The sequence below is a fragment of the Falco rusticolus genome, chromosome 4, assembly GCF_015220075.1.
Source record: "Falco rusticolus isolate bFalRus1 chromosome 4, bFalRus1.pri, whole genome shotgun sequence".
Lineage (NCBI taxonomy): Eukaryota > Metazoa > Chordata > Aves > Falconiformes > Falconidae > Falco > Falco rusticolus.
This window is the reverse complement of record NC_051190.1, coordinates 49,647,316-49,922,743: the sequence shown is the minus strand read 5'-3', so window position 1 is coordinate 49,922,743 and position 275,428 is coordinate 49,647,316. Positions and strand designations below refer to the sequence as shown.

At 45.1% G+C, this 275,428-nt stretch overlaps 20 protein-coding genes and 1 non-coding gene across 53 annotated transcripts; 10 read left to right on the top strand and 11 right to left on the bottom strand.

The window, feature by feature from the left end:
• Positions 1-1,857: 1,857 nt before the first annotated feature.
• Positions 1,858-18,757, bottom strand: LOC119145945 (acrosin-like). Its single transcript, XM_037382801.1, has 5 exons — positions 18,719-18,757; positions 3,753-3,953; positions 3,150-3,415; positions 2,718-2,863; positions 1,858-2,251 (listed from the first exon to the last, which is right to left on the bottom strand). Exons 1-5 carry the CDS (start codon positions 18,754-18,756, stop codon positions 1,910-1,912), a joined length of 993 nt encoding a protein of 330 aa, XP_037238698.1. The 5' UTR covers position 18,757; the 3' UTR covers positions 1,858-1,909.
• A 45-nt stretch (positions 18,758-18,802) lies between these two features.
• LOC119145895 (acrosin-like) lies at positions 18,803-24,097 on the top strand. Its single transcript, XM_037382684.1, has 5 exons — positions 18,803-18,946; positions 21,875-22,068; positions 22,407-22,672; positions 22,959-23,104; positions 23,570-24,097. The coding sequence occupies exons 1-5, from the start codon at positions 18,803-18,805 to the stop codon at positions 23,909-23,911; spliced, it is 1,092 nt and encodes a 363-aa protein (XP_037238581.1). The 3' UTR covers positions 23,912-24,097.
• Positions 24,098-24,805: 708 nt separating this feature from the next.
• On the bottom strand, positions 24,806-30,155 carry LOC119145952. Of its 4 annotated transcripts, XM_037382810.1 has the most exons (4): positions 29,594-30,155; positions 28,455-28,576; positions 27,330-27,871; positions 24,806-25,526 (listed from the first exon to the last, which is right to left on the bottom strand). In XM_037382810.1, exons 1-4 carry the CDS (start codon positions 29,617-29,619, stop codon positions 25,521-25,523), a joined length of 696 nt encoding a protein of 231 aa, XP_037238707.1. In that variant the 5' UTR covers positions 29,620-30,155; the 3' UTR covers positions 24,806-25,520. The 4 variants fall into 4 exon arrangements, 1 of the variants encoding a protein (XP_037238707.1); XR_005103581.1 differs by lacking the exon at positions 29,594-30,155 and having other exon boundaries at positions 27,342-27,871; positions 28,455-28,757; XR_005103580.1 differs by lacking the exons at positions 24,806-25,526; positions 29,594-30,155 and adding an exon at positions 29,296-29,341 and having other exon boundaries at positions 27,334-27,871.
• Positions 26,261-26,345, bottom strand: LOC119147914. Its single transcript, XR_005104227.1, has one exon. It is a non-coding gene; the product is annotated as a small nucleolar RNA SNORD45 (small nucleolar RNA).
• Positions 30,156-39,078: 8,923 nt separating the features above from the next.
• LOC119145950 (glutamine-rich protein 2-like) lies at positions 39,079-42,836 on the bottom strand. Of its 5 annotated transcripts, XM_037382809.1 has the most exons (4): positions 42,670-42,836; positions 40,115-40,268; positions 39,850-39,940; positions 39,079-39,727 (listed from the first exon to the last, which is right to left on the bottom strand). In XM_037382809.1, the coding sequence occupies exons 1-4, from the start codon at positions 42,720-42,722 to the stop codon at positions 39,708-39,710; spliced, it is 318 nt and encodes a 105-aa protein (XP_037238706.1). In that variant the 5' UTR covers positions 42,723-42,836; the 3' UTR covers positions 39,079-39,707. The 5 variants fall into 5 exon arrangements, 4 of the variants coding, with proteins under 4 accessions (XP_037238706.1, XP_037238705.1, XP_037238703.1 ...); XM_037382808.1 differs by having other exon boundaries at positions 39,079-39,940; XM_037382806.1 differs by lacking the exon at positions 42,670-42,836 and having other exon boundaries at positions 39,079-39,218; positions 39,566-39,940; positions 40,115-40,436.
• Positions 42,837-43,054: 218 nt separating this feature from the next.
• Positions 43,055-50,982, top strand: LOC119145894 (vigilin-like). The gene is given in 15 exon segments (XM_037382683.1): positions 43,055-43,345; positions 44,470-44,676; positions 45,150-45,365; positions 46,212-46,418; positions 46,633-46,740; positions 47,301-47,405; positions 47,857-47,935; positions 48,866-49,005; positions 49,307-49,411; positions 49,672-49,700; positions 49,702-49,779; positions 50,104-50,179; positions 50,345-50,476; positions 50,775-50,800; positions 50,802-50,982. Coding segments are annotated over 15 exon segments (1,980 nt in total).
• A 2,819-nt stretch (positions 50,983-53,801) lies between these two features.
• On the top strand, positions 53,802-59,313 carry LOC119145893. Its single transcript, XM_037382681.1, has 7 exons — positions 53,802-53,880; positions 54,013-54,129; positions 55,172-55,464; positions 56,267-56,314; positions 57,067-57,190; positions 57,617-57,736; positions 58,727-59,313. Exons 1-7 carry the CDS (start codon positions 53,802-53,804, stop codon positions 58,930-58,932), a joined length of 987 nt encoding a protein of 328 aa, XP_037238578.1. The 3' UTR covers positions 58,933-59,313.
• A 17,095-nt stretch (positions 59,314-76,408) lies between these two features.
• TMEM38A (transmembrane protein 38A) lies at positions 76,409-82,826 on the bottom strand. Of its 4 annotated transcripts, none has more exons than XM_037387128.1 (6): positions 82,594-82,826; positions 80,434-80,590; positions 79,679-79,863; positions 78,965-79,052; positions 78,732-78,849; positions 76,409-78,413 (listed from the first exon to the last, which is right to left on the bottom strand). In XM_037387128.1, the coding sequence occupies exons 1-6, from the start codon at positions 82,715-82,717 to the stop codon at positions 78,192-78,194; spliced, it is 894 nt and encodes a 297-aa protein (XP_037243025.1). In that variant the 5' UTR covers positions 82,718-82,826; the 3' UTR covers positions 76,409-78,191. The 4 variants fall into 4 exon arrangements, with proteins under 4 accessions (XP_037243025.1, XP_037243024.1, XP_037243021.1 ...); XM_037387127.1 differs by having other exon boundaries at positions 82,605-82,712; XM_037387124.1 differs by having other exon boundaries at positions 80,434-81,036; positions 82,594-82,695.
• Positions 82,803-85,090, top strand: SMIM7 (small integral membrane protein 7). Of its 2 annotated transcripts, XM_037387129.1 has the most exons (5): positions 82,803-82,860; positions 82,963-83,004; positions 83,078-83,130; positions 83,638-83,728; positions 84,312-85,090. In XM_037387129.1, the coding sequence occupies exons 1-5, from the start codon at positions 82,835-82,837 to the stop codon at positions 84,325-84,327; spliced, it is 228 nt and encodes a 75-aa protein (XP_037243026.1). In that variant the 5' UTR covers positions 82,803-82,834; the 3' UTR covers positions 84,328-85,090. The 2 variants fall into 2 exon arrangements, 1 of the variants encoding a protein (XP_037243026.1); XR_005104137.1 differs by having other exon boundaries at positions 83,078-83,728.
• A 1,686-nt stretch (positions 85,091-86,776) lies between these two features.
• Positions 86,777-111,341, top strand: MED26 (mediator complex subunit 26). 2 transcript variants are annotated; one of them, XM_037384912.1, is made up of 3 exons: positions 86,777-87,100; positions 105,552-105,626; positions 106,970-111,341. In XM_037384912.1, exons 1-3 carry the CDS (start codon positions 87,026-87,028, stop codon positions 108,662-108,664), a joined length of 1,845 nt encoding a protein of 614 aa, XP_037240809.1. In that variant the 5' UTR covers positions 86,777-87,025; the 3' UTR covers positions 108,665-111,341. The 2 variants fall into 2 exon arrangements, with proteins under 2 accessions (XP_037240809.1, XP_037240810.1); XM_037384913.1 differs by lacking the exon at positions 86,777-87,100 and adding an exon at positions 98,557-105,398.
• An 889-nt stretch (positions 111,342-112,230) lies between these two features.
• Positions 112,231-122,078, top strand: SLC35E1 (solute carrier family 35 member E1). Of its 3 annotated transcripts, none has more exons than XM_037383259.1 (7): positions 112,231-112,646; positions 113,526-113,596; positions 113,991-114,128; positions 114,814-114,939; positions 115,430-115,675; positions 116,129-116,377; positions 120,444-122,078. In XM_037383259.1, the coding sequence occupies exons 1-6, from the start codon at positions 112,262-112,264 to the stop codon at positions 116,360-116,362; spliced, it is 1,200 nt and encodes a 399-aa protein (XP_037239156.1). In that variant the 5' UTR covers positions 112,231-112,261; the 3' UTR covers positions 116,363-116,377; positions 120,444-122,078. The 3 variants fall into 3 exon arrangements, with proteins under 3 accessions (XP_037239156.1, XP_037239157.1, XP_037239155.1); XM_037383260.1 differs by lacking the exon at positions 120,444-122,078 and adding an exon at positions 118,782-120,100; XM_037383258.1 differs by lacking the exon at positions 120,444-122,078 and having other exon boundaries at positions 116,129-120,094.
• Positions 122,079-122,186: 108 nt separating this feature from the next.
• Positions 122,187-134,582, top strand: LOC119146116 (calcium homeostasis endoplasmic reticulum protein). 2 transcript variants are annotated; one of them, XM_037383256.1, is made up of 18 exons: positions 122,187-122,289; positions 122,388-122,561; positions 123,118-123,299; positions 124,054-124,191; positions 124,422-124,573; positions 124,942-125,053; positions 125,406-125,495; positions 126,128-126,365; positions 126,690-126,868; positions 127,274-127,670; positions 129,074-129,312; positions 130,145-130,278; positions 130,572-130,658; positions 130,962-131,111; positions 131,237-131,353; positions 131,837-131,931; positions 132,482-132,667; positions 133,884-134,582. In XM_037383256.1, the coding sequence occupies exons 1-18, from the start codon at positions 122,265-122,267 to the stop codon at positions 133,886-133,888; spliced, it is 2,700 nt and encodes an 899-aa protein (XP_037239153.1). In that variant the 5' UTR covers positions 122,187-122,264; the 3' UTR covers positions 133,889-134,582. The 2 variants fall into 2 exon arrangements, with proteins under 2 accessions (XP_037239153.1, XP_037239151.1); XM_037383254.1 differs by having other exon boundaries at positions 133,470-134,582.
• C4H19orf44 (chromosome 4 C19orf44 homolog) lies at positions 134,530-140,005 on the bottom strand. Its single transcript, XM_037383257.1, has 8 exons — positions 139,879-140,005; positions 139,020-139,646; positions 138,403-138,760; positions 137,755-137,831; positions 136,914-137,388; positions 135,956-136,051; positions 135,667-135,833; positions 134,530-135,236 (listed from the first exon to the last, which is right to left on the bottom strand). Exons 1-8 carry the CDS (start codon positions 139,924-139,926, stop codon positions 135,150-135,152), a joined length of 1,935 nt encoding a protein of 644 aa, XP_037239154.1. The 5' UTR covers positions 139,927-140,005; the 3' UTR covers positions 134,530-135,149.
• Positions 140,006-140,256: 251 nt separating this feature from the next.
• On the top strand, positions 140,257-144,497 carry LOC119145844 (calreticulin-like). Its single transcript, XM_037382578.1, is given in 5 exon segments — positions 140,257-140,494; positions 141,698-141,791; positions 142,618-142,827; positions 142,945-142,998; positions 143,000-144,497. Coding segments are annotated over 5 exon segments (636 nt in total). The 5' UTR covers positions 140,257-140,294; the 3' UTR covers positions 143,078-144,497.
• A 1,552-nt stretch (positions 144,498-146,049) lies between these two features.
• Positions 146,050-191,797, top strand: EPS15L1 (epidermal growth factor receptor pathway substrate 15 like 1). 11 transcript variants are annotated; one of them, XR_005103546.1, is made up of 27 exons: positions 146,052-146,161; positions 148,953-149,030; positions 151,146-151,187; positions 151,416-151,505; positions 151,864-151,911; positions 152,623-152,718; positions 153,339-153,401; positions 154,339-154,464; positions 156,029-156,088; positions 156,423-156,659; positions 157,276-157,433; positions 157,901-158,057; positions 158,799-158,861; positions 160,414-160,499; positions 160,892-160,964; positions 161,508-161,669; positions 162,417-162,614; positions 162,884-163,048; positions 165,097-165,223; positions 165,345-165,395; positions 165,779-165,915; positions 167,209-167,269; positions 167,660-167,742; positions 169,231-169,363; positions 181,579-181,784; positions 186,441-190,441; positions 190,547-191,797. XR_005103546.1 is itself a non-coding variant. In XM_037382567.1 (26 exons), exons 1-26 carry the CDS (start codon positions 146,132-146,134, stop codon positions 186,585-186,587), a joined length of 2,877 nt encoding a protein of 958 aa, XP_037238464.1. In that variant the 5' UTR covers positions 146,052-146,131; the 3' UTR covers positions 186,588-191,797. The 11 variants fall into 11 exon arrangements, 10 of the variants coding, with proteins under 10 accessions (XP_037238465.1, XP_037238469.1, XP_037238473.1 ...); XM_037382567.1 differs by having other exon boundaries at positions 186,441-191,797; XM_037382568.1 differs by lacking the exon at positions 165,345-165,395 and having other exon boundaries at positions 146,050-146,161; positions 186,441-191,797.
• A 6,163-nt stretch (positions 191,798-197,960) lies between these two features.
• On the bottom strand, positions 197,961-200,457 carry KLF2 (Kruppel like factor 2). The gene is made up of 3 exons (XM_037386706.1): positions 200,333-200,457; positions 199,303-200,194; positions 197,961-198,855 (listed from the first exon to the last, which is right to left on the bottom strand). The coding sequence occupies exons 1-3, from the start codon at positions 200,405-200,407 to the stop codon at positions 198,680-198,682; spliced, it is 1,143 nt and encodes a 380-aa protein (XP_037242603.1). The 5' UTR covers positions 200,408-200,457; the 3' UTR covers positions 197,961-198,679.
• Positions 200,458-227,653: 27,196 nt separating this feature from the next.
• AP1M1 (adaptor related protein complex 1 subunit mu 1) lies at positions 227,654-236,118 on the bottom strand. The gene is given in 15 exon segments (XM_037382680.1): positions 227,654-229,784; positions 230,366-230,441; positions 230,649-230,774; positions 230,984-231,018; positions 231,391-231,435; positions 231,438-231,523; positions 231,525-231,547; positions 231,844-231,915; positions 232,740-232,882; positions 233,235-233,361; positions 233,755-233,902; positions 234,036-234,166; positions 234,738-234,805; positions 235,175-235,331; positions 235,987-236,118. Coding segments are annotated over 15 exon segments (1,302 nt in total). The 5' UTR covers positions 236,029-236,118; the 3' UTR covers positions 227,654-229,761.
• A 772-nt stretch (positions 236,119-236,890) lies between these two features.
• On the bottom strand, positions 236,891-237,850 carry FAM32A (family with sequence similarity 32 member A). Its single transcript, XM_037383158.1, has 4 exons — positions 237,747-237,850; positions 237,382-237,520; positions 237,239-237,292; positions 236,891-237,077 (listed from the first exon to the last, which is right to left on the bottom strand). Exons 1-4 carry the CDS (start codon positions 237,821-237,823, stop codon positions 237,009-237,011), a joined length of 339 nt encoding a protein of 112 aa, XP_037239055.1. The 5' UTR covers positions 237,824-237,850; the 3' UTR covers positions 236,891-237,008.
• A 493-nt stretch (positions 237,851-238,343) lies between these two features.
• CIB3 (calcium and integrin binding family member 3) lies at positions 238,344-244,776 on the top strand. Of its 2 annotated transcripts, XM_037383157.1 has the most exons (6): positions 238,344-239,921; positions 240,219-240,253; positions 242,006-242,117; positions 242,484-242,631; positions 243,497-243,692; positions 244,191-244,776. In XM_037383157.1, the coding sequence occupies exons 1-6, from the start codon at positions 239,871-239,873 to the stop codon at positions 244,210-244,212; spliced, it is 564 nt and encodes a 187-aa protein (XP_037239054.1). In that variant the 5' UTR covers positions 238,344-239,870; the 3' UTR covers positions 244,213-244,776. The 2 variants fall into 2 exon arrangements, with proteins under 2 accessions (XP_037239054.1, XP_037239053.1); XM_037383156.1 differs by lacking the exon at positions 244,191-244,776 and having other exon boundaries at positions 242,484-243,549.
• A 518-nt stretch (positions 244,777-245,294) lies between these two features.
• On the bottom strand, positions 245,295-252,800 carry RAB8A (RAB8A, member RAS oncogene family). Of its 3 annotated transcripts, none has more exons than XM_037383154.1 (8): positions 252,636-252,798; positions 252,301-252,361; positions 252,012-252,072; positions 251,606-251,683; positions 251,053-251,142; positions 250,346-250,411; positions 249,796-249,846; positions 245,295-249,029 (listed from the first exon to the last, which is right to left on the bottom strand). In XM_037383154.1, the coding sequence occupies exons 1-8, from the start codon at positions 252,757-252,759 to the stop codon at positions 248,937-248,939; spliced, it is 624 nt and encodes a 207-aa protein (XP_037239051.1). In that variant the 5' UTR covers positions 252,760-252,798; the 3' UTR covers positions 245,295-248,936. The 3 variants fall into 3 exon arrangements, with proteins under 3 accessions (XP_037239051.1, XP_037239050.1, XP_037239052.1); XM_037383153.1 differs by lacking the exon at positions 245,295-249,029 and adding an exon at positions 249,095-249,486 and having other exon boundaries at positions 252,636-252,800; XM_037383155.1 differs by lacking the exons at positions 245,295-249,029; positions 252,301-252,361 and adding an exon at positions 249,095-249,486 and having other exon boundaries at positions 252,636-252,743.
• A 310-nt stretch (positions 252,801-253,110) lies between these two features.
• TPM4 (tropomyosin 4) lies at positions 253,111-263,864 on the bottom strand. Of its 5 annotated transcripts, none has more exons than XM_037386148.1 (10): positions 263,084-263,843; positions 262,200-262,347; positions 259,648-259,773; positions 256,480-256,613; positions 256,073-256,190; positions 255,666-255,736; positions 255,338-255,413; positions 254,656-254,718; positions 254,507-254,576; positions 253,111-253,322 (listed from the first exon to the last, which is right to left on the bottom strand). In XM_037386148.1, exons 1-10 carry the CDS (start codon positions 263,245-263,247, stop codon positions 253,240-253,242), a joined length of 1,053 nt encoding a protein of 350 aa, XP_037242045.1. In that variant the 5' UTR covers positions 263,248-263,843; the 3' UTR covers positions 253,111-253,239. The 5 variants fall into 5 exon arrangements, with proteins under 5 accessions (XP_037242045.1, XP_037242047.1, XP_037242048.1 ...); XM_037386149.1 differs by lacking the exon at positions 253,111-253,322 and adding an exon at positions 253,744-253,979 and having other exon boundaries at positions 263,084-263,864; XM_037386150.1 differs by lacking the exons at positions 262,200-262,347; positions 263,084-263,843 and adding an exon at positions 260,305-260,442.
• Between the last annotated feature and the right edge of the window lie 11,564 nt (positions 263,865-275,428).

Genomic DNA, 275,428 nt, shown 5'->3' with positions numbered 1-275,428 from the left:
GATGGAGGGGAAGTTAATTATTAATTGCCTTGGTGTTGTTCTGCTTGTAGTGTTGGGAAAAGGTGTTTGAAAGGGGAGAATGAAGAAGAGGATGTGCAATTTCTGGTTTCAGGGCAGTGTTGCTGGTAATAGGGAGAGATTTTGCTGAAGGTAAAAGAATGGTGTTGGGGAAAGCTCAGGAAGAGGATGCGAGGATAAATGGCTTTCGCTGCTTTGTTTGTGGGGCAGTCAGAGCTGCCTCCCTGCCCACCCGGTGATCTCTGCTGCAGAGTTGCTTTGGGTTTCCTTGCCCACTCCGTTACGGAGCAGCCAGAGGCAGCAGGCTTCTGAACACTGTGGGATTTCTCCTTTCAGGTCTGGTTGATCTGAATGAGGTGGGCACCTGGGGGGCTGCTCCTATGCCAGCCTAAATGGATCTTCCCACGTGCGTGCAGCTGCATTCCAAAGAGCCAGACACGCACATACACACAGAGAGAGTGCCACAATGAATGTGAAGGGCAAAACAGATTGACACAGACAAAGCAATACCTTGACAAGTATCCCTGCAGATGTAGCCACTGCTTACACCCATGTGAATGCAGTCCAGGCCTTTCCTGGGTTTCCACATGTCCTGGTTTCAGCTGGGATAGAGTTAATTTTCTTCTTAGTGGCTAGTACAGCGCTGTGTTTTGCCTGTGATGTGAGAACAATGTTGATAGCCACACTGATGTTCTTAGTTGTTGCTGGGTAATGTTTATACTAAAGTCAAGGACTTTTTGGATTCTTGGGCCTTGCCAGCCAGAGTGCTGGGGGAGCACAAGAGACTGGGAAGGGACACAGCCAGGTCAGCTGCCCTGAACCAGCCAAAGAGGTATTCCATACCATGGGACGTCATGCTTGGTATAGAAAGTAGGAGGGTTAGCTGGGGAGGGATCGTTGCTCGGAGACTGGCTGCGCATCAGTCAGCAGGTGGTGAGCAGTTGTACTGTGCATCACTTGGGGGTTTTCTCCCCTTTTCCCTTTTCCTTTGGATTTTACCCCTTTCCTCCACCTTTCCATTTTAATTATTACTATTATCATTGTTATTACTGATGTTCTTACCTCTTTATTCTGTTTAAATTATGAAATTGTTCTTATCTCAACCCTCAAGTTTTACATTCCTTTCTGATTCTCCTCCCCAGCCCTCCGGATGAGGAGGAGTGAGCAGGCGGCTGCGTGGTGCTTGGTTGCCGGCCGGCATTAAACCATGAGACCAGAGGATGAGGCTACTGAAACAGAAACACAGCCTCACTCCCTGGATTCATAAGCACAGCGTGTTCGTAGATGCCTCAGATAACAGTCTAGAAATTAAGTCCATGTCATATGTGGGGCTCAAGGCCAAGGCTCCCTCACCAGTGCCTGGTGCAAGCCTTGGGTCTTTCTAGATCTGTGTTTCCTGGGCCCTGAGAGTCCACGTTCAAGTTCGCTTGCGCCTCATACAGACGCACACAGGGATCCCACCAGGAGCGGGCCTAAGGCAGTCTGTGCTTCCAGCTGCCATCCCCAAGGCCCTGAGCCCCGCAATGACCTGCCTTCCCTTGTTCCACTGCACCCTCATCCTTCTTGCTGAGCAGGCAGAGCTTCAGCCCTTTGCTGTGACCCTTTGTGCCCGACTTGTCTGCCTGCAGCCTGCTTCCTCCGGCAGGTGCCGGGCGTGGAAGTCCTGGCCTTGCACACGAGACTGAAGAGGACTGGCGCCTGGTTAGCCACAGAACTGAAACACTTTATTGCAGGGACTCAGCCAGCTGAGCTCTTCCGTTGAGAGGAGCGCGGGCAGGACAGAGCAGGCCTTTGACACTGAGGCTGCCTTTGCATCAGCAGGCATTGCCCCAGCGGGAAATGGTGGTGGTGGTGCGCTGCAGCCAGCCCTGGATCCTCTCCGTCCTGCTGATCAAACCTTTTCTCCTATTAGGAACTGCACCAACTTCTGCAGCCAAGAAAGGAAATCCCACAGCTTCTGCACTGGAAGTGGGCAGGGTATAAACCTTCCTGCTTCTGTTGGTGTTGGCCTGTGAACGGGGGTGGAGGTGAAGGCTGGCTGCGGCCTTGCCGTAGTCGCTACTGCTGTGTGCAGGCCCATCTGTTCCAGGATCCAGTTGTAGAAGTGCTGGGTGGAGGTGTAGACTCCGGGCTTCTTTGCTCTCGCACAGCCCATCCCCCAGCTGGTCAGGCCAACAAGCCAGAAGTAGTCAGCGCTCTTGTCTTGGCACACAAGAGGCCCACCGCTGTCCCCCTGCAGCAGAGGAGAGAGGATGAAGGGGTTGTTGGGTGGCCACCGTCAGCCCAGTGGCTGGCTCCTTCCCTCTCATGGCACTTCCAGAGCTGTATTTAGTGGCCAGCCAAGCTCTGGAGAAGCTTTCCTGGGAGGGGGCGGTGGGCCTGTAAGGCAGGGCTCGCTCTTCCTGCGGCACGTTGGTGCTGCAGGTGTGTCAGGAGGCTGTGTCTGGCTTGGGATGGTGAAGCTCTGGGCTTCCAAGGGCACTGGGTAGGCATTGTGAACAAAGTGCCAGGCCTCTGGGACAAGGCAGGCAGGCCCTGGGAAAAGGCCCTACCCATGGGGAAATGGGTTTAGGCCCTCAGCAGTGGGGACACAGCAATGGGAGTGTGAGTGGCCAGGAAAAGCCCGTGACGGTGCAGGTTTGGGCGGTTGTGGCGGGGCTGCCCGTGCTGCCGGGGCTTGGCTTGTAGCACGCTCCTACCTGGCAGGTGTCGATGCCACCCTGCGGATAGCCAGCACAGATGTTGTGGGTGTGGATGGCCCCTCTGTACCAGCCGCTGCTGTTACAGACCCCGGCATCAATGAGGTGGACCTGGGCCTCCTGCAGCACATATGCCGATCCTCCAGCTGTGAAGAGCACAGAAAGGAATGAACTCCCAGCAGCTCATTGCCAGTTCTCCTTCCCTGCGTGACTGAAGCCCTATCCCGGGGCTTGGCTTTGCATGTGGGGAGGCGCTGGACCGCTCCTTCCTTTCTGCCTTGCTCTGGGTCAGTGGCTCACGCCCCCCTCTCTAAGAGGCATACGTCCCCACAGCCTGATTCTGGCTTTCGCCCCTGCTGTCAGGAAGAGCAACCTGCCTCCCCAAGCTGGCCAAGCTTGCACTCGCAACGTGACTACATTTTGGGAGCTCACCTCTTGCAGTCCTGGCACCCCAGCCACTGACGTAGCACTCTGTCAGCTCCGAGACTCTCAGCGAGGCATCCGGCACGCAGGCAAGCTGTACGTAGCTGTTGCACTGGACAGGCTGCTCCAGTTCCAGCAAGGCAATGTCGTTCCTCCGTGTGATATTACTGAAGTGCTGGTGAACCAGCAGCTGCTTGATGTTGCGCGCCTGGGCCTCAGGTCCCAGCTGGGTCAGCCGGGTGGCACCTACCACCACCTGCCACATGGTGATGTTCCTGGAAGGCAGATGGAGAGAGGGCTCAGAGGGAGCAGAGCCACATGCTGCAGCAGCACAGCAGTCGCCCTGCCTTCTGCTTGGCAAGGCAGAGAGGAAAGCAGTGCTTGGGAGGGTGCGACAGACCACGTGCTCCTTGGGCTCAAGCAGTGTCGAGCTGGAGGCTGCTGGGAAGCAGTGGCATGAGCCCAGCCTTCTCCTGAGCAGCCTCTCAGGTGGCTGCGGAGTGCCCAGGCACTGGGCGTACTGCAGGGCAACGGGACGGGAGCAGCACGTGCTTTTGCACTCAGGGCACCTGCTAGAGTGTGGGGCTAGCCCCGATCCCTGGTCCTCCTTACCTGGCCTCGATGAAGCAGTGGGCTGATGTGAGGACCCACTGTGGGCTGATGAGGGAACCCCCGCAGATGTGCGCCGTGCCTCCTTCCAAGGGAGCCTCGATGCTGACGATCCAGGGCCAGGCCCCTGGCTGGGCATCTGTGCCACCCACAACGCGCGACATGCCGTAGTGAAAAGCCGCAGGCCGAAGGCCGCAGGTGCCTCTGTAACCAGAAACTCCATTCTGGTTAGCTCCATGGAAGCTTGTGCCATTCCGGCTAAAGGCCAGCTGTCTTCCCTCCCCTCAAGGCATGGCCAGAAGGGCCGAGGAAACCCGTGGGGTGCGTGCCCGCTCCCCTTTCCCTGCTTTCTGCTTCAGCCCGTAGACGAGTTGTGCCGGCAGCCTGGGTGATGGCAAGGAGCTGAGCCTCCCAGATGGCCTTCAAGAGCCACTGGGGTGGCCATGGGGGACAAGCAGGACCCCTCCAGAGAAGCTCACAAGGGTTGCCCAATGTCCCTCCCAGAGCCTCGGCCACTTACCCACAGCTATCCCATGTGCCATGCACAGGACAGCACACGGCCAGCAGGACAACGAGGAGGAGGAGAACATCCATCACTACCAGCAACATGTGGCAGCTGCAAGAACGAAGACTTGTCGCCACCACTACGGCCACCGACAGAGTGCCCGCAGGATTCCTGTTGCCTGGGGTTCCCTTGGACACGGGGCTGATGTCACAGAGTGCCTGGTTCCAGGTGCTGGGCGTGGTGGCGGTGGGGGAGGGATGGGGGGCAACAGGAGGGGTTCCAAGCAGGACTGGAGGCGGAAGCTGGGATCGCACACCCCTGACAGAGCCCCACGCAATGCCCTGCTTGCACGATCAGGGTGGGCAGGCCCCGTGGCAGGCAGCAGCGCCTGGCTCCCAGCTCTGCCTGCTAACAGCTCACAGGGCAACACCCAGCGTGGCCTCGCAGCCTCTTTGGGGAGTTCCCTGCCGCCCTGCTCTCTGCAGCCCTGTGCCACCGGCTCCTTCCCAATAAACAGACACACAACAAAGAACACAATGACTACAGCAGCATGTGCGTGCTTGGGTGTTGAAGAGCCAATCTGTTGATGGCCATGGCAGCCAAGCAGTGCTGGGCAAGCCAAATAAGCCAAGCACAGCCCAGCAACGTCAACCTTCCTGCACAAAGCACAGTGAAATGCAGGTGCAGCACACTCCTCACTGGCTATGTCAGCCACAGCAACGCGCTCTGGCAGGTGTCATATCCTTGCTGTCTGTGGGTTGGATTGCTGTTCTGGGCACCCACTGACCATGGCACTTGTGGCAAGGGCAATCAACGTGAAGCTCTAGAGAGAGAAGGATGCTCCTGCTCGCAGCCCAACGTGCCATTGTTCACAGCTTTGCAAGAGCTTGCATCAGTCTCACCTTGTCAGTCTGTCTTCTGCCGCTTACTGAAGGAGCCTTGCTCACTCTCCTGCTGGAGTGCAGGAGAGAAGCAGGAGCCAGGCACGTGCATTGCATTTGCACAGCAGGGCTAGGTCCCTGGAGGGTCGAGGGCAATGGCTTGAAGGTTGGCAGCCTCCAAGCTTGTGAAAGGTGCGGCAGCTCCCTGCTGCCATCCTGGCTTCTGTGGCGAGGCATAAGGCGCACAGCGGAGGGAGCAATCGGGTCCCGAGGAGGAGGACCACGCAGGCTCTGTCTGAAAGTGGAAGAGCTGCTCTCAAGGCCCTTGAGGTGCAGCAGGGCTTCCTAGGCCCCAGAACTGGCCTCCAAGCAAGCGGGCTCAAGGCTGCTTTGTGTTTTGAAAAGGGACCGGCAGCCGGTTCCCACGTGTCTGCTGAGAGCAGGCAGAAGGCAGCCTTGGAGAAGACAACTTGTCTGCTGGGGAAACCCTGCTCTTTCAGCACCGGTTTTGGCAGGTGGCTAGTGGGGAATGCCATCAGAGGTGGCCACACTTCACAGACGCTTGAAGGAAGAGATTGGGGTCATTTGGCGGAGAGGACTCTGGCAGGGACAGCAGTTCCCAGGCAAGCCCGTCAGTAATGGCACACAAGTCCAAGGTGACCTAGCTAACAACACCCAAAGACCACGTGTGTTGACAGATGGGGCAAACCTGGGAGCAAAGCGGGGGGGTGGGAAATAACCGGGCTTGGCCCCGTGTCTGGGAGGAGAGCAGGGCTGAGAGAGGCAGGACTCAGGGAAGATGAGGGGCACGTATAAGCACGGCAAATGGAGAGAAGGGGGGATCAAGGAGCCGGTCACACAGAAGCAAAGTGCTGGCTGCCTTGCTTGCCTGAGCCCTGCGCCTAATCACCACAGTACCCACTGGCTTCTTTTGGAGAGCCACCCCAAAGCCCTTCCTGTGTGGTCCCATTCTGCACCTGCCACACGGTGGGTCCCCAGGCCTGGCTGCTAGCAAAGGCCGACGGCAAGACAGGCCACAGGCAGCCAGCACTTGGAAAGCCCCAGTGTCTCGGGCCAGCTGCTGCTGGGAGCCCTGTGCGCGTGCACAGCTCACTAGTGAACCTGAAGCTGGACGAGGTGACAAGCAAGAGGGGAGAGAGAGCCTCTCAGGCATGTGGATGGCCTGCGGTGTCAGCCGACGTGCCTGCTCAGCCCCAGCGTCCCCACCTTGCAAGAGGACCAGGCCTGCCAACCACTGGCCACCTCTCCACCTCCCAGAGGCAGGAAGGACTTGGAGGTGCTTGAGCATGCATGCCCTCAGCTGCTGCCCACCTAGGCATGCCCCCCCTGCGGGAGCTGCAGAAGGGCCTGCCTCTGAAGCTGCCAGGACCGTCCTCCTCTTGCTCTGTGCTTGGGCCCCGGCAAGCCATGGTGCTGCAGCTCCCAGCTCTGTTCCTACCCAGGACTGCAGGGCATGCCTCCAGCTGAACTGGGATCTCTGGAAACATGGGCATGCCCTTTGCTTCCTCTTGATCATGCAGTGAAAGGAGTTCTTATGGCTCTGCGGATGATGCTGGAGCATGCTCCCTCCCCAAACAAGTCCGGCTTTCTGTCCAGAGGCCTCAGGTGTTCCTCGTAGCACAGAGCGCAACTCCCCTGCACTCCTAGCAGGCTTGGTGCGGCAAATGAAGAGACGGGACGCAGCTTGATGCAAGCAAGTTGTCCGTTTATTAGTGATTTTCTTACACATATATACGTTTCTACCTTCTACATATTACACACTGATTGGTTAAATCTTAAGCGTAAAAAACACTGATTGGTTGATATTTAAGGCACACCGTTAAAACAATAGGAACTTATTGGTTTACCTTGACCTAGCAACAATTTCTATTCCAAAATTAGGGGGCTTCTTTCTACCCGGCTTTCTTGATTAACAAAGTTACTTATCGGCACTATGCGTTCCCTTATCTGGCTACTTGTTTCTCTGTCCGTCTGGTTGCCTCCTCAACTGTAACGGCTCAGGGGTCTGCAGTTAGCTTGTTCCTTTGTTCCCAGGGCTAGTGCCCTACAAGTTCTAACAAGTCTCTATTCATCAGGCTATCAGTACTTGGACTCTTGTCCTTGAGGCATTGTCCTACACCAGCCCTAACTTTAGCCTCCGTCTGCAATATCATGACCCTATCCACTACACTATAGTGGTTGGAACCACTGATTTTTTGCCCATTCTCACCTTGGGGAGCTCGGCGAGCATGATAGGTTCCCCAAAATCATCCAGTTTATATAACTCCGGCCCATACTTTAGTGGGGGAAACATCACGAACCTCTGTAGAAGTGTGGGCACTCCTTTCACCAAAGAGGGGTTATTTTGTCCTGAGATGGCCTCACTGTATGTTCGCTGCTACTACACCCACCTCCCTTCACCCTCTGGAGGTCACACTTTTAAACTGCTTTAGAGACTCGTCTCTTGTTCAATTCTGTCGCTTAGTCCTTCTTCACCTCTTTTCCTCACGGACAAACAGAACCGCGGACTCAGACTCTGCACTCACTTCGTACCAAGGTAGGTCTCAGGCACACACACAAGAGTCTCTCATAAAGAACCTGGCAATTTCTGTTTCACTGAGAATCCTGTCCGTGACACCAATTAAAATGTTACATGCCCGTCTGAGACCGGAGCGTGGTTCTGTTTGTATTCTCGGGAACAGAATGAAGACTCAAAATGGAGTCAAGAGCCAAGGAACTTTATTTGCCCAACAAGAAATACGTGAATGCAAAGGGGGAGTGAGAGTGACAGATTAAGAGAGGAAGGAAGGAAAGAAAGAAGTTAAGAAGGAAAGGCTTACAGCAACAGCTACCACCCCGGAGCTGCCGTGTCCCGACAGTCCGATACGTTTCCATGTCCGGTGGGGGAACGTTCCGTCCAATGTTGGTTCCTTTTTTTTATAGAGTTGTTACAAGCTGTTCTGCTTAACCACACCTTCCACCTGTCACCACTGTCACCGAAATTGGGAGTCAAACCTCTTAACACCATTGCAGCATTAGAGCAGCAGGCACTCCTTAATTGCAGCGCTGGGTGCTCGGTGGCATCTCCACAAATCAGGCACACCTGTGTAGGTTTTACTGTTACATTTATACAGAAAATTACAAGGTCATACACTCCCAATTACAATGATTGGTTAGTAATTTGCATATAATTGTTATATTTGCTGTGTCATCCTTTTCTGTTACTACGCTTGCACAGGGGAAGGGTCTTCAGCTGGGCAAGGGTCTACTTGACCTGTGGGCATGATTTTTTGGTATTATAATGAAGGTAGTTCACTTCAGGACACCTTAAAAGTTAGTTTTGTTGCCAAGTGGGACAGCTGGATATCGGCCTTGCCAAGCTGTCCAATAACTCATCCCATACACAACAGAACCTGGGCGCTCTGGTTGTGGTCTGAGAGTAAGGACTAAGCTTAGTATGGTCTATAGCACAGGGATTTCAAATAACAGTCTGCGATAACAAGCAGCACAGCGATTCATACCTCACTGGTCAATAAGTATTAATGTAATTCTATCATGAAGGTTAATTCCTTAGAATCAAAATCTTCTTGTAACTAGCTGTTACATAAACACAAAATATAGGAAGATTCAGTAAAATTTTGAGATAATCTGCACCACTAGGATAAAGTAATTGTGGTAGTGGGAGATCACGATCTCCTACTCAAATGCCCGCCCCCCCCCCCCCCGAAGAGGGGGAATCTCCCGCTCGGGGAGCATGCCCAGTCAATTTAAAATGAACTGCACCTTTAAATTGAAGCGAGAAAGCAACTAACCCACAATTAGTTAGTAGGTGTAGACTTTGGGCAGAACTAACCAACTTCACTGTATAAATATGTATTGTGAGTACAACTAAGTGTTAGTTAGGAGGAGCGATCCCCCTTGCACCCGGCGCCGCAATAAACATACCTGCGTTATAACTTATCGTGAGTTATAGAGTTTAATTCTGCACGTCACACTGGCCTAAAGCAGTGAGGGAGTCTGAGACGTGAGCAGCTCCTGGCTTCAGTTCAGCCCGCTGCCTTTAGCTTCCACTCAGGGTGGGGTTTGGAGCGGGGCCCCAAGATAACTCGGGCTGTGCTCCTGGGCATGACCCAGGGGGCACCCGCACCACCCTCTGCTCACCGGTGCCCTAGTTCCACGCTTTCTACCCAAATACAGCCCAGCAAATGCCAGCCTGAGTGGGGCAAGAGCATCCCACGAGTGCTGCCCTTGCTGCTGGCAGGGCTGATGAGCAGTTGGAAGGACAGAGAAGAGCAATACCACTCACACTCTGAGCATGGGCTTCCAGTGTGAAGAGCACCGTGCCATCCTGGCTCAGAACAAGGGGCCACGCAGACACCTGCCAGGGGCTTCACACCCTTCAGCCGATGCGTTCAGTAATCCTTGCAGCACTGTACTGTGTTACTCCACCGGGCTGGTTTTTTTAAACCGGTGTTTCACATTCACCTGGCAAACACCACCCCAGAAGCTCAGAGCTCTGTCCCCACCTCCAGCATTGCGTCTGACCTCAGCCCAGGGGGGTGGCTGGTGCGTGACTGCGGCTGTGGTGCTGTTTCCTTCAAAACACAGTTGCTTGAAGTTTTCTGGGGTTTTGCTTTTCATTCAAAAATAATGTAGGAAACAAAATCACTTGTTTAACACCAGCTGTCCTGGCCTTTTCTCTTTGCCGGGAGGACGATCCTGGCAGGGCACCAAGACTGGGAGCGAACCCCCCCATGCCACAGCAGCACCAGTGGGGACGGGAGGTGCCGGCAGCCCCAGGAAGCTGTGCCGAGTCTCAGCCCAGCCTGGAGAGGCCAGCGAGGGCTGGGGGGCTCCAGGCACAGCGGCGGCGCTGGCATGCCCCCCAGGGACGGCACAACCTCCAAGGAAAAAAGCGGAAAAGGCTCCAGCTGGGGCTACTCACCCGCTTCGGTGGTGCAGGCAGCACCCAAGGAGGGGTGGGAGGTGGGGGCTCGGTGTCTATAGGAGGTGGTGGGGGTGTTCATAGGGTGCAGCTGGGTCCCAGCATCAGCAAATGGGGCAGAGAGTGGGAGAGGGGCTGAGCTGGGGGCCATGAGCACCAAAGGCATCCTTTGCAGGATTTGTATCCTGCAAATGCCATTAGTCCTGGGGGTGCTTTGAAGCCCATTGATGCCTGAGCCCAGCCCTGGCGTGCAGGATGGTCCTTTGCTGGCTCTGCTCTGATGCCTACTGCTTTGCCCTGAGTGCTCCCAGTTATCCCAGTGCAGGTGGCACTGGGGGGACCCCAAATCCTGATGGATGTACCTGGGCACCCCCAAAGTGGTCCTTTAGCACCCATTTTTTCCCTGAAAACCCAAACCCACCGAGGGAAACATCTCCGCGGAGTGGATCCCTGGGGAATGCAGCGGGGTGGGCAAAGACGGGGTCTGTCACTGTGTGTGCAGGAGGTCTGGGGGCTTGCGTCATGCTCTCCCCCCCAGCATCCCCTGTGTACACAGCCACATGTCCCCAGCTGTGACACCCCCAGGTTCCCCCTGCCCCACTGCTTCCAGGGACGGCAGTTTCCCTGCCCGGTACCTCTCCACTCACAACACAACTTGAGACAGGTCTCAGCACACAGTGGGGCTTTCCCCCATCTGATAGGGAGTGGACTGGGGGCAAAAGGGGGCTGGGGAAAGCAACTCCAAGCCGTGGGGGTGGCATAAGGGAAAGGAGGGGACATGTCCCCCCAGGTTTGGGAGCAGGGAAGGGCTTGTGGTGTTTTGCTCTGGAGGTGGGGAGCACCAGCTGCCCTGGGCTGGGCAGCACGGCGGTCGGTACCTCCCTCTTCCCATCAATGGCAGCGCTGGAAGAGGGAGAGGGGGTTTCTCCAACAGGACAGAAGCAAACTGGTGCGGGGATGCTCATCCCTTGGCACAAGCGAGAACAAACCAGCGGGCTCCAAGTGGGATTCACTTCTGGCACTAAGCCGTGTGCGGCTGCTGCCCTTCTCCCTGAGGTCCCCATTCCCTACCATCTTCAGCAGCACCTGAGCATCATCATGACCCTGCTGCACCGCCCGGCTCCCCCAGACCCCCTTTGGGGCCATCGGCTCCCCTGGCAGGGGCCACGGGGGCCAAAAGTGGGGCTCGTGGTGGTCGGGGGGGTCAGGGGGAGCCTGGCAGCACGGGGCTGGCACAGGCCCTGGGAAGGGGTTGGACAGGGGCAATTTCCAGCAGCTCCTCTGGTGCCACGTGCCCGCAGAATAAGGGGTGCTGCCAGCCACCCCTTATGCATGAGGGGAAGATCCCAACCCAGAGCCACCCCACTCAGGCCACAGAGGCGCTGCACTGCCCGTCATCCTTTATTGCTACTGCCTTCAGCTGCTTGCTCTCCTGCTCGGTGGGGTGGGTTTGCTCGCGGACCCCCAGTCCCGCTCAGCTGCCGTGGTGCTGGAGTCACTCCGAAGGGGCTGGACGAGGAGCCCCGGTGGCGCCTGGCAGAGCTGCCCATGGAATGAGGCTGGCCTCTGCTCCAGCGAGGCCACGGTGCCTGGGGTCGAGAATCAGGGCTCAGCCCCCCTGCAGCCCTAGGGGCGGGCAATGGCTGTGTGCAGCTCTGCCAGCCCAGGACGGGGCAGGCAGCAGTGGCACCTGCCCGGCCAGAGACACCCTGAAACATGGTCCTGGCCCCCACCCTGAAGCAGACAGGCTGTAGTCCCACACTGGCCAGGGCTGCCCCACCATGGCCACCCACCTCACTCCAGCTCCAATGTGGGGACCAGTTGCCCCATGTGCCAGCCCTCCCCCTCCATCCCATTTCACCCGTCCCCATCCCACTCCAGACTCCATCCCACCCTGCCTGGCTGGGGGCATCGACCCCTGCTCGCCCCCACCCACTGGCTGACAGTAGGGTGCCCTCTCCCCCCCGGTACCCCAACAGACCATACCCAGCTGGCAGCTCAAGGACCCAACCCTCCGGGGCTGTGAGAGCAGGTGGCCGGTGTCCCGGGCATCCCTCTGCCTTGGGGACAGCTTGGCCTTGTCCCTCGGGAAGCCTGAAAGAAAGACCAGAGGGAGGCAGGCTGGGGGGCGCCAGGGTGAATATGGCTTCATGCCAACACTTCCGTCCCCTTGGCACCTGCTGGATCCCCTCCCCAAGCGTGCCTTAGCTGTACCCTCCTTGCCCACAATCACAGGCAGCTGCTTGTCCTGCCAGTCCCTGGGGATGCGGCTGTCTTGGCCCAACAGCTCCATCTTGTCGTGCTGAGGAGAGAGCAGCGTGGCTGACACATGGGGCTGAATTCAGCATCCCCAGGCAACCCTCCCACACCCAGCTCTCCCTGCGGAAACTGAGTCATGCATCCCTCCCAGTGCACAGCATCACCCTCCCAGCCTTGGTCGCCCCTCCAGATCCCTACCTTTGTCATCCCTACCTTGATGGGGCACAGGATAGGGGGCTGGAGTGGCCGTAGAGCACCCGGTGGGTGAGGCTGCTGCGGAGCTGAATTTTGGCGACTTATCTCACAGGAGGCACCTGATGCCCCAGCAAACCTGAGGTCAGGCTGAGACCAGGCACAGCTCATCACGTGGCTTCTGCACCACTGAGGCAGAAAAATGGGCTCGATGGGGCAGCGCCGGGCAAGGCTGTAGGACCCCACAGGCCTGGGGCAAGAACAGCTGACCCTCCCCAGCACATCTCTGCTCCCCTGCCCTGCCCAGGCACCCCCAGACCCTCTGCCCACACCCGGAGAAGAGCCCTCCCTTGCTGTGGTATGACATCCCCAGGGGCCGGGGATGGGTCCCCGTGTCCCCTACCTGTGGCCGTGATGCTGACGTTGCTACTGCTTGATGATGGCACCCGGGTGCCCAGTGAGGCAGGGGTCAGCGGCGGCAGCAATGGGATGGCCGTAATTCTCCTGGAGAAGGCAGGAGCCACGGGTGGGTGACAGGGGGCAAACAACCAACCCTGGCTCAAAGCAGCGCCCCAAAGCCCACAGGCTTGTAGCCAAAGGCATCCCCTGCCTGCTGCTGCCACGAAAGGGTCCCCACCCCCCCACAGGCACGTAGGGCTGCAGAGGGACCTTGGCAGGGTTGGTCCCCCCAGGCAGACACCCTCACACCTGTGGCTGCCCAGGGCGCGCAGGGGTGCGAGGGGAAGGGCGCAGGCTCCCATGCCTGCCATCCAAACCAGCCCTCACACCGCTTTCATCCCTTTGTCAGCGCTAATTACCCCCCTGCGCCTTGCCAGGAGAGCAGGTCACAACCCAGCTCCCCAGCACTGCATGTCACACCCCTGCTTGGGGAGATGAGCCGTCCCCCCCCAGCCTTGCTCCAGAAAGCCTCTGCACCCACTCCCACTTCTGGTTTGGGAGGGCTCTGTCCTGCACGTGCCCCCTCCTCCTGCCTCCTTTCATGTCAGGAACCTGCTACCGGTGGGAGGAAAAGGCACTGATTCCTGATCAGCATCCCCACACTTTGCTGGCTAAAGTGCTCTGATGCCAGGGTACCTCGCGAGCACCAGCTGGGATAGCTGGAAGGAACAGGGCGAGATGCCCAAAGCCATCCCCATCCCCACTGCACTCACCCAGCCGCATCATGGGCCTCTGTCGGCAGCACCTTCTCCTTGAGCTGCTCCAGCGTGTCCTTCCAGTGTGCCGTATTATCCTCTGTAATGTGTACCCTCGAGAACTTGGTGTGTGGGTTAGGAGGAAAAATCCACCGTGCATCCAGCATGGCAATAAACCACTGTCAGCTTCCTAAACTGTCCTTTGGCTCAGAGAGCTTTCTTGGTTATGATTTTCGGTAACAGAACATGGTGACCAAACGGGACCTGCTTTCCGGAATCTCGACAGACCAGAGAAATCGTGAGCACCGCAAGCACGCACCGGAGTAGTTTTGCCAGGGTGCTGGATTTTGCCTCTGTCCAGTTTTGTTTGCAGGGTCTGGTTTAGGTATTGAGCGTTTATGATTTTGAAACTTTGTACACATGGGATCTGGTCATTCTGCTAGAGGGAGTTGGTTCTTCAGAGTTCTTTTGGGTTGTTTATTAAGATGCTGGAGCAAGTTTTGGGGTGACCCCCCCACTCAGACAAAATGGGCCGAATATTGTCATCACTGGTGGCCCTTGTATACCTTAGGTGATCAAGAGAAATGGCCTAGGAAAGGGAAGCATAATCTCCAATACAGCATGGCAGTTCATGTTCTTTTGGTACATGCAAAGGACAATGGGAAGAAGTCCCATAAGTGGGTTTGGTTTTTTGGCCTTGAGAAACAATCATGGAACAAGAAGTAAATAGACACTCATGATACTTGATGGTAATGTATTGATAATGATGGAGGGGAAGTTAATTATTAATTGCCTTGGTGTTGTTCTGCTTGTAGTGTTGGGAAAAGGTGTTTGAAAGGGGAGAATGAAGAAGAGGATGTGCAATTTCTGGTTTCAGGGCAGTGTTGCTGGTAATAGGGAGAGATTTTGCTGAAGGTAAAAGAATGGTGTTGGGGAAAGCTCAGGAAGAGGATGCGAGGATAAATGGCTTTCGCTGCTTTGTTTGTGGGGCAGTCAGAGCTGCCTCCCTGCCCACCCGGTGATCTCTGCTGCAGAGTTGCTTTGGGTTTCCTTGCCCACTCCGTTACGGAGCAGCCAGAGCCAGCAGGCTTCTGAACACTGTGGGATTTCTCCTTTCAGGTCTGGTTGATCTGAATGAGGTGGGCACCTGGGGGGCTGCTCCTATGCCAGCCTAAATGGATCTTCCCACGTGCGTGCAGCTGCATTCCAAAGAGCCAGACACGCACATACACACAGAGAGAGTGCCACAATGAATGTGAAGGGCAAAACAGATTGACACAGACAAAGCAATACCTTGACAAGTATCCCTGCAGATGTAGCCACTGCTTACACCCATGTGAATGCAGTCCAGGCCTTTCCTGGGTTTCCACATGTCCTGGTTTCAGCTGGGATAGAGTTAATTTTCTTCTTAGTGGCTAGTACAGCGCTGTGTTTTGCCTGTGATGTGAGAACAATGTTGATAGCCACACTGATGTTCTTAGTTGTTGCTGGGTAATGTTTATACTAAAGTCAAGGACTTTTTGGATTCTTGGGCCTTGCCAGCCAGAGTGCTGGGGGAGCACAAGAGACTAGGAAGGGACACAGCCAGGTCAGCTGCCCTGAACCAGCCAAAGAGGTATTCCATACCATGGGACGTCATGCTTGGTATAGAAAGTAGGAGGGTTAGCTGGGGAGGGATCGTTGCTCGGAGACTGGCTGCGCATCAGTCAGCAGGTGGTGAGCAGTTGTACTGTGCATCACTTGGGGTTTTTTTCTCCTTTTCCCTTTTCCTTTGGATTTTACTCTTTTTCCCCACCATTCCACCCTAATTGTTACTATTATCATTGTTATTACTGAAGTTCCCAACTCTTTATTCTGTTTAAATTATGAAATTGTTCTTATCTCAACCCTCAAGTTTTACATTCTTTTCTGATTCTCCTCCCCAGCCCTCCGGATGAGGGGGAGTGAGCAAGCGACAGGGTGGTGCTTGGTTGCTGGCCGGCTTTAAACCATGAGACCAGAGGATGAGGCTACTGAAACAGAAACACAGCCTCACTCCCTGGATTCATAAGCACAGCATGTTCGTAGATGCCTCAGATAACAGTCTAGAAATTAAGTCCATGTCATATGTGGGGCTCAAAGCCAAGGCTCCCTCACCAGTGCCTGGTGCAAGCCTTAGGTCTTTCTAGATCTGTGTTTCCTGGGCCCTGAGAGTCCACGTTCAAGTTCGCTTGCGCCTCATACAGACGCACACAGGGATCCCACCAGGAGCGGGCCTAAGGCAGTCTGTGCTTCCAGCTGCCATCCCCAAGGCCCTGAGCCCCGCAATGACCTGCCTTCCCTTGTTCCACTGCACCCTCATCCTTCTTGCTGAGCAGGCAGAGCTTCAGCCCTTTGCTGTGACCCTTTGTGCCCGACTTGTCTGCCTGCAGCCTGCTTCCTCCGGCAGGTGCCGGGCGTGGAAGTCCTGGCCTTGCACACGAGACTGAAGAGGACTGGCGCCTGGTTAGCCACAGAACTGAAACACTTTATTGCAGGGACTCAGCCAGCTGAGCTCTTCCGTTGAGAGGAGCGCGGGCAGGACAGAGCAGGCCTTTGACACTGAGGCTGCCTTTGCATCAGCAGGCATTGCCCCAGCGGGAAATGGTGGTGGTGCGCTGCAGCCAGCCCTGGATCCTCTCCGTCCTGCTGATCAAACCTATTTCCTGCTTAGGTACTGCAGGAGTTCATGCAGCCAAGAAAGGAAATCCCACAGCTTCTGCACTGGAAGTGGGCAGGGTGTAAACCTTCCTGCTTCTGTTGGTGTTGGCCTGTGAACGGGGGTGGAGGTGAAGGCTGGCTGCGGCCTTGCAGTAGTCGCTACTGCTGTGTGCAGGCCCATCTGTTCCAGGATCCAGTTGTAGAAGTGCTGGGTGGAGGTGTAGACTCCAGACTTCTTTGCTCTCGCACAGCCCATCCCCCAGCTGGTCACACCAACAAGCCAGACATAGTCCGCGCTCTTCTCTTGGCACACAAGAGGCCCACCGCTGTCCCCCTGCAGCAGAGGAGAGAGGATGAAGGGGTTGTTGGGTGGCCACCGTCAGCCCAGTGGCTGGCTCCTTCCCTCTCATGGCACTTCCAGAGCTGTATTTAGTGGCCAGCCAAGCTCTGGAGAAGCTTTCCTGGGAGGGGGCGGTGGGCCTGTAAGGCAGGGCTCGCTCTCCCTGCGGCACGTTGGTGCTGCAGGTGTGTCAGGAGGCTGTGTCTGGCTTGGGATGGTGAAGCTCTGGGCTGCCAAGGGCACCGGCTGGGAATTGTGGACAAAGTTCCAGGCCTCTGGGACAAGGCAGGCAGGCCCTGGGCAAAGGCCCTACCCATGGGGAAATGGGTTTAGGCCCTCAGCAGTGGGGACACAGCAATGGGAGTGTGAGTGGCCAGGAAAAGCCCGTGACGGTGCAGGTTTGGGCGGTTGTGGCGGGGCTGCCCGTGCTGCCGGGGCTTGGCTTGTAGCACGCTCCTACCTGGCAGGTGTCGATGCCACCCTGCGGATAGCCAGCACAGATGTTGTGGGTGTGGATGGCCCCTCTGTACCAGCCGCTGCTGTTACAGACCCCGGCATCAATGAGGTGGACCTGGGCCTCCTGCAGCACATACGCCGATCCTCCAGCTGTGAAGAGCACAGAAAGGAATGAACTCCCAGCAGCTCATTGCCAGTTCTCCTTCCCTGCGTGACTGAAGCCCTATCCCGGGGCTTGGCTTTGCATGTGGGGAGGCGCTGGACCGCTCCTTCCTTTCTGCCTTGCTCTGGGTCAGTGGCTCACGCCCCCCTCTCTAAGAGGCATACGTCCCCACAGCCTGATTCTGGCTTTCGCCTCTGCCGTCAGGAAGAGCAACCTGCCTCCCCAAGCTGGCCAAGCTTGCACTCGCAACGTGACTACATTTTGGGAGCTCACCTCTTGCAGTCCTGGCACCCCAGCCACTGACGTAGCACTCTGTCAGCTCCGAGACTCTCAGCGAGGCATCCGGCACGCAGGCAAGCTGTACGTAGCTGTTGCACTGGACAGGCTGCTCCAGTTCCAGCAAGGCAATGTCATTCCTCTGTGTGATATTACTGAAGTGCTGGTGAACCAGCAGCTGCTTGATGTTGCGCACCTGGGCCTCAGGTCCCAGCTGGGTCAGCCGGGTGGCACCTACCACCACCTGCCACATGGTGATGTTCCTGGAAGGCAGATGGAGAGAGGGCTCAGAGGGAGCAGAGCGACATGCTGCAGCAGCACAGCAGTTGCCCTGCCTTCTGCTTGGCAAGGAAGAGAGAAGAGCAGCACTAGGGAGGGTGCGACAGAGCACGTGCTCCTTGGGCTCAAGGAATGTCGAACTGGAGACTGCTGGGAAGCAGTGGCATGAGCCCAGCCTTCTCCTGAGCAGCCTCTCAGGTGGCTGCGGAGTGCCCAGGCACTGGGCGTACTGCAGGGCAACAGGACATGCTGCAGCACGTGCTGCTGTGCTCAGGGCACCTGCTAGAGTGTGGGGCTAGCCCTGATCCCTGGTCCTCCTTACCTAGCCTCGATGAAGCAGTGGGCTGACGTGAGGACCCACTGTGGGCTGATGAGGGAACCTCCGCAGATGTGCGCCGTGCCTCCTTCCAAGGGAGCCTGGATGCTGACGATCCAGGGCCAGGCCCCTGGCTGGGCATTTCTGACACCCACGACGTGTGACATACTGTAGTTCAAAGCCGCAGGCCGAAGGCCGCAGGTGCCTCTGTAACCAGAAACCCCATTCTGGTTAGCTCCATGGAAGCCTGCGCCATTCCGGCTAAAGGCCAGCCATCTTCCCTCCCTTAAAGGCATGGCCAGAGGGCCCGAGGAAACCCGTGGGGTGTGTGCCCACTCCCCTTCCCCCGCTTTCTGCTTCAGCCCATAGACGAGCTGTGCCAGCAGCCTGGATGCTGGCAAGGAGCTGAGCCTCCCAGATGGCCTTCAAGAGCCACTGGGGAGGCCATGGGGGACAAGCAGGACCCCTCCAGAGAAGCTCACAAGGGTTGCCCAATCTCCCTCTCAGAGCCTCGGGCCACTTACCCACAGCTATCCCATGTGCCGTGCACAGGACAGCACATGGCCAGCAGTACAACGAGGAGGAGAACATCCATCACTACCAGCAACATGTGGCAGCTGAAAGAACAAGGGCTTGTCACCACCAGTACGGCCGACGATGTACTGCCCGCAATATTCCTGTTGCCTGGGGTTCCCTTGGACGCGGGGCTGATGTCACAGAGTGCCTGGTTCCAGGTGCTGGGCGTGGTGGCGGTGGGGGAGGGATGGGGGGCAACAGGAGGGGTTCCAAGCAGGACTGGAGGCGGAAGCTGGGATCGCACACCCCTGACAGAGCCCCACGCAATGCCCTGCTTGCACGATCAGGGTGGGCAGGCCCCGTGGCAGGCAGCAGCGCCTGGCTCCCAGCTCTGCCTGCTAACAGCTCACAGGGCAACACCCAGCGTGGCCTCGCAGCCTCTTTGGGGAGTTCCCTGCCGCCCTGCTCTCTGCAGCCCTGTGCCACCGGCTCCTTCCCAATAAACAGACACACAACAAAGAACACAATGACTACAGCAGCATGCGCGTGCTTGGGTGTTGAAGAGCCAATCTGTTGATGGCCGTGGCACCAAGCAGTGCTGGGCAAGCCAAATAAGCCAAGCACAGCCCAGCAACGTCAACCTTCCTGCACAAAGCACAGTGAAATGCAGGTGCAGCACACTCCTCACTGGCTATGTCAGCCACAGCAACGCGCTCTGGCAGGTGTCGTGTCCTTGCTGTCTGTGAGTTGGATTGCTGTTCTGGGCACCCACTGACCATGGCACTTGTGGCAAGGGCAATCAACGTGAAGCTCTAGAGAGAGAGAAGGATGATCCTGCTCTCAGACCTACATGCCATTGTTCGCAGCTTTGCAAGAGCTTGCATCAGTCTCACCTCATCAGTCTGCCTTCTACCGCTGACTGGAGGAGCCTTGCTCACTCACCTGCTGGAGTGCAGGAGAGAAGCAGGAGCCAGGCACGTGCATTGCATTTGCACAGCAGGGCTAGGTCCCTGGAGGGTCGAGAGCCGTGGCTTGAAGGATGGCAGCCTCCAAGCTTGTGAAAGGTGCGGCAGCTCCCTGCTGCCATCCTGGCTTCTGTGGCGAGGCATAAGGCGCACAGCGGAGGGAGCAATCGGGTCCCGAGGAGGAGGACCACGCAGGCTCTGTCTGAAAGTGGAAGAGCTGCTCTCAAGGCCCTTGAGGTGCAACAGGGCTTCCTAGGCCCCAGAACTGGCCTCCAAGCAAGCGGGCTCAAGGCTGCTTTGTGTTTTGAAAAGGGACCGGCAGCCGGTTCCCACGTGTCTGCTGAGAGCAGGCAGAAGGCAGCCTTGGAGAAGACAACTTGTCTGCTGGGGAAACCCTGCTCTTTCAGCACCGGTTTTGGCAGGTGGCTAGCAGAGAATGCCGTCAGAGGTGGCCACACTTCACAGACGCTTGAAGGAAGAGATTGGGGTCATTTGGCGGAGAGGACTCTGGCAGGGACAGCAGTTCCCAGGCAAGCTCGTCAGTAATGGCACACAAGTCCAAGGTGACCTAGCTAACAACACCCAAAGACCACGTGTGTTGACAGATGGGGCAAACCTGGGAGCAAAGGGGAGGGTGGGAAATAACCGGGCTTGGCCCCGTGTCTGGGAGGAGAGCAGGGCTGAGAGAGGCAGGACTCAGGGAAGATGAGGGGCACGTATAAGCACGGCAAATGGAGAGAAGGGGGGATCAAGGAGCCGGTCACACAGAAGCAAAGTGCTGGCTGCCTTGCTTGCCTGAGCCCTGCGCCTAATCACCACAGTACCCACTGGCTTCTTTCGGAGAGCCACCCCAAAGCCCTTCCTGTGTGGTCCCATTCTGCACCTGCCACACGGTGGGTCCCCAGGCCTGGCTGCTAGCAAAGGCCGACGGCAAGACAGGCCACAGGCAGCCAGCACTTGGAAAGCCCCAGTGTCTCGGGCCAGCTGCTGCTGGGAGCCCTGTGCGCGTGCACAGCTCACTAGTGAACCTGAAGCTGGACGAGGTGACAAGCAAGAGGGGAGAGAGAGCCTCTCAGGCATGTGGATGGCCTGCGGTGTCAGCCGACGTGCCTGCTCAGCCCCAGCGTCCCCACCTTGCAAGAGGACCAGGCCTGCCAACCACTGGCCACCTCTCCACCTCCCAGAGGCAGGAAGGACTTGGAGGTGCTTGAGCATGCATGCCCTCAGCTGCTGCCCACCTAGGCATGCCCCCCCTGCGGGAGCTGCAGAAGGGCCTGCCTCTGAAGCTGCCAGGACCGTCCTCCTCTTGCTCTGTGCTTGGGCCCCGGCAAGCCATGGTGCTGCAGCTCCCAGCTCTGTTCCTACCCAGGACTGCAGGGCATGCCTCCAGCTGAACTGGGATCTCTGGAAACATGGGCATGCCCTTTGCTTCCTCTTGATCATGCAGTGAAAGGAGTTCTTATGGCTCTGCGGATGATGCTGGAGCATGCTCCCTCCCCAAGCAAGTCCGGCTTTCTGTCCAGAGGCCTCAGGTGTTCCTCGTAGCACAGAGCGCAACTCCCCTGCACTCCTAGCAGGCTTGGTAATGTCCCCAACGCACAGTTTGCTACCCCAGCACTCCGATAGTCAGTGGTGTCACCGAGCCGAAGCCACCGCGGAGCCCTCAGGCTGAACATGGTCAGTTGTGGGCGGAAAGGGGTCTGGTGGCTCTGCGACAGGGATCCCATGTGGAGCAACCTGCGGTGACACAGTTGGAGGCAGACTGAAAAAACACTATGTCTGCGTGGCTGGGTTTGGACAAAATGGCCTTTATTGTTAATACAATTTTTTTATGTATCTTAGACAGTACATGTGTCAGTCCCTGACAGGTTTTTGTGTTCTTCTTCTTGCTTGCTATTTGCTGTTGCTGTAGGTGCCCGTAGGCTGTGGTTCTAAATTCAAGCTGCGTTCCGTCTCTTCATTCGCCACAAAAGTTTCCTAAAAGCCACGTGGGAGGCTCAGCTCCTTGCCATCACCCAGGCTGCCGGCACAACTTGTCTACGGGCTGAAGCAGAAAGCAGGGAAAGGGGAGCGGGCACACACCCCACGGGTTTCCTCGGCCCTTCTGGCCATGCCTTCAGGGGAGGGAAGACAGCTGGCCTTTAGCCAGAATGGCGCAAGCTTCCATGGAGCTAACCAGAATGGAGTTTCTGGTTACAGAGGCACCTGCGGCCTTCGGCTTTTCACTACGGCATGTCACGCGTTGTGGGTGGCACAGATGCCCAGCCAGGGGCCTGGCCCTGGATCGTCAGCATCCAGGCTCCCTTGGAAGGAGGCACGGCGCACATCTGCGGGGGCTCCCTCATCAGCCCACAGTGGGTCCTCACATCAGCCCACTGCTTCATCGAGGCCAGGTAAGGAGGACCAGGGATCGGGGCTAGCCCCACACTCTAGCAGGTGCCCTGAGCACAGCAGCACGTGCTGCAGCATGTCCTGTTGCCCTGCAGTACGCCCAGTGCCTGGGCACTCCGCAGCCACCTGAGAGGCTGCTCAGGAGAAGGCTGGGCTCATGCCACTGCTTCCCAGCAGCCTCCAGCTCGACACTGCTTGAGCCCAAGGAGCACGTGGTCTGTCGCACCCTCCCTAGTGCTGCTCTCCTCTCTCCCTCGCCAAGCAGAAGGCAGGGCAACTGCTGTGCTGCTGCAGCATGTGGCTCTGCTCCCTCTGAGCCCTCTCTCCATCTGCCTTCCAGGAACATCACCATGTGGCAGGTGGTGGTAGGTGCCACCCGGCTGACCCAGCTGGGACCTGAGGCCCAGGCGCGCAACATCAAGCAGCTGCTGGTTCACCAGCACTTCAGTAATATCACACGGAGGAACGACATTGCCTTGCTGGAACTGGAGCAGCCTGTCCAGTGCAACAGCTACGTACAGCTTGCCTGCGTGCCCGATGCCTCGCTGAGAGTCTCGGAGCTGACAGAGTGCTACGTCAGTGGCTGGGGTGCCAGGACTGCAAGAGGTGAGCTCCCAAAATGTAGTCACGTTGCGAGTGCAAGCTTGGCCAGCTTGGGGAGGCAGGTTGCTCTTCCTGACAGCAGGGGCGAAAGCCAGAATCAGGCTGTGGGGACGTATGCCTCTTAGAGAGGGGGGCGTGAGCCACTGACCCAGAGCAAGGCAGAAAGGAAGGAGCGGTCCAGCGCCTCCCCACATGCAAAGCCAAGCCCCGGGATAGGGCTTCAGTCACGCAGGGAAGGAGAACTGGCAATGAGCTGCTGGGTGTTCATTCCTTTCTGTGCTCTTCACAGCTGGAGGATCGGCATATGTGCTGCAGGAGGCCCAGGTCCACCTCATTGATGCCGGGGTCTGTAACAGCAGCGGCTGGTACAGAGGGGCCATCCACACCCACAACATCTGTGCTGGCTATCTGCAGGGTGGCATTGACACCTGCCAGGTAGGAGCGTGCTACAAGCCAAGCCCCGGCAGCACGGGCAGCCCCGCCACAACCGCCCAAACCTGCACCGTCACGGGCTTTTCCTGGCCACTCACACTCCCATTGCTGTGTCCCCACTGCTGAGGGCCTTACCCCCCTTCCCCTTTTGCACGCCTTTGCCCAGGGCCTGCCTGCCTTGTCCCAGAGGCCTGGCACTATGTCCACAAAGCCCACCCAGTGCCCTTGGCAGCCCAGAGCTTCACCATCCCAAACGTGCAACATCCTTCTGCAGCACCTGCAGGACAACTGTGCTGCAGGGAGAGCGAGCCCTGCCTTACAGGCCCACCGCCCCCTCCCAGGAAAGCTTCTCCAGAGCTTGGCTGGCCACTAAATACAGCTCTGGAAGTGCCATGAGAGGGAAGGAGCCAGCCACTGGGCTGACGGTGGCCACCCAACAACCCCTTCATCCTCTCTCCTCTGCTGCAGGGGGACAGCGGTGGGCCTCTTGTGTGCCAAGACAAGAGCGCTGACTACTTCTGGCTTGTTGGCCTGACCAGCTGGGGGATGGGCTGTGCGAGAGCAAAGAAGCCCGGAGTCTACACCTCCACCCAGCACTTCTACAACTGGATCCTGGAACAGATGGGCCTGCACACAGCAGTAGCGACTACGGCAAGGCCGCAGCCAGCCTTCACCTCCACCCCCGTTCACAGGCCAACACCAACAGAAGCAGGAAGGTTTATACCCTGCCCACTTCCAGTGCAGAAGCTGTGGGATTTCCTTTCTTGGCTGCAGAAGTTGGTGCAGTTCCTAATAGGAGAAAAGGTTTGATCAGCAGGACGGAGAGGATCCAGGGCTGGCTGCAGTGCACCACCACCATTTCCCGCTGGGGCAATGCCTGCTGATGCAAAGGCAGCCTCAGTGTCAAAGGCCTGCTCTGTCCTGCCCGCGCTCCTCTCAACGGAAGAGCTCAGCTGGCTGAGTCCCTGCAATAAAGTGTTTCAGTTCTGTGGCTAACCAGGCGCCAGTCCTCTTCAGTCTCGTGTGCAAGGCCAGGACTTCCACGCCCGGCACCTGCCGGAGGAAGCAGGCTGCAGGCAGACAAGTCGGGCACAAAGGGTCACAGCAAAGGGCTGAAGCTCTGCCTGCTCAGCAAGAAGGATGAGGGTGCAGTGGAACAAGGGAAGGCAGGTCATTGCGGGGCTCAGGGCCTTGGGGATGGCAGCTGGAAGCACAGACTGCCTTAGGCCCGCTCCTGGTGGGATCCCTGTGTGCGTCTGTATGAGGCGCAAGCGAACTTGAACGTGGACTCTCAGGGCCCAGGAAACACAGATCTAGAAAGACCCAAGGCTTGCACCAGGCACTGGTGAGGGAGCCTTGGCCTTGAGCCCCACATATGACATGGACTTAATTTCTAGACTGTTATCTGAGGCATCTACGAACACGCTGTGCTTATGAATCCAGGGAGTGAGGCTGTGTTTCTGTTTCAGTAGCCTCATCCTCTGGTCTCATGGTTTAATGCCGGCCGGCAACCAAGCACCACGCAGCCGCCTGCTCACTCCCCTTCATCTGGAGGGCTGGGGAGGAGAATCAGAAAAGAATGTAAAACTTGAGGGTTGAGATAAGAACAATTTAAAAATTTTATTACTAAATATAAATTACTAAATCTAAATTATATAAAATTAATATAAAAATAAGAATAAAGAGGTAAGAACATCAGTAATAACAATAATAATAGTAACAATTAGGATGGAAAGGTGGGGGAAAAGGGTAAAATCCAAAGGAAAAGGGAAAAGGGGAAAAAAACCCCAAGTGATGCACAGCGTCCCAACAGTCTTGATTCGTTTCCAAGTCCGGTGGGGGAACGTTCTGTCCAATGTTAGTTGGTTCCGGGTTTTTTTACAGTTTTTACAAGCTGTTCTGTTTAGTCACACCTTCCACTCGGCAATGGTGTACATGCCCAACATGGTCCTCGGGGGCCTCCAAGCACCTTGATCCCCCTGACCGCAGGTCTGGGTGCATGCACAGGGGTTTGGTTAAGTTTTGCAGGATCAGCTTCCCCCCCGCCCTCCTCCGCTCCTTTGCTCCATGGCATCAGTCGGTCTCCTCCTTTAACAATGTATAGATAAATCTCTGTGGTGGCAGTGGTGTTATCTTCCTGCCTTAACAACGTATAGATAGATCATTCACTGTGGTGATGGCATGAGTTTCCTGCCATAGCAATGTTGAGACAACACATCTGCTGTGGCGATGGTGGGTCTCACCGGCACAGTCTCTTACACCTCCTAGAGAACTGCAGAGCTGTGGACTCAGAAATACCGGGGCACAACGCTTGGCCTGCCTGAAAGGTTCAGGAGGCTCTCAGATATCCAGGCAGCAGTAGAAACCGGTCTCATTTTACAGCAAGGCTGACCACACTTGCCAGTTTTCTTTTGCGTGCTCACACCTGGAAGCCAAACCAGAACAGCTGCACACACAGCACAACAATTGCTCAGCACATCTACACCAACAGAGCTCTCCCCTAAAGCACACTTGGAGTCACTCGTACGCCAAGTCAACATCTACAGCGGAACCTGGCCACATGCTTTGACACAATGTCATTTGGGGTCAAACTGACACACACCAAAAAATTAGTAAAAGACATCTCCTTCTCTGCCACATCAGGTATCCTTCAGTTTGAGCTGAGTTAAAGCTCCTTCAGTTGAGCTGTAACTGTTACATTATTTCCCAAATGCAAAGCCAAACAGAGAAAATATAGCCACAACATGCTCCTTAAAAAGCAAATCTGCACACCACACACAGTTCATTGTGACCAAAGCAAGATGTGACCACGGGACCACGACCCTTCAAAATTTCAAGATGCCTAGGTGGGACCACACAAACAAGGAACATGCCTGCACATTAAGACAGGCTGGTCAAGTTTACCACCAAAACTCCACATCAGCATTTGCTAACCCTGTCCAGCTCTGGGTATCCAGAGCCACACTCAGCTCACTTGAAAGTGTCTCCTAGTAGCAGTATCAAGTATTAAGCTCAGAACGGTACCTCCCTGACGCCTACATGGAAGAAAACTCAAACTGTGCCCCCTTCTCCTTAAGGTTCCTTAGAGCTTGTGACAGGAATTTCATTCCACTGCTTGGAAAAGTGCCAAGGTTGCAGCTTAAGGGAACCGGAGTTCCCTGGGTCTCAGAGTAATTCTAGAGCTAAAGTGGTGAGAGACATCAACTCTAGATCAGACTACACGTGCCAGCACTCACCACTGACCCAGCATGGCAACCTCCTTCTGTCCTACCCAAAGGTTTCAAACCCAACACACTGTCTTCCTATGGCAGGAAGCTACCTTATTTATAATTTGTAACACCATTAACGTGTTCCGTGAGACGGGACTACAGATATATTATGCAGACAAGCAAGGCGCCATTTGGAAGCACCGGAGCCTTATGGCGAGACATTTTTTCTACAACAGAGAGCACAACGGTGAATAAACAAAGACTGAGTCCTTCTCCTCAAGGGAAAAGCATGCAGCAGATCAATGACTGTTGAACAGGCGGGCAGAATTCTCAGAAAAAGCAACCCGTAACTGTCAGCAAGAAAAAGAAGGTTGTTCCTCTGCAGGACAGAGACAGAGGATGAAGAAAAGGGGAAAAGGACCAGGACAGAAGTGGAGAGAGTAAAAGAGAAGGGAGCAACAGAATGACAGATAAAGGCAGAATGGAAGAGCAAGCAGGACAAACAAATAGGATGGAGAGCTACAGGGAATCAAAACACAATGGGTTTGTATGGCAAGGTTTGGGGAGGAGGAGGAAAAGGAGAAGAAAGAAACAATGTGTGATCAACTGACCGCAGCTGCCGTTCCCCATCCCCCTGCATGGAGGAGACAGGGAAATTGGGAGTAAAGTTAAGCCCAGTAGAAGAGAGGGCAGGACGGAAGGTGTTTTGAAGATTTGCTTTTACTGCTCATTCTCCTGTTCTGATTTGACGGCTAATCAGTCACACTCATTTCCCCAAGTTCAGCCTGTTATGCCCATGAAGGTAATGGCAGTCATCTCCCCATCCTTACGCAGGCTCATGAGCTTTTTATTGTATCTTGTCTTCCCTGTCCAGCGGACGAGGGGGAGCGGTAAAGAGCAGCTTCAGTCCAGCCTGGATCACCCCACCACACACACAAATCACAGCAGCGCAGAGGAGTGGCAGGGAGGGCCAGCGACACAACAGAGAGGAGACAGCGTTCCACGGACCCAGGACTCACCACAGCTCTCACTTTTGGTACCACTGTGAAAATGTGACATTTTAGATGCTTCTTTCTCCTTCTCTCCTCCCAGTCGCTCGTCTGTCCTCCATTTAAGGTCACCTGTGGGTGTCTCACCTCACAGCTCTTCCTCACAAGACAAGGACTCCTAGACACATAACCTCGCTCCCTTGTATGCCCGGAGGCCGCAATACACTTTGGGTTACGCACAGACCCTGCTGTGCACGCTGGCAGCCAGGCCTGCTGCGGGCTGCAGAGGTGGATCCTTCCCCATCCGCAGGGGCAGGCTCTTTGGTGCCTGCAGCAGGACGCAGCTGCTAGCCACATGGCCTTGGATGACTTCTCCTTTGCCTTTCCCTGGCCTGTCCAGCTCCTGCCGCAGCAGCTCCTGCCCACAGCCAGGCCGTGCCCCCCAGTCCCCTCTTGCACACGCACTGCGGGGGGAGCAAGGCCAGGCAGAAACAACCTCCACCAGCCTAAGGCAGGTGCAGCCAACAGCATCCCCAGGGGAGGAACAGCACGCAGCGTCCTCAGCCCAGCCCCTGGCAGAGGGAAAGAAGCACAAGTGACCATTATTGGCATCGCTCGGCCCTGGCTGGGGCCCCTCCTGCCGCAGGGCCTTCCTGAGCAGCAGTGGGGGGCTGGTGGCCGCTTTCATGGCAGCACTGAGGGGCTGCCTGGAGCTGGGGGCCCGGCTGCAGGAGAGGTGCTGCAGCAGGGCAGGCAGCAGCATGGGGCAAGTGGGGCCACAGTAGGCTCAGCAGGTCTGGTGAGCTAGGGAGGTGCCCGGGGCTGGCGACTGTGCCTGTGGGGTGGCCTCCCGCTTCCCCTCCTCCCTCCCCTCAGCCCCCAGCCCCTCCAGGACTGCCCAGACACAGATCATGGGCAGCTGAAGCTTCCCGTTCCCCCCACCACCATCGCCTCGAGGCAGCCAGCGGGCAGGAGACCACCTCAACCCGTCACAGGGGCTCACTTGCCTCACCCATGGCACTCCCCACACCATCAGCTCCCAGGCAGACGCCTGACACCCCCCTGTATCTCATGATGCCCCGTAACGCCCCGCTGTATCCCATAATGCCTCCCAACAGCCTCGCCACATTCCCTAAGGAATGTTCGTTACTTTACCCATTTTCTTCTCCAGGAAGTGACAAGCATTCCCGCTGCAGCAGAAAATCAGTACTGCTGGCTGAGCTGGAGGGACGGGAGCTGTTCTCTGCACATGAGGCCTGCCAGCTTTCCCCAGCCAGCTGCATGCAGTTGTGCAACACAGGAGAAAAACAGAGAGAATCAAACGATGAAAATGGCAAATGGATGAAAATTGGGGATCTTATCCAAAAAAATCTGAGTAGGGAAGGCATGCTACAAGGACAAAACTCCACGCTTTTGCTTCATTGAGAACTCACTGTTATTTCATCTCCCCTCCTCCTCAAGTTTTCTGCTCAGTGTTTTCAGCAGTATCAGGGGACTCATTCTGCACCTGCCCAAACTAGGACAAATCCTGCACCAAACCTGGGTTAATCACTGACTGTGAAGCTCCAGCACCGAAGGAACTCTCCGAACGAGCTCATCTGAGAAAGCGTGTAATAGCAAAAAAACCCTTTAATCAATGATTCTCTGCCTGGCAGCCATCCTGAAAGCAGAACCCGTACTTTCCCCGAAGAAAGCTTTCTGTGATACTCTTGCTTCTACCAGGCGCCACTTTTCTGTAACCCGCCGGTGCTCGGCCGAACCCCCCCCTGCCGCGGGGGCTCCGCAGGCGCCGCTCCCTGCCCGCACCGGGGCTACGGGCACCTGCGCCAAGGCAGCGCCCGGCGCTCCCGGCACAGCGCGGCCGCCCCCCGGCAGCGCAGCCCCACGCCCCCCAGCGCGGCTCCGGCACCCCCGGCCCCGCTCCCCGGCCCGGGCCCCGCCGCCCCCCCGGCGCTCTCCCCCGCGCCCGCCGCTCGCCGCCCCGGCCTCCGCTCACCGGCCCCGGCGCGGCCGCGGCCCGGCGGCGCTCAGCGGCCGCTCCGCTCTCCGCCCCGGCCCCGCCGCCGCCGCCGCCGGCCCCGCTGCCCGCCCCGGGGTCCCCCCGCCCCGGCCCTCAGCCGGAGCCCCGCGGGGAAAGGGGCCCTGGCCCGACGCCTCCCCCGGGCTCCCTCGCAGCCCCTCGCCCGGGGCCAAGGGGGCGCGGACGCAGCCGGGGGGGAGGCGGGGGGTTACTCGGGGCACGGGGAGCGAGCCCCGGGAGCGAGCCTGCTGCGGGGCTGGGGCCCTCCGCGCACCCCCTGCCCCGGGACGCCTCCGCCATAGTTCCCGCAGCCCAGCTAACAGGCGGCCCCCAGCAGAGGAGAGTGACAGCCCCGGCGGCCAATCAGAGCGAGCGTCCCCTCAGGGGAGGGCGGGCTCAAGGCCAGGACGGAGTGACAGCCCAGCGCGGCCAATCAGAGAGAGCATCCCCTCAGGGGAGGGCGGCACTACACCAGGGATTCCCTGTTGATGTTAGAGCCCTGTCCTGCTGCTGCCCTTCCCGCTGAGGTCCCCGTTTCCCACCACCACCTTCAGCAGCACCTGAGCATCCTTCTCCTGCTGCACCGCCTCGCTACCCCAGACACCCTTTGGGGCCGCCAGCTGCCCTGACAGGGGCCACTGGGGCCAAAGCGCGGCTTGTGGCAGCCAGGGGGTTCAGGAGCAGCCCGGCAGAATGGGGCCAGTGCAGGCCCTGGGAGTGTTATCAAAATTATACCCAGGAAAACTCTCCAAACCAAATGATAGTTCACAAAGCCGACCCTGGGTTATGGCAGCACGGGGTGCATGGGGGAGCTTTCCTCCTAACACGCACACCAACATACTTGGGGGTACACAGCATATACGGTAGAGTACTTGCATCATACAGTACTATTCATTGCATTCAGGCACTAAAGGGAGTAGCAAACCGCAAGGCTGAAACATAGCAACGCAAATAGCTGCATGGATAGAATGCTTATTTTTAGTCATGATAATTAGGAGTGTGAGAACAGCGCGTGCTTAGGGACTAATAACCAATTATATTTTTGCTTTGGGAATATGCATGTGTATCGAGTCTATATAAGTAGTGTTAGAAGCTAATAAAGTTGAGCAAGATGCATAACTCATATTGAGTAATTTCTTGACTCCGGCAAACCCTTCTCCCAACAATTGGCACCTGAACAATGGGAAAGCTGGAAAAACTCTGCCTTTGCATTGCGACAGTGGGCTTTGCGAATTGAGAGTCGCTAGAGAGGAGTTTGAGCAGGAAGACGTCCGTAAGGAGTAAAGGCGTCTGAATCCGGCATTGACGTCCTGCACGGACCTGCACCAGTAAGACCATTTTTCCCTCGATAATGGAGAGGGAGGCAGCACTCACACTATTATCTGATACTCTTGCTAAGCAAGAGGCTAGCGTGAGCAAGATGCTCCATGAGCTCTGTAGGTGGGCGAATGAAAAAGGACACTTAAAAGACCCCCAATTGATGTTTAGTGTGACTGAGTGGCGAGAGATCAGGGATTCCCTTTGGGATGCGATCCTTAGCGGCAGCAAGTCGGCAGCAAGTCAGCCAAGGACTTGGGATCAACCTGGCGGGAGGTCATGAACCATTTACGATCAATGGTTGCAGAGAAAAATATGGCTATGGCTGCCTCATACCTCCTCGGTCGGGAAACCGAGTCGTTGGAGTCTACCTGATTATTTGGTCAAGGCGCTCCGTCTGCGAAAGGCATAATTGTGCCTATTAAAAAATCTGCGACAGAGCTATTACACCCAACACCAACACCAGAGGGTGCCGCCGCAACGGGTGCTCCATGCCGACCTGAAAGCTACCAAGAGCCGCCCCCCCTGCTAGATGAGGAAGAGGGTACAAGAGTGGGTCTGAGCGCGCCTCTGAATGAGAGTGCAGAGTCCGATAAAGAAAATGAACCCACCCCAGCTGCTGCTGCCCCGATCCCCCGTCCCCAAACAAAACCCTCCAACTGGACCTTAAACCGCTTGCAGCAGCAATTGAACGAATGCCATCTGCATACTGCCGGTCGTGATGTTCAAGTCCTGACCCAGGAAGGCGTTATCCTCCAGCCTGCCGCTTCCCAGAGTTGTTGGTCTAGGGTTATATGAGACACTATATTGGAGGGAGAGGGGCAGGCTGCTTCTGCTGTTGCATGTGTGGTGCGGACCACCACTTTACCAGATGGTTCAGCAGCCGCAGCGTGGAAACCTTTTGATTGGAAGTTTATGCAGCAGCTACAACAAGCTGTTATACAATATGGTTTGCAATCAGAACTGGTCAAACACTTGCTGAATTATTTGTTTGACTCTGAAATCATGACACCCAGTGACTGTACTTCACTAGCCAGATTGCTTCTTACACCAGCACAGTATTTGCTTTTTGAAAAGGAATGGGAATGACAAGTGCATAAGGTTTTGATCCTGCCCAGGGCCCAGGGGCATCCCCTCTGTGATGGTAAAGAGGACATGCTGTTAGGTCGTGACATTTATGCGGACCCTAAGGTACAATTAACGTTTTCCATGGAAATGCATAATGCCTGCGCCCTGGCTGCAAAACAAGCCCTGACACTTGTCCCATCAGAACGAAAGGCCCCTTCCTTTATAACAGTCAAACAGGGAGCAACGGAACCATTTGACAGTTTTGTGAACCGGCTAGTGTAAGCCTTGGACCAAAACCACAGTATGATGGAGGATCTTAAAGTACAAAGGCTCCAGATGCTAGCTTTTGAAAATGCTAATCCAAGGGCCAAGATGATTCTGTCCACCTTTCCCCAAACAGCTCCGGTGGAGGAAATGCTGGAACGAATGGTAAACAGCGCAACTGCCCAGCAAGCCACCTTTGTCTCTGATGCTGTAAGTTCCACTGTTACAGCCATGCAAACCCATACCCAGGCACTGGCAGCTGTCCTCAAACCTGCAGTATGACCACGAGCCAAACAAAAAAGTTATCTCGGACCTTGTTTCCGCTGTGGTGGGAAAGGTCATCAACGCCGTAACTGCTCGGTGTCTGTATGGTGTGACAATTAATTCTCATGCTTCTAAAGTCTGTTGGCGATCGGGAAAACGCAAACAGAGCACGAACGGCGGCCGCGTGAAGACAAAAGTGGTCCCGTCAACCCAGGGCCCGGCCTCCCAGCAACCCAGGGTAGCTTGGGAATCAACTTGGCGACAGCAGTAGATGTCACTCTGTTTGACACAACACCATCCACAAGATTCCATCCACAGCCTTTGGCCTGATACGCTCCTCGTGTCGACAATGTGGAGCTTTATTAATAGGCCGATCTTCAGCTGGACTAAAGGGTATCTTTGTAATACCGGGGCTAATTGATGCTGATTATACAGGACAGATTGTTATCGTGGCTTACACATTATATACACCTCTCCACATACCACAGGGAAGCTAAATTGCTCAATTAGTTCCCCTGCAAAATTTCACAGATAGAGTATGTGCGCCACCTCGTGACTCTTTACCAAATCATGGGAATAAAAACGATCTACAGATGAACTTGTATGCTTCACTATGTCAATGAACAACCAGCCAGAAGCTAGAGTCACATTACTAAGAGGAAATGAATCTTGTACCTTTATTGCACTCTTTGACACAGGAGCTGATGTGACTATCATCACCCGACAGCTGTGGCCTAAACATTGGCCTACTAGACCGGCCACAGGAGGAGTCAGCGGCATCGGAGGCATCTCACTGCCACATACTAGCACAGAGCCAATCATTATTCAAGTGGAAGACAAAATAGCATCAGCACATGTAATGATCTTACCTTTACCAGATGGCATTTCTGCCCTCATTGGCCACGAAATAATGACTCAATTGGGAGTAGTGTTAACTACCCCAGGTACGGTTTTCTGGCAGCCTCTGCAGGGCAGCCTCCCATCCTAAAACTCACCTGGATTACAGATGAGCCTGTCTGGGTGGAGCAGTGGCCGCTACAAAAGGAGAAGCTGCAGATAGCGCATGAGCTGGTACAAGAACAACTAAATGCTCACCATATTAAGCCATCAACCAGCCTTTGGAACACCCCCATCTTTGTTATACCAAGAAAGTCTGGAAAGTTTCACTTACTTCATGATTTACGCAAGGTGAATGAACAAATGCAAGCTATGGGAGCGCTCCAGCCCGGATTACCAACTCCTACTATGATACCTAAAGATTGGGCCTTATTAATTGTAGACCTGAAGGACTGTTTCTTTACCATACCATTATTACATCCAGCAGATACACCGCGCTTCGCCTTCACCTTGCCACGAAGTCCTTCCACAGGGAATGCGCAATAGCCCCACCATGTGTCAACTTTTCGTTGCTGCAGCATTACGTCGACGGTGGCCGCATGCTCTCATTTATCGTTATATGGATGATATTTTAGTAGCTCAACCGCAACCCTTTACGGAACAGAACCTACAACAACTTATGCAAACACTTGGACAAGCAGGATTACAAGTAGCACCAGAAAAGGTTCAACAGCAATCTCCATTCAAATACCTGGGATGGAAGATTAATGACAGCATCATAACGCCACAGAAAACCACCATTACCACTGAGATCAAAACCTTTACTGATGCGCAGATGCTGCTGGGGGATTTGCAATGGATACGTCCCCTTCTGGGTATTACCAATGAAGATTTAGCTCCCCTACAGCTTCTTTTACAAGGCACAGATGCAGCTAAATCCATTCACCTCACTAATGAACAAGAGAAATGTATACAACATCTTGGACACCTAGTATCAGCGCGATGGGCAGCTCGATGAGACATTACCCTCCTCCTCTGACTACTGGTGATTTCTCGCCCTGTCTCTGTTTTTGCTGTTATCATGCAGTGGCAAAAGAAAAAAGGGGGAGATGACCTCTTCCATGTCTTGGAATGGATATTTTTATCCCTTCAACCTAAGAAAACAGTTCAGACTCGTATGGAAGCAATGGGCGAAGTCATTTGAAAAGGTCATGATAGGATGCTAGCTATTTCAGGGGAAGAACCATTTAGTATTCACCTGCCAATGAAGGGAGCAGACCTAGAATGGGCCTTGCGAAACTCTGCTGCTCTACAATTGGCACTCTTAGGATATACTGGACAGATATCACGAGAACAACTAAAGGGGAAAGATATCCACTTTTTGAGAACGTATTCATGGATGGAAATGCCTAAGCATTCATCTGTTCCACTTCAGGATGGTCTTACAGCATTCACAGATGCAGGCAAGGCTAGTCGAAGGGCTGCTGTGGTCTGGAAGGAAAAGGAATTATGGCAGCAACACATTATTGTTGCCCTCCCTAAAGATAATTTACAGACTTTGGAGCTGCTTGCAGTTTGTTGGGCTATGGCAAAATTGCGCACGGTGGCACTGAATATTGTCACCGATTCACTCTATGTGGCAGGAGTAGCTCAAAGGATAGAGGATTCACTTTTGAAAGAAGTAGCAAACCCACGACTAAATGAGTTATTCCAACAACTTCAAAGAGCTACAAAGCAGAGGACTGCGCCATATTGTATCATCCATATCAGAAGCCACAAATGGCAGGAAGGCTTAGGAGGAGGTAATCACAGAGCAGATCAATTGGTTAGCCTGACACGAACTGCACCCATCAATCAATTTGAAGCCGCACGAATCTCCCACACTCAGTTCCATCAAAATGCTAAGGGATTAAAAAGACAATTTCGACTAACACATGCTGAGGCACAGGGTATTGTTAGGAGTTGCCCGCAGGGCAGTCACCATGGCCCTGGCCTAGGGATGGGGGTCAATCCCCGAGGTCTGAGGGCATTAGAGGTCTGGCAGATGGATGTCACTCATGTTCCTGAGTTTGGCAGGTTGAAATATGTACATGTCACAGTAGACACCTATTCAAAATTTATTTGGGAAACTACAACCTGGAGAAAGAGCCTTGCATGTGTGTAAACATCTAACAGCCTGTTTTTCTGTCATGGGAGTCCCAGAACAGATTAAGACGGACAATGGTCCTGCCTATGTCAGTCAAGTCGTGCGGAAATTTCTTATCACGTGGGGAGTACAGCATAAGACTGGAATATCTCATTCTCCCACGGGACAAGCCATCGTCGAAAGAACAAACAGAACATTGAAGGATTATCTGCAGAAATTTGTGGCCATTACAGACCCAAAGGAGCACCTACACAGAACCTTGTTTGTTCTCAATCACTTGTGTGTGTTTGGAGACGACTCAGAGCCCCCAGCTATCATTCATGCTACTTGTGTAAATACTGGAGCCCCAAGAACTGAATTATCTGTCTATTATCGAAATCCGCGGTCAGGGGAATGGAAAGTCCTGCCCCTGTTTTGTTCAATGGTCGAGGTTATATGTGTGTTTCCACCCCTACAGGTCCAGTGTGGGTACCTGTGGATAACTGGCTAGCTGAAAAGGGTCACATAGACATAGTCCAGCTGGCTGGACAAAAATGCACGTCGCTCTCAGCTTATCTGAACTAAAGCAAAATACACTGTCTTTGGCTGTCCTTGTTACACAGTAACAGGAAGATTTCGGTGGGAAAAGAATGTTGCAGGTGGGAACAGAAAACTACAGAAGAGAAACTAGGGGCGGGCTTGGTATTTAGGCAACTAACCAATAATGAGCTTAACTTTTGTAATATGTATGAGCTAATTATAACAAGGCATAAAAGGTGACTGTAAGGTACAATAAACGAAGTCTGCTGATCACTCATATTGAGCGACTGTGTCTTCCCTCCGTCGCGACAGGTACCCAGTAAGTGGACACGTGCTGATACCAGTAGTCATAAAACTGGAACCAGAAGCTCGCCAGCAGGAGCTACATCGGTGGCAACTGGCCACACAGCCCCTGGCATTGGAGGCATCGCTACTGTTACAGAAGAGGATAGTTTGGGCCTCCCCAAGGGATGCATGTGACCAACTACGGGTGGAACTAGAGAACAAAGCTCTGTACTATTCCCTAAATGCCTGTGATTGTGGACGAAGGGAATGTGGCTGGGTTCTATTACTTTGTGGCTTATGTGAACTTGAATGGTGGGTCTCTGAATATACCTTGCAAATGGACTTAGGGTGTTTACAATGTAAATGGAAAGTTAGAGAGAGGAATCCTTTGTGGGAATTGCGAGAATGGATTAGAGGAAACCACCGGTTTGCCCGAGATCTGTTTGCCCTGTTTGAAGCTACTGAAAACGCGAATCGAGCACAGTGGCAGTGGCGGGTTTGCAGATATTTGGACAGCCTCAGGCTGCAACGCCAGACTAAAATTATAAGTAGGGAGTGTGGTGAAAAAATTTTTATACCTCGACAATATGCTGTCCCTGCCAATAAGTGGAGGAAGGCCCAGAATGAGTGGGCAAGGAGAGCTCACAGAAAGTAACATTTTTGTAGGATTAGACATGCTCAAATGGTGGACTTGGTTTATGGTCTTAATGAATATTTTACCTGTTGGCCAAGGTATTTTTAACATCTTGCCTAGGACAAACATATGGGTGACATGGGCAAATATTACAGGGGTAACAGACTGCTGTTTAAGTCTGCAACAAGCAGACAACCACTTTAGAACTTGTTTAATTGGTATTCCCTTGCAGGAGAATGAAAGAGATCTTGATAGTTTTTGGAATGTTGCAACTGTGAATCTGACTTCCAATGAAAGGGAAACATGTCTGAGTCCGAATGGGCAATTCGTTTGGCCTTCTATGCGTAATGCAGCGTGGCAGAAAACTGTTATTGAGAATTTAAATCAGCCACATCATTTACCGTTGCAGGAGTTAGACCTATTGGGTGGCATTGTGCCCGTTAAATATGTTAATGTAACTGCAGCGGGAATGTCAGAATGCGGCAACACGGTACCACCACTTCAACCTGTAGATGGCACTGGAGTAATTTGGTTTGGTGACCCGTGGCGGTTGTGGCTAGCACGCCAAGGTGAACGGGGGTTTTATACAGGATTTCAAAATCTAACTGGTTCACCTATTTGGGGTGAATTGAAAACTGGAAGCTTTCATGTAAATGTATCAGGGGGTTATCAGTTGCCACCAGGAGCCTTTTTGATATGTGGGGATAGAGCGTGGCCAGGGATTCCTTTGTATCCTGTCGGTGGACCATGTTATTTAGGGCGTTTGACTTTCTTTGCTCCACATATGAAAGACTTATTGAAAATGCCTCCACAATTTCATAGATCACAGAGGGCACTGCGCACCTTTGATGAAACATGTAATGACCGAGTCGATTTGCAGTCTGTAACAGCAAATGTCTTAGCCTCCACTATTTATGCCAGGAGCAATGACTGCATTAAATGCTAAGAATATACAAAGGTTAGCGTGTTGGGGAGAGAAAAAATTTAATCTTACATCACAGATTTTAAGTTCGTTATTGCTTGATATAGATAGTGTTAGGCATGCTACATTACAAAATAGAGCTGCAGTAGATTTTTTGTTATTAGCACATGGACAGGGTTGTGAGGATTTTGAAGGGATGTGTTGTATGAACCTTTCTGATCATTCCATATCTATCCACAATAAGTTGTCACAACTGCAGGGAAACATGAAGCATATTCTTGCTGATGATAAACCCTTCGATGAATGATTGAGAGGACTGGGGATAACAGGTTGGTTAAAGACATTATTGATGGAAGGAATACGCTTTATTATAATCATTATTGTAATGCTTTTAGTTTTTAGATGTGCTTTTTCTTGTTTAAAGAGAGTAGTTTTTAACATAACCAGTCAGGCCTGGCTTGTGCAAAAATAAAAAGGGGGAATTGTAGAAGAATAGCTGCAGAAGCGTGGCCATAGAATCCCTGAAGATCTGCACAATCCAGGCCTGGTATTAGAATAGGCCTGTAATTAGAATTGTGCTGAAGTTAACAAGAAAATAGCCTTGAGCTATTCTTGAATCCTGAGACCAAGTAACTTTGTTGTGCTAACAGGCCCTGGCTGTAACAAGCTACAGCTGTTGGGAAGGCAGGTGCAAGGCCAAGGGAGATAGGGAGTTAAATGGGAATAAAGGGAGTAGCAAACCGCAAGGCTGAAACATAGCAACACAAATAGCTGCATGGATAGAATGCTTATTTTTAGTCATGATAATTAGGGGTGTGAGAACAGCGCGTGCTTAGGGACTAATAACCAATTATATTTTTGCTTTGGGAATATGCATGTGTATCGAGTCTATATAAGTAGTGTTAGAAGCTAATAAAGTTGAGCAAGATGCATAACTCATATTGAGTAATTTCTTGACTCCGGCAAACCCTTCTCCCAACAAGGCACAAAACTGGTTACCAGTTTCATGCTTCTAGAGCAAATTAGTAACTGCAACATCTTATCGCCTCGTCTCCTCTTGCAGCCAGAACATTTTCACTTGGAGACTTCTTTCTGCGTCGTTTATGTAATGGTATTCTTATCGTTATTTGTTCCTTCCCCAGATTGACTCCCTTGGTGAGAAGTCCTTTCAGTCATCAGTTCTGATGACTTGAGATGGTGGGCACTTGAGAACTAACCACATGAGAGGGTGGCCCAGCCTGACCCAAACCGCCAGCATATCCCTGTTAATGAGATCAGTTTGGAAATTCAGGAGTTTAGGCAGCAGGAGGGGATTGCACAGGGGCCATTTCCAGCAGCTCCTCTGGTGACACATGGCTGCAGAACGAGGCGTGCTGCCAGCCGCCCTTATGCATGATGAGAAGTTCCCGACGCAGAGCCACCCCACTCAGGCCACACAGGCGCTTGGCTGCCCGTCATCCTTTATTGCTGACGGCTGGAGATGCCTAACTTCCTGCTCGGTGGCCGGCGTGGTGGGGGTTTGGCAAGGGACCCCCAGTCCCGCTCAGCTGCCGTGGTGCTGGAGTCACTCCGAAGGGGCTGGACGAGGAGTCCTGGTGGTGCCTGGCAGAGCTGCCCATGGCATGAGGCTGGCCTGGCAGTACCTGGGGCCGAGAATCAGGGCTTAGCCCCCCTGCAGCCTCCAGGGCGGGTGCTGGCTGCGGGCAGCTCTGCCAGCCCAGGACGGGGCAGGCAGCAGGGGCACCTGCCCGGCCAGAGACACCCCAAAACGGGGTCCTGGCCCCCACCCTGAAGCAGACAGGCTGCAGTCCCACACTGGCCAGGGCTGCCCTGCCATAGCTCCCCACCTTGCTACAGCTCCAACGTGGGGACCAGCTGCCCCATCTGCCAGCCCTCCCCCTCCATCCTGTTTCACCCCTCCCCATCCCACTCCAGACCCCCTCCCACCCTGCCCGGCTGGGGGCACCGACCCTTGCTCACCCCCACCCACCGGCTTACAGAAGGGTGCCCTCTCCTCCGCAGTGCCCTGACAGGGCCATACCCAGCTGGCTGCACGAGGTCCCGCCCTGCAGGGCTGCGAGAGCAGGCAGCCGGTGTCCAGCACGTCCCTCTGCTGATCTTGGCCTTATCCATCAGGGATCCTGGCAGGAAACTGCAGCGGGAGATAGGCTGGGGGGAGCCAGGGGGAACACTGGCACCCCAGAGGTGCCCTGCCCACAATGACGTCCCCTTGGCTGTTGCTGGATCCCATCCCCAAGTGTACCCTGGCCGTACCCTCCTTGCCCACGAGCAGAGGAAGCTGCCTGTCCCGTCGGCCCCTGTAGGTGCAGCCGTCCTGGCCCAACAGCTCCACCTCGTCATTGTGCTGGGAGGGAGAGAGCAGCCTGGCTGACACATGGGGCTGAATTCAGCATCCCCAGGCAACCCTCCCACACCCAGCTCTCCCTGCAGAAACTGAGACTCGCCTACCTCCCAATGCTCAGCATCTCCCTCCCCGCCTTGATCACCCCCACCATGTCCCTACCTTTGTCATCCCTACCTGGATGGGCAGCTGGGTGTGGGGCTGGTGCAGCCGCGGGGTGCTGGGTGGTTGAGGCTGGAGGCTGGGCCAGTGCTGCAGCAGGGTAGTGAGAGTGTGCCGTCCGCCGCACTGCAGCGGCATGCTGGGGTGCCGGTGTTCAGGCATCTGCTCCCTGTGGGATGGGGCACGGTGATGTTTGGCGCCTGGCACCGTGGCACCCCGTGCTTCACCCTATGACACCTATGAATCTCCGTGACAGCTCTCTGGGATAATAGCGACATTGGTCATAAACACTGAGGTCGCTTACAAAGAAGTCGTATCGCCTTGCGGGTCAGAGTCCCCCCAGGATATTTGAAGCGCACAATTGTCCAATCCATATGCTGTTACGCGGATGCCCAGAGCCCAGATTTTGCCTCACGCTCAGGTGAAACTTTGTTGGACTTTGTTTGCTGGATTTTGCCTCTGTCCAGTTTTGTTTGCAGGGTCTGGTTTAGGTATTGAGTGTTTATGATTTTGAAACTTTGTACACATGGGATCTGGTCATTCTGCTAGAGGGAGTTGGTTCTTCAGAGTTCTTTTGGGTTGTTTATTAAGATGCTGGAGCAAGTTTTGGGGTGACCCCCCACTCAGACAAAATGGGCCGAATATTGTCATCACTGGTGGCCCTTGTATACCTTAGGTGATCAAGAGAAATGGCCTAGGAAAGGGAAGCATAATCTCCAATACAGCATGGCAGTTCATGTTCTTTTGGTACATGCAAAGGACAATGGGAAGAAGTCCCATAAGTGGGTTTGGTTTTTTGGCCTTGAGAAACAATCATGGAACAAGAAGTAAATATACACTCATGATACTTGATGGTAATGTATTAATAATGATGGAGGGGAAGATAATTATTAATTGCCTTGGTGTTGTTCTGCTTGTAGTGTTGGGAAAAGGAGTTTGAAAGGGGAGAATGAAGAAGAGGATGTGCAATTTCTGGTTTCAGGGCAGTGTTGCTGGTAATAGGGAGAGATTTTTGCTGAAGGTAAAAGAATGGTGTTGGGGAAAGCTCAGGAAGAGGATGCGAGGATAAATGCCTTTCGCTGCTTTGTTTGTGGGGCAGTCAGCTCCAGATAGAAGAAGAAAGATGCAAAAAGGTCGCTGCTATGTGTGGAAATGTTTGTAACTCGATTGCTAGAAACTGCTTAAAAGGTTTATAATAACTGAGAGGAATTGGGGGGGGGGGGGGTGTTGGGGGGGGTTGTGTGGTAGAAAAAGAAAAAAAAAAAAGAGCAAATAAAAAGAAACAAAATGCCCCAGCTTTGGCACTTACCCAAATCCAAAGCTCATCTCAGGAAGGAGTTTCCCGAGAGGACGAGAACGTGGAAGAGGACAAAGAGGAGGAAATCTAAGGACTAGAGTCCCTCTGGAGAAAGATCAGTGTGTGATTTGAGAGGAAAAAGAACACGGGGAAAATAGATGACTAAGGAAACAATCAACTAATGAGATACCCCCACCTGCATCTGTTGCAGAGGCAGATCTGCCTGTGATTGGTACAGAAGATTCAGATTGATGGGAACAGGGGTCTGAAGGAATTATACTTACTGCCCAGCTGAAACCCTGGCTTCAGTTAAGCTGGGGAGTGAAACAGTGACTTTCTTAGTTGGTACAGGAGCAAGAGTCTGTGCTAAGAGCTGTAAAGGACCTACGAGGAAGTTGTCTATGTCAGTGATTGCTGCCATAGGAAATTGAGAACCCAGACCTTTCTTTACACATGAATGATCATCCATGGCAGAATGTCCCCTGCCTCTGATGGGAAGAGGCTTATGGAAGGAACTGGAGCACAGATAACTTTTGATCAGAATGAAGGTGGGGTACATATTCCACAACAGAATGCCTGGAAGGCACAGTTATATCTGGAATATTACTCGATAACGAAGAAAGCTGACTATAAGGCAGAGGAAATGGAAGCCCTCTCTGAAATCATGAATACAGCGATTCCTTTGGTCTGGGGAACTGAGCAGCCTGGAAGAGCTGAATCAGCAGAACCAGTAAGTGTGGAACTGAACGTGGGAGTTGAAACTCCCCAAAGATCTTTCTCAGCTGGGAAAAACCCCGACCAAAATAAGAAACACTACTTGGGATTGGGTTGGGGTTTGATGGCAATGTTGTGGTGTCAGTCACAGAATTCAAGTCTGGAAGGTTAGCCTCATGCTGATAAAGCTTCTGGCTGGCTTGTGATGGGCAGCTCTAGGCGGTGGTGGGAAGCCAAGTGGGAAGAGTGAATGTTGTGAGCCCTGCACCTGAAACAGCCAGCAAAGAGTAGGAAAAATTTCTCCTGATGCTGCTGAGGGCTTGCTTATCTTTTGTCTTCATTCTTCACCTTTCTGTCCTTTTTTCTTTAATCTTCTGGCCACCAGAAGCCTCTTGCTTCTGTCTTTTAGCGTTTCTTTCCACTTGTGCTGTCACCCCACCCTGCACAGCCAAGTTCTCCCTTCCTGGGCTTTTGGTTTTCACTTGCTGGCCAGAGCCTGCAAACTCAGAGTAATCTGGCACATGTTGGACAAGGGAGCATTTCTCATGCTGCCGCTGACCTGCTCATCCACTGAACAGCAGAGCAGATGCTCTGTGGTCGCTTCAGCAACATGCACTTCCTCTTCCTCCAGAGAGGGGATGGTGAAGCCTTTGACTCCTGTGAGAATCCTTAGGGGATGTCTGCCGGTTGGTTGGCCTCAAGAGGGGCCACAAGGCCAAACTTTACTTTGTGTTGAGCGTGCATAAATGCTTTCCTTTCTTTCTGGCCAATTTTTTAAAGAATGGGTAGAACACACACACACACAGGCAGGCAATTGAGTGGAAGCATGCAAGTGCCTTTGGGCCAAAGGATGGCAATCGCTTCAGCCCATCTCTGCGTGTCAGCACATCTCCACCTCACCAGCGCTGAGCGGCTGCAGCCATCACTGCTCCCAGCCCTCGGCCATGGGGCCAGCCGGCACCAGTGCCATTACCAACGCCACTGTCAACGCCAGAAGCACCTCTGCCCCTGTGCCACTGCACCATCAGCGCTGGCAGCTGGTCCGGGCGCTCCTGACCTGTCTCCTGCATGGGGGCAGTGCCCAGCAGACCCGCTGGCACATGGTGGTGGTGATGCGGGGCCAGTGCTGCTGTGGGATGGCCAACCTCCCGCTGCGGGCTGGGGCCGGCCAGTATCCAGGGAGTATGCCCACAGCCAGCGGGGCTTCGTGGTGCCATTGCGATGTCACTAGTGACGTGAGCCACTCTTTTCACCATCTCTTCTTTCTCTCCCGTCCTTCCCAAGGCTGAATCCCTTAATTAGGAATCTCTTCAGTCATCAATTTTGACAACTTTACAAGGGGTCAGCTTGACCTCACCTTTGTGCACACAAGTCTTACACATGCAGTTCAACACAAAATGAGAGTTTAGCACTCACTCAGAGGGCCCTAATTTGGGAGTTTATATGACAGAGACAGTGCTGCCTCCCTGCCCACCCGGTGATCTCTGCTGCAGAGTTGCTTTGGGTTTCCTTGCCCACTCTGTTACGGAGCAGCCAGAGCCAGCAGGCTTCTGAACACTGTGGGATTTCTCCTTTCAAGTCTGGTTGATCTGAATGAGGTGGGCACCTGGAGGGCTGCTCCTATGCTAACCTAAATAGAACTTCCCATGTGCGTGCAGCTGCATTCCAAAGAGCCAGACACGCACATACACACAGAGAGAGTGCCACAATGAATGTGAAGGGCAAAACAGATTGACACAGACAAAGCAATGCCTTGACAAGTATCCCTGCAGATGTAACCACTGCTTACATCCATGTGAATGCAGTCCATGTGGGGCCTTCTAGAAGCAGTCCCAGGAGCAGCATGTGCTACACTTGAAGACACCTTAGCACTTAAGTAGTGGTAGGCATCTGCTAGCTGCGTGCCTCCTGCAGTAGGTTTCTGGTGTTGAATTTCTCTTTCCTAGGAGTCATACTGTATGTCTTGTTCTCTGTAGCCTTGGCAGCAGATGTCAGAGTTCAGATAAACTCCACCTGTGAGCTGTCATCTCAGTTGTTATCTGGTGTACTGATGCAGTGTCTTACACTAGAGGATAGGCACCTCCTCATCTGTGTCTGAAGGCCTTTGCTAATTCAGAGTACTACTCCTGTGCAAACAGAAGGGTTTTGAGGGAAAGGTGGGGTTTATACTCCTGGCATAGAGGCACTGTAGATCCACTGTTACAGTGTCAGCCCTCAAACAGAATGTGCTGGGAAGGCGTTGTGCTTGCTCCTCAGTAGTACCACTGAGCAGCGTCTAACTTGCTTTCCCTGGCTCTGTTCCTGTGGATCTGCCAGTGCAGGCAAGGCTTTTCACAGATGCTTGGTTCTTCTGCTGCAGGCTTCAGCGACAGTTGCCATCCCCAAGGAACACCACCATTTTGTCATTGGAAAGAATGGTGAGAAGCTGCAGGACCTGAAGCTCAAAACTGCAAGCAAAATGCAGATCCCCCACCCAGATGACCCCAGCAACCAGATCAAGATTAGCGGCACTAAAGAAGGGATTGAGAAGGCCCGGCACGAGATCCTGCTTATCTCTGCTGAGCAGGTACCTCTGTACTGTGATCTCTCTCATGGCATTAGCTGGTCAGCTATTTTGCTTCCCCATGGTATAGTCGAAGTTTGTAGCCACCATGGCTACAGTCAATGGCTAATGTTAGCCTGAATGGAGACGTATACTGTGCCACTGGCTGTATGAGCACCACCGCCATGTCCTGCAACTTCTTGTGCTGTGTTTTGTCCATCTCTGAAGTCAAAACAAGCATTTGATAGTTGAAGTGAAGCGTCTTAGGTGCCAGCTGAGATAAGGCAGGAGATCACAGGGGTGAATATCGTAAATAAGGAGCAGTAGCAGCAACTGTATTTGTAGATTGAAAGAGGTGGAGATCTACAAGCCCGCAAACTGAGAAGGTTGCTTGGGCCAGAGTGTCAGGCAAGACAGCCCTGGGAACTTAGCTGTGCCTGGCAGAGACTGTAATATAGAGGGCAGTTCCCACCAAGGTCTGTTGTGGGCTCTTCCAGGATAAGCATGCTGTGGAGCAGCTGGACATGGAGAAAGTGTACCACCCTTTCATTGCTGGCCGTTACAACAAGCTGGTGAGTGAGCTCATGCAGGACACAGGGACATGCATCAACATTCCTCCACCCAGTGTCAACAAGACAGAGATAGTCTTCACCGGAGAAAAGGAGCAGCTAGCCCAGGCTGTGGCTCGAGTTAAGAAGATCTATGAGGAGAAGGTATGGATGGTCCATAAAGCTTCCCACCTTCCCCTGGCACCTGCTCCTAGGCACTCTTCCCTTCTTGTTCTACTTTTGCGCATCCCTCTGTTGCATCTGGCTCAGCAGCCCTTGTAGTACATGACCCCGAATCTTACTGTTTCCTCACTCGGCAGAGTGGGAGCTGGGGAGATAGTATCAGGGAGGTGACAGATTTCTCGCTTTTCTGTATCGTGGGAATTAGTAGGCCACCAAGTGCTCCCCTGGCTCTTGTTCACACCAGTGCTACTAAGGAAGGATAGAAGTGTGAAGTCTACAGTGGTGGCCAGCTGACAGTGTCAAAGTTGCTACATAAGTAGAAGTTGTTGAAGAGTGAATGTCACTCCAGTTTATTTCCCACAGCCAACGCTGCTGTGAATATCCTTGTTGTGGGCTGTTGGGCTGTTTTTCCTCGTGGTTAGGTCTGCATTTGTACCAGTCTGGATTTCAACAGGGATAATCAGCTTATAGCCTGCATAGTGTTGCATTACAGCACTGCCTGGGAGACGGCTGGGAGTTGAACCCTGTTGTGCAACAGGGGGGATGGGGACAATGACATGCCTGTGTGCGTTTGTGGTCTCTTCCATGTCGTGTCCCAGGGAGCTTGACACAGCATGCTAGTTTTGTACTTCCCCTGTGAATTTTTGAGCACAAGGCTTTCTGTAGGCAGAGGTCCAAGGGGTGCTAGGGTACTGCCAAGCCCCTGTGCTCAGCTTGGCTTTGCTCTTTGCTGGGTGCAGAGTTTGACTGCATCTTGTGCCTCTTCCTTTCACTCTTGTCCTTCCCCACTCCCTTGTGATTGATGCCTCAGTGTCTCTGCCCCTACAGAAGAAGAAGGCTACTACCATTGCAGTGGAGGTGAAGAAGTCCCAGCACAAGTATGTCATCGGCCCCAAGGGGAATTCCCTGCAGGAGATCTTGGAGAAGACTGGAGTCTCTGTCGAGATCCCACCCACTGACAGTAGCTTGGAGATGGTGATACTGCGAGGAGAGCCTGAAAAACTTGGGCAAGCATTGACTGAAGTCTATGCAAAGGTACTGACAAGATGGGCTAGGCCTTCTTTGAAGGTCCCATGAAGATACATTTGTGAGCACTGACAGGTGTAGTGGGGGTGGACTCTCTTGGGCCATTAGAGGTGCAGCTTAGAAGTCAATACCGGAGGTGCAGCATGGGAATTGAAACGGAATTGTTGTGAAGGCCTCTTCCAGTTTGTCCATCAAACAGCTTCTCTGTTTTTCTGTCTCTCAGGCCAACAGTTTTACCATCTCCTCGGTCTCTGCCCCCTCTTGGCTTCATCGTTTCATTATTGGAAAGAAAGGGCAGAACCTGGCCAAAATAACTCAGCAGATGCCAAAGGTATGGATGAGCTGGTTAGCTTAGCACCCCCAGTGTAGAAAATGGTTTAGTCCAGATCACTCGTCACGGAAGAGAGAGATGTATTCTAGCATGGGTAAAACCAGGGGGAAATGGCACAGATTTTTGCTATTAAAGGGAACCCTCTCTTTTACTGCTGCAAACACTGCTCATCCTATGTTATTGTCCTGGGTTGAGCCCTTCCAAGGAAGCTTTATGTGGTGCTGTTTTGAGAACTGATGTAGTAGGATACCTGGAAATGCCAACTGCAACAAGGCTTCTCCCTGGTGAGTTAGATGGTATCTAGATAAAGGCTAGATGAGTAACTTCTCCAAAGCCCTTGCAGACTCCGAGACAGCACCAGAGCCTTGGGCTCTAGGCACTGCCATATGGCCAAAATTGTTAAGTTACTGACTCATAAAATTGTGGGCATTTTGTTTGGGTTTTTTGGGAAGGAGCGCGTCTCTTAGTGGCAGGGATCAATGGTGTAGGCCTGACCAACAGCATTGGCCTGGCTTGGATCTTGGAAAATTCTTAAGAGATTCATCGTCTTTCATCTCAAGGTTCACATCAAATTCACTGGAGGAGAGGGTAACATCACTTTGGAAGGACCTACAGAAGATGTGCACGTGGCTCAGGAACAGATTGAAGTCATGGTCAAGGATCTGGTAAGCTGGAGTTACTAGTTCCAGTAAGAAACTGGGGGAAGAAGGGGCAACAGAGCAGAGGTGATGAGGGGTTTATCGCATCCATATGATGTCTTGACATGCTTAATCGAACTTGCAGAAGACAAATTGTGTGGCAGGTGGATGACACCCCTTGGTTATGAAACTCATCCATAGCATTCTTGAAAAGTCAGCATTAAATTTTTTTGGTGCAGAGAAGGAAGGATTCTCTTTGTTATAGCTGGAGAGGCATATAAGTAAGTCTTTTCAAGGTTTCATGAGCACAATGCTCTCTTCTCAAACCAGAGGAATGCTTGTGCTCTGCTTAAGAGCAGGAGAAGTGCTTGTAGCTGATTGCTGGTGTGTCAGTGCCAATACGGGCAGTAGGCAGTTACTTAGGGCACGAGACAGAAGCAGTGGCCTACCCTACCTGGCCCTATACAATTCTTTTTAGATCAACCGGATGGATTACGCAGAAATCAATGCTGACCACCAATTCCACTGACACCTCATTGGCAAGAATGGAGCTAACAGTAAGTGGAGTGCCTTTCTAGTCCTTCCCATGCTCACACTCTGTGTTTAGTAGATCGTATCAGGGGCTCTGTAGCTCACCCAGTGTGCTGTCTTCATCACATTTCCTCTGCTTTTCTGGAGCGGTGGTGGTACAAGGAGAGAAATGGGCCATGAGGCCTTGCGATGGCTTTAATGTGTGAAAGTATCTTGGGAGCTTGAACAGTAGCGGAATTGCTTTAACGTGTCCTGGAGGAAATTTGTTGATTATTTTTTTTTAAGCATTGCTCTGTGTGAATTACATTTTAGCAGCCAGCTGTGGGTGGTGGAAATCTGCTTGGTGAGCTTCTCTCTGTAGAGGAATGAAGGCAGTGGGTTGATTAGCATTGATAACATGCAGCTGTGGCCTTGCCTCAGAGGCAGTGGGTTGATTGACACGGATGATGTGCAGGTGTAGCTGGTTCCCACTAAGTGGTTAAATAGCCCTGTGGATTGGGGGGTGGGGAAGATGAAGCAGTGTGGTCTGATCTCTGGAGGAAGGTGATATAGCACTGACAGTAGAGTATGACCAATGATAAGGCCTTGCTTGCTGTCTACTGGTTTGATTGTGCTGCAACATCTTCCCCAGCAAAGAATCTGGGGTAGAAATGAATGGTTACCTTCTGCTCTAAATGTGATACTGTTTGGGGAAGAAACATGCCTCGCTCTGACAAGTGAGCAATTGGCTCTGTAGATGCCACAGTATTTACTTGTACAGGTTCTTGTATGGCACAGATCTGCTCTCACTGAACTCCAGGGTGAAGAGGCAATTTCCCCTGTCTCAACCCTACCCCACTGAGCCCTTCTCAGAGGTGGGTTTACTTCTTCAGCAGCCTCTGAGCAGTGATAATCAAGGTGCTTTGCTTGTAAGTCTTTGCCTAGCAGACCGCGTCACCACAGTCCTTGCCTTGAAGTTAACAGGATCAAGGACCTCTACAAGGTGTCTGTGTGCATTCCCCCAGGCAATGAGAAGAGCAACCTGATCAGAGTTGAAGGAGACCCACGGGGGGTCCCACAGGCCAAGAAAGAGCTGCTGGAACTCTCTTCCTGTAAGGTAAGTGGGTAGGATGTGATGTCTGGGAGACTGCAGGGTTTGGGCTCTCGTGTTCCCTTGTAACCTTCAGGTGCAAGTGTGTGCCCCTTGCCCACCGAGCACTTGGATCTCATGACAAGTGCAAGTTCCTCTTCACAAATGTCTTCCTCTGTTCCCTCGGGTAGCCCTTCTCTGTCAACCTAGAGTGAATTTTGTCTAGAGAAAAGAGGGACAGTGCTGGCAAACTGTCGGGCAGCAAACCGGTAAGTAAAAGTATATGGCTCTCCAGCTGAACACTCAGTGTGAGCTCTGTTCCCATCAGGAAAATGAACGCACAGCGGACCTAATCATTGAGCAGAAATTCCACCGGACCATCATTGGGCAGAAGGGTGAGCGGATCTGGGAAATCTGGGAGAAATTCCCAGAGGTAAGGCTTTTTAGGAGATGAGGAATCCAGAGGGGTTATTTCCTACATGGCTAGTAGGCCTATTGTCACTGAAGTTGTAACTTTAGTGGCTCTGTAGCGCAAGTGTCTGAGAAGATGGTTCTTTTAGCCAGAGGCCGCTAACACGGTTCCCCTTTTCTCAATGGGAAAAGGGGATGTGTAGGATCCCCCCAACCTTTGCATGTCTGACACAAGGGTTCTTGCATTTGCTTGAATTGACTGTAAATGACCACCTCCTGCAGGTTATCATCAGCTTCCCAGACCCTGCACACGAGTGACATCGTCCAACTTAGAGGTCCCAAAAATGAGGTGAAGTGCACAGAGTACATGCAAAAGATAGTGGCAGACCTGGTAAGGAGGTCTTCTGTCTGCTGTTCCCTCCTACATGCCTGGATAACCCTGGGGCAAAGCAGAGCTCTGCTGGCTTGGGTAGAGCTAAAACACCTCAAGAGGAGGGAGCTGTCAACGCTGTTTCGGCTGAATAGAGGTGGGGGGTAGTACCTGTTATGTGAAGGCTATAGGAGAACGTACTTGCCTTTGTTTATTCCTACAAGTCTCTCAGAACCTCCTGGGGTCTAAGCCTATTGTCAAAAGCTTGTTTATCAGAGTTCCTGAAGGTAAGCCTCACTTGCCACAACAGTGTAATCTTCAGTTCTCCCTTCCTTTCTCCCTTGGGTTGAAAACAGCTTTTCTATTTCTGTCCCCATCTGCAAACAGTTCCACAAGAAAAGAGGCGCCAACATCAAGAAGGTGAACTATCTTTCCTAACTCAAGTGCTTGTGATGATCACTGCCTGCAGCAAAATCCCACTGGATGCGCTCTCCTGCTCATTGGTGATGTCAAATATGGCCTGCAAGGGCTTTTTTTTTTTTCTGACATGGGACATTTCTGAGATCTTTTTTTCCTTTGTGGCAGATCCATAAAGAAAGCAACACCAAAATTGATCTCCCAGCAAAGAGCAGCAACTCAGAAACGACTGTTATCACAGGCAAGAGAGCAAACTGTGAGGCTGCTCACCACAGGATTCTTGTCATCCAGAAGGAGCTGGTGAGTGAAGCAACTGGCCTTTTGCGGTTGAGGGACTGGAGAATCTTGCTAGAAGACACAGATACAGATGTGGTTGTAATGGGTGAGGGCAGGGAGGAGACAAATGTGTCAGTCAGTTCTTGACTCGTAAACTGAAGTTTGTGACTGCTCCTGTCAGGAGTAGCCAGTCTCAAAGCCCTCTGCTCAGGCATTTCTTCCAGATCTATAAAGATCCTAGCAAGGTGGGAGAGGGTAAGCAAAGTGGGTGCAAACACATTTCTGCAGCTTGACTCAAGAGGCTGGTGCTGTCCTCTCTTAGGCCAACAGCACAGAGGTGGAGGTCTCTTCCTTCCAAACTGCACAATTCCCTCATTGTTGCCAAAGGCTGCTTCATCCGCTCCATCGTGGAGGAGTGTGGTGGAGTCCACATCCACTTCCCCACCAAGAGCTCTGGCAGTGACACTGTGACCATCAGGGCCCCAGCCCAGGGTGTGGAGAAAGCCAAGAAACAGCTGCTGCACCTTTGAAAGAGAACAAGGTCTTAATAAATAAATAAATAAATGGCAATGCTCTGTTTGTGTTGAAAGGAATGTACTCTGAATTAGAAAAGATAAGGTGGGCACCTGAAGGAGAGAAGACCAAGTCAGGAAATAGTTGAAGAAAGAAAATGGAAAGGTCTATTCCACCTAGATCCCCCCCCCTATTATGAATGGAATGATTGGGTGTCCAAATCAAATGACTATGTATGTAAAGATGTTGTGTAACCTCTCAGGAAAACTGTATAAAATACCTAACTTTTCACTGAAAACTTGGGAGCTAGTTTGTCGGGTGCGAATCGGCTAGCTCCCTGACGTTGCACGAAATAAATAACTTTGCTGCTTAAAGACAAAATTGGTCTGTGAGCAGTTACTCTGTGCCATTTTGGCATCAATTTGGCGAGCCAGGCAGGAGAACTCTCCGCCACTGCTGGAATCCAGGGGCCTGGGGACCCTCGGGGCCCTCAACTAGATCTTCTGTTGGTGAGTCCCCTACAACTGGACTTCTCACACAAGTGGACAAGGACTTCTACGCAGCATTAAAGGTATTTATATTTATTCTTTGTTTTGAATATTTGATTGTCTTAAGGTCTAGGAAGCTGAGAACTTCATTTAGGGTGTCTTAAGATTTGGGGAATTCCTAGAATGTAACAACTGACATGGCGCTCTGTGTCTTGTTTGTCTGTGTTGTCCTGTTACATGTTCAAAATTAGTTATGAATTGTGAGTAAAAAATATTCTAGTAATTCTAGGTGAATAGCTGAAAACTTAACATGCTGCTTAGGGCCAGAAAAAATGAGAACTTGGGTTTTGGCAGTTGTTCATTGAAACATGTACTTTGTGTGCTAACGCAAACTGTCAGTGTTCCTAGAGTTGTATGTAAGTGCACAGTACCTTGTAACATACTGCCTGCGTGGCTGAGGGCTGCCCGGCGAGTGTGATTGTAAAAGAAGAGACTCGAACTCTTACGGGTTACTCTAGGTTTGCATGTTTTAATCGGTCCAGCAGCGTTGGGTCACCTCCCCAGAGAGTGACAAGCTTACAAGATTTTCAGTCACATATTTATAGTATCTACCTAAACATTACATAATCTCTTGATTCCATAATAAATCTTCTATCAGTTCCTATCTTGACGGTTGGCTTAACAAGTTGTTCTGTATCTTGATCACTTTGCTATTTTGCTGCTGCTTTCAAGGATGATTGCTTCAGGTTCCGTACGTCCCAGTTCTGAGTAATCACAATAGACAATCTCCATCGTTTCAGCCTTCTAAAGGGCAGGGTCTCCTGTTCTATAAAGCTCCTTTGAACTGTCAGGCATAATCTTATTAATATTAAACTTTTGTCTAGCATCTATCAGCTGACTGCGCTTGCAGTCCTGGTTTGGGCTATACAGGGGACAAAGCTGAGGTGTACAGCCTACAGTAGCACTGATCTGGCATTTTCCTCCAACAGTGATGTGTGTGATAGACACAGTTTAACTGCAAAGCAAGTCCTGATCTGTGTTTCCATGTTGCCCGCAAGGGGGGCAGCCAGAGACAGATGGAGTGATTGAAAAGTCAATGTATGAAGTGGTGGAATGCAATATTAGATACTAGAATGGGGAACTATGGACCAAACACTAGAACAAATATCGTTTGGGAAAAGCACGGACGCAGGGGCCCAGGTCAGTAAAGGAGAGTCAGAGGTCTTGGGAATACAGCCTATTAAACCCTGTTCCACAGGCAGTAACATTCCATTTGAGAACTGAAGAGCAAGTCAGGAAGATCCTTTCTTGCTGTGGCAGGCTGCTTGTGTAAGGCTTTTATTGTCTGCTGCGGGTGCTGGAGTAAATGAAAAGAACCAGTCTTTTGGGCAGGAGTGCTGAGGCAAGGCACTCTGCAAAGCGTTCCCCAAAGCAAGGGCAACCAAGTCATGCCTTGTCCTGGCTTTGTGGCTTTAGCAGTGCTTTCTGGCTCTTACCGTTGCAGGTGCTGTTTTCCCACCTGAAGCCCTGGGGCTCCTGGGTAGCCACCACCTCCCCAGCCCGCAGCTGATGTCATCAATAAAATGATCTTTCCTCTCTTCTGACTACGTCTGCCATGCGATAATTGGGGACTAGGCAGATATTGTTTGGTGGTGCGTCCTAGGGGAGGACTTTGGGATCATCCCTTTGCCCAGACTCGTTGCCAGTGGGCATCACTGCTGAGCTCAGGTGCTTTAGGACTGACACCACAGCACAGTCCCACAGGGAGGTGGGGGCTGGATGGCACCTCTGGAGGTGTCACTGTCCTCTCGGCTCCTGCTCGGATTCCGGCTAAGACACAGCTTGTGCTCAGGCTCGATGGATGCTCCATTGGGGAGCAGCGCCATTAGCTCAGAGCCAGGGCAACACGCAGGCAGACACGGTGCCGCTGCTGACCCTCACCTGCAGCTTGCTGTCCCCTGCGGCCGTCATCCCTGCACACTGACTGCTGGGCAGTTTCTCCAGATGCCCACGCTCAGGGCAATGGTATAAAGCAAACTGCCATGCTGGCCACTAGAAATACGTCGGCTCACCCAAAAAGCTTTTCCATCAGCTCCAACAGCAGCTGGATCACTGAGGCTTTTGTGCATCCCAATGTGGTACGGGAGACGCCCGCACCCTGATGGAGAACAAAGGATGAGCACTCTCACCATTAACCAGCTCACTATAATGCTAATAGGCTGTTGTGGTTTAAGTGGGGCCGCGCTGCTTGCTTCCTCCCTCCCCAGGGGGATGGCAGGGAGAACTGGGAGGCTCAAAGGGAGAAAACTCGTAGGCTGAGACCAAGGCTTTGATGTGTGCAGGGGAACATGCTGGTGGAGTTTGTGATTGAAAACTGCAGCGACATCTTGGGGGAGGAGGTGCCAGCACCAATGGACAGGTGCACAGGTATGAGGAGGGGCTGAGGGTTTTCAAAATCTGGGGCTTCTGGTCCTATTCCTTATTGTGCTGCTGGTGGATTTTGGTTTAGGTGTTGTCCACTTCCACGAAGTCACTGCTGCATGTGTTTTTGTGTTCCAGAAGTGAGTTTGGAAGATCAAAGGAGCCATGCAGGTGAAGTAAATGCAGAGCCCCAGGCAAAAGACTTCTTGGACACAGCACCCTCTCTCTTCATCCTCTACAAAGAAGCAGGGGCAGGTATGGTAGTGACATCAGAAATAGTAGAGGGATGTCAGGGCAGCAAACACTGACACGTTTCTCAGGTAGCAGCCTAGGACCCTAACCCTAATACGCATGCGCAATAGTGATACTGGAAAATTAAGGACAGCGCATGCGCAGAATGGACTTGATGCCTAGGGGCGTGGTTTCCAGCGGGTCATGCGCATTACGAAATCGGCTTTTACGCATGTGCAGTGGGGTTTCTGGCAAACTAAGGGCAGCGCATGCGTAGAAGTGGCTCGACTGCAACGACCAGGGGTCGCGTCACGCCGTCGGTAGCATCTTTCCCGCGCGGAGGACACGCGTTCGAGCCCCGTGGTCTGGTACCAATTTTTGGTCGCCAGATGGCAGCAGCGCTCCACCAATCGGGCGGCTGCAGTACCTAAATGTTTTCGCTAGGTGGCAGCAGCGCTCCACCAGCTGGGCGGCTGCAGTACCCAATATTTTGTCGCTAGATGGCAGCGGCGCGGCGAACACGGGCCAAGATCTCAGCCCAGTTTACGCCACCGGAGCCCGGGAATGCTCTCTGCGGCTGCAGGGTTCACTTCGCTCTGCCCTTTGCCCACTCGCAGCCCGGGCATTAATACTTTTTGCCTCCGTATGCAAAAGCACCCACGTGCCTCAAGCTGTTAATTCCTTTCTGTATGACACATTCCATTTTGCTCTGGGAAATAGGGGTGCATTTGCTCTGTTTGCATCTGGAAGCACGTTAGTAACAGCAATTTTAAATATATTTTTTTAAAAAATAGAAGAGATTTTGCAGGAGTGCACTTTTGAGTAGGGAAAAACCGAGTGCTGTGAATATGTGGCTTAGGAAAAGCTCATACACGTTTTCCCCTGCACACGTAAGCCATTATGAGCTGCTGCACGGTTTAACCTCTTGAGCTCATCGCCGTTCCCTGTGACGGGAAAGTGAGATGTTACCGGAATGAAGGGGTGCAGAGTACGCGGCAGGGCTGGAAGGTGGGATAAGGGAGCGAGGTCTTTTCTCGGCCTGCCTCTCCCCGCCCCCCTCCCCCAGGCAGCCTCTGTGGGCACAGCCCGCACCCCGCGGGCGGGCGCCGCAGAGCCCCGGGGGCCGGTAGGCTGAGGGGAGCCTGCGGCGGCAACGAGCCCCTGCCCGCCCCGGCGCGGGACGGCAGCCCCAGCCCCTCCTCGGCCGGCTCCGGGCCGCGCTGCCCGGCGGGGCCGGCCCAGCCCCGGAAGGTGGGTTCATTTCCGGCCCGCGCGGCGCGCTGGAGCGGCGGTGGCGGTGCGGCGCCTTCGCCGGGAGCCTGGAAGACTTTCGGGCCGGGACGTGCGGCGGCGCGCTGGGTGAGCGGTCGGGCTGAGGGCAGACGGGGGCCGGTGGGCGAGCCCGGGCGTGGCCGTCGGGCAGCGGCCGGCTGGGGGGGACGTGGCTGGCCGGCGCTCGGCCGCGGCAGGGAGCGCCTGGTGCCGGCGGCGGGCGGGCTGAGGCGGGCGGCCCGGCCCGGGACCGGCGGGGCTGCCGGCGGTTCTCGTCTCCCCGGCAGTGACGGTGGTCAGCGGGCTGCTCACGGTGCTGCCTTTTATTTTTTCTCGGAGCTGCGCCGCTACCTCAGCGAGGAGCGGCGGCAGGGCGGCCCCGGTGCTCCCTTGTGGCGGCGGGGCCCGGGAGGGGGGTCGGCCCGCGGTGCCCCGCCGCCCCCCCGCCGCCTCCGGGCTGCCCGGGCAGTCGCTGCAGCCGCCGCAGCTCTGCGCGGGGCTTTGTCTTTCCCCCAGCCGCTGGCCGTGGCCGTGGCAGCGGGCGGGGGTCGCCGGCCCCCGCGGGCCGCAGAGGCTGCCTTAGGGCCTGCTGTAACGCTGTCGCAGGGGGGTGGCTCAGGAGTCTCTTCCCACCCCTGTGAGCGGGCAAGGGAAGGAAAAGAAAGCCGGCGGTGGAATCCCCACCCCTCGCCCCCGACTGCTGATTTCTCTAAAAAGTATTGTGAAGGGCAAGCGTTGAACTACCAGGGAGGGTTGGGAGGCAGTAGCTCAGGTGTCTCGCTGATCCTGTGTCGTGACTGTCAGCCCCTGGACCAGAGCAGCTGAGGGGAAGAGGCCTTTGCATTTGCTTCCCAGTGAAATGGGGCTCTTGTTTTTTCGTTGTACCTAGGTTCATCCGGAATTGTACGTTGACAGATCAAGGGAAGCTAAACTGAAGGTCGGTCCAGACGTTACTTTTCGGCATGTGCCTTGTGCTTGTGAGTCGGACTGCTGACTATGGAGGGATAACTTTTGTACTTGCGGAGGGCCCACGAGGCTCCATGTGCCTGCTGCTTCCGAGTGCTGTGCTGCTGCTTGGGCAACAGCCGGGGAGGAATTGGTGGTCCCTCGTGGTTACACAGCCAGGCCTGCTGGGTGCTTAAACTAGCGCATCTAGTCAGGCAGTATTATCTTTTTAGATTGTAAATGAGCCTGAGGTTTAAACCCACTTACATTTCTGTATGGTGGTGTACTTTGTCAGAGAGCTCAGTCGTACTGACAGAGCTGGCACAGAGTTCCCTTGAGACTCCAGACTTGACTGTCTTGTTGAAAGGCTCGAGAGCCTGCTTTGGAAGTCACTTGGCAAGGCACAGCTTTGCTGTGATTTTGGTACTTGAATTCTGACTGTAATGCCAATGCCATGTGTTAGCCTTTCTCCAGAAGCTATAAAAGCAGAATGAGTGTTAAGAATCTGATTACCTTTTAACTAAATTCAAAACAAAATTGCAGGATGAAGTGACTGGAAGTCCTGCAAGTCTGACTGGGTATTACTGCTGTGTATGTTATCTGCTTGTCTACCGATTGTTCCTGCCTCTTGTTCTGTTGTGGTAATTCCTTTGGGTAATGCGTTGGACTCTAGATGTAGAGCATCTTGACTTCCTCCTGACCCCCCGAGATGTTATTGGTCTTTGCCTTCCTCACGTTTCACAGGGCGTGGGAAGGCCAGAGAGACTGGAAGCCTCAGCTGTTGTGTGCGGAGAAGCTTTCAGCCTTCTAAGAGAGCACTCAGCCAGCAAGCACATCGTGGTGCTTTGGTACCGAGCTGATACCTCAGGTCACAATGTTTTTGTGAAAGGAAATGTGCTGATGTTGAAGGGGGAAGGGTGGCGGGGGAAGAGGTAGGAGGCAGCTTTCAGCCATTTATAGGCTTAACTCCTGTGTTCCTGAAAATGGTTCTGGGCTTTGAGGGGTTGGCTTTTGGCTTTTTGCCTTAAGCATGTCTACCTTTCAGGGTAATGCTTTCTTGGAAGTTGGAAATGGTCCTCCTGGGACACCAAACCAAACCTGGGAAGGCCATTTAGCGTGCTGCACCATGCGTTTTATTCCCTGTCAGTCACTTGACCCCAGCCGTACACGCTCTCCCTGTTGGGCATGTTCTTACCCTGCTGGCTGAACGATTCTGTCTTTTCATTTCCTTAGCTTGCTACAGGCCATAACAAATGTGTGTTGATAGACCGCTTTCCTTGATCACTGCTTTCAGATTTGAGCGTCGATGCCGCGGATGTAACAGGAGAGCAGCAGCAGGATGTAGAGCACAAGCTGTTTAAACAACGCTTGGATAAAGCTGCCAATCGTGTGACTCTAGAAGCCGAGAGACATGGTAAGATGCTCTTCTGCCATTCTTGCATGGATGCTCTCATCGTCTTTCCATCACTGTATGCCTGCTGTGAGATTCATGGGAACATTGGACGGCTGAATTCACAGCATTTTAAACACCACAAACTCTTGAAGAGTTTATAGGACACAAATCTTTTACACTGACAGATCAGACAAGCTCTTCTTTGTGTGTGTGTATATATATATTATACTCGGTACTTTTGCAAGGCAAGTCTTTTGCCTGGTCCCCCTGAAATTGGGATAAGGACTCGATGCATTTCAGGAGCAAAGCTGCTGAGTGAATAGGCTTTTCCTACTAGAAATCAAGCAGCTGCTCTGGCAAAACTTGACTTTGGGTGCATCTTTAAATCCTAGGAGGCTGACAAATGGGACGAGCTGGTTCGAGGAAAGAGCCTCTTTCCATTAAGGCTCCACTGACTTGACCCTTAAGCCTAAACTTGCGTCTTACTACATTTGCTTTGTGTGTGTTAGTGCATACCCGATTGATAGATTTCAGTTGATTTATCAGTTACAAGTTGGAGTAAGTGGTCCTTGGCTACATAACCCTCTCCTCTGCATTTTTTTACATGTTATGACTTACTGTTGTACTTCAGTACAAACCGGGAACGATTCTGGTAGTGTTGCAATCTAACAGTAATGCTGTCCCGACTTTGTCTTTCTAACACGTGAGGTCCTTATTATCTGTTCTGGGTGATAGTGTAGTTCTGTGTATTGGCATGAACTAAACTTGCTGATTTGTTGTAACTCAGATTTAACTTTTCTGTTCTTAAAAGCTGAAAGGCTAAATTAAGCCTAGAGCTGAACAGTGGGTAGGTACGAGAGCTTCTCCTGTTTTCACAGAAGTGTGGTGATAGCGTTCTTACTGTTGTGTCACTTAGCAGCCTTTCTGTATTCACAGGCTGTGGCATTACGAATGTAATGTCTGGGGTCAAACCCTGCTTTTCTGTATCTAATTCTCTGTTAACACATGTAGGCCTCCTGCCTTACTTGTGTTGCCAGCCTCCACTGGGATTACTCAGTTTGAACCGGTTGCTCTCGCTCCTTACATTATCAACGGAAAGGAAGGGAAACTCAGAGGGAGCAAACAGTCTCATCCAGGAGAGGCATTTTGAAAGCGATCAAATTGCATTGCATGCAACGAGCAATTTCTTCTGCTGTCTGGAAAAAGGACACGGCTAGTTTGATTTCCACCACAAATGTGGCAAGTTAGATTGGAAGTGTCCACCCATCTTCATGAAACTCTATGATTATCAGTTTCTATTAGTAACACTTGATGTTCAGTCAGTTATTTAAATGGCAACTATAGCAGTATTGACTGTTAAAGGAAAAATTTACACAGACGTGGGTACCGCTAGGCTTGATTTAGTCACAACGCAGAGCTGGGCCACCACCCCAGTCAGTGGCAGAGAACAAAGGGATACAGCACAGCTTACACTTATCAGATCATTAGTCATCATCCAAAGTTTTTAGAAGTTTCCTTTGGTCCTGTCAGTTCTGCGAATCCATCACCTGACTCTGTCCCAGTTGATTCATCTGTTTGGTTCCAGCCTCTGCCTCTGTTCCAAGCTCCTCCTTGGATCGCGATCTTCTTGTCTGCCTGCTTTAACTCACATACTCCTTCAAGCATGCTTAGTCATTGAACAAGCAATTCCTATTCACGTATGCCAATTTTTCTAAAAGCACCCTGTGTTTCTGCGAGCACCTGTGTGCACAAACTGATCATCTGTTGCTTCTCTGTTCTCCCACTGATTAACTGGCCTGGGTGTTAAACCAGCCTTGGATTAGGGCTGTGCTAGGGATGAGGCCTGGTACTGCCACTTAGCTGCTTCAGCACTTTAAATTTCTTAATTCAAAATGCATTTTCTTTTAACAATTTCCTCCTTTTTGTTATTGCATACCTGCAATAGTTGAATAGATAACATATTTCCAAGTTCTTTCTTGCAATTTTGCTACTAAGCCAGTCACACAAGTTACAGAACATTGCATTAATGCGATCACAGGCACAACTATAGAAATCACAACAGGTATTGTAACGATCAGTTTCTTTCACCACCTTGATAGGTTGGGGAACCGAGATGTTAATTCCTTGATACCAATATGCATCGTTTCTCAAATCTGAGAAAGAATTCTGCAAATACAATAAGTATTGGGTTGCCTGTTCACCTCCATCCGACAAACTTGTCTTTGCTGGGACATAAGTTCCTGGTACTGCTATAATCCTTCCAAAAAGAATTTCTGCCAGAGAAACTCCAGTTGGCTGCCTGGGAGTGTTTCTTATATCCCATAAACCCAAATTTAAAGCTTCACGTCATTGTAACCCAGTCTGTTTACAGACTGTGACTAATTTCTTTTTGAGAGTTCTATTCATCCTCTCTACCTGTCCTGAGGATTCTGGATGATAGGGAGTATGTAATTGTGATCGAATTCCTAATGAATGATAGATCTGTTTTAATACAGCTGCAGAAAAGTGAGGTTCCCTGTCAGATAGCTCTGGAACTCCCTATCTAGGAATAATTTCCTTTAAGAGAGCTTTAACAACTGCTTTTGAGTCATTTTTCCAAGTAGGGAAAGCTTCCGCCCACCCTGACAATTGATCAACAACAAGAAGTAGGTATGTGAACCCCATTACTTTAGGCATTTCGGCATAATCAGTCTGAAGGTTTTGAAAAGGATACTTCGTCGCTGGAGGCGGCTTTCCCAGCAGTATCTTCATTCTTAAAGAGGCAGATCCTTACACAGCCGACAGCTCTCACCAATTTTTTTGGCTGCTGCATAAATTCCAGGGGTTGCCCACAGTTGTTTTGAGAGCAATACTTTCTGGCCCTCTGTGAGCTCTGTCGTGCTGCCAGCAAGTGATAGGTCATAAATACCTCTTTTGAAGTAGCAGTTTACTTCCAAATAGCCACTGTCCCTCATGTTGTTGTGCTCCCAATTTCTCCCAGGTTTGTCTTTCTTCTTCAGGTAGATCTTCATAAAGAGGAGTTAGATCTGGGATTTCAGCCTTACCCTGTTCAGTCAGAATTGGAGTCATTGCTCAGACTGCTTGCCGTGCAGCAGCTTTTGCTGCTAGATCAGCCAAGGCATTTCCTCCAGATACGTTGTCTCAGCAGTTGGTATGAGCCTTTACGTAAATTCAGTCCATTTCATTCACCCTCTGTTGATTTCATCATTTTGCATAGCTTAAAGCTCCATCCTCACTTAGACACGACGGTGCAAATGCGTGAAAGCCATCCAAGCCCCTTCCCAGTCAGTGGAGAGGAAGAGGCGCTCCCAGAAGCCCTTACTCTCAGCGTGCACATCTGAAAAGGATTGGGGTTTTTCTGATTATTACCTGAAACTTTTTATTCTAGTATCAAGATGAAGGAAATTGGTGTACTGAGCAGAAATCTGATATAATGGTTCTCAGTTCAGACTAATTTCCTCAAAGTCTTTTTTTAATGGGAAGATGATTTATATAGCATTTCAGCCAGCACCTACAGCAGCACCCACACTGATCCAAACTGGTTACTTACTCTGCATTTACTATAGCTTTTCTGCATGTCATAGTCAGTACGGAAGCTCTTTCTTCTTTCCAGGTCCTCCCTTAATCACAGGCATGTAGTTGCAGGGGAATGGAGGGGGTTGCAGCTGTCCAATATTTTGGGATCATAACGAAGGACAGCCGATGTCTATACCTTAAAATGTATTAACATGTGCTTAGGGATTTAGGGTTTGTGTTACAGCAGCTTGCTGTACATTCTGCCTGTGTAGGAATGATAAAATCTTGGTGATTAGAAGCCCTTCTTTAGGTTTATAAGTTCAGTACTTGCCTCCTAGTGTTGCCATTGAGCTCCTTGGAGCACACTGCTGTAATGCTGCTCAATGCTAATGAGTAAAAGTATCAGTGGCAAACTCTATTCTGTAGCCAATAGGGGTTATTTACTTGTTAAATCTGTTAATCATTAGCTCTTAGTAATTATATAATGCATACTTACCTGCTATGATGAACATTATGATGATTATGAATTAGTTTGTATTAGTTAATTGTTACTTATCTGACATTTTGGTATCTGAGCTCATGCTGGTTGTTCAAATTGTTTTCCTCATTCTAGGTCCTTTACACACTTCCTCACAGGAGCTTGTGTCGTCATCAGAGGCATATTTACAGGTATCACACCTTTCAATCTTTTTTCTTTCTACATTTTAAACATTTGCCATCTTTTTCTAAAACGTGTATGGCTGATAATAAATCCCTTTTTGATGGGGAGAGATGATTTCAGACTTCAGGAGGGAATATAGCATGTTCTATAGAGCCATGGGAGTGGTATGAGAGTATAAGTAGTGCTGCAGACTTTCAAGATGCTGTGGATGATGTAAGACATACCTATCATAGTATTTTACTTTGATGCTCTAAAGGACACTTTGTTTTCAAATAATGCAGTCTTTCACATACCATATGAATGTATCTGTACTGTGTTCTTGGCCAGGTTGGGTCTGTAAGCAGACAGTTGCTTTCATGTGGAACTAAAGCCAGTAGAATCTGTGAACCCAGGTTGCCATGAGCATAGCCATCTCGAGAGGTCTTAGAAAGCATTCCCAGACACAGGAGCTCCAGTGAGTGCTCTGCGGGGACTAAAAGTAGCCCTCACAGCTACATGGGGGCCCGTAAGGAGAGGCTGTTCCTGCAGAGCTGTTTGAGTGTCTGGGCTTTGTTCTCAGTGTTGGCTTCTGAACAGCTGATCAGTGTCTGCTCAGCTCCATGTGTGTGACAGAGCCCAGCCTTGGTCCAGCCTTGCACTCCAGGTAATAACCCAGGGTGCTCTGAAACACAGTCATAGATGTTCACATGGCTGTGAAGGGCCAGCCTGGAGATTTATCTGGTCAGCATGTCTTACTGGACCTGAGAAGTCAGCTTCTGTATGTATTGCATAATACCTTTATCTGCAAGGTTCTCCCATCACCTGAGGTGTCACAGTACTCAATTAACTTGATACTATTAAACAGAATTTCTGTCTGTAATAAATTTGGTCATCTTTATTTCTATGGCTGACTCAAGGAGAGGCTTTCAAAACTTATTTTTGCGACAAATGAAAGTGCCCTCTAGCACTGATTACCTTTGGCAGCCAGTTCATGCTGCCATATGCCATGTTCTGAGTCTATATTCTAGAGGAAAGATGAAATAGTGGCCAAGAAGGCCAGTAGTGTCCTGGCTTGTATCAGAAATAGTGTAGCTAGCAGGACTAGGGAAGTGATTGTCCCCCAGTATTCCTGCAGTGGTGAGGCCACCCCTTGGATCCTGTGTACGGTTTTGGGCCCCTCACTGTAAGAAGGACATGGAGGTGCTGGAGCCTGTCTGAAGAAGAGCATTGAAGTTGGTGAAGGGTCTAAAGAACAAGTCTGGTGAGGAGCAGCCGAGGGAACTGGGGGGTGTTCAGCCTGAAGGAAAGGAGGCTCTGCGGAGACCTTCTTGCTCTCTACAGCTCCCTGAAAGGAGGTAGTAGCGAGGTGGGGGTCCGTCTCTTCTCCCAAGTAACGAGTGATGGGATGAAAGGAATGGCCTCAAGTTGCACCGGATGAGGTTTAGATTGGATATTTGGAAAAATTTCTTTGCTGAAAGGGTTGTCAAGCACTGGAACAAGCTGCCCAGGGAAGTGGTTGAGTCGCCATCCCTGGAGACATTTAAAAGTTGTGTGCATGTGGTACTTAGGGACATAGTTTAGTGGTGGACTTAGCAGTGTTAGGTTAATGACCGGACTTAAAGGTCTTTTCCAACCTAACTATTATATTCTAAAGAAATCAGCTGTGTAACAGTATTTGTGTTACAGAATCAAATTTATTCCACAGGTAGAGATAATTTCAGGGCAAGACAACCACAAAAGGCAGTCATCTGAAGTGTCACTCAAAGACCAGATAGTAAGGCCAGTAGTTCTGTATTCTACAGTAATAAACAAAAGACTGTTCCCGTTTTAGCGGCTACTCTTTATATAGCATTGAAATGTGTATCTTTGCATAGGGCCAAGTAATCACTTACTCCTTAGATTGAGGTGTTGACTAAAAGAAAAAAGAACATGAATCTTCATAAAGGCACTGAAAATACCTTTGCTCACTGGCACCCTGTGTTCCCTCCCATGTAGGAGTTCAGGGTTCCTGCCCTGCAAAAGCTGCCCTGATGGATGCAGGGTTGTCTTGGTTTCATGGTGCAGTAGACCCATTCTAAACTTTTCTGTGGTCCCAAACAAGCACTGAGTTAACAGGCTCCTTCAGTGCTGGAGAGCTTTGGGGAAAATACTGCAGAGAGAACTAAAGGCATCAGTTTGTTTTGCTTTGTGTCCTTGGTGGGTAAACATTGCAGTCTTTGATAAGGGATGTCCATCAAGGGCAGCATTGGGTAGGGTAGCTTATTTTTAAGAATGCTATGAAATGAGCAAGAAATGGGAAACATGCCCTTGGCAAGCTGGATCAGTGCAATAACATGGCAAAAAGTTCTCAACATCAGCCTCCTTTCCAAATTAATCTCACTCATCAGTAAGCACATGCGACTCAGCCTGTCTCTCTTTTAACGCTGTAAGAGAGATCTTTTTCTGGAGAGGTATAATCACCTCTGCCCTGCAAGCTGGATCTTATCTGCCCTGATGACCTGAGGTTGTTATTCTTCTGAGCAGCAGCTGTTTTCTGTTGGGGGGGGGGGGGGGAGGGAGCTGGAACTCCTTTCCACTAACAGAAGGGTTTGTGTTTTCTTTCCCTGAGAGTTTTCTCTCTTTGAGGCATGTCTGGCTTGATCTGTCTGGGGTTTTTTTTTCTCCTTTTAGTCGCAGGACTCATTGATTCCTTGATCTATCACTCAGCACGTGCCATCCAGAAGAAAATTGAACTAGGGAAGACAACATAAATAAGCAAGGAGCTCACTCCACAAAATAATCCCCAACCCTCTTTAAGGAGAACTAAACGGATTTTTAGAAACACAAGTGATCTTCTGACTACACAAGAGAAGAGGTTTGGAATTACCAGGTGGCCTTGACTGCTCTTATGTTACTGTCCCATTGTTCTTTCTTTGGCATTAATTTGAGAATGTAACTGCGTGAACCTTGCTGCTATAAAATTAGCTGTCTTGTCTGGCTTTGCAGACCCTACTCTAAAAACTCTTTTGTGCCAGACCACGTTCATCCAGTTCTGCCCCCTGCCGCACCCCCTGCCCCCCTCCCAAAAGAGATGCTGGAGATACTGCATTCTGTTTGCCTCCAGGAATAATGGAATAATGTACTGTATTGTCATGAGACCTGGAATGAATTGAATTTGCCATCAAATACATTTTCTAGCAAGACCATCTAGCTTTTTTAACTTCTCTTAAAGATGTCTCTGAGTGTGCTGATGCTGTATGCCAGACCTCTGTGAAAATGTGCTGAATCCCACACACTTTCCTTCCAGCTGTTCTGGGCAATGCGGTGAGATGTAGCACTTGGCATGTTCTTACTGTACCATGGAGCATTGCAGTTGCTCCAGATTGCTGCTCTTGTGAAAAATGCAAGTTGATGTTTCAGCAAAAAAAAGGGGTTGGAGTTTTAATTAAGTCAGATTGTGGTTTTCACTTCCCCTCTATTTGTATTTTGAAACGAAGTCCATCCACTGTGTGTTTTGGTAAAGCATTTAGAAGAGGAATTAAATTATTTAAACTAACCCTGGTACCGAATTGGAAATTATAATTAAAAAGCATACCTGCATAGTGGCAAAATACGTAGATACAATAGTCATGGTGGGGTTTGGTTTTTTTCTTTTTAATGATCTACACAAGTAAGTAAAGTGCTTGGTACGTGAAACTATATTAGGAGTCATTTGAAAATACTGAGGAAAAATAAATATTGTGGAGGCAATATTAAGGCAAAACGCATCACTTAAATCTCAGCTCTGGATGTGCTGTGGTCTTGACTCTAAACTTGGTCTAAGCAGTTGGTCCAACAATGCACAATGAGTATGACAAGCACAGGATCAGATAATGCAGAAAGAAAGTGGCATATATATATAATATATATAAATATATATTATATAATGTATTTGAACTTGATTAACAAACCAGGGAATATAAAAACCTGTGGCTTTTTCAACTGGGAAGAGAAGCAGTTTAAGGTGTCTGTAAGAAGTCTGATGAATCTCCAAGCTAGAATACTGGAGAAATTTCTTTTTTTAAAAAAACCAAACAAACAAAACACATTTGAAACAAGGATATTTAATAAATCCATCAGGTCAGATCATACAGTGCCGCTACAATGTGAGGAAAGTGATATGGTATCTATATGTTACATAAGGAACAAAAAGTGACTTGAACAGCTTCAGTCACTCGGTGAAGCACACAGCTTTGTAACTAAATTTGAAAGAATAATCAAGAGGGGGAAGATGAATGGAAATAATGCAGCGAGAGTTTAACCCACACTTGAACAATTACCAGCTAATCGCTTGTCTATGGTAAGAAAGCCAATTACTTCTAAATCTTAGAAAAGCATTGAGGAGTGTTTCACAGAGGCAGGTATGTCAGAGGCCCCACACCCGGCAGTGGCCCGACAGGAGGCAGGTACGTGTTGGAGGCCCCACGCCTGACGGTGGCCTGATGGGAGGCAGGTGTGTGGACTGGCTGCTTGGCTTAGCACCTGGGATTGCCAGGGAGGGCTGCTCAGAAAACATGCTGGAAACTACAGCGCCCGTGTGGCTTCTGTGTTGGATAAGGACAGCCCGGCAGAGCCCCAGCCTGCCCCAGGCTGGGGGGGAAGTGACTACAGCAGCAGCTCCTCAGGCCTTTACAGCGTGTCTGGGGGGGTCAGAGCATGATGGAGCTGAGGGAGTGGAAGCACAGAGCAGAAGTGGTTTGGGGAGTTTGGTTAATGGCACTGTAAGATTGGCTTTGGGGTGGAGGAGAACTAAGGGAACAAGACTGAGCCTGGGGACTTTTCGTTAGGACTGAAGGCTGGGCCAGAGAAGAACGAAATCCTGAAAAGCATCAGCATCCAGTATCCATGCAGTCTGGAAACAGGCAGAGTGAGCTCAGAGTGCAAGCCCACAGTGTAACCTTCAAGCAGTGCCCTTCTGGTGTGTGTATAGGAAAGCGAGAGTAGACAAACCTTTGTGGCTGGTTTTGCTGAGATTTTGAGGTACATACTGAGCATCAGGCTGAGGAAGACACTGCCTGAGTGCCTGCTAGTGCCATCTGTATATGGATACAGCACTGCTAACTGGTGTGACCTGCAAGGAGCTCAGCAATGGTGAGCTCTGGGGTGCAGTAACGCTCAGATGAGGCTCTGACGGTCTCTGGCCCATCCATTGCTGGCCTTTGGTGCAAGTGTCTTGAGGGAAATCAGGCACAACTTGCACAAATATTTGTTTGATTATTTATTTACTTGTGGCTTCAGTTATGCCTCCTGGGACTGCATGTTTATTCTCTTTGTTCAGCAAAACTAACTTTCTCCCTTTCTAAATCCAGAACAATCTGAGCAAGCAATCTGTGGGTGTCGCACTCAGCCTCCTCTCCCCTTCTGCAAAGCTTAAAGTTCTGGGTGTGGGTTTCTGTTCAGGACTGTCACCAAAGTGCTTCAAGGAAGCTGAGGTGGGCTGCTGGCTGTGGCAAGCTATCAGGGGTTAAGAGGAGTGACCGAAGGAATTTGAGTAGGTTAGAAGCATGGAACAGGTATCGGCTTGCAGAGTGACACCCTGTTCTGTCCCTGGTGGTTGCTATGGCATTTTCATTTCTGATTCTTTACGTAGGGAATTTGCATTTATTCCTTAGTTACTGAGAAAGCCGCCTTAATATTGAGGTATTGGGATGGAAGCAAGCTCTGAGCAAGAGCTTCTTGCCTTCTGTGTAACTCCATCTGCCTCTTACAACTGCTGGTTAATAGGCACAACCCCTGTTACCTTCTGCTCTGAGGAGACTGTGTTCAGGCCTGGATTATATGTGTGTGCCTGTCAGGGCTCCTTTTGTCTTGTAGGGACTACTGGCTGTTATTGACATCTCGGCCTCATCAGTGAGCTGCTTTCTGAAGCTGCTCAGGCAGGCTAATTGCTGTGGAAAACCACCTTCCTTGTCCAGTAGACCTTCTGAGTGTGTGTGGCCTGCTCTGTATGTCCCACTGCAGCCATAGGGGCTGAGCATGCACTGCAGTGAAGGTGGGACAGCTGACAGTTTCTGACAGGCTTCAGTTTCCTCCCGGGAGAGCTGTGTGTTTTGATGCTTGGGGTCTACAAGTTTGGAAATACCCCATCTCAAATCAATTACCTGCGCAAAAATACATTTTTTTTAAGATTCTTAGACTAGTCAGTGCTATTGTAAAAACAGTGACATGGGAAAATTAAGTCATTCTATCGTGTCTACTTTTTAAATCAGTCTGGACACTAGTGGTATGCAACTTTAATTACTGGAACACTGCAAGAGATGCTGAGATACTAAAAATCTCTTGGCAGGGATTTCTCCTGTGAGAGACTTAAGAGTTTGGAGGATGGGTGACCAAGTAAGCAATTCAGTCTTTCAGGACAAGGAACCTCAAGACTGTAGGTTTTTCTCCGCAACATTTCAAGCCTATCTTCTGTCATAAGGGCAGATAAGGTAAGACATAAGAAGATAAGGGCATTTCCATACCCTCTTTTGTGCTAGAAGTTCTGTGCAAATTATTATAATTAGGACTAGTTCAACCACTCCTGAAGTATATCCACTGGAATTTATACATGGAACTTTTTTCCGATTGACTATAGAAAGAAAAGGATGATGTAAACCCTCGTCTCCAGGCACTTGAAGATGATTAACCACCTAACTCTGCACTGAAATCCATACAACTCAAACATACGAATATACTTTATCCAAAAGTTCTAGGGAGTGGGTACAGCAGTGTTTGACTCTAGGTGGCTTATAAGGAGACAGCAAACCTATGAGCATTTGGGGTTTTTTTCTCCATCACACATCTTTTGGTGGCCTTTGCGACAGGATAGACAGGAAAGAAGTAATTTACCTCAAACATTAGGCCGTGCTTCTGACATAAGGCCAGCACTTCTGGGTGTACTTTCTCCAGAAGGATGTCTCTTTCTGCAGCCATGTCTGCATGAAAGGGTTTGCGCAGCACACCAGAAGTTAGGAATTTAGAGCTGGGTTGTCTGCTTGTCATGTTAGACCTTGCGCTGAAAATGCAGTTCATGTTGCTATCATCTAATCTGTGTTGAATTTCACACAGATGGCACTGAGGTTAAGTCTTGTAAAAGTGTGCTTTCCAGATGTCTGCAGGCCTGTGCCCTCATTACCACCAGGAGTATGTTTTAAAGGTTCTATTGCAGCTTGGGACACCATGTGTTAATTTGCTAATATGAAAACTCTGGATCTGGAAATTCTGGATTGCATAGTTATACAATACAGCAACATCGATCCAGAAAAATGTATTTCTTACATCTTGCTGCAGCAAATCCTCCATCCTCTTTTAAGACCACTCAGCCACACTGTTGACCCATCTCAGCAGTGATAAACAGCCACAATAAAAGGCAATTCTACCCACAGGGAATCTTTTCATACAGAGTCAAGTCTGTGAAATTTTTATGGCTGCTTCCCCTGCTGTGCTTTTTACAGGAGAATTACCACTTTCTAGAAGAGTCTTTGTGACACCTTTTAAGTGATATGTTCACTGAATTAATCAACAAACTAGGTAAACTTAAGATAAATTAAGATGGCAAAGCAAATAAGAGTAAACACATATATGCACACAAACAGAAACATGAGTGTTCACTCCCAGCACCCACATGCATACACCCTCTCCTTTTCACTGATACACAGGTCTGAAGTCATGGATACTTTTCACACCTGCAACATTAAGACATGGGGAATATAAAGGACTTTTCCCTCCTCACATATGTTTTCTCATGAAAGATTATAATTTCTTCAGAATTGGAATGTTCTCTCCCCAAAATTATGTAAACTTTCATGGCACTACATAATCATGCGATAAAGTAGTACAAGAGGGAATGCTAAAATTAGGACAAGGAATGGCTGTATCTGCAGCTTTCCTTGGGACTGTTCTAAGTGAAAAGTGATCCCTAATGAAGTCTGTGCCAGCTTCAGATGAGGAAAGGGCTCCCTTGGGTTAGGAGTTACAAGGTCTGCACTGCTGTCCAACAGGGAGCAACTACTCTCTGGAATAATTCATTAGCTTTCATTAAAGGTGCAGTGGTTATGGGAAATCCTTGTTTTGCTTTACACTCAGGTGTAAATTCATTTAAAACACATGAATTCCCCACCTTGCAGTGAGAGAGTGGGGTTTTCTAACCCTGTCTTTTGGTGAAAATCCAATCATGTCACGTCCTTCATCCCAAAACTGTTCCTGAAAATGCATGAGGTCTGCCACAACTTGGACAGGTATTGTAGGCAAAATCTTAACCCTAGCTGTGTCCTTATGTGCCCAGTCGTTTCAGATTGTCTGCAGTTCTCATAGACTCTTTCCAGAAACTGCAGCTCTGTTCCTGTAAATGCTGACCTACCTACTTAGGCTGGAAACACCTCACTGTCTGAACAACATATTCATGGCATTACTGGAGGTGATGCTGCAGTATTTTCTTTCTTTTGGAATGCGCTTTTTGTGGAATTGAGAGCCTGTCTAAGCCTGTGTTTTCATATTTAAAAATGGAGACAGAGTGAATGATTTTCAAAAGAAGCAGGAATGGAGTTTTGTAATTCCTGAAAATCTGAGTCATTGTTACCTGCTGCCAGTTACCAGTTTAGGAGCTCAGTCTGGCAACTGTGTTCCAGTAGGCAGAGGAAGTGGGAAATATTTGGATATTGTCCAAGAAGAGAAGGTCTTCACAAATATTTCTTGCTGTTAAGTGGTGGATGGGAATCAAACGTGTGTTGCCCAGGGTTTTGAGAAAGCCTGCAAACTTTGCAGCCTTGTGTGCAGACAGGCATCGCGCTGCACCGTGCTGTTACTGCGCAGGAGTGCCTAGGCTGAATTTCGCTTCACTGTGAATGCCGTTAGTTCCTGAACTAATACAGAATTCTGCCGTCTCTGGTACGTTCTAAGGGCAAATAAAGCTGTACATAAAATGCAGCAGATTATAGGCGTCTTCACTTTCAAATAAATGAAGCTGCAAGCTTACAGTTTCTCCACTAAGCACAGTAGTCTCACCTCATTTTAAGGCTTTTCAGACTCAAGCAGAGAGACTGTCTGATGCATTCAGCAGCTTCAGGGCTTTTCAGCTTATTTACCTGAAAAAACTGAGCTGATGAAGATTCGGACCAGGTTGGAGGGCTGGAAAGGAAGGGGAAGCATCTTCCCACAGAGAAGATCCCAGCATGTATCTGGACCGAAGCTCGTGCTGCTATCTGGACTCCCTGAGCTCTCCTCAGCAGAGGCTGCTCGTTAGAGGGGGGATGACTAATGGCAATGACCACCAGTCTGTGGTGTCTCTCTCCAGAAAGCTGGCTTGCTCCTGTTTTTTAAGGAAAGACTGAGATAATTTCAGCTACTTCGACAGGAACAGTAGGAAATGGTTGACTGTCTGCACTGAGATGCAGGAAACTTCACAGCATCCTGGAGCAATCCATCTGTATTTGAAGAGGACAGATATCTCTGTAGCAACCAGTGTTTGTCACTTGGGCAGAATCACCGGGGGCTCTTTCTAAGGCACTAAATGTGTTCCTTATCAGGTGCTGTACGCCTGAGGTCCCCTTGTTGACTACCTTTGACTATTTTAGAACTAATTGTCTCTTATTTTAGCATCAGGTGAGCCTGCCAGTACTAGTATGGTTTATGGTTCAGGCACTCTCAGCCATTTAAAGCAGATTTCTTGATACCGAGGGAGTATGCCTTCTGTCAAGCTGTGCAAGAGTGAATTTACTAAAGGCGTTTAAACTGTGCACAATAAATACTTACTGCTTTATAGCTCTGTTTGGACTGGGGTACCATCCCCAAAAGAGCAGCACATTGGAAAAGACAGAAAGAAAAATGTAATGATTTACAAAAAACCATCAAGTAGGTAGAAATCTGAAAGAAGAAAAAAGACTTCCTGAGGGATACTGCAGCTAACAGTAGGACTCCAGTGACAGAAGCTATCTGGCTCTTCCACCTTGTTTTGGGTTCTGTAGCGCAGGGCAACATCCGTGACCCACTGCTAATCCCCTCACCGAGGGGATCAGTGTGCAGGGCTCACCCCAAATGTCAATTGTTGAGCTCAAAGGCAGGAAACTGCAGCTGTCAACAGAGAACAAGTAGACAAATAACATCTTTGTGCAGATGCCCTTGGAATGCACAGGGAGATAAGGTAACTGGTACAAACATCTCAGACATCTCAGCAGAGGCCCCAACAGAATAGACGTCTCCCCTTCATGTGCACAGAGTGCTTTTCAATGTCACTCTTCCATGCTGCTCTGTTTTCCAATATTCACAGCACGTTGCTATTTCAGTTTGTTTCAATGTGTGTTTCTGTATTTGTTCAGTGTAGCTTTTCCTGTAAGAAATGCTGCTTTCTCCATGTCCTGTGGAAGCAGAGATGGTGCTGTACCACCCAAGCAGACTCACTCACTTGGAACCACTTTCTGCTTCCCCATTTTCTCGCTGGAGACCATAATCCATTGTTTCTGTGGCTTTTTGCCTTTTCCAGGAAACTGAACTAAGCGTGTCAGAGAAAAACAGTATCAACCAGAGCAGCTGCTGTGATTTTTCTGTTTCTCTTGTGAAATGAGATTTAAGAGGCTGGTGTCTATCCTTGTCTTTAACCCTCTGGCATACAGAGGAATAATTAAAGAAAAATTCATAATCAATATTTATGGTCTCCTTTTGCAGACAGTACTTGATTAATCTCCACAGTCATCTAGCCAAATAAGAAGAGATTAACTGACATCCTAATCTATCATAAATCAAACAGTCAGGGAGATGAAGCATCTTACCTTAAGAGACAAATGTTATAGAGAGCCTACATTAGGGTTTAGCCTACATTATTCGGAATCTAATTTAAGCCAACATTGGGACTCTTAAAGTCACAGATTTTTAGACTGTTCTTCAAGGCTCTGCAATCTGTGACATGCTATGTGCATCTGACACTGCGTATGCCTGGCATTATTACTGATTACACCGATTGTTGTCAGCTGACAAATGAAAGAAAATTAGCAATTGGTTGCAGTGGGACCAGAAGTCACCAACTAGCAGATCTTTTTTTGGAAAGTCAAGATCTGCCAGCTCAATTGAGAAGCATCGGGGGCCCGGATAATTGGAAAAGCAGCAGATTGCTTTCTGCAGAGTGCAGCATGTGTGTTATGGTTTCTGGTGAGCTTTCTGTAATTTGCAAATCAAAACCAAACAAAAGCAAGGAAGCAAATCCTTTCCAGGGACATTCTGGATTTCCTCAGGCTATAAAAATGGTTGAGCCTCTAAACCTATCAGACCTGTTTTCCTGCATTCCACCGCTATAGCCTACCTGTACCCTAAAGTTAAGATGAAAATTAAATCACTATCTCACACTGATCCTTCCTAAAAGGTTGCATCCACAAGCTCTCTAAAAAATTCCCTCCCGCATTTCTCTTTTGGAACATAAAGGAAACAGATTAAGGGTCATGACAGAAAATATTATAAGTGGTATTTTTCCTAGGGATAATATGTGAAAGGTGCAAATGCAGAAGTGTAAAAGAGAGACCAGGCTCAAAGGTATTTGTGAATGTTGATCTTGGCACTACAACATCTCCTTTTTGTCAGAAGTGTCACCACAGAGGTGAAGTGAGTAGCAACTATGAGTCATGATGGCAGCGGGCTCTGCCATGGCAGCGTGGGCTCTGGCTTGACAGGAACTTTTTTTCTCACCCGTCTGTCTGTTCCATGAGCCATCATCCCCCAACAGCTTGCTCACAGACTGTTGCCTTTACAGACCACATGAGAGCAGATTAAATTCTTAGCTGAGAGGTAATTTTGTGGGTGTTTACCAAGTAAGAACCACTCTGTTGGTGTCTGATGAAATCTAAACCCCTTTAATTAGCCTTTCCTTACAGTGGATGGGCACACAGGACAAACCAGATCTCCCTGGGGCCAATAAGAAGAGCATCCTAAAGAGGCAAGTTTCACCCCTCTGTGTGCAGAGCGACTGTCTCAGCTTCAGTATCAGCGGTGTATTTTTTCCATTGATAGCTGGTTGCCTGGTCAGCGTCCTGGCTTCCTAGTAGAGGTGGAAGAAGTCATATAAATCCAGACTGTGAGCTTTCTGGAAAATCTTTTATAGATGTATCTTCTGATTTTGGCAAAGAACTAAAATATCTGGGTATATAAGGTTGTAGGAAACATCATGCTATATCAGCCTTACCTTCCATATAATCTTCTATCTTGTGTCCTACAGCAGCTGCTTGGGTCATTTGAAGAATAGCACCAGAACTGTGAAGTAGACAATTATAGCTAAGGGCCCAGATAAAGATGTGCTACTGTGAAATGTATAAAGCTGTAATTTTTAATGCTTCTGTGTGTCCTGTGGGCTGTTTGGACTGACATGCTCAGCACTGATCTCGTGCTTTACAGCAGCACACAGCCATGAAATAGGCTGCAGGAAGAAGCAGGCATTTGGCAGCTTAATCACCTGGCAAGTGTTAAAAGGAACAATTTCTCCATTGCTCAGGAGATGGCCAGTTAACATCCATCTTTAACTTCTGGGTCTTTCTGCTTAGCTGGGTCATGTAATTATTTGGTTACTCTTTGGACAAAACAAACGTGGAAGAATGTGCATACTGTCATTAATAATAAAAGGAAAAGGGGAAAACAACACTGGTTGCTCTAGCTTGGCGCTCTATTGTTTCAGCTTTGCCCTTTCTCACGTAAGCTCTTTGGTGTAGAAACATTCCCTTGTGCTCCTATTTTTTTTACTTCATTTACTGTGAAGAATTACTAATGTTTTCTGTAAAATTATCCTATGGGTTTGGGTTTTTTCTACAAACAGTAAGGGCCATAGAGCTTTCCCTATCTGTGTAGCTGATCTGCAACGATGAAAAAGCTGTAGACACTGGGTTTGGCTCGCCCTGTGTAACAGAAAAGGGAAACCTGTCAATCAGCAAAAAATGCTGAGAGCAGCAACGGAAACACTTTGCTTTTTCCATCAAGCAACCAGGGCCTCTTTGAGGATTAAATGTATTGCTAAATTTAGCTACATCTCACTAGAGTTAGTATCAGAAGTTATCAGATCAGAACATCTTTGAGAGAATGACGTCTGTCCCATGGAAGTCTAAGCCCTGGCATGCTTCTCTCCCACCCTGTGCTGCAGCAGACTGGAGCTGGGAACATTCTGCACAGCCAGCACAGCATTAGACTCGAGACATGGCAGGATTTTTTCAAAGCACTTGAAATACCTACTGTCATCAGCCTGCTCGTTTTATTGTTCTGTCCAGGTCCTGAGCAAAATTTGTTGGTAACACTGAAGTGGATGTCACAGGAGAGAATAGCTAAACCACATGAAACTTTCTTTTTTTTTAATAGGTATAAGTCTTGCCCTCACCTTCTTTTCCATTTTGTGGGTCATACGGAGACTTTAAATCCCACACCACAGTGCAACAGACATTCTCAGTGGCTCTGATAAATTAATGAACATTAATGAACATTTTAAGAGTTAGATCTGGGGGGAGACACGCAAAACCCTTCAGAAAATAAATGGCCCTTTGCAGGGCCTCATTTAGCAAACGAGGTAGAGTGACTGTGTCGTGTTTTCCTCATCATTCCCATCTCTGTGCCACGGAAGCAAGTTACTCCATCCTACTAGAAAATGCCCAGCTACCATTTTCATTCTGGTTGGAGCAGAGTTTTAAGGAGGGAATGTATGTCCAGGTGTAGCAGGGTTTCCCAGAAGTGTAGAACCCACCCTGGAGAACCCTGTGTCCCTGCAGCAATGGTTACGATGTGCTGCTTTTTGAAAGATGAGTCTTTGCTTCTTGGGAATGACAGATGCCTGCCTGGAATTGTACTAACAACTACCAGTGCTGAGCTATGGAAATTGAAGAAAGGTGCTGTATCTCTCACTATGAAAGGCTTCACCAAATGAAACTTGCGACTCTTCTTTATGGCAGTTGTCTGCTCAATACTAATTCCATTACAGGTAAGGTACTTGGGAGGTGTACAAAGCTTTAATTTTAATATCTCTTGGAATATTTCTCCTGTCTGTTCTTGGTAAGCAGTTACGATTTGCCTCAGTCCGAAAGACTTTGAAGAGCAAGGACTCTGGGACTCAGAAAGCAGTGCAGCAGCTAACAGTATCATGCTAAATAAATATTCATGCTCATTCAAAGCATTTCAATTTTTTTGAGTTTTAAATAGAACTACTGAAACTCCATATAAATATGCTAGAACTGCATGTGTGTCGTTGTATCTGCGTGTATATATTTATCTGTCCCAGGTGAACGTCCTCCTTCCTGTTACAGTGACAAAAGGAAGGACAGAATCTGGTATAAACACTGAAGGAAGTTTGTTTCCTTATTTGCATCCCTGAAATCCCAGAAAGTCTGCTTGGGTGACAAGACTACAAACACAACAAAAGCAATGGACTTTTTAGCATGGTATTTCCATTTATAACATGCTCAGGCATACCTGTAGGACATAGCAAAGTTTGATCTCTCTCTTCAGTTATAATCATTTTGCCATCAGGTCAAGGACTGTGTGGCTTCTGAGACCGGTGAGAGTAAAAGAAACATACGTATTTCCCCACGTGCCAGTGGACAATCAGAGTCACTCCACAACTTTTATTTGTTGGCGGCTTTTATAAAACAAAATTCCCTTTGAATCAGACATCTCAAAAAATTTATAGTCTTGTGCATGCTAGTGATACCTGTCTACTGAAACTTGACGTATCTGCAAAACCAGATAGCTGAGCTGTCGGGTAGAATTCCTGTTTTCTACTGAAGGGGAGGAAAACTCACAAAATTAAGGCACTGTCAAAACCCAAGCCCACAAATCATTGACCTTTTGTACTGGCTGTCATCTGGTTGCATACAAGGTTGTTTTTTTTATTTTTAATTAACCATCAATTTCAAACAACGACGGACACACACAAATAAAGCTTTTCTTGAATCCTCCTATTTATATTCCCAGTTGCAAGATGACAGCAGCAAGCCTGATTGCTAGGGATGGCAATATGCTGCTTAACTGAAAGCCCAGCACTGCATCCCTGTGCATGCCATGGATGACGATCATTTTAAGAACGCAATAAGCAGAACATGAACAAACTAACAGACTCCTCCCTGAGCCATTTTATGAGCATTTCAGATTCTTCACTCACTGGGCACAAGCTGCGTTCACAGTAGTTTGGCCAAAAGGGACCTACAAAGGATAATCAATGTCTTCACCTGCTGTGCTTTTATCAGTCCTTTATAGTAGTTTTAATCAGCTAGTGTGAAATTCACTTCTTCAGCCTTAATATTAATTTAAGAATATAAGAAATATTCCTTCCTGCATCCAGTGATAGTGTTCAGGCTGCCCTTCAGCACACCAACATCACTGCTTTAAGCACAAACCAGCATGGAGCTGTGGGCTTAGGACCATGCTTAGAAGTAGCCAATTCTCTACATAAAGATACATTTTAAAAAAGCCAGATTCAGGTCCATGAATTAGGTGCCCTGGCAATTATAAATAAATAGTAATAAATACCTATTTACACTCGCACACTCTTCTGTGTTCCACAGGATTACAAACAAACCAGAACCATGCTGCTTTGCTCGTTAAATATGATCAGGTTTGAGGTGGGACACGCTATTACTAACAACATGCAGCAATGCTCCGTAACAGTTCAGAAAAACAACAGTACCAACAGAAAGCACTCGGAGCATTTCACAGCTTCAAAACTCTTGCAAACACAGACTTAAGAGAAATGACAATGTTCTGTCCATTAAGAATCAGGGGGAACTTAGGTGAGAGAAATGGAGTTTGGCTAGGACACCGGAGTCAATGTCCTTATTGCATATAAAATGTCACATTAACCGGAGGTATGGCAGATGTGGAAGCTAGGAAAAATTGGATCAGGCTCATAGGAAACCGTTTAATTTCCTTGAGTCTGAAATCCAATTTCCACATTGATTGTGTCTAAACAGTTTGTTGTTTTGGTAGACGTCATAAACGTCAATGAAAGCTCCAAGGAGTTGCAGTAGCACAAACCATTACCTCCATTCATAAATAAACACAGTGAAAGATTTTACATCAATGGAAAATGCTGCATCGTAATTGCTGACAGTTTGGGAACTGGCACCCACTTGTCATCCTGGCACAAATCTACAAACCCCTGAAAATATGATCAGATTAGAGAGACACGAGACCAAGAAGCAAGCAGCAGCACAGACAGCACAAATGAAATTCAGGGACCTGCCTGGCAGTGTCCTGGCTTCCATCTCTCCTCCAGAGTCTGAGAGAGAAGGACTGGAGGATAAAGGAGGTCACAGGTGGCTTTGAGACTCAGCTCTGGAAGAATTTTCTTGGCCTGTTTACTGTGTGGTTGCTTTTTTATTCAGCTTTTTTTGCCTTCCGTTTCCTTGTGCCTTCATTTAGCTCTTCTTTTGACTTTGCAGGAGGAGGTGGAGGATGGAAAACCTCATGGGAGGCCCCGTGCTGATCCTGCTGATGACTAGTGTGTCCACTGGAAACAGAGCCAAAGAAAACTGGGCAGATGAAGCTTTCCACTGGAGCAAAAGGTGAGGCGTGGGAGTGAGTAGCCGTCATGAAAACCTGCCAGACAACAGTGAATACATAAATTTAAAGATCACACACACCAGCTAGGAAATACTAACTAGTAAGGAGCATTCCACTTACTCCAGATAAAAGTCCCTATTGCTACACGACTCAAGGCTATTATCACAAGGATCTTCTACCGTATTGCCTATATGATGGGAGAATTTAGCCTATTAATTTCCCGAGCAGGTCTCTCCTGGTATGTATAGCCAATGCCTTCAGTAGTGACTGAGGAAGGCGAACACCCCCAGTTTAAGCCTGTACTCTTTCTCTGGTTTTGTAGAGTTGTTGGCGGCAAACCTGCTGTAAACTTACCTTGCAAACTGTCATGAACATGGTGAAAAAAAAGATGAGGTTGGCTTCAGAGATAGGGAGCCAGCGAGTTTGTTGCAGAGTGAAGAGGACTGTGCCATACAGACTAGCCTTTGTAGGGCTAGAAAAGAAATAAAGAATTTTTCTAGAAGGTTTGCATCATTTGCATCCAGTCCTGAATAGTTCGTTAAATTCCATTTTTGGTCTGGCAGAGAATTTACAGGCTACCTACTTACAAGGACATATGAAGAATTTCATTTGTTTCTGGCTTCCAGACCCCACGCAGCAGTTGCTCAAAGTTAGACATCAAGGCAACACCAGAACCTGCAAAACAGTAGAAGCAAACAGCTAGAACTGCCGCACCAGAAGAAAGTTCCGATGCCTCTTCCAGATCCCCAAGGGACAAGGATGACCGAAGGGGAACAAAAAGGTCATGACATTCTTCCCAAATTTAAAAGAAGTTAGCCTAAAAGAGAAGAGTGGGGCAAATGCCTTCCAGACTTTCTGTAGAGTGTTTCCCGAGACAGGGAAAGGGCATTTGCCTCCGTTCCTTTTACTGATGCTCAAGTGCTTGTTGCAAATAAAAGCTAAAAGAAAACTGCCTGGGCTGTTAGAACATTGATAGAACCCCCCTGAAAAGCTACAGGCGAGGCCAGAGACAGTAGAACATGGGAGGAAGAACAAAGAATTCCAGAATTCTACACCCATATTTCATAGTTTTTCATGTTCTCCAGTTCTTCATGCCTCTGTTAACATTAGATGATGGCTCAACTGACAGCCCTCCTGGCAAGTATGACTAACTGTCGGTGTTCTGGGAAACCTGACTGATTGAGGCCAGCTGACTGCAGCCACTAACCAGCCTGCTGAGGGATGTGGTCACCTTAAGCTTCCCTCGCAGATTCTCCCATCCCTCCCCACAGAGCTCAGATTAACAGTATGTCATGTTTCACCTTTGACCCATCCAACAGCCATCATAACGAACCACCCGTGGTGGTAACGGTGATAAGCATGGTGGACCCCAGCTGCAATTTTGCGAACTCTCACCACCTCTTTCATCGCCACAAAGATAAGCTTCACAGGCAGAAAGCTAACGCACTTGTAGAAGAGGTTCATGGGACAGAAGAATATCAAATACCTGCAAGAAAACCACGAAGAGTTTAAGGACCCGTTTGTTTGTCCTGATCTGGGACATACAGAGAGGACTGATCCAGAGCTCTGTAGTGTTGGGGAGAAGGAAACACTGGTTCTGTCACACAATAGCATGTACAACCCGTACGCACCCACGAAATTAAACTTGGAGTAGTTATGGTTAATTTGCGCACATTTCACTAACAAAACAAATAAAATGCCCCCAGATTTTCAGTGTGTGCCACTCCTCCACTGTATGTGGTATCAGTGCAGCACACGCTGCACTTGCATCTTGGCATAGTTCTGCTGCAGCAGCTATGAATAGAAATGCCCAGCAACTGGACTGCACCCAACCCATATCATCAAAGCGTTAAGACAACTGGTCAGAGAAACTGGAAACTAGGAGTACAAAAGACTCAAAGGCTACATCACCCCACCCCTTCTTTCCCCAGTTAATCCAAGCAAGATAATACAAGTGTGTCACACAAACAGAATAGCTCCCTTCACACCCGAAGGTCTTGTACACAGCCAGCGGTGTCTCACGCTTAATAAATCAGGTGAAGTGCAAAAGACTCACCAGACTGCTGTGGCCAGGATGATGCTGGAGTTATTACTGAAGTAATCAATAGGTGGTTCTCCAAGTAACAGATCAGCAAGTATGTAACTTCCAAAGCAGTGGAGCATAGCGCAAAGCCAGGAGGCAAAAGGGCTCTTACGAGACATCTCCACGGCTCCTGTGAAGCAAATTCTAAATGAGAAGAGGAATTCGGCAAATAGGTAGAAACTTCAAGACCCTCTATGACAGAAGCTTGTGGTGCATGTTCTCCAACAAAATAAGTCAAAAGAAAAGTGCTTGTAAAACAAGATACAAAAATGTGTATTCTCTGAAACCTGAACAAGTACCAGATACTGTCCAGAAATGATACGCCTGATCATAGCTTGCAGGCCCCCCTTAAAGTTCCGGATGAACTGAGTCATTAGAAGTTTATGAATTGGCTCGGTTTCTCTCCTGTATTTGCTGCGACTTGCTGCAATCAGAACGAGCAACTTTTCCCTTGAAAACATCTTTTTACAGTCTAAAAATAAAATGCATACTAGTACCATTCTCTCCATTGCTTCAACCTAGATGCCCTCTAGAATTCATGAACAATCTGTTCAGCTCTTTCATTCATAAGATAACCTGCAAAAATAGAACAGTAATTCTTAATCTTTATTTGAAAGAAAAGGATTTGAGGATTTTTCCCTGCTCCTCTACTACTTTGGAAATGGCTTCTGAAAATACAACTAGTTATTAAAACAGTGTCACTCCTTGGTAATACATTATGGTCTCCTCCCACAACCTTCTGCTGCCTTTTGGTTTTTTCATTCCTCTAGCCATTTTCATCCACATCTGTACTTCTTCAAGGAAATCTCCCAAGAACATCAATTCTGTAAGAGTGCTTCATTGCCTTAAACCACTCCTGAGTCCTTTGTGCAGCATTTCAGATAGAACTCTGTTCAGTAAGCCAATAACAGGCAGCCAAAAGAGAGAACACTATAAAATGTTTTGTCAACATTACCAACAGCAGCCAACCTTACATAGCAGTAAGTGAATCAGCGTGTGCTGAAACTGTGATTGCTCGGGCTCCTCCATCCTCAGAGGCATTTCAGCCGACTGAAAACGTGGGAGCAAGACAGCTGCAACAGCCATGAGATGAAGCTGGTTCTATAGGAACCTCAAGTTTAGCTTGAGGCTTAAATTTGGTAACACTTGTTTTTCTTTGGCTCCGTGAAGCCATGCCGTCTCCAAGGAGGAAACAGGACATTACTATCCTGACACTAATCTTCAGCACAGGAGCTGTGGGATGAAGCAGTGTAGGAATCCAGTGAAAAGTACACCCCTGCCTTACCCAGTCCAAACGGATTACTGGGCTTACATATTTGTAAAAGCTATTTTCATAAGGGTTGCCTGTTAACTGTTCTGCTCAGGACTTAATGCTGGATGACAGCTGTAAGTGATCAGGGCTTGAAAAAAAAACCCCAGCACTTCTGTTTACGTGGAGTTTAAATAGAATAGCATGTAGATTGTACAGCACGGAGATCGTACAACAGGAGGATTTAAAATTATACTGGAGCATGGGGTTTTTGTGGCTTTGCTGTCTCAGTCATAAGGCAGTTAGGCTGGAACTATTCCAGACAGTGCACGGAGAGTGTGCACAGCATCAAAAATAGACGGAGAAGCTGGCACCTGGAGGAGCCCAAGGTGGAGTCAGGCTGTGACATCGCGGGCAGTGAAAGCTGTGGGGCAGATCGATCCATCTTTACAGGATGAGGACAAGCACAGCAGGGTGGCTGGGTGCCCCGGGTGCCGCAGAGGGTGGTCCGGCAGGTGGGGAGCCCCCGGGGTTTCACCTACAGCCTTTGAGTGTATAAATCGGAGGAGGGCATTGCCACGGAGACGGAGGAGCCCAGCAGACGCACGGCACCGCGACACTGAGCCCTGGGATGGCAGCTAAGAAGCGACCGAACTTAAAAAGACTTGGATGTGGCTGGAGTCCAGCCGGCAGTAAACGCCGGGGCATTCCTGGGAATCGGGGCCGCCTGGATCCTGCTTTTTCCTGCTTCGTGCTTAGAGGCCCGCGACAGCCCGGGGGGCAGCGCTGCCCGTTCCTGTCCCCGAGCCCGGGCCTCGGGAACTCCGACACGAGGGTCACCCGCCGCGCCCCGCCAGGCCCCTGCACCCCGGGGCCGCACTCACCCGGCTCGTACTTGAAGTAGAGGAGGGAGACGATGAAGTAGGCCGTGTCGAAGAGCGGGAAGACGGGCAGGGTGGCGAAGGCGGCCGCCAGCTCACTCAGCTGCAGGGCCGCCGCCAGCTCCATGGCGGGGCGCGGGCCGGGCCGCTGGCGGGGCACGGAGCGCCCCGGGGCCGCCCCCGGGGAAGCACAGGCGGCGCCGCCCCACCCGCCCCTTCCGTTTCCGCTGCCACAGCCGCCGCCATGATCGGGGACCTGCTGCTCTGCGGGTAGCGGGGCCGGGCCCGGGATTCGCGGGGAGGTCCGTGGGGGGGGGGGCGGCCCGGCCCGGCCCGGCCCGGCCTGACGCGCTGCCTCTGTTTGTCCCGCAGGACGCTGCTGGTGAACGCCGGCGCCGTGCTCAACTTCAGGCTGTGAGCGGGCGGGGGGGCGGGGGGCGGGGCGCGGGGGTCCCACCCTGCCTGACGCGGCCCCCTCTGTCCGCAGGAGGAAGAGGGACACGGAGGGCTTCGGCGAGGAGCCCAGGGAACCCACCACCGGTAACGGGGGGAAGCGGGAGGCGCTGGGCTGGGCGGAGCCGAGCCGAATCGGATCGGGCCATGCCGAGCCGAGCCGGGCCGGGCCGAACCGGGCCATGCCGAGCCCACATGGGTGATTTGAGAGGGAGCACAAACGTTCCTGGCCGCCTTTCGGGATGCGGGTGCCAAGCCGCGGACTGCCCTGCCTGCAGCTCTGGTTCTGCTCACTGGGAGAAGCCCCAGCCAGGGTGGAAACAGCCGTCGAGGGCCGGCCTTTCCTCTGCAATCGGGGGGAGCTGAAATAAGCCCCTTGTTATTGTTTATTTTGGCACATGCCCTTACAGGAGTGCACTGAATAGAGCGTGGTTCCTTCACCCCAAACTTACAGTCTTTTGTTGTCCGACCTCATTGGTTTGTTAGGTTTTTCCCCATCAGAGCTGCTAATGGTTTCCAGGCAGTGTTGGACAATGTGCCTTGTCAGCATGTTCGTTATTTTTCACATCAAGGGCTGCTTCTCTTAATTTTTAGGTGACAATATCAGAGAGTTCTTGCTCAGTCTCAGATACTTTCGAATCTTCATTGCCTTGTGGAATGTCTTCATGATGTTCTGCATGATCGTGTAAGTAACACTGTGCAGCATCTTATTTGTTCATAGGAAGTTGCATATGTTGGGACTTCGCTTGTACATGTTTCTCTTTGGGTCTCTTTCTCTCCTGCTCTGTCATTTCATAGTTCCTTTTCATTTCACTTGTTTATTTCAATCTTCAAAGAGAGGTTGGTGACCTCAGTTTTCTGCTGATGTGGGCACCTGTAGTGCATGAAAACCTTCTCTGCTGCTGTGTAAGTCATTTACCCTTAGCTACAGTGTTCTGTGTGGGCTGCTCAGATGAAGCACCATTTCGGTCACCATTCCAGTGTAACTCTTGGTCTTTTTCATTTTGGGCAGGAGGGGGGAACCTACCAAGTAATCGCATGGAATCAGCCTTGGGAACAGTCTGTGGTAGTGACAGGTTTTAGTCCCGAGAGGCAGGCTAGCAGGCTGCTTTCCTGTTGTTTGCATAGCTATGTGGTTTGATGTATGGAGGAGCAAAACCAGTGGCCGGGTGTGCACTGGTGGCATGAGCTGGAAGGGCATCAGCGTGACTGCTCACAGTTGTACCCACTTCTCATCTACTTTTTTTTTTTCCTGTCACATCCACTAGGTTATTTGGATCTTGAGAGTCATCCACAAATGCGTCTGTCAACTTGGAAGAGACCTTTGGCTGGAAACACAACTTTTCTATGAAGTAAAAGATGATAATCCTTTCAAAACACAGCCCTGGGATCATGGCCTGTTCTTCAGCACAAGCTCCCAACACGCTCAAGGAATGTGACATGTTTGTCCTCTTCAGCCAGTCGGGTAATGACACGGTACATGCTGGTTTGCTTGCTGCCGGGGGATTGAGCCTTCAGGCCCCTAAGCCAAAAACCTTCAAAGTAAAATTATTTCAACTTTACTGAAATAAAGAGACCTTTAAATCATTTCACTAAGCTCAGAGTGCGGTGCCCGGTATGCGGGGTAGACTTGAGCATGATTGAAGACCACAGTGTTAAAACCCTGTGCTGTTTAGTCACTCCCAGCTCTGGATGTGTCTGCTGATGTCACCGTGGTCTGGGTCACTTGGAAGTCACGCTTCTTGATTCTCATTTTTATGAAGTTGAGCAAAGTATCAATGTAACTTCACCCTTTTCCATTTAGTTTTGTTGGAGGAATAGAAAAGGATGATGAAAAAAAAAAACGGGGATTCTCACCTCCTGTTTTTCCAACAAAATGCTGTTTAAATTAAAATTTCAGAGATAAAGGGTTTTCTCTAAGCAACATGTGAGGCATTTTGAATAGGACAGATAGCAAAAATAATCCTATAAGCCAATGCTAAGGAGTAATTTTGGAATAATCTTGGATTTGGTTGAATAAAGTTGTTCGATGTAAGGGTAAAACACACATTTGATGCAGCGTTCATTCTGTTACAGGAGAAATCAGTTCACTATTGGTTGTGGTTTGAGAAATTGTAACTAGGCTTGTAATTGTGTCTGAATTCTCGTGTTATTTCAATTTATGTTAAGTTAGCCTCTTGGAGCAGCAGCTTCTGACTGGCAACTTTTTCCCAGCACTGGCAAGATTACTTAAATTTCTGGCTATCTTTTAAATCAAACTGTAAACTATTAGTGGAGCTGCCTTGGCTTCAGCTTCTTTACCTGCCTTACTATTGAGAAGGAGAGGCCTCATCTGAATGATTCTGAGGCTCAGGTTTTAGCAAAGACCTTCAGTTTTATCTGGATACCGTTGGGAAACTGGACACAAGCGTTGGGCACTCGCAGCAGTTTGCTTGAGTCGCCCTTTTTTGCGTTAACTGAAGTTTTCACGTTCAGGAAAGGGGCAGGGTAGTTTAGGGGAGGGGCTTTGCTGTAGTGAACATAGCAGAATGTCTGGAGGAAAGGATCCTTCGAGCATGGTTCGAACTGCCCAGAAATACTTACAATCCACAGTTAAACATATTCTTTCTCTTGTCTGTAATTTCTGTATTTTATATTCAACCTTTTTCTAACTCTTTTGAATGACAGAAAAAAAAAAAAAAAAGCGGCATGCTGCTGTGTCATGGCATCCAAACAAAATCCAGTGCTTTATAGTTCTTGGAAAACACTTTCTCCCTCATCTTCATTAAATCGAGTCTTCACCTGCAGTGTAGGGGGAGGGGGTGGCTTTACCCGCAGGAGGCCAGGGGCCTGCGGATTTGGGCTGGCGTTGCGGTGTGGGTCATGGTGGTGGTGTTAAATTCTTACTGGGACAATGGCCGGCGGCTTTCTGAGCAACACTTTGGGTGCAGGCAGTGGAGGGGGATTGGGCTCTATTGCTCAACGAATATGGACTGTTTTATTGCCCTAAATCCATCCTGTGGCTGAACACTGCCACATCGCCTCCATGCTTGGGTCGTGCAAAAGAGGAAAGTCGTTCAGCTCCTGAGCAGGTGCTTTAAAAATCAGCAGTTCGTTTTGAGCTGCTGTTAAATGCTCTGGGACACTTGGCCGCTGAGCCAAGGGCTCACCCTGTGGGGCATAGGGTGCCCCTCGCTGAGGTTTCGGGGCACAGCTGGTTCCAGTGGGGGCCAGTGTGGGGTGAGGCCTGGCTGGCACTGCGAGGGGCTATGCTGCACCGTGGTGGACACACCCTGCGTGGCTGCGAGTCTGCAATTGCTGCCGCACCCACCACGTTATTATGAAAATAATGAAAATCTGACGTTCCACCGCTCGGCAAAAGCTTGTCGCTTTTTCCAGCTGCCCTTAGCCTTCTGCCGGCTGCGAGCACCTGAGCTACCCCCCGCGGGCTGTGGCTACCGCCGCACCGGGCCCGCAGCGCCCCTTCCCATATTGATTCACGCCAAACACCGGAGCTGAGGCCCAGCGTCGCCCCCCGCCGCGGCCGGGCCACCCCCCCCCCCCCCATCCCGGGGCCGCCGTGCTCCGCCGCGCACAGCCGGTCCCGCCCCGCGCCTGCGCGGCCCGGCGGCGCGGTTCCCCCCTTCTCTCCTCCCGCGCAGGCGCGGCCCCGCGGCGCCCCCCGCGCAGGCGCGGTGCGTGCGGCACGGCGTCAGGGCGCGCTGTTCCGGCGTCGGGCGGGTCCCAGGGTGCCCTGCGCGGGGCTGGCTCCTGCCCACAGTTGAGTTTGGCCCCGAGCGGAGCAGTCGGGCCCGGCCCGCTCCCTCCGCCGCGGTTCCTCCGCCGCGCCCCGCCGCCCGCGCCGCCGCCCCCGCCTGGCGGGGAGCGAACATGCGACTCCGGCTCCCCAAAGAGGCCGCCGCCGGCGAGTGAGCAGCCGCCGCCCCGGCCCGGCCCAGCCGCCCGCCCGCCCCGGCCGCAGCCGCCCCGCTTCGCCCAGGCAATGACAGCGGCTCCGGCCCCCTCCCCGCAGCAGATCAGGGACCGGCTGCTGCAGGCCATCGACCCGCAGAGCAACGTGAGTACGGCCCGCTGGGCCCCGCTGCTCCCCGCCGGCACCGCGGGGACGCCGGCTGCCGCGGCCCGCCCGACCGTCCGCCCCGTCGGGCCCCCGCCGCCTCCCGCCGGCCTCGCGGCTGCGGCCGGACGCCTCCTCGGGCGCCGGAAGCCTCCGCTGTGGGCGGTAGCGGGGAGCTCCCCCCCAGCCCCGGGGCTGCCCGCCCAGGGTCCCGCCGCCAGCGTAGCCTCGCCGCCCCCCGCCCCGGCACCGCGGGGCCGCCTGGGCGCTGCCAGCGGCGGCCTCACCCCTCCGGCCGGGGGGTCGCGGCCGCCCCCCGCCGCGCCGCCTCCCGCCGCCGTACCCCCACCCCCTGCCGGGGCCCGGCCGGCGCTGCCCGGCCATGCGGCGTGCGGCCCGGCGGCCTCCCGACGACAGGCCGCGGCTCGGGCGCGGCCTGCAGGGGGCTCTGGGCCGGGCTCCGCCGCAGTTTGCCGGGACTTTCCGGGGCGCCCACCTGTTCTTTGGGCCCCGCCGCCCCCTTGGGCCTCATCGGGTTCACCCGGGGCCGCCGGGAGGGCTTCGGCGGTGGCTCCGGGGCCCGGGAGCTGCTCCGGGGCCCGGGAGCTGCCCCGACCCCGGGCAGCCTTACTCTTGGCTTTTATCCTTCCCTGCAGCGCGGTAATGAGCTTATCTGCCGCTTCTGGGATGCGGCATAAGCGCAGGAGTCGGCGGGTGTTTCACCTGTGAACAGCCTTACCGACGGAGCGGGCTCCATCCCTGGGATCCCGCGCCCCTTTCCAGGGGCATTTGGGCATGTTAAAGCACTTTCCCGGCACGGGCGTTTGTTACAGGGAGAGAATCGCCCCGAGCTCGCAGTCTGTCGAGCTTTGGAGTTAGAGACAGACAGTCACTGCAGCGAAGGTGGGTTTGTCCTGGCCCTCTGCACTCTGTGGGGCAGCTGCTGGTGCCTGGGGCTGGACGTGTGCCTGTGTGTTATTCCAGGAGGCTGACTGCGTGAAGGGGTGGTTTAGTTCTATTAAAGTCATACCTGCTTCTGCCTGACCAAGTGTTCTCGTGTGATGGACCTGGGTTGATGTCTTAAAGTAGCCAGTGAAGGTACCACCAACTGGGAGGGATCTGGGGTGGCCTGCAGGGCACGTGGACAGTGAGGGATGTTTGCCCTGCCCTTGTAGTTCTGTGGGAACCCCCAGTGATGCGCCTGTGTCGCGAGCAGCAATACCACGGGTTTGAGTAACAGCAATAGATTATAATGGTAATTGTGGGCTTTAAAATGTCAGAGTTGTTTGAGTTTGCAGCACTTGAACGTGGATCTTGCTGAAATGTCGGTTGGTACACCCTGAATTCTGTTTGCTCTGAGTCCTCTCTTTGTGGCTGCAAATTTTTCACTTGACGTTAGACCGAGTGTCAACCTAGTTTAATAAAATTCTAACATGTTTATGGTTTCTTTTAACTTCAGAACTGTCAGCAGCAACGGTTACCCTCATTCTGGTGTTACTTTCCCATGGCTGTGCGGAGTTAAGCAGCCGGGAAGTATATTTTGTGATGGATTCCTTTTCTCTTTCTCTGTATGTTATCGTTACATGACACCGCCAATGTCCTCGCAGTTTGGTTGTGGTGAGGGGGACTAGAATTAACCAGGCAGCTGCCTGCGAGGGGAAGCTAGAGCATCAGCCGGTGGCTGTACTGAGCCTCCAACAGGTCAGTAGCCCTATAAGCTTAGGAGTAATGTATGTTAAATTGTAATTCTACATACTTGATACTTATCCAGGGCAATAATTGGTGGCAGAAAAATCAGCCCATTGTTCAGAAACGCCTGTAGGCAGGGGCTGTCTTCCATTATAACCTTTTCTTCGAAGGAGAGCAGAGGTGGTGTGGTTGAGAGTCACTGTGCAGGCTTAAATCTCAGCCCTTCTTCTCCCAAGTGCACAGAGCATGTGATAAACAGTCAGTAAAACTACCTGTTGTGCCTCTTTCACGAAGGGAAGAAAAGCTTAAATTTTGGACATGCTGAAAAGCAGATTCTGAATTTCGTTGCACCAGCGCAAAAGTATTAAGAAACTGTTCTGATGTTTTCCCCGCAGGAAGAAGTCAATGCAGCTTCAAGCTGCTGCACTTGGGGGTACTTACAGAAAACTCTGGCTACTTTCTTCTGGCTTTTAGAATCTCCTAAAAGAAGTGGTTGTATTCAAACTTACAGTATTCATTATTGTGATTGACTTCCTTGTTTACTGAGAAAGTCGAGCTTTGAGGCCTGGATTTCATTCAGGCTTTTCAGTATAATTGTTGGTCTGTGCGTGTTTCTGGGGAGGGTGAAAACTGCACTGATAGCGTCAGGTGTACGAAAAACGGTCCCGTTCTGTGTGGCTGAGGAGGAGGAGATGGTTCTTTATGGTGCTTTGCTGTGAGGCGCTGTAAATTTAAGCTTCGCTGATAATGTTCTTGATATACAAGTTGCTTCTCCATTGTGGAGATTCGTTCCACTGTAGCCGTAGAGGTCTTTGTGGTTTCTCGATTAACTCTGAGGTCCTGCCTTAAATTTAAAAAAAAAGAAAAAAAACACACAAAAAAACCAAACAAAACCCCCAACAAAACAGAGAGAGAGATGTTTCCCTACTTGTTTTGAGTTGAACTGGTCAAAATAATCTTTTCTCCAAGCTCTCGGAACCTGCTTGCTTTGAGAAATAGTCTTCTGTGCCAATTGTTCATCTTTGTTTTAACTGCTAGGTAAATGAGTACTGACTCAGGAGCAATGTTTTAATTGTACACATGCATTTAGTACTTGAGACCTATTCTAGTAATTGTGGCAGAATATGTTTATAACTTAGTTTAACACAGTTTAGACTTCACATGGGTAACCTCTATTTCAAAGGAGATCTATAAGAAATAAGCTATTTTAAAGAAATTACATCATCTTGGAAGCCACCCGGGATGTCTGGTATTACGTCTTCATTTATTCAGCCTTTTCCCCTCAAAAAAACATATGGGCAAACTACTTCTGCTACATGACTTAAACACTAAGTATCAACATCGATTTCCTTCCAAGGCTTGTGCGCTAGCCAGAACATACCAAGGCTTGCATTGGGGGAAAGTATGAGATTAGTGGTATCGCCCACAACAACGTGCGATACAATTTTCTTGCAGGAAAATCTTTCCTGGAAGAACCTTGTAGAAATAGTAACTTGAGAAGAGTGTCTGAAACCTTATTGTAGCAGTGGTGTGAGATCTTACAGGGGAGATACTCCTTGGTCCTGGTAGAAGCAACGCTCTTCCCTTTGGGCTCAGTGTGCTGTGAAACCACCTCTTCCACCAAGCAGAACACCTTTGCCTTGTTAAATTGGGCTCAGCGCTCCTCAGGGAATTTATTACCTGATGTCAGGAATAATGAGATCTGTTAGTTTTTGCTCTGCAGGAAAGCCTGTAGTTTCCAACTGGCTGTGAAGAATTGTGCTTGCAATTAAGTGGTTCTTCATCCTGAATATGTAGCAGTATTTTCCCGATTTTAAATAATCAGACAAAAGCTTAATTATTTGCCATTAATACCTCTCTGTGATGCAAAGCCAGCTTTGGTTTGAGTAAGGATGCTCATGGTGTTGTTGGGGCAGGTTGTAAATCAGGCTGCCATTCATGCGATATCTCGGTTGGCCTTGCTGCTCAGGCCTTTAGGAATGATCCGTGAGCCAAATTATTAATAATAAGTCGGCCTGTGTGTTGTAGTGTTAAGTAGCACATTGGCCTGGGGTGATCTTCTAGTTGACACATGAATTGCATAGTTAAAGATGCTTCCATGTCTGGATTCTGTATTGGTTGCTTCACCAGAGTCCTAGAAACAAAAACCTCTATCACCAGGGGTAAATGTGCTTGCTAGAAGTGAGTTTGGAAAGGGCGAGAAGACGGTGTGAGAGACAGTGCTGTAACGACACAGATGTAGAGGCTGGAGGAAGACGGTGGTTTGCTTGGGGAGGGTCTGTACGATTTCTTTGGATGCGGGAAAGGGTTACGTGTGGGTGGAAGCAGACTGGGAATGGCTTTTGCTTTAGCTTGATGCTTTTCTGTGAGGCATTAATAATCTTACCAGTTTTGAGGAAGCTGCAGTGTACAGAGAGGCTGGGACCTGTTGTACCTCTCAACATTTTTTGGTTTATTTCCTTACTCGCTCATCTTGTTGCGAGTAGTACAGCATTTTGTGCATCAAGGTGGCAGGTTGTGTTTCAGGCACATGGTGAAACATGTGGGTGATTGTGGCAGTTCCCACCATGTAGGCTCTGAAGTGTTGTTAGCATGGCGGTCCTGGCTTCCAAGTTAGGATTCAAGCCCGATGTACAAAGTCCCACTGTATTCCATTTTTTCATAATTCTGAATAACCTTAAGTGAGGATGACTGCTGGTTTTTTTGATGCTCTGTCTTGTGAACAACAGGATTCACTTGAATTCACCTGTTGGTGGCAGTGGAGTTGGTTTCTTGGCCTTGCCCTACAGCTTCTCTGCCCACCTCTCCCAAATAGCTTTTTGGTGGAAGTACAGTCCAACAGATACCAAGTTTAACTAGTCCGGTTGTCTGGTTAGTTGCCTGTATAGTCCTGCTCAGTCTGAGTGGTGGTAATACAGCCTGTTACTTTTTGAGAGGTTTTTTTTAGGGGGTGTTAAAAACTTATGATTTGCAAGGTACCCTTTGCAGTAGTGAGACCATGATGAAGTTTGAGGCTGCAAAGACAAATCTTGAGCAAACAAAAGTAGCAGGAGTTTGGACTGAGGGGTCAAAGCAAGGGGGATGCCAAATTGCCTTTCTGTTGTTAATTCCTTGGAACTCCACAGGTTCCATTGATGATGGCAGTAGTCATTTGCTCTTAAGCTGTAATTTGAGTGAGTGTTTCTGCAGCAGTGACAATTTAAATAACACCCACTTCTTATTCTTGCTACACACACCCAATTCATGTGTGCCGATGCAACTATTTGCAGGATCATGTGGTGAAATGAACTGGGGAATTGATCAGGGTTTATAAAGGAAAAGACAATATATATTTTTTCCACCAGCTAGTTTTTGATGCAGCTCAATTACCTGATAATGCTTCTGGTGCATCACAAATAGTACTGCAACAGGTGTAGCAGCAGAAATCAAGAATTAAAGTGTTCCAGCACAGAAGCTGGGAAGTGGGCAGCTTCCCTGCTGCCCTAGTAGGCTGGCTTTGGGTTCCAGCAGGAAGGAGCTCTGTGATACCTACAGAAGCTAACCACCCTGTCTGTGTGTTTTGAGATGAGTGGATGCCTTATGGTCAAGTTTTGCTTGTAGAGGCTTTATTGTTGCTGTTGCTTGTGCGTGGTTCACAGGTGTCTGGAATGATCCCCTGTGCTCACCGTGTCACCCTAACACAGGGGCTCAGCGAGTGTTCAGGGGAGAAACACTGGGAGACCTCTTTATGGACAGCCAGGGGGATGCTCCTGAGCGGGGACTGATGAGCAAGCTTTGCAACTCATGATGAACCACTTTATGCTGAAGGCTGTGTGGCTAACATTCCAAATAATCAAAAATGGAATTGACTTGGCTTAAAGTCGCATGTTTACACCAGCTGAAACTGCCAACAGAGCTGCACCTGGTGGGTGAGCTGCTGTGATCTCTGTCTGTCTGCTTCCCCAGCTCCAGCTGCATGTTCCTGTTCCCTGCCTCATGCTGACCCTGCTCTGGGCCACCTGAGGAACTCGCCTGGCTGAACTCAACAGGAAAAAGGGCTTGTCTGGGGCCTCTGGCCCTGCCCTGGCTCCTCACAGGAATGGGGACATGGTGGTCCTGGCACAGCGTAGCGTGTGCTGGGGGGTAGCGGCAGCTTCAGGGAGTACAAGCTGGCACAGAGCGGCACCCTCCAGCCAGATGCCCATCGGGTCGTTTCATTAAAGGGGATCAGGCTTTTTAAACCCAAGTGATAAAACTTTGCAGCAAGTACCTGTCTGCGCACGCCATAGCACAGACCCTTGGTGAGAAGTGAACACTTGGATGGCTTAGAGGCTGGAGGGAGAAAGCATCAGGAAGGACACAACTAACCTGACACATTCTTCTTGATGTAACCAGGAAGGAGTTTTCTGAATGGAAGAACCAACTTTTTACAGGTAGTCTAAACAGCAAGAATAATCTGACAGTCCCCATGAACCACCATATGGAAAAGACAGCTGATGTGTAAGATGGGTGTTCTTCCAGGAGAGAAGCAACCCAACTTCCCAGATGGCGAAGAACACAGCACTTCCCCAGGGCAGCTGCCTTCCTGTGGCTGCTGCCCCCCCTGTGACCCTTCGTTGACCCATTTCAGTGCATGGTGGTGTGCAATCAACCCAAAGCGGCAGGGAGTGGAGGCAGCTGAGCACGGGGTCCCAGAGGGCTGGGGTGGCCACAGGCTGGGTCGGCTCCTGCCGCTGCAGTGGGCAGGACGGGAGGTACTTGCTGTCAGAAGCCCCCAAATGAGGAGAGACCCAGGCTGTGCCTTAGAAAATACAAAGATCTTCAGCTTCACATGTGTTTTGGCAGTGTGGACCTAGGCTAAGAACTCCAGTCTGTCATTTATTAGGGTTTTGTATGGTAAATTGAGGGTGAGCCAGGTTTAGGAGGGCATAAGGTGTGGGTTGTTTCTGCTCTGGGGTTTTGGGTATGGCCATATGACACAGCAGCACTGCTGTTCCGTCACCTTTGGCTCCTGACCAAAGTAGTTTCAGAGCAGCTGAAGGTTTTTCTCCCAGTACCTTGTAAGGGGAGATCCTTTTCAGTCTCCTTCAAGGAGCTGCTGTAGTTGAGTTTTATTTTTTCAGGAATCACAAAAATTTCAGAATAGGGAAAGAAGGAATTGATTCTGCCTGCTGCAGAAATTTGATCTTAATTAAGAAGCGCTTCTTCTAAGGCATAGTTACTCCAATATATTAGATTTGGGGTTAAAGTTAATGTCAACGTGTTTTTTTAATAAATGAAAAAAAAACCATGCCTGTTTTGGCTGATAACGCTTTACTACTATCTCGTCTCACCCATTTTGTGCTTGGTGATAACTTAAAATGAACTTTTTCTGGTCTGTATAACATGGTATGATGTGGCCCCAATCATGCCCTTGGCTTTTAAAAAAATGTTTAAGGTAAAGCTAAGTACATCACATTCAGTTTAATGTAAATGTAGGTTTGTTTATTCCGCATTCTAACAGTGAAATTATTCTTTCTTCAGGTAATTCATGCTTTCAGTGTCTGGAACAATATTTAAGTGCCAGCAAATTGCTTTAATTTGAGGTGCAATCTGCTAAACTTAACAGCATGTCAGTGTTTTCTGGGGCGTGGCTTTCATGGGGCAGCGGTGCATGTTTAAGTGTGTTTGTTAATATGAAAGTATACAATTTTCAGCATGTCCAAACAGTTGGTGGTAGAAACTTCTATTGAGGAATCACTGGAAGTAAGATGTAATTAGTTCTGTTTTACTGAACAAAGTGGTTTTCTAACATTGCAGCTGGGGATGAGAGGAATCCTATGTCCAAGTCTACCTGTAGTATTCAGCAGCATAGCATACTCAGCTGGGTGTATTTTGAAACTTTGTGCTGTAAAGATGATTGTGCAGAGGTGGAAGTCTTGTCTAAGAGTGACAGCCTGCACTTCTGTGGAGCTGCTTTCTCACACACTGTGTTTTCATGCAGAATCAGCTGGCAGAGTATTGTTATTATACCACAGGTCTACATTTATTTTTGTAAGGAGCGTAGAACTTTTGAAATTAGAGGAGCATAGTTGTTGGGGTTTTTTTCCCAGGGTAGTGATGCACGTTCATAACTTGTCTTCAGTCAACAAACTTCCAGTGCATCTCCAAGCAGCATTGAGTTTCTGTAACTCAAGCCATCACTTAAGCAGAGCTCTTTGCACCAGGTAGCATGGTCAGTATGTAACTCTCCTTGTGCTGTGTAAATTAATTGTAGGGGAAGGAATGTGGATTTTTTACATCTGTATATAAGCAATCATCCTGAAAGTTCCAGAAAAATGTATACCTCAATATTATAGTTTATCCTTGGAGAAACTACCGTTGATCCTTGAATACAGTTGGGCGTAGTCAGGTGGGAGAGGAGAAGATGCAGGAGGTGATGTTTCAGATGCACTTGCAGAGGTGTGGTGCCTGCAGCTCAGGTGCTTGCCGGGGAGCACACTAGTTAACAATCAAGTGTGACAAACCTCTTGCTCTGTTGTCATGTGTGTTAGAGTTTCAGACTATCAAAATAGGAACTGTTGGGTTTTGACCTTGTATTTTCTTCACTGGGCTTTTTAAGATGGGCTGCCAAGGGGCTTAGGCATCACTGGGGCTTGCTTAAGTGGAAATTGTGAAGGTTTTTTTGCTACTGGTCAAAATAACTAGCACCAGCTTGCAGCTTCCTGAATGAATAAAATGCTGGTGGGATACTAGGGGTTTTTGTCCAGTCATGATCACACTGGAAAATCTGCTTTGGGGTGGAGTTGGTCTGAAAGTAGCCCTGCTGCTGGTAAGCCCCCAGATGAAAGGTGGTGTGCCTGCGGTCCTCGGGGGAGGGGGGGAGATATTTTTTTTTCCAGCCAAAGGTAGAAAATGCTTTTTGTTTCCAAGCAGCTGCTAATGATTCTGGCACGAAATAGAATGGCCCAGCATTGCCGACTGATGATCGGGGATCGGGGGAGGAGCGGGGGGCGGCATCCTCGCTTTCCTGGGGACCTGCACTGCCATTCAGAGAATGGCGATGCTTGGAAATGGGTGACTGGCAGCAGCGTTTTATCTAGAATTTAGTTAGCAATAATTCTAGGAGATGGGTAAATTGAAGCCAATCTTTTTCTTATCCATAAAACTTTTCTATGGTGTGTGCCGATGGAGATTGATTAGTGACTGCTGCTGAAAGGATACAGTGACTCCTCTCAAAACCTGGTATTTAAATTATTCCCAATTTGTAAGACTATTTGTAAGGCTATTTTTTTTCTCAGGTTTTGTGAACAAATATGCTGTGCTTAAATTTTCATGAGCAGTCATGCAAGCATGTTGCTGCTCTTCAGTGTGATGCGTTAATAAATTCCACAGTGCAGCGTATTCAGCAGGCTCTTACCTGAGCCTCCTTTATCATTTAAGAAATTGGCTGAGAAGCTTCCCCAGCATTTTGAAAAACCTTGGCCTGCTGCGTTTGGAAGTACACAAATGCAGTGATAAATGTTTTTATTTTTTAAGAAAAGAGTGACAAGTCTATGTTGTGGTGACATTAGTAGGACTTTTCTGTATTACATTCAGATATAAACTGCTCTGTGTAGATACTCCTTGTGATGGGTAACATAATATTTAAGAAGTTCAGAAAGCTCTTGACCCTTTGAAGCCATTCTCATCAAGTCCTTAAATGCATGTTGCATAGTTTTAAATCTCCACCAAGTTCTCTGGAGTGCATTAAGATTAAGCAGGTGAGTGCAGAATGATTCTGCCCAGGTGATGCCTTGAAAGGGTCATTCTCCTCATAATCTAGTTCGGTGCCCAGCTTTGCTCTTCCCCTAACACAGGTAGGTAAGAACAGGAAAGCTGCCCCCCCCCCCCCCCCCGGGAGCCACTGGCACCTGCCTGTGGTGCATCAACTCATCGTTTAACCGAGTAACTGCAGTCAGCAGGCTTCTGGCTGGGTCTCTCCTCAGCGCAGAAAGCACTGAGATCATGCTAAATCAGAAGGGACACGCTTTAAGGCTGAATGTTCTGTCATTCTGTCTGAATAATCAACAAATTCTGTGTTTCTTGTCGAAGTGTGACTGGTTGTTCCTGCAACTTTGATTGCGCAGCGGCATCATTTTATGACTAAATTTTTAAGCAATAATGTTGGGCTTTGGTTCATGACTTAAAATAAATAGTAACTACCAGGATTCAGGATTCATCTGGTTGAAGTTTCTGCACAGGTGTGGAAGAAATGTGGTTATCATGTATACAATGAAACTATATTGTGGTTAGATGTCCTCATGACCAGTGCAGTGACTGGATTTTTAGGGATTGTGTGTTACCGATGCATTCTGGGGGTGTTATTTATGGTGATGAAATAATCTGTAGTGATTGCTGTACCGGGTTGGAGGGCATGTGGTGTGGTTTCGCACTCTTTGGTTGTGCAGCTCCACCCTTGACAAGTCTCCTTCTCTGGAAGACATGCTATGTTGTTCCACCAAATTTTACACCCCTTTGTAGCTGACTGTGTGATCAGTAGTATTTCTACCAGAAGGTGAGGGATGTGCAGGACTGGGTCAAACTTCCAGTTTGTGGTGGTTGTTTTATCATGCTATGTTTTGGCAGGGCTGTGCTGTTCTAGAGAAGTGCTCAGGTGCTGGGATGTGCAGGGGTAAGTGTGAGGCGGCTGAAATGGTGAACTGAAGTGACAACAGAGCCTGAGTGGTGATGAGCCGCTGGTGAAGGCTGGGGCATTTCTTCTTGGGATCACTTTTCCTCAGGACACTGTGCCCGGGGCAGTGGGGCAGCACAAGCCAGATAATTTTGAAGTGTTGAATTTTCTAAGTCCTTTATAACACAAACCCCTTCATATAATTACCATCTCTTTGATAGGACAGAATTTAGCATTACTATTTTAAGTCCAGTTTGGACTAGACAGAAGTGGGTATTTCAATATGTTTCTACTGCTTGCCACTCAGTATGTGTTCCCTAGGTGTGAATCGTAGGGGTGCGCGGCTGGGGGGGGTTTCATGAAGCTGTGTGGTCTCCATTGCCTTCACTGAAGTAGCATCACCTATGTAAAACACCTTCCAGACTCACCTGATCTGTTCTTAAACCCTTGTAGTGGCTGTGGAAACTACTTGAGCTTATTTGAGTGCATTAGTAGCTCTCTGGTTATTCCCGATATGTCATCAGTATTTGTCTTGTTGCAAATTAGGCCAGTGAGCATGAAAACAGTTGATCACCACTTTCTTTATTATGACTCATAATGTATAGGAAGGCTTATTCCAAGCTGTGTCTCTCCTCCCGATTTTTTTCCCCAATACTGTGTGGACTGAGTACTTAAACTTTTTCTTGTTAACCATGATTTTAAAACGTTATCACTGCTCTCCTCTGAACTCCTCGTTGTATACGTTCTTCTTAACTGGGGTGCCTTGAACATGTAATTCCAACTGAATTTGATTCCTGTGCCGTTCCTTATCAGTGTGGTGTTGAGGAAAAAGAACACTAGCATTACCTGGCTTGCAGTATGCTGTGGCAGGTTCCACCAAGACTGTGTTCTGCCCCACTGTGACAATGACCACCTGGCTTTGTGGGCTGCGGTACCCACTCCTCCTCTTACTCTCTTCCCTTATCTTGAACCTGTGCCACACACATCTTTCTGATGTAATAGTATTTCATGTCACTAACCTTCATTTCAACTGCTGGGCCTTTAAAATCAGGTGAATAAATTTGTTCCCCAGAAAGGTTTTGCCCAGCTTCATGGTCTGGAGGGTTGGGGGCTTTTTGTGGGGTTTGGAAAAAGAAGCAGGGGTGGGGAGGGAGCATCATCTTGCAGTGAGTCCTCTTATACACAGCTGAGGAGTAGGCACTAGAAGTACAATTCTCATGATAGATACTATGCAAAATGTTTAGTAAATGTTGAAGCTGACAGACAATTATTCCTCTCTGTAGTAACAAGAATGTCTTCCCATTACTGGCTAATAAATACAAATGTAGAAAAGCGTTGTGCTGTTGACTGTGTTCTCTTTGCCCTTAAAGCCCTCTTCCTGTAGAGCAGGACGACTTCCCTCAATGTGCCACTGCTTTTCTGTCAACCGGTTGTGTTCTGGGTGTGCGTGTCTCTGTCATCTGTGTTTTACTACTCCTTATATCTTCTGAGTAACTCCACCAATAGATACTGCCCTTGTTGAGTGGTTTCCACACCTCGCTAAAGCATGGAGCATTTTCCTGCTGTGTCAGGGGCCTCTGCCAGAGTCAGATGTCTCCTTTGGAGTGGACCGTGTAGAGAAGAGCTGGAGTGGTGATGGCACTTACCAGCTGCTGGGGTTTTGTGTCTCGAGGCTGTTTGTAACTGGTGGGGCAAACTGTGTTCTCTGCTGGCAAACTTCTCATAATCTCTTGGCTGTTCTAGTCTCCCTACACTTTACTTATGCGGACATACTGCCAAAAGGTAACAGAGCTAAACTGTTGTCTTGCTCAAGTGAAGTATTTCAGGTCTGCCAATTTCTTCGCAATGTGGTATTTTGTTGGAATTTGACCTTACTCTTGTTTGATGATCCTGGCTTTGTAAAGTGTATATGGGAAGATATCTGGATGATGTTAATTTACCATTAAATAAAACCTAAGTACAAATAAAATAAATGGGAATCATTTTGACTCTTTACGTTAGACCTGGAAATTTTAAATGCAGAGGTAAAGATAAGTGCTTGCTGTCCCTAGCCCCTTCTGTTGACTGTTCTTGATAGTCGAGGAGCATTTCTTCTGCCTGTTGTTTTGCAGCACAAATTTCTGATCAGTTTTCAAAGCGTGGACTGCAGATTAATTTCTCTGTCATAGAAGATACTCTTGGTGGATGACTTTCAACTCAGATAATTGCTTACTTCACGTTTAAAGATCTGCTTTATTAAATACTACTCAAACTCTCCTCCACTCGCCTTTTTAAGAATATCTTGTGTGTACTGGTGAATATTTGAACTCTTAGCAAACTGACTTTCAAACATCTTCAATAATTATGAACAAAGTAGTGCATGGTCATCTTTTTGGTATGTCATTTCTGTGAATAGTATCTCATGTACCCTATCTTTAGACAACATCATGTCACATTGGGGGTAGGGGAAACTGTTAATAGATCAGTTGCAAGGGAACTGAACTAAATACCAGCAGGTTGTAACCTGAATTCTAACTTTGTGTGTTTGGTCTGTATCTTTAAAAAAATGATATTATAGTTTACTGTTCATGATATGTATCATTAGCGTCTGGTATCTATTGCTTCCTATATGAAGTAATAAATAAACACTATACTATTGTATTGCCATTTTGGCATTTAAATAAAGCCTACTATGAATAGCAACTTTTCTCTTCTTACTTCTTATTCCATGTTTCAGATTATGATGCAATGAAGTCATTTTTATACAAATGGAGTGCTGGGGGCAAGATCTGATATGGATCAGGTGCCCCGGTCTGGGGTAGGAGTTGGTGCTCAGGTGCAGGTAACCACTGTGCTGCTTTGGAGAAAATAAATGTGAGTGGATGACGCTGGTTGTGGTGGTGCTGCTGCACCTCCCTTTGAATCTGTTCTGCCTTCCTGGCAATTTCAGCAATATTGACCTTGAACCTGGGCTTTTCTTGAACATTATCTTGTGCTGCCTAAAGATATACATGGCCCATAGATAATACGATAGATTTTATAGCTACCCAATAAAATCCTGTTGTTCCTAGGAGCTTGCAAGGGGAAGACAATAAAAAAATGGTGCAAATGCTCCTGTGAACTTCTCTATAGACCACACTGCATATCTTGTTATGAATTGCCAACAGAAAACACCAACTTGGCACTAGAGATCTGGATTTGTCTCTGTTGGAAAGATAAAGATCTGTTTAGTCTTCCACAGTGGGTCTGCTTCTCTGCTTGCTTTTGTAAAATTGCTTTGATACTACAGGTGGGAAAATGTTGCAGAAGTACCTTCTTTGAAACTAGCGAAATACTGAGTATTTCTAGCATATTCTGAGGAAGTAAGCTGAAGTATGATGACAAATCCATTCTCTCAAAGCCAGTGTCTTCTGACATATCTGTATAGTCTGTTTCAAAATGCCTGCAATGGAGTCAGGTTATTGATTATTATAACCTGTGATTTCAGGAGGATAATAGCATTACACTTTATTTGTAGAAAAGTTTCGGTGATTGGGGACTATAGACATACTAGGCCAAGTTTAAATACCCTTTAGAAAATTTTAAAGGTACTAATGTGACTCATATGGAGGAGGACGACGGTACTGTGTCAAAAGATGCCCTTTACCACTGTTATGTGACCTTTATGCAAGTGATTAAGAAGAGCCTTTCTAGCCAGATTCCGGTAAGACAGGATTCTGTATTAGCAGTTTCAATACTTTTTTTTTGTAATTGTGCACCTCATTCCTGGGGTTTCATGTTTATAAGGAAAAAGCTACTCTTCCTCCTACTCCAGGCCTGTATAACTGTCTCAGCAACATCATCCCAGCTAACTCAGATCTAGTTTGTCATCTGTCATAGTCTAGTCATGCATGCAGAGACCTGTAGAAACATCCCTGTGAAACATCTGAAAAACACCAACAAAAATGCTTTATTCAAACAACTGCAATTAAAGGTTTCTGTAGCATTTGTTTCTTGGGTAGCAGTGGAGTGGGGTGTGGGTCATCCTGTGTCAGGGCAGTCCTGAGGAAGAACGAAAGGTGTTATGTTGGTGTTCATTCTGTGTTTTGTATCTGAACTGGTCTGTAGATGGAAGAGAATCAAAGCATAACATTTGCATGTGCTAGTCCAACATAAAATGTGTCCCAGCACATGGAAACAGTGATACCAGCTCACATGCAGATACTGAGTTTGCTGCTATTTTCAAATCTGCCAGGGAAAGAGGCAGTAGAATTGGAGGTGGAAGGGAACAGCTGTACCTTAAACACCCCCAACACCCTTTGTATTCTTTTAAACCACTGTGTAACGCTTACACTGAAGTTACTGAACTGTTCTAGATGTATAAAAGCTAAAATAGGATTAAGGTAGATGGCAGTTTAAAAAAGGAAATTAAGCTGCTTGATCTTTTCCAGAGTTCAGAAACCCATGCTTTTGTGTGAGGCTGTAGTAAAAACATTTAATGCTTAACTTAGAAGAGATCTCAGATACCAGTAGTAAGCTCTGGAGTATGGCTGAATGACTTAAGGAGACTTGCATGGAATAAATAAGATTTGTTTTCTGTGACTGTCATTAGGGTTGGCTGGAAAGGATTATCATAGATAACTCAAAGCAGATGTTCTCCAGTAAACTTTAAAATGAATTAGTCTGTGTGCTAGTCAGTCTTCACAACATGGGAATAGCATGGGATAACTTGAAATGCTGTATAAATTGTTCTTAGAAGATTTGTGCAAGCTCCAAAATGCAAGGTCCTGGGGTTGCTTCACAGAAGTTCATGTTTTGGGGTGGTAGTGATGGGTTACAGTGTAAGTAAAGGCAAATAGAAACTAAAATGATGTTGCTGACTTAAGCAATTGTGTTCTTTAACCAGTGTCCGAAGAGAGCAAGGTTGCCAGGCTTCCTTGTCCCACTCTGCTTTATGTTACTCTGCCTGTCTGCTGTGTAGCCAGTAAACATTTTTAATAGCAGCTTATGTTAATAAACTGTCATTTCTGATGCTGGTTGAAGTAGGATGATGTCCTGGTAGGTTTTGTAATGTCGGTCTCATGTCAGTTCTGTGACGATATATTAATTGTTAAGCCAGTGGTGGATGGTTTAAGGTAGAGATCCTGGTGTGCAATCCCGATGTTCTGCTGTTAATGAAATAGGTGTCTTCACATTGAGGAGATAATACGTGAGGTGTTTTGGGGAGGTTGTCTTGTTTGCATCATAGTGTTTAACTATACCACAAGAACTTGCATAGTTTGTGTTATTTTGAAATAGGTGAGTATGATTTCTATTATAAGCTTCTCTTGATGGCAGTTTGGGTAAAGCACTCCAAGAAAGCTACACAAAACTAGGGAGGAAGGGTGAAGTTGTTGAACCTGCCTGAACATTTTTATTATGTTGCTTATTTTAAAGAATCACACTTCTGCAGCTCAAAATGAAGGGAAAATGAGAGGTGCTTCTTGAAGTTATCCTGAGTGTAAGCCTTCGTGCTCCTTGCAGTGCTTGCTTCAGTGCTACAGCATGTTTTCAATTGGTTACAAATGTGTGAAGAATCCAAAATGGGTGTTTTATATTTTACCAGAAGTTGAGTGATCAGCACAGACTCAGCGGTGTAAGGCTGCTTTCCCTCCCTTTAATTGGCACCATGTGTCCCTGAAAGGAGGGAATGAAGTAACAGTCTATCAGTCTTGGTATAGAGCTGGTCCCTGGTAGGCAATTCGGCATTCAGGGGCATCCATATCTGTGTGTTTGGGTTTATTGAACAAAGGCGAAGCTGTTACTGCAAATTCCCTCACCAATTTCATCTTTCTGTAGGTGTGTGTATACATGAGCGTATCACTTTTCCCCCATCTTGACCTTTGGATAGATTAATGATCCTTTTTTTGCAATCAGTTTGTCATTAGATAATGAATTTTTGGGGATTACCAGTAACTGCAAAATAATTGTACCAATTATTGGTCTGTGCAATACATAGAGCCTTTTTGCACCCTGGTAATTCATAGTCTAAAATATGTGTTGGGAAGGGAGAGTATCATGTTCTGCAAGTCTAAAAACGTTTGTCTGGAAACTCCCAGAATTGAACATTAGCTGTTACAAGTGCTCTGGTTCTAGAAACTGGGGGGAAAACCAAACAAACCCTGGTGTTATATATTACTTACTGTGGTGCTCAATCACCCTTCCTAGGCACTGAGGGCAGTGCAAGGATCGAAACATGGAAGAAAGTTAGTGCACTGAAGTGAAATAGTCAGAACTAAAATATGTCAAAATACATGCTATTGCTGCTTTAAAGCTTAAGTGGAGGTTTACCAGACCTGACTGGATGGTATGGCTTTAAATATCTGCAGAGGCGTTGTAGCTCAGCGAAGAAAGAACCGTGACAAATTCATCTTTGGTCTGAAGTTGGTGTTACAACCTGTAAGAGTTGTAATTATTCAAAGCCTCTATGGAATTTAAACATAAGTTTGCTTGATTTTTAGATTTGCTTTTATCAAAGTTTCATTGCTGACAGCTTCACTTGGGTATCTCCAACACCAAGCAGTCCTGCTGTGATGGAAAAAAACATTGTCATGCACAAGATTCTCTGAAAGGAGGAGACTTCAGCTCCTGGTTCTCCTGTTGTATCGTAATAGAAGGGTAGGACTGACTTGAAAAAGCTAATTCTTTCAAACTTCCAGCCTTCTAAAATTAAAGAATCTTGCAGTGGAGTGTGTGGCTGGGGAGGATAGTGCAGAGCTACCTGATTGTGCTCCTGGTTAGACTTTAGGGTAACGTGAGGTCCCTGCAGAGGTTCTTGCTGAGAGATTTTTCTCAGATGCAGTTTGTGTCCAGTTGTGTCAGAAATGCAATTAAGCAGTAAATGAGACTGATCTGAGATTCCCTTTGCTTATCTTTTAAATTTATCTACAAAAGTGAATTAGAAATTCCGGTTTTCAGTGCTTTTATCATCAGGTAATGGAAATACGGATCCCTGTGTAGTCTGGGGTTTCTCAGAGAAATTATTAAAATCACACTTCTGCTTAATATCTACAGATTGTGGCAACTGCTTCTGTGTGGAGCTTACTCGTGCATACAGAAATTTTGTGGTAAAGCCTATCAGAAGATCTGATACATGCTTTGCTAATGTAATGTGAATTTCTGCAGTTGCTCCTCACCATCTTACAGGTCAGGAAATAAGATTCTGGAATGATGGAGGAGTTTTTGAGCTTCGTTCAGGAGCCGTGGCTGTATCCCAGCCCTGGTCCGTCTGGTGCTGGGCAATGGTCTGAGGACACCTACTGGGCATGGCGCTGGCTTCGTCTCCACTTGGACACTTGGAGGAGCTTGTACCTTGGGTTTTCAGACAGGAAGCATCAGTATTTTGAACAGAATTGTTGAATGATGACTTGTGTAATTCTAAACCAGTGCCTGAGGGAATAAATGCAAGATTTCTGATTTGACTCATTGTTTTTCGTGGTCCACTTGCATGTATGTTTCCAGTTAGGCTGTGGGACAATTAACAGATACTTTGGCTAGGGGTCTCAGAACTTTGCTAGTAAGTCACGCTGGTGTTATTGCTAATATTTCCTTTAGTTTTACATAGAATGGCTTGGATTGGAAGGGACCTTAAAGATTATCTATTTCCAACCCCCTGCCATGAGCAGGGGCACCTTCCCCTAGCCCAGGTTGCTCCAAGCCCCATCCAGCCTGGCCCTGGATGCTTCTATGGATCGAGCATCCGCAGCTGCTCTGTGGCAGTGCCTCGTCACCCTCACAGTAAAGCATTTCTTTCTTAAACCTAATCTAGATCTCCCCTCTTTCAGTATAAAGCCATTCCCGCTTGTTCTGTCCCTACATGCCCTTGCAAAAAGCCCCTCTCTAACTTCTCTGCAGGCCCCTTTAGGTACTGGGAGCTGCTTTAAGGCCTCGACAGAACCTCCTCCAGGCTGAACACCCCCAGCTCTCCCAGCCGGTCTGCACAGGAGTGTGTTTGTTACAGCTCCTGCAGTTTCCAACTAGGTCAGTAAAGTGTCCTTGTCCCTGTTCTTTGAACAATCAGCTCTCTAAAGCCAGACAGTGTGATAAAAATTTTGTGGTTAATGCTTCCAGCAATTACGAAGTGGAAGGTCTGAAATTACATTTTATAACTAAGAGTTGTCTTCCTTGTTGCAGATCCATAACATGGTGGCAGTGCTGGAAGTGATCTCCAGCCTGGAGAAATATCCCATTACCAAAGAGGCACTTGAGGTATGTCACCCTCCAAACATGACTTGAATTTTGTGTGTATAAAAGGACTTTCTCTGTCTATCTAATTTCCATAAAAGCTTTTCTTGAAACAATAGCTTGATTGCAAAGGATTCACAACTAAGATATAAACAGCATGAGGGGGGACAAAATAACGACATCTCAATGCATACACAGCGATTCTTTCTGGACTCAGATCAGTATTCTGTGCAGCACAGTTCCTGTTTGTGTAGGGCACTAAATTAATCATTACTTGCTACTGATTAATTCTGTTGCATTCAGCAACATCAGTCTGCTTGCTGAAGTGCTGGTCGCCTTGTTAGATGTTTGGTGGCCAAGCACCAAAGAATCTGAAATAGGGATATATTGTTACTTTGTGTCTATAAAACTAATCTTAAATTCAGTTAAGCAGGTTTTAATGTCTGATCTACGTGGTGCAATGAGGTGTGTTAAAAGCTGAAGTGTCAGGTAGTGTAGCCGCAGTCTCACTGGCCACTCTTAAAGATTTTATGACTAAACTATAAATATTTTTTTTCAATCTTTACATTGAAGTTATTTGTGTTACTTGCTTTTAACTATTGCTTATTTATAACTCCAGCTGTATTTCGATGTATGTATCACAACGTGTTGCATATTTCTCTCATGGTCTGGTCTGTGTTTTCTTTTGAAGTGCTTTTCTTAAGTAATGTGACTTGTGGAATAATTCTTTGTTTTCAAATGTGCTTTGGGAACAATCAAACACTTCCTTCCGCTTATGAAACCGCTTTGGGACACCCTAGGAATGCTTGTTTAAATCTTTCATACGTTTTCAAGATACTGGGGAGTGAAGGGAGAGGAGAGATAGAGGAAGAAGGTAGGACGTAAGTCGCACCCTGGCTACTTGCGTTTGTGCAGTGGAGATTTTTATTATCAATGTGTTACTGTAACAGGTAAAGGTTGTGGAATTTTTTTCATTTCCCTCTTTCTGCAGATCTTATACTTCCATTGTGATAAACATGCACCCTTTCTGCCTTGGGTGCTGCATTGCCTCTTGAATCTGAACTTGCACATTTATTCTCAAGATTCTTGCCAATTAAAGAGTTCCTATCTACTGTTTTCCACAGCTAACAGCTCTGGTGCTTTAGCCAGGGAATAGAGACAGGGTGACTTGAAACCTAGAGTAGGTTTCATGTTGCGCTGGACCAACTGGATTAATCCCTTCCAAAAAGATTAATTCAACAACTAAATCTTTTTTGTGGTTTTTAACTAGGTATTTTTTAGGGTAAGCGTTACAAAGCAGAAACGTACCTTTAAGAATTTTGTTTAGAACGCTACCTGTTTGTAAAACACCTTTTCTTTCTTTATAGGAAACAAGACTTGGGAGGCTTATCAATGAGGTGAGAAAGAAGACATCCAATGAGGAACTTGCCAAACGTGCCAAGAAATTGTTGCGGAATTGGCAAAAGTTGATAGAACCTGTAACCCAGAGTGAACCAGTGCCAAGAGGGTTGCCGAATCCACCTGGATCAGCAAATGGTGGTGCTCACAACTGCAAACCAGAAGCGCAACTTCCTGCTGTGGCTGGATCAAAGCCAATCAGTGAATTGAAAAGCAGGAATGATATACAGAAACTAAATTCTCCAAAACCAGAGAAATTGGGAAATCGGAAAAGGAAAGGTGAACACAGGGACAGGCATCAGGGCCCTCCTCCCCCAAATGTCTCCAAAGCTAGTCTTGAAGTATTACAAAACTCTTCACCCCCTCCGACAAATGGAATTGGAGGTAGTCCTGAAAATTTTCCTAGTCCTGTGGACGTAAATCTACATGCAGGGCCTGAAAGCAGCAGGACGGAACTCAGTGAAAATGATAAACACAGTAAGATCCCAGTAAATGCTGTAAAACCTCACACCAGTTCTCCAGGACTTGTAAAACCTTCAAGCACTTCCTCGTTATTAAAGACTGCAGTGCTTCAGCAGCATGATAAATCGGAAGAAACTACAGGACCACACCAACCTAAGAGTCCTCGCTGTTCCTCATTTAGCCCTAGAAGCATTAGGCATGATACTTTTGCTCGGCAGCATACTACGTACTCACCAAAGGATTCAATGCCTAGTCCATCTCAAAGGTCTCAGTTCTTAGATACTGCACAGGTGCCATCACCGCCACCATCCTTGATGCAACCATCAACACCTCCGATGCCAGCAAAAAGACTGGAGTTCACTCAGCAATCAGTAACTGAGGTATCTCAGCACTGGCAGGAGCAGCAGGTACCTTCTGAAAGCCAGCAGAGGCATACAGCAGGGACACTTCAACAGCACACATCTCCCAGCTGCAAAACCAGCTCCCACCCAGGGGAATCTCTCATGCCACACATGGGCTTTTCACAAGACACTTCAAAAATGGACAGTGATGATGCTGCTTCAGGTTCTGATAGTAAAAAGAAGAAAAGGTACCGACCCAGAGACTATACAGTCAGCTTGGATGGGCACGTGACAGAAGGGGGTGTGAAACCTGTGAGATTAAAAGAGAGAAAACTCACTTTTGATCCCATGACAGGACAGATAAAACCTTTAATACAGAAAGATCCTTTGCAGGTGGAAATCCCTGCACTTCCTGAACAGCACAGGACAGAAACGGAAAAGCAGGAGCAAAAACCCAACCTGCAAAGCCCTTTTGAACAAACGAACTGGAAAGAATTATCCAGAAATGAAATCATTCAGTCGTATTTAAACAGACAGAGTAGCTTGCTGTCTTCATCAGGAGTACAGACTCCAGGAGCTCACTACTTCATGTCTGAGTATTTAAAGCAGGAGGAAAGCACTAGAAAAGAGGCTAGAAAGACTCATGTTCTAGCTCCTAACAGCAAACCTACAGACTTGCCTGGGGTCACAAGAGAGGTCACAAGTGATGACCTCGACAGAATACGTGAACATAACTGGCCAGGCGTGAACGGTTGTTATGACACACAGGGTAACTGGTATGATTGGACACAGTGCATATCTTTAGATCCACATGGGGATGATGGTAGATTGAACATCCTGCCTTACGTCTGCCTAGACTGAGTACAGTTTTGCTAAAAATGCTTTTTACATCTGCAGTTAGCAAAAATGGCAGACACTATGCCACTTAAAGATGGAGAAAGCCTCCTGTCCTGGACAAACAGGCCCAATGAGCAGAGGGTGTGAGGGAGCTGGTTCTTTATAGCTCTTTCCTTTAAATTCTCCTTTTGTGAAATGCTGCTACCAGTTTACTAACAATTGCAAAGGAAGGCATACGAAGGTTGATAAATTGAGTTCAAAACTCTGTAGCGAGCCAGCTATAAAAAAGTGTTAGTCCCCAAGAAGTGAAGAGGATTTCCAGCACTTTCTGAATGCCGGAATCTTATTACAGGCAGGTACAGAGAAAATTGTGGACATTACCTTAACAAAATATGCATCTATTTATTTGACTTGATTTGGGTTTTTATTTGGCAGTGAGATATTCGAGAGACAATGTGCAAAAACTGTAGTTTTATTTCTATCACATCTCTGAACATGATTGTGTTTTATTTTTAAAGTCATGTGGTACGGAGATTGGGTTTTAAACAGCAGGTGTTGCACTGTAGGCTGGGAGACCAGCTTCAGCTCAACATTCCATAGGCATCCACATATTTTAGTCTGGTTTCAGTTTAAATCCAGTCTCTGAGAAATGCTGCAAAAACTAGATGTTTAACGATATTTTTGATCCCACCACCACCAGCCAAATATTTTTCCTACTTTTCCCTTCCTGCAAACTTCTAGTTAAAAAAAAAAAAAACAAAAAAAAACAAAAAAAAAACCACACACAAAAAAAAAAAACAAGCAAGAAAAATCACCTTTTCTAGAATCTAAATGTAATGAGGGTGCTACAAGTTTGTAACTGTACTGTGAGAGGGAAAAAGGAAGCCTGTTTGTATGCTGGAAATATACTTGTTACCATTCCTTTAGATATTGTTTGCCTTATGGATATCCATCATAAACGCAATTTGCAAAAACAAAGAGCCTTAGTGAATGTACAGTAACTAGACTTCTGTGTTCTTGGGATGCAGAAGGGAGCAACTTTGCTATTTGGTCCTTTAAGTGGACACATTGTGATATAAATGTGGAAATAAAAAAAATTTGCACAAAACAGTTTGTGAATTATTTATACTTAACTCATTTTTTTTTTAAGTTTGCTCAATTCAGACCAGCTAAGTGATCATCGACACTGAGAATCCATTGGAGCAGTGTGGTGAAGCTGAATCCCATCCGACACTGTTGAAAGCAGCTGGCTGTTAGGGATATACAAGATGTCTTCCAAGTACGTTGGTGGTGTTCAGTTGCACAGGTTGGATTTTTTTTTTAACTCTGGTTGCATCCACGGTCTGGAGACTGATAACCCAATTGCTGTTAATGTACCTCAAAGTCTAAACATTTTAAAGGTCATAGTTCATCTTTTTTTTTTTCTCTCAGTAACGTTGTAATGTATTATTCCTAATCGTTAAAACGCTTTCTAAAGCAGCCTGGTTCAGTATAGAAAGCTAAGAGTTTCTATTAATTGTAAATGCTTTAACATTTGGGACTAGTTGTTTTCTGTAGTCCTCCATGCTGGGATTCTATCCAGGGGAAAAGGGGAGGAGACACTATACCAAAAATATTTATAGGTTTAGTAATGTTAACTCTGTTAACCTGTTTGTGCTGGATCTTGCTTCTACGGAGAAGAGCCTTGGCAAAAGTCCTCCTGCCTTTAAGAGCAGAGTCAAGCTCTTGCCATGATTTTAAAAGGATGTTCCGTGCCGGGTATACATTAAGTTGATTTGTTCCCTGGAATACAACTGATAAGGTCCGGTTTATTTTTAAGTCATTCAAACCTACTGTTTCTGTGATCTGACTGGTATTGAAATGTGTGGGTGTCTCAAAAACCTCAGCTGATGTCTGTTTGCTTCCATTTCTGAAATCTGAGGTCTGAGAGTGAAACCAGAAAAAGTGGTTACCAAAAATGTTTCCAAGTATATTTTCAGTTTACTTCCATTTTGTCCTTCTGCAGTTGATGAGGTCAAGCAGTGTGTTTTAGAGCTGGGGAAAGCTACTGTCTTGCGGTTCAGAAAGGTAGTTTTGATGGTAGAGGGCTAAAAAGCTGGTCATTTTGGAAAACTTGGATTTTGTTTATGTAAAAAATATTGTGCTTCTTGTCTCCCCTTGCCCCTTCTTCCTCTTTCCCTGAATGGTCTTATTTAGGAACAGGGTCTGTGCTCTTTTGAAGCCTTCGAATATAGGGCAAATTTCAGGAAATGACAAAGTATTACCCATTTTTTTCTCCACTGCTTACATTTCTTATGCAATCAATGGCCCTTGTGGACCACACTCGGTGAGGTGATGCCCTAAGTTCATCACTGCTTTCAAATCACATCCAGCTCTTGGTAGCAAACTGACCATGCTGGTGCTCCCTTGGCTTGAGGGAGCGTCAGGTATTAGACCCAGCCCTTTCCCTAGTGGTACAAAATCACTAGAGAAATTCACTTACAATGTAAGCTTTAAATCTTGTTCCATACCGAGTTTGTTTCTGCTGTAAGGGTCGACTCACTTGGATGTCATCCAGGGTGAGAAGAGGCTTGACAATCTTTATTTCAGCATGCTGCTATAACCGGTTCTGTGAGCTCCAACAAATGTGAATAAGTTTACAAGGTGATGATTTTTTTGTCAATTTTGTAAACAAGTTCGAATGAAGTTTACCGTGTGCATATCTGCTGTGTACTCTCATTTTTGCATGAACTCAGTTTCTCTGCTACTGGTTTTTCCTACCCACCTTCCAAAATTTATTATTCTAATCCTAAAAATCTTGATTTTAATACACTGCCATCTCTTTCCTGTCAGTGGATGACATGAAGTGGCTCACCTGCAGATCTTTCAGGAATTGCCATTACCTAAAGTGCATGTTTTTATAGGTACATTAATGATGCAGAAATATCTTTTGACAGAGCACATGGATGAGAACCCCCTCCCGCCTTGACAGGTACTCGCCCACTTTTTAATATGCCAGCCTTCCACATTCCTTGAGTGAGTTTTAAAGGTCAGGAACAATTGTCTCACTGCCTTGGGGTATGTAACCTTTGCTCGGTCACTGTGCCGACTGCCCTTTCGGTTTCCTGAGGCAGGCTTCGGGTGCCGCGCTGCCCTTCAGGCCTGCCTGCTGCTTCGGAGCACGCTTGTGCTGGAGCCCCAGATCAGCAAAAGCGACTTTTGTGCTTCTCGTACCCCGAGCTCTCGCCTGGGCTACCCCCCCGCCCCCGCAGGCTGGACCTGGTCCCCGCAGCACCCCTTCAGGCAGCAGCACTGCCGCGGGGGAGGGGGGGTCCCGCCTCACGAAGCTGACAGGCTCGGGCTGAGGGGAACCCGTGCTCTGGCGCCGGGGCGAGAGGCCCGTGGCTCTGCCGGAGCTCTCGCTCCCACCGGTGGGCCCGGGGTGGCGGTGGAGTAGGGGGACACGGGGCGGGAGTGCGGGGCGACCCCTCAACGGCCCTTCCCGCCAGGGCGGCTCGGCGGAAGTGACGCGCGGCGGCGGCTGCCGGCACCCGTAGGCACGGAGTAGGGGGCGGGGCCCCGCCTCGGGAAGCGTCGCGTTGGCGGCGGTGACGTTGCGGCGGCCGGGCGGCGCAGGCAGCCATGGCGGCCCCGCTGGCGGCGGCGGCGGCGGGCGCCGGGGCGGTGCCGGGGCGGGGGGGCCGCGGGCCGGCGCTGCGGGAGGGGGCGCGGGTGTCGGCGCTTTGCCTGGCCTGGTACGGGCTGAGCGCCGGCGGGAACGTGGTGAACAAGCTGCTGCTGGGCGGCTTCCCGCGGCCCGTTACCGTCTCGCTCTTCCACATCCTGGGGCTGTGCGGGCTCCTGCCGCCTCTGCTGCGCGCCTGGCGGGTGCCGCCCGCCGGCCCGGCCCAGCTGCCGCCCCGCGCCTATCCCCGCTACATCCTGCCGCTCGCCTTCGGCAAGTACTTCGCCTCCGTCTCCGCGCACGTTTCCCTCTGGCGGGTCCCGGTCTCCTACGCGCACACAGGTGAGGCCCGTGGAGGTGGGGGGGACGGGACGGACGGCCTTATGCCCGGCGTGTGCTCCTGCAGGTGCCCGGGCGGGGATTGGCCCAGCGCCGGTTGGGCTCGTCTAGGGTCCCGGTGCAGAGAGCTGAAGCCCAGTGTGGGCTCGTATGGGTGGCCGGTGCGGTGTCCTGGTCCCCGCTGTGTGCTCGGACTGGTGGCCGGTGCAATGGTCTGGGGCCCAGTGTTGGCTTGTACGGGGGCCCAGTACGGTGACCTGAAGCTCAGTGTGTGCTCATACAAGTGCCCAACACGGTCTCCCAGTCCCCCCTGCGTGCTTGTACATGTGCCCAGTGCGGTGTCTCAGTCCCTACTGTGTGCTCATACAGGTGCCCAATACAGTGTCTCAGTCTCCACTGTGTGCTCCTACGTGTGCCCAGTGCAGTTTTCCAGTTTCTGCTGTGTGCTCATACAAGCACTCAGTGCAGTGTCCCAGTCTCTGCTGTGTGCTCCTATACATGCCCAGCGCGGTGTCCTGGTCCCTGTTGCATGCTCATATGGGTGCCCAGTGCAGTGTCTCGTTCCCCGGTACATGCTTGTACCAGTGCCCAGTGCAGTGACCTGAAGCCCAGCGTGTGCTTCTGTGGGCGCCCGGCATGATGTGCTGTGCCCCACCGCGTGCTCATGTGGGTGCCTGGTGCAGCACCGAGAATTGGCCAGTGTTTGTCTAAGCACCCAGCACAGTGGTGAGGAGGGACAACCCAGCGTGGGCTGAGGTTATGGCTCTGGTGGGACCAGACCTGAGCCCCTCCTACCTCCCCAGCACTCACCCTCTGCTGACGGTGGTTGATGGAGTTGGCCCAAGCTTTGCATCTCCACCAACATTTTCTTTCCTTTCTCAGTAAAAGCGACGATGCCAATATGGGTGGTTCTTCTTTCGCGGATCATAATGAAGGAAAAGCAGACGACGAAGGTGCGGACAGGTTTGCTGAGGTTCCTTTTCTTGGTGGTGTCCGTGGTGTGCTCTGCTGGCTGGGGTCAGGAAAGCTTGGACTTTGGTTAGCTGGGTGAATTTTGTGATTGAAGTTAGATTACACAGACTTTACAAATTCTTATTCCTTTTATCGTGAACGTAAAGAAAACACATCTGAATGTTGAGCAAGGTGATGCTCTCTGATGTGCTGGAGTTGTTATAGCGTGTATTGTAGTTGCTTAAACTTTCTCCAACTACAATAGCATAAAAATTGCTCCCTGGTTTTGTTGCTTTATTCTTCTTTCTCCTTTCTTCCCCAAATAGTAGTATATATAAACTCAGTTGAAATGAAAGTTCTTAGAAGGCGTAAGCTACTATTCTGTATTCCTTTCAGGTGTACTTGTCTCTGATCCCCATAATTACTGGTGTCCTGCTGGCCACAGTCACGGAACTTTCTTTTGACATGTGGGGACTCATCAGTGCACTTGCTGCTACTCTGTGTTTTTCACTTCAGAACATCTTCTCAAAGAAGGTAATAGTTTTGCTGTTCATAATGTTGATTAGTAGCATCATCCTTTAGCAGGACTTGGTATGCTAAAAATACTTTAATATGTCTTTTCCAGTACACATATACATATTTACTTTTTAAAGTTGACTTTATAGTCAAAGGAGCCCAAAGTAATGGTTGGCTATTTTGTATGCCTGTTCTCTACAGCAAATCCTACCTGTTGAAGCTGTTATACTGAAAATCGGGCAGAACTCAGTTTTCTTTACTCCTCAGCATAGATGTTTTTTTCCGCTGACAATTCAATAAGTGCTTAAATTCAGCAGCTCATTTGAAAGCTTTTAATGTATCTTGTATCAAATCCTTTCTCTGTAGTGAGTTAGTGTCAACACTGAGCTTGCCTTGAAATCCTAGAAACAAAATGTATGTCCAGAATCTGTTTAGTTACAAAATTATTTCTGGTTTATAGAACATCTTATATGTGTTGTTATCTTGTTAATACTAAGAGTCACCACTCAAGAAACCATTGTTTTTCAAATGGACATCTGTTTTTCTTTGGTTGTCCTTATAGGAAAGTCATACTATAATGGTATTTACTTATTTTCATAATTTATCTATTATTTAACAGTAACAGCTTTAGACAGCTCCTGAATCTCTGCTGATAACGTGGGCAGTAGCTGAAGAAAGGCTATTTAATAATGTGTTTTGTCAGGTATTAAGAGATTCCCGAATACATCACCTTCGGTTGCTGAACATACTTGGGTGCCATGCTGTATTCTTCATGATCCCAACGTGGGTGTTGGTAGATCTTTCTTCCTTCTTAGTAGAGAATGACTTGGTAAGTGTCGTATTTGGGAAACTTGTTTGCTATTAAGAAAGAAAGGAGAAAATAAAACCAACAAATCAACAAACACCACCACCCAACCAGAAGAGTGTGCTGAAGTGTTTCAGTGTAGTTTCTCGTCAGCGTGGAAGGAACTGTTGTGCAATACATGCAAATTGTTTCACAAAATTATATAAAAAAAATAAACGTAGCGTTCATTGTGAGAATTCATGTCAGGGCTAGGAGAGGTAGTGTGTGCATGTAAATCTCAGGAGTTAGTGGCTGGTGACAGAACAAATGCACCCAGAACGTGTGTTACAAATACGCAGAGAGATGTTTTCTCAGAGTTGGTAGTTGCATAATGTAACATACTTGCGTGCATCTTTAGAGTGAAGTTGCAGATGTTCTTCCCATTAATGGCAGGTAAGAAGTGACTCATTGTATTTGCATTCTTATCTGAGACCTGAGATAATTTTTTTTCTTGTAATGTTTGTCTTTATGACAGAGCACGATGTCTCATTGGTCATGGACCTTGATGCTGCTTATAATCAGTGGATTCTGTAATTTTGCCCAGAATGTCATTGCCTTCAGTATTCTTAATCTGATCAGCCCGCTAAGTTACTCTGTCGCAAACGCCACAAAAAGAATCATGGTCATCACGGTGTCCCTTATAATGCTTCGCAATCCGGTTACGAGCACCAATGTCCTTGGAATGATGACAGCTATCTTGGGGGTCTTCTTATATAACAAGGTAAGGGTTTGGGGGGGGGGCTGTTTGTTTATTCAGGACGCTCACTTGAAACAGTCCAGTAGTTTTGAATTATTTTTTGTACAAGAAGTTAACAGCTGGCAGAACAAACATGTAGAGTGCATAAGGCTTCATTGCAGAGGAGGTACATATAAGTGGAGTACGTGGGTGCCTGGGTCAGACCAGCTGTTAGGATTCTAACAAGCTTAAATTTTGATCTTAATATCTGCTTGAAAAATGAAGATTGGGAAGTAACGCACACCTCTTGAGCAAAAGAGCAGCTTACTGATTTGCCACGTGAGGGGAATGAGGTTTTTGTTAGAAGCCACTAAAGTAAGACTCTAACAGGCATAGATAGTGGTGTAATTGTAAAGCTATTATGCTTTTTTCTAGGTGTATGAGTATGTTAGGTGATACCAAAGAAAAACATTATTTATTTATTTATTTATTTCCTAGACAAAATATGATGCAAATCAAGAAGCAAAGAAGCAGCTACTTCCCGTTACAACTGCAGACCTTGTGAATTTGGACCGTCACCGAAACACTCCTGAAAAGTCTCAGAATGGACTTACGGCATTTGCACAACATGGAGACTATCAGTACGGTCGAACCAGTATCTTAACAGATCACTTCCAGTATAATCGGCAAAACTACCCAACTACCTACAACTTAAATCGTTTTGATATATAGAATCCTGGCAAACAGGTATAGACTGTGATATCAAAGTGTCCCCAACATTATCAGAAACTTTTAGTACATCCATGAATGTAAAGCCATTTTATTGTACAGTTTTTGTGGAAGGGAAGATGCATGTGTAGTGGAAGCGGTACAGACCTTCAACTTCTGCTAAGCAGACCTTTAAACATGAAACCACTAGATCTGACACTGGAACCAAATGCACAGTGTAGCTCTTGTACAGAGATTCTGGTGAAATGCACGTACGTAACTTCAGAGTGATCGTCACTGCTGTTACCGCTCCTTTTCAGAGTCCTGTCAACTGATGAGTCTTTTGGCAGCTAAATTCTGGCCAGTATTTTGTTTCCAGGCTGGTGACACTACCTTTAATTTGTTTTCTCATGTTGTAACGATCCTTGCTTTTAATGAAACTTTCAGAAAGAAGTGAAACTTCTGGTTATCAGGATTTGTCTGTCTGATAATTTGACTTACACGCATCAGTTGCAGATAGGTAGACCTGAATTCATCTTGAGCACCAATGAAACTTCATGTGGGTATTAACTGCTTTTGTGCCTATGCCTTTAGTTTTTGGTGACAAAGCAGACATGTTTCTGAAAGAGTAGACAGTAGGAAGATTGAGCTCTGCAAGAAGCGTACTTGAGGCACAGAGAAACAGAATTTCCTAAAATCACTGTTGTCCCAGTCACTGTAGATAACAAACAGAGCCAAAGATCATAATTGTCTTCTGAATAACGTAGTCCTCTAACTTCGGACATTGCTCTTCCTTGGCAATGCAGAAAGAACACACCTCCACAAATAAAGTGTTTGGAATAAGATTTTTTTTTTTACTTGCTTCACACCTGTTCTTACAAAAGTCTTTTGTTACTTTCAAAATTGAAATGTTTAAGGTGTTTTCTTCTCACTTCTGTGCATATATTATGCTTTCTTACATGAATCATTTATTATGAACGCATTAATTTGAGTAGCCATCATTCTTCATTGTTTCTTGTCTGTCTTTTTAGCCTCTAATTGGTGTTTTAAGTTTCTTAATTACTGCTGCTGGAGTTGCTGTGTGCATTTAGCCCGAGTTCCACTTCCTGCCAAAGTTAAATTGTGTATCCTGCTCTGTTCCTGCAACTCCCCTAGCTTGAATAGTAAATTGTTAAGAAAAAAATATTTGAATCAGCAGTAAATAGATAATTGATGATTAAGAAGAACCGATTCTGTTAGTATAAACGAATGTACTTAATTCTAGACACATTGATTGTTGTGCATCAGATACCGCGTCTGTGCATGAAAGGAATGAAACCAGTTGAACTTGGGTTTCACTGAGCCAGATTTTTATTTGGCAAAAGAAGATTTTAGGGGCTTTCTTTCCTTAACAGAAAAGCTGTTGTACAGTGAGACTTCTGATAGTGTAAGTATTACATTTTTACTAGAGAGGTATTACACACCCATGACAACATTTAGGGTGTGGTACAGAACACTCCCTCCGCTTATTTATTGCTTTAAAAATGACCATTTCCATGATGTGAGGTGATGATTTGGCTCCTTTCCGGATAATAAATAATTTATTTTCAAGTGCAAAGTCAACCTGATCTTAATCTTTTGGCTGACTGTGGAGGTAGTGATGTAGACTGCCTTCCACCTTACGGTCCAAAAGAGGAAATGGTCTTTCTGAAACTTCAGAGATAGGTTTATGTTGCTAATGCTTTATGCTGCTAATGTTTGTGAGCAGAACTTCCTTGACTTGCCTGGAATTGAATCTGTTAGTGCTAGCTTAGAACTTGGACTTTTAGTTTAGAAATTCTACATAAAGTATTTCCTAACCCAGGTTAACAAGAACAAGGTAATGAGGAAAAGCGTTCTTTCAGATGAAAAGTCTTTTGCCCATTCCAGTATTAATTTATGTGTAATTATTTCTTTTTAATATGGGGAATTGCAAAATGTGTATTTCTAAGTCTCACTTCCCACCATGTAAGTGCTTTTACATACATGTAAAAAGGATTGTGTGAACTCTGGATTTGCATTAGGTTCTGGCTCTGCAAAGGACTGATTTGAGGATGAGGTATTTAGGCTAATATTTTTAAGTGGGGCTGAAGTTTGCCCAACTGTTTTCAGAGGGAGCTAGGTGCAAACGCTTCATTGTGGTCTTTGTGCCATTGAGAAAATGGAAATGGTTCTTCCTTACTTCTCAGGGGGGTGACATACCAGAAAAAAGTAGCAGTGGGGGCCCCAGGGATGTGCAGGTGTACTAGGAGTTCATCTCCACATCTTCTGTTATGTCTGCTGCTGTACCATCCCCATACAACTTGAACCATTACTTGTAATAAAGCGCCTCATACTTTATTCACAGATCAGAGGCTTTATTAAATATATTTAGATTATTTCATTTTAGAGAACATAACCAGATCTTTTTTGCAACTGTTTTCAGAGAAAGTTTGCACTGCGCACTTGCTGTGGCAAGTCTTTAGCTCAGCTTCTTCTGTCAAGAGTACAGAAGCAGGTGAGAGTTTTCTGTTAAAAATACCTTGTCCCAAATTCTGGTCTGGGCTTGTGGCCTCGCTGTGTCTCTGAAACAAAACTACTGTATTTGCAGAGCAAAAAGGGACTGACCCAAAACAAGGATATTGTCCATTTAGAGCCTGGAGAGTGAATCTTTTCCCTGGAGACTCCCTGGTATGGTGTTTGTGCTCCTATAGTTCAGGTCTGTGGTCAACAGGGATCATTTTGTCTGGTAGAACATACAATTAAAACGGTTAGGTGAACCAGTTACAAGAGGTGGTTTTGCTGAGTATGTGAATTCGAGTCCTTAAGCAATATTGCCCACATTCAGGTAAAGGAAGTTTCTGATACTGTTGTAATATATATTTTAATCTTGGACCGCTGGCAAGATCTTGTTTGGCAAGGTGAAGCATTTGTTTTAACATGGTTTGTAAATTAATGACGTATTTAACTATGTACATAAGTTGTAGAAAGTATGGAAACACTGGAATAAAAAGGGCATATCTAGAAAATCATGTATAATGACCCCGTTATTAACTCGGAATGAAGGGGGTTGGTTGGAGTTTTTTACTTGCAGGAAGCTTTGGGAGTGCCATGCATTATTAGTAATGACCACTCATGAGAAACCGGATTAATGTTTTGCTGTGTGGGTGTGATACCTTACCAGGTGGTTACGTAGACTGAAACTGCGCCAATTTGGGTGTCCTAACACCAGTCGCTGGTATCCTTAGGAGTGTTTTGATTTCCATTACGCATTTCTAATGTGTATAAATACATCACAGAATGGGAGAAATTCTTCCCAAAACAGTCCTGGATAGTTGTAGAAATACCAGGGTGAGGGAAACCAACCTCTCCCCACTGCCTGTGGGGTTTCTGTTGATAGCTTCATAGAGTATTCGGTGCTCTTTCAATAGATCTTCAAAGTATTTCCCTGGCAGATTCAATTTTAGTACCCAGTAGTAATTGGAGCATCTTTATCACCTGGTAAAACGCTTGTGTTTTTTAAATAAATGATTGCTAAATAAAATTGAGGCAATACTTGGGCTTTGTAGGTGTACAGTGATTTGTAAAAATGGTAATTTGGGATCAACTTATGATGATTCCTGAAGCTCAAGACCTTTTCTTTCTAATCTGTGTTCAAACTCATATTTTTCTGATGTAGCATTTTGCAGCAGAAGAAACTTCTGCCGTGTAGCTCTTTGTGAAAAAGGTGCAATACAAATAAAGGGAAAGTTTTGTTTTTCTAAGGCTTCCTTTTCTGAACCATGTTGTAAGCTGTTAAAAGTAATGCTGAAATATCTTGGTGGTGGTGGTAAAGACAAGTAAAATTTGTTAATCCTGAGACAATAGGTGTATGATAGAATCACAGTATGTAGATACACAAGCGCAAAATACGCAGGTGGCGGTCACTGCCTGTCTTTTTTGGGGGGTTTATGTTGGTACTCTATAAATATATGTGAATATGGGTGGTTTTAAAAAACAAAACAAAATCATAAAAAATGCACTCCTTACTGTGTGAAATCTGGCACTTAAGCAAATGAACACTTTTGTATTATTTTCCTGTTCTTATTTCTGCTGTCGTTCTGTGAAGTTCTGGATGTTACTCAGCCGGATTGCCTGTGACACGCCCCTCCGGCCTGTAGCTGATGCTGCTGATCTGGGATCCCTTACGGGCCGACAGGAAGAAACTGCACTGGTGACTTCCAGGTACTTGGGACTTTGTCCTGTCTGAAACAAATCAGGTGCTCAGGTGGTTTTTGGCAGACATCTCTGTCAGGTAACTCTAGCATTTGGAGCATTTTGTGGATAAGCAGTCACTGCGTTCTGAGAAACATGGCAGCCTGAGTGGTGACTCTGGGGCTCCAGTGTGCAAAGCAGTGACGTGTGTGTTGGCACAAAAGGTGGCAGAAGGAATTTTGAAAAGTTTCATACTTTTTTGAGTATAAGCTGAGATTTGAACTTCATCTGGTCTCCTGGCATCTGTGTTAATTCCAGGACTGTAGAGTGATGCAGAATTGTCAGTTTGTATTTGATTCTTCCCCCACCCCATCCGCCCAGCCTTTGTTATTTGGATACATGGAAGCATCCATCTTTCTGAGGTTTTATATCCTGTAGATAATATAGTGGGGTCTTCATGGTTTGTCTTGTTAAGAATAAAAAGTTATGCCTTTTTGTGAGGCTGTCTGTGAGTTACCTGTGTGAGTGGAAATCCTGTGAATTGTAATTTAATGCTTGAAATTTAAGATGGTGATTACAGCTCCAGGTGAGCCTTAGGATATTCGGTTTGCTTTTGGCCTCATGATTCCCAGATAATCACTTCCACTTGTAGATTCAGTTTTCCTAAAATATTAAAAGACCTCAAAATTGTTTGAGCCCTGCTTTGAGTTTTGATGTCTAGTTCTCATATAAATGGTCTTGAAGCGTGGTGGGGTTTTTTGAGGTTTTTTGAATCGTGTAAGTAGGAATTAAGCGATTTCAGCCATGCCTTGTAGCTCAAGTTGGATGTGAACATGACCAGATCAGTGCCTCGCTTTTGAAGGAATGCTTTCCTGAATCCAGAAGGTATATGAATGTGCTGTATTTTTAATCTCACTTTGAAAAATAATGGAGGATCAGGTGAGTTAAGAACCAGAAATTATTTGGATGTTATTGTTTTAACTGCATGAAGAAATAAGTCACTGAAAGAAAGCAAGTGCTTAAATAATGGCCCTGTGTAGCATCTGCACTTTCCCTAAGTTTTTAGGTTCAGCTCACTCTCTACTGAGCTTCCTGCACATCCATGTACCTTTTCTTGTTATGCCAATGGTCTGCATAGCTTAAGTGCTGCTGCGATGGATCGTCCTCCAAAATGGAACATGTTAAATAACATTCTTTCCTTTAAATCTCCAACAACTGAACTGCAGCTTGGACGTGGTGGTGGAAAAGTTGAGGAATCAAGTGCTTCTCGAAGTGAGGCTCTGCAGGTATTTCGTGAGCTGAGCAGGGGAGCTTCTGAACAGGACCTGCTTCTCCCTCAGAGGCCGGCGAGTGGCCGCGGCGGGTGGGCGACTGGGGAGCCGCAGTGGCCCTGAGTGGCCTGAGGCCCTGCCCCGCGGGCCTGTACACGGCCGGGCCTTGGCCTGTGCCTGCCCGCGGGCTCGCTGCGGGTCCCGGGGCCTCCGCTCAGTGCATCCCCCCTCAAGGCCTCCCCCTTAGGGTGCCCCCTGCCTCCCAGGACGCCTCGTCCCGCCAGCCGCGCGCGGGAAGGGGCGGGCGGAAGTGGTGGAGGAACCGCCGCACATGCCGCGTCGCGCGCGCCGTCTCCATAGCGCCGGGGCCGTAAAGCGCGGCTGCGCGTGCCGCTTGGCGTCTCACGGCACTTCCGGCCGGTGCGGCCTAGCGGCGGCGGTGGCGGCCCCGTTGTCTCGCAGCCATGGAGATGCCGCTGCCGCCCGATGGTGAGTGCGGGCCGGGCCGGGCGGGGAGAGCAGGGAACCGGGGGGGGGGGGCGGGGATGCGCGAGCTGGCGGGGGCTGATGGCGCTGCCTCCACACAGACCAGGAGCTGCGGAATGTCATCGACAAGCTGGCGCAGTTCGTGGCGCGGAACGGGCCCGAGTTCGAGAAGATGACGATGGAGAAGCAGAAGGAGAACCCTAAATTCTCCTTCCTCTTCGGGGGTGACTTCTACGGCTACTACAAGTACAAGCTGGCCCTGGAGCAGCAGCAGCGTGAGTGGGGCCCACGGCTGGCGCCGGGCCGGCGGCTCGGGGCTGGGACCGGGCCGCAGCGGGCCCCGCTCCCCTCCCCCGCGGTCCCGGGTCCCGGCCCCCGCTCGGCGCCGGCTGGCGGAGCCACTTTTGTCCCTCCTGGCCACGCTCTGACCTGCCCGGGCTGGGTCGCAGCCTCGTCCTGCTCTCTGAGCCCTGGGAGATGGCGGAGCCCAGCCCGCGGCTCTGGCCGCCCCCCAGTTGCGCGTCGGGGGGCGGGTACCGGCAGCGCGGTGGGACGCAGCTGGACACTGGAAGGGCCCACGGGAGCGGGGTGGGCCGGTGCAGCAGCTCCGGGGCTGGGCTGGTGCTGGGGTCGTTCCTCTTGGAGTGCGTAAAGAGTTGCAGACGCTCCCCTTTTATGCCATCCACCCTCGACTGCGTGATGCTCATTTTGTGTTAAGCAATTCCATAAAGAGCGAGGGTCAGTTTGGGACCCAGCATGGTTTTCGTGTGTGGGCTGGCGGTTGCAGGTTTCTCTGTGAGGCTTACTTTAAAAGTTTATTTTGTCCGACAGTGTTGTGCAAGCAAAGTCAAGATATCGAGGCTACCACACAGATCCAGCCGCTGCCACAACCATCTCTCCCACCGGCAGCACCTATCCCAGCCCCTCAGGGCACTCCTTCTGTGGAGGAACTTATCCAGCAGAGTCAGTGGAACCTGCAGCAGCAGGAGCAGCATCTCCTTGCTATGAGACAGGTTGGTTTAAGATAAGTGCTCACGTAGTTTATCCTCACCTGCCAGTGGCTATAGAAATTAGGAGTGAAGAGGGAGAGGAATGTTTCCTTCTGACTAGCAGTGGTGTTGTGTGTTGGCGAGGAGAGGGACTATTGCTTTGCTTATTTTTGTTCTGTGACAGCTGCTGTCATCTCCTTAGAACGGATGTATCTGATGTGCTAGCAGGATTGGTCTTTGATTAAAATGGTTTATTTACTACATGGAAAACCTTGGTCATTTGCAGAGTGGAATAAATTGTGACTGCTTCAATGCTGCAGGTTGCTGGGAACTGCAAGACATTCTAGCTTGTACTACTTTTAAGGTGGATTCTGATTAGGGGTGGAAGGGAACTGCGTGCTTTGAACTACTTTTTGCAGGCAGTGTTTTGCTGTTACTACTGGGAACCAAACTGAAGAGTTCCTGGAGGAAAGCAGTATGCCTAGATTATGTTCTATACGTTTAGGAGCTTCCTGCAATTTTTTTTCTTCCAGTGATGGGGTGGTATTAGAGGTGGAAGTGGACTGGACTTTTCCTGAAGAATGAGAAAAGTCTTTTCTTCTCAAAAACAAACAACTGAAACATTTGTGTGTGGTCACAATGCTTGTCAAAGGTCTTGGTCTTTGAGATACCTGCTTATGGCAAAGAGGATGGGGATATGGCAGCTAGTTCTTTAAAAGAATATTGAATGCAATATAATTCTTCCTTTTTTTTTTTTTCCCCCTTCTGTTTATTTCAGGAACAAGTCACATCAGCAGTAGCCCTTGCAATTGAGCAACAAATGCAAAAAGTTTTGGAGGAAACCCAGTTAGATATGAATGAATTTGACAACTTGTTGCAACCGATAATTGACACTTGTACAAAAGATGCAATTTCAGTGAGTGATCTAAATCTGAACAGTTTTTTTGTGGTATTGTGGATTAAGTACAGGTTGAATTTTGAGAATGTTTGTATAGTAAATAGCAGCTTTATTGTTCTGTTGTATAGTAAATGAGATAGCTGTTACCTGAAAACTTCCCTTCTTGCAGTTATTTCAGAGCACTAGGAAGTCCATGTGGTGTGAACACGTTAGATTAACATCACATATTTCAAATTTGCTTTTCTAAGGCTGGCAAGAACTGGATGTTTAGTAATGCAAAATCTCCTGCACACTGTGAGCTCATGGCTGGGCACCTGCGAAATCGTATTACGGCAGAAGGAGCTCATTTTGAGCTTCGGTTACACCTGATCTACTTAATCAATGACGTATTGCATCACTGGTAAGAACTATGCTTTTTGATTTTGAGGTTTTGATTAATTTGGTGAAGTCTCTTTCCACTAGATACGTTGTTAGCTTGAGTAGTCATTTTTTATTTTTAATGCCTTAATTATTTTTAACAGCGGTCTTTTAAGATGTCCATAGCTGGCACAAACATCTAGTGCGTTAATAATAAAATTCAGCTTTTACCTACTTTGTGTATTCTTCCTGGAGACAAGATTTTGCAATAAAAATGTAAAGGAGAGAACTCTCTATTTTGTGAATCCTCTACCTTCAGTATAGCAGAAGTTCAGATGAATTGCATATTACAGTGCTCTTAGTGTTATATTAAAAGGCCGTAACTCTTCTCTTCCCATTCCTTTCTTGAAGCCAGCGGAAGCAAGCACGGGATCTTCTGGCTGCTTTACAGAAGGTGGTTGTGCCTATTTATTGTACCAGTTTTCTAGCAGTGGAGGAGGATAAACAACAGAAAATTGCCAGAGTGAGTATCTGGTTTTGATTTAACTGTTAGGCTTTGCTTCGTTAGGTTAGTGCTAGGCAAATTTGCAAATAGGGGGATGGAAGATGACCACTGAGATTTTTCTAGTCTGATTGTCTTAATGAAGTCTGTTACAGGATGTGCTTTAATTCATGCTTAAACTAGTAGTTAAAAGTACCTAGACTTTATTTGCAAGTTATCGTAATGATGAATGCATCTGAATCTTCAGTGGTTCAAAGTCAAGTGCTGAAATTTTATGTCTATTTGACAAAGCTGGAGAATGAAAATGCTATGCCTCAATTTTTCTTTTATTGTTCATAATTTCTAAAAACTTTTCCCTCTTGAATTTATGCAGCTTCTTCAACTATGGGAAAAGAATGGGTACTTTGATGAGTCGATTATTCAACAGTTACAGAGCCCGGCTCTTGGACTTGGCCAGTACCAGGTTAGCCACAAATGAAAAGTAACATTTTTCTTATTTATGTAAGTATTTTAAAAACTAGTTTAGGATTTTTTTTTCCTTTTTTGAAAGGTAAATATTAATTCCCCCACCCTCCCCTCTTGAAGTTGTTCACAAGGGATTATGAAGATAATGTAAAACATAACCTTGTTATTTCAAATATTTAATAATCTGCCTGCTGATATGATCATGGAAAGTATTTGCATTTCTAACTGCGACAGTCATGTACATATTTGGCAGTGTGTTCTCTTTTTATGGAAATGAGTGTTTGGTAGAAAGGAAATTAAAGAAACTGTAGCTTTAAATTGGATACACTAAGCATAAAAATTGTTGTGGCAGCAAGAACTATTCATTTTTAGCATTAATAATGAATGCTGTTGATTTTAGCTGTATTTGAAAGCTAGGCATTAATATAGATGGTGGATACCTGCAGCCTGCAGAAAATATTTTGGAAATCTTCACGGAGCTTCATAGTGTGGCATAGTTCTTCTGCCAGCAGGTTATCCTGCATTCTTACGTATTTCTTGGGAGAGGGGATGGAGAGCAATACTATAAATAGAATAACTGTTTTAGGTACAGTGTTAACTTGTTCTTCTGAATTTATCTCATTTTATCAGGCAAATTTGATCACTGAATACGCAACGGTAGTACAACCTGTACAAGTAGCTTTCCAACAGCAGATACAGAACCTGAAAACTCAACATGAGGAGTTTGTAAACAGTTTAACGCAGCAGCAACAGCAGCAGCAAATACAAATACCGCCACTAGAGAACGAGGTGAAATCAACACCCCCACCTCAAGCCCCCACAGCAGCACCAGCCTCGGCTCCGCCATCTGCTCCAGTTACACAAGCAGGTACAAACCTCTTCTGGGGACCTGTGCACAAATCAGTAGGTGGCAACACTGAGTTTTTGCTCCTTTTTTAGTAGCGAGGTACAGTGCTCTTCTGGTTTGGTTCTGGCAAAAAGCCTGAAACTGGTTGGAGGCTTGCAGCTGGTACAGTCTGGTGCTTGAATATAGAAAGAACCAAAGAGACGAATGTTAAACGGATCACACATCCTCTCTCCTAGTAATATGTTACGCATCAATAAAATTTGGATGGAGCCTGTTGTAGGTGTGCTGCTGTTTCATTAACTACGTGTGACCTGGATGCTTATGATAGTCTCTGATTTGTTTCAGATGATGGTAAATCTCAGCTGCCTCTAGCTGGTTCTACAGAGTATGACACAACAGGGTCGGGAGTGCAGGATCCTGCCTCTGGTGGACCACGCGGCCCTGGATCTCATGATCAGATTCCTCCAAATAAACCACCCTGGTTTGACCAGCCTCACCCCGTTGCGCCATGGGGTCAACAGCAGGTAAGAAATGCAGTTCTGAAACGAGACATAGAGGGAGGTGGAGGTTCAGAATGGCTGTCTTGGTTGTGGAAGTGTGGTGAAAAGCTGTGAGTTTGAAATCCAGATTCAGTTGTCAAGCTTTCTCATTCTGAACCCAGCTAAAGGCAAAGTATAAATTGTATTTCAGTTTGTCAACCATCACGCTTTCCCTGTGAACAAGCAGAAGTATGGCTTGAGTACAGAGCTGTTTGGTTCAGTAACAGTCTTTCCCGTCTTTTCTCTGAAGCTGCAGTTCAGACCTTGTATACAGAAAGTTCTTTCACTTGTGCGTGTTGCCTACAGACTACATTTTAAAAGGTAGATTGCTTTTATTGCGTTCTTTATTTTTTGTTGCCTAATGACCAGGCTTCTTTTCTTCACTGCCAGGGACCACCTCATTGTCCTCCGTGGAATAACAACCATGAAGGAATGTGGAATGAACAGAGAGATCAAGGCTGGAACAATCAGCGAGAGACACCTTGGAACAACCAGCCCGATCCTTCTTGGAACAACCAGTTTGAAGCACCATGGAACAACCAGCATGAACAACCTCCATGGGGTGGGGGTCAAAGGGAACCTCCATTTCGAATGCAGCGGCCACCTCACTTCAGAGGCCCATTTCCTCCACATCAGCAACATCCCCAATTCAACCAGCCCCCGCATCCGCATAATTTCAACCGCTTTCCACCTCGCTTCATGCAGGATGATTTTCCACCTCGCCATCCCTTTGAAAGGCCTCCTTATCCTCATCGTTTTGATTACCCCCAGGGGGATTTTCCTCAAGGTAAAGTGTGTACCAGGCCAGGTTTTCTTACGTTGTGATCCTGATTGCCATTACAAAATTATTTAGTGTTTTGGGGTGACAGCTTGTTCTTGGTGAATTGTGTTCCTGAGAAATGTTGAGCTTGGGGGTTTGGGAAGCTACTGCCGACAACTCAGTAGGAAATACATGCAGAGTGGGATGCTTCCTTGCTTTTTGAGTTTTCCTTCCATAACAGATGGCAGAGAACCAGAAAATGTAATCCAAACTCAAGTCAGCATCTGTACAGGCACCCTTTTTGTGACTATTTCACTTTAAAAATAGTAAGCTCGAAGGTGAGAAGCAGCATTTGCTTGTGAATTCAATCCCCTGCATATCAGGCTGTAGATGAGGGCTCTTCATCTGTGCCCTCCCTAGGTGGAGAAAGCTAGAGGGAGACAGGCTGGAAGCGTTTGTTGTTCTGCATGTGTTCATCCATGCCCTTCTTCTCTTTATTTTTACTGAGAAGCTCTCTAATTATCTGTCTTAAAGTTGTGTGGCTTGGTAGCGTCTGGTGAAATGATCCTTGCCTCCAGTTCTCCCTTCTTGTTTGGTTTGCTCTCTGGCTGGACCACGGGGATGTCTGAGAGCAGTTGGTGCGCTGTTTGCCTGGCCTCTGTGGCTCCAGTTTGGCTGCGGGCCCCCTTGTGAAGCCTGGTATAGTTCTGCCCCAATGTAATTTCTATTTCACGTGGAGAAGTTTTCCTGGAAAAACTGTTGATTCTGCTGCAGAAAGTGTTCATTTTCAGTCTTGCATTTTTCTCTACATAGTGCAATGAGTTCAGCAGGGTATCCTGACGTTCATGGCAAATGGTTCGTCCATCAGTGCTTGGATGGATGTCATTCACTTCCTCTATTTAAACAGGATATTGTCTCTACCTCTTCTCAAAATGCCTCTTTAAACAAAGTATTTTCTTGTCACCTACTCATGTGAGTTAATGCCTGCCATGTTTCTTTCTTTATATGTGTTGATTTGACATAGAGACAGAACTAATGACAGGTCCTTGCAAAGCCACAACTCTATTTAAGTTTCAGAAACAGATCCCACCAGTAGCTGCCCCGCTGCATCTGGAACCTTTTGTTCTTGAGCATATCTTTCTTGTGGCACTTTTTGACCACCAGTACATCCCAGAGTGAGTGGTGGCTTAGGTTAAAGTATCCTTCTTTCTTGAGAGCAGTTGTTACGGCCAGAGGGGGAGATGCGCTGCAAGATATTAATGAATGTGGACCTGTAGCCAGCCTCTAGTTCTTCAGTTCCGTTGCTTTTCTGGATGTGCAAGGTCCTGGGTGCCAAGATTGTTTTTTTAGGATCAATGCACTAACTGAAGTACAACTCTGCCTTCTTTCTCTATAGCTAAATAAAATGTTTTAACCCTCCTACTCTGCAGAAATTGGACCTCCTCATCATCATCCTGGTCACAGATTGCCTCACCCTGGAATCAGCGAGCATCCTCCCTGGGGAGGGCCACAGCACCCTGATTTCGGGCCTCCCCCACATGGATTTAACGGGCAGCCTCCTCACATGCGGCGACAAGGCCCCCCTCACATGAACCATGATGATCCCAGTCTGGTGCCAAATGTTCCCTACTTTGATCTTCCGGCTGGACTGATGGCTCCACTTGTAAAAGTAAGTGCTTGCAGTGGGCCCTGGCTAGTAGGATTAAAAGATCAAGATCCTTTGGTCAATATTAGGGACAGTTTAAGATGACATACATAATATCAAATCCTTCCATCCAGCAAACGTTAGCCAAAGTTGTGGGGTATGCAAGGGCAGGAGCCAGGTGAGAAGGTAGTGAAAATGGGCACGCTTTCAAGTGCTGTGTGCTAGTGAAAGCTGGTTGAGCTCATCTGTGTGAAAGGCTTGATTTACCCTTTAAAATTTTACCTCTGTTTGTAGAGAATAGAAATCTCCTGTGATTTTTTTTGATGGCCAGAGGGACCTTGCAGTTCTGATGTGGCCACTGTATGCTGCTTTTTGGTGTTCACAGTTCTTTCTTATAAAGACATTTGCGACACTAATGTTATATATATGAACAAAGAACAACAGAGAACAAGAAATGTTATCTGTATTAGCATACATAAGTTTATGCATTCTGTGTTTGAGGTGAACAAATAGGTCTCTTCCATCTCTAACTTTGTGTTACTTTCAGCACACACCAGCTTTTGCCAGGCTTCCATCCTGCCACCATTATCACAAAGGTGGATACATGAGATCCACATTTTATCTGCCTGGCAATCCAGTTAATGCTGCAACCTGTGTATCCTGGTTTTTTCTCATAGACTCAAAATGGTAGTGATAGCACAAGAAAGCATTGGGTCATCGCAGAATCCTTATTTCTGGACCATTTTTTATCCAGTAGTGAAATGTGAGGTCCCTACGCAGTTGAATCTATATTTATCTCTTCAGGTAGCCACCCTATGACACATGACATGAATGTAATTTGTTTTGTTTCCGGCAGCTTGAAGATCATGAATATAAACCTTTAGATCCTAAAGATATACGTCTTCCACCTCCAATGCCCCCCAGTGAGAGACTACTGGCTGCGGTTGAGGCATTTTATAGTCCACCATCTCATGACAGGCCTAGAAACAGGTAAGAGTAGGTGTAGTTAACAATATGGTAAGGAAAATGCCCTAAGAAGCTGTCTCAAACCACAGCGTGCCTCTCTCTTCCTTAGCCTGTGTCTTGGTTCTTTTAATGCTGAAATGAGTGTTCTTGTTGTATTGTGAACTGCATGCACTGTTTGGTCTTACACTGAAATTTGCGAGACTTTTTTGCCCAGGCCCTTTGTTCCCTGCAAAAGTCTAGCAGAAAACCTGAACGCCTCCATTGATGAAAGCAGAATTTTACAGATGTCGGTTCTGTGTGTGGTTGATTTATTGCAGTGAAGGCTGGGAGCAGAATGGACTGTACGAATTCTTCAGAGCTAAAATGAGAGCGAGGCGGAGGAAAGGTCAGGAGAAGAGAAATAGGTGAGAGATCCTGTCTGCTCCCTTCTGGTGCATGCTGTTGGCTTGGAAGGTGCTAAGGGAATACCTTGGGCTAAATGCAGAGGGAAATTCTGTTCAGCAACATGCTGATGGAATAACAGAGTTTCAGCTTGCTGGAGTTTTTCTGATCTGCGGAAAATAGTTTTTGCCACACTCAAGTTTTCACTGGATTGTCTGCAGAAATACAGCGCCTGCATGTAATTTGAACTTGATCAGAAGTATATTTGTGTGTTGCATGCTTCTCCCAGGAGTTTCACTGGAGTTTCTCTGTTTTCATCTGTGCAGTGGGCCTTCTCGGTCTCGCAGTCGGTCTAAAAGCCGAGGTCGCTCATCCTCACGGTCTAATTCACGATCTTCAAAATCATCTGGCTCCTACTCGAGGTCACGATCTCGCTCTTGCTCTCGTTCACGATCCTATTCACGGTCTCAGTCCAGGTAGAGTGCAATGGGCTGAATCTCGGGAGCTGGGGGAGTGGAATAAAAGCAACCCTCAACAATGAGCTGAGCAAGGAACCGTGGCTGCTGCTCTGGTAACTTGTGCCTCTGATCTCCCTTTCCAGAAGCCGGAGCAGGTCCCGCTCTTCTCACAGCCGCTCGCGATCACGGTCACGATCAAGATCGAAGTCATACTCCCCAGGAAGGCGGCGCCGGTCCCGGTCTCGCAGCCCCACTCCTCCGTAAGCTTTTCGTTGTTTGTGCCTCTTTTTACCTGGGTTGTTTGGAAAAGTACCAACAAGGGTGCTTTCTCCTGAGCTGGGTATCATGAGCATTTCAACAAATAGTAGAGGAGAAGACAGAAAGCAGATTTAAAAACAATGTATACACTATATGAGCTTAGAGAGAGAGTATTACTCTGTTGTGGTGGCGTTTTGTTATAACAAAACACTGCGTGACTGTGAAGGCTTTGTATGCCTTCCTGGGAAGCAGGAGGAATCCTCCAAGTACTCTGTTGGGAAGACCGTAGTGTTGGATTTCCCTTGTCCTGAGGAACAGGTAGGGTGTTTCTGGTGCCTTTATAACTCCTTAACCTATTATAAAAGAATAGCTTAGTAGAACGGATGGGATGATATGAGGTGTTGATGTTTAACAGCATTCAGATGACCTTGCTTTGTGTCAGAACAATATCACTTGTTCTTAATTTGTTCTTCTTATTTCCTTAGTTCTTCTGCTGGTTTGGGCTCCAGTTCTGGGCCTCCTATACCAGAATCAAGACTTGGAGAAGAAAACAAAGGCCATCAGATGCTAGTGAAAATGGGTAAGGTGATATTCTAGAGCCCTACGCAAGCCAGGAAACAAAATCAGGCACCAAACTCTTGGATACAGTTAATTAGTGCATGTTTGTAAGTGATTATCCATTGGTATTCCAAGGTCAGCGTAAGGCTATTCAGAGATAGAAGTATACAGAACACAGAGCTGTGGTGGCAAGTTACCTGTCTGGGAGGGGTATGGAAGACAAAGACACCAATTTGGCATCAAATAAAACTTGGATCAGATAGAACCAAGGTATTTAATCTCCCTGAGTGCAGAGCGGCAGGGTTGACTGGACAGACTGGGCTTGTGCTGTCTTTCCCCTTGCCCTCTTAGAAGTTTTCAGGGATAGTGCTGATTGTCAGCTCCCTGAATCTGCCTGTTGACACTTGTGACGTAAATGGGACAGTTCATATGTTGTTTCGGGCTGGCTGTTACCGTCCTGCAGTGTCAAACTGACACTTTTTTTGGTTGTTTACAAAATGTGTTTGTTTGTCTTCAGAATTCTTGTAATAAAAAAATAGTTCTAGGACTGCAGTGTTGTGTCCTTCCTGCAGGATGGAGTGGATCTGGTGGACTGGGAGCCAAGGAACAAGGAATTCAGGATCCAATTAAAGGAGGGGATATCAGAGACAAATGGGATCAATATAAAGGAGTGGGAGTTGCATTAGATGACCCTTATGAAAACTACCGAAGAAATAAAAGTTACTCATTTATTGCACGCATGAAGGCCAGAGATGAATGTAAGTGAATATTTCTAATCAATTTTAGCAACTGTGCAGCCTTGATAGCTATTTTGTGCTATTTACTGTAGACTGTAAACCCAAATCAAGAGACTAATAACTCAATTCTTTCTAATGTAATGGGCGTGGTAAAACAACAGGTAAGTAGGCATATACTCTGATTAACCCAGCACGTTTTCCTTTTTACGAGTTGTGTTGTATCCTAATTTCTGAAACATTAATTAATTAGCCTGTTCTGTGTAAGCCACTTCCTGGCTGCACTACCAAGAGCCTTGCATGTTTGAACATTGCCCTTCAAAACGCAAGAGGATCACAAAGGCAGTGGAGGGAGCTGTGCCACAGGAGGGATGACAGTTGCCAAAGCAGGAAGCTCTTTGTGTTTGAAATTAAGTTAGACCACGCTCACTGTCTGGCCCTGCCCAGCTCTGTTTCCTACAATTAGCACCATGTTCTGCCAAAGCTAGAAATGGTAATAAATTCACTGTAATGCAGGAAGGGTTCAGGAACAGTCAGGCTGCTTCTTCAGAGATTAAGGCAGTAACCCAAGTGATGGACTTTAGCAGAGAGTCTGTGTTACATAGAACAACACTTGTCAATGACTAAAAGAAAAAAAAATTGGCAAGCTAAATGAAGTCACTTCTGCCTACAGCTGCAGTAGATCTGTGTAATCAAATGGGTTCAAATAAAGCCCAAAAGGAAAGAAATTCCTTATCAATAGAGCCCTCATTCCATGAAATGTTTCAGTTTCAGACAGCTTAGGTAACTGCAGAATGTGTAAGAACTCTTTTCCCTATTGTTTCAGTGAAGCGTGAAACGCAAGACCCTCCACCACCCGAATAAGACTCTCAGAAGAAAGATGTCTTGCATCTTCTACAAAACATTAAACTTGTATAAATCCGGATTAAAGTCTGGAGGAAGTGACAAATGACTTACTTTTAAAACTATGGTGAAAAATGGAAAGCTATGACATGTACTCAACACTTGTTTAGTGTTTAAAAAAGGCCAGTCATTACTATGACATGTCTAGCACATTTAAGAATTTCCATTTATTTTGCAAAATTTTCTAATAAGTTACCCATTTTATACTAGAATTAAACCCCAGTCAAGCTATACCTGGTGCAGGATCGTGATTAATTCATTCCTGTGGAATACAGACATTATCTGATGTGGTTATATGTTCTCTAGTTCCATAATGTATGTTTATTTCTCTCAAAAGGTTAATTCTATTTGAAGTGGAGGGGTGCTGCCTTGGGATCAAGTCAGACTGATGCTGAGCAGTGTATCCTAATGTCTAAATGGGGAATGAAGCATCTAGTTCCAGTACAGGTGACCTATGAGCACTGTGCAAGCTTGTTAGAACCTACCATACAACTTAACACCCCTACACACCAGCTGCTGCAGTCACAACTCTGGTCAGAACACAAGGGTTAACTGTTCTAGCTTTTCAAGCGCTCTAAGGGATGTTCAATGCTTTGTAATGGAAGACATTCTTTAAGCTTTTTATATTTTTGTATATACCCTTTAATAAAAGCTAATTAGTTCAATAGAAGAGAATCCATTTTCTCTGCTCTGCAAGTTTCTAATAATGAAGCGTTCTTGGAAACTTCCTTTAATTGAAATGAGAAAAATAAAAGAAACCTTTTGTAACTGTTTCCAGAGACCACCAGCTAAAGATGTTAGGCCCTTACACTGCACTTCCACTCCAGAGGTCTGCGTGGTGGTAACCTCTTCCAGAGTCATTTGTTTGTATAGCAGAAGCCCTCTTAAAACCATTCAATTAATATGGTGAAATATCAGTTTGTTCTAGATCTACTGTAGTTGTGGAACTGTAACTGTCTGTGAATCAGCATACAACACCTGTATGTTATAGACTTGTGAATTTTATTGTTTTGCCTTCCAATAAACACTTTTTTTTTTTATAAAAATAAAATGCTGGCTCATTTCAGAGTAAATGGATTCCCACATGTTGGCTCTAAGCCTTCCTTGTAGTGAATTTATTTTAACTCTGTGTGGTTTGGTAGTAATCTGACAAGGCTAATGATACATAAACTCTCTTTAAATATGGTGCTGAAGTCAGGCTATGCTATTTTTCTACTGTGATCGTATTCCTCGAGTACTGTAGTACAGACTTACTTCTACCATGATCACAGATGCGATTGCCGATCATGCTACTTACATGATATACATGATAAACATGCGTACTGTGATGACTTCCAGCACACTCTTTAGAGAGAAGTGGTTTTGGGTTTCTCTTTTGCTGAACACTGACATAGTCTGGCTGAAGGTTCCTGCCTCTCCCTGTATCATGTACAGTAGTAAAAAATTCAGTTATAGGAAAATAAATTATGTATGGTAAGATATGTAGCAGTTAGTACAAATCCTTCCAGTAGAGCGTTTCTAACTTTTTATCTGTGCAGTTTGGAAGGGTTTCTTGTGCCAACTTGAAATCCGTAAATGTAAATTTTACTTAAAATTCAAAGAGTCAAAGCAATTTTTCCTCCTGTGCTTTCCAAACTTCTTGACGCGCTTGCTCAATTGTTAGACGTGGGGATTTGTGATTCTTGATGTACTGCAAAGAAAAGTTAATATACAAATTTCTTTATTCTGTAGATAAATACTTTCTAGTATTGAATAAAAAATGAATCTTCATGTCAAGATACCTGCACTTTTCTATACCAGCAACAGAAACTGATACTTCTGTTGCAGCATTAGGAAGATCCTTGTTTGAGGACAGTTAAATGCTACAGCAGGAAGCTTATTCTTTCAGTACTATGGCTTCCAGTAAGATTTTAGTCTCTTTTTTCTTTTTTCTTTACTGTATAAACTCCTGATTTGTTGTTACTATGGGCAGAAGTATTACAGTATTCTACTATGAAATAATTTACTCACTGATAATATGAACTTTAATTAATAATATGCAAAGAAAATCAGTTTGCTGCAAATACTAGAAGCGTTTGGAAAAGGTTCTGTCTAGGCTGCTGCCTGGTCTATCTAAATACCTCTTTAGCTTCTGCCAGGGTATGGTAGTGGAACTTCTCGTTTTCTAATGACTCCACAAGGGACGAGTGAAGGCGGTGAATGTTCTCTACAAACTGCTGAGTCAACATCAAGTGCTGTTTCAACATGGAATTTAAAACAAGGACTGACGGGTTGTAGGCAGTCAAGGCTGTAAGAAATAGAGAATGTATATTTAGTGATAGATTGCAGTCAGATAGGAAGGGCTAAAAAATCCAAGCAGGAGTTAGATGCATAAAGTATAGTTAAACAATAAGAAATGTTTTTCAGTACCTTCTACTGCATCCATGCTGATGACGTGACTGGCAATAGGTACTGGATCAATGTAACTGTTTCCTACAGGTGGGTCAAGTACTGCAGAGGTGTCTGCTGCATATGGGATAAAATTAAAAAGAGTTACTGGGTCTGGGGGGTGGAAACGTTTAGTACTAGGACTGGATTCAGCTTCAGCACTCTCAGCACATCAGCTGTGGCAGAACCACTGTGGAGCCTAAGATGGAAATCTGTCAGCCAAAAAAATATTAAAGTAGTTCTTACGACCTCCACAGTTTCCTTACTCTTACTTTCACAACACACGCCATTGCAGAAGACGTTTTTTCTAACCCTAGACAGAGTAAAAATAAAGGCTCTTGTAATTGAAGGAAGCTACTGCTTTCAAGCACACCTGAGTTTCTATTTTTCTCCTCCTGGAGTGTGGCAAGAAGTAGCTCTTGGCACTTTTTCCTTTAAATAGAGCTAAGCAGGAAAGGAGCTACCCCTCACAAACAGTTAAAGGTCACAGCTGTCATCTATAAATGGGGCCTTAGTGCTTTCCCAAGAAGTATCATGCATAAAATAATTTCACAATGAGTAGTCACTTTAGTAACAACACAATAGTATTGTTTACAATAGCAAAGATAAAGCAAAAATGTTAAATTCCATTTGAGAATATTACTCAGGCTATTGCAAGCTCTGTCACTAATAATAGGTACTAGTTCATCTGTCCAGAGTTCCTGTTGGGGTTTTTTAGTGGAAAAAATCTCACCAGTTCCAAGTTCTTATTCTGTTGTCCAATCCCCGTCTTTTCTACAGATAGCAGATGACAGCGTTGAGCTTTAGAAAGTTTTTAATTTAATGTCAGCTCTGGGAAGCTAGTACTGAAACTAAGAACCTTATCAAGGCTGACAAAGCTAGCACATGAAATACAAAACTGTAGAAACTGCCTGAATAGGGCAGTGTCTCGTGAACTTACTCTTTGACCACCAGCAGTAGGTGAATGGAGGATCCACTGTCTGAACTGCAGTTTCTTTGACAGTTTTTCTCTGAACCTGGTCATGCCGCTCTCTGGTAAATGGAGCTGATAATGCTGAAGATCGGTGTTTTCCAGAATACATGCAGCTCTCAGAATGTTCCTCTGACGTTTCTGATACAGATTTCCTGCCTGTTGTAGACAGAGACCTTTCAAAGTCTTCAGAATATTCTGAATTAACAGTTTGCTCATCATGATCAAGATAATCCTCTTTGTGTTTAGGGACATCTGTAGAAACTCCACTTAAATGCTCTGAGATTTCAGCTTCAGTCACAGTCTTTTCAACATCCCCTTCAGAAGCATCATTCACACTGGTTCCTGCACTTGTCGTTTTACAAGAAGCTTGGTCCTTTTCCCCCAGAAATACATCTTTTTTTGGATTTCTGTTTGGTTTTTGAGTAATTTGAATGTCTGTCCCCTGTAAAACAAACAACAGTACGTTAGGAGCGTCAACAAAATGCAATCTAGAAAATGCCTCCATTATTCTTTATCTGTTCTGCTGCACGTCACCAAGAGTTAGCTACTACTTTATTAGGAAATAAAAATGTTGCTCTCCTGTGACACTTTGCAAAATGTGCAGTGCTGTTACATTTACTTAAGAAATACAGGCACGAAACCCCACAATTTGGTCACATTTCAGTAGACTCTAAAATCCTGATCTAACCCCTACAGCTAATGAATCATCCACCTCAAACCACCTCTGAGTCGAAACATTTATTTTAGAATATCCACTCTCTACCAAAGGCACAATGGAAATAGGTGCTAGCAGGGCATTTCTACTTACTTTCTGCTCTATTTCTGCTGCCTCATTGGTGATATTTGGTGCCAAATCATCAAGGCTCAGGATATTCAGTCTGAAATCTGCAATCAAATGACATGTCTTCATGAGAATTTGCATGACAATGACAGTACACTTTCCCTTAAGTGAGTAAAGTGGGGGAAAATAAGTCTGTACTATATTCCTAAAGTGTAATACTAAAAAGTAACAGCAGTCAATCACTCCAAATCTTTCACTAAGCTGCAGCTCTTTCTAACATTTCCTCCTTAGCCTGTTGGTGGATCTACTAGCCCAAGCTCAAGAGATTCTTGCTGCCCCTGACTGCCACTTGTTCTCGCTCAGACCCATTAGAACATTGTCCCATTGACATATGAAAACTATTGTAAAAGTTGTAATTGTTTTGACATTATAAAAGCCAGGGAAGCATCATTAAACTGAACCCATTAAATCAAAAGCCAAGAAAAATGCAAATACATTACACCAGATAAAATAAACAGATCAACAGAATTCCTTTGATAATGCCTTGGTTTATCTAAAATTACACCACTGAATCCTTTCAAAATGAGCATTTGCCCATGTTTGTTAGTAAATTTATCAGTAAATTATTAGTACAATTCACGCCAAGTCTGCTGAGACATTATTTAGAAAACTTACTGTTTGAGCTGCTGCTAGTTGAGTCTTCTGCATCAGCTGCTTCTGAAAATAATTCGTCTAATGATTTAATTTCACTTCTGTCACTTTCAAGTGACATTTGGCTTTGCTTGGTGTTGCCTGTTCTAGGCAGAGTCATCTTTACAGTATTGTCTTTCATGGAAGAAGACGGCAACTGAGATCTCACGTTATGTTGTACTGGCAGGTTTCTGCTGTCTGATGAAGGTGTTGCTGAATTAACTCTACTGAAAACATTTTTCTCTGAATCTGTGCTGTCAAAACAAGGTGCTTTAGATACCTCTGTCAGTGAAATTTTCTTATGAGATGGAGGAGGCATTCTTGATGAAACTGGAGTCTTACTCTTTCAAAGAACATGAAAGAGAGATTCGTGTGTTACTTCATTTGTTATGTGTAGATCATTAAAAAAGAAAACAAATTATAATGGCTGAAAAAGAGTAATTTTAAAATGTGAATTGAAGCTAAACCGTATCATAAGCAAGCCACAAATGCAAAATTAGAATTAGTTTCTGGTGTTACCTACAGAAAAAGCAACCTACCAATGAAAATAATTTCATAAAAGCATAAATAAAAATATGTAATCAAATGAAGTCTGTATTTACCTTTTCACTCCACTTAGAATCATTCACAACAACCCTCTGATTCTTGTTTCCACTGGAAACCTCCATCAAGTCTCTCATTTCCTCTTCATCACTGTCCAAATCAAGCTGTTGTTTAAGTATAACATTCTTTTTAGGGCTTCGGATGCTTTCTTTTTCCTTTGAACAGGCATTACTGGGGGTCATATTTCCACTGGCAGTAGCATAATTCTTCAGATATTTCTTGCCCCTTGCACTGTGTTCATGACTGGACGCAGATGAGAGGGGCTCTTTATTCAAAGCCTTCTGGCCCAAGCTGGTGTTCTGCAACTCCATCTGCTTTCTTCGATTCATGATTTTGCTCTCTAGTTGCGCCACTTTCCTCAGAGCTGAGCTCGACCGTGCATGGGAAGTGCTAACCGGAGTGCGCTTTACTATGTGTCTGTTCGCTGCCTGCACAGCACTTCCCAGCGTCTGGCACCACTGGCTGCTATGTAGGTTTTGGTTGCGCACCTTTAGGAACCTGCTGTGGCAGATCGGAGCTCTTCCAGTTCTCCCCAGCTCCTTGTCAACTACAGAGAGGTCACTACAGGAGTGAGGGAGGGCGCTGTGCCCGGCTGTGATTCTCCTGCGGGGAGCATCGCTGTGGCCCTGCCGAGTAGAGGATGCAAAGAGCCCTCAAAAGGCAGAGGCAAGCGGCCCGGTTCAGCCCCCAGTTCCCCGGACCGAGAAGACACTCCCGCTCCCCACGGCCCTGCTCTCGTCCCAGCCTCTGCCGGGCCACCCCCTCCCACCCGGCAGTGCACGCCCTCCCTCCCGTGGCTGCCCGAAGGCGGCTGGCGCTGGGGCAGGGCGGGGGCCGGGACGAGAGCCGGCGCCTCACCTGCCCTCCGCCCGCGGGCGCTCTCTGCGCCCAAGCGATCGCGGCCATCCCGGACGGACCGTTCTGAGGCGGCCGCGACAGGGGCTCCTCCACAGCGGTCGGCGCCAGACCGTATCTCGGAAACCGCCACTCCCCAACAAACCGGCCCCTCATTGGCTCCGCGCAGAGCCGCCCTCCCGCCTCGCGCTCCTGCGACCTTTGGGCGTAGCGAATCTTCCAAAGCGCCGACTACAAGCCCCAGCGTGCATTTCACCGCGCGGGCACGTGGCAGCGCGCTCCTCCGTCGGGGGGCGCTGAGCCAATCTGGGCCCACTTCACAAGTTGTTAGGAGAGCGTAGCCAATCAGAGCCCGTCATGGAAAGAGCGGGGCCTCGAAGGCGGCGGAGGCGTGAGGCCGCTGCCGTGTGAGGGCGGCCATGGCAGTGGCTGGGCAGAGGGGGCGCGGTGGGGGAGCCCCGGCCGGCGTCGCGCTGAAGGTGGCCCTGCGCCTCGGGGTCGCACTGCGCTCCGTCCGTGCCGCGGTGTATTTCCAGGAGCAGTTTCTGGACGGAGGTTGGGCCGGCGTAGGGGTTAGTGGTGGCCGGTGGGGCAGCCACTGGTTGCGGCGCTGTGTGAGGTGAGTACTTGTACCGTGGTTATTGACCCCACTCTTGTGTTGCTGCCGGTGTTGGCCATGCGGGACAGCCAGCTGGCAGAAGAGGGGGGTGAATTCCGAGTACAAGCCAGACCTTGGGAAGTTTAAATCAGTTTAGTTTTATGGAGATGCAGTGTGGGATAAAGGTACATGGGTTTCATTCAGCATAGGCTCTGGGAACCACCTCTAAAGCTGGGGATTTCCCTTTACAGATGTGCCATGCGTGGCAATAAAAGTTTTTTTTTTTTGCAAATGGAGAAAAATATAAGTTTGACTATTACACTAATATCTCTACGGGTCCACAAACAAGCGAAAATGCTAAATTTTATGCTGTGTCCCATGATTTAAACCATTTAGTAACAAAGGGAAGGCTCTGGTCATTCAGTACACTGCGAAACATGAGCAGCAGATAGACAGTGGTGGGGGATATGTTAAGAGTTTTTCCCTCAGATTTGGACCAGAAGAATCTAAGTGGAGATTCACATTATTACATTATGTTTGGTGAGTTTGTAGTTATTTCTTCATTACTAAAATGATGGCAGTGCTGTTGTGCAAGTCTTCAAAGATGGTTGTGGAAATGGTAGAAGAATAGTAAAGGAAGGCTGTCTTAAAAAAAATAAGGGTGTTGTGATTGTAAGGAGTTTAGTTCTTCCATGCTTGAGAGATCTCTAAATATGTATTTACAAAATACATATTTATGCAAACATTCTGAGCTGATTTGAAGCACATAACTGAAAATGGTTAGAGTGGGCGTAGAATAAAAGTAGTTGTTCAGCAGGATCTTTTTAAGATCTTTAACTAAACATACTGCAGACCATTATCAGCCCTTATATATTTGTATGTAGTTTCCAGTGTCTTGGTGTGCACATCAAAGTAAAATTTGTCATTATGTATCTAATATATAGTTATTCATCTTGTGCCATAGATAACTTTTTTTGGTTTGCCTGGATTTTTGTGTTCTGGGGTTAGTTCTGTAACAACTAAATCTCAAACTACACAAAATCAAATTCTAAAGTAAATTTAAGGACTTTGAGTAAAAGCTGCATCATCCATTAAAAATGGACTGGAATACATCAAAATATGTGGGATGGGACCGATGTCTAGCAGCATTGGAAGGAAAAGGTAAGCAATCTGTATTTTTCTGCAAAGAAGTTAAGGATACAAAGCATATAATCTCTTTGTAAGGCCAAATATTTGTGGATCTGAGACAAAGAAGGTCCATGTTATTTTAAATTACAAGAATAAACACCATCCAATCAAGAAACCAATCAGATGCAAGGTAAGTACACATTTTCAGAGATACATAAACTTTAAAATAAGTTACAGGGATATTGGGAAGAAAAAAAAACCCCAACCTAAACCAAAAAAAACCAAACAACTATTCCAAATATGTAACACCTTTGAGAAGTTCTACTTTTCACTGTATTTTAAAAATCACTTTAATTTTGGGTTATTCAGATGTTTCCTGGTTCATGGTATGTTGGCATGCATTCATATGATTATTTATGTTGGCATACATATGATTGCATTCATAATACATGACACTGATACAGGAGGGAACAGGGTTCTGAGGGTGCTACATGTCACTAAGAAATGTATGTCATTGTGTTTCTTAATTTTAACTTTCATTCCACATTTCCCAGTGAGAGATATATATATCACACATATATATTTTGATAGAAATGTAAGATCCTGGGTATATGCTTAACATTTTTACTGTTAACTTATGTAGTAACCCATTTTATGTGCCTTTGCTGTAGCTATTTGGGATCTAAATAACTTGTATTTTATATTAACTAAAATAATTAATTTATCTGCTACTGGTTTCAATCTTGAGATGCTTCCTTTTGCCAGTCAGATAGGGAATGTTTTTTCTTGCAGCACTTTGGTTTTGTTCAGAGACCCAGACGGCAGGACTGGAAAATAGATGTAAAAAATGTCATTAATTTTACTTTTCCCCCTCTAGGAGAGTTTGGAAATTATTTTTGCTTACTGCTGCTCATGAAAAATCTATCAGAAATTAGTATTATAATTCTGATGTCAGGCAGTTCCTAAGAGGTATATTTAAGGTTCTAAAAATTTTACTTTCTTTCCTTAAAAACCAGGCTGACAGATATACACATCTTTATACTTTGATTATAAGGCCAGATCAGACTTACGACGTAAAAATTGATAACAAAATGGTTGCATCTGGCAACTTAGAAGATGATTTTGATTTTTTGCCACCAAGAAAAGTTAATGATCTAACAGTGAGGAAACCCACTGACTGGGATGATCGAATGCAAATTGATGATCCAAAGGACATCAAACCTGAGGTAATTTGCTGTCCTTATTCTGCATTACTGGATTATTGCATTTCTGCTGCATATGCGTTTGACACAGTTGAACTGTGAGCTAGGTTTATAGCTTAAACTTCCTGTGTCTTTTTAAAGGATTGGGATGAAGCTGAATTCATCACAGACACTAGTGCTGAGAAACCCGAAGACCCAAGATGCTGCTGCGAATGGAGAATGGCATTATGCTGTGGTCAAGAATCCTCTGTACAGAGTACAAATAATTTTGTAATCCTAGCTATGGATAACACTTTAAGCAACTTTTCTTTGCCTGTGTTCAGAACTCGTGGTTTATCCTAGGGGCAATGGAAACCAAGGCAGATTAATAACCCAAATTAGAGAGGAGTTTGGCCTCATCCACAGATTGACAACCCAGATTAGATACTGAAGTCTGGAGAGTACAGTTATGAAAATATTAGCATCATTGGACTAGATATCTGGCAGGTAAGATGTCTTTACTGGAAAAGAAATAACTTGTCTCTTACTGAGTATATAGCAACCTGTTTACCCTTTGCATATAAACATTATCTGTTGTTTTGGGATCTTGGGGTCCTATGACTTTTAACTTGCTCTTTGTAAATATATGTATAAAATAGAAAGAGCTGTAAGACATGCTGATCTTCTGTTGTAGTTACTGTTTGGATGGTAGTCATCTACAGGTAAGTGAGGGGCCTAAACTATTTTGTGTAACTACTGTAAAGTATGGCTTACTCCACCTGACTTGGAAGCACATAACTGAGGCTTCAAGCAGCTCAGTTACTCCTGATTTACACAAAGATTAATGAGGAAAAACTGCCCTCTGGGGCACCCCTGAGATTTTCCTTTGTCTTAGGTTTGTTGACTAGCCAGTGATGAGACTTAGAGCAGTGAGGTACCTAAAGTTAAAACAAGTTCTTTAGATTCTTGAAAACAGTTGTCCAAAAAGAAAGAATTCTTCATCAAATTCTGGGGTTCTTGACATGATTAATTTATATTGAATATATGATACAAACAAACTATTAAAAAGAAAAGAAAGGTAAAAACTCTTTAGAAAACAAAGTGGCATCCTGGTGGGTTTTTTTCCCCTATTCCTTCAAAGGTGAGAGCTGGCACAATTTTTGACAACTTCTTGGTAATAGATGATAAGGCTTATGCAGAAGACTTTGGATATGAAACATGGGGAGAAACGAAGGTAACATGACATTCTTGGGTCTGTTTTGGTTCTTTATTACCACATTTTAAAAATCCCCTGTTTAATCTGATCAGGAACTTATCATGAAACATGAAATCTTAATATCAGGGTCCTGAAAGGGAAATTAACATAATGCAGATTGAGGAAGAGCAGGAGCAAGAAAGGGTTATAGAAGAAAAATACTTGGAGCAGCAGTTTAAGAAAAAGCTAGAGAGAAAAAAAGAATCTGGAAAGGATAGAGCAGTGAGGAAACACTATTGAGAAGGAGTTTTAATGGTTATTTGAAAGAAGTTAACTTTTTTTTTTTCCACTTAAATTGCTTGGTGCTCTTTTCACGTAAGGATTTTGATATTTTGTTAATAGCTTGTTGAAATCTGCACCAATGGAGCTGTACTAAAACTGGATTTTGTAAAAAAATTCAATATTACAATTTGTAACCTGCTTCAGTTATGTTGAATAAAAATACCATGATATAATTAAATGCTCTGTAGAAGAGGTTAATTTTTTTAATTAAGTCTTTTTAATTTTAAGTCTTAACACTGCTAAAATCTATTAAAAACACCTGTAATAAAGCACTAGGTTTTGGAACCATGTTACACTTTTTCATGGTTTCATATTAAATGTAAAATTCATGCTTATCTTTGTTAAGGAAATATCAGAATAAGCTTTTTATGGTATTTCATTAAAGGGTTCAGCATGTCAATGTGTGAAGTGTGTTTCATAACATACTTCAAACTAAGGAGGAGATAAGCTTTGCTAAGCTTCTGTAGTAATTGTGCACCTGTCAAGAGTTTCACAGATTACTGCAGCTGCAGAGCTGCTGCCTGGGCTGCTCTCAGCTGTTCTGCCATTGCTTACCTGCTGACAGAACATTCTAGCTGTCTCTGGGTGGGACCCCAGTGATAGTAGCCTGGCCATCCCCAAATCTGTCCTTAGAAGTGTAAATGTATTCAGACAATGTTTTCCCCCCCCCCCCCCCCCCTCCTTCAGTAGCCTGAAATGAATACGGTCAGTGCCTGGAAGCTGTCTTAAATATTACATTTTTATTTTTTTTCTAATGGGTGAAGGAATTTGAAACAATGAATGATGTGCCTGTTTTTCTGTCTGACCTGTCTTAAACTCAGTCTTGTCATTTGTTCAGTTGCTTCTTTTGTCGCTTCTTGGGTCCTTCCGCTCTTCTGGATTTCCTTCCCCTGTGCTCCAAGAACTAAGGCTACAAATCCAGCAAAAACTGAAGCTAGGCACGCAGAGCAATGGTTCTGCATTTACCTCCAGGCTGCCCTGCTGCTAGCTGAGGGGAGTTTTGTGTGGGAAGGAGATAGGATCTGTGGAATCCCATTTCTAGCCTATGGAGCAACTGAGGTCAAATTCTTTAGCTCGTGCTGTCCCGTCAAACAATTCAGTGATGCTGTGGGATGAAGCACTTTGTATTTTAATAGCTTTCAGTCACCCTTCACCTTTTTTCCTAAACAAATTTCTGTTGATTTAGCTTTTTATGGCCAGTGATCTAGCCACGTTCAGGCCGCCGTTCGACATTTATACCTTGCAGTTGGGGATTCGTTAACTTTGTTGTATTTCATTGCAGAGCTTAGTTTGGTGAAGCTTGTTGTGATGAGGTTTCTTGTCGTGAAGTAAAATAACTGGGTTTGTTTGGATGACCTGTACCCAGCTTTGTCCCGGTTAAAAGGTCGATCGGTGGTGCCTCGATTGAGTTACCTGGAAGAACATTCCCCAGGGCAGCTGCAGTCAGCCATAGCCCTACTTTGTCCCCGCCGTAGGTGGGTCCCCGCCAGCCTCGCCCGAGGCGGCGGGAGGAGAGCCGTGCCCGGCAGCAGAGAGGCTGCGGGACGCAGGGGCTGAGCTACGGCAGGATTGGGCTGCTCGGCAGCCCCAGCTGGCGGCGCCGAGGAACGGCTGCCGGGGACGGATAAGCCGCCACCGTTTCGCTCCTGGATCAACCGCCTCCCCTCAGCTGCCTGGGTGGCCGCCCCGCAGGCCCCGGCGCCGCCCTTCCAGGCCAGGCCCGGCGGTGCCAGGCGCGGCCGGGTCGGTTCCCGCCGCCGCTCGCCCCGCCTTCCCCCCGCCCCGGCCGCTGCTCGAATCAGTGGGAGGAAGATGGCGGCGCTCATCCCTCTTAGCCAGCAGGTAACAACCGGCGGTTGGACCCTGCCGAGGCGGGGGGCGGCTGAGGGGGGCGGCGCGGCCCACTGGGCCCCAGCAGCGGAGCGGCGAAGGGGGCGCGGGCCCTCCCTGCTGCGGGGCCCCCGCTCCCGCCGGCGGGTGCAGCCGGGGCCGGGTCGGCGCTGGGGCATAGGCCCTGCCTCGGCCCGCGGCGGGGAGCAGCTGCTCCGGGGAGGCTCAGCCCTCCCGGAGCAGGCGCTGGCTGCCGGGGGGGAGGGGGTCATGAAAAGCTCGGGCGCCCTCCCCGCGTGGAGGCCGCGGGGCTGCCCCCCGGGGTAAGGCTGCAGCCGGGCGGGCAGGTCGGGTCGGAGGCCTGGGGCTGGGACCCGGTCTCTGCTGGGGACGCTGGCTCTGCTCACGGTTCCCCACCACCACCACCCACCCCCCTTTTCCGCGGTGTGATACCCGCCTGTTGCTGTTTGGGTGTCATGACTGTGCTTAATATTCGGGAGGTGCAGGGGCAGCGTGGCCCTGGGCGTGGGTGACTACGGCGAAGGGCTTGGAGTCTGGGGCTGAAAAGGGGCTTTTCCCTCTCTTCAGTAGGAGGGTGAGGCTTCTGGGGGCGTGGGAGACCCTCAGCCTAGGGCTGCTCCCACACAGCAGGGCGGCACCCCCCCCCCCCCCGCCCCGAGGGCCTGTGTTTCGAGCCCTGGTTTACCCTTTGGGAATCCTTCAGTAGATTTTTGTTGTTATCATCGCTACAAGTTTCTGGATTAATTTCTCACCCAGATAACTTAAGCAGCGAGGTTGCTCTTTATTCTTTTCCGTGCTCTTGTGAAGATAGCCAGTTTACTTATTTCTTTTAAAACAAAAAAGCGACACCACTCCCATATACCTTGAAATTAAAACTGTTTTCTGTACTGTGGCTAGGCCAGTCAGGAGTTCAGCACAACTGCTGTTGGTAGTCCGCATTATTTAAATACATCAATTTCCTTTTAATAACAGGCTTTTATTCGTGGTAACTCTGAAAATTTACCCTTCCATTCAACTTATGTGATTCTTGGGTAATACTGTCATTTGCTGTGCGTCTTATTAAGAGCGTGCACTGCTTTTTAGCTTCTGAATAGCAGCAGGAGTCCTGATTAACATCTGTTTAATTAAATTAACATGTTCAGAAACATCTGAAGACGTCCCCGCACATACAAACTATTATTAGAAATTTTCAAGTAATGTAGTGCAAAATACATACGTTAAATAAACTCTGGCCTTTTTCGAGTTTTCTTGTTGTGGAACTTCAGTAGTATGTTGGTAAAAAATGTATGAAGTATTTATACTGAAAATCCTTCTGTGGTGTTATTTAAATTCTAGTTGACATTTGGAAGTCTGGCATCAGGGGTATTTTGTATAGCATACTGTGAGGGGAAAAGGGTCACATTCTGTGAAGATCTCAGTTTAAGATAGAAAAAGAAGTTTTAAAACTGGAATGCTTCCATTGAATTAGTTGGAAAATAATAACATCAAAATAACTATCAAGAGTAATCTAGCTGTAATCAGGGCGTTAAACAGAATTTCCCTGGAAATTAGTAAACTTCCTCTTTTAATAGTCTTGATTTCATGATTACTGTAGAGATACATGCTAGTTACAATAAAATGCCAGAAATGGTATTAAAAGGAATAGGAGAGGTTACACGTAATGTTGAAGCATGTTCACTTAGATATAAGAATATTAATCTGAACGTGTTGGGAGCGATTAACAATATGGCTAATTCAGGCACATGAAAATGTTTAATCATGTTTGTTCTCAGAAATGAATTCTATTATGGTTCTATTGTTCTATGAAGTTACATTTTTATGATGTTTTTGTAAAAGAATTTAGACAAAAGAGAATAGTGTGCAAGCTATTCAATGTTTCAGGTGTCTTTGTTTCAACTGGCTGTGCATAAAAGCAGTCAAAAAGCAAGCATGTAAAATCAGTTCTAGGAGTTAACAACTGAAACTGGATTTATCTTTGATAACTTTATTTTCTTGGCTATTTGATCACCACCTCAGTGGTCTTTCTACTGTGCCACACGCGTTTGACCTACAGCTTCTGAACATTATGGAGAGTTATGTTAGAGATACTGGGGCAGCACAGATCGTTTCGTAGCTTAGACTTCTGAAGCAACAGGATACTCAGCAAGTAGAATAAGGGCAAAGGTAATCTTTCTGGGACAGCAGCAACCTTCTTTTGGCTCTAATCTTTGTGGAACACCTTGGGTTTTCCCCTTTCACAGTACCTATGTTCATCCATCTTACAATGTGGCGAGAGTGGCTGAAAGAAAATTGTGAAACAGGAGGACACCAAGGAAGATAATTTATCTGATCCAGAGTTCTTTGTGGCCCTGAGGTGATCTCAGGAGAGAGGATTGCAAGGACATGGCTTTATTAATTGTTCTGGTGGCAGCAGTTTATGCCTGCCTTTTTCCTAGACCTACATTAAGGGACATGGAGATGTCTCCGTGTGTGTGTACTGTGTACCACAAATGCAGTGTACCAGATCTGCTGTGAAAGTGCAAGTTTGAGACTTGGAACTTCACAGTTGTACAGGAACTCAACTTAGAGGTCAAACAACAAGGCACCAGGGTTCTGAAGCATCTGTTTGGCAGACGGTGTAAAGCGTTGGCCATAGATGATGTTTTGGGGAATATAGAGTAGTTAAACTGTAAGTCAAACTGAATTGCTATATTATAGGTTATGTATCCTTTGACCGCTCATCAACTGCAAACTCTTCAAAATGTTTGTCTCTGATTGCTACCATTGACACTGTCTTGTGTAGGTTCTTCATCAGCAGGTATCATCAAATGACAGAATCCTCATGAATGATGGCGATGTAGTCACGTGTGGTGACAGGGAGGTAGGCTATTTTTATCACTTGAGCCCATTTTGTCTGGTCTGCTTCATCACAGAGATGCAGTCATTTAGGTAAATTGGTCAGAGAGGCTTAATCTTTGTAAAATTCTGCAAGTATAGAGAATCGAGTGATGAAGTGTTTTCCAGCAGCACTTGGATGAATATATTGCTGTGGAAGAAACTTCACAGCATTTAAGCACATCACCCTGGATTCCTGCCACCTCTTTCAGGTAAGTTAGCTGTATGTCGTGTCTGACAGTGTCAAATGAGGATGACAAGAATGTCACTGATGGGATGAGATCACTCAGTACTGCTGCTGGAGTGGTTTGCTCTGTGTCTGAACACTCTAGGATACTCACCAAATCAGTTAGCGAAGCTTGTAGTTGTCTTTAGCTAGCTTCTCTGAGCTTTCTGATAAACGAGATACGTAGTTTGCCAGTGGTTGACTAAAACATACTAGATCTTATTCAGAGCTGGATAGACTATTTCCTACTTCCACGTTTCCTCTGAGTGATGTGTTTCCTGCTTTGGACAGGAACACAGTGCTTATCCATGCCAATCATTTACAAGCCAGCAAAAAGATGAGTCTGATTTATGAGTTACGGTTGCAGCTTTCTTCTTCTGAAGTCCTGTCCAGCTTCTGGAAGAGTGAGAGCTTCTAGAGGGTACTGATGTTGGAGAATGCAGCGGCTTATTTTGTTGACAGATACAAGTGAAGTAGACGTAAGATGCTTAGGAAACTCTTCTGAAATTTTTCTTTTCTGGCCAGGTAGAACTATTGATCTTCAAAGAGTCGTTGTTTGCTTTCATTTGGTTAATCAGATTTAGTTATTTTGGATAGCTCCTTAACTTAAGATTTGGCGTGTTTATTGTAAACTTACAGGAGGATTCTCTTTGTGTAAAATTTTCATGCACCTCATTTTCTTTCACCACATTTCTGTCTCCCTTCCCCTCAGTGTATGCAGGGCACCCAGAAATCCATGTGGATGAATGACAAGGAAGAAGGCAGTGTTTGGGAGGTGACATACCAGTGATCAGAGTTAGTGCAAAGCAATAATTTATTGGGTGTCTGACTTGGGTCATTTAGGTGGAGGATTGTTTTCCCAAGCAGGCTTTGAGATGTTTCCACATCTCAGCGTCTCACTCATTAAACTGTGTTTATTGGGTTGTCTTGTTGCTTATTTTTTAAGGCCTTTGACTGCTCTAATGGGGGACTTGTTTGAGACCGGATTGTAGCTGTTTTGCTGTTGGCATTGAGGCTGGGGAATGGTGTGGGGATGTAACCTGTGTGTGGCTAGAACTTGTGTGGCAGTTGTAGGAGACAGGTGAGAAGATGGATGTTGAGGCTCCTGCCTCTTCTGGCATTTCAGTTCCCATTTGCTTGAAATGTCAGCAAGAGGGAAGAGGAATCTGCTTGTTTAGTGTACCAAAAAGGCAGGGCCTACCTTTGTGTCTGCTGCTTTGGTTTAATACAGGGATAACACCAGGCTGATATCCTCAAGCAACATTGTCAAGGATTTGTGACACTTGTTAATTAACGGTGTGTTCTATTTTTTTTTTCTTTTGTTAATCTGTTTTAGTTTAAGATCCTAGTCCTGAAAACACAAATACGGGCGTATTTTGATACCAGGGCGCTGTGTGTGTGGAATATTTTCTGCTGAAAATATTCCATAAGTGCATTTATGGAATAAATATGGGACTGAGGAGGTAGTCAAGTCAGCATTACATTGAAAACTCTGCCTTTGTTACAGAAGTTCTCAAACTGATCTGAAATAATTTGGAAAGTAGTTCAAAGCTGTTCTACAAAACCTTATTACCATATAGTGTTGTTATTAAAAGTGCGAGTATAAGTATGAATGCTGGTGAGTAAGGAGTTTTAAGAGGTGACAGTAGTCTGTTGGCTGCAAGATTGGGGGGATCATTGTTATCCACACTTAGATTTCAGGTATCCAGTTTGGAACACAGCAGATTAACATACCATTTTATATTTTTGGTCGAAGTAATACACAAAGTACCATACACTGTTTTGTTTGGGTTTTTTTTCTGTATGTCCCTAAAGGTGGGCTAATTGTGATTGCAGTTCATTCTTTGTTTTCCTAACATCTCCCATGTTTTTCAGTTTTCTACGGGGAATCCATTATATGAAACTTACTACAAACAGGTAGGTTCTTCAGACATTTTTTAAAAACAAAGTGCAATTTCATCTTCCTCAAGATTTCCTTCTCATTCCTTTCCCCACTGCAATGCTAAACTTCTGTAATTCTCTCTGCTGAGTGGTAATGCATGCTTGACCTGGACCTTTTTGACCTAGAGACAGGAGACATTTAATTTCTTGACTCTGCTTTCATGACAGACATGTTTCAACTGAATGTGAATTTTTATCTTTCAGGTAGATCCAACATATACGGGGAGAGTCGGGGCAAGTGAAGCTGCGCTGTTTCTTAAAAAATCTGGTCTCTCTGATAGTATCCTTGGAAAAGTAAGTTGAAGGAATTGGGTAATGCAGTAATTATTGGTACACTCGCTTACATGCAGCTGACATTGAGCAGAAGGGGTTTGCAAAAAGGAGTTTGGTGGAATGCAGATCAGATCCACTGAACGTTAGGTTAACCGCAGATCAGTAATAGCTCCAAGGTATTGTTCTGAGTTTCACAGGAATCTAAAAGGAGACTTTGTCTCATGTAACACTTTTGTTGTTAACTGGAGAATTAAAGAACTTTGTATGTCATAACTTGACAACTGCAACAAACAGTTCAGGAAGGCATACAATATGGACTGTTGAACTGAGTTAAGTTTGATTTTAAAATGACAATTACTTTTATTTTGTATCTCCACAGATATGGGATTTGGCTGACCCAGAGGGTAAGGGATACTTGGATAAACAGGTAAATGAAATGTGCCTGTAGACCTCTTATGTTACCTTCCACAGATTGGCCTTGTTTTAAGAAAACAGTGGTATCAGTAGTATCGGTAGTAGCTATCCTTCAAGCTTTTTTTTTTAAGTTTTCATTTACAAGAGGAGGTTTTTTTTCTTAGCACTGCTGCTATCCAAGTATATTACTTGGTGAGGCTGCTGGAGAAGTTCAGATCTAATTTTCTGTCTCGCTTGTTTTGTAAATAATCTCTGTGATGTACAGATACATAGTCAATGTCTTGCACAGTTACAAGCTGTGATTTTCTAAGATTTATTTCAGAAGCCTTTGTTGCATGGAAAAAATATAACTAGCGTTACTAAAAATAGTTTGGAATATCAAATATCAAGTTACTTGTATATACGGAGGAAATTTTTTTTTAACATTAATTTTTAAGAAAAATAGCTAAAATCTAATTAATTACGGGAGAGCCCTTAAAAGAGTTTTGAAGTTTTCTGCTCATGTTATTGTAGAGTTTTTCCTTGAAATCATAGTTTTCAAGAATCATCTTGAAAAGCAGTGGGGTAGTTGTCACTATGCAGTTAACTGAATGGGGCTATACATCTGTATTTTCTGTCCTTTACTGTGTTGCACGTATACAGTGTTAGTAAAAATCATAAATGGGTTATTGGAGACTGATTTCGACTGGTTGCTTTTTTTAATAGAAAACACTATTGTTTCTAGGGTTTCTATGTTGCATTGCGCCTTGTAGCATGTGCACAGAATGGCCATGATGTTAACCTGAGCAGTCTAAACTTGACTGTGCCACCTCCTAAATTTGTAAGTAATATAGAACTATATGTATGTGTTATATGAGAACTAAGGCTTCAGTTGGAATGCTGGAATAGTTTTCTGTTCCATAAATGTAATGGTTCTGAGACTTCAGGCTGCTGTCAGACTATTACTTAAGACAACTGTGGTCATGGCAGCCATAGTCCTGTCTTCCTGAGCAATATGTACAAGCTCCTTCCTGGACTGCAAAACTGGTTCAAGTTTAACTACAGTCAGCTTGTTCAGGAAGCTGATGTGGCTCAACTCTGGATTTATGAAAAAAGAAAAATAACAAAAGATTATTTTGGGGCTAGGTCAACAGGAGTGTGTAGTAAAAGGCATGACTGCAGCTTTGCCTGCAGTAGCTGCTCTGCAACCTCCTTTGCTTGTTTTAGTTCTGTGTTTGGGTACCTAATGCCCCTAATGCCTTTACCAAAGTGCTATAATAGTATAAATCAGTATGGCTTCTTGTTTTATTTGGTTACACGTGCAGCCTTTTTTTCTTTTTTTCAGTGTAGTTAGGCTTCATGTCTATAACCATCTCTTAAAGTGATTAGTAAGGATTAGAGACAGAAGACTGTGTATTTTTATATAAATACGTATAAATTAAAAATTTCTTTTATTCTTAGCATGACACTAGCAGTCCTTTGCTGATCGCACCACCTTCAACAGAGACTCACTGGGCTGTTAGGGTAAGTGTAAAAGACAACACATTCCATCCATTCTTTAGAAGTAAATGTCTTCCTTGTCTGTAATTTTCCCAGTGAGAGAATTTTGTATCAAACATATTTCCCACTTCGGAAGTCCTCCCTTTCTGATGACAGATTTGTGCACAATAGAGAATATTGAGCTGTAGTTTGAAAAAAGTATTAAACAAGCCTTTGACAACCCCTGGTGTGATGTTTTTAAGACACAATGAATTTTAATCTTCTGCCTGGATTCCTTCCAGAATCCTAGTAGTAGGCACTTTCATGTTTGTATAAAGGAACCCCACTGAGAACAGCAAAGCATTTCACCAAATCCATTCTGAAGTATTAATTTAAAGCTTGAGTTCATATGTTCTAATTGGTATTCAGTGATAACACACAATATATAGCACTGGAAAAAAACAATTTTCGATACATTTGTGGCGATATTTGTATTGAGTTGATTTTTGAACGCAAACATTTTCCAAAGGGTAGACGTTTAATAAAATAATTTCTAATGCTGATGTTTTGGGGGGGTGTTTTTTGTACTTTTTTTTAAAGTGCATGTTTTACTTCAAAGTGGGAAGCAAATTATTTGGAAATAATAGTTTTTGATTCTACAGAGTTTGTCAAAGTTTGTTTAAAACCTGGTCAGCAGTGTTTTAATCAGGATGCATTGTCTTGTTAGAACACTACAGAGACACATCTTGTATGCTGCATGTTAAAATCACTTAGCTATCATAACCTTAGCTTTGAAATTAAACTCCTAAATACAGCTCTGTGGGGTTTACAGTTAAATAACAGCATGGTTGGCGCTTGCAAGAAAGCTTGGAAATTTACAATGAATATATTACTGACCAGTCTTTATTTCTTGCAAGATCTCATTTTCAACACTCACACAGGCACACTTTTTTACTTATTCAGGCTATTTCTTACCAACTAGGTGGAAGAAAAAGCAAAGTTTGATGGTATTTTTGAAAGCCTTTTGCCAGTAAATGGTTTACTTTCAGGAGACAAAGTAAAACCAGTACTGATGAATTCAAAGCTACCTCTTGATATCCTAGGAAGGGTAAGTATGTTGTTTAGTTTTAGCCATTCTCTATTTAGCTTCTTGTAGTTGCAGTGTTAAATAGTTAAATGTTAGTTAACAACATAGATCAGTTTTTGGCTGAGGTTTTAGATTGAGTGCATGCTGTAAAGCAGGAACATTAAGTGCACTCTGAAATCTTCCACTTAGAGGTAAGAATAATAGTAGTAATTTGGGCCCTAGAGTAGATTGGCTTCATTATCTCTGTATTCATTTTAAGAGCTGAAAATTTTGATTTTGATTGTTTAAAAACAAGAAAAAGCTCTCCTAAACCACAATAGCTTTTATAACATTATATTCCGCTGTTTTGTCATTTTTCCAAATGCAAGTTATTAGACATACCATTAAATCTATGCACTGTTTGTGCAAGAGAACACTTTAAAACATCCTAATTTATAGTAGCTGTCAAATTGTCATGTATTTCTTTTCATGTATATTTACAAATACTTCGGAGATCTGAGCTTAATGCATCCATTGCATATTTGCAAGGGAAGCAAACCTTAAATTATTTTTCTGCTTCCATTTAAAATAACATATTCTTTAATGTTTTGCATATTGCTGGGACTGAGAATGAATACATTCTAGATAAGAGATGTATCTGCGTTACATACTTTCATCTCTTTAGGAAGAGCTGCCTCTTTCTCTATGTTATCTAAAAAATTTAAGTATGACTTGTTTTAATTCTGTGCTTGAATATTGTGAAGTACTCTGTCTTGAAAGGCTTTTTATTTTGTCTTGTTATTGTCATGACAGAAACTTGAGAAGCTTTTTCCTGTTTCAGAAAGGTTTGCAGACAGGATAGGGTACTGAGGAAAAGGCAAAGGACTCATCAGCTAGCTTAAATTTGTACAGGGGTCCAGTGATAAAGCTGGGAGTAGAGTTCAGATGATTGAGCTTCCATCTTAGCTTTCCATTTGCTCTACTCTACAATCTCCAAGTCCTATTGATGATTAAATGGTGCTAGCTGATGGCTGAATATTAGAGTACACAAAGTCTTTTATCCTTCTAAATCTCCTGCAAGTTTTGTTGACTGCACCTGACCTAATAATGAACTGAAATTGATAGATGCCTAAATTCTGTCCTATGGAAAATTTGGGGGGGTGGATGTATTTTTTTGACTAAAAATTAAAACTAGAAATCTAAGAATGGAATGCAAATTAGAAATTTACTGACTTTTCTAAAACATTTTAACTTTCTTCTAAGACAAACTTGGACAATCGGGTAGCCCATACCCTCCACACAATTCTGAAGGCCACCTTGGGATGTTTTTAGTCAGGTTGATGACTCCATAACTGCAAAATAGAAAGATGAAAAAAACTGCCTGTGTTGCGTCCAGAGTATGTTAGAGCCAGTGTTGATTCACATTGCCAGAAAACTCTAATCCAGTCTGTTTCATCAGAGAATGTTTAGCTAGGTCTAATGTAACTAATACAATCTTCTCAAAAAGGAGTCTTTAGAGGGCATGCTTAATATGATGGTGATTAACATGAAAAGCACAAAATTTAACTTGTTCTCCAAATCATTATGTTTGTCATAATTGCTGTAGGTCTGGGATCTCAGTGATATTGATAAAGATGGTCACCTGGACAGGGATGAATTTGCTGTGGTAGGTTGCTTTAAATTCTCAGTTCACAGTGTGTCTGCTAGAGCAAATCACTCTATTTTTTCTGAAGAGCTTTGCAGCTTTCTCTGCTACAGTCGCCTGTTCTAATCTAAATTATTCACATGGTTCTATTAAATGATCTCTCTCAAATCCATCTACTGACTCTTGGCTGTCATCAAGATTAAACTTTTTGGAATTACTTTCATAATTATCTGCTCTGCTTTACATCTCTAATCTTACTGTCTTTGTTTTACTAATATGTGAATGACTGACACTGGAAAATCGTGTTGCTTTTTCTTCTAATTATTAATGGTATCTGACCTTTTTGCCTTTGCAGGCAATGCATTTGGTGTATAGAGCTCTTGAGAAGGAGCCAGTTCCTTCACTATTACCCCCTTCTCTCATACCACCTTCTAAAAGAAAGAAGACACCTGTCTTTCCTGGTGCAGTTCCTGTTCTCCCTGCAAGTCCTCCACCAAAAGACAGCCTCCGTTCTACCCCATCTCATGGTAGTGTCAACAGTCTGAACAGCACAGGGAGTTTGTCTCCTAAACACAGCATCAAACAAGCACAGGTACAAATCTTTTTTTTCTCTGCTCCCACCCCCACACCCCCCTGCTTTTTTGTTTTGTATCAGTAAACTGCAGGAAAAAATAAAACTGCTTTTTGATTTCTGCTTCATGTGAGCACTTTCTGAAAATGTGTGTGTTGTTGGATGATTTGGGTGGAGGGAATGAAGTCAGAATGGTAAGACTTGAAAGAACAGAAGAAGAGTGAATTTTAGTCAGAGTGACCATGAGGTAGCAAATCTTACGGGGAATCTTCACTTTTCATAGAAAGTGAAACCATAGAAATGTTTTATTCGTGTATCTGCTTTAATACCAAAGAAAGAAATAATCTACCTTCTAAAGCTTCTGTATTACTAGCATGAGGACTTAGTATGGCCACTTGGGTCCATATTTCCAAAGAATGAATTCTTTTCAACTAGTGAATAGCTGTTTATCAGTATTTATAATTCAGATAAAAAGTATTAAGCTAAAACATTCATGGGAAAAGGGGAGATACCTCGTTAACAAACAGATTTGATTGTGCAAGATGTTCAGTGCATGCATCTGAATAATGTCATATATACTCAGTGTATTGATAAAAACTGTTTATCTTCCTTTGAAAAACAAAATTTTGTTTTACAGCCATCTGTGAATTGGGTAGTGCCAATGTCTGAAAAAGTGCGATACGATGAAATTTTCTTAAAAACAGACACAGACATGGATGGTTTTGTGAGTGGCCAAGAAGTTAAGGACATTTTTATGCATTCAGGTCTGTCTCAGAATCTCCTAGCACATATATGGTAAGAATTCCCTAGCAGCTGTATTTTTGTAACTTGCTGATCTGGGAAGTCAGATTATCCAGCCAGAACTGTGATCCTAGCATTAAAAACAAACAAAAAAAAACCCCCGCAAACCCAACCTCTTTTACTTGTCCTATTTGCTGCACTGCAATGTGTAGGCTGTATGGAAAAAGAAGGGAAAAATAAATACTTGCTTTGCTTTTCTGGGAAAGGGATATAGGTCAGTCTGAATTGCAGTTGTTTTTTTAAGTTTTAGTGCTCTAAATATTTTCTCAGAGTAGCGATCTTCTATTCAGTTAAATATGTCTAATAAAATACTGCTCTGTTTATGGAACTCTTTCACTAGAATAAGCAAGCTCTGATGAGTCTGAATCAAAAGAAAATTGCATGCATGTGTGTATTTCAGGCCTCTTGGTCCAGGAGAAATAAGCTTTCCTTGTTTATAAGTGTGATCTATTTTTTACCAGGGCTTTGGCAGACACAAGACAGATGGGAAAGCTAAGCAAAGATCAGTTTGCACTAGCAATGTATCTCATACAACAGAAGGTCAGTAAAGGGATTGATCCTCCACAAACATTGTCCCCCGATATGATCCCTCCCACAGAGAGGAACACTCCTATACAGGTAAGTCATTGATTATTTGTAGATAATACTGAGCTTTGAAAGGAATGGGCTTTGAGTATTAATTGTGTACTTTTTTTTTTTTTTTTTTGGTAAATTGGTAAAGAATTGCCAGTTATTTTTTTCTTATCTCCTCTTACAAAATTCTTTAACATTTGGAAATATAAATAATTTTTTAACAACACAGGACAGTAAGTAAAGGAAAACGCATAGAATATTCCTTAAATAAAGGAATAACAACACTGTGAAAAGTCTAGCATGAAAAACACTCCTTTGTTACAGAGAAGGTTGGTAGTTTTTTTTAACTACAGGGAGTTGTTAAAAGCTGGTTTAGTAGCCTGTCCCTGACTCTGATCAGTACCGAATTCCTCCCAAGAAAATGTAAAATTTTTTTGATGGCTGGATGAAGAATGATGACTTCCTAGGTTCTGGGAATTGGTGGTTGATTCATCCCACGTAGCATGACAGTCCATAGTCCTGTATCCATCACTGTTAATATCATTTTACTGGAGCAGTTAATTTTTACTGAACCCTGCTTTGTTCCTTTTCTCAGTAGTGTGTTAGTGGATTTCTGAAAATTATACTTCTGTCATGTTAACATATTAATCTTTTCTATAAATGATATAGTATTTTCCCTTATATTTTTTATTTCCCTAACCAGAAGGCTTTTGAGCATTAAATATATTTTAGTTGTTGCTGTTGCTCTGGTCCTTTTAAGGTTTTTCCTATATACTTTTTCTATAGACTTTGTCAGGTTACTTGACCTCTGTAGGAACTGAGATCTCAGCACTAACAGAAATGCGTCGTGTGAGTAATTGTAACATCCAAAAGAATGCAAATTCATTTATGTAGCTACTTGTAACTTTTTAAAAGTTTTTATTTCTACACCTTCTCCTGTTCATTTGCTCTTGTTTTCTGTGACATTTGTTCTTGGCATGATGATAATGTCACAGTAGTGTGAAGTTACCAGTGTTGGCTCTTGACCCGGTGATACTGCTTCCTTCAACAATTTGAGATACATTGGTCTGTCAAGAAGTTTTGACAGGCAACTCAGCGTTGGCATATTAAATTTACTCATGTACCAGTTCCCTGAAGCTGTGGGCAATAAATTTACATTGGTGCAAGAGCTTTAAGCTTCCCATTACTTTCAGTTCATTGTATCTTTTTTTTCATATACTGTGTTTTTAGCTGAGTATAACATGAAATAAACTGTATGCTACTGTGGACATAAAAGTAGTTTTCTGTTGCTGCGGAACAAAGATGTGTATTATCCTAACCAATGCAGCAGCTCACTTTAACATTTCATAATCATAGTGGGTAACACCTTATTACAACCCTGTACAGCATACAGTACAGATCTCTCAGAAAATCTCTATCTGATCTGAAAAGATAGAAGTGATATTAGAAGCTTTTGATTTGCTAGATTGAAGAATTAGTCTGGATTGTTGTTTATGATTACTTAATGGCATATTAACAAAAGAAATGCTCACCCAGAAGTGAGGACTTAATTAACTTACTTAAACTGTATATTCACCTATTGTTTCCTAAAAGAGAGTCACATTTTACTGTGCTATCTGTTTGTGGTTTGTTGGTTGGGTTCTTGGGGGTTTTTTTTGTATTGGATAAAGCCAAACTTTCTGTGGTTATCACAGCAATCTCAAAGTGAGCAAAGCAAGCAAACTGTACTTTATTCTTTTTTAAATGCTATTTAAAAATGATAGGTCTCCTGATTTGTCATACTAGCTGTGAGTTCAGTGTTGCAGTTTTTGCTCATTTGCAGTGATTTTTTTTTTTTTCAGAGAACTAGTAATCCGTTTTATAATACTGACAAATTTTGTACCAAAGGCTGAGATCCTTTCTTAAAAACTTCTAATGACAATTTTCTTGTCTAAAAGCAAGGGCTATCCTCTGCATCTTCCCTGATCTACACCTGAATGGCTTAGAAATGACCTGCAGGAAATTGGATATAATTGCAGAAATTGGCATTAATTTGTGGCAGGGCTCAAGAAGATTGAAATCACAGTCTGATTTCATTAAATTCCCTGAAACTTTGCTACTGACTACAGAAGAGGTGTTCTTTTAGGTTTTGAGTTTTAATTCCACCATTGCCTGCAGTTTATTTTTTGACATTGTGCATGTCCTTTAACCGCTGTGTATTTTAACTACCCCATCTCTTCAATGGCATAGAGAAAATTTTCCTGTGTCACTGGCAGAATTGTGTGGCATGCTCAGAGGTTGCTGCATGATATGTTGATGTCTCCCTTAGAATTTTGCAAATACATATAACGAGGATTGTGTCCACCTTTGTTACATCTTCTGTTACAATTTGCATGTTAATAGACAGTTTCATTCTTAACAGGATAGTTCAAGTTCCGTTGGATCAGGAGAATTCACAGGTGTGAAGGAACTGGATGATATTAGTCAAGAAATTGCACAGCTGCAGAGGTAATAGTTGTGGACAATTAAAAAAAATCTTGGAGTAGGAGAACCAATTAAGTATATAGTACTTAATGTCCCTTACTTTTTGTTTTCTTGTAGTCAGTTTATCATTACTTGTCACTGAAGTTGGTGGCAAACATCCCAATGATACCCTACAGTTAGCCAGTTACATAAAGCCAGCCTGGATTCTACCGGATGACTTCAGAATATTATGGAACAGATAGTATTTTTTGTGGAGTAATTGATTTGTGTACACGTTACTGCTTTGAAGAATATGTTAGGATATGGGTTAGCATTTTTGGCTGCATGGTGTTTCCAGAATAATATTTAATTGATTTTTGCATGTGTGTTGTATAGTTTTAACTAATCGTGAATACATGTGCTTTTTTATCTTGCAGGGAAAAATATTCACTAGAGCAGGACATTAGGGAAAAGGAAGAATCAATCAGACAGAAAACCAACGAAGTCCAGGTAAAAACTCTTTTTATCATTATTAGTTCTCATTTTAATCTAAAGTAATATACAAGGAATTAAGCATTCTTTCTTCTATCTTTCCTAATGTCGCTTCTTTCCTCATCTTGCTTCTTTCCTCCTTTCATGGGATTTTCCTCTAACTTACAGAAGGATCTTTATTTTTCTGTTCTCCATCAGAAATATTTTCTTCTGATGCTGGTTAATACAAACAGAAGATGGTATGTGAACAGTTTAAATGTCTTTTTTGTTAGTTCTTGGCTAACACTGTAATTTAAGAGAACATTGTTCAAAGAGTATTAGTTTTGATAATTAGGATAGCTCAATTACATGTGCTCTGTGTCCCAGTCTCTCCATCTCCTGGGCACTGATTTGTTTCCTGATGTCTCATGCAAGTTCCTGCATAAACAAGATGTATGCATGCAGGGAGTAGCCTGTATGACTTCAAAAATCTTTTGGATATTGCTAGGCTGTTCATCTGTGGTAATCATTCCTGTAAGACCACAGCTAAATGTAAGTTACAAACTGTGGAATTTTCCTCAGGAGCTGCAAAATGATTTAGACAGGGAGACGAGTAACTTGCAAGAGCTAGAGGCTCAGAAACAAGATGCACAAGACCGCCTGGATGAAATGGACCAGCAGAAAGCCAAACTGAAAGATATGCTGAATGATGTAAGGCAGAAATGTCAGGAAGAAACACAGGTGGTGAGTGTGTGTTAATTCTGGATGTGCTCAAGAGTATTGTGTCTTTTGTTGAAGGAAATGCTCTTTATTTAATGAATAAGCTTGCTTTGTTTATTCATTTTTACCATAAATAGCAATTTCCACACAAATACAGAGGTCAAGAAAGGATTTTTCTAACCTGAATAGCTTTCATAATGGTCTTATATGGGGGGTTGAACCAGGTGATTTCCAGGAGTCCTTTTCTACATAGTGCATATTCTGATCACTGTGAACCTCATAGCTATTCTGAATTAAGTGGGTTTTCAGGGAGATACAGTTGCCAATGTAGCTAGCACGTTGCCTTAATGTAGAAACTCGATGTGTAAGGTCATGTAGGAAAGTGTATAAGGTAAGTCACATGTAACTGTGTAGTTTTAACTCTGATAAGAGTTAAAAATAAACTTTATAATACTTGATGAATGTTTGAATGGAAAAGGAGCCAAGTTATGAAAACTACTTTTACCTTTAAAATCATTACCTCTATAATTAGTATTTCTGTGATTTAAAATACTAGTATTACTTGGGTTTATTGAATGTCCGATGTGCTTTCATCAAGGATTTTGTGTACCATCGTATGAAGAAGTGTGCAGTTCTTCATATTAAGTTCTTGTTATCTTACTTCACAGTTGATAGGTTGCTTTACAACTTTATATTATTTATTATAAATTCATAATTACTGAGTTGCATTTATTTCAAATTTCACTCTGTTTTTTTTAACTTTTGTTTCAGATTTCATCACTAAAAATGCAGATTCAATCTCAGGAATCAGATTTAAAATTACAGGAAGATGACCTTAATAGAGCAAAAGCAGAGCTGAATCGTCTCCAGCAAGAAGAGACTCAGCTAGAGCAGAGTATCCAGGCTGGAAAAGTGCAACTTGAAACAATAATCAAATCTTTAAAATCAACACAGGAAGAAATAAACCAGGTATTCGCTGTAGTTCATACAACTTCTTTTTTTGCTTCTTGAAAGGCTGAGTTGAACATCACCTAAAAAGGTTATTTTTCAGAAGGGGGGGCAGGGAAACGGTTCATCTAATTGTTTGACTGGTGCTTAGTAGGTTAATTCCCAGTTTGTCAGGTAAAGTTCAGCTCGGGGCAGGGGAATGCAGCTGCCTACCAACCATGTTTAACAGCAATGCAGGAATGACAGTGTTACTGAATGTGTAACTTACTAAAGCATTTTTCTGTGTTTAGGCAAGAAGTAAACTTTCTCAACTTCAAGAGAGTCATCAAGAAGTCAATAAGAATATAGAAGAATATAATGAGGCTCTCAATGGGATTCATGGTGGTAGTCTGACAAATTTAGCAGACATAAGTGAAGGCCTTGGGCAGATGGAAAGAAGTAATTATGGAGCTACGGTAAAAAAAAATAACTGTTTTTTAGTGTATTTTACAGTCATTAGGTTTGTGACTTACACCTAATCTGAAATAATTACTATGTTTGTTTAGTTGGCTTTTGGTACGTTAGCAAATATTGTGGTCCCTGCGAAGGAGCAATCTCCAGTGCAAGGCAGGGCAAAAATGTTAATGCCAGTGGAAAGCCTAATTTTTAAGCTTTGGGTTAGACCTTGGCTAGGATTTTGTGCCTGTGTAAACTGTAACAGTATGGGCATGTAAGCAAACTGTAATTATAGAAAGGAAGAGGTAATGTTCTCTCCTGATTTGTAACCTGTCACACCTTTAGTCTTAGCAGGTAGGACTTATTTCCTATTCAGGTGTTCTGCTTTTTTCTTGCATGTTCTCCAGTTTACCAAGGTGACGCCTTCTCTTGCTGTGAACTTCTCTTTAATCATGTATTTTTTCTTATTTCCAAAAGAAGCTGTACAAATGTCTCCTTTGCAGTGAGCTATGTTTATTACTCATTTCAGTAAAAAACATATTCCCTTCCCAAAATACATATAGTTCTCTTCTGCTTAAGCAATTCTAGCATCATTTATCTCATTTATTATATTTTCTTTTAATCAGTATTTTTGCCAATTCATAAGATCTGTCAGGTTCTTAAAGACTTTTCCAGTCAATTTCTTTTGAGTATCAGTTGTTGATTTGGATATTTAACAATACGCTAAATCACAAGATTTTTATTATTTATTTTTTTAGTCTGATTCTTTGCTTAAATATACAAGTTGCATACTTGCTTGAATCTACTTGCACATATACTTGGTGCTTCCTCACTAGGGAAATGTATTTTCCAGGTCCTCGTAAGCACAGTATTTGCTATGGATTTAGTATGAAGTTAAATATATGTCATGTATAGTGTATTAATAAATATTAATCAGGCATAATACCTTTATGCCCTGCTGTACACTTTCTCTGTAAAAACAAAATGCTCAGAAGAAAAGTGTAGATTAAAACCAACAATACATTGAGATATGTGGTCTTAAAACACTTTAGTTTCTGTGCTTGCATGGCTTGCATAAACTTTGTTTAATTTCCAGTGGAAACTTCCAGATGCTTCTCTTGCAAAACCTAAGAATGACTTACTGGAAGAAAACTCCAGTATATGTTCATAGTAAATTTTTTAAACCATTGTGGCCCTTTCCTGTTTCTTAATTCTTCCTTCCTCTTTTTCCTCTCCCCACCTTCCTCCCTGCTGTTCTGGGAAGTATTAAGACTTCTTCATTTGCATCTTGTAAAAGGGCAAAAGAAATACGGTACCTTTCTAGTGTTGGAGTTGTTATTAGATACTTGCTATGTTAGAATTGAATGGCTTTGATTGTCAGTGGAGCCCTGTTGTACAGGTGCTGTATGCACATATGGCTGCTGTGGCAAGGACTGGTTTCATCGATAGGGACCCAAAACAGACGAAGGACAGGGAGGGGTATCATAGCTTGACAAAGCTGTAGGTTGGCCTCTGCTGACAATCCTCTCTATCGTCAAAATGTGGGGGTGACATTCTACCTGCTGCGTAGTGCTTTGTAATGTGAAATCAGTACTTGGAGCTTCAAGCTCAAGAATGAGTTAACAAGAAGCAATCTTGAGTATGACTGCTGAGTACTGATTTTTTGTATTTGTAGTCCACAAATGATTTGTGTATCCTTTCCTTTTAAATAACAGTCTTACCTGAATCTGAGCTGTAAAATAACTGGGAGAGAAGAATTTTTTGATAGTGTGATGGTTGGGCGTTTGGTTTGCTTTTGTTATTTAAGTATTTGAGGACTGAATGTATTAATATGAGAAACAGTTTAATCTTTTATTGTTGTATGTATTCTCTGTTAGCCTTGGGCTATGTATTTCTTTTTACTGTGTGATTGCTTCTGCTTAGAAGCCATGTACTCAGAAAGTTCTTTAGGAAGTAATTTTTAAGATCATTAAACAGGAGCCAGGATACCGTAGAATTTCTGCTAAATGGGTAACTGAGTTTTTTAATCATGGTAAGTTGCTGTAAAGATTTTCCTCTTAATTTTTAGGATGATCCATTTAAGAATAAAGCCTTGATGTTTACCAATAATTCACAAGAATTGCATACAGACCCATTCCAGTCAGAAGATCCTTTCAAATCTGATCCGTTTAAGGGAGCAGACCCTTTCAAAGGCAGTAAGTGATGAATGGCTTACCTGAGACCTTGAAGACCAATTGTTGAGTAAATGATGTTTTCACAAATTTTATCACCTTGCTAAATAGTGGATAAACCAAATTATTTTTCTGTTCTGCATAGGTGATCCATTCCAGCATGATCCTTTTGCAGATCAACCACCTGCTCCAGCAGGTAAGAGCCCTTTTGATGACAGGACAGATGTGATATAAACAGTTTGTAGCCAAACACAAAGATTTCCAGGGTTGCCCTGGCTTCAGATTCTTGGTTTGCATGTGGGACTGTAGAAACCTGTCAGGGTGTGCATTCAGGTTCAATATGTTAATAACATGCGTATAACTCTTTATTAAGTCCATAACCTTAATATAAACATGTACTTGTTCAGACTTAGTAAATACCTTGTTTAGAGAGGTATCTGGAAGTTAATCTGATTTACCAAATCGGTGTGTGTGTTTTATAAGAAAAATTGCATCATTGAGTATTAGGACAAACATGGAATGGTTCATTATGGACTCTATAGATGCTACATTCTGTTTACCTTTTAATATTCCTCCTAGATCCATTTGGAGGTGATCCATTTAAGGAAAGTGACCCATTTTGTAGTTCTGCCCCTGAGGATTTCTTCAAGAAACAGGTGAAGAGTGACCCATTTACCTCAGATCCATTCACAAAACCCCCTGCTTTACCCTCAAAGGTCAGTAATTCTTAAATCTACACGTAATAGATTTCTTAACTATTGACAAGTTTATTGTCTGAAAGCTAGAAGGAACAAAATATCACTAAATATTTTTTTTCGAACTGATGGAGCACCATTATTTTTATTCTTAAAATTTCAGTATGGATTAAGGCAGGGGTCCTCAAACTACGGCCGTGGGCTGGATATGGCCCCCCAGGGTCCTCAATCCAGCCCCCAGTATTTACAGAACTCTCCTGCCCCCGCCCCCCACCGGGGGTTGTGGGGGGAAACCAAGCAGCCACAGATGACTTCCTGCCACTTCATCCGTGCACCGGCCCCCTGCTTAAAAAGCTTGAGGACCCCTGGATTAAGGCAATCAGCAGTTTGTTCTTTTTAGTTCCGTGATAATGATCTATATTCACCTTGAAGATGGAGTTAGGTGGATTTTTCCCCACCACCACCCTCTGTTGGGAATTTCAAGCCACCAGCACCCACTCATTCACACTATTACCTCCATTCCATCAATGTTTCTATTTATGCGGTCACGTAGTGAATTGGATCAAGGAACTGATGTGGTTAAAGGATTACTGAGCCACCAACAGACAATAGAGCCAACACAGTGGAAGGACTGCACAGAACACATTTGTCAAATGTATAGTCACAGTTCTTTAAGCTGTCCTTACGTGTATGTGTGTGTTTTTTGGGGGTAGGGTATGAATTTTTTGTCTTGTTTTTTAGTTAATCCTTTCCCTCACCCTTAGGGCATTCATTGACTTTTGCCAACCAGATGTTGAAACAATATTACAGTATCAGTCAGTAGGAGGTTAGTTTGTCTTGCAGTATAGGTTTGTACTTAGGTAACAGCAGACTTTTCAAACTGAAGAGCAACTGTAAACACCACCTGTTTGTTTTTTTTTAAAAAAAACCTGATATACAGACTCTGAATTAATAATAATGTAAATTCCTGACTAGAATATTCAGTCTCTGTTGCTGAAAGACTGAATGCTTCTGGGTGTAATTTCTTATTTTGCCCTGGTAACAAATATTGCTTGTATTTCAGCATGATACAATTTTCACTTGAATGTGTTTCGCTTGTAGGTACTTGGTGTTTTGTTCAAGACTGTCAATAGCCAAATGGACTAGTAATGCAGATTTCATATAATCAGTCGGTTTTATCCTACTACATATGTCCACTGAACAGAGTGGTCTGAAACTGGAAATAATTTGTCTTAAAGCAAGAGACTGTGATATGCATCAAAAGACAAGTGCACGGTACATGAACAATAATTATGTGTATGTGTTCTTCTTTAGCCTGACCCTTTTGAAAGCAGTGATCCATTTACGTCTTCCAGTATCTCTTCAAAAGGTCCAGGTAAGAAGAAAAAATTTTCTCATGAAAATTAATTAGGAGCTATCTCTTTATGAAAGAAGAATCAAATGTAAAAGTTGAAAGTAAAGAAAGTATCTTGTGAACTGTTAGGAAATACATTGTGGTTCTGTTATGGATTAAGAAGATTAAGTCTTTGCATGCACTATATATGTCACTTCTGTCTTTTCTTCTTTTTTCTTTTCTTTCCTCCTCTGAACAACTGGTAGAAAACCTATTGTTTTATGGAATTCTCTCTTAACATTTCTTGCCGGGTCAAAATGCAAGTGCTTTTAAATCACCTGCCTAGTTTTGTACTTACTGCCATCAAGCATTCTTCGTAATTCTTAAGCATTATTTTAAATCGCACTTTTCCCGCCCCCGTATCTGTTTCAGATCCATTTGGAACACTAGATCCATTTGGAAGTGGTGCTTTCAGTAGCGGTGAAGGATTTGCAGACTTCAGTCAGATGTCAAAGGTAAAGGTTACAAGGAAAGCAGCTGTCCTTTTAAAAATGTATGTACAGGTACTTTTTTTTTTAAGGGTATGAGACAATTGTAACCTTTCAGCTGACAACTCACTTTTGTTCATTTTTTTCCGAATAGCCTCGCCAGTTACATAGCAAAGCATTTTCCATCCATTTGAGGTATAGCAAAGTCTTACAAAGTCTGGTAGGTTCGGCAGGGATGAATCAACTTTTTGCAAACGTTTTCCGATATCAGTGGAGCATAAGAAATAACTTCTAGTTTTTACATATAAGAAAAGGTATTTGTTCCATATATATTAATATATTTCAGTGTCCAGCCTTCCTCTTAAGTCCTGCAATCTGCTTCTTGGATACTTCATCTCTTACAGTATCCTGAGTTGTCCTTAAATTTCTCCATGAGTACAGGGAACGAGAGGAAGGTGGAAAACCTTCCTATGGTGCGCTGGCATTCCATAGCTCTTAAACAGAATTGCTGTTTCCTTGGGTTTTTGGTATAAACTGAGCATATAGGGTTTTTCAAATAGAACTAGGTCCTTTCCTTGTCTGGATCCTGCCAGTCTCCTGTTAGCTCTCTGAGATGGAGTTTGGAATTGACAGTTGACATCAGTTGCCCAACTTTTTGCACTTAGTTCCACAATAATGCTTCGACATTGTAGAGTAAATGTTAGTTAGAAAATAGGTTATTGTATGCCTTTGACTAATTAAACTTCTTGTATTTAATTTCTAACTTTTCTTACTGGTTTTTGCGGGGGTTCAGCTTTCCACTAGGTGGCAGCAGTCTGTACAAATCCAGATGTGTTTGGCTGGAGTTAGAAGTTCTAGCAAAGGTCCGACTGTGAGCTTTAGCTTTGCCCACTGAATTCCTGTTTCTTCATTTCGGAATGATAAATTTCCCTGCACGGCATGAATTTTTGTGCCTTTTTTAATCAATAAGAGACTCCTTCAGAAGAGCCAGCTTGAATATAGGAAACATTAAACATATAGGAAACATTAAAAAGTTTGGGAATTTTACCTGAGCTTTTACAAAAAAGAGCTGTGTGTGACTTAAGAAGAGCTTGGAAAAAAGCTATCTGTTCTGCAGTCTACTATGTTTTTCCAGTTTCTGTCATGGCTCTGTTTATCAGAGTGAAGGACAGACTGTCGTATGACCGTTCATTGCTAAATAGTAAAAAGTAGAGGTTTGCTTCCTTTTATTTTTCTCATCAGCTTTTTGCTAGGACCAAAAGTTCTAGAAGTACTGAAGAGATTAAGGGCATAAGTACGTTTGAATATTTGTGAAATCCTAGCACCTCTGTCAGTGGGCGTTAGCCTCTTACACCACTGACATAATTCTGTGAATCTGTCCTCATTTTTTGAAGTTAATGCTTTTACTTGAGTTAACTTGTAGGTTTCATGAAACATGAAACAGCAGATATTCTACAATGTGCTTTACCTTCTTTTTCTCTTTTTTTTTTTTTTTTTTTTTTTCTCCTCATGTAGTCAGTAGCTTCAGACCCCTTTGCCTCCTCTTTTGGAGGGATGGGATTCTCAGATGACCCTTTCAAAAGCAAATCAGACACACCAGCATTACCACCGAAGAAAAATGTCCCACCACGACCCAAGCCACCCAGTGGTAAGGAAGTTTTCTTTTTTTAATAGTCAGTCCCCCCAAATTTCTGTGCATTTTTGGACACAAGGAGAAGTTGACAGTCTTCTGTCTCATTATCTTGTATTTCAACTATGGAGGAAGGTATGAGGTTATCCGTGAACTGGCAGAAATTGTCAGACTGGAGCTCTTCAGGCTGGAAAACAGATCATTAGGGAGTGGTATGACAGATCTGTAAAATGACTTGAAAATGTGAGTGAGAAAAACGGGGGGGGGGGGGGGGAAGAATCTCTTTTCCAAGTGGGCAACAAATAGGATTAAATGGCGCCTTCAAAATAAAGAGGTTTGGTTTTATACAATACTCTGAATTTAGGATGTTGGGGATTTTTGCCAGAGAATATAGTGATTGGAAAAAAGTTTAAATTGGCTTTAAAAAGATCTAGATAATTCTTAGAAGAAAAACCCAACCAGGGCAATGGGGTCTACCAGTAGCCAAAGTACTCTTTCTGGCTCCTGTGTTGCTGAACATCTATCTACAAAGTAGTCTGAAGTATGGCTGTATCTTTACCTTGTTTTGTTGTTCTTCCTGAGGCATCTGCCACTAGATACTAACAAGAACAGGATACAGGGCTAGATAGACTTGTCCTGATCTGTCCAGGTATGATCATTCTTACAGTCTCGCATTGCTGCATTAATTATACAGTGTCTGAATGTACAGCTTGTTCCTGCTTCAAGTCCATTACGTATGGAAATTCTTAGAGATGCATGAATCTCCTGAACTGAAAGTAAGATCTCTCTTACTGGAGATTCAGCTTCTACTTGGTTGCCCTCCCTAGAGCTGATATTTAAAATAATTGAGATACCAGTGAAACTGTTTTAAGAACTGAAGCCACTTAGAGCTGTTAAGTTGGAAGTCTCCTTTTAGCAGCAGTGGTATAGTTCAGTTAATACTGGCAGCAAACATGTAGTTGGCTCAAAAAAACCCCAAACAACTGAATTCTGCTTATGAATAGGCACATAATTTTGCACAGGCATGTGAGTCAACATCTAGTATGCTCATGTATCCACTGACAGTGTTAGGAAGCATAACACACAAAAAACGGATCCATTGTTAATGTCTCCCTGTCTACATGTGTGGATTGTCTACCTGTCTGCTGTTGCATTTTGGAGTGAAGCATGCAGCCTGCACCCATCCTGTTTATAACAGGTATTGTTGATCTGGCTGGTTTTGCAAACCAGTTATGCTAGAGCTAGCTCCTTGGAGAACGTGGAAAGAGCCTTCTATTACAGGGGTATCCTGAGGATGTTGTTAACTATCTGTAGACTGATCCAAGGATTGGAAAATACTATTTAATATGGTAAACTTGTAAGCAGGCCATTGCAGTAGCATTTATTTATTCCTATTACTATGATTTTATTGCTTAAGAGATGATGATGCACACTAAAACCCTGAATTCAAATGATGAGGTTCTGTGTAGGTGAGTATTGATGACAATGTGTCAGGAAATGCTCTAGGATTGTGGGAGAGTTCTTGAAGTGGCTGTTCCGTGCTTACTTGTGTAAATATCTTCTACTTTTGAGGTACTAGAGAGCCTTTAGTGATTAAAAACCCGCATAATATATAATGTTGACAAGTATCAACAAATGGGACACGAATAAAAGCAGAAATATAAAAGCTGAAGGTAATCTTATTTACCATTGTGGATGTTATTTTTCTTTATTTGGTTTTCAAGGAAAGTATGTAAGTGGCCATCTTTCTTTTTAAGAAATGTCTACATAAAATAATTTAGTGTTTAAAGGGCCCATGTAAAGTTGAACGAGTCAAACAAATACTAAATATACCTGTATTATCTCTTTCATGTGGTTTCTTTCTGTTTCTGGTTTGAAACATGATTATTCCTAGCAAATGCAGTGTAATGGTAGCAGCAAAGATGAGAAATAGATGTCATAGGATTGATTCACCTACATGGTGGTTTTGGATTTATGTCTCTTCATTCCCTCTTTTATACATACTGAGCAATTTTGGAGAACATTAAGCTTTAATAATTTGTTTTGAATTTAGACGTGTGCACTCAGCCTTTTATCAGTCTGTTAAAAAAATTATTTAAATGTGCCTTCCCCTCTTCTTGGGAGACACATTTGTAAGGTTCGCTGCTCTACCAAAAGCAAATGTTGTTATGATAAAGTAGACTGAGGAGGAAACAAAGCAGGGTTTTTTTTTTAAAGCAAATGAGCCTCATGTGCTTATGCAGTTATACTCCTCCCTTCCTTCCACAACTAAGGCAACCTTCAGTGGTTACTAAAAGCATGAGAAATTATATAGTAATATACTGCGATTCTAGCAAGAGATACAAGAGTTAGAAATGGGAACGCTGCTCAGAAAACAAACAACAGACAAGAAACTTCCGTTGTTTCGTACCTTTCTCATTGGTCTGTTTAATTAAAAAACAAGTGGGTGATAAAGATCTTGCTGAAGGATGAATAAATGCCAGTTGTTACCAGCCAAATCTGCAGTTTGCCTTTCTGTTCCCATTTCATACCCTTTTTAGTAAAACTGTCCTTTCTGTTGGTGGGGATTTTTAGTATTGAAAAGCACTTGTGTGGTTTCCTTGCATTTTGTTGGGCAGGTGCAATGAAGATCTAATATAAAGTTTTACTTGTCCTCAACGCTCAACAGTCAAGTAGAAAATACTAATGAGTATTTTTGCAGAGCAATGAAAGCAGCCTGATTTCCCAGGTAGTTGTTGGTTGTGGAAACTAGCAAAATGCACCAGGGATTGTTCCCAGTTCAGTGCTTTTCTATATGCAAAGCTTTTTAGTTGTGTGACATGCAAGTGTTGTTTGATCAATGCACCGAGGTATTGCAAGGTGTTCTGGACAATCAGGGGATGGGCAGTGTGCCACAGTTCCCATTTTGCCCACGTGTCTGTGTTTTGTCCAGCTGAACAAAGAGCTGTGCATCAGGACTTGCTTTTGCGCAGAGGCAGAGCAAACCCTCAGAGCCGAACATGGGGCCAGGGAAATGCTTCAGACATAGCTTCTCTTCACTGTTTAGTGAAGGGCAGCTTAAAAGGCTTTCAGATGTCCCTGGAAAGACCTGTAAAAGGAATGTGCAGTTCAGATTAGCTGCTCTCATATAAAGGCGCTGGAGACAGTCTTCATACCATGCTTAAGGGAACTTCTCTGCGACTGCCAGCTTTGCCAGTAGCAGGATTGCGTTGGGTAATCATTGGCCTTGTTAATCCTGACCTGTTTGCTGGCCACTTGTAAAGTGAGATCGGTTGGTTGTTCTAGTTGATTTGTTTGGGTTTAGTGGGTGTTTGGCTTTTTTCAAAGCTTGGACATTGGGAAGTAGCTATGATAGTTCAGTTCACAGCTGTCTGTGGTTATTACTATCTGGCAGGGATAGGCCAACTGCATGGCATGGATTAGACACCCTTGAGATCCTTATCTTTCCCTTCTCAAAAACTAAGGTTAAGAGAGGGGATGACAGTCATGAGATTATTTCATTAAAGTTGTATCTCAGGCTGGATCTCAAGCTTACAATTGTTCTGTTCTTCATAAATAATTTTTCTTCTTTCTCACTCCTTTTTGAACCAAAATCTTCAAGATCTTTTAGATGTCACAGTCTGAAATTGATCCTTGCTTGATCCAAGAGAAATTTCATGTTTGTTTTGCTGATTGAAGGCTCTATTGTGTTTTTCAACCTAACTATTTAAAGGTGAAGTGCAGAATCTTTAAAGAGAATTGGAGGAAGGCTAATAGATCAGTGAATGAAAATGTAGAATGACAAGAAGGTGTTTCAGAAGCAGCAAGCCTGGATACCAGTATACATCAAAGCTCCAACATACCTGTTACATGCAAGGATTTGAAAAATCAGTATCTTTGTCCCTTAGCTGGTTTAAGATTCTCTGTTTAGGTTGAGTAAGATCAACTAAGGAAAAGCTCTTCAGCTCTTCTGACTGTACTGTTCTAATGAAAATCCCGAAGGGAGTATGTGCATGTGCTTTCTCTTGAGGAATGCATTCATAGTCCGTGAAGTTCCTAATGGATGTAAGATTTCATAGAGCTCTTCTAGGACTTAGGTGAAATTGATGTTCACCAGGTGGTACTGGAGAACTTAAAGGTTTCTTTGCAGCAAAGTGGAAGATTTTCTGTATTGATTGATGCTTTATCTTGAATATTGCTCAAAAAGCACCAAAAAATTATTAAGATATAAACATGCCTGTGCTTTGCATAATGGACTATGATAAACAGAAACCAAGACAATATTATTTACCTCTACTAACAAAAGTAATAGTGGTGCATATTGACAAACTTAACCAAAGGTGCCCTATGACAGAGATCTAGATTCCAGTGCAAATTATTTTCTGAAGCTGTCCTAAAACATAGCTAAGTTTGGTAGATTTGTAAGTACATTTTATTTTCTGTTATAGAGGATTACCTGTAGTGTTTAGCACTACTGAACTTCTGGTTGCTTTATATTTCTTAACGCTAGTTGAGTTTTGTAGGACTCTTGTGTAATTAAGATTAAAGTCTGGAAGAGCTGATACACTGAAACCTGTCAGTTAAAATGTTTTTTGTAGGTTCTCACAGATTAACCATTATGCTTTCTACCATGAGCTGCAGATTGAAATCAGTCAGAGTTCACCGCTAACTAGTTTCTAGGTAAAAGTTGTTGATTACAAAAAGAGAGAAACAGATTTTTTTTCTTTTTCTTTTTTTTTTTATTTTTTTTTAAAGTACAGGAAGTTGCTGTGTGGGTGTCAGTGATTGGGTTATAAGTAAAATTCAATGCTCTAGTGCTTTGATCGTGGGACCTACTGCTTTTGCCCCACCCTTACCACTTCCTTTAAATGCAGCACCATGCATTCCACATTGCGGTTATAACAGTACTGTTAACCAGTGATATTAGTGGAAGAACCTTCACCACTAACCAGTGTGTAACCTTCAACCTCTTCTAATTTTTTATTGCTTGCTTATAGTGGTTTTGACCTTCTTAACCTTGAAAGAATAAAAGTCCGAAAAGCACAGGAAAAAAAACATACTCTCCAGTTTCAGTGTGCTTTCTTCTTGCAATGGTTATTTAATAAAACCAATTACTTCTTAATCTCTCAAGCCTTTTTTAGCCTGTGTAAGTGTTGTAATTTATATTAAATATATTGTATCTTAGGGACTGATAGAAGTGGTGGGTATCAATAGTGAACTTCAAGTTGGCACCTCTGTGTTTGAGGTAAGGACTTCAATTCTGTTCTCACACTGGCTTTATGACTGGTAGTTGTTTTGAAATGTCAAAATCTTGGGAAAACTCTTCAGAAGACAGAATAGGGGACTAACCAGCTTGCCTTGAATTAAGAAGTATGATTATAATCCCTCAGAGATGCCTGGCTTGTGTGGAGCCCCAGAAGACCTCAGTGCAAGCACAAAAGTTTGCACAGTGTTTAATATGAGTGACTAGAAATTATTACGATATAATAGTGATGCTGTTGTTTATCATAAATTTAAAAAGCCAAGGTATTGGGTTTCAGTATTTTTACCAAATCACAAATTGCAAAACTGCTAGATGTATTTTGCTCACCGATAAAGTCAGAAAAAGGCCCCTGCTGACATTGGCAAGATGAAAACAACAGGACTTGGATCAAACACGACTGATCCAAGTCGTGTTGTTTTCATCTTGCCAATTGGCAGATAGAGAAATTATATCTGAGCCTGTTGATGGCTTAAAAAAAATGAAGAGGTCAGAGCTTTAAGATCTATTAAAGATCTGTTAAGATCTTCAGGATCTTAGTATTTTACTGAACTAATCTGAAAACTCTTCTAGTTGTGATGACTGTTGCAATCCATCATCAACAGAAACAGTAATTTCCTAGTTGTAGGTGAGGATTCTTTGCAGTTTCTTCACAAGTGTGGTTGCAGGAGAAGATTGTTGTCAGCCCCAGGGAAGCTAGAAATCCAAGAAAAATTAATAGCCAACTGCCAGAGCAGCTTTCTGTTCTGTTCATACAGTGCATGGACCTTGGAAGGTAAATCTAAGATGATTTGCCCACTTAAATACTCATAATTAAGAATGTACATTCTGAAAGAAAATATCCTGAAGGCAGTTTGACCTCAGAGCTTTAGTGAGTGGATATGGGGGTGGGGTATGCACACATTTTCCAGGCTTACCTGGACCTGAGTTGTCTAGATAGAAGGTTTTGAGCTAGCTTCATGCTGTGGGATGTCTTTTGCACACCTTGAAGCGTTAATAGATGCCTCTTGCTACTGCTGTGCATAATTGGATGCTTAATGCTGTCAGCCAGCACTGTGCTTGCAGAAATCAGAAGGGCGGTGCAAGCAGCTCACGGAATGGTGATGTTTGTACAGCCCTGCTCTGCTGCTGTCTTCCTTTGTATTTGATGCTTCCTCCTCCTTTATGTCAACGATAAATATAGTTCTTTTTCGTATGTGTCACTTCTTCAAATTTTAGGCATTTTATGGTTTGACTGTTTTTACCATTTTAGGCTTATTTTTCATCTGTAAAGACTGCTTTATAGCACCAGAGCACTGTTGGTTCACATTGACTTCATATTGACAGTGTTCAGTGAGGAAAAAAGAGCACAGATCTCTGCTACTTTTTGAGTTGGACATATACGTGGTTTCTAGTAGGGTGTGTTGGCCTGTGCTGTGTCTTCAGGGTCTCAGAAGAAAATTAAGACTTCACAGGTTGTTCAGTATCTTGCTTTAAAAAGCCATGCAAATCAAAGCCTGAATGCTTTGTTATATGCATTTACTGATATCATTTCTTCAAATAAGAGGTCTCATGAATACTTGGTGTTTAAACACATCATGGCTTTGTGTCCATTCTTTTTTTTGAGGTGCACCATGTATCCTCTGCATACGAATTTGCATAGAAGTTTGCTCTGTGTATTTAGCGAGCTAATTTTAAGAAGAAAGAAGCTGTGTTAGGTATAATAGATGTAATTAAGAGCTATGAACAAAAGCAAGAATTAATTGGAAAACAATGTAAAATAGTTCCCCTGCATTTATTTGCAAGGGCATATTCAAGTTGTGGGGATCAATCTGTTTGGTCTGGAGGAGAGTATAGAGTTGTGTGCTTTTATTAGTTGCATGAGCACAGGAGTGTTATGTTTATTTCCGAGTGGTACCACACACCTGTTTCCTTAGAGCTTCTTGAGTACCCAGAGTTATTCACAAGTAGCATGGTGCCTGTTTACCTTTTTCTTTTTTTTTTTTTCCCCTCATCTGCAACCAAGAGTGAAAAATTTAGCCTTAGAATTTGTGACTGACAGGAAAACTTTTTTAAAAAAAAAATTTTCATGCCTTCTAGAAGACCTGACAGTTGCATTAGAACACAGGCATCCCTTGTTATGTAGGATAAATGACTCATGGGTGGAGCACCTGCCCAGCCACAAACTAAAGATTCCATTCACGCTTTGATTCTGTTGTTTATGCTGATCGCTCACAGTAAAGATATTTCAGTACCAATTTTTGAAAGAAGGTTGTTCAGAATCTGTTTCAGAACAGATTGTTAGGGTGAATGTATAACGATTTCTCACCTGTCAAGAAGTTGTTTTCAGAATATTTCTCTTAAGCTAAAGTTTTCAGTTACAGGCTAGCTCAATGTGCAAATTTTGCAAATACTAAGCAAAAACAGTTTCAAGGTTGTTTTGCATAGGAAAAATCCTTCTTTCTGTTACTAAAAGTATATATTGTGATTTTGTACGAAGAGCATTATCACCAGAAAGCTAAGTTTAAAAACAGCGCAGAAATAACTCCTGCTGAAGACAAATACTTTTTAAATATTCAGTGGAAAATCGGTTTTAACATAACTCAGCTTCAAGCACTTTTTGAAAACTAGTCATAATTTTTGTAGAAGTTCCTAAAGTTCACAGTTTATGAAAGTTTTATTCTGCATCAGTGGAAAAACTGCATAATTTAACAGGATGGTGAAAAACATGCTGAGTAAGTTAGGAATGAGACATAAACTTGGTGAAGTGTCAAGAGAAAGATGTTCTGGGAGGCACCTTGCGTATTTCAGAGTCTCCGAAGTTTTCTAGAGTAACACTTCCTCTGCCATGTAAAAGATGTGAGAGGTAGAAACCCTGGTATTGTAGGTTTAAGTAAAATTACAGGCATGGACTTAACTGACATTAGCACTACTTACCCTGTGTAGCACAACCCTTGAGTTCTTAAAGCATATTTTTCACTTTAGAAAGTTTCCTGGAAAGGAATACTTGTTTAGTAAAAGTTTAAAGTCATGTTATGTTAACTCTGCCCTGTTTGCCTGTGAGCATGCATAATCCCGTCCTTACACACAGGAAAACATGCTGCTTCTCATCATGCAGTAAGATACTCTGCTAAGCAGAAAGCTAGGACCATCACTGAAACACAGAATATAGAGACAACTATAAATATTTCACTTCATTGTTTCATTGTCAATATCTTGTAATTCAGTAAGACAGATTCTGTAATTGCATCCAACCAGGGAGATTATATTGGTCTTGAACTATAGATCTCAACCCTGAAGTTGGCTGTGGGGTATGAAATTAGATAAACCCTTCGTATGGGTGGAGTTCACTATAAGTTAACAGCATTTGCTGTGGTAAACCATTTTGTTCATCATCTCTTTTTGCTGAAGTGAGTCCTCAGTGTGGTTTGGGTGCACCACTTGGGTAACTGCTGAAACTGCTGTGGTTTCAGAATAGGACCTGTTTTGCTTTTTTCTGAACTTTTTTCCCCTGAAACTATTAGCAGAAAAATCAAATAAGTAAGGGTTACAACTGTTTGCCTGCACTTTCATACTGCCATACCTCAAAAACGGTGAGCGGTATCATGTGAAAATGTCACATTTTCCAGTGAATATAGGATTAATGCAATCTCAGTTAATACAAAGAGTATATTTTGCACTATTAGGATTTTACCAGTGTCCTTCAGTTCAGTTGGTGACTTTTTCATGTGGTTTGGGTATTTTTGCTTTACGTTATAGAAATACTGTACCCACATTCTTGATATACTGAACATGGAAATACAAAAATCTTTGTGTACTGAAGATGCAGTGCATTTACTGCATTGGGAGTTTCACACTTGGTGTATGCCAGCAAAGATGTCAGAAAGATAATTCTGGTGTTGTTATTAGTAATTTGTGGCTAATAAATGAGTAACTTTAAACATCTAATAGAACCAAAAAAACTTCTGCCAGGCCTCAGAACCATGTTTGCTAAGTGTGGCAGGGTAAAACAAACTACAAGCAACGTACAAAGTGCGGTGAAAAAGGGCTGGTTGAGGACTCTCGTGAGTGCCAGGATTGCTGTGTTCAGCATGGGCACAGCACTTAAACTTGCTCTGCAAAAATAAACCTGATATTATAAGCGTTTGCTTCTTTTGCCTTTTCTTCAAACTAACAAAATTATAGCCCTCTTTTATTCTTTAGCATAGAGAAAACTGAAGAAAATGGCACTTGCGACAAAAAGTGAAAATTTTCAATATTATTAGCAGTAACTCTAGTATTCATGGTGACATTTCCTCTACAGCAGCATTATTCTCTGTGATCTGTTGTGAAGATGAAGCACGAGAAACCCCAAAGCTTTGTGTATGTTCTGAAACTACTCAGGGCTTCGTGCAAAAACATGATACAGGCCACCTAGAAAAAACAGGTTTGTTGAGCAAATAATACAAATGCAGGGTTTGCAACGTAACAGTCACCAGTTCCACAAAGTGGTTTCGGCAGCAGCAGATTTAACCTAAGAAAAGGGCAGCTTAAAATGGGCTGGTTTGGCCTCTTATCAATCAGAATTGGTTTGGGGTAGTACAAAGTGAAGGATGCTAGGCAGGAGTAACTGGCAGGAGAGGAAGGAGGAAAAATTGTAGGGGGCTCTTGGTTTTGCCTTGACCTGAAATTAGAAATGCAGGTACTTTAATTCTCTTTGTAACTTATTTTAAGTTGCTCTCTTATCTGGAGGATTACATACAAAATGCTGAGTTACTCATTTCTTACCGGCTTTGCTAATTTTGTTACTTACCTAACCCTACATCGCAGTGACTGAAGGTGTGATATGAAAGCTGTGGCGATGAGTGGGATGTAAACGCAGCACTCCGGACAACCAAACTAGCCTCTTGATAGGAAAGGTGGTTTGAAACAGTGGTAGAGAAGTGCCCATGCCCGTGGGGAGAGCAAATCCTGCTGGTATTTCCTGTATATTTTGTCACTTCCTTCCATGAAGGACAAATCACTGGTCTGATCTGCCTCTTTAGAAGTCCCACATGTGGTTGCTAATATGGGTATCTGTATATCCTTGCCACATCTGTTAACCAGGACAGAGCACGTACTGAACCATGAAAACCGGTACTGGAGCGAACTTCTAAGTGATCTCATTTATCCCCCCAGCTTCAAGGCAGCTAAATCAGTGTGATTTCTAAAAACCGTTTCTCAAACCTTATGGATACGGTGATGGAATGCAACAAGTTCCCTAGGCAGTTTTGAGTGTTCTTAAGTTCTAAAAATGTTACAGATTGTCTAATGGATATCTCTCTTGGTAAAATCTAAATCTGTTAGCCTTTTTCTTGATGGAAGACTTGCCTGTAGGACTATGATCAGGTTCCCCTTGAATACTCCTAAAACTAATCAAATCCAGTTATACCTCCTGCTGCATGTGTCTTGTTTTCTAAGTCTCTTTCTCTCTGCTTGTTCAGCTGTGGACTTTCTTGCTTCATGCTTTCCCTGAGGCATCTGAGGCCTGAGTCTGACATGAACAGTGCACTAATGAGATAAGGGTCTGCATCATTCCTTCAGCTGTCCTGTAATTCTGTGCCAGGCTGCGTTTGGGGGCTGTAGACCCCTGCACCCGGTGCTATCATTTAGGTGGTGCCGGCAGCACGGTGCAGAGCCTGCTGATGGCAGAGGGCTCAGCATCTGGCATACTGAGGGCAAGGGGAGATGGACTTTTGGCCGGCCCCTGGGATAAGCGAGGCTGAGCTGTGATTTAACAGCAGGTGAAGGCAGGCTGCTGAATAGCTTAGTTATTTCCTGCGAGTTTGCTGATCTCTGTTTTTCTCTGATGAAGGAGGGTTTCCACGGATTTGAGCAAATACTATAAAGTGCATGAGCAACTACTGAAGTACCTTCTTAAATCAGGCTATGTCTTACATGTGCCAAGTACATACTCTGAAATTTGGGGATTTGAGTCCATTTCTCTGTGCTTTCATAGTATGTGTATCCTGATGTGAATACATTGTAAGATTCCTATTAAATTATAGTTCAAAGAATTGGATGTTTCAAAAAAAATTGCTTTATTAATGCAAATAATGTATGTAATTCAGGTAATACAGGAAGTTGTAAATATTTGTTTATTTTAAAAATGTTTCTAGATCTTCCTTTGTCATTTTCAAGTACACTTTATCATCTGGATTGTTCATCCAAGTAGTATTTTCCCTGGAGGCTAGATTGCATACTTGTCAGGAGCAATCTTTTTTAAGAGGAAAAAAAAAATTGCATTTATTTGTTCAGTTATTTGACCCAACAAATTAGTACTTTTTGCAAGGGGAATTAAAAATTAACCATTAATGTTCTAATTGCAATAAATATACAACCATTATTTTTGAGCGCACACAATAGTTTCTGTGATTTCAATTGTCATTGGGGTAGAATATAAGAATAAGCAGTCGCCTACAAAAGGTGGGTTGCACAGCAAGCACCCCAGCACAAGGCGATTTCTTAATCAGTCTCTTTTCCCTTGTACATGTGGTAGTAGAAGGATAAACCAGTTCCAGGAAAAAAAAAAACCTAGAATGTATGCATTCTGTGAAGTCACAGTTAAGTTACTATTTAATTCTATTTAACGTGATTATTTATCTGTAGTGATTTAAATTTTTAAGTATTATGTCTTTTATATAATCACAAACTTAAACTTGAAATATCTCTAATCCTAGAAAATGAACTGAAGTCATACTTGTCAAATTCTTTAGGCCAAATGTCTTTGTATTGATTTTTATAATTTAAAATTTTGATGGTATTAATATTACAGTATGTATAAGTAAGATAAATTCATTTAAATAAAACTGTCAGAGGTGATTTGCATTGAGAAATGAGTACCACTGTATTTGGTGAAATTTTAAGCTACCCCAGGAAGAATGGATGATGCTAAAGTGTATCAGCAGTTTCCTATTTAAGGGGTTTGCATTGTCCATGGTAAGTAACTTCTCTTTTTCTCCTTTTGTTGTTTGTTTTTTTTTCCTAAACTTTCCAGGTAAAAGTACTCCTGTAAGCCACCTTGGGTCTTCAGATTTTTCCAAGCCCCATGATCCATTCCAGCCATTTGGGGCTGACAGCAGTGACCCGTTTCAAAGTAAAAAGGGGTTTGGGGACCCATTTAGTGGAAAAGATCCATTTGCTCCCTCCTCTTCAAGTAAAACTTCTAAAGACTCTTCCTTGGGGTTTGCAGACTTCAGCTCTGTAAGTTAAGTTCATTGTCTCTGAGCAAACCACTTTCTGCTCTGCTTGCAGCAATCTATTGGGTTTTTGTTTTAACTGCAAACCTACTGTTCACTGGCTTCTGTCTCTTAGTACCTTCATGCTGTCCTCATTGTTTTTGTATTAATATTTCTGTAATAAAAAGGCATTATTTCAATAAAAAAGAAGTTTTGTACTAAATTTTAAAGGGTTTACTTGCATTTAAAATTATTTTAGTACAGTGTGCCTTGACTCACAAATTCTTTGTAGCAGAATCTGTGTATTGTTTTTGTTGCATGGAGGCTATTTTGTAAACAGATTTTTTGGGAGCCAATGTAAAGATTCAGAACCAGTTGTTGAAAACATTTATATAGCAATTTCATCATATCCTGAGAAGCAAATCCTGAAAGGGAAAGGTTCCATAAAGTATTTGTAATTGTTTGTGAAAAAAGTTCTGACAATCCTGTTGCAGTGTTTGCTGTATATGATGGAATGTGGTCATAAATATACATATACGAGACAGAGATTGCAAATTTAGCTGTTGAATTTTGTTCGTCACTGATATTGCAGAAGAGCCCTTGTTAGACAAAGAAAACAACATTGTTTTGTAGAACCAATATAGAAACGTCCATACTGCACTCCAGAACCACAGTATTGGAAGGTTTAAAAGCAAAGCCAAGTGCCCATTCATTAAAAAATATCAGGGTTTCTAAAAGCCTGGCTTTGTTTTTAGTGCTGACAGGTACATGACTGAATTGGAAGTCATTGTAAATGTAGTAGTAGTGTGGTTCTTATTGCTTCCATGAGTAGATAGGTATCTGTTCCATCCACAGCCATCAGGCTTCTTCCTCCTTTCATGTGTTTTTGTTCTTGTCACATTGCCATGCAGTAAAATTGCCAACTTAATCTGTTACCTAACTTTGATGGACACAGTTCAGTGTTCAACAAGTGGAGATCTCTCAGCTAAGTCTTTCAGGTTGCTTATTTTTACTGTTTTTTCCCCTAGTTGTGAGTACATGTGTATCACTTTCCTATTTGATATTGTTAGTTGAGGTCATCTGTGCATACTTTTAGCTGGCCTCGGTGCTTTAATTTATGATGCTGAAGACTTCAAAGTTTGAGATACTATGTATGCTTTACCACAGTTAGTACTTAGCCTGTTGAATTTGCACAGTTAAATTCTGTGATTGTATACAAAATGGTGACATTATTAATAAAAATAAGACGCAAAACTTGCTTTATCTGAAATTTCTTGAACACCATCTAATTTCTTCCTTCAGTGAAAGACAAATAATGGAATGGAATGACTGTTACCCAACTACTGTCATCTTACTTTACAGACTGCATTTCTTAAAATTGTGTCTTATGCTGAGTGATTGCATCAGATTATCAACAAAAATCTCTGATCCCCATCCCAGTGGGTGTTCCAGTGTTAAATTTACTGTGCCATCAGGTTTTTAGGAGATGAGATTAACTTTAGAAGAGAAGGAAAAAGTAGGGAAAATGAGATTGTGAGCAGCAGCCACGTGTAATTACTGTTAAGTGGCATTTCATCAAATTAAATTAATTTTTCAGTCAGTTTTGTGAATTGTTTTCTCCTGCTGTAAGAAGAAAAAAAAAAAAAGCATTAACTGAATTTGACTGAAAAGGGAGAGACTTGATCCCTGTTCTTTTCAGTTTGTTGGGGTATTTTTTGCTTGCCTATAACACAATTACGTTGCTACACTTCCTAATTCCTAATCCTTCTATATGTAGTCTTTAAGTGTGCTAGTTACCTTGTAATCAGCAAGAATATTGTGCTTCTCTTTGCCTGATATTTGGGAAACTTTATTCATAATGGAAATTAAAAGCAATTATACTTACAGAAGTTTTTTTGACACATAGTTTGAGTCCATGGAATCTGAGAACAGAATCATAGAATCATGTAGGTTTGAATAACTGAATAATCTGATTTTTAATTGGAAGTCTTTAGTGTTACAAAGAAGTTGCATGAGGACCTTCAGTAGATTTTTACCAGCACTCTAGAAAATCTGGCTTTTTTGCCACCCCCTTTTTTTTTTTTTTTTTTTTTTTTTTTGGGACACTGGCAAATTCATGCACCCAGTAGTTCTAAGTATATTCTCATTGCATTCTTAACTTTTCCGTTGGTATTAAATACAACTCCTTGGAACAAAACAAAGTCTTGTGGTAGCTCATGTTTCAGGTGTTTCTAGGTTCCAGCTTCAGTTTACAGAACAAGAAGAAAAGCAATATTTTCTCCAACAGAAGGTGTTTAAATTTCCAAGAAACAGAGCACTTGGAACTATACTGATTTTTATCTTTTTTCTTAACTTAAGCTAGTAATTTAGTAAAGACAAGTCAGTGTAGCTCTTGTGTATTTGATTAATTTCACTGCAGCCTGCTGTTATCCTCATTTACGCCTTGGGTCTAACTGTACTTCTGAAAAAGAGATGAAAAAAAGAGGTTTTCAATGAAATGACAGATATGTGATATGTATTTACAGCCTTCTTGAAACCTGGACATGTGCAAAAAAAACATTACTGTCTTAATGTAACTGAAATACAAGTAATTTACCTTTTGATAGGCAATCTGTGCGAGAATCAGTGGCATTAATGAACTGTTGTGTATTTCACTACCTAATGGTCAGAGTTATGCTCCTGAAAATTTTACTTTAACCATTTGTTAGTGTAAGGCACATCCAGATTTGTTTCCAATGAATCACTTGTCTATTTTTCCTGTTTTGTTTTTTTTTTCACTCTGCACTTCTAACCACAAAAATATAACTTGTGTACTATAAACAAATCATAATTGGGACTCTCATAAGCTTTGGAAGACTTACGCTAAGTTGTAAGCTGTATAAGTAAAACTGTTTTCTCAACTTTAAAAAAAAAAACAAAAAAAAAACAAACAACACCCCAGAAGGTTTTGGCCAAAGCTTTATTGTATTTCTGAAAATAGTAGCTTATTATCCATCCTAGCTATATGATCTTATTGAATTCTTGGAATAAGTGGAGAAGTCTTACTTCCACTTCAGTCCGTCCTTACTGTATCTTGGGAAAAAAAAAATCATCTATTTAAAGTGTTAGTGGGCTTTTAAATCTTACCTGTCAGCTGACATTATTTAAATGAATAGTGATAGTAGGTTTTCTTCATTTTAAAAGTAAAATGTGTGGCACTTCTATTGGATTTCAGTAACATTGAAGGCAAAGATCCTCATTAAATTTTGTTAACAGGGAAAGCAGACTTATGTTTGAAGAAAAGTAATTTTAAAGTTGGTTTTTTTGCATCAAATCATCTGAAAAATCATAGAGAAATAAAATGAGAAATTGTGCGCATCTGGGAGCACGTAGATAAAGCACAATTTAACTAAATTATAAGTAAATAAGAATTGGACTCTGCTTGAAAGAAATTCAAATAGGTGCATCTATTTAAAATTACAAATTATAGATGCAATGCATAGTGGAAAAGGCAGGGGTGGGGGCCATCCCGTTGTATATATGCAGCTAGGCATAGGTCTAGCACTTAATTACATTTAGTAGTTCAATATTTCAGGCTTGTCCGGGAAGATGTAGCTGTGTCAGCTAGTGCAACAGCATCTTCTGCCATGTTCAGAGCCACTGTGTTGTGGACCACAGGGCGATTTTTGCAGTATACATTCAGCTGAAATTGAAACTATAAATTCCATGTTGTTTTCCAAAAAAACCCAACCCCAAATAATATGTTTTCCTGAATGCTGAAAAAAAGATAGTACAAGGCAAATTTTAGAAGTGGGATGTAATGTAAACATTTGCATGCAGCTGTGGGAACGCTTCTGTTAACACCATCCTCTTCAGTGAATGCTAAAATTAAACAGTAACAGATTATATTTGAGTTTTAAATTGTTATGACTTCAATAAAATATTTAATACTCTGTGCAGAAACTTCAAACAAGCAAAGTTTTGCATACTTGAATGGTAAATACTGGAATATCATTTTGGAATAGTTCCACTGCAGTGTACTTAAACGTGGTTTAGGAAGCTCAAACAGACTTAGAAGCTGAATGTTATGTGTTATATTTCCTTAGTGTTTTCTGCTGAAGTAAATTTGATTTCCTTATATTGTTTCTTACTGGACAAGCTCTGCATGTGTTTTACAAACAGTAACACTTTTTGTAACTTTTGAGTTGGTGATGAAACTTCCCACGCATCTCCAGAGTCAGTATCAAAACCCCTCGCCTGTAGCAGGAGCTACTATAATAAAACTCTGCAGCGGAGTTGCACAAGAGTAAATAACTCTTTTGTTTTTACTAGCTATTTACTATTCTTAAAAATGGATGTAGGTTGCTATGCTCCCAAACCACTAACCTGCGCTTTTTTGTGTTTCTGGAGTTTTTGTTTGGCTCCAGTCCCCTGACCATTTTCATACACAACTGAGACACGGATGCAGGGATGTGCAGCCCAGATGGGTTAGTTTCCTGGTGGGAGGAGGAAGAAATTAAGGAAATAAATAAAAGGATGAAGTGAGGAAATCAGTGAGTGTGTTAATCCAGAAGAGCTACCCTAAGACAGCTTGGTATACTTGATTCATATATTTAATAAGTCTGATTCATTGTAATTTTCACATAATTTCTTCTGGCTTTTTTGTCAAGTTATTAATTTATTTTCCATTTTCATTTTTTAGTTTGGAAATGAAGAACAGCAGCTGGCGTGGGCAAAGCGCGAGAGTGAAAAAGCAGAGCAAGAAAGATTAGCTCGGTTGCGGAGGCAAGAACAAGAAGACCTTGAGTTGGCTATTGCACTCAGTAAGGCTGATATGCCAAACTCTTAAATAGAGGTTCTTTGGCTCCACCCTGTCCAAGTGAAACCTTTAAACGTGGCTTTTATAAAAATACTAAATTCTTGGTTTATGTTGTGAAAATAATTTTTGTTACCTTCAACTCTAAACAAGATTGGCTAGTTACATCAAACTGGGCTCTGTGTGGCTTTCCAAGTGCGTAATACACAGGAAACACTGTATAAGTTGTATTATATGTTCTAGATAAAATTTACTGCTTGTAAGAAATTTAATGTATGATCCTAAGGTACTGAAAGCAAAGTTTCCTTATCTGGAAGACAATGTTGCATATAGTAAACTGAAACTTGTGAATCTGGCTTTTTATAACCGGAATTCCATTGGCTTTTGTAGGCTGCATTATGAACTTCGTATATCATAAAAAGATAATATTTCTAGAATTAGCTTCCATTCACTCATTACATTTATTTAATAATTCACGGTAGGCTAATCAGTATGACATCTGCATCATCTATGTCAAAGTCTTCAGGATAAGTTCCTTATTAGATGGTCCCTTTTTTCCCAGGAGATGTGGCTTTTACGGGAAAATCTGGTGATTTATATATGATGAATACAAGCATAGTGAACTGTATAAAATATTATGAAATCTAAGCCTCTATAAATAAGTAGTTCTAATTTAAGGAGTTGTTTGCATTGAGTTTTAATAATTGTATATGGTGTTGTAAAAGAGGGAGTTAATTCAGTTGTTGTAAATTGGACAAATAATTCGGCAATTAAATCATTAGGTAAAATCTTGCTTTATCTCAGAAGCAAATAGAATTGCAGGATTGTGATACAAGTTTGAGTGCTGCTTTCATGTCAAACCAAGCAATGGAAAACTTACACAGCTTGAGCAGTGTTCACCCCTACAATTCATTTTTACCCTCTTTTGCTCCAACCACCGGAACTGTAGTTAATATTAGACCATGTTAATTGTGTTACCTGATTGACTGTGTCAGACCGTCCCTACCTCTGTTTCTTTACTTCCACCTGTCTTATCTTACAGGGCTACAGGTCAAAGGTAATTTAGCTGAAATAAGGCCAAGTTGAAACAGATTTATTTGCCAAATACATGTCTGTGCATATGTTATTGGAGTGCTGGTAGACTGGATTGGCTTTAAAATACGGCTTGCAGTAGTAGGTCCAAGTAGGAACATATTTGATATGTATCTGTAGAGCTCAATACTTCCACTTGGTAAGGCTAACAGAATGTGGTTTACATGTCATACAGAAAATTAAGTCCTTATGGTAAGTCTGTGAATTATTTATTTACTAAAAATGCCTTTGCTGATTACAGGAATTCTAAAACTTCGGTTGTCCTTGCCTTGGACTTTTATGTCTCAATAGAATGGACATCTAGCACAAAATTTTTTAAATGTCCTTAATATGCATCCGCTTTCCTGTTGTTGCTTCTGTGGGAATACAAAGCTGAACATTCTGTGGTTTTACTGATGCAGCCCTTATCTTCCAACATTTTCTCTATTTTTTTTTAAATGTGGTATTCCTTCATCATCTTAATGCATTTATATTTTTTTATGTCCTTGCTGGCTTTTATCTTTCATAATACAGGGATCGTGCCTGTTCACTGAATGAAAGCAATCTTCCCCCATTCTGTTGTATTTGCCTTATTTTGGATGCTTTCTTTACACAGATACGAATCAGGTTGGATCATTCTCATAATCTTGATAGTTTTCAGCTCTGAAATGCAGTATAGATGTGGCGTTTGTTGTCTCAGGCTTCTGTGAGTAGGCATATGGGTGGGTGTCTGTGTGTGCATCCATTTACATTTGCAGTGATACATATGACAAAGCTGAAATCCATATATCTCAAAATGCAGTCTTAGGAGCCACAATTCCCCGTTTGCTGTGTCTGTCTTATGCTAATGGTACTATAGATAATGGGAATCTTAATTCCTCTCCAAAGGGTATCAGAAACAACCATATAATGGTCTTTAATACTGTCTTTTAGTGACCCCGTTGGAATGCAGTAGAAGATACTTCTGGTTTTACAGAACCTGATTTGAAATCCCTTCCCATTGTGTTATCTTTTCTCTAAAATACGTTAGATTAAATGATCCAACATACTAAAATGTCAACAAATTCTCTTGCCTGTTGGTGTGCAGGACTTGAGGTCTCTGAGAGCAAACTTGGATCTGTAGCTAGCATGGGACAAAACTTTTAATATGAAAGAGCAATTTTCAACATTGAATGGCTGCAGGATTCTCAGTGAAATTAAAAAAATGGTATCTGTGTGTAAGATTCTCAATTTTCTTTTGGGCCTGAGTCTTTGTGGTGTCTCTTCTGCTCTAAGAAAACCCTGCTCGTGCATAGTGCCATTCTAGAAAGGAAACCCGCTTTTGGACTACGGCTTGGGTGGTGTCACTCCAGTGGGACGAGGCGGATGAGCTAAACAGCTTGATTCATTTTCTGAGTTACGTACCGTAACAAGACTTTCTGCTACTTTTCAGTGCTCTACAATACTGTAATTTATAATGCTTCTAAGGCAACGCATCGGTATTCTCAAGATGTTCAGCAGGAAGCCAGAAATGTGAATTAATCAAGCATTCCACATAGTGTTAGAACTAATTGCTTGTTTTCCTAATTCCTTGTTGACCTATTCTTCCTATTTGCTTGGACAGTAACAGAAGATCAAGCAAACGAAGGAGGGCAGAACACGTCCTCTGTACACAATGTATTAGATGTAGTGATCTTAGGTTCACTGAAACACTCCTGAGTCAAAATTTTAGACACTGCAGTAGAAGAAAACTTAGCTGTGATTTCTCCCCCTTGTATTTAATACAGTTTTCTGTCTGAAAAGGAGGATTACCCGTGTTCTTCTCTTATGCTGGTAACTCAGTGTTTTGTATAATATCTGCACTTGTTCTTCTAAGGCAAAACTCTCATCGCGAGACATTGAGCACCTTCTTCCTCCAGAACAGTGAAATTTAAAGCACAAATAGGCCTGTTGCTATTTGGGCAGAGAAAATATGTACAATGCAAGATACATAAAATGTGAGTATACACAATGCATATACAGTGTACATTGAGATCCATATTATTTGTGTCTGTGTGTATATATATATACAGTGTATTGTATAATAATAGTGTGTGTATATACTATATATGTCCACATACTATGTCTAGTATATAGCTACTTATGCTGTACATAAAACATGTATATACAATGAATATGTAGAATATGCATATATATTCTATATATTGAGGCTTGTGTGTATGTATTCTCTAAACAGGGATGGATACAGAAATGGAATTTTTACAGAAATGCAGATTAGAGCATGGCTCTTAGAATTTCAAAGTTCTGGTGAAAGAAAAAAAAAAAAAAGAAAAGATTACTTCTAATACATTTGTTTTAAGATTACTTTCATTGGCATGAAAAACTGTGTTTGCTAGCTGTGCCAAGTGTAAGAGAAACCTGGCAGAAAGTAGGTATCATCTGCACTGGGTGTGATTTCACATTCTTTTGAGTTTAATTGTCTCTTTGAAATGTAGGCTCAATTTCTGATCTTCTTGCGTGTGATGGTCATATCATCTGTTCTTTTTTCTGTAGGCTGAGGCAATGATTTTTTTCTCCTACATTTGCTTGTAGTTTCTCTTTTTTTTTTTTTTTTTTTCCCTTTGTTACAAGTTTTTTTTAAGGAGCTATTCCCATACACCCCAAACAGTCATACACTAAGGTGGAAAAACGTGCTTTTCTTGCTTCATTCCAGTTATATAGGTTGCACGTAATTGTCATCTGGATTTCAGATCTGTTTTTCCTCCCTTTCCACCTAAGCTGTTACTTCAGGAGGAATGACAATCCATTGCATTCTTGGCTTTGAGGAAAGAATGGAGGTGATTCTACTTTCTACTCGGATAAATTATTAGACTCTGTGGTATGTTGAGCAATCACTAAGAGTTTAGTAGGCTTTTATAGTGGCACATGTGTGTTTTATGCAGAGTCTCGTCACTGCTGGAATGACTCATGGAAAACCATGAATTGCACACAGCACTGAGGCACAACAGTTAAAACAGGAAAGACGGACAATTATTCACGTTGAACCTACGCACGCAAACGTTGCATGTAGGGCACAGGTATTGAATTACCCACATTACAGACCAGCAGGTTCACATTTGCCTCGAGTGGTTTCCCAAAGTTCTATTCAAATAATCTTGTTGTAAAACATACCAGTCATTCTGCAATAAAAACAGATGCTCATAAAAGTAGTACTTCTACCGTAATGCTGTATGAAATATTTTTATATTGGCAAATTTTTCCTTAGGAAATCTCTGCCCTGTGATGATCATCAGTCCTGACTGTATTTTGTTTCATGTAACGTGCTCTCAAAGTGTAGGAAATTCCAAGCTGTGTCTGACTGCATCACCTTTTTTGGGGGTTTTTTTGTTTGTTTGTTTTGTTTGGGGGGGTGGTGTGTGTGTGTGTGTGTGTTAGTGGTTTGGTTTTTAAATTCCTGTCTGTGAAATCTGTTGTCAGAAATTTTGTAGAAATTATTTTGTCATCTTATGCTCAAAGGAAATGCACTTTTCGTGGATTCTTCTTATAATCCCTTTGGGGTTACTATTTTCTTTAGTGTTTCTCCATTGAGAAGAGTATTTATTCTGTAGAACTGAGGCCCAAGGAATTTTGGTCCAAGTAGAATTGTTGCTTTCCCTCATGTAAGAGTTTGATTTCTCCCTTCTTATGTGTTTTATTCCTCCCTCTCAGGAATTTCATTTCTGTTTAATCCTCATTTAGAGCTGGAACTCTGTTAAAGTGAATTGGTCTGTGCTAATAATGATCTGGTTCAAATACCTTCCTACAGTGGTGGAACAGCTAAGTTTTTGTTGTGTATCAACTAGTGCGTCTCTCTGCAGACTTCACAACAAACATCTTTTCTTGGAAAGGAATTTTGCTTGTAGTATGGTGAAATCATAGAAGATTTATTTTTAGAATAAATATGTTAACTGTTATTCATTGACACACCTGTTTTATCAGTTGATATACTGTTCTTTTTACTTGAAAGTTTTATAAATAAAGGTTAATTTGTTATAAAACGGAATTTTCATTTTTCCAACTTCTGCCTTCCCCTTTAATTTGAACTTTAAAAATAAGAACTAGTGACTATGGTTCCTTCTGCTGTTACAATTATAGAGTGCTCTTCTGCTGTCCCTTTTAATATGATGCTCTTTAGCCTGACCTAAAAAAGGTGGAAACACAAAGTGGAAATTGCAGTGTTGACCTAAATTTGACTAATATCTCCAAATATGTACATTATTGTAGTTATATTTATCTTTCAAATATCATAACAAATTGAAAGATATTTTAATTTTAATTTTAACCCATCTCATGTGTTTATTGTTTAATATAATAAGAAATGTCATTGTTTAATATAATAAATGAAAAGTTACTTTTTGGAGCTCTGAGACTTTGACAATCTTTCTTTACACTTTTTTTTTTTTTGTCCATGACTTTGCAAGCTTTTGTGTCAAATCTGTGACTCTTGCTTTGGACAACTGCTTGATTCTCTGCATTGAGATCTTTTATTTTTCCTTTTGGCTGGTGCCCTCTGCGCTCTGTCTTCCCTTCTGTCCTTCCCCTTCTTCCTTGTCCCAGCCACATTTGGTCTATACAAACCAGTCAGAAAATCCAACACCACATCCTTTCCAAAACAATTTGTGTGCCGCAATGCTAAACATCCAGACAATTTATACTGGGAGGGGTTAGAGAGATCACCAGGGACAAACCCTTTCTGCTGGCTGGAAAAACACACACCTCACTATCATGCTATTTGGCATTATTCACTTTGACTCATTATTTTCCCATCTGTTTATTTACTCTGCTTCTGCACATGCTGGCATGGCTAACAACACATTGCCAAGGCAGGTTGCTCTTGAAATTGCTCGCCGGCAATATTTTTAGTATGTTGACATTTTGTGCCTGTCCGTGACACGCTACGGTCAAATCCTGGCTTCCATTTCCTACCCAACCTCTCTAGTCTTGCTTACCTAGACATGGGCCATGCTCAGTGTTCTGCTCCTGCTCAGATTTTTGGAGTCAGACACGTGCGATGTTCTTCTCATCCTTATGTTTTCCCAAATACTTGCCTGATCCTCATTGTCCGTATGTAATCCAAAGGGACTCCCTGTACCGGGCGTCGCGTGGAGGCAGAGAGGCTCCTTGCTGGGAACGGAAGAAACGCGCAAGCGTCCTGTCTGAGAAGAAACATTTGCAAGTGGAAACTCAAACATAAAGGGACTCTGAGCTCTGAGCCCAGCTATTAAACCTCAAAAACAAATGTAGCATCTGTTGACTGTGCCCGAATATGACCCAAGACCAGCCTGTGTTGTGAAAGTCTGAGCTCTCCGAGCCCTCTCTGCCACTGAAATTGCAGTCATGCTTTTCTTGGGAAGGCAATACTGGGAGCGGATTGCTGCATCTCCTGCCTGCTGCATGTGACGCTTGTTTAGTCACTCTGAACACTTTATCTCTGGTCTGGTTAGTGTTTTCTGATGTAATGACCACAATTAAAACTTTTTCTTGGTGCCGATACAGCACCTCTTACATATGCCATTGCTTTCCTTATTGATGAATTCTCCCAATGCTCCTTAGCAGCTGCAAATGTAATAGATTTCTGCTGGTTAATTCCTCATGAACATTTGGTGTCTCAGCCTCTGGCTCGGTAGCTTCTTGCTTAATACATGAAATGTCACAGGGGATGTCCAATGGGATATTTCAGATACTTCCTGATGACATAACAATAGGTCAGAACTCCAGGAATGCTCGGAGCTGTAAGAAAGGCAAGAAAAGTAAATCCAAAGTAAAAGGGATTTAAAGGGATGCTGTATCTAATTATAAACCTGTAACAGGTAAGTTCATCTGCAATTTCTGTGTTGCTTGCTACAAAGACCAGAATAATCCCTTTTAGCAAATTAAAAGTATAGTTGAAGCAGGTAAATAAGCAGTAACTAATGCTAACTACGGTTACAGAGTAAATGATGAAAATATTGTTGCTCCTCCTGTCCTTGTGCTTGGAAAGGTGGCTTGAGTGAAGTTGTTTACCTCTTCATTACATAAAGCAGCGCATATGACTCATTTTTTGTGTCTGCATAAAATACTGTAAGATCAAATAATTGTGGCTGAAAAGTCAGACCTCAAAAGATTAAATCAAACATATTTTCTGCCTGACAAGTTCAGGATAAATCCCTGCCTCCTCTGCACGCTTCAAGCTCAGCGTGCTGTTTCATGGCAGAGGCCATTCCCAATCTCAGTCTAAGTGACTGGGAACGCGATGGTTGGGATCAAATCGTATGGAGTCTCTGGGAATCGATAAGCTGAGCCAGTTACCTCCAGGGCATGTGAACAGCGCACAGATTACACTACCGGGCTGTTTGGCTTTGTAAACTTACTCCTTCTCCAAATCCATGGGAAGCACATTTGGGAATGGAGGTGTGCCCAAGCCTGGGGCTGCAGTCATGGTGGAGAGGGGCTGCTGCCCTGCCAGCCAGGCTCAGGACAGCCCCCCCCAGCTCTGCTCCTGCCACCCAGGATGAGTCCTGGGAAGGCGGGACCTGTTGCAGACCCAGCCGAGACCCGCTGCTTCAAGGCCACGCGGGAATGTTCAGGTTTGTAGATGCCACCAAGCACGTTTTGGTTGTGAGCAACAGGGATTGCTTTCTCCCTATTAAATTACATGGTGTTTGGATTGAATTTTCCTCTTTATGTTTCCCCCAACACTGTGAGTTACCATAGTGATGGCTACATGACTTTGTTGTAGTTGTTCTATTTAAATATAGCAAAAGAAATTGCTATAGCTTGGGAGTCTGGCTTGAAAAATTCAACTTAAGAAAAGCCTAACAGCTACTCTGTGTTGTAGGTGCACAAAATAGCTTTAGAAACCACAGAGTTTCTACCACAGAAAACCGCAGAACCACACGATCCTATAATTTGAAGAATGGACCAATTTTTTTTGGCACTTCTTGTGGATGGAGGACTGAAGTTTGGAGCGAGCCAATGTTTGCAGGCAGTTTGTAAATGGCTGTGAGTAACTGGGGGCTCGCACCGCTGAAACCCCCCCATCCCTGCACAAGCTATGGCCAAAATTAAAGCTTAAACTCTCCCAGCCAACAACATCTGCAAATCTACAATGAACTTCCAGGAAAGCCGGAGGGTTTCTAGTCCAGCTTTCTGCTTTGGGGTTTAAATAAATTCATGGGGAAGCGCCCTGGCAGGGTGCTGGGGTGGTGCTGGGCTGCTCTGCAGGGTGCTGCAGGGGCAGCAGGATCCAATGCTGGTCCCGGTGCTGCTTCAGCAACAGCAGTCTCTGTGTTACGGTGCTTTCTGGAGACAAGTTCCCATGTAGGACAGATTTAACTGACACTTCTGAAGTCAGCAGGTGAGAGAAAAATGGTTTTCAGCATAATGAAATGACGCTCTGAAACCCAGAGCAGAATTAACTGACTTTAAACAGGAACTTCTCTGGATGGTGTCTTACGTTCAGCAAGTTTTGCTAAACTTTCACTAGGAGCATTGTGCAGGATTTGCTAGTTTCTGTACTTAACGTGCTCTATCTAATCTGCCAATCTATCTTGCAAGTATAGGGAGCCCAGCGCTGTGGTATCTTACAAGAATATGTGTGAAAATCTTGTTTACAATGGACTCTAAATTTTCTCCATTGGGTTTAACTATTTTTATTTTTTTTCCTTTCCCTAGTGTGTCAAATTAAATCCAGGATAGCTGCAGATCAAAAGGGCAGGGCTTCGCTGTGTGCTGCCTGGGAGGCTGCTGGGGTTCTGGGTCTTTAGTGTTAATTAGAACAAAATTACTTAAAAGATGACGACTTGCTTGTCTATTATTAGAAGACACTGCAGAGTGTTAGTGATTTCCTGCTGGCCAGGGAGGGCTTGGTAGATTGGTGGAATCACATCGACACCTCTTTGGATGTACTAATTTAAGGCAATTAAATAACAAGAAAAAGAAAGTTGACAATTACTTGTAATAGAATGTGAGAAGAATGAGATCAGCATCTCTTTCTCGCTGCTACAAGATTATCGCGAGATTCAAGAACCTGCAGTTTCCTGTAAAGACCACACAGAAATTATCATATATGCCCTCCCTTAAACAATTAAAATAAAATTGGTTATGAGCTGTTCCTAGTGCTTTGTGCCCCCCTCCCTCCCCACTTTCAGAGGCCTGTATTTAAATATATTTTGATATGTTTGGGTTTTTTATATTGACAGATGAGGATGGCTTTGCCCTATTTTCTCTTGAGTCACAGCAACTCTAAAAGCTCAGAAGACACAACCTGCGCATCTTTACACAGCAGCAGATTTGATCATTGTGATTTGAGCGTTGTTTGGTAACACAGCATTAAGCAGTTAACGTGTAGCCCTCGGAGTGAGCAGGAGCAGAGGGAGCAGGTGTTGTGATCCTTGCAGCTAGACTAGTTGCTGGAGCCCAGGGAAGCTTGGACATTCCCATGCAGAGGTACCAGAGGAGGGAGGAGGAGGAGCACCCGTTGGCAGTTGGTGCTACAGCAGAGCCACACAAGGTGTTTTTTAAGGGTTGGTCACGTTTCCCTCTGCGTGCCAGCGCTGGGCAGCACCTTGTACAGGGTCCCTGGCTGCAGCTTCCTGCCACCCTTGTGTTCTGGGGGGATGCACAAGTGGCCAAAGGGCCACCTAGCCCACCCACTACCCAGCCCTGGGAGAGGGGGCTGGGGATGAGCACAGACAGGCAAACACGTCATGATGCTTCCAAGCTCTCCCCTGCTGTCTGGGGACCTTCCTGAGCCAAGTGTGGGGCAGCGCGCCAAGGGGGGCTGCACTCATGGCAGCCGGGGGACAGACCTCTGCCTCTTTTTTTAAATACATTACAAAAGAGGGGAAAGTTTCAGTTCACACTGCATCACTAAAACCTGGGAATGGCTAAAAAACATTTCCAGTTCTTCTGAAAGAGCAAGGGAAAGCCAGCTGACTATAGCAAGGTAAGGGTAAGACACAATTTTCAAAAATTGTGTTCTTAAGGTTATAAACACCAAAGGACATGCTGAAATATGAAAATCTTCGGCTATGGGGAAAGAGAAGGAAATACCTAGAACTGTTGCAACAATGAATGTGCTAATTTTAGAACATCTTTAAGTCATTCTCACTTTCTGGAATTAGATTGTGCAATTTTTTTGAGCAAATAAATGTTTTGTTTTTAATGAAGAAATGTTAAATCTCTCTTATATTTCACTTTGAAAGAGCTATAAAAGAGAAATGTGGAACTCATTCTTCCATGTCAGTGATTAGAAGCCCAAAATACATCTGTTCCACATGAACAACTGCAGGCTTTGCTTTCACAGAAGAATGGCTCTATTTGCAGTTACTTTAAAAGTATTCCTGTTGGTTTCGTTCTTGCATATTCTAACTTGTAAAGTCAGAAAAAATGTCATAATCTTGATCAAAATAAAGTTCCAAGTATCCAGATGTGAAGGGAAAGTGCTCCACTATTGAGATGAATCTGCGTAGTTAATTAACAGTGATTCTGTTCTACAAGTGTCAAGGCTCACCACTAAACCATAGCTGTAAAAACAGAGGATCCTCATCAGGCTTTCAGAGTAATTGCAGAGATGTGCTGCGTGGCCTCACAATCTCATCCACAGCTGTGGAAGAGCATTTGTGGGGCTCGGTTTGACTTGTTGCAGCTATATTTTTGCTGCTATAGCTATTGCAGTGGCTAGTTTCTTTGAAATTAAGTTTTCAGAGTCTGGATTCCTGGCTAACGCTTCTCCAAAATAGTTAACATCTTTCTTTAACTCCTGAAATCTAGGTGGGATTACAAATTACAAAGTTAATTGAAGTTTGGGGGAATGAGTTATGAAGGTATTCTAACCTGTGTTGTGAATTTATGTTTCAATTCCACTACTGTTCTATTGGAATTCTGTACTGAGCTCTTGAGAACAAGGATAATTTATATACAAAATGCCTTAAAATAAGCCTCGTAATTACAAAAATGCAGTGTTTAAATTTATAGTAAAAACCCACACACTGCTGGCAAAACTATAACTGCATCTGGAAAACATTAAGGATGCTATTAAAATAGTCTAGCATAAACTAGAAATGAGACTGAAATGACAGTGTTGCTTACTTAACCATTTTTAGGAAGTATATTTTGAATATGATCTACTTTCCTATTTGATTTTTTGATAAAGCACCATACTCTACCTGGTTTGCCACTGAGAAGGAATTGTGTACCTTGTTATCTGTTTTACAGAAAACCATAGCTTTTTCAAGCGTCTTCTTACAGTTGTTGATAATTTAAAACATAACCAGGTGGTGGTTGGTCCAGCCATCAGGGAAAAAGTAACAGGGAGATCTCGAAGGAGAATAAAAATCACATCAATTAAAAACTTATTTTATTAAAAAGTTGAAATGCTTTCAAACATTGAAAAATTACGTTTTTATAAAAACAGAAATAGGCAAAATACCCATTTGTCTTCTATTTACATATACAATATTTCTCATTGTATAAAATTATTTACAATATATAAAAAACTTAGTAAAATAGGTTATTTTCTTACAAGACATCAAGCCCTGTACTTCTAGTGTAGATCATGGCAGACAAGAATATTATTGCACCTGTGAAACAAACAGTCTAACAATAGGAGTGTTCTCTTAGCCATGCCTTCAACCGAGATCTAAAATAACATTGTTAGCTACAGTAACATTCATTTAATCTCTTCTAGGGTCAACTTCAGGCAGTTTCCATACAAACATTGTCTTGTAAAGCTTAGGGCAGTTAGAATTGGGGGAAAAAACCAACATATTTACAGCTTCTTTTATACAATCTGTATGGAGTCTTATGGAGTTTACCCTTCATAGAAGCTGCATAAATAACCCCTGTTCTCCTGACCGGGACGGGCAGGTTCACTGCTACGGTCACGTCAGATTCTCTGCAGGAGATGACTGGCCAAGTCTCCTTGTGTCAAATCCTCAGCTTCCATTGCTAGAGCATTGGTGCCTTCCCTACGTAGTACCAGCTACAAGTTTTTAACACTTCTGCACCTGAGCGGTTCACGAATGTCTACCATTGGCAGGTCAGAGCCTCTGGGGCTACATGTGCCGCTTCATGTGCAAAGCCAGGTGGTCCGACCTGGAGAAAGCCCTGTCGCAGAGGTGGCACTGGAAGGGCCGGTGGCCAGTGTGCTTGCGATAGTGACGGGTGAGCTCATCTGAGCGGGCGAACTTCCAGCCGCAGCCTTCCCAGTTGCAGTGGTAGGGCTTTTCACCTGTCAGAGAAATCAGAGAGCATGACTCAGCACGGCACTCCCACGCACAGGCAGCATCACATGCCAGGCAGCCTTCCCGCTTTATCTCAGCATATCCTTTTTTTTTGCTACCAAGCCCTTCTACAACAAGAGCCAAGTGCCTTTAAGCCAAATGAGAGTTGGGGTTTTTTTGTTGTTTTTTTTTTTAAATTGAACTGCCTTAAATGAGTACATGCCAAATACATCCAAAGTTTTCTTTTAACCTACACCTGCAGGGAAAATCTTTTCAGAAAAAGCATTAGAAGCCCTTAGAAAAGCTCTGACCTACACACGCACGGGCAAACGCTTGGACGTTATGGCCCCAACCACCTGTCACAGCTCCACTGTGGCCACTCCCACAGCTGGAGGGGCTACAGGGTTAAAGCTCAGGCTGCAAACCGTGTTATGGGGGCAACCAACAATGTTTACCTGTGTGCGTCCTGAGGTGGGCCTTCAGGTGCGAGCTCTTGGTGTAGGTCTTCCCACAACCTGCGTAGGTGCATGTGTGAGTCGCCGTCCTCTTGCGCGGCCAGGACCGACGTCCTCTTTTGGGTTTGGAGTCCAGCAGCTCCAGAGGGGAGGATGGAGGGGTGAGCATGCCCCTGGGTGCGGAGGGTTGTAACGGCAGGCTGTCCTCAAAAAGGCCAAACTGGGAGGTGTTCTGGTACTGGAGATGGGTCTGTGGGGGGTGGAAGCCAGGGGCCGGGTGGTAACTCTGCTGGAAGGAGACGGACGAGGGGCACATCATTTGCGTGTGGCAGTCATTCACCATGAGATCGTCGGGGCTCAGAGGGGGGGTCTCTGCCCCAGGGATCTGGGGGGAGCTGGCCACCCGGGGCTGCTCATAGGCCATCATGCAGGCTGCGTTGCCCTCCTGCTTGATCTTTGGGCAAGCCTGGGGCACCACCCCCAGGACTGGTCCGTAATTGTCCATGTCGGGTTCAGGCTTAATGTTCTCGACAAACTGCGGGCCCCCGAAGCTGGGTGTCACAAAGAACCGCCCATGGACATTGCCAGGAGGGCAGTAGTTGGAGTCCATCTCGGAGCGGATCATCTCCGGCACCATGCCAGCGTTGTAGGGTGGGGGGCTGCCTTGCTCCAGGGCACTGTAGCATCCCGGGGTCGGGTTTGTCTGGTAAAAGCCCCCGCTCTCCCCTTGGGCAGGGGGATAGTCCCCACTGGCCGTGCCCTGGCCATAGCTGTCGCTGCCCATGGAAAGGATAAAATCCAGCACGTTGTTGAGATCTTCATCTTCTTTGCGTGGGGAGAGGCTGCCCCAGGTGCCGGCGGGGGGCTTGGCCTCCGGGTCGCACTTCCACCTCTGGGGGAGAGAGAAAAGGGAGAAAGTTAGAGGTGGTGGCCGGGGGGGTGGGGGTGGGTAGGGGCCGCTGCCCCGCCGCCCACCCGTGCGATGAGCCGCGCCGGCCTCAGCTGGGCGGCGGGAGGGGGCCAGACTCACTTCGTGGAGGGTTTTCTCGCGGCAGGGGCTGGCGAAGGTGGCGAAGGAGGGCAGGATGGTGTCGCTCAGCGCCATGGTGCGGCCGGGCGGGACGCGGACGGCGCGGCGCCCCGAGCCGCCCTCCCCACCTTATAACGCGGGCGCGGGCGCCCTCAAGCCAATTGCAGGGAGCGGAGGAAACGCGTCCCGGACGGGGCGGGCGGGAGGCAGCGGCTCGGGCGCAGCCTAAATTTAGCCCCGGTATAAAAGGACGCGGCGGCGGCGGGCCCAGCCCGAGCGGGGCGGAGCGGAGCGGAGCGGGGCCCGGCACGGCTCGGCTCGGCACGGCTCGGCTCGGCACGGCACGGCACGGCCGGCCCCCTCGCTGCCTTTTTTCGCCTCAGGGCCGCCTCCGCCTCGGGCCGCTGCCTGCGGCTGTGAGGGAAAACGGGGGGGTCCCAGGGCTGGGGGTGCCGAGGGACACTCGTGAGCTGAGGGGATGGTGAGGGAGTCCCAGCCCCGGGGGTGCCGAGGGACCCTCGTGAGTTGAGGGGGTCCCAGCCCCAGGGACGCTGAGGGACGAGGGACCCGGGACCCTCCCTGACGTGAGAGGACCGTGTACCGAGAGACACTGTGAGGAACCAGCTGTGGGGTGGGGGACAGTGAATGGTCCTTGCCCAGGCGACACTGAGGGACCCTCATGAGCTGAGGGGTCTTTGCCTCCCCTGGTGATGGTGAGGGGTGTCTCAGCCCCAGGACACCAAGGGACCCTCATAAGCTGAGGGGATGCTGAGGGTTCTCTGCCTCCCAGGGAACAGTGAGGGGGTCCCAGCCCTGGGGTTGCTGATGGTTCCTCCCTGACGTGAGGGGCCCATGTGCTGAGAGACACTGTGACGAACCTGCCCTGGGGTGGGGGACACTGAGGGGTCCCTGCGCCGGGGACGCTGAGAGAGACGTGGTGAATGAGGGGTTTGATCCCACCACACCTCCCGGCGGCTGCCCTTTCGTCCCTGGGGCCAGACCCAAAAGCGAGGGTGGGAGTGGGGCGGGCAGTGAGCACAGCAGGGGAGGCAGATCCCCTGCCCCGCGTGGGCAAATGTGCTGGGGAGCTGGGGATGGAGACCTCCGGCTTTGGGCACCCTCAGGGTCTCCAGCCCATCTTGGTGTGGACAGAAAGGTGTTTAATGCCACTCTTGTTTGGTCTCCGCTGGAGACTTGCATTTAATGGAAGCCCAGGTCTCTAGCAGAGTTTCCATTTGCTGCACAAAGATTGCCAAAATCAACGTTTCCCTATGACATTATGAGAGAAATAATGCAAGTAGCTTCTGTGAACTCCTCTGCTTGTAGCCAATTTATGGTCCTGGGCTGGATTTTTCAGAAGGGAAGACTGTTCTCCTCCCTTACCTTGGCCTCTAGCTCAGATACCCAGTCTGAAGGAGCTATTCTTCAATAATTTGTGATAACATGCCCCAGACTCCTGTTTTTGAGGGTCATGGCTGCTTGGCAGCCATCCAAGAGCGGAAGAGCGAAAATGGCAGTTCTTAACGGAGGGAAAATGATGATCTATCGCAGGACAGACTGATTCTTTGAGAGCCTGTTCAGAGAAAGAGCTATGCTTTCCCCTTACCTCCTCCATATTTCCTTTGCAATCACTTCTGAAAGGATTTCTAAGTGAGCTGGAGGTCAGAAGGGTGTAGGAGAACAACTCTCACTTTCATGCGCTCTGTGCCCCAGGAGGAGAAAGAGCGATGGCCCTTGATGGGCTCTGGTTCTCAGAAGCATTTTGAGCATGTTGGCTAGAGCCCATCCCAGGCTTGTGGCTGTATGCAGCCATCTCAGGAAAGCACGGTTGCTAGGGTGAGTAAATGATCTTTTCAATAGCTACACGTTTTAAAATAATGAATATCTCTTGTTTAACTTGCTATACTTCTTATTCTAAAAGTTCACAGGATGGCCAGGAGGAGCAGCCAAACTTCTATGACTGGAGCAGAATCAATACACTGAATGCATGGTAACGAAGTACACAAAGATGTATGACTCATAGCTATGTAATGTCACACTTGTGTAATCTTTCAATGTAAACTCTTTTCCTCTAATAAAATGTTAGTAAGTGTACAATAAGTATATATGGTGCTGTGAGTCAGCCAAGAAAATATACTCTGATGAATTCAGAATGAATGTGAATGTTCCCTTGATAACACACCCCGAATGTCTGTGTCAGTTTATGTGCTTGTGATTTCAGCAACAGCTATAACAAAATATTTTGTTTCTAGGATATACAATGGTACGTGTACACTTCACTGAGAAGCTCCAGTCGGATGCTGTCTTCCAGTAGGCACTGGAAGGACTTTTGTTTATAGCACAGCACTGACTCTGTCACCTAACTGTGTTTTTTCTTCACAGAAAGGAAACGTTTAGTGGGTAGTAAGGATGAAAGCCAAGCACACAAAATAATAAAATCACCATCTTTAGTTTCTTTTTGTTTTCAAGTAAAGCGGTGAAGCTAAAAAGCTATAGCTATGCTAAATGTGGTGAGGCATATGTGAGAATTTATTTACGTTGTGAGTCACTAGTTCTGCACAAACTGCGTACAGCTTCGCTGTGACCTTCTGCTTGGTCCATCATAGCTGTGCTGACATTTTCTGGCTTTTTGCTGCATGCAACACTTGTTTTAAATATCTAAACCCAAGACCCTGTCACTGATCTCACTTATGGCAGCACAGATCAGGAGTGATGACACTGGTGTATAAATGAGAAGAATCTGAGATTAGAAAGTATTTGTTAATCTGCTGTGGGCAGAGGGGAGCTAAATCATGTGTGATTTGTCCTCCAGCCAAAGTAAACACAGGTTCAGCCATTTTCGTATGGCAAAGCTGATTTTTCTAGGTGTTGCTGCTGATCTCTGTTGTTGCTTTTACATACATCAGGAAAAACTTTTAAAGGGATTGCGCATGTAACTAGAAGAACCAAAACTGGGGCTGTGTGATGGACTGCACCCTGGGTGGAACAGGGCAGCTGGACAGGTTAGTGAGAATGCCCCGTCACCTGGCTGCTGGAGCACTCTCAGTCATTACAGAACTCAAACAAACAAACAAAAAGCTCCTTCCTCATGGGATTGTTCTCAGAAAGTCCTGACTGCACCTAGAGCAAACGTAGTAATAGCAGGGCAAGCGAGCTGAGGATGAGCCCTCTTAGCAGCACTGCTCAACAGCACAAGAACACTGTGAGCAGCCGCTTCACATTCCAATGAGACACCCCTCACCATGGGACTTCCCTGCCTGCACCCCAGATCACCAGGTTTCTGTTGACTATACAATTCTTTTTTACTAAATTAAACTGCAGGTTCTGAGTTAGTGCTTTTTAGAGTCTGCTCTCAAGGAAGTTGATAAAGTGATGTAAACAACCACATAAAATGAAATATAGAGGTATTTTTTGGAGAGGCATGTCTTACTTTGGGGAGAGTGATTTAATCCTGTGGGCCTTTTGTCTAATTAAAGTAACAGCATGAATTAATTTGGTAAAGGAACGTTTTTGACCAGACCTTTCATGCTTGGAGTTGGGTCTCGTTCAGGGACTTAAATGTGAACCATCTCTTTGATAAGCTGAAGTTGAATGAGCTCATTAAGTTTTTAGTATGGTTTTTTTTTTTTTGGTGATTCTCCTCTGAACTATGCGCCTATTTTCAAAATCTTTGTTGAGGTTTGAGCACTGCAAATGTGGAACAGCAGACAAACACGAGTCACCTGTCTTGTGCACTTTCAGTCATGATATTGCTTTGAAGCTCACCCATGAGTAACTGTTCCGCAAAGCCCTCCTCTCCTCTAGCTTTTTCATTGCATCTCAGCTTCCCAGACAAGGGCACCACCACCACCACGTATAGATAGTCCACACTTGGTGTTAGCTTGAGGCTTTTCCACTAGGTTTAATTTATGGCCATGGTGAAAGCAGAACTCATGGGACAAGGAGCTAGGAGATGGAGCGGAGCCCTAGGGGGCCAGGTGGGAGTGCTGGTGGGTCATGCTGGGAAGCATCATGAGCTGCTGGGAACAACTGGGAGGAATCCACCTTGTTTAGGACTGCGCAGATGGAAGGTGGAGCCTACAGAAAAGTCCTGCGAAAAGAGGCATCTGACAACTGCCTTCTCCAGCAGAGCAATTCTGCTGCCCCATTGTTTTTACCTGTTGGCTTAGGTAGGAACCTATTTTTGTCTATGCCGAAAAGCAGATCTGCTTAAGTTTTTTACCCCTGGAAGTACGGCCTTGAGCTTGTCTGTATGGCCGTGTATGTGTTTGTTCTGCTTGGATAATGCAGTTATAATAATTGTTTAACAATGGCATGTTCTTCAGATTATGTTGCACTTCCTTGATCTTTGCCATGTAGGACCTTATCAGTAACGGTTTCTGTTTTCTTCCAGGTCATTGTTAACAACATTGAATGGTAAGTGATGATAAAAAAAAAAAGATCAAGAACTAATAAATCTGCTTGATTAAAATTTAAATTAGATTTCAAGATGTATCAACTTGTTGTTGGACCAGTTCATGTGTGCGCCCCATATTGATTTGTCATGTTCTTGTTTCTTACTGTGAAAGTCATACTGCACCACAAATCCTTACGGAGCTTAACCTGTTGCATCAGCGCGGCTGCCTCATTGAAAACACCATTGTCATTAACTACACCATCTTTATTTATAATTCTTTTTATGTAGCAAGTCCTTCCAGTCTTTTGCCCAGGTTTATATAACGCGGACAGGCATATCTGGGTCATTCTGTTTAGCCTGTTAAAATATTGACATAATATTAACATTCTCCAAGTCACCTGGGGCTTCCCTGCTGCTCTGAAATGGATTGATAATAAACATTAACCATCTGGATATGTCCTTAGTCAGTTCTTTTGAAACGCTCACTTATAAGTTACCCAGACCTGGCAACTTGATATTGAGATGAGTAGCAGTTGTTTTAACATCCTTCTAGTTACTGGAATGGAAAGTATTTCAACATCATTATTGTCTGATCTGAATACAGCATCTGGCTTCTTCCCAAAGAGAGAACAGAAATCTTTTTTAGCCCTTCTGCTTTTTCAGCGTGATTATTGACAGTTGTATCATTCCCATTCATTGGGATGGCAATCCCAGTCTGTTTTAGTGAAAGCCTTTTTAACTTTGTTCACAAAGATTAGCAGAAGTCAAGCGTCGATACTTTCCACCAGCTAGGCAGGCCTTCTTCCATGAAAAAATAAAATAAGCTTAAATTCCATTTCAACAAGTAAGTCAAATCATATAAAGACAACTTTTCTGTGAAATACATGAGAAAATACTGTTCCCATCATCAAAGTACATTTGTGGTTCAGTAAATCATGCACAAAATCATCTCTTTAATGAATTGAATCAAGGTAATTATGTATTGTTACTTGAATTTGCTGTGTGAAGAATGACAGTGTTCAGCTGTAAATGATTTCTTGTCATTTTTGATTTGGGGACTCTTCAAACCTAAACAATTTATGCCAGTGTTTTAATTAATCAGCTTTGATTAGGTCCATCATCGTGTTTCTGCCAGCTTTTACTGCTGTGTGTGTGTTGAACGCGCACATGTTGTATTGCAGATGTCCCTTTCAGCTGTCAATTAAAAACACATTTGAGAGATCTTTTATATTTTTTTTACAGAACTGTGAAAAAAAAGTTTCAAAAACTCTGCAAGCATGTTTAATCGTATCAGTGAAACTGCTTAAAAAATATCAGTCACTGATTGCAACTAGCAGTTTTCAGTTGTTGCCAAATACTTTTTATTGCAGAACCAAATATCTTGTGAGGAAATGGGCAGTATAAGGGTGTGGAATAATAGGAGCATAGGTCAGAAAGTACCTATGTGGTTTCATTCAGAAAAATTACTGTTACAAACACGGATGTAATAGCCTCCAAAAGTTGGAAGCCGAATAAGATGATATTAATTTAATTCTGGAATACAGGGGGTGTTACACTGTAAGATTTCATACTGGTCACGGCTGTCTTGGGCTGCATTTTAGGAGAGAACTCACATAATTGGTTGGAGATGACAGGAGAAAAAGTGAGATGATGGCTTATCTCTTATGTCTGCTTGGGACAATTAGTAATGCTGAAAGACATGTGAAGTTAACTGCTTTTAGAAGTGAGAACTGTGTTTGGGGCTTAATTAATGCAGGGAAAAAAATATGTTTGAGGGAACTTCAAAGAACTAATCAGATGCACTTTTCGCTTTTTCTAATTTGTGAGATCTGTTGCAGTCTGAGTCAGCACGGCAGATGCAGATGGCTGCCCTAGTAGATTTTTTTTTTTTTGTCACTTTGAAGTTCACAAGTTTTAACTGGGGGAGGTGGAGAGAAGACTGGACAAAGCTTAAAACCAGCCACGAGAAGAGAATTGCTGCAAAGCGAGGAAGGCTTTGGGGTGTTTTTCCACTCGTTGACATGCAGAACATCTTTATAGGTTATGGTTTTATCTGGTAAGTGGAGGTTTATTCACGAAACATACAAAGTAGGATTTCATACAGGGCGTAGGGTGGAAAGCCACGTTTAACATGATGAACATGTGGGGTTTAATTCTCATTTATAAAATGCCTTCTTTGTACTGCACCTGTATTATTTATTAGTCATATGTCCTGCAGTTGAGTAATGGGAAATACTGGAGCAAGCATTTCATTAACTGTGACACTGTTAATTGGTATTGCTCGCTGCCTGGAATTACTTTCCCTGTTTGAATACATGGAAGTATGAATCAGAGCCACAGTGAATTAGCCAGCAAGAGGAAGGCAGACATCTTCACTTGATAGGCTGTATGTATAGAGCAGCTGATCTCATTTGTCTTCCTGGCCCGTGAAGTCCTTTTCAGACTTAGATCACCGAGGTATTCAGAATGGTATATATTTCTTTCCATGATCACAATTAGCTGTATCGTTATGATTAAGCCTTGAAACTTCAGTGGGATATTTTGGGACAGACTTTTTTCCAGATGCTTATGTCCTTTGTTGTGAACATTTTTTTTTTTTTTTTGAGCTATTAATGCCTACCTTTCAGGATATTTATACATTTAAATTCCTGGATACATCTGAGCTTAGGAACAGTGCTTTGTGGCTTGTAGAAAATGCTTTCTGTTCAGAAACAAAACTTTTTGTGCACCTGAAAATTCTAAAATTTGTTCAGCTGTTATGCCTTCAAGGAATGTCACATATTGCTGACAATAAGCTTGAGGGTGGAATTAAGTGCCAGTCGCCAGGGTTGATACTGATCAAAATTATTCATATTTGGTGCTATAGTATATACAGCAATTATAGTTTAAGAGAATAATGCTGTTGAAATCCCTTGAACGGTTACAGCTACTCTTGAGCAATAAAATGCTTTTCAGGGGACAGCCTAATACAATGCAACTTTGTAGAATGAGTTGCGACATTTTCTTTTCATTTGCCATATAAAGTGCCAAATAAATGTTTGCAATAAAAATACAAGCCTGGGAAGAATGTGTTTTGCCAATTACAGCATAACGTAGGCTACAAAGAAGTGTTTAGGATGGAGTTCGGTATGGGTGTTAGTGTCAGGTTACAGCAGGGAAAAGGGTGCCTTAATGTGCCAAATCACCTGCGGGATTTTGATCCCACATTTGCAAGGAAAATTGCTGCCTGTGAGAGACAAGAGATGGGTCCCACTAGGTGCCAAATGAAGGCAGCCAGGAGGAGCAGGCAGCCTTCTGCCGGGGGAGAAATCCCATGCGAGAGGACTGCAGAACACTGATTGATGGTGGCAATCACTTCAGCTGGTGGTTGCCACATTTAGCTCCTCCAGTTGGCCAATGCCAGGAGAGGTGGGCACAGGGTGGGATTAAAGCTTCCGTAGCAGAAGTAGGACAAGCCGCACTGGGGCCAGTGGTGACAATTTAGGGGGCCCTCTCTCATATTGCTCAAGAGCTTGCGTGATTCACCCTCTTCCCTTTTTCTGAGTTTCATATCACAGAAAGCCGAGTTATTTTTCAACATAACTTTTACTTCAGCCTAAAGTTAGACACCGAAACACTGTCCCCGTGGCTTAGCTCAGCCCGACAGCACTCTTGAAATAAAACCTAGGATCCTGCTTGCTGACAACATGCACAATCAGAGCGATTTTGAGCTCAGCTTCTTTGCGAGTGTTTTCTGTCTTCTTCTGCTTAAAAACCACCTGCTCCGATGAGATGGCAAAGCATCTCATTCACATGAAATCAGCGCGAAGCAGCCGGCCAAGAGGCAGTGGCGTGTATGAGCGAGAGGGGATCCTTTGCAGCCTTTATATACCAGAGTTATTTTTAACCACAGCCTCCATGCTTATTACAGTGTTTCCTCTCTCAGACGCTCAGGAAGCCCACTTGGCTCTGTTTCCTGCTAACATGCGGCCCTGGCTCACAAAATCTCTGAGAACAACAGGCCTGAGACTGCTCGGCTCCATTAAAAAAACTGGCAACTTTTCAAGCCCTGACAGAAAACCTTTGAAAGCTCTGGATTTCCTCCAACTAACGTATGAGGCTCCTACATCGGTGACAAATTAGACTGAAACAGCACAAAACGCTCCTATGTAAATAGCCCTTTTTTGGTGTTCACCCTTTTAATAGTTCAAACATTATTTATAGTTATTTCTCTGGATGGAAAAATATTTTTATGTTTTTGCAAAGATGGGTTCTTGTCAAATGTTTTCCTTGTTTGTTTGGGTTGGTTGTTTTTGTTGGGGTTTTTTTTCTCTTTTTCATTTGAGATTTTTGTGACAGTTTTCTTAGGCTCCAGGAGCAACCTTTCCTTCCTGGAAACCAGGACAAAATGGCTGTTGTGAGCTCTTCGGCAAAAGGTCTGTGTCCAGCACTGAGCACAAGCCTCTAAATGCTGCCATTCCTCAACTATTAAATAATAGTTATAACAGGCACAACTGATTCCTGATTTCCCGAGGGACAGCAGAAGAGGTCAGTTGCACTTCATTGGTGCCTTTACCCATGCGTTTTACGCATAATGTTAGGTCTTCCATGTTGTTTTTTTTCTTGCAGGCTTTTCACTGCGATTCCAAAGGGACTCCTGCTTCCAAAAATGCTTTCAAGTATCGGAATAGATGTGACCTTTGATGCTGAGAATGCTATTTTCTCCTGAGCTGACATTTTACAATATTCTAAGAAATCTTACCATGAAGCCACTTCTCATGTCTGTCAGTAATGATCATAACTTCAGAATATTACACTTTTATTCTTTTTTTTTTTTTTTTTGGTTTAAGATCTAGCAGTGTTTTTGGTCATGTCATCTTTGTCTGGGCCAGTGTCACCTTAAGGGTTATTTATTGCCCTGGGCATGAACTGACATCATCTGTAGCATCTACCTGGCCTCTCCAGTCCCAGTATTTAGCCCAGACACTGCAGGGAGGAGTGTGGCTATCAGGAGCAGGTTCACTGGAGCAGGAGGATTTCCCTGACCTTTCCATTTTCTTGCTGGCTGGGCAGTAAGGTGTGTTTATTCTCCCCACCCCACCAATTTTAAACATTCGCAGCCTGAACATGTAGGCTAAGGAATTATAAGGCTCTGTTTGTACTTGAAGGGGAGAGTGGTGGAGAATCCATCCCACCCCAGGATGATATGGCCAGTTCTTAGACAGCTAAAGGCAACTGCAGTTAATACTCTTCCAGCTCTACAGATCTGTGGAATTCCTTCCTATTTTCTTGTGCATCCTTAAAGGATCCTCTTCAGTCCTTCAGTCTCTTCGGTTGTGCCTGAAGCACCAGGTTATGCCTTGTGGAAAGAAAATAATTATTTTGGTTTTATGGTGTTTGGGTTTGTATGAGAGCAGCATTTTTGCCTCCTGCCTGTCCCTTGGAGCTCGGCTATAGTGTGAGAGCATCTCCGACAGGAAAGGTCATCTGTATCATAAAGAAGGGAGTAAAATTAATGTCTATTTTACTTGTCTCAGTAACGCTGCTCCAGCAGCTGTGCTTTGCTACACCAGTGACAGCAAAGTCCTGGACTGGGAGCTGGCTATATCAAGCATGATCTTGACCGAGTAAATACCACCATCTCTCAGATGACCCTTATTCTGATTGGAATCATCTTACTCCCAAAGTTATCTACATTTCACACAGATGTGGTTAACTTTTGCAGTTGAAAATTACTCTTATGAGAAAAGAAAAACGTAAACAGTTTCTAGATGTGAAGGAGCTGAATCCCACATTTTGTAGCTTTTAGCAACTTGTTCTACTATTCATTCATTGCTTTTTTGGGAGTTTTTATCTCATATTTTGCCCAGCAACTAGGCTTTGGCTGTGCTGGGGCATCTTTGACTGAAGCTTGGCAAGCAAATCTTTTAAATTCAGCCTATCATTTTGGCAAGTGATCCTTATTTTGCAAATGTTGAGTTTTGTTGTTACAATCATAGCTTGTAGCATTTGCCCGCATAGTTTATGGGACAAGTGGTATGCAAGTGGGGATTCACATTTATTTTCAGGCAGGAAACCAAGAGTGCAAAAATACATCATGAACTGAAGGGTCAGGGTGAAGCCTTTTTAAAAAAGAATCAAGGTGGTTGGGTTTGCGTTTATCACGCACAGTCAAGTGGTCTAAAATTGACTTGTTTTGATGCTATTTGAAGCTCACTGTAATGAAAAACTGACTTTGTGCAGATTGACTTTCTGTGTCACAGCCCATCTTGGGATAGTAATACCAGCAAGGATAATTAGTTTAACTGTTGTTCACAATTGCTGTTTGTTTGTACTCAGTGGTTTATGGTAGAAACTGCAGGACAGCCTTCCATTCGAGCTCTTGCCAGTGGCCTCAGTAATTGCCCACTAGTTACCGAAGGACAGATTCACCAAGGACTTTCAAAGCTAACTTAGCCTCCTTCAAATATAACTGAAATTTATAGCTAGCAGCTTCTAAAATAACTCACATCACTACCACCTCCAAAAACAGCTCTGGGACCATGTGGCCTTGTGGTTATGGCTCTGGGGTTGTGGTGATGAAGTCAGAGATTCAAATCCAGTTGTAGGGAGATAAAAAGCTTCAAAGAAAGTGAAACTGTTTTTGCCTTGATTATGTGGAAATAATAACACCTCATTTTACTTGCACCTGAAAAACAAAATTCATAGCTAAAAATAAGGCATGGGGCAGAACATGGTGTCATGGCAGGAGATGCACTGGTGTGACCTCGTTCTATGTGACATGTCAGAGGCGTTTGCTCCTCTTGGTACATAATATCCAGGTGCAGGGTGACAAAACTCAAGGTCTGAAGCCCACACAGGCAGGCAGAGACTAACAAGGTCTGCTGTGTTTTTCAAGGTACCTTCTGGCTGATGGACTGACCATGAGATTGAGGTTTGGGATCGGGAAGGACTTTGTTTCCTTGCTGAGAGCCACCCAGAGGTTTCTCTATGCTCTCAGAAGCCATTTGCAGTTCATGGAGGGAGTTGCATAAGAACTTCATGGACACTGTGCTGGAAATTGTTCTTATTATACAATAATTAGTAAATGTAAATAGAATAATAGCTGTATTATGCATTATACTGTACATTATACAGGCTCAGGGTGGGCAAGATGCCTCCTGCTGCTAAAAAGCTGCTTTCCCGGACTGCGGTGTTTTATCTTGTCTCACATTGTGGGGTCCTTTGTCTGTGAGGTCCTGTAGGTTTTAATGAGTTGTCGAACAAAGCAGACCTGCTTCAGCTGGAGGGCTTAAGAGAATGCCACTGTGGGCTGGCCAGTGTCTCAGAACTGAAATAGTGTCCTGTGGAGAGGTGCATGTATGTTTGTGTCCACACACATGCACACAATACATATTCAAGCACCTCAGGCCAAAGAGAAATCTTAACCTGGGCTAAATGTAATTAAATTGCTGAATTATTTGGCATGAGGAAGGTCTTTTCAGCTGGAAAGCTCTCACATGCACCCTTCCCCCCCCCCCCAATATGCAGCATTAGCACAAAACCATCACTATCCTGCTGAGTTATTCCTACAGCCAGCTGACTTGTTACTGGGAGCCTTGCTGAGAAATCCTTGGGGAAACCTCCTTCAAAAATTGGGCCAGCTCCAACAGGGTTGGCTTTAGGAGGGAACTCCCCACCCTCCCCCAAAAACGCAACCCCAAAGCCCATCAAAACCCCAGCCTTGTGATGCTGACTCTCAGGTTCTATATGTCTCACAGGTACTGGACTAAATTCCCGCTGTTTACACAGGGTAAGAGAGGATTTTTAACTTCAGCTGAGAGCAAGAGTCAGGTTAAAGTCTTGCTTCTCACTTCTTGTGCATAGGATGTAGATGTGAAGTCATATCTCAAGGCACAAATGCCTAGACTGTCTGCTGCATATCGTAACGAGAAGAGTCCATGGTGCTATTGATCCTAAGAAGAGCTATTATTGGATTATGACGACATCTAGATGCCCCAAGTGAGCTTGGCAGATTTTTATGATTTATTTAGCAGATTTTCAACGGGAAAACGTGGAGATGATAATCATATTGCCCCTACAGTGCACAGGGAGAACCCAAACCTGATTCATCAGTGACAAGCCTGCCAGATCATTTCTTGAACAGCCTCAAGATTTAGTCTAGAGTAGAGACAAGCACTGAAGCATTTACAGAAAGAGAACCGATGTTTCCGTTGTTGGAATCCAGTGGCTATCAAAGATGTCTTTGAATTTCTACAATTAGAAGGAGCCAAATAAAAACCAAATAATTTTCCAAGCAGATGGCCTTAGCCCTCAATACCAAAATTATCAAACTCCCTAAGTAGTGGTTTTGAGATAGATGTTAATGGATCTTTGAGCAAGAAGCATTAGTGATCTGGACTACAGTAACATTTTAATTAAAAAGTTGTACAATAACAGACTCAAAATGTAAACTTCAAAACATTGAAAGCCGAAATTACCATGGGTTAAGAACTGGCATTGAGTATGTAATTTTTAACATTCCAGACTGCCTTCATTATAGTTCAAGAAGCCACAGAAATACACCGTTACGAGCCAGGAATAGTTCTTCCTTTTATTTGGAAAGAGAATTACAGAGGGAGCTATTGGGAACTGAAGTCTAGTTCCTAAAGCAGGAGCAGGCTACAATATTTTTATACACAACTGCAACCACAGACTTGCACTCATTCAAACATGCCGGACTAAATGGTGCCGGCTGTATAAATACTCAACACTAAGTTAAAACACAGGTTCTTTTTTATTTCAGCTTTGAAGGTTTATCATGCTATTTCTACTTTTGCAATATCATTTCAAGTCTAGATGCCTTATATATATATTTAAAAAAAAAAAAAAAAGAGTGCCAGTAACTTCAACCTACAAATTAAGACCATGGCTCTTCAGTGGGTTTGGAGAAAGGCTGATTCTGTTTTGGTCATTGTTGATGGACACAATGCTTGCTTTCATTTGTGAACATACGCTTAAAATTACAAAGTAAATCCTTTTGGGTTTGTTGTAAACTTTTTTTTCCAGCCAGTTACTGCTCAACTGCATCATAATGCTCATATAATCTTTCTTTCAGAAATTGGGCTCTCATAACTCATTGGTATGCAAAATATGTAAGGCCCCAGTCTGCTCTGAATTACACCCATGCAAATCGTTGAAACTTAAAAGGGAATTTAAAATATGCATGAGTAAGGAAAACAAACGGAGCCCTCAATTTCCAAAGTGCTTTGAGATCTTCAGAAGATCCTTGTACATTTTGGTACCTGTGCTCTCAAGACAGGGCAGGGAGAGGATCTGATAGGGAGAGGAGACGATAGTCAAAAACAAGGTTTTATCAGTGCTTTTGATAAATCATAAAGGGTAGGAGCACCTACTAACCCCTCTAACATTCTGAATTCACTGTAATTAATTAAAAAGCTCTAATGGAAAAATATTCTAAATCTCACAGCTTGTCAGAAATCAACTGTCGTTTCGTTTTGCCAAGAGCAGTAAATAAACCCTACGTGAACAGACATGAAAGGACTTTCTAGAAGTGGTTGTCTGTGATAATTCCACACAGGAAGCTGCTGAAGAGCAGCAGAGACTGGCTGCCCTCGCGTTTGCCGTCTCTTTTCCCGGCGTTGTTATTAAAAAAGGGGGAATTGATTTTGCTTTGTGGTGTTCGTTGTCTTGGACAAACGGAGCTGTGCTGCTGAAGCCTGAATTCTGGGAGAGAACACTTTTTACATACTTCTGTCAACTGTTTTGGCTATTTTCAGATTGACTATTGAACCACAGTGGAAGTGTATGGATTTGAGATATTTCTGGTGATTGTGTAACTGGAAAAAACTGTCCTGATTTTAAAGTATTTTTGGCGTACAAGGGAAAGTAAATAAGCAAGCTTAGAGACGCACTGGAAAGTAACTGCTCCTGCAGGACACTGGCTGTGCCAGGACCTCTGGCAGATGCACTGAGCTCTCACTATTAAGCTTCAAATGCAAGCTTTTTTTGTTATTTTTTAGTGCAAAAGATCAAAATGAAGGATATATAACTAAAATGCAAAGAATTTGGAAAGCATGGATGCCTGTGAAGGGAAATGGCTGCACATATGAACTGCATTAGCAGGGGATGCAATGAAACAGAAGCCTGGTTGATAAGCTCCAGAGGCACCTTGGCTTGACACGGTGGGAAGCAGGAGCTGTGGTGGTGGTGGCATGGCTGTGACACTAGCGGGGAGGGTGTTGAGAGCCCAGAGCCTAGTCTGGAGGTGGAGCTGCCCTCACGCATGGCTCTGCTGGTGACACACAAGGCAGGTTATCGGGGCGGGGGATCTCAGGCTGAGCAGCCCTGCAAGTGCTTGGACCAGCTGCATTGCTGGTGATGATGAGGGAGAGCAAGGGCAGCACCTTGTTTCGAGTGTCATTGAACCACTGGGATGGCAACCTTTGGATAGGAACACTCTGTCCCTGCGCTTCCATCCAGTGATTCATTGGTGACTATGACAGAGTCATAAAAGCACCACTGTCAGCTAATGTGTCATTAAAGGAAGCATTCTGCTTTTTTTTTTTTTTCCTAAACAAGTTAACTAAGTATTATTTTTCACTGCCTTCATGCTCTAAGCTGGCATTTCAAAGGCTGAAGCTACTGGCCTTTGTTGTTGCTTTACTTGCTCATCCTGAAGCTGTAATTGAATCCACCTGGGCTGTTTTGCAGGACTCCAAACGGTTGGTTCTCACTGCAGCTCATCTATATAAAGCCCTGCCATTAGCTCTACCAGCTTAGCAGTTGATCAGTAAACCTCAAGGGGCTGTGGACAGCCACATACTCTGTAGTAAAGAGCACAAGTGACTTTGAAACTGAAGCCACCAGCAGAAAAACTTCAAGAGGTGTGTTTGGCCAACGCCTTCCCATAAGAAGTTGTTTGGGTTTGTTGGGGTTTTTTTTTCTTCTGACCAATCCTTGCTCAAGCTGCCCTTTTCCTGGGTTCCCAGGCTGGGAGCTATAGTACAGCAATGATTTTTTTGGTGTGGTAGATTTATCCTGGATCTTTCTGGATGCCTCTTTGGCAATCCAGCATGAATGGCCATATCCAAAGAAGTTTAAGCCTTCCTGTGACACTCAGAATACTTCTGCACAGGATGACAGGTGAAATAAAACATTTTTAATGCTTCAGGATGTATGGCTTTGTCTTTAGGGTTTGTATCTGTGTTCAATCAACATACTAGCAAAGTATTAAATCAACCACGTGAGCATTAGTTATCCATTTACTGCAATGGGACGTTCTGTTCCCTTCTGTCACAGGAGAGAGGAAAGCCTCTAGAGAGAGAAAAACCTTCCAGGTTATGGTAAAATGCCATCCAGCCCATGATACTGCGATACGTGCACATCTCTGGTCCCATTTACCCGAAAGTCAAACCATGAAACTCAGCTTCAGCGTGGTCGCTCGCTCACTGCACACCTACTGCCTCGCAGCCCTCAAGTCAATGGAAGTTGTTTCCCTCCTTGTGGGCAGCGAGCAAAAAGCTGCCTGGGCTGGCCTCAGGTTGGGATTTTTTTTCTTTTTTTTTTTCACTTAGTGCTTTCTGCTTTTCTATAAAAAACTGCCATGTACAGTAAGTACAAGGTGCCACAATTGTTAATATTAGCAAAGGTCCAGGTTCCTGACTGATAGAAATTTATAACGTCATGACTCATCTTTTATTGGTACTTCACTTTTAGAACAAGCATAGTTAAGTCATTGCATTCTGATTAAATTATATATATATTTATATATATTAAAAATATACAAAACATCTATATAAAAACTATATTTACATGTGCACACACACATATATAAACCCCAGGATTTTATCTACAAAGTGCATTGGAGGAAGGCTACAACAGCTGTAGACAGAGACATCTGTGCAAAAAGAAGCTATTTAGCCATTGCACAGGGTGTTGTAATTAAAAGTTTCAGTATATTTTTCGGGGGGAAAAAACACCTCAAACGCAAACCCCCTTGTTGTATATATAAATACATATCATGTGTGGATACACGCAACAGAAACCATCACTAGCTCAGCAAGCAATGGCACAAAACAAGCGTGCCACACCAAACCTCCCAAGAAATCCCATCCAAGGCTCCAGCTTTAAACAGGTGGGAGAACAAAGCACAAGCCAACCACTTGGGGTTACCCCGCTGCTATAAATCTCATGAGCTGTCCTATCGTGCCTTCATCTGGGTGTTTTTGTTTGATTGGGTTTTTTTGTTTGTAAGCCACCACCATCCCTCCTATGATGCTGTTAGATCAGCTGTGGTGTAGGGAGGGGTGCTAGAGATGCAATGCCAATGCTGTGCCTTTTCCCTGCTGCCACTGCTGCTGCCCCTGGCCGTGTGGCAGCACTTCCCAAGTAAATGTGCTCATGACAGTGGAGAAGCAGCTCAATCTTTTGTCCCAGATGCTTCTGCAAAGGGACAGATCCTGCAGAATGTGGCCGTACACCTTCAAGGACTCACTGGCACCGGGGTGGCAATGGGATATCGGTGGCAGGAGGAAGACAGGCAGCTTTCAGGGACACGGTGCAGGCTCAGCTCTGCCTTGTACATTGGCTTTTTGTTTGGCTTGGGTTTTGCCAAGAGCACAACTGAGTTTTCAACTCCTCAACAGTTTTGTGTCATCAACTGAACAAGTCGTTAAAAACCACCGAAACTCTAACCTCTACAAAAGCAATGGTCCCACAGACCGTGAGCTGCCGTACAGCACCTGATGCAGGGGCTGAGCTGATGCAGCATAAATCAGAGTGGCTATTAGCAGTGCTCCTTTTTCCCTTTGAAGCCCATTGGGAGGGTGCTGCTGTGGCCAGGGGACATGATCCTGGATAAGGACACGAGAGCCCCTGTCCCTGCAGTGCCTGGGTGCCAGGCAGTGAGGCCCTGTCATTGTTGCCTCCTTTCGTTGGTTTTGTGAGAGCTCAAATAGTCTTTTCTGAAGATAAAGCAATTCTTCAAAGTTATTGTGGCTTCCAAAGTTGCAGCCTGAGCACAAACAAAACTCATTGCATCTCACCAGTGGCATTGCCTGTCCCTTGGAGCTCTCAGCCTTTGCTGTTAGTGACACTTCTGTGCAAGGTGGGTATTGTACAGGCACTGGCCCCACAAAAGAGGTGAAATCCCAGCTGGATTTAAAAGCGAGTGAAAAGTGAGGTCTTCAGGGCAGGGACTGACTTTTCTTTTTGGCGCTCGTTCACTCTGTGGCACAGGGGAGGCTTTCCTGTGCTTGGGACTTCTTGGTACCACAGCACAAGTCCACGCCAATAAAATAATACGAATCAGGGCAGGGCAGTCCTGGGGCTGTTTAAGTAGCGGGTGATGTAATATTCGCTGTAGGCAATAGCATCTCTCTCAGATTTGCAGTTGCTCCAAGCAGATGTGACGGGCTTGCTGCAGGACATGGCAGGGGAAATTCTCTGGCCCTTCTAGTGCAGGTGAGATGGTGAAATGCAGCGCTTTCCCTAAGCTTCAACATCTCCTCCTCCCTCCAAACAACTCTTGGCTTCTCCACTGGTGCAGCTGGTAAGGACATGCTCTGAGGCAACCCCTACAGGCGTGCTAGATTTTGAAATGTGCTGCTCAGTGAAGCAAGTTAGTTGTTGTCATACACACACACCCCCTTCCCCCAATAAAGTCCAGGAATAATATCTTGGAGCCAAAGTGAAGCCTGCCAAGGAACAAATGCCCTTGGGTGGAGATTACTGATACCGCATGTGTTATATTAAGCAGGAGGACATCAGACCATTCTTTCAAATAAGTTACAGTAAACAAGCTGGGTAGCTGAGCCCTTCAAATGTTTCATTACTGATGAGTTTTAACGTTAAGGGCTTCTATCATACAAATCTTGATCAAGGGAAAGATAAACGTGCTGTTTTTTAGCATTTCACTACAAACACAGTGTTTGTGCCAACTGACACAATGATTAAATATGATCCTCTCTTCTCAGAAATGAGGAGAACTGTAACCGCACTGAGCTCTCCGCCGCTGATGTAAGATAAAAAGAGTCAAATCGTGTGTGGTTTCCTTCAGACCAACCTTGTGGCGTAGCATTTCGTGAATGATGTTGTCCAAAGTCAAAATAATCTGGTTTGCCCTAAGGTATTTTTACCTTAGGGTAAGAAGAGTTTAAGAGCGTATTTTTCTACAGATTAATAGAAAAGGTTCATTTGGCCTTTGCACCGTGCTCACTGTTGGCTCTTCATTAGGGCAAATAGAAGCTCAATGCCCCTGTATGGGAACTGGGGTTAACTGGCGCCCAATTGTTTTCATTCTAATGCGGGCTAGAGAGGCAATTGAGCTTTATAATAAGCTGGATTTGTGTTAGTTTCTTTTAAAAATATAAATGAATATTCAGGCCGTCTTCCCACCACTGTGCCCCAGCCCCTGCCTGCGTTTGCTGCATTTGGCTCCCTGCTCTTGCTGAGCACGGCCCCGGAGATGGGCTAAGCTCAGCCTCACGCAGCATCGCCAGGGCTGCAACAGCAGCTCTATCGCTGACCCCTGCTGAAGCCACCACCCTGGTTAACACAGAAAATGATGAGCAGCTGTTTGTTTCTTTTCAAGAGCATCAGAAAAACAAGGTGGTTCCCTCCCTATCTGGGCCAAAGCCTTCTTCAGCCTTTTCACTTTCAGCCACACTGATAGCAATAGTTCTCTGCCTTTCTCCAAGGAGCTTTTACAGCTGACTTCACTAATGCTCCGCAGGCCCATGGGAATTAGCTACAGCTACCCTTCCCCTGCTGTAGACCAAAATAAAAGCAGTGACAGAGCCACCCAAAAAATAAAAAAAAAAGAGGTGAAGAATCGCAGCCCCAGGCACCTTGCCACCCTGATGGCGCTACAAACTTTGCACTTTGCAGCCTCTCAAAGCCCTGCAGAAGCTTTGGTTTGCTAAATCTAAGTAGGATGCCTCACCCTTCTTGTGAGCAAAGTGCAGCTGTACTCACGCTTCCTTCACAGAAAGCACAGACACTGCACTGGTAACTCCAGTTAACAGCAACCACTTTTGCCGTGCTCCACCAAAATGTGAACCTTTGCTCAGCACAGCTCAGCCCTTCCCCATTCCCCAGGCTCCAGCAAGTTTATGCCAAGTCCTTTAAGCCCTGCTTTATAGGACATGGGCTCGGTAGAGTGCCCTCTGTGCAAACAACCTCTTCTGCGGCACCAGGGCAGCCTTGGAGAATGGCACTCACACAGCCAGGAAGAAGATCTTTTTGCCAGGAAGAAATTTGTTGTGACTGACATGTGCTAATTCCTCCTGTGCCCTGAGATGGCCCCGTATCCACGATGTGCCCTTGAAACCTTCCCTCTGTTTGTGGAGCATTTTAATGGCTCTGAAGGGCTGTTTGCTGATGCGATCCAGCACAGGGCACAATTAAAAGCTGGACCATAAAAAGGCACATCGAGAGCCTCCCATCAGAAATGCACTATGGATGCAAGGAAAAGCAGCTGCAATATTTATACTCTCTCTCACTCTGTGGGTATGGGGAGAGATGGTCAGGAGCCAGGAGACGTGAGTTCAGCATCTCCCATGCAAGCACAAAGCCAACAGCTTCTAACCCATATGGCAAATGACAGGGTAACCTGTGTCCTGGAGGGGGAAAGGGGAAAATCCCTGGTACTCAGGCCAAAAAAGAGGCAACATTTCCAGCAACACGCTGTGGCTGCGGATGGAGGGCAGGGAACAGAACATTTTTGGTACCACCTGCCCAGCAAGGCAGGATAGGCCACACCATGCTCTGGCGTGCCTTTCTATGCCGCTGGCTTCCCCTGTGCCCTCGCGTGACTGCCACTCTCACTCGGGATTCATGCAGGAAATGTGGGTGAGAAGTTCTCTGACAGCAGACGTAATCCTCCTGCGGGCTGCCCCAGGAGGTACCCGGGCACCAGCCTCCCTTTGGGCGGCGCATTGACTCAGCGCCTGGCACCCCGCTCACAGCTGGGGATGTCCCATGGCACCTGCAGGAAGTTTAAACTGAGTGTGGAGGTGTGCAGCTTGTTGCGAGGGCAGGAGCTTCGATGAGCTCAGCAGGGGAGAAAAATCCTTTAGGAACTTGCTCTGAATTTTTGGAGGTGAGGGGCTGCTGTGGTCCTTTATAGCATTGCCTTTAACATAACGCACTGCACAGAGGCCACTCCATGCCCATGGATGGGGGACTGCATCTTTTGGAAGAGATAACCCTGTCTTCACATGCAAGGACCTCTGAGCTCTCCCCCACATCAGTTCTTCCAGCAGCAAATACGTGCACACAAACACACGCTCTGCTAGAAGCAATCACTGCTTTTCTAACTTGACTTTGCTTAGCTTTAACTTCCAGGCATCACAGTTGCTGTTTCTTTTCTCTGCTGAACTCACATTCCTACTTCCCCCCCAAAAAAATCAAAAATCTTGTGCTTGCTACAAAAAAATTCACTTCATTAATCTAAACCCTTGGCTATACTGTCACAAAATACTGCTTGGAAAAACGAAAGCTGCTTCAACACTGCTGCCTTGGAGAGCTTGGTTACTCAAATGCTTAAGTTGGGAAGACCAAAATGTTCCCTCCTTGCCCCACCACTTCCACCAGCGTGTTGCAAGAGAGTGAAAAAAGCTCTTGCAGTGCCCCATCTATGCTCATGTCAGTCCCTCAGAAACAACTCTGCTGTCATCAGCTCCTGATATTTGCGGTATTTGACACAATACGCAGTGATAAGTTTGGGGACATCCTTTTGCACAGCAACCACGAGCCGCCAGGCACTGCAGCTCCCTCCTGGCTCCCACATCACGGCCTCTGGCTTTGCCTGGAGCCTCAGGACACTGGGGACCGGTGCAGACAGACTGCTGCCAGCGAAGGATGCTGCTTTGTGCTGAAGGAAGCTTCTGTGACCAACAGGTGCTGAAATCAGCCTGCAAACTGCTGAGGTTTTGTTATTTTTTTTGTCTGTTATGAAAACAGAAAACAAAATCCTGACTTTCTCCACGGCTCAAGTCCGTTTTGTTGAGTTACGAAACGATCCCTTCGCCCATCTCTACTGAAGAACGTGCTGTACAGCAACAATGTTGATTTCTGAAAGCAAGGATGTTTAGGAAAAAAATTGTAGCAAGAGTCAAGCTAGAAAATCTGATTTTGGGAACTCTGTAACAGCCACGGATTACCGCAGTAAAGGTTGCGTATTGCTGTTTTATTCTGAAAGATTAAAATTAACACCCCCCATTATTAGAGTCCTCATTATGCACTTTTAAGGAGAAACTTTGGGCTATCATCGCGCTGGGGGTTTATCGTTGTCTTTTTTTCCCTCTTGGTAGTTACAGTTACTTTGATTCTAAACAGTGACGGCAGCTATGGAAAAAAAACACTCCAGCTTTATCAAATGGTCCGAATGAGGTTTGCTATAATCAGCAAGTGGTGTAATTCTGCACAGAATATTAATGCAATATTGGCCCCCTTCCAGCTAGCTCTTTACAGCTCATTTAAACACTGTTGCTCTGATCTAATACTAGTTCGAGATGTGCTGGAATTTTTTTGCCATAACTGCATGAGGCAGAATGGCTGTTCTTTAACACATAGATCATTCAGCGCACAGAATGCTTCTTATTTCAGAGCCAAATATAACATTTTATCATCTAGTGAATCTGAAATTGCTTGGATAAAACTCAATCCTGCACCATAGAGTCTGCGAGTATTTAATGAAAGCTAAACAAGTGCCCCACATTTGATACAATTATGGCTCGTATTTGCTAAAGGCTTCTTTACAAGACTTGTATCGCCACATTAATTACTTAAAATATGTCCATCGCACTCAAATAATAAAAATATACATACGAGCTGTAACAAAATACCACCCTGACCCATGCAGGGCAAGCAAAATCATTCATGCTGAACTATAGCAACTACTAAAATAGCAAAGCACACTGATTCTGACATGAACCTGCTCCTAATGTCCAAAAGACACTGTGTGCTGCGAGCTTTATATACCAGCTCCCAAAATATCCGAGTCCTGATAGGATGAGAAAATACTGTCATGTTCTTGCACCAGGCCAATTACAAAGCTCTAGTTCCTGCGCTGGGCAAGATGTTTCCTGTTGATAAGACAAAAAGGACAACATCACACTTAGCTGCTAACGTTATCTGGGACCCTCGTGACCTCTTGGAAACTTTAACAATTGTAGGGTTCAGCACACGTAGAAGCGCTCTGTCTTGTGCTGTTGATTGAATAAATAAGCAAGAAGGAAAATAAACACGCGTTCCACAGCCATGTGCTCGCTGTTGGTCAGGGTGTCATTAGAGGTGGCTGGAACACAGATGAGAGCTCAGCACTCGTAGCAAAGGGTTCCTACCTCTGGTGTGGGGCAGCACTGGATTAATAAGTTCTTTTCAAAACAAATACAGCAAAAAGGTGGAATCTGATACTGTAAAATTTTCTTTTGTCAATTTTAAACATACTCCTTTTCAACCTTACAGACTTTTTTTACACGAGAAGATGAAAAAGCAGATTTCATTTGTTTATAACATTGGCATTTCTATGCAGCCCTCATCCGTATCCTTTCCCCCAAGCCTTTTCTCCAACTTTTATACTGAAGTCTCTTCAAACGTTTCCTGTCTGTGTGGCTTTGTCCTATCTCCTTGGCCAAACCCAGCAGGCACCGGTACACAGCCTGGAACACAGCACTCCAGGAGCTTTAAGGAAAAACTCCTTGAAAATACAAACCCACAGCTGGATTTGAGTATTACAGTACCTCTTAACTGTCTGTGTCTAATGCACAGGTGAGATCTCCTACCCGACACCCAACAGGTATTTGCCAGCCCACTCACAAAGCCCGTATGGCAAAACCTCCTACATCTTCATGTCACAAGGAACCCATTACCTCTGGACTTCACGGGATTCTCAAATCCCTCATTCCCTGCTGGTGCAGGAGCATGCTTACACTCACTGGAACACAGGCAGAAATCAGCAGCTTCTACCAGCTCTTTAAGGCTTAAAGTGGAAAAACCAAGAATGAGCTTTCTCCTTCTCTGATTTGGAGCATCAGCTCAATACCTAGTTTCCCCACAATGCAATTCAGTCTGCCAGTAAGGAATCACTCCATGGAGCTTTCCTCGCCGCCCGACAGGGACATCAGTGACTTGTAGCCCACTGGCTTGAAGATTTACAAATAACACGTTTATGGCTCTAGCCTGGTCTGCCCGATTTCCCTAGATACTCTTTTATCCTTTTAAAATCCATGGTGCACCAAGCCATGCTGCTTCAGATGGTTTAAGAAAGCCTCAAATGAGGTATAGGATGCTCCTTATTAAGGAGAAAAGGAGTTTTTCTTAACAAAAAACTTTTAAAGCCTATAATTGAATATTTGGGTTTTAGTTCTGTGCTAAGGGCAAATCCTTTCAATGCTGCTTAAAACACCCCATCCACTCTTCACCTATACCTGCCCAGCTGGAAGAGCAGAGATAAAACTAGCCTGTGTTTTTCCTTGCTCAATTGTTATTCCTGCTGGAAAGAGGCAGAACTTCTTGCGATAGTTTCCTTTGAGCAGTGCTTATTCACAGCAAGTCACAGTGGGAGAGGGTGGGAAGCAGAGTTCATTCATTTTTGTAGCATAACATAGAGCAAATTGTGTTTGGATTTCACTAGATATTTGTTGTTTTACGTTTCTTTGCTTTATATTGGAGAAGGGCCTGCAACAAAACTTTGATCCAAGGTACAAATCCACAGCCAAGATTTGAACTAAGCCCACAAACCTCTCCAGAATGGGCTGTAGCCCAGCACACTGACTTTGGGAGCATCTTGTTCTTCACATTGCTGATCACTTGCTTCAGGCCTGTTTCTGCTTATTTATTTGACCATCAGCCTGCAAATGAACTTGGAGGCTCCAGGTTCTAGTACATAATTTTTTTTAAGAATAACCTAAAGTAATTCCACTACAGCAAAATGGAGCTGCATCAGTGCATGCTGCAGCGCCAGGGGAATCAACAAGAGCAGAATGAACACAAAGAGATGCTAGCGGCTTGATGGGGGAAGAGGAAGGAAAGGGAGGTCATAAGGTTAAGCTGGGCATAGTTCTGATATAGACTCAAAACTATCCAAATCCTCTGGTTCAACTGCTCTGCCAACAACCACTGTGACGGAACAGCTGAGGTGGGAAATGGGGCTTTAACCTTCCTGCGTGAGCCATTGATTCTGCAGGGCTACTGACAAATCTCAATTTCAGATTGCTGTTTGCACCAAGTTCCTGGGAACTTCTCTCCAAACACATCCCAACAAAGAATCCTTCATTTTCAGGACAAACCCAGAACTGAGTTTAGCTACAACTCCTATCTTTAAAAACACAGTATGTTTCTCTGTTAGGAACAGGTGTGCAAGAAGAGCTGGAGGTGCTGCTGCCCAGAGCAATGGGCACGTCATAAAGAGCCTGCGCCCAGAGCTGGCTGCGACCCACACACCAGACCCCGTGCTGCCAAAGCCAGAGAGATCGAAGTGTTTACAGCCCAGTTCCCAGCCCCAGAAAGGGAGGAAATACAGAAGAACCAAAGTCTTTAACTAATGCGCTAATTGGACAAAGTGAAGGAACTACAAAGGGAACATCCTGCATCTGACTGCTGCAAATCGAGATGTGACTACAATGCTTTCATAACGCGTGTGAGTCAAGACCAATGTGCAGTAACTACAAGAGAAACAAGTTTTATCTGTGCGTAAAGAGGGCATGACTGGCAGACACTTCTGGATTGCACAAAAATTCAGTGGAGAAAGGTTTACGTTCGTTCATGATCTCAGTACTTCTGTAGTAATAACTTACATTGTTGTATAAATTAAGTACCCATAGCAATTAAGATTATTCAGTTGTCCCCTACCTTTGCTCTCTGACACTCATTTTCTGCAAGGCTATCAACCCTCGTGGTGCCGGGCTGTGCTGAAATTACAAACAGAGTGGGTGTCAACACAGAGGGAAAAAAAAACAAAACAACCACATCGCTGAAGAATTGCAACACATTGCATTTGGCACAAGATAAAGATAAGGTGCCAAAGTTTAGCCTATTTTCTTGTCACAGAATGTAAAGTCAGAAATAAACAGGTGCATCTCTCAACCATGAGACAAACCCACTACGGATGAAGTCTTATTGTCTCTGTTTTACGTGTAAGAATGCTTTATAGGCAAAACCAGCCCAGATTAAGAGTCGGGACGCAAATATAAGCAGTCCAAATAGGATACAGGCACAAAAGGATGGCAAGAAGGAAGAGCAGAAACACATAAAAGAGAACCAACAGAAGAATCACTCCAGCTGGAAGACAGAGGTAGAATGAAACTTTTCTAATGCACCCATTTTCCTTGATTGGGAGGTAGGTTCTGGCTTCTTTTATTGGGACAAACCCAGTTTTCTCTAGAGGTAATCAAGCAGGGGTGAGTGGGAAGACACTCTTTCTTGTATGTTGGGTCAAAGAGAAGCTTTCAGACCACCAGCTGAGTCACAATTTGTGACCAGCGATGTCCATCACCAACAGACAGCTCCGAGTGGCTGCTGCTGTGGCATGGCAGAGCCGCTTCCCCTTCCCTTTGTGCCGATGCCCTTTACTCTGTGTCGCAGTTTTACCATCACTGGCCCTGTCAGTAACGGAAATAGGAACGTTAAGAAAGAACTGTCAAACTAAATCCAGAAGTTACCAAACACCAAAAATCATGCTAAAAAAATAATGTAATTACAGTTTTGGGTGGGTTTTTTTGGGTTTGGGTTTTGTTTTTTTTTTTTAATAAACTCAGAGGTACTAAAATAGCTGTACCTTCCCAATCAAAGGACACATTTTGTACACAGCGTTTGTGGGTCTCTCTGGCAATTAACGGCAGCCTGCGGTGTGCTCAGAGCGCCACCTACCGGCGCAACGAGCCAGGGAAAGGAGGAACAAAAGTTGCAGCCGCAACCTTTCATTCTCAGAAAGCCAAGCCGTCAGATAGGCGTACACACCGCTACAGGAAGCGAAACTACCTCTTCACCCCAGCGGGGCAGCGCCACCGACGCACCTTGAGAAACAGCTATCTAATCAGTTAGCAATTAAATAATGGGTAGATGAGGTTACAGTTTTGTGTGCTAGGGAAGCGAAAGGGGGAATGCTTCCTGCTGTTGAAATATTCTGAGTCAGCAGTCCGAAGGATAAAGAAGGAGAAACACACTTCAAGCTTGATGAGGAAAAAGAGAAAAAAATCACCTGTTTCCCTGCTTATTGCAACAACAACAAGACTGTGGAAACATTCAGACATTGCTGGCTTAATATGGGAACAGATGTGCTTTCAGAGCCTTTCAGTTTAGTCTTTAAACATTCCAAATTCTGGGTAATAAAGCTATGAAACCACATCAAGCTGGACACACACAAGAGACACTTCACTGCTTATCTGAACTCTGCAAATTGTCTTTTAAAAGTATTTTGTATGACGCACTTACCTGTAACATAGAGGCCGACCATCAAATCTACATTTTTCCACAACAGGCAGAGAACAGAAGGCACCAAGACAAGAAAGATTTAGCAGTTGCTCTAAGAAGAAAAACTTGGCAAAAAAAAAAAAAAGTTTTACCTCCTTGAGCAAGGAGCTAGTGCTGGAATAGTATCACATCTCTTTGTTTCTGACTTTACGCCCATCTAAATACCCAGGGACCCTACATTTTGACAATGAATAGATGAAGAGGTGAGGGGGTTTTGCTTTCTGAAAGAGAGGGTGCTAACAAGTGCTAATTTTATGATGCATGGGTGAATTTTGCAGAGAACAACAGAAAAGCAAAGGTTTTGGCAGCATTCAATAGACAGATCAGGACTATGAATTCTTTCAGCTTTTCTGAAGTTCAGTTCCATATATCCCAGGCCTCATATTAGGACAGCTGAGGGTACACCAAGATCAGAGGCTACAACTTGCTGCAGATCAAACTGAAAAAAAGAGTAAGTGAAGTGCAACTGATTCAGAGAGGACTTTTTGCCCTTTATTACTTCCTGGACAAGCACGGCTGATGCCCCATCATCAAAACAGACGCAAACTGCGACAAAATATGAGAAAACACTGTTCTGGTCTGCAAGATATAACCTTCAACAGGAAAACGAAATGAAGCAAGTAAAAGTCACATTTACAGGCAAATAATTATAGTGAACATTTTGAAGAACAGAGCCATCAGAAAGTGATCTGTCAATCAGTTACAGTTTAATATAAAAATGTTTAGTCCAGTCATAAGCTTAATTGTTCAAATGAAAAACGAGTAATGGAACTGCAATCTTGGACAAGATGATCCTAATTTGTTTTGACATCAAGCTTGTTGGGTGACAAATACAGAAATCTTACTCCAGAATATACATGTCCACACCTCTTGCTGCCCAACCAGCTGTCTGGTTATTGCCTGGATAACTCCAGATACCGGGCTTTCCCCGAGGCAGATCTTCCTGTAATAGTACAGCAGCTGCATCTCAGGTTTGAATTTAGTCGATTTTTGTGCTGCTAGAATATACTGTATACACAGGTATATCTACATATATAGTCTAAGAGTATTCAGTGGTGGGAATGACTGAATACCTTCTGAATCTTGTAGGAGAGTCAAGGACTGTCAACAAAGTGGTGTGGAGAACTTTGCGCACAGTATATTACACCACATTTGCGGTCCCCTGTTTAGATTTTGATGGTTTAAATGTAGCATCTGTCAAGAGTACTAATTCAAACCAAACATTCTAAAAATTGTTTAAAGAAAATACTGATAACAATCAACATTGTTCTGAAAAATCAAAATAACTATGTACACCCATGCCAACCTTAGCTTCTCAGAAAAAAAATGAAACTGCATGTAAAAAAAAACAACCTTTAAGTGTAACATTCTGAACTGTTATCCATTCTGCCAGGAAGTTACAATAACAGTTGTTTACAGATGGAAAAGACTGAGAAGAAATCATCCCACCTTCAGGCAAATAAGTTAGTTCTAGCAAACTATAGCAGAAAAAGGGAAAGTATTTGCCCTAAATTAACAGAAAGGCAAGCTGGAAAGAAAGATGGCAACTGTATTTTATCAGCCTCTTCAGAAACAACAAGCAGTTTTCAGGAAGAGGTTGGCGTATTATTACTATTATCTGAAAAAAAAATAATAACAACCTCCCAATCTTCCTACAAATTTCATCACCTCCAAACTTGGTTCGTTGGTTGGGTTTTTTAATAATTAATCTAAGATCTTATTCCTACATATTAGAGTTTTGAACTTCTTTTACAATAGGTATTTTTTTTAAGAAAAGTAATAGTTAATTGGCATAGGGATTTCATGCCCCTAGGGGTATCAGAGTTGAAACTCTTCAGTCTGCATGTCGACTAACATACCTAGCAATCATCATGCTTCCACAGAGATGGTTCCCACAGACATTTTCTCCTGTGATCTCTTGTTCTCAGTTAACTAGTCTTTAACCAACCTGTATTTTTGTTTCAAACCATTCACTTGTTCTGTCAGATTAATGGTCTGAACCCATGCAAAAAGACTAAACTGTATTTTTCAACTTCAGAGTTTCAATTCATATTCCGTAAATTTTTATAAGTTAACAGAGCTTTGAATGAGGTTAAGGCACTCATATGCCCAGAAAAAATAATACCTTGGGCTAAATACAACTAAGTGTTCAGCAGTCATTAATTGCACAATCGTCTCCCTAATTTGTAGTCTAATGCGGCCAATGTCTTTAGAGATCCTAAAATACAAGTATTAGAAACATTGTGAATGTAATGGAGAAGGCATCGACAAGACATTCTCAAGGTTCATTCTGTATTCCTGGCCCCTCAAGGTAACTGCTATTCCTAACGTAATTAGCATTTAGCAGCAAGATCAGCATGTTCTAAGAATGAAATAAATATTCACACAATCAATACTAATGTTCAAATGCTCAAACACATTATTGAAAACAGTAAATTTCCAATCTTTCTCCCTGCCAATCCAAGACTGCAGAAACAAGACCCTTGGCAACAACATTCACAGCTCTCAGTACCACAGAAGCTTCTGCAAACAAATTCTAGGCCTGAAGTTTTGTTGTCTGTGGTGCTTGCGGGGTGTTTTACTGTGTTCGAAGCTGATAGTCTGTAAAGGGGGAAAAAAAAAAAACAAAACAAAACGAGTTTTAGTAAATTGTCTTACTGAAAGGAGTAAAGCAGATCAGCAAATCAGGATGAAGTGATGTAAATAAAACCAGATTTTTGCTTAGAATGGCCATGATAATGAGCTCTATTAAGGTATCTGGAGGCAGTTGTGCTTCCATGCCAGAAAAAGTTAGATAAAAAATTCAAACCACCCCACCACTTTTACTTGCTAACAATCTAATAATACCTTTTGGCAGACAGCATCTTATACATCTTAAAGCTGGCAGAATGATACAAGTAATTTCTCCTTAAATTTACAATTCCAGGATCTCACTGAATCCCAGCTGAATTACAAAATACTTGGACAGTGTTACTGAGCTGTCCCATTGGATCTTTCATTAAGCTACCAAAAAAGGTGACTGGGCAAACCAGCACACCTTAATCTAACATGTACCTAAACCGTATAGTTTAACACTCAAGAATATGAGCAAACTGGCTTTGTGAGTTTCAATTTGCAGGTGTATGCTGGAGAAACAGAATATGCAAGTTGGAGATGTCTACAGTCTACTGCCTTCCATTTACCTCCATTCTGGGTAATATAACGAACCCACGGGAGAGCCTGATAGCCACTCTTCTCAATTATCTTTAAGTAGCGAACCTGGAAAGAAAGATATGTTAAGGAAAAAAAAAAAAAAAAAGTCTCCCATGTCAGCCAAAGACCATTTAGGGGGAAAAAAAATGTTTTGGTCAAAATTTCTTTTATTGTGTACACTGAACAGGAATTATCAAGAGACAAGGAAAAACTTGTGTGTTAAGAATCCAGCACATCATTAACTTATCAGTACTTCTATTTTCAGCTACTAACCTGGATTCCTGAAGTGGTGAAATATGGAATCTCAAACTTCACACTGATGGGAGGTTTTCCTTCCTTATCTTCAGCTTCAACACTTGGAAGTCCAAAGTGGGCTCTCATCAGGTATTCTTTTCCACCCTACCCAAAAGGGACAGATCTTTTTTTTCTTCTTGAAAACTTGCAACAATACAAGTGGTTTTCCTCATGTCTAACTGCTGAACTCCACTATTCATTTCAGCTGTGCTCCAGGGCTTAAAAATGAGCACTTGTTTTTATTTTAAAAAAATTTTTTTAAAGATGCAGATCAAATTAGAACCAGCCTGAGGCATAGTTCATTTTCTTCCAGCCTCATACTCAAAAGCCAAGGGTGCCACTGACCATTCTGACAGAATGGTGACAGACAGCTGTACTACCACACCATTAGCATTTGAAATGGAACCACCCAAGAAGCGAAGTCTGACAAACTAAAACAGCTGCTGCTAAATCTAGGCCAAGGGATTACACCATCCACAGACATCGCTCAAAAATCTGCTCTCTAACCTAGTTCTGAAAAAATATCCCAGTTAAACATAAACAACAGTATCTTCAACATCTATTAGCAAGTTCCAATACTTCATCCAAGGGCAAAAGGGAAGAGTCCAGCCCTACTTATCTGATACTATTAGAATTTGCTTTACGCAGAGTCTGAACATTCATAAATATGAAGTTAACTAATTATTACACTACTAGTGATAAGACTAAAAACAACACTTACTGGACAAAGATTTAATGGACCAGACAATTTCACTGTTCTCTGGACCCATTTGACACTTCCAACAGTGGTTTTAAACTTTGGTGAGTCCGCATCATTTGGAACCGGGATGTGAATCTCCACATTGTGGCAGTTGACTACGCTTAAATTGACTTTTTGCCTAAGAAGAAGGAAAAAAAAATATCAGAAAAGCAGGCCTCTAAGTACTTTCATCATGCTAGCGAGTTCAGGGAGCCGAGACACACACAATACCACTCCACCCCAACCTACAAACTGAGAAACAGAACTCCAATGCTGAGATCATAACTTAGAAATGAACTTTGCAATAAGAACCAAGTCCCACAGAAATACTAACTAAAACGTATAAAAATGCATGTGCTGCCGGTCAAGCTTTGGAAACAAATCAAACAGATTTTTTAATTAAAAAATAGCCATAATTATTTAAAAAATTCTGACCTTGATCATGTACTCGATGCGGCTGTGGGAATGTTTTTCAATCACAGACTCAATCCAGATCAGTGGTTTTACCTAATGGGGAAAAACACTTAGCAGCTGTAGGTTTTACTTTGACACGCTTATTAAAGTGTTGCTTCTCCATAAAGCTACACTCAACATGTGAACCCCACAGAAAACAGAAAGCCTGTGGTGTTCCAGATGACAAACAAGTTGTGTTTTATTTAAAAAATATTAAAAAAAAAAAAAAAAGAGCAGGTACTGGAATACCAACCACCAAGCGTTACAAGAATTACAGGCTTAAAAATTTGTCTCTAATTAATCCTTAATAACAAACACTTGTATTCCATTTGATAACATACTAGGAACTGAACTATGACAAGCTCTAAAAATAACTAATACAAACTGCTGCCCTGAAGATAAAAAATTAATACTGAACTTCTCATTTGTTGTCTCTTGTCATAGCTGCACATTACAGACCATCCGCATATTGAAGTTTTCCTTCTTTGAAAGGAAAGCTATCCTTATCACTGTGGCTAACAGACTCTAATAAAATTAAGTGACATAAATACTGTTGTTGTCAAGCACAATGAATTGCTACACTGACATTTCATCACATAGCTTAAAAAAACCACCACAACAGTGATCACAGGGACAGTATTTCAGGAGCAGTTTGAATACTAGTTGAGACCCATTGCCCAGTTACTTCTAAATTAATTCTTACTTCCTCCAAAAAGAATGAGCACAAAGCTTTGCTATTAACAGTTCACTAGAAAACTACTATGCTGCCCATACTTTTAAGGAAAAAAAAACACCCTAACATTACAGGAAATCCATTAGCAATTCTGTCTACAATCTAAAACATGATCATATAAAAAAATCCAAACATCCAGACTTACGTGGGTATTAAGACGGTATGACATGAGTTCAAACTCTCCATCAGGCGGAATGAAAGAAATTGTCCTGTCGTTTTCAAAGCGAGAGAGACGAACACACTGGTGAAACTTTACATCCTCCAGTTCTACTGATTTACTTTTGCCACCTAGCAGAAAATACACATTTCAAGGTGCTACACAAATTATGTCTGAAGTCTCATCCCAGGCAGTTACACAGCAAAGCAGATGCCTGCTGACATTCCTCCATTCTAGCCAATACTTTCTGTACCTCGCTACAGGCTTTCAGGACTACAGAAGCCCCAAGGTAAAAAAAAGAGATGAGGAAGCCTAGATGGTTACCATGGTATTCCATCTTTGCTTGGTACTGTCATGTGAGACCTAAAGGGACTATTTCTATCATCTTAGGACAAATCCTTTCAGCTGAACCTCACGCATCCCAAAACCTAAGACTTTGGATAATATCCTTCATGATTATCAAGATATCATGAACATACTCACGTCCTGTATTATCAAAGAGAACTTTGTCATTTAAACCAAGGCGCAGCTCTGGCATTCCCGAGAGAAAGACTCGCATTTTAATGGATCCAACTATCTCACTCCGTAATACGTTTCCATTGGCACTGACCTGAACAAAAACAAAAAGGAAGGTAAGACTGCTCTTATGTGACATGTTGCAACATCAAACAACACTCCCACCCCATTCTCATGTCCCAAGTTTTCGTGGAAGTCTTCCTCCTGAGAAATTAATCCAGTAGAGTAGAATCAGATCACAGAGGTGACAGGCACAGACAGAGGAGGAAAGGACAGATCAGAAGTGAGCAATACACCCAAGGAAAGCGTGACTTGATGCTGGACGTCCTCACAGATACTCTGTCTTAATGACCAACACTGCTTTGAGCATCACAGTACACTAGCCACAGTCAGGCCGACTTTTTGTCGTACCCTTGCAGGTTTTCAGACAGTAAGCCCTTTTCCACACTTCCTATTACAATTCTCATTACAAGTTAAAGGTACCCACCAAAAGGTTAACAGACTCTATAACATCCAGGAACACTTCATTTTTCCTGTATTTTATCCCTTCTGATCTCCACGAAACAGCATTCGTAACAGTGGCAGGTGGACGTGGAGCTCCAGTTTCAAGTTTGTGACCTTCCTGAGTGATGTACCTTTACAGTCACAGAATTGGCAGGAAAAAATGCAAATTATTTTTTTTTTATAATTAGACCAAGCCAAAACATTTGTTTGCATAGGAAGAAGGCTCACAGCTTTCCGAGGAGTTTGTCACAGAATGATACTTACTCTTGTAAAATTTTACTGTCAGTGGTTTGTGGATAACCAAAATCCATAAGCTCATCTAACAACTCATAAATAATAACAAAATTATCCCTAATGCTCTCTTCTTCCAACTCCTTGAAATATTCAGAAAAAACCTGAAACAAAATGACAGAAGGGAAGGGAAAGAGGATATTAATGGACAAAGCACAGCACATTCTGAATGTATTCTTCTATTTAGGATGATTTTTCAAAAGCCCCAAACCAAACCCCGTAATTCACAAACGGCATTCTGTTCAGAAGATTAGCCTCAGGAAACCCACCTCAATTAAAAGAGAGCTAGAGGATCCTAGAAGCAACTCTTTTAACTATTATGAAAAATATTTATTCTGGAGAAAATATTTTTCATGCCAGGTACAGATGAACCAAACACAGAATCTATATGATATGTCGCTACTCATGCATCAAGTTCACAATTCTCTGTGTTCTCAGGTCTTGTACAACTACTTACAGCACTGTGTCACATCCTTTGCCTACTCAGCTACAAAATATCAATTCTGTTATTAGTGGTTAGGAAGATAGTTCCACAAAATAATCAAATATAAAGTAAAAATGCTATTAACCATACAGTTCTTTAAGGCTGTGAAAACTCTTATGTGCTTCTATTTAGATCAGACTTAGACTGAACTGAAAAGAAGGCAGAGGTTACTTTTGAAATTTCATACTCACCTGAACTACTTTATATAAAAATGAAAACACCAGTGATACACAAGCATTTTTCTTAGAAGTTGCAACAACTGATCAAGGATGTTGAGGAACACACATTCAAAATCACCATTCAAACAAACGTTTAGTAAGTGCATTTTTTAATGCCTTTAGGCAAGTAGAGTTGGCCAAAAAAACCCAAGAGTTAACAGTACCTCTGGTCTAATGAGATACAAATACAAACATTCAGAAAATAATCTATCAGAGTAAGATGAATACAAACACTTTTCTGCACCCTATGCTGCTGGTGCACATTATGTAAAGCAGAAAATTACTTCCTTTAACAAACCCTCCTTATGTCACTTCACCCGTTCTCTAGCTTTGCATTTAGAGACAATGAATATAACACAGCAGCGCCTAGCGTATCAGCATATGTGAGCTAACTGCAGTATCAAGGATACGATACAGGTTGTTATGTTTAATCCACATAAAACGAACTCCTCCGTGTGCTAGAATAGGAGAAAGTGTCCCCTCTTCTTCCTTTTCCATAAGGATTGGCATGAAATGCTCCACCTCTGACATGTCCACATCTCCACGGTAATTCCGACAGATGAGAACCTAGAAGGAAAGCAACAAAATCCTTCTGGTTTTTTTCTCTTTCGTGAGATGTTGCTACCATGCAAGACCAATACACAAGATGTTTGGAAGGCCTCTTTAAGCAACTTTAAAGTTGCCAAGCTTCGCTCTAGCTTCCCTGCATCCTGTGAGCGCAAATCGCAATGCCAGAATACCTCGCTGATTAGAATGCAGATACTAATTTGCCATTGCAAAGTCATGTGGTAATATTTTCCAGTTATGCTTCACCTATGGCTGCATGCGCCCTAATGGGAATCTTAAGATGGGAAAACACAGCAACTCCTCTGAGACAAATTACCTCCAGTTACAGCAGAGATTAATTACCCCAGGAGGGATGCCCGAGGGCACAGGTGCTCGCAGCAGCCGCCTCACTCAGCATCTAACTGAGGAGACACAGGCCACGGCTGCCCTGCCACAGCTCGGGTCCGCAGCGCCACGTAAAACCGGGGCTGGCGGCAAGGAGGCACCAGGAAGGGGCAAACGGCTCCCGCAGGCCTCAGCGAGGCCGGGGAGCCCCCCCGCCACCGCGGGCCCCCCCGCCCAGACTGCAGCGTGCCCGACTCCCGCAGCAGCCCGGGCCGAGGGAGGCCGCTCCGCTGCGGCCCCACAGAGCGCCCCGCCGCGGCCCGGGCCTCACCTTCCCCTTCAGGTCCAGCACGTAGACGGCGCTGGCCGACATCGCCCCGCCGCCGCCTCCCGCCCGGACCGCCGTATCGCCCGGCCGCAGACACACCGACTTCCGCTTCCGGCACAGCACTTCCGGCAGGAAGTGACGAAACGAGACCCGGCCGCCACGGGCAGGAAGAGGCGCAGTCCTGCGCCGCGGCAGCGGAAGAATACATTGACTCACGGGAGAAGTGGCGGTTAAATAGTCCCGGAGCTCATTCTCCGCTGGGCAAATGTTCCGTAGCACTGGGAACAGCAGCGGGCCGGGGGCTGCGGCCCACGGGGGTTTAGCAGGGCTGCAGAGGGGGCCTGGGCCAGCCACTGAGCACCCAGGGCCCAGCCTGTGGCAGCGGAGGGCGAGTGTTCGGGTTTAAGATCAATATTGGGGTTTAAGAGGTGCATTAGGATTTTAAATGTCAAGATGGGCATCATCTCTCAAAGGGAGTAAGAACAGTGAAGGCAGGGAAGGCGCTTGGCAAACTCCATGCACAGCCCCTGATTTTAGAGAAGCTGGCACCAAAAAGAGGAAGAAAGCAGCAATTTAATGAGAACTTACACCAAAATTACAAGTTACAGCAGACCCCCCCCACCTCGCCAAGAACTCTAGATAGCATAAGCTTCTTGTGTAATTTCTATGTGAGCCTGTCAGCCTCTTTGCTTCCAAAAAGAACAACTGTTGTATAAAATAACAAAAGGAATGTTTTCCAGCTGGCTCGCAGCAGTTGATTTTGGCCTTAATCTCACTTTAAGCACTAAAAAAAAATAGCCCTCTGCCCCTACAGAAATCAGAGTGCATCAGCCAAGGAAAGACTTTGTTGAATATTTGGTTTTAAAAAACAAAAACCAAAACAGTGAAATAAGACAGTACAAAGTCATCAATGTTCAGAAGATATATTAAATAGTCAATATGGAGAATACACAGATTTACATGGCAGCCTTGCTTAATACAACCAAAACCCAAATGCTGATCCAGAGCCTTGAAAAGCAGCCCATTCACTTAGTCCAGCTGACTTTAGGAATGTCATAATGCTCAGTCAGCGTATCCAAGTGCCTGTTGAAGTCCTAGGGGAGAGAAAGAAAACCTTTAATATTGGGTGCTGACATCACCACCATTGAACCCCAAGACCCTCTGCTTCCCCGCTTCTGTGTTTCAGAGGCAAACCAGTCCCTCCAGCTCATGAGTGATGAACACATGCCAGGCAAAGTGGGATAATTTAGCTCACCTCCACTCTCTGCTTATGGGTTTTTGAGGCTTTCTTCAGGATCCTCTCCATTTGCTGGAGGAAGACACGAGAGGTTACTCCCAGCACTCGCAGCCCCTCAGGGGCCACATCCAAGGGGTCGATTGGGGTTTTCAAAGCCCTACCCGCTTCTCCTGCATCTTCTCGTAGGCCACCTGTGCCGGGGTCCGCTTGTCCAGCCCGCGCTTCTTCTCCTCCTCCTGCTTCTTGCTGCTCACGATCTGCTCCAGGATCTGGGCCTTATCCTTCGCCTTCTTCTTCTTCCTGAGGGCAGAGGGAGGTCAGCGCCCAGCCCCAGCTGCCACCCCCCCGCGGTGTGGGTGCCCCCACCGGCTCCGGTCCATTCCCCGACCCGGTCCCCACCCCGGTATAGACGTGTCCCCCCCGGCCCCGGTGTCCCGTCCCGTTCTCCCTCGCGCTGTGGGGGTGTTACGCCGCGGTGTGGGTGCCACCCCTCCCGGTGTAGGTGCCCCTGCTGGCCCTCCCTCACCGCTTGCCGCCCGCCAGGCCCCCGCCGCCGCCCTTCAGCCGCAGCGGCCCGCGCTGCACCGCTTCATAGTCCGCCATGGCGCCGCGCGGCCCCGCCCCGCCCCGCCCCGCCCCGCCCCCTGGCGGCCGCGCCGCCCCGCCTCTCCCGCGCTGAGGCGGCACCGCCGCGCGCCGAAGCCGCCCTGAGGGAAAAGGCCGAAGCCCCAGGCAGCGCCAGGAAGCAGTGCAGGCGCGGCCCCCCACTCACGCCTCGTCCCATGCACAGCGGCCCATGCTGAGTAACGTGTGCTTGTCTGAGGGCGCGGCGGGGGGGCTGCCGGCCTGCCTTCGCTGAGGGGACTCTGCCCATGGACACACGCACCTACCCAGCCGCTTGGTAATGAAGACCGATTACAGTTTTACAATAAACGAGGCAGCTTGCCACACACTGCAGTTGTGCAGTCAGGCCCAACTCCCCATAGTTGTTTTCCATATTTCATACTGCCTGTATGAATTGTATACCCACATGTTATAGTTGAATTGAAATAACTAGAGTCCAAAATAAATTCACTTAAGTATTTATTAAGGCAGGAAAGCAAAAACAGTGAGCTGGGCAGCTGGGGAGTCACAGCTCCATCCAGGCTCGCAAATTCCGACAAGTAACACAGCCCTTTTATTCTCAACTTCAAGGCTAGTTTAAGCAAACAGTTATGCTCTCAGTCCCCTAGCAAGAAGCTGTATATTACAAAACTAATCTATTTTTACACTAAAGTCTAGACGAAGACAAAGGTTGTCATAGTAACATGAGATTATGGTTTAACATTGGCCTTGAGAAGGTACATCTCCAACCTCATGGTTAACAGTTAACTCTTTTCTTGCCAGACAAAACATTCTCAAACCTGTTGCAGCAAGATCATTCCTTTTGTTAAAAACCCCTTTGATCAGCAAATTACCCTTAGTTACTTATTACACACACATATTTTCAGTGTAAATGCTATATATGTATGAACATAGTACGAACTGTATACCCACATGTATTTTCAGTGTAAATGCCATACACGTATCTGTATATATGCATGGCACACTAATAATCATTAGTGGTAAGGTATATTAGCAGACTATGCAGAATAAAGGGAGAGAGGCCTTTATATACACTACCTCCAGTACAAACTACGATTAGCATTCGTGTCCAGTTGTGATAAACGCAGTCATGATTCATGTCAATAATAGAATGTAGTGTGCTAAGTGTAATTGTTGTACCCTGTGTAAATCTAAAACCTGTACCACAACCGTGATGAATGGGCACGTGTGGTTCCCCTGTGAGAAAATGTAAAAGCTCCCCCTTCCCCTGAGGCAATCGCTGCTTAGAAAAGCGCACCAAAGGAGACAAAGACCCTGAGACTTTGAAAAAGCGCGCCACAGGAGAGCCAATAGGAGGAGAAGGCGTACGCTAACGGCCCAGTGGGGAAAGAGCGGGACGAACATCCGGCGAGAGGAGATTGGTCGAGATCCGGGCATAAAAGATGCCGCTTTTAGGACTCAGGTGTGCGTGTGGTGGAACTAATTGAGTTCTCTGTGCATCCAGCGCTTGTTTTGCTTATTGTTTCTCAACCGGAATTGATTGAACCCAAAATAAAATTGCTTTAGTTGTTATCGTTTATAACACAGTGAACATACAGAAATTACAGAGAAAAGCAGGAAGGATGAGGGGTTACCCGTTACTGCTACTGATTTCTAGGATTTAGTGCTAATTCTTAAAGAAGAAAGGCATTCCTAGCACTTTATGGTTACTTTCCCATCCCTGGGGGAATGAAGACGCATGGTCCATGAAGCCAACCTGCTGCTTCAAAGGCACAGACAATCAGCAGCTAGTTGTTTGGCTAAATACTGAAACATGAGTCTGTTGTGCACACAGGAGACAGGTGAGTGATGCTGGATAAGAGCCTCAAGCAGCCAGATGAAAGATTTGTTGAAATGCTCCTATTATGATACTTTGCAGCCTGTGGAGTAGGGGAGCTGGTTACTTGATCCTCTGCTATACCTGAACCTTGTTGTTGTAGCTTTTAATAACTGAGTATCCAGACCTCCTATAAAGGTGCCTTTGAGGGAAGAATGATGGGACAAGAATCAGCATTCAGAGCTTGAAATGGGCAACAAGCAAACCATTTTCACTCCAGAACAACTGGATGCATATCAGGTATAAAACAAAAATGGCTGTTTAGGCTGAATGCTGTATAAAGGTGAAGTTTTTTTTAAAAAAAATCTCTTAAAAATTATTTAGTAGTAGTACTAAATTACAGCAAAGATTTCAGTAACATAGTTTGATTCTTACATCAAGAAGGGTTATAAAATACTCCTAATTATATGCTGGAAAGAAGGAACTGTAATACTTGGCCATATATATTACAATATAACTTCCTTTAAGTTACTGTATGGGAAAAGTCTGAGGCGATGCATGCTAAAAACTGTTGTTACATCTTTTCTTATTTCACAGGACTGCACATTCTTTACAAGGAAAGAAATTCTGAGGTGAGTCTTGTATATGCAATTATATAATTGTATATTGTGTACAATTGTTTGATTGATTGATTGTTAAATCTTGTACATGTGGGTAAAGGACAGAAAATGCAATGAAGACAGGTTACACATAGGGTGAAGTATTTAAAAAATAATTTAAAATTGGATTTACACAAATTTAAGATGATACCTTTGAGCAACCTGAGCATTCATGTTGCTTTTTTAATGTACAAAACCCCTATGTTATCTATCCTAAATTGAGACAGACTTCTAAATTTTGTAACAAGGTACGATTCTTTATCAGAAATAGATGTAACTGGTTTTAATTTAGTGCATACTTTACCATCCTCTCCTCTCCACATTCCTCTCACCTTGTTTTGTGACAGATGCTTCAAAGTATACTGTTACTCTCTGGAATACTTTGCCTGGTTTCTGAAAACCTGAACGATTGTGTCAAATTTTATCTTTCTTCACGTCTCCTTGTAAATAATAAGACTGATACTCTAAGGTACATTTTTCCCAGAGCCTTCATGCACCTCATCAAACACTCCATTTAATCTCCAACCATAGGATCTGATAAAGACAGGTTCAGTAGTCTGTTGATGTGGGACTGAGAGTCTTTACATAAAACCTGAACTTGTTCTCCTCTCATAAAAAATACTTACCAGGTAGTAGCATACATAATGTTGAAGTTGCATTTGCCATTCCTAACCATCATGCATGATAACAGAAAGGGAAGTGTTCTGTTTCTGCATCTCTCAAGGGGCCATCACACATTTTTTGCTAATTTCTCTGAAGGGCAGAGCACAAATGACAGTTTTGTACAGAGCATGTCCCTGTTTTAGAACCTCAATACATGTGTCTGAATCCTATACAGGATAAAATATGAATGGTTCTGTAATAATTGAAATCTGAATCTGTCTCCTTTCGGCATGATAGAGGCCAGAACCATAACTCTATCATGAATAAGACATTTATTATTGATAAGGATCCCTTTTAAAATTCTGTCCTATTGTTTTGTTGATAACAGCTGTGAATGGGATTCTTACTCTAGCATAAGCACTGAAACAAATAGCATGCTGATAAAGTGGTGAATATATTCAAATTATTATACGTCTCTGCTATCTCTTGAACCTGAGTTCTGTGGAAAAACAGGTAGATACTTGGGGTCGATAAAAGCCTGCTAGAATTGGTCCCAGATCTTTCTTCCTGCATTCAGGATTTTATTCTGACATTTAGATGGATTCTTTCACGCTCCAGTTTAAGCCCGTTATTTTTGGTCACATTCACTGTGGATTTGGAAAAGAGATCCCTTTTGCCTTGCCACAAATGTTTGTGCATTTGGAAATTGGTTAGGTGGACCTTCAGGTTTAAGGTCTTCTGCCTTGTTGTCATAAACACATACATCATAGCTATGCTACATGCCTGAATACTACTGCTGGCCACACAGAAGCAAATCTGAAACTTTGTAAAAATCTGTTTTCAGACACAGGGTATCTAGTGGTTTGGCTGCCTGACCTATGTATTATCCTAATTATTCTGTAAGCATGAAGGCTTTGTATTTTTCACCAGTTAAACTGTGTTCTTTTTAATACTGTCTCTTCCACCACCAAGCACAGAGCATACTAAATGCTTTTTAGTGACCGCTATCATCCATCTTGGTAAAGGATGCAAAGTGTGAAAAGTAATACAGAAAAGGCAAACACATTGTTCTCAGAGGTGTAAATAACATGTTCCCTAAACAAGCTTTTCTTTCTATTTCAGACTGTTTTATAGATACCGAGATCTAGCCCCACAGCTAGTTCCACTTGACTACACAGATAAACCAGACGTGACACTTCCCTACGAACTCATTGGCAGCATGCCAGAGCTGAAGGTACAGAGCAAGGAACACAGCTAGAATCGAGTGACACAGTTCAGTTTAATTTACCCTTTTTAAATAATTCACCCAGTACTAATTGCTGGGAGGCTGAAATACAAATAGATTTCAGCTATTGAAGTGAAAAGTCTTTCTGGAAGCTTCTAACAATTCCATGAAAACACCCTGAAATTGCACAAAGGTTAAAGAAGGCTACAGCTGCGTCTAGTGCTGATAATGTTAGACAAGAACGTAATAGCAGAAAGGAGAGTATTTGCCAAAAAGGGGTTACAACAAAAATCATCTTGCTGCAGTTGTCTTATGTATGCTGAAATAAATGCTAGTAAAGATGACCTTCCTTTGCTCCTGTGTTCTGTTTCCCAGGACAATCCATTCCGCCAGCGGATAGCAGAGGTTTTCTCTGAGGATGGAGGTGGCAATATGACTTTAGATGATTTTTTGGACATGTTTTCAGTGCTGAGTGAGATGGCTCCCAGAGACTTGAAAGCGTATTATGCTTTTAAAATTTATGGTGAGCAAAATGTGCAAAAAAGTAAACTTTGGGGAAATCCTGCAACTTCATGTAGGGGTGCAAAATACTCATTTTGTCACCACAAAGGATTTCTAGCTCGGTATATTTTAAATACAGCCTTTCTTTTAATTGCATTTGAATGTTTGTTCTCTCTCCTAGAAACTTCTGCTCTTCTTTATCCTTCTGCCACTTCCCATATTTATCTGGGATTAGGATTTTCTACAGAATTTACAACCTGAAATTATCTGCAGTTTTCAAGAGCAGATAAACATTTAAGAAATAATTGTGTCTGAGGGGCTGCTTGGAAAAGTGCAGCACCAGGAATTTGGCTGCCCATAAATCTGCAGGGTGGTTTTGGCAGGGGAGGTGGGAGGCAGGGAAGCACACTTCTAGCATTTTTCTCCAAGGACAAATTTAAAGATTTTTTTTTTTTTTACAGTACTGTTTTCAGTTACTTTATGATCACCTAAAGCCAAACAATATATCAAACAAACTCTTTTCGTGTGATTTAAACTATACATGATTCAGCAAAGATGTTAAAAAAAGTGAACCTGCACCAAAACTGCACCAGTCCATTCTCTTCATTTAACTTCATACTATTTCTTGCATTTAGTTCAGTAGTAGCGATTTGCTAGAATGATTTAATTATGGCTAGGCTACCCTTATGTATGATAAGGAGAAATTACTCCAGGATTTTTATTTTGTTACTGAATTTCTATACGGTAACTTCATTTCTGACTTCAAAGTTCTACTTACATAAATACGTTACAGCCTGGGAACCAAATGCTTCCTATTAGGTCTTGGCAGTCAACCATGTGAAATGCTGACTTTTGTCGCTTTGAATTAATTTTGTTTCCTTTGACAGATTTTAACAATGATGATTACATATGCAAATCAGATCTAGAGAAAACTGTTAACAAATTAACCCGAAATGAACTTACCCCAGAAGAAGTTAGCCTTGTATGTGAAAAGGTGATTTATGAAGCTGATGCGGACAACGATGGCAAGCTGTCTTTGGAAGACTTTCAGCGTATGATAATACGAGCTCCAGATTTCCTCAGGTAACATTTGCTTTTAATTTCTAACAGAAAATTGCTCTTAGTTTAATTGTCAGAAGTCTCTGAAGTGTGTGTTTTACATCTCCTCAGACACTACAGATCACCACGCTTCCCTGACAGTTTCTAGTAATGCTGCCCACTGCAAAGACTGGGAGCAGAGATGCTTGAAAAAGTGTGGAGGCTTCTTGACTTGCTTTTTTGAACCTCTGATCTACTTTTTACATGACAAAACATCCTTGTAACTTAAAAATTTAATGTGAGCACTTAGGCTTTGTTGATAAATACATGAGATGAGCTCATTGAATGCATGACTGTCTTAATGTGGATTCTGACACACATCTTACACAAAGCAGCACTCAAATCTTGCATTTATTTAATGATCCTATTCTTTGCAAGTGCTTTATAGAACAGTTTCCAACTTATAGCACAGTTTTAGGATTAATTGTAGTGAATCCTTTGAATAGAACACTATGTGACTGATCATTACTTCCTTTTTAATAGCACATTTCACATTCGAATCTGAAACTAGTGAAACGTAGATGGAAGTGCTTCTTGAACCTTCAACAACCATTACTTCACCCGAGATTACTGTCCATGAGAGCAAAATGAGAGGAGCAAAGAGGACAACTTCTGGTAACTGAACCAGTTGGAGAAGTCTTGTCTTATCTCTTTTAAAGGAACAATTTATTAAGTTCTTCATCAAGATTTCCCTGTAATTTAACAAAGTGTCTATTCCCATTTCCCGGCTAGAGCAAATCTGGCCTCGACAGCGAGATGAGAAATATTTTTTTAAAGTTCAGATACCACCAGGTAGTAAAGGAACTTGTATCAAATTGCAGCTTAAAAAAAAAAAAAAGCCTTAACCAGTACAAAACCCTTTACAATTGTTTCAAAAACACTACTGGTAATCAAAATTGTGTAAGCAACTCTTCTGATCAGCTACAGTCTTAACAAATGGTCCAGTGAATCCATTTGCTAAAGCATTCTTCCAGTGTATCACAGAAGACTGCTACACGTTCTGAGAATATAGAGCTCTCCATTTCAGAATTTATACTGAAAAGTCAACGTACTTTAAAGGACTAGACAGCCTACCCCAGATTCCTGTCCCTCTCTTCTATTTCTAGAAATACCCTGTTTTTCACACTAGAATCCACGTGTACAAATAAGGAACAGGACTGACTGACTGAGTTTGTAAAAGTCTCTTTTCATAAGTTTATTTATGCAGTGCTCAGGGTCCTATACAACAGAGTAAAAACATACATACTGTAATAAACAACAGTTCTGTTTTTAATACAAACATGAAAATCAATGAGAAGTGTTTAAGAAAGCAGCTGTAACATGGGAAGGGTGGCAGCCAAAAGTGGTCATTCTAAAAACACAATTTACAGTTATTTTTAAAAATTTTGGGATGCATTAAGTTCCCTTCAAAACAAAGTTGTAAGTCCCAACTCGCGTTCAACGCAGAGCATATGATTCCTGCAGAAAGGCTACAGAGACCAGCCCGCTAAATCTGGATCAAATACAGAAACAAAAACTCCCAACAATCAGCAAAAGAGATGGGTCAAAGAACAAGGCAGCCTCAAATAATCAGACTGCACGTCACCATTAACGTTCAATTAAACAGATCTTTATTTAATCTATACATGAAGACAGAAGTTAATCATCATTCTTTCCCAACCCCTATGAACTTCTAGTACAAATGGAAACCATCCTCTGTGCAGCTGTTTGCCTGTTTCCTCTCCAGCATAAACACCAGCTGTTTCAAGTCCAAGAGAACAAGAAATCAGGGTAGCTTTTGAGCATGATCATTCAGCCAATGACACTGCCACCACAACAATAAAACTCTTAATTGTCAGCAAGATGATTAGCATCTTGCGTGAAGGGAGAAGACCAATTAATTTTCAGCAGCAAAGAGACTTACAATAATCCATAGGATTTATAAATCTGAGGCTGAAAGTCTGATGCTGGTGTAAGGCTGTGATGTCAAGGAACATTCAATGTGCCCATCAGCAAGGGACACAGACAATGTCAGTGTTAAAACGGCCAAGTGTTAGAACAGCAGTTCCACCCTTTACTGACAGGTCTACACCTGAAGGGGTGAAGACTATCCAAAGTACTGAAACCAGCCCCAGATAAAAGTCAACCACAGAATTCTATGATACTCATTAAAGTCAGGGAATTTGAGAACATGCTCAAAAACGGGTTTGTTTCTCCACAAACCAAGTGTTAATCAATTACCTGAAATTTTAGTGGCATTTAGACACCAGGAGTGCATAGTAAGCACATGGTTAGTTTTTTAGATCTACTTAAATTCCTGTTTTACAAATTTTGCATCCAATTTCAGACTTTCTCCTCCTTAGGTAAAAGAAAGCTTAGATATAAATACATTACCATCTGTATTTACGTAGTACCTCTTTTGATCGTTTCCCATAACATTCATACTTAAAAAGCACAGTAATTTAATTCCGCAATGGAAGCATCAACTACATATTGTACTTCTCCAAGATGTGATGTCCGTATTTAGCAGCGCACAGCCAAGCATACGTGCAACTGCAGTGTCTTTTTCTGCCTTACATTTGCATTTTAGCTTTCATATTGCTTACACTGATTTAATTTCTGTGTAGAGTCTGTATACCCTAGACGTACAGTGATGACTGTAGTCACAGTAACTGTATGAAGCTTCCTGAGATCAGGCAATAATGCAGTTGTTCATCAAGTAAATCCAATCATTTCATAAAAGGAAATCATGCTATAAATTAGCTACAGACACTTGCAACAACCAGCATAAGTTTAAACAAAAAGTATTCACATACAAAGAGTTTGCTTTGAATGCAAAAGAGTAACTTAAGATTTAGAGAACGAGGAATGAGAAAACACAATCTCATCCTTCAAAATTTATCCACTTGTGAATTAATATGGTTTGTTTTCTCATCTCAAGATGAGTTACTGATTTAGATACTGTCAACTGGCAATACCCAGTATCACGGTGGACAGCCCACGATACCAAATTAGAGTAACCACTTATTTTTCCAGTCACTTTGAAAAATAAGTCTGGCTGCAACATCTGGCTATACTGAAGTAGAAGGATGGATGCGAGACAATCCACATTTACTACTAAGCCAGCAACAAGCCATCAAACAGAGCAGTTTTGTGCAGGAAAACAACATTCAGACCATGCCTTAATCACCTGCCCAATTCCGCCTCAGGAACTTCTTGAAGCACAGAGTCTTTCTTTAAAAGCATCCTTGTCTCAAGACGGAAGCATTGCTTGTCCAAACTACAGCTCTGTATTAATGACACTTTGAAGCACATAATGACTAGAAGGCTCTTCAGTAGCTTAACATGATTTTATCCTAGAAATACACCTTCGTGTAAATCCACTATGGTGCACGTTCACAAAGTCCTCATGCTAAAAAGCCACAAGTAAACAAACAAACAAACAAAACATCATAAGGTTCTGGCTAGGGGAAAGCTTTAGGTATGATTTTAATCTTGAACAGAGCTCACTGTAATCTGCTAGCTATTAAAAATAAAAATATTGGTAGCATATAAAATGAATTTTTATAAACCAGTAACTTACACAGTAAAATTTCCTTTTTCCATTTTAGAAAAACAGCCAATATTCCTGTTGAGCCCAATTGCATGCTGCAGATTTATAGAGTTTAAGTATGAATCTGATAGATCTTTAACTACAGTAATGCTTAGGAGTGCTATTTTCAGGCCAGAATACAATACCACAAACTTGAAGAAAACAAAACTGGTGAGTAAATTCATGAACTTTAAAATCAGCTTTAATTTCACCCTCAAGTGAAGTTGTCAATGTAAACAAAGCATGTTAACAATTCCAGTGACTCGCAGGACACAGCTGATACGTTCACTCGAATTAAATACACCATAATGGCAATCGCTTGACAGCAGACTTTGAAATACATGGCTCTTATTGGCTCCTTATTCTAATTAAGTCTCATTAAGAGCCAGGCTTGCAGCCTCTGAACTGAGAGCAATTAAATACCTAGGAGCTTCACTTGGCCGTTACATTTTAGATATTGGAATGTAATAGACTGTGTTTATAGGAATAAATACATAGAATATTTCCACTGAGTACTAGACATCATTTGCATTGATGCATGCTATTAACAGGTTTGTTGCTGCTTGAAATCTGAAATGATCAATACAAAGCAGCAAGGCAAAACTCAGTTTTAAAAAGTTTGTTTTCAGAAAGTGTTCGTATGTGCAACGTTTATTTGCATATGTGAGTGAGTGTGCATGAGAACACACGACTGGAAGCAGTGCAATACATTTTCTTGTCACAATTTAAAATGAGCTACTACATCACAACAGATCCGGTGTCATTCTCAACTGGAGAAGGAAAAGCCGCCCACTGTAACGTCACAAGTTTTGAGCAAGTGTCCCTACCTGAACCGCGTTGTCTGTTTCTCTAAGAACAGATGACAGATCATTTGCACGGGCCTCACTGTAGCAATCATCTCCTGTTAAATGTCTGGAGTACTGAATTAAGCACGGTCAAGTCTCACATAGATAAAGTAATTCCTGATGGTGAGGATCCATTATATTTACAGCACACTTTGGTTTTTTAAAAAAAATAGAGATTCCTTTGAGGAGGATTTTTTTTTTTGTTAAAACTTCAATCGTACTTGCGGATTGTCTGGAGTAATGCAACTGAATAAGGAACAGACAGGTAAAGGATTTTCTCTGTAGTAGCAAAGTGGTGGAGATGCAGAAAGTTTCCTTCTACCTTCTGAAAAAAGGTATAGGCCTGTACTGCTCACCTAAGTGCATTTATTTGATGTTCTGATGCATTGTTGTATATGCATCTACAGACACGGATATGCACATGTATCATGTACGCACACCTGCACTTCATTAATATTGGCATTTCAGTTCCTTATTTGGATCATAACTTAATCTTTCTAATTTGGATACATTACGGATATGAACGACAAGATTGAAGCCTGTCAGCAAAGGCGCTATGTCACAGGTCACGTCCGATCTGTACTCCCTCTGCTAGACAATACGCATGCCCAGTGGCAATCTGACAAAAATAAACTTGTTTCATCTCCAAAATTGAAGAGTCAGACAATTACTAAAATAAACGATTTCTTATTCAGATGGTCACAAAGTGACAAGGTATGTTGAAAAAGCTAAGTCTGCAGACAGAGGAAATCTCACTCAGAACAGGCACAGTCCAGTTCCGTTGAGCAGAAGCTCAGGTTAAGGCAGTGTCCCTCACAGAAGAACACATCGGAAAAAGCTGCTTTTCTTTTGCTGGTCTGGTGTGATTTTGACTCCCTGGTTGCTGCCTTGCGGGCTATTGCCTTCCTGAAGATGCAAAGAATATTAAGTTACTTACTGATACTGAACAGCTTCTTCATCTGTTCATTTTATTGACTCAAGCCTGCCATATCCAAACCCCACTATTAAAGTCAACAGCAGGTTGCACTCAGTCACCCGAGCTTTAATTACAGGACATGTTTGGCTCTTGCTGAAGCAGTTCAGATCATCAGCAAGACCCAACAAGGGCACGTCCAGTCACATTAAGGTGGAATGCTTTGTAAAAGTAGAAGGAACCTTTGTTAGCTTCATTTCCTACGGAGTAGCCTGACATCAATGTGTGTTCACTTATGGCACAAAAGATAACCCAATCGTTTCTCAGGACACTTTCACAGAAGTTACAAAAAAAAATTTGTTCACCTATTTTTAAACATACTGGTTTGAAGACTGCCCTGAAGTACAAAGCGGGCCTCCTCTGTGAATTCATATAGTTCCATTTTTTAGCCTGCATGAGCAAGAAATATCATTAAATTGCCCTACCACTCACTTGACTTCTCATAAAACAAATAAAAGGTAATTTTATTTGGAAACCCTCAACCACTGCAGCCAATTCCCAAAATGCAGAGACAATTGTTTATTAGCCAAGGTCAGACAGCAGCTTGACAAAACCAAAACCAAGTTTCTGTAACCTTCAGTGCACCCCCCCATAAAAGAGACCACAAAGTATTTGTTATATACTGTGAAACAGTACTTGCCATTGGTGGGGTTTTTCCCCCTGTTTAAATACAGCGCAGATGGAATAAAAGTCACTTACCAACTTCTTGTCCATTTTTGCTTTGATATCTCTCGCAAGAGTGAAAAACGCCTGTGACAAGTAAAACAATTGTTACATGGTGAGTAAAATACATTCTAACACTTTTGTTCAGCAATAAGCTGCTGCCCCGAGTTTCTCTGCATACTGAACTGAAGAATGGCACATTTTCAGGTTTTTTTCCCCCCTCCAGGCTCTAACAGCCCCTATCCAACCCCATCACCTCCCTTCCAAGCCCGAAAACCACAACAGTACACAACACTGCAGCACCACCCAGGGCAGCATGGTGTGAAAATATTGGCCTTTATCAATCACATCGCTGGTTGCAAAGACAGAAGCCAAGCTGTCCAGTGTGCTGCTCTAACACCCTTGTGTTACGCTCTCAACACCACGTTCAACCTAAATAAATTAGCATAATCTTAGACAACAACTTCATAACCCAGCCGTGGTATCAGACCACCATGTTTTGCATCCAACCGGGATGGGCAAGCGCTCTCCCAGCTCGTTTGCACAAAGACGACAATAAATACAGGAGAAAGGTTACGGTACTTACATTCTCTATGTTTATATTTGCTTTTGCACTGGTCTCCATAAATTTAATTCCAAAACTTGCAGCAAGCTGAACAAAAGAAGGTTTCATGTCAGTTGGGTACTTGCAGGAACTGCTCTAAGTACAACCACCTGCGCCAGATCTGCCCCTCCTGGCGCAATTCAGAGGAACTTGGGATTTACTCAAGCAGAACAATTTGCAAAAACCAGGAACTGAATCTCCCTGCTAGTAGCATCTATTCTGCCCGGGACTTGTTCTGCTGTTTTACACGCTGCGCACATTTTATTCTGCTCCTTTGTCTTTTTTTTTCTTTCTTGCATAGACATGTCAATCCCATAACATTGGCAGCGCCCAGACATACCTTCTCCACTTTGACTAAGTAACATCTGATGCCTGCAAAGACAATGCTGCCTGCTTGTCTAAGGGGCTTTCAGCCAGAGAGAGACATTTCCTCACTGCCAAACACTAACTCACTTTTTCTTCCTTTTTCTAAGAAGAAATCCAGCTCATTTACCAGATAACTGACAATTCTTAACACAGACTCATCTTTTTATCAGAATGGGGAAACGTATTGCAACCACAGCCTGGGAAACATCCAATAGTTCTGCTTAGAAATACCGCTGTACCAAAGCAGCATACAGACAGCGACAAATGCCATTTTTATACTGTGAAAAGTGTAAGCTGAAATACGTTAAAGCTAGAGCCCTTACCTTCTCCCCTTGCTCTCTAGAAACTTGTCTTTTGTCATTTGCATCACATTTGTTCCCAAGGATCATTTTTTCAACATCTGGAGAGGCATGCTGAGATAGAAACAAATCAAAGACTTGGGCTTGGGGTTTTTTGTAGATAAATATTGTACAAAAGAGCAGACACACATCGAGTACCTAACAGAAACACCTGTGCTAAGCATTGTCTGTGGATGTACAGGCTCCCCAACCCCCTCCTCCCAGCCACCCAGCGCATCCTGCACCATGACAGCTCTCAGATCACTTCTGGTGGCTGCAAAACATCATCTCTTAGGTCACCTCAGCACCGAAGGGGGTCCAGTCCCCTAGCTGGCTCTCGTGTGCCAGCACGACCAAGTAGTGTTAACCACAAGGTTACAGGTGTTATTATTACTGGTTTTCCTTCAATTTATTTTCCACGTTCCCTCCAGCACATGAATTTAGAATAAACTTGATGCTGCTGAAGCAATTCAGTTTCAACTACTTTTGGAGGAAGAAACAGCATCTTTAATGTTCAGTAAGTAAATAAAGAAATTACCTCTTCAATATTCCTGACCCAGTTCCGAATATTTTCAAAAGATTTTTCATTGGTGATGTCATAGACTAACATAATGCCCTAAAGATGAAGAAGGAGACAGATTGTTTCAGCTATCACAAGAGTTAAGACTCATCCATAGCAGAAACGAACAATTTAACAAAGACAATTTTAAAAACAGCCGGTTCACAGCTCCATTTAGCATTTAATCACAGTTTGTGCCTTGCCAGATCTGGCTCATGGGATACACGTATTCCCGCGCTGCCCCAGCACCGCTGGAAGCAGCAGCTGTCGGCGCTCACGTGTCAGAAACCAGACAGGTCCGCGTGCTCCACGCCAACCCCGGCGGATCTGACTGCAAGGGCTGCACGGCCTGGTCTCGGTTCAGCGCGACCCGCACGGCTCCTACCATTGCTCCCCTGTAGTAGGCGGTTGTGATGGTTCGAAATCGCTCCTGCCCGGCGGTGTCCCTGCAACAGACAGGACATGGGGCTCTTGCAAACATCCGCACCACCACGCTCAAGTTAAAGCCACCAAAAGTTTTAATTAAACGGAACCAGTCTTTGGTGCGCTACAGCTGCCTTCTAGGTTTTTAAGGTTTCGTAAATTGCTGAATAACGGGTATAAAAACTAAAGGGAAACCTGCCGGCGGGGCAGGGGCAGTGGGCACCCGGCGCTCGCTTCGGAGGAAGCCCTACCAGATCTGTAGTTTGATCCTCTTCCCGTCCAGCTCGATCGTCCGGATTTTGAAGTCGATACCTGCAACGCGGAGCAGCGCGGTGACCCCCCGCTCCCGCCGGCACCCGGCGCTCTGCTCTGCCCCCCCCAGCCCCGCTTCCCGGGCTCCGGGCAGCCCCGGCCGAGCCCCCAGCCCCCCCGGGGCCAAGCACCCACACCCTGGGGCCAAGCACCCAGGACCGAGCCCCCAGACCCCCGGGCCGAGCCCGCGCGGCACACTCAGCTCCGGCGGGGCCTCCACCCGCCCGCCACCCCCCCGGTTAGAGCGGGCGGCGCCGGGCCCGGCCGCCCTCACCGATGGTGGAGATGAAGGTGGCGTTGAAGGCGTCCTCGGAGAAGCGGAAGAGCGCGCAGGTCTTGCCCACGCCCGAGTCGCCGATGAGCAGCAGCTTGAAGAGATAGTCGTACGTCTTCGCCATGTTCGCGGGCGCCGCCCCTCGGTCGCGCCCGCCCCCCGCGGCCTCTCACGGCCCGCGCCCGCCGCCCGTCACGGCCCGCCGCGCGCCTATTGGCCGAGCCCGCAGCACGTCACCGCACTGGCCGCGGAGAGGGCTGAGCCGGCGCCCCATTGGCGCGATTGGCGGCTGCCCCGCCCCCCCTCCCCCCCCCCGCGGCTGCCCGGCCGATACGTCACTTCTTGCTGCGGGCGGAAAGCGCGTGCAGCAGCGGGGCTGCCCGGCTGGGCAGTGACGTCACGTCTCCCACTAGACGTGGCGCGCGGGCGCGTGGCGTCACCCCCCCCCCCAGCGCTACAGAAGGGGCGGGAGGCGGCCCGGGCAGCGGGAGACCGTTTAATGCGGGGCTGGGGGGGGGGGGGGGAAGGGGGGGAGGAGCCGCGGGGGGTCGCTACGGCCGCGCTGGCGGCGGGGGGCGGTGCCGGCGTCCCGGTGCCTCCCGTGTCATATACAGTTCAGCTCGTTCAGCGTCTGGTCCAGTGTCTGGTGCAAACCCAGGTTCTCCTCTTTGGCTTGGGCGAGCTTTTCTGGTGAGAAAGAAGAAAAACCAGCCTGAACCCACGTTACTTACACCCCCACGGTCGCTTCCTGCACGCCCAGGACACCAGCACTGTGTCCACAAAACGGGGCCAAGTCTTGGTAACTGCTCTCAGCTAGTGAGGGGTCTGGACATATCTTAACACTGACAGGACACATCCTCCGGGGATGTCCTTGTCCCGAGAGGTTTTAAGTGGGCAGGGGGAACAACACAAGGATGCACCCAACACCCAGCGCACTCGGAGCTCCTGGCTGCCCCACGCGTCCCTGGGCACCCTGACATTTAGCTGACAGGGGCAGCTGAGCTGCCTCCATCCGCCTCTCCCCAGCCTGAGGAGCCAAACGCATTTTCAGTGTCGTTCCTATTGTATTTTAAGTGAGTTTTAAGGAAATAAAGCCCAAAAGCTGAAAGGCAGAGGTATCGTGTTTTTATTGAGCTCCGTCCTTACAGAGGAGACGGAAAGATCGCTTGTGGAAGTTGCACAGAAGTGACAGGTTTCACAGGCAAGAAAAGCGTAAGAAATGCAGCGAGCGAGAGCGGCCCCCGCGCCCCTGGGGTGTGGATCACAAGGAGGTCATGTCATTGAGAGCATGGTCAAGCTCCTCACTGATTGCTTTGTACTTCAGCTTCTGAGCGTACAACTCGTCTATCGGTCACAGGGACAGAAGGCACATTTCAGCAAGAGATGCAGAGAAACAGCCCAGAGAAGAGGCGCACAGGAGACAGGACAGTCGGAAGGCAGCAGCCAAAGCAGTCGGGAAGGAAAACAAAAGAAGAAAACAGATGTATAACTGAGCATCGGTATGAAAAAAAAAAATCCACTGCTGCCAGGTCAGGAGCTTTGTCTACCTTTCCTTTTCTTTACACCTCAGATAATTATTTTTCAGTCACCAGATTAAGCAGGGTCATGATTTTGTATTAATAGAAAGTGTCCTTGAGCCCATGTATCTGCGAGTTGGCCAAAATCAGGTCGTTGTTACCAACTTTCTGAAAAAAAAACCCCTTTCAGGGAAACTTCCTCCAGCCAGGAGGGGCCACTCTGGGCAGCAGATACATCACACACAGACACACACCAGTGCGCCTGACCTTACCAGCCAAATCCAATACCCACTCCGAGAAGTTTATTTCCTGATTTGAAACTGAACACTAAATGAAACTCGAGAGATTTCATACCTTCCAGGTCATCAATAGACTTTTCCAGTTTGGCAACTGTTCTCTCCGCAAATTCAGCACGGGTTTCAGCCTAAAAAAAATCAAAGAGAGTTGAGTGGATGCTTGTTAAAAAAGTGATGCCAAAATAACAATTGGAAGTGGACACTTACCTCTTTAAGCTTGTCAGAGAGAATCTTAATTTCTTCTTCGTATTTATCTTCTTTTTCTGAGTACTGTGAAAACAAACAATAAACACTGTTTAAGGGAAGTTGTAGCTACAATAATGTTTATGAAACCGCAACCTATTTACAACCACTTTTCCTTCTACAGCAGTTGCAAACGCCCCTTCCATACTTTTCTCCTCTTCACCTCTTCTCCACTTCAGACTCTGGTTCATCATAAAACATCATTTGAAGACTCAGGATGTCTGAGTTCCTCTGTGCGTCATCGCACACCTTAACAGGCTTACTTTCTTGCGCAGCACAAAAATAGCTGAATGTGCAAGAGAATGTGAAGCCTTCCATACCGATTTAGACTAGCCAGAACCAACTGTTTAATGAAATCAAGAGGTTTAACAATTTTCTTTATTGAGGGCAAAAAATACCACAAAAAGAGCAAGACTGGAAAATCGAGAGTGGTCAGCAGATGTGAGAAACGGCGCTGTAGGGCCTGGCTGTTGCAGGTAATTATTATATCACTGACTTGGGTCTGAGCAGAACCCATTCAGCATTATCAACAGTCTCTGTTAAACAGGCAGTCAGCTAAACCCCTTCAATTTCTGATTTATTTCTATTAACTTTATTTTCAAGTTTTGGCTTTGCCCCTATCCTTCAGTTTACTGCAAGAACCAACCTTTTCAGACTGAGCTTCCAAAGACTTCAGGTTGTTAGTGACATTCTTTAACTCCTCTTCAAGGTCGCTGCATTTACTATAGGAAAAAAACCAAAAGTATAAATTACTACTGTCCCTGTTATCAGTTAGTTTAATTTTCAAGAGGTCTAAAAATCCAAGGAAGGAAGGAATGATTGAGTCTGAAAGAAGAAAATTTGGTATACGGGGTATAAAAAAGCTTTTCTACCCATACCACATGCCTGCCTACCAGTAGCAGATTCTTCTAATGAAATACAGCTTTGACCTTTAATGTATTGTGAACTGCTCCTGTGTGTATGGAGTTACTCACACTTCAGACACTTCTGCACGCTCTTCAGCTCTTTCCAGTTCACCCTCCAAAATAACCAGTTTACGAGCAACCTGTGAAGAGACAACAGCTGCATCAAGCCACCCTGTAAGTTCTTACCCCTTTCTCTCACAGCACTACGTTTGAGCTTTCCTGAATAATGAGATTAGATTAGAACATCCATGCACAGATACGGCTGGTTTTTTTCCCCAAATAAGTTGGATTTTGCAGTGTTGTTAGCATTAAATATCTAAGATGCTGCAAGTCACTATTAAAATTACCCCTTTCTGGGAATGTTCCAAAGTTCAATTGCCACACAGTGAGAAGCCTGCAAAGGCTGACTAAACTGAAGCGTAACGAAGTTGTTCATGGTTCTCCCTCATGTTTAATTGTTTCCTTATCCCTTTTACCTCTTCGTATTTGCGGTCAGCTTCTTCAGCAATATGCTTGGCCTCCTTCAGTTGCATTTCCTGAATTTCCATTTTCTCTTCATCTTTCATTGCTCTGTTCTCAATAACCTTCATTCCTCTGCAGAAGTCAAAACAGGGGTGTTTAACATAGAAACATTTTAGCACTACTATCTCAAAAATCCCAAACTGGAATTCCATACTTGTAACCAAAAAGTAGCCCGTTATGACAATACTGTCATGTTCCTCAAGGCTAACAGAAGTACTCATTCCAGCCTGAAAAAAGTTCCAAATCTCTGACCCACAATCCACATTAGCACATGCAGATACTAAATTAGAAAGGAGTATTTTATTCATATATATTCAATTTTTTACCCCAAAAAAAGAAAGAAAGAAAAAAGGAAATGTACCTCTCACTCTCATCCGCTGCTTTCTCAGCCTCCTCCAGTTTCTGCAAGGCAGTGGCCAGCCGTTCTTGGGCACGATCCAACTCCTCTTCCACTAGCTGGATACGTCTGTTCAGAGCTGCCACCTCACCTTCAGCCTACACAAAACACAAGCACCCAGAACTGAGGTTATGTGCAAAATCTCAGCTGATGGGTTTCCTTACAACTGCAAAGGCTTCCCCTTGGTATAGGCAGCAGAAGCTCCAGGAAGCCTTCTGCCTCTGCTTTTTGTTTCAACTGTGGCATCTCAGAAATTTCTAGGTATGGAGTATGTGCTTCTTTCTTTTTTAATGGTACTTCACATTCCTGCCATACAAAAAGGGCTTGACACTGATTGCTAGCATTGGAGTATTTTCAGATCATTTCACAGGGCTGGATCTCCCCGTAGGATTGCAAAGTTAAAAACGGAACTGTTTCCATCATGCTTGTTCCCAAAACCTCACAGTTCACCTCTCTGTTCCTAGTTCCATCACAGCTCAAAGCAATACCTACCACAGCACGCTGCTGAAGTTAAAGCCATTTCATTATCCGTTATGGGCTCCTGAGCCTGCCACTGCTTTATAATCTTTATGCAGTCAGTTGGGCAGATACAGTTTGCCTCAGCATGGGAGAGTCGGTCTTTGTAACATAAACAGGGCAAAATTAGATATGTTCTTAAAATCAGTTCACTTTTTCATTTGTTCCTGTGGTACTTAAGGAATTAGACAGAAAGCACTTCTTAATAATGTCTCTTTATATATTGTTGAATAAACTGCACAGTAATTTGAAACGCTATTAACATTTAAAAAACAGACTAGATAATAAATGGAAAGGTCATTGGGAGAAACGCTTGCATATAGACAACATGAACAAATCAGTGTTGATTAATACATTGTGTTTATTCAGATACGGTTCCTTTAATTGCTTGTTATTTCAAGGAAAATAAAGCCCTACTTTAATAACTGCCAGGTTTGCATGCTTAATTGTCCCCAAATCTAAGCATGATTGCCATATACAAGATTTTTTATTTAAAAAAAAAAAAAAAAAGACAGGGTATAGATCCTGGGAAGGCAATTGGGTTTTGCTTTATGTTAAACACTTTGAAGATATAATTGTTTTGCTGCAGCTTTGCAAATCTGGTTACTGACCGCTCCTCCTAAGCTGGAGGAAGTGGTTTCATTCATAGTTGTACCATCTTAGAAAGGATTTCAGTGACCAATCCAAATGGCAGCTGACCCTGGACTCCTCTAGTCATAAATTACCCAGCATTTCATTTGTTTTCTACCCAGCGCTGTGTGTTTAACTTTCTCGATTTACACACAAGCCATCGATCATGTGGAAAACTGGTGTCTGTTAGGTGCTAGTCTGCAACCCCTTCCACTAGGCCGGCCACTTTTAAGTCACATTTTAATTAAGCAAGATTCCAAAGCTATGGAGACAGGGCCACTGGGAAGCTGGAGTTAGTCTGGCTCCACCTCTCCCAGAAGCAGTTTTACCGTATAAGGACTGCGGGCTAACTCGCTGACATGTGATAAAATAGCAGGAAGATGCCGGGAAGGCTGATCACACACAAACCTAAGTGAAACCAGCTGTCCAGCCCCGGGAGAGCCGCACACTAGTGGAGAGTTCTCGTTTCTCTGTGAAAACCAGGAGGGAAAGTGATTTTTCAGCAGTTCGGACATTTCCCAGCTGTGCTGAAGCCAGTGGTGCGGCGCCGAGAGGCGGGAACTCCCCGCTCGTTGTCATGCAGTGCTTTTTCCTAAACTGCCATTTCCTACAAAACTCGTAACCGCTCCCCGATGCCAATGGGGGCTCGCAACGCCGTTTCCGAGGGGAAAGCGCGATAAGCAGCGGGCGCCTCGCAGCAGCCACCGCCGCCGCGCCCGGCGCCCCGCAGGCCGATGCGGGCCAGGCGCTGCGGCAGCGCCAGCGGCTTCCGCAGGGAGTCTGCGGAGCGGAGCAGCGAGGGGGACAGCTGAGGAATGAAGGCAGCCGGCGGCCGAGCCGTCCTCCCGGAGCAGGGGAGAGCCGGGCGCGCCCCAGCGAGAGAGAGCCAGAGACAGGAAGGAAGGAGCAGGGCAGCCCGGGAGAGAGCGACCGAGAGAGGCGAGCAGGCAGCCCGGGCGGTCTCACTTTCTCCCGCAGGTCCCGTTCCAGGTCCAGCTCCCGCTGGAGGACCTGGGCGCGATCCTCCGCCTCATCCGCCTGTTGCTGCAGGCACTGGATCTTCCTCTTCACCGCTTCCAGGGAGCTCGGCGCGGCCATGGGCGCGGCGCTGGCGACGGGCAGGGCGCGGGGGTGCTGCACGTGGCGGCGCGCGGCCCCGCGCCTTTCAATGGGCCGATGACGTCACGCGGCTGGAGGTGGAGGTGGGGGCGGTGACGTAGCACAGAGAGGAGCCGGCGCAGGCAGCGCTGGGACAGCGGCGCACCGGGGCCGCCCCGCCCCCAGCCCCGCTCCCCGGCGGGGTCCCCCAGAGCGCCCACCCAGCTCCGGGGCCGCCCCGCCCCCAGCCCCGCTCCCCGGCGGGGTCCCCGAGAGCGCCCACCCAGCTCCGGGGCCGCCCCGCCCCGGGCTGCGCAACCCGCTGCGCCGCGCCCAGCTGCAGCGCTGCGGGGCTCCCCCGCCACCCTGAGGCCCCCAAAAGGTAGGGCTCGGCACCGTGCTGCCGGGTCCTGCCCTCCGGTGTGGTACTGCCGGAGAGGAGCCGGGGCTGGGCGTCACGCCTGCGGGGGGCTGCACCCAACAGCATCCTCACAGCCCAGCTCCCCTGAAAGATCAACACCTTGTTTACTTCGATTAAAGGAGATTTCACTTTCCTAAAGAATCCCCGCCCACTCCCCCTCCCCCCCGGTTCAGGAACCTGAGGTGCAGTGCTACGCGTACCTCTGGTACCCGTTAAAGGCCCAAGTGGCACAGTGTCCCCCGGGCAGCCGCGGGTGCCACGTCCCGGTGCGGAACTGCAGCCCCCAGCTCCTTCTGGGAGAGGGCACAGACTTGTGTACCTGAAGTTCAACACTGCCTTCCCCACCCCGCCCGTCAAAAGACTGCAACACAAAAGTCCTCAGTGATTCCTATAATCAGTGTTACTACCTACTTACTGCAAAATATACAGAGCACAGTAACAGGTGAGTATTAGCTGTAGGTACGTACATCAGTGGCCTTCTTTTCAGCCTGCTCCAGTTTTTCCTGGGCATCTTTGAGAGCCTCCGAGTACTTATCCAGCTCATCTTCAGTTCCTTTCAACTTCTTCTGCAGAGCTACCAGCTCATCCTCTACCTTTCAAAAGAGAAAAAAATAAAGTCAGCATTATCAGTTACAGTTTAATAATGTTAAAATGTCTCTTTACTATTAGTTTTAGCCTAACACAACATACAAAGAGTCAGAAAAGACCAGATCGAAGTTCTGCTGGGGCAAGGAGTCTGAGAATGACTGGTAGCAGTTGCCAGGGAAAGATGATTAAACACATATCCTTAGGACAACATTCCCTGCCACTGCACACACGGGATCTGGTTTAATACATAACTGGGTATAAACCCTTTTCCACCTCATTTCCGTTTTGGACTCTGCAATGCCCTTCAGCAGTTAATTCTACAGCATAAAAGTTTTAATGTCCTGATGATTTATTGGGAAACTCTTCAGTTCCTGTATAGCTAGAAAAAAAAAGCAGTTGTTCCCGAGTCATCTTTTGTGTGTCGTTGGAGACACTTCAAACCCCACGCAAGACTCTGGAAGCAGGAAGGAACAGCTCTGCTCTGCGACAGCCCCTGCCATAAGCAGGAGGTGGGAGTTGCGGAGGTCTCTTCCCACCTGAATTATTCTCCAGTTGTGGCCCAACAAGGTATGCTCCATCCACAAGGCTCAGCCTCTCTCCTCCATACCATATAAATCCATATTGTACACTAGAATGGTACTATTTATAACCTGCTGGGAGACTGTTTAATGATGAACTGTCTCGTGCTCCCAGAAGAATTTACATTATCAGGAGGCTTGCTGCTGATAAGAGTGTGCCTGCAAACTCAACTGCTCCATCATGTCATCTGCAATACAAAACAGTTCTGTCTGTAGAGCAACCGACGCAACCATTTAGCTCCACCTGCACATAAATTCCGTCTATCAAAATAAGTTTGTGTTTTAGTACACTTGACTTTCTTCACTCTAGCTTCAAAGATAGCTTTAACAACATTTTTGGTAGTGTGTTATTCTTGAATGTTATGTTGCTACATTTCTGCTCTGAGTAACCAGATAGTGCGAGAGAACTGAATATGCTTGCTTGGATGCTTTAACAGAGGGACAGTAAGCAGAATGAAGGCGATGCTCACTTTGTGTATGATGTTAAAATTGCTACTCAAGTACCATGCCCATGTTATAAAAAAAAAAAAAACGCTGAAAAATTTGACACAACTTAGAAAAGAGAGCAAAGATTTTTTTTCTTTTAGCTTTTTACTGTGAATAACCCTCATACAGATACTTGAAAATTCCTATAAGCGTAGAGTTTATCATTCTGTAGGAAATCACCTTTGATAACTAAACATAAAGGAAGGCTAAGCATTTAATCCCCATTAACCACTCTGAGGAACAATCTGCTGTGGCTGTTGCAGAGTACAGAAAGATGAGCTGAAGAGACTGTGGCCCAGCAGAATGGCACCTGACCAACACCTCTGAGGCTAGGAAAGAAATTGGGACTACACACATAGGGTGATGCATACAGCTTGTAGAAGCCTGCTGTAATGACACAGAAGAGACAAGTGGTTTTCCTTGCATTGGGGGCAGAGGGGGAAAACAGCAGCAGCTGACCCTTTTGGAAACTTTTCCTGTTGCTTTAGCCAAACGGATGATCTGTTGAAACTTTGGTCTCATATCATCCAGGATCTCAAACTGAACTTGAACATAAGAAGTATTTGGCCAATTGAATGTTAATAACATATTATAGAAGTCTGGAAGACATAGGAGAAGCAGCCACATTTAAAGAATGTGGAAGGAAAAAACACAGTTATTTTACAGGAAGTGCAATAAGAAACTCGAGTGTCGTCAACTTACATTTCAAGATCATTCTGAAAACAGCACAGCTCAAATGAGATAGACACCCAGAATAAAGAACATTGAAAAGCAAAAGAATATGAAAATGCTAACACTAAAATTCAGTTAAAAGAAGAGCTTTCAAATGAAGGTATTTCTGGTTATTCTTAAAAAAAACCAACACAACATATCTACTGTTGAGTCACAGCTGGTGCCTCTAAGGGCACTCTCTATACCAAGGATTAGTCAAGTGAACTTTATTAATTCACTTCAAGGAGAGGCTCAATTAATGTTTAGACACAGCTGACTCTTCAGGAGGTATTAATACTAGTGCTACATGTGTTCAAGGTACACAGCTTTGATTTTGAGTATGTAAGGCCTTTTCCATCGAATCATAAGCACACAAAAATTAAGGCAATTATGTAAGATTCAAGAAAACTTAGGCAAAGTACTCTTAATAATCTGTGGATAGTGCCAATTTTGCAAAGACTCAGACAGCTGAAAGGAGAAGTTAATACCTAGCCCTGGCTATATGAGTATAACATCACAACAAGGCAAAAAGACTTCAAGAAGATTAACAGAAAACCCAGCTTCCAGTTACTTCCCTTTCTGAATCAAAAAGTTGTGACATAGTATTCTGTTATTTCCACAGCACATGCACAATCAGTGCATTTATTTCTACTTACCTGTTTACATTTGTCCTCAGCTGCCTTCTTATCTGTTTCAGCCTGCTCTGCTCTGTCAATGGCATTCTCTTTGTCTAACTTCAACATCTGCATCTTTTTCTTGATAGCTTCCATTTTTGCTAAAGGATAGGTTGGATCTGTCACACAACTGAAAGAATTACAAAGAGTAAAGGTTTAGATTTTTAACAGCTTGGGCAGAGAAATAAGCTGTACCCAGCCGTCACAGGGAAAATGAGCTCAAGTGGTTGTAGAGAGCTTTAAACCCAGAGACCGCTGGACAAAACCCAGATCTATTGGCCTCTTCTCTGATCTTTCATAGAGAGCCTTTCTAAGGAATGAGCTGGAACAGATTCACTAGAGGAATCTTCACCGCTCCATCATCTCCTTATTTGGCTCCTGTTTTCTTAAAGAGAAAACTGTTTCCATTTTTAAGCTTCTGACAGAAGCAAAAGTGTTGACATATGAACACATGCTTGAAAGAAAGCTTATTAGCACCCCTTCGTGTTTGCAGAGCAATTAAACAGCCCGACAGATCTACGGGGATGGCTTGGCTTCTTATAATAATGGCATAAGACTAATGGAGAAAAGGATCTTTTTGGAATACTCCAAAATAAATCCATGCATAAATTAAAAATATCTACACTTAAATGGTAGCTAAATTTATGTTATAAAAAGATGCAGGACATGTTATGAGACAGCAGGTTAGGGTTTTTTTCTGTGAAAATAAGCACTGGTGTTAAAGAGCTAGCTATAATCTGTAATAGTATAATATATAATAGAGGTTGTATTTAGATACCAAGTTCAGGCTGAAAGGCATTGAGTGAGTCTGAGTGCTTGTCTTTGAAATTTCACTCATTAAATACTTAGGGAACTGAACAATATACCTGAAGTCGCAGTCTGATGAGCACTGTAAATTACTTCCGCTGTATGAAGGAGTCACCTTCTCTCTGTCAGGCACGGCAAGAACAGGCTCTGGGAGGAATATCAGGAGCAGTTCCACTGAGGACATCAAGAACATCCAACAGCCCCAGCATGAGCCTTGTTTCATTTCACAGTCCTATTAAACACATTACCATCCCCCCAGCTGCCCTCTCCCATCCCTTTGCATGACCTGCTTTGTCCCGACTGCATCAAGGGCTTACTCCACTTCCCAGAGCTGACTGAAAATGCTTGTTGACTTTGGTACAGTGACCCACATGCCCTCATATTTCCCCCAATTCTTCCCCACGTTCGGGTCCCGTTAACCACCCCATGATCCTTTCCTTCCCTATTCTGACCTGCTCTGCTCTCCACAGCCTTGTAGCTCCCTGCCAGGCCACACACAGCCCAACTCACTGCACAACCTCACAAACCCTGTCAGGTCTTCCCTCAGAAGTGTTCACAGCATCCCCAGCCACGTGGGGTACCAAAAGACTCAGCACAAGATTTGGAATCCCTCATCCCCTGGAGCAAGCTGGCATGGCACTGAAAGGCCTTCAGGAATGATTTCAAAGGAAAAATTGCCTTTTATTTAGCTAAACATGACAGTAGAATGGGCCTGAAGCCAGTATCAGCACACCACCTACAAACAAAGTGAGAGCCCCACAAACCATCCCCAAAGCACCACAAGGCTTATCAGCGCACTTGCTACGGTGCTCAGGCTGCCTTTTACCACCCATTTACTGGTGTTGCTATTCAAAACAAAACCACCGCGCACACGACTACTAAATCCAACCCCGCTGCCCGCGGGGGCCCCCCACCGCCTCCCCCTCCCAAGATGGCTGCCAGCAACGCCCCGAGGAGCTGCCGTGGCGACACCAAGATGGCGACGCGAGCAAGGACTACCCCTCCCAGCGGGCTGTGTGCGTGCGTGCGTGCGTGCGTGCGTGCGTCTGTCCGCCCGCCCTTTCCCGACAGCACCAGCCCCTCCACAGACCCTCGTTAACGGCAATTAAATGATCCCGGGCTTCTCCCCCCGCCCCCCCCCCCCCCCCCCCCGCCCCGCCCCGCCCCGCCCCGCCCCGCCCCGTATATAAAACAACGCTTGGAATTTTTAACAGGGAAACCAATGCTGGCTCTTCCCGAGCCTGTGTGCGCCTCGGCACACCTCATACGATAGAAACGCGCTTTTTCTCCTAGAAATCGCCATATTTGCCTCCCCTTTCCTGCCCCCCCCCACCCCCCGGCATTTTTTGTCTAATTCTGAGAGGAAAACCACACAGGTTTCAAGCCTGCGAACAGGTTAAGGAGTAGAGGTGAGGAGGCAGTACATTAACAGTGTGGCTGCACCAGCAGAAACGCCATTAAAAACAAATAAACCATATTAATCAGCATCATGGCCTGCATCTCCCCATGCCCCCCTCCCCTGGGAGCCTGTTGGCTCAGCCCTGCTGGGGGGGCTGTGGCTGAGGTGAAAGCCTGGCTGCTGAGGCAGGGACCGCCACGGCTCTTGGGTCAGCTGGCGCAGCACAGCCGTGATGATGCCCACTCGCTTTCTTCATGGCAATATACACCTTTAACAAGTTTCTTCTGCTGGCTGCAACCCAGCGGTCCAGCTCGCACGCTGCTCCTGTGGAGTTCAAACCAGCTGGCCGTGTTTTATGGCTCCTCCGGGGCTACCTTCCATCGCACCTGCCAGTGTGGACCCCCAGGGCTGTGCCCGTGGCACCCACCCGCACTCCATGAGGGGTGGATGTGCCACAGGCCCTGTCTGTAAGGAGCCGGTTGTGGGGTGCAGCTTTAGAGCCACATCCAGTCAGGGAGGAAGGGGAGTGGGGAAGGGCGGCGTTAGCCATGTCTGAGCCAGCATGTGTAGGAACTCGTGTGATGGAGGCAGATGCAAAGCCATGCACGCCCCTCCCTGGGACTACAGCTGTGTGTATCCTTCAGTGCGTGTTTCGAGCCGTTCCTGTGGCTGCTCTCGCAGCCTCTTTATAATTTCTGATTGCTGAGAGGAGCAGAAGTGGCTTTCCAGCCAGCTCACCAGCTCCTCTCCTGCTACAGGCTGGGGCAGGCTCAGAATCGGGGCTGGGGAAGCAATCACTAAACAAAACCCTTTTGACTTTGTATTTCTACTGCAGGAAGATAATTTTTCTCATCAACCCCACTGCATGACTCTGGGTCACATTTAGAAAAGAATATCAAGGAACATGTCACCCTGTGTAGCCCTTCAACCAGGTACATTCCCTTCTTCCCCTCCCTGCTTCGCTAACTGGAGAGAAATACCTGAAGAATTCACTTTGCTCCTGCAGTAATGATAATCCTGTCACTCACACAGCCTCTGGCTTTCATTAGCTTGGGAAACATGAGCGACCAAGAGAGGAAGAAGAGCCCTCCAGACCTTTTCCTCTTTTGGGCAGGTGGGAAGGCACTTTACAGGCTGTAGGAATTCCTTTGTTTTCCCTTTTGTTAGAGGGATTGTTTGGGCCTAGGCAGGGCTTGGCAAGGTTGGGTGTGTAAATATGAGAGGATACCAGAAGGAAATGAAGCTGTAAAGTGGGATTGTTGGAGACCATGCTCATTTCTTTGGCAGCACGCTGCATGGGAAGTGTGTTGCAGCAGGCATTTGAACAGGCTCGGGGGTGCTTGGACCTGTGGCCTGAAGTCTGGCAGGTCTCAAAATTTTCTATGTTCTCACTTCTTACTCCTTTTTTATTGTGCAGAAGTTAGCTGGGACACACACCATATCCCATTTCACTATCTGGGAAAAGTAGATACTTTATATCCCCGTTTTCCTCCCCAGCTCCTCCTCTGTTCTAAACTCCCGGTCACAAAACATCACCTTCCCCTCTTTCACACTGACCAAGCTCCAACTCCTCCTCATATGCAAAACTGCATGTGTCAAGGCTAGAAACGTTTCCAAGCAGAAGAAAGAATCCTTTACCCAGTTTCCTCCAGTTTCTTAATGTAAGTATCTCCCAATAGACTACTCTTGTAAATTTTCTGTTCTACAAACCATATAATACGATCTATCACTAGCAGCGCACTGTAGCAAAGGTGGCACCAGAATGAACATCAAACTTGTCTCTTCCTGGCGTTTCCTTTTAAATGACAAAATCTGTAAACCCTCATATCTCACTGAATTTCTTTCTCACATCTCACTGGATATCTTTTCTTTGTGGGTTCTCCCTGCAGGGCTGTCTCCCAGCGTTAAGGGTATGGCAGAGCAGAAACAATCTGTAATACCCTTTTCCCAATACTTTCTTATCAAGTATCCATTACTCACCATGGAGGAGGACATGGTACTGGGCTAGGTGTGACCAAAATGGTAGATCTACTCTTCCCATGCTTAGATCTGACGGGAGTTTACCTCCTTTCTTAAATAATCCTGGTTATCTGAATTTTCCAACAGGGTCTTGAACACCCGAGATGCTGAATTGACAGTTTTGAATAGGATGGCAGAATTCACTCAGTACCTGAAACATGCACCTGCTTGGGAAGCCTGTCTTACTGCCAGCATCTGGTACACCAGGAGAAAGCAAATCCCATCCTATATCCATGTTAACGTTCCTGGCTAATACAGAATGGAGTGGAAAGGATGTTAGGAGGATCACCAGCCTCTATCCAAAGACTTTTGCTACCCTTCCCTTCTCTGGGCTGGTTGTATTGCCTTCACTGGCGAGACCTATACAGTCGCAGAGAAGGATTTGCCTTTAGACTACCCCCTCTTTGGTTACTTTGCTATTACAGTCCATTTCTGGGCCACAGTGACAGCTTTAAGTACTTCCTTGCCATTAGATGGCAATGTAGATCCACAAATCCTCTTTCTTCCTTGAGCCCCTGGAAAATCATCCTGCTGCTGGTGGAATGGCTGGTAGAGCCTCAAATCTTCTATTTCCACCCACCTCACCTTTTAAGACTGAGGGATCCTGAATTTGTTTTGCCTGCAAACGAATAGAGCTGGCTGCCTGGGATGCCAGCTCCTCTGGAGTCCTCAGTGGCATGAGCACTCACTCTCTCTCCATCTAAGGCCCTCCTTAGTGCACAGAGGTCTTTTTTTATTCTTCCAGAGATTAATTCATTTGTCTCTTGTTTTGCTTTTTCCACAAGCGTTTTGCTGTCTTGCTTGTTTCTCAGCTTATTGCCAAACCTGGCAGGCAAGTGAGTCATGGGCTGCTGCAGGCCAAACCCTGGAGGATACAGACTTCCTAGGGTCATGAATCTCCCATCTGGGAAGTTATAAAGAACTGCAGTGAGAAATAACTACCACCGCAAAATGCTTTCCTCCATATCCATTTTTCAGCTTTCCCATTGTCTGCACTTGACTGGTTCATTTAACATGTGCGTTACTGGGTTTTTTCCCTTCACATTTCCTTTTCCACCAGAAAATGACACCAACTCACATCCAGCTTTTGCTCAGAAAACTTGCAGGTTCATTTGTGTTCCAAAACCAGGCAAGTATGCTCCTTCAAAGCAGAATATACATAGCTTTACTCTGCAGCCTGTTTAAGTTCAATCCTAGGCCAAACAGAGTCCACCGGCTCCCAGTAATGCAATATTGATGCTGGGCAGCTAGCCAGGGAAGTTGCAGGGCCTTTTGGAGTCTGGTTTGGACACTGCAGCAGGATCCGTCTGACTTGGTAACTTCAGCTTTGTTAGTGGCAGAAATCCTCACTTGTACCCAAACCAATGAAACTAGCATCAATCCCCCTTTTTGTGAGATCTTTTTTTAAAAAAAATCTGTTATACTGCCAGAGCAGATGGAGAGCTCCTGATTGTGGTCTAGAACAGGGCAGGATGACAGGGATGTTTTCCCCTGTGCCAGGCAAGGGTGGGAGATTGTGGCTGGGTACTCAGTGGAACAGAGGCCATTTGGCCTGGGAACACAGGACCCTGTAGCTTGACAAGCAGATGACAGGGCAGGGTCAGTGCAGAAACTGTCACCTTCCCTCATCACTCACACCTCCCGTATACCTTAATATAAGCACCTTTCAGCTTTTCTGGATTTTCAATGGTCTAAACAATGAAGATTTTTGCCCTAATCTCCAGGAGAAGTGCTCCTCCATCATAGAAAGGCTCTCTTTATTCCTGGTGTGCAAGAAGTTAACAATATTCCTAAGTATTCTTGCAGATGTGAGCAGTATGCTGTAGATAAGTTATATCAGGAGAAAGTGTTATCGCTTGGGCTTACATATTTTGTGCTTATCCGTTGGACTCTAAAAAGCTTTTGCATTTAATTACCCATTTCTCAGAGCATTTATTAATAATTTATGAGTGCTTTGTTAGTTTGCTGTAGATTTAACTTGACATATAATGTGAGCCCAGCCATTTAATAACCAAGCACATCTGAGGAAAGCGCTGGGTGACAGGAAAGGCCTTACTCATCCCTGCACATAGTGGTACAGCTCTAGTGGGGGCCTCTGGGTACTTCAGGAATATAAATACTAGTGCCTTAAGCTGCCCCATCACCCAAGATATCTGGGACGCTGAATGAATTAGGTGACAAGATGCATATTGGGCTGGAGATTTCTAACCTTAAGTTATCACTGCCAAGCTTCGCAATTTGTCCTGCATGGTCATTCACTTCCCAGCCCTGTGCTCCCCAGCACCTAGTGCGGGTCTCAGAGCTCACGATGCTGCAGCCTTCCCTCTGTACCATCAGTTAATGGAGCAGGAGGAAAATCATGGGGTAGAGAATGTGCCCACCGGCAGAACTGTGTTCTTAGGGGAGCTTAACAAAAAGCCTCTCTCCAGTACCCAGTGTTGCACAGTTGCAGGCGTAAGCATGATCAACCTGACAAGGGCAGTCATCTCTCACACTTCATCCCTTGTGGTCTATCTGCTCTCAAACACAAACTCACCCCAAACAAACATCAGAGGAAAATCCTCAGTGTTCAGCATTACTGACTGCAAGCCCTGCAATCACAGAGCTACAGAAAACAGCAAAGTATCTTCCTTAAACAGAAAGACGAGCACTATCAGAGTGGTTTCCTCAAAGACTTACAGTCTCTGCCAGAGAAATCAGGGTCAAATTTTCCCCACATATTGCAATTTCCCTACAATTGCTACCAGGAAATAAAGAAACCTTTATTTCCTTATAGAGCATCATCCCACTTCTCCTCTGTTGTCCTCTGCAAGGAGAGCAGCACAAGTAGCAAAACACAGCCACTGCCAAGCAAACCCAACAAAAAACCCCCCAATATCTAAGAAATGAGTGTCTGTATTCTGGCATTATAAGGAGACCATATAAGGCCCAGGTTGATCTCAACCACCTTGAGACATATTAATGAAGCACCTAATTTAGGCAGGTGTTTCTCTTTTGCTCTAGTCAATGGAGTAAGGCAGCTTTGAGAACAAAAAAGGAGACAATGTTTTATAAATGCTGTTGCTTTATTTCTTCCCCCCTCTAAAAAAATAATAGCCTACCTGGGTTCTAAATTGCTTTTCAGGCTTCCTTAATGAATGCTTCTCTGAATGTCTGCATGTCTTCCGTTTGCCCTCAATATGGGCAAAAGCCTAGGTCAGTAAGTTTTTATTTGATTTGTAAATAATGCCAGAGTGACACATTATCACAGATCCTCAGAACTCTGACTCCATGTCTTGTCCTCCAGATATGACATGCCAGAGACATCATCCACGTAGGCTGGCAAGGTGCAGGGTAGGGGATGGAGATTAAAATAACTTTGAGGAAAGACCATCTAGAACTTTATCCTGTACCTCTGTTTAGCCCACAAACCATCAGAAGCTGATGAAATAATTGCTCTGGACAGGTAATAAAACATCCTCCAGCAAAACTAAGGTACTTAATATACTGCCCATGTCAATTTCCCTTATTTCTGCTGTCCTCTTCCTTTTAATAATGGTTTAATGAAAAATTCAAAATTAATTGGAACTGGCATTAGACATTCACATGTTCCAGGGAGGTCTTCACTGCTTCAATATTTCATAAGCTGACTTCACTACTATGCTTCTCCTTACCTTGGATTTCATAGGCTAGAATATCATCTCTTTTCACAAAATGAAGGCTCTCGATATGGGCAGATAGGGGTATGTGAGAAAAGTTTGCAACCACATTATAGGCAAAGAAATAAAAATGATAGCTGTGTGTTTTTCTTCTGCCACCGTCCCCCCTTTCTATGTAACGATAAGCATCTGAGCCTTGACTGGAAAGAGCTGTCCTAAAAATAAACAGGAGCTGTCTGAAAGGTGTCTGAGGGAGGTATCTGGCAGCTGTCAGGCTGTCACGTATGCTAGAAGGATGGAGCTGATGGACTTGCTGACACCAGACGGGCTCTGCTGAAATGAGAATGCCTTATGCTTCCCTTGGCACTCACTGGGCAAATTCTGTTGGCCGGAGCCATCAGACCTCAGTGCGTCTGGGGCTTGCTCCAGTTCTGGCTGCCGTCAATGAAGAGTCTGCCCTTGGATGGCAGTGGGAATTGGATCAGACCCTTGCTTTACACCAGGGATGAATTTTGGCTCTCCAAGTGAATGTCACCCCAGTAGAGAAGGATACACCAGGCCCCAGGCTTCAAAGTTTCTGTAGGTCTCTGAAAATGAGACCTCTCACTGAGATGCCTAGATACGGGAACTGGAGGCTAACCTGTAACATTTTTTGTTATAACAGCCTTACACCACTCTATGTCTCAGTTTCTCTTTCTGAGGTGGTGGTGTCCTGTCTTCAAGAAGATCACTGATGTATCTGTACACCCAGGCATTTTTAAATGCTTCCAGACTAACTACTGTGCTAAAAGCTGTTCCTAATTCCCACAAGGCGCTTAATGGACACGTTATCCCATGCAGCAGTCATGAGATAAGCAAAAAGAAACACAAAGGCATGACATTACTCACCTTAAGCCTTTGCAGCAACTCAGTAGCAGAGTGAGTGGCCAAGAATTCTAGTCCCCACCAAAGCAATCATACCTTTACAGTGACTGAATCTGGAAAGAAAATCTTGCTAGCAGAAGCTTCAGTCCTTCTCAAGTGCACAGGGAAATCACTGCCTGTGGTGTAACTGAAGATACCTGCTGCTGTTCTTGGCAGAGATGTAATGTGCTGGGGAGGAAAAAAGAAGGGAGGTGCGAAGATAGGGTGGAAACCTCCTTGTTTCCCAGTGGAAGAGTGGACACCTCTCTTGTTCTCAATGGGAGCTGACTGCTGCTGTATCTGAAAAATCTGACTGTTTTGTTATCTAATGGCCAAAAGCAGCCCCTTTTTAGTGAAGAGCAGACTCTGAAGTCAACTATCTTGCAGTACATTGGTCTGAAAATACCGGACTGTGGTGAGAAGAATGGACAAGGGAATTAATTCCTATAGGGCTTCAGGAAATTACCTATAAGATAAGAAGGTGACTTGATCTTTTTGAGAAAAAGAAAGAAAAGACTTCCTTATCTTGATGTTTGCTCTGAAGTATCATCTTGTGACTGCCAGAGTCTGCCTTGCAGGATCATTCAATTACAGCTGGCTCTCATGGCTGGAATCACTTCCTTCCATTTGGAGGTATCGTATTTACCGAAGTATTGCTTGTTCCTCTTGGTATTCTGAGGCCTCTGTTGCTGCCTGTTTGCATGATGTGCCTGCAGCCCCGTGATGCTGGTCCCACTCACGTGGTAGGGCAGGATACGATCAGCCCTTCAATTAGGCAGGGATATGAAACGAAGAGGAAATCAAGATGATGAACCAGTGAGGAGCACGTGTGAGCCAATATTAGATATCTGATGGTATCACAAGCAATGAATGAGTCCTACCCCTTCTGCAGGGTCCAGTCTGTATGCCTACAAGAACTATATAGCTCTCCTAGGGGGAAACTGCCCTGCACTAATGATCAGCCTGGCTCTGGCTCTCCCCCATGAGGAATTTTTCACTATGCAGAGTGCTTTTCTTCATCCACATTAAATAGCTGTGAGGTTCCTCAACACGTACTTTGTTGAACTGGTCTACTCCACAGCTGGCAGCTTTTTAGAACAGGAGACATGAGGTTACTAAACCCCATTCATCTCTCACATGTACCCACATTTCTAATGGCTATGGAGATCCAGCTTTAAAGTCCTCTGAGAGCTACTGGAATGAAGAGCACTTTGTGAAGACATTGTAATTATTATGGGATTTAGGGGTGTGTGGAAATGATTCACGGAGAAGTTTCCCAGCCAGCAGGCTCCTCGAGCCAGGTGAGCTCTTCCCTGGAATGTGAAGCATGCAGCGCAGCAACTGGGAGGAACAGGTTTGGCAGGACATTTTAAGTTGTTCACGGCAGACAGCCTCTTCAGAGCCACATCCCTGCTTTACCAACCTCCCAGCTGGATGCTCCGCTCTGCCACACTGGCCTGGGTGAGCTGGAGAGGATGGACACACTGCGAAGGAGCCTCTCTCGCTGGAAGAGGTACCACATTAAGGTGCACCTGGCTGATGAGGACCTGATGATGCCCTTGACAGTCAAGCCCAGAGACACAGTGATGGACCTACGGGCTCACTTAGTACGGGAGGGTGTCACTTCCTGGAAGAAGACATTTTATTACAACTCCAGGCAGCTCGAGGAGCACGAGACTCTCAAAGAAGCCAATATCCAGAATGGCTCTGTCCTGCTTCTTGTCAGCAACAAAAGGTAGGCAGCAGGGGTGGTGCAAAGGAAGGGGAATGCTCTGTGTATCTCAGCCCCTCGGGACACTCTCCTGTTAGGTTTTGCAGAAAGCAAATCAGGAACTCAAACCTTGGGAGTTTCCAGCAGGCAGACTAAGATTCAAGGCTTTTCATATCCAGACATGCTGGGTACATACGAGCGGTAAGAGGAGGAGGAAATCTGGTTGATGCTGCCTGTCCTGTCTCTGATCAGGTCTCACTTTCCTGACTATGTGGCCAAGCATAGAGGGAGAGATCAGATGTGCAAAGGGCAAGGGAGATTGTGTGACATGAGGGAGTGCTCTGGGAGCCTTTCAGCCTCATTCTTTCTCATTGTGTCTGGCTCTCTTACTTTCTTTTTAGTACATACTTTCTACAAGTATTTCAGGGTGGCGCAGTCCTGCTTTGACAGGGAAGAGCTGTGAGCTGCCAGCTTACAGCAAAGCACAATGAGTCTGGACAGACATGGCAAGAAGCTGCAGCTTCCCAAAATGTGGCCAGATCACAGCAGAATGGACGGTGACACTAGAGACACCCAGGGCAGCCAGTGCAAAGAAGATCGATCAGGGCAAGTATTATTTTCCAGTGGGACTGAAAGCTGGGCTAATGGTCCTGAGACCCACTGGCTCACATGATCGTTTATATTCAGTGGGGTGAATTTATGCCCACTTGTGCTGTTTCTCGTAATGCCTGGTGGTTGCTACCAGCAACCAGATTAGTTCTGTGAAGCGTTTTGGGGATACTTGGTAGAAGAGGTGCAGAGCAAAGCATGGGTGTACTGTGTCTAATTCAGCTTTCTAAATCCTGAGCCCTCTGAGTTATTTGTCTATGTTGATCAGTTTCCCCTGCAGAAAAACATGCACTAAAGACTTCAGTTCCTGATTACATGCCACATACTGGAATGGTCCTATTTTCCAGTCCAGAGGCGGCTTGAAATCTCACACAAAGAAGATTTAATAAAGCATTTCCTTTCAGAGCTCAGCCAGACACAAGAGATTTCACGTCACTCAGCTAACTGCAAACGCCAAGTCACCCACGGCCCCTTTCTCCAACATCTCATTTCAGCTCACTGATTAACTTGGCTCAGCTCCTCCTTTTCACCTTGTTTCTAACAGCAGGAGCATTTCTACTTGTTGTTGTTTCTAGTGTTTATTTTCCTAAATTGTACAGTCTGAATTTTTGAAAGCAAAAAAGGTGTCAGAGGGACTCAGTTGATGGAGTGCACATATTGACACTTTGACAGATGCTCGATTTCCGTAACATGCCATGCACCTTCCCAGATGCTGCAAAAGCAGGGTGTAACTGCAGCAATGCAAAAATCACCAGGAGATCCTGTCACTGGTGTGTGGAGTTCAGGATGCTCACCTGAAGTCACTAGCTGTTTTTGAAAATTTAGAGCCTGTTGCTGAAAGTCCCTGCTCCATTTTTGTGAGTACATGAAAAAGGGAGTGGGATTTCTAATATTCTTTTCCTTGAATTTCATCAAAACCTTCCTGGCTGCTAAATAAGCACCTTTGGCTAATCTCTTATTTCTTCTCCTGGAGCTGGGTGCGTTGTGGGGGTTGGACAGCTTCTCCCTGAAGTCACATCTCTCCTCGAGTTCATGGACATGAAGGATAACCTCAGCCATTCCCAAAGTATTTTGTGTGGCATGAGTGTTAACTGCCCAGGTATTGGGGATACATTTCTCTAGAAGCTCATGGGGGTGACTGAGCTATTGTTGTAGCACAGTCCCCCTAGATACTTCTGAGATGTGCTTGCATGTGGCTTGGCAGTTATCACCCTGCTCAGTACATAGTCCTGGGCTGAGTGCAGCCTCTGTGACTCAGCACCACGCTGGATCCCCAGCACGCAGAGGGCTGGTTTTTAGACGGCTTTAAGACTTCAATCGGGAGTTAGGAAATAGAGTGGGAGAAGGAAGATACTGCATTGCAACTGAGATTACAGCATCATTTTGAGCCTTAAGATTATTTGGCCAGATCTTTAGGTATTATTAACCAACCCCCATGTTGCTCCAACAGTGTCTGTGGAGATACGCTGGTCTGCATCAGCTGGGTGACACTGTGCAACCTTGGGGAATATGAGGAGAGTAGCCTATGCAGTGTTGGGACTGTCGAGGAGCCACAGGAGAAGAGAGGAATAGAGAACATGGTGCTGAGTTTGGCTAGCAGCCCTGAGGATTTAAAAGTTGGTTTTAGTACTCCACTGATTCAGTAAAGTATGGACATCAAAGGTCAGCATCTGCTTCTTAAGTTCTCCCAGAAAATCTTGGTGTCTCCTACTTACTCTTTTGTACTGAGATGCCAGCCAAGCAGAGGTATATTTATTCCAAAAGTGGAGTTGCTCTGATTGCCAAGGTCTGCAGCTCAGTGTCATGCCTATAAATATTATGGTCACTCTGCATGCTATGTGCTCCTACAAGGGGCTCACGGGACAGTTTACTTTGAACCAGAGAAAACATGAAAACGACCCTATTTATCAGGTGTGTCCGTCTGTCGTGTCCACCCCCCCCACCCCCCCCACCCCCAGTTCTTAACACCTTTGTAGATAATTGGCATTTAGCAAAGGCCAAGTCAGCATTTCCACTTCTCGCTCGTGTTTTCTGGGGTTTATAACTTAGTCATAAAAATTCACTTAAGTCTGTAGCTTGGCAGGAAAGGGATCAGCATACCAGCTACTGCTGAAAATTTATTTGG

What these genes read in the sequence shown, in the direction of transcription:
- LOC119145950 (XM_037382806.1), bottom strand. Translation starts at nt 40,377, where the DNA reads ATGTCGCTATTATCCCAGAGAGCTGTCACGGAGATTCATAGGTGTCAT. An exon ending in ACACCCAGCTGCCCATCCAG is followed by an intron (nt 39,941 to 40,114) that starts GTAGGGATGACA and finishes TCTCCCTCCCAG; the next exon opens with CACAATGACGAGGTGGAGCT. An exon ending in GGGCACCCTTCTGTAAGCCG is followed by an intron (nt 39,219 to 39,565) that starts GTGGGTGGGGGT and finishes TCTCGGCCCCAG; the next exon opens with GTACTGCCAGGCCAGCCTCA.
- LOC119145893 (XM_037382681.1), top strand. Translation starts at nt 53,802, where the DNA reads ATGCTGGTGGAGTTTGTGATTGAAAACTGCAGCGACATCTTGGGGGAG. An exon ending in CTACAAAGAAGCAGGGGCAG is followed by an intron (nt 54,130 to 55,171) that starts GTATGGTAGTGA and finishes CCCCTCCCCCAG; the next exon opens with GCAGCCTCTGTGGGCACAGC. An exon ending in TCTAGAAGCCGAGAGACATG is followed by an intron (nt 57,737 to 58,726) that starts GTAAGATGCTCT and finishes TAACACATGTAG; the next exon opens with GCCTCCTGCCTTACTTGTGT.
- LOC119145945 (XM_037382801.1), bottom strand. Translation starts at nt 18,756, where the DNA reads ATGTGCTGTCCTGTGCACGGCACATGGGATAGCTGTGG. An exon ending in GGCACATGGGATAGCTGTGG is followed by an intron (nt 3,954 to 18,718) that starts GTAAGTGGCCCG and finishes TTCTGGTTACAG; the next exon opens with AGGCACCTGCGGCCTTCGGC. An exon ending in GGGTGCCAGGACTGCAAGAG is followed by an intron (nt 2,864 to 3,149) that starts GTGAGCTCCCAA and finishes TGCTCTTCACAG; the next exon opens with CTGGAGGATCGGCATATGTG.
- LOC119145952 (XM_037382810.1), bottom strand. Translation starts at nt 29,619, where the DNA reads ATGGCGGAGGCGTCCCGGGGCAGGGG. An exon ending in GAGGCGTCCCGGGGCAGGGG is followed by an intron (nt 28,577 to 29,593) that starts GTGCGCGGAGGG and finishes AACTGCATGCAG; the next exon opens with CTGGCTGGGGAAAGCTGGCA. An exon ending in CTTCCTGGAGAAGAAAATGG is followed by an intron (nt 27,872 to 28,454) that starts GTAAAGTAACGA and finishes TCCCTCTGCCAG; the next exon opens with GGGCTGGGCTGAGGACGCTG.
- C4H19orf44 (XM_037383257.1), bottom strand. Translation starts at nt 139,926, where the DNA reads ATGGCCGCGATCGCTTGGGCGCAGAGAGCGCCCGCGGGCGGAGGGCAG. An exon ending in ATTCTAAGTGGAGTGAAAAG is followed by an intron (nt 138,761 to 139,019) that starts GTAAATACAGAC and finishes GTTCTTTGAAAG; the next exon opens with AGTAAGACTCCAGTTTCATC. An exon ending in CAGCAGAAATAGAGCAGAAA is followed by an intron (nt 137,389 to 137,754) that starts GTAAGTAGAAAT and finishes TTTGTTTTACAG; the next exon opens with GGGACAGACATTCAAATTAC.
- SLC35E1 (XM_037383259.1), top strand. Translation starts at nt 112,262, where the DNA reads ATGGCGGCCCCGCTGGCGGCGGCGGCGGCGGGCGCCGGGGCGGTGCCG. An exon ending in AGGAAAAGCAGACGACGAAG is followed by an intron (nt 113,597 to 113,990) that starts GTGCGGACAGGT and finishes TATTCCTTTCAG; the next exon opens with GTGTACTTGTCTCTGATCCC. An exon ending in TCTTAGTAGAGAATGACTTG is followed by an intron (nt 114,940 to 115,429) that starts GTAAGTGTCGTA and finishes TCTTTATGACAG; the next exon opens with AGCACGATGTCTCATTGGTC.
- FAM32A (XM_037383158.1), bottom strand. Translation starts at nt 237,823, where the DNA reads ATGGCGGACTATGAAGCGGTGCAGCGCGGGCCGCTGCGGCTGAAGGGC. An exon ending in AGAAGATGCAGGAGAAGCGG is followed by an intron (nt 237,293 to 237,381) that starts GTAGGGCTTTGA and finishes GTCTTCCTCCAG; the next exon opens with CAAATGGAGAGGATCCTGAA. An exon ending in CCCATAAGCAGAGAGTGGAG is followed by an intron (nt 237,078 to 237,238) that starts GTGAGCTAAATT and finishes TCTCTCCCCTAG; the next exon opens with GACTTCAACAGGCACTTGGA.
- CIB3 (XM_037383156.1), top strand. Translation starts at nt 239,871, where the DNA reads ATGGGCAACAAGCAAACCATTTTCACTCCAGAACAACTGGATGCATAT. An exon ending in AACAACTGGATGCATATCAG is followed by an intron (nt 239,922 to 240,218) that starts GTATAAAACAAA and finishes CTTATTTCACAG; the next exon opens with GACTGCACATTCTTTACAAG. An exon ending in GCAGCATGCCAGAGCTGAAG is followed by an intron (nt 242,118 to 242,483) that starts GTACAGAGCAAG and finishes TCTGTTTCCCAG; the next exon opens with GACAATCCATTCCGCCAGCG.
- LOC119145895 (XM_037382684.1), top strand. Translation starts at nt 18,803, where the DNA reads ATGTGGCAGCTGAAAGAACAAGGGCTTGTCACCACCAGTACGGCCGAC. An exon ending in CACTGCTTCATCGAGGCCAG is followed by an intron (nt 22,069 to 22,406) that starts GTAAGGAGGACC and finishes TCTGCCTTCCAG; the next exon opens with GAACATCACCATGTGGCAGG. An exon ending in GGGTGCCAGGACTGCAAGAG is followed by an intron (nt 22,673 to 22,958) that starts GTGAGCTCCCAA and finishes TGCTCTTCACAG; the next exon opens with CTGGAGGATCGGCATATGTG.
- MED26 (XM_037384912.1), top strand. Translation starts at nt 87,026, where the DNA reads ATGACAGCGGCTCCGGCCCCCTCCCCGCAGCAGATCAGGGACCGGCTG. An exon ending in CCATCGACCCGCAGAGCAAC is followed by an intron (nt 87,101 to 105,551) that starts GTGAGTACGGCC and finishes TCCTTGTTGCAG; the next exon opens with ATCCATAACATGGTGGCAGT. An exon ending in TTACCAAAGAGGCACTTGAG is followed by an intron (nt 105,627 to 106,969) that starts GTATGTCACCCT and finishes CTTTCTTTATAG; the next exon opens with GAAACAAGACTTGGGAGGCT.
- LOC119146116 (XM_037383254.1), top strand. Translation starts at nt 122,265, where the DNA reads ATGGAGATGCCGCTGCCGCCCGATG. An exon ending in GGTCAGGAGAAGAGAAATAG is followed by an intron (nt 130,659 to 130,961) that starts GTGAGAGATCCT and finishes TCATCTGTGCAG; the next exon opens with TGGGCCTTCTCGGTCTCGCA. An exon ending in TATTCACGGTCTCAGTCCAG is followed by an intron (nt 131,112 to 131,236) that starts GTAGAGTGCAAT and finishes CTCCCTTTCCAG; the next exon opens with AAGCCGGAGCAGGTCCCGCT.
- TMEM38A (XM_037387128.1), bottom strand. Translation starts at nt 82,717, where the DNA reads ATGGAGCTGGCGGCGGCCCTGCAGCTGAGTGAGCTGGCGGCCGCCTTC. An exon ending in CTACTTCAAGTACGAGCCGG is followed by an intron (nt 80,591 to 82,593) that starts GTGAGTGCGGCC and finishes TTTGCTTCACAG; the next exon opens with GAGCCGTGGAGATGTCTCGT. An exon ending in TGTTCATGACAGTTTGCAAG is followed by an intron (nt 78,414 to 78,731) that starts GTAAGTTTACAG and finishes GTTGTCTGGCAG; the next exon opens with GTTTTCATGACGGCTACTCA.
- SMIM7 (XM_037387129.1), top strand. Translation starts at nt 82,835, where the DNA reads ATGATCGGGGACCTGCTGCTCTGCGG. An exon ending in GCCGTGCTCAACTTCAGGCT is followed by an intron (nt 83,005 to 83,077) that starts GTGAGCGGGCGG and finishes CTCTGTCCGCAG; the next exon opens with GAGGAAGAGGGACACGGAGG. An exon ending in GCCCAGGGAACCCACCACCG is followed by an intron (nt 83,131 to 83,637) that starts GTAACGGGGGGA and finishes CTTAATTTTTAG; the next exon opens with GTGACAATATCAGAGAGTTC.
- KLF2 (XM_037386706.1), bottom strand. Translation starts at nt 200,407, where the DNA reads ATGGCGCTGAGCGACACCATCCTGCCCTCCTTCGCCACCTTCGCCAGC. An exon ending in GCGAGAAAACCCTCCACGAA is followed by an intron (nt 200,195 to 200,332) that starts GTGAGTCTGGCC and finishes TCTCTCCCCCAG; the next exon opens with AGGTGGAAGTGCGACCCGGA. An exon ending in CCACCTCAGGACGCACACAG is followed by an intron (nt 198,856 to 199,302) that starts GTAAACATTGTT and finishes TTTCTCTGACAG; the next exon opens with GTGAAAAGCCCTACCACTGC.
- RAB8A (XM_037383153.1), bottom strand. Translation starts at nt 252,759, where the DNA reads ATGGCGAAGACGTACGACTATCTCTTCAAGCTGCTGCTCATCGGCGAC. An exon ending in CACCTTCATCTCCACCATCG is followed by an intron (nt 252,362 to 252,635) that starts GTGAGGGCGGCC and finishes TCCGCGTTGCAG; the next exon opens with GTATCGACTTCAAAATCCGG. An exon ending in CAAAAATGGACAAGAAGTTG is followed by an intron (nt 249,487 to 249,795) that starts GTAAGTGACTTT and finishes TTGCTCATGCAG; the next exon opens with GCTAAAAAATGGAACTATAT.
- TPM4 (XM_037386149.1), bottom strand. Translation starts at nt 263,247, where the DNA reads ATGAAACAAGGCTCATGCTGGGGCTGTTGGATGTTCTTGATGTCCTCA. An exon ending in GCAGCGGATGAGAGTGAGAG is followed by an intron (nt 256,191 to 256,479) that starts GTACATTTCCTT and finishes TGACTTCTGCAG; the next exon opens with AGGAATGAAGGTTATTGAGA. An exon ending in TCTCTGACAAGCTTAAAGAG is followed by an intron (nt 254,577 to 254,655) that starts GTAAGTGTCCAC and finishes GATTTTTTTTAG; the next exon opens with GCTGAAACCCGTGCTGAATT.
- EPS15L1 (XM_037382567.1), top strand. Translation starts at nt 146,132, where the DNA reads ATGGCGGCGCTCATCCCTCTTAGCCAGCAG. An exon ending in CACTAACAGAAATGCGTCGT is followed by an intron (nt 158,862 to 160,413) that starts GTGAGTAATTGT and finishes CATTCTTAACAG; the next exon opens with GATAGTTCAAGTTCCGTTGG. An exon ending in GAAGTAATTATGGAGCTACG is followed by an intron (nt 163,049 to 165,096) that starts GTAAAAAAAAAT and finishes CTTAATTTTTAG; the next exon opens with GATGATCCATTTAAGAATAA.